General features: G+C 42.6%; 4 protein-coding genes across 6 annotated transcripts in view; 1 reads left to right on the top strand and 3 right to left on the bottom strand.

Annotated features, from left to right (window-relative positions):
- Nucleotides 1-58,378: 58,378 nt before the first annotated feature.
- On the bottom strand, nucleotides 58,379-67,526 carry S1PR1 (sphingosine-1-phosphate receptor 1). The gene is made up of 2 exons (XM_075833356.1): nucleotides 67,252-67,526; nucleotides 58,379-61,977 (listed from the first exon to the last, which is right to left on the bottom strand). Exon 2 carries the CDS (start codon nucleotides 61,899-61,901, stop codon nucleotides 60,777-60,779), a length of 1,125 nt encoding a protein of 374 aa, XP_075689471.1. The 5' UTR covers nucleotides 61,902-61,977; nucleotides 67,252-67,526; the 3' UTR covers nucleotides 58,379-60,776.
- A 23,658-nt stretch (nucleotides 67,527-91,184) lies between these two features.
- On the bottom strand, nucleotides 91,185-232,883 carry LOC142657867 (glyoxal reductase-like). 3 transcript variants are annotated; one of them, XM_075833353.1, is made up of 9 exons: nucleotides 232,516-232,881; nucleotides 232,320-232,407; nucleotides 211,767-212,015; nucleotides 183,281-183,382; nucleotides 165,848-165,939; nucleotides 140,528-140,710; nucleotides 138,986-139,045; nucleotides 136,384-136,488; nucleotides 91,611-91,699 (listed from the first exon to the last, which is right to left on the bottom strand). In XM_075833353.1, exons 1-8 carry the CDS (start codon nucleotides 232,549-232,551, stop codon nucleotides 136,393-136,395), a joined length of 906 nt encoding a protein of 301 aa, XP_075689468.1. In that variant the 5' UTR covers nucleotides 232,552-232,881; the 3' UTR covers nucleotides 91,611-91,699; nucleotides 136,384-136,392. The 3 variants fall into 3 exon arrangements, with proteins under 3 accessions (XP_075689467.1, XP_075689469.1, XP_075689468.1); XM_075833352.1 differs by lacking the exon at nucleotides 136,384-136,488 and having other exon boundaries at nucleotides 91,185-91,699; nucleotides 232,516-232,883; XM_075833354.1 differs by lacking the exons at nucleotides 136,384-136,488; nucleotides 232,320-232,407 and having other exon boundaries at nucleotides 91,185-91,699; nucleotides 232,516-232,883.
- DPH5 (diphthamide biosynthesis 5) lies at nucleotides 232,672-259,733 on the top strand. Its single transcript, XM_075833355.1, has 7 exons — nucleotides 232,672-232,996; nucleotides 237,765-237,889; nucleotides 245,413-245,521; nucleotides 252,717-252,837; nucleotides 253,855-253,894; nucleotides 254,536-254,639; nucleotides 259,039-259,733. The coding sequence occupies exons 1-7, from the start codon at nucleotides 232,862-232,864 to the stop codon at nucleotides 259,275-259,277; spliced, it is 873 nt and encodes a 290-aa protein (XP_075689470.1). The 5' UTR covers nucleotides 232,672-232,861; the 3' UTR covers nucleotides 259,278-259,733.
- A 23,651-nt stretch (nucleotides 259,734-283,384) lies between these two features.
- SLC30A7 (solute carrier family 30 member 7) overlaps nucleotides 283,385-288,358 on the bottom strand; it is a 47,231-nt gene continuing 42,257 nt past the window's right edge. Inside the window, exons 10-11 of the mRNA XM_075833351.1 lie at nucleotides 287,914-288,063; nucleotides 283,385-285,652 (exon numbers count right to left, since the gene is read on the bottom strand). Of these exons, the coding sequence (XP_075689466.1) occupies nucleotides 285,605-285,652; nucleotides 287,914-288,063 (198 nt within the window). The 3' untranslated portion in view covers nucleotides 283,385-285,604. The remainder of the gene's footprint in view (nucleotides 285,653-287,913; nucleotides 288,064-288,358) is intronic.

Below are 288,358 nucleotides of genomic sequence, written 5' to 3'. Positions count from 1 at the left end.
GCGGACACCTTTCCGTATCGCTACAGATAGTTGTCCGTGCCGTAGAACTGTGCCAGAAATGATGGAGCATGTCCTACTTTTAGTTTTTTACAGGCCGTGCTCCCATACTTTGTATGGGAGCACGGCCCGAAAATGCGGCCCCCGGTGGCCCGGCCATGCTGGCAATCGCGGGCTCTGATTACGGGCACGGCCGTGTACATGAGGCCTAAGCCTTTATAAAGCATGCTTGATAAAGGTTTACACAATCCGAAACATTGCATTCTGGAATAAAGCACTGGTGATTTATCCTCACCCCTTGAGTGCTGCCTACCTTCTATCTTCTACTACACCAAGACAAGCCCTATCACTGAGTGCCTACACTGAAATTGCTAAGCTTTGTGCCACTAAATGATGGCCTGTATATTGTAAGAACAGTGCTCATATTGCAAACCATTAAGCGTGTTTCTCAAAGGAAGTAAAAGTTTTGTTTGGACATTTTACCCTGGTGTCACCTGCAATTTATTCTGTGTCATTCATTTGTGGTTAAAACTTCTTCTCTTTTTGCCCGCATTACTACAGCGCAAGTTCGTTACCATGTGGCTACATAGTGTTTTGACAATGGAGGCAGCACTTCTTGTATGGAATGTCTGTTGTTCCCGCCGGTGTTGTTGAGTGTTTGGATGGAGGAGCCTGGCTAAAGAGTGAGCTGCTGAGAGTGAGCCATAGAGTCCTGAGTCTGGGGGTCCTGGAACTATTTGCGGGTGATGGGCAGGAACCTCCCTATGTGTGTGCGAGCATGTGACATGCAGGAAACTTTCCTTGTGTGCCAGTGTGCATAAAATCAGCAAACTAGCTCCTCCCTGCATCAAGGTAGAGCACACTTGGGTCTGTCCGAGATTGTGCAAGCCAGCAACCCACAACTTGCCTGCGCTATGTTGCATAAACAGACTGTGCTTCTCTGCAGGGCCGCCATCAGGAATTTCTGGTCCCCTTACAGTCAATGAGCCTGGGCCCCCCTCCATTACCGAGGGTTGGGCGCTCACGTTTGTACATTATGCGCGTTAACGGATTTTGGTACTGATGTCAAATACAGTGAACGAAACCATGGGTCAGGCACATGACCGGTTAATGCCCTGGTTTTAATAACCATGACCTGCCTAAGTAGAGTCGTGTGTTAATGAACCTTCCCTTACCCATCCTATCCCTCCACCCCCACCTTTAGAAAAGACACATGACACCGAGGTTGGATGTGAAATGGCCACAGCAGCCGTTTATTAATTTCACAGTTTTATAAAAACAATTTAAATCCGAAACATTCGGATAACTAGTTAGGAATCCACCAGAGAATTCCTCCTAATAATTCACATGACCCAACATGGGTCAGAACCGTAAATAACAATTTTAACGTTAACATTAACCCGAGCAGAGGAAGTCCTTGAAGCCCTTTCAGATATTCCTTTTTTAAGAACACACCGAGTTAGCCATCTGCAAACCACCAATTACCTCCAGCCGTCAACCAGCTCGGAAGCACCGTTCACCTCTGCAGATGGCTCCAACCACTAGAAGTCCACTTGAAAGGGATAACACCCGATGAAGCCCTCAAGTGATATACCGACCACTAGAAGTCCACTTCAAAGGGATAACACCCGATGAAGCCTTCAAGTGATATACCTTCCACCAGAAGACCACTTCAAAGGGATAACACCCGATGAAGTCTTCAACCATGTACCTTTTTTGGGGAACACATACCCCCGATGCGACCCCCCCACCATTTTGTACTGACTGGCCTCAAGGACTCCCCCCGCCAGCTGCCATGACAACAGAACCTACTCCGGAAAAAGAAAAAAAAAAAAACATGTTAAATAAGCACACAAATAAAAACACAACACTCATAGACGGACGTACATAAAGACCCCCAGGGTAACGAACCAAAGGCGGGAGGGTGGGAGCTTGTCTCTCCCTATGTCACTCCTCCCGCTGCTTCCGGCTCAATGCCGATAACAGCGGGAAGCTCCGCAACGGCCCCCTGACTCCTCCTTGTCCCTCCCCTACAACTCTCCCTCACCTATTAACCTTTTCCCTACCAGGGAGGTCATGGAGGCTTCCCCCTAAGCCCTGCAGGCTGCGTCCAGCCTCGTCTTGACCTGCCTAAGTAGAGTCGTGTGTTAATGAACCTTCCCTTACCCATCCTATCCCTCCACCCCCACCTTTAGAAAAGACACATGACACCGAGGTTGGATGTGAAATGGCCACAGCAGCCGTTTATTAATTTCACAGTTTTATAAAAACAATTTAAATCCGAAACATTCGGATAACTAGTTAGGAATCCACCAGAGAATTCCTCCTAATAATTCACATGACCCAACATGGGTCAGAACCGTAAATAACAATTTTAACGTTAACATTAACCCGAGCAGAGGAAGTCCTTGAAGCCCTTTCAGATATTCCTTTTTTAAGAACACACCGAGTTAGCCATCTGCAAACCACCAATTACCTCCAGCCGTCAACCAGCTCGGAAGCACCGTTCACCTCTGCAGATGGCTCCAACCACTAGAAGTCCACTTCAAAGGGATAACACCCGATGAAGCCCTCAAGTGATATACCGACCACTAGAAGTCCACTTCAAAGGGATAACACCCGATGAAGCCTTCAAGTGATATACCTTCCACCAGAAGACCACTTCAAAGGGATAACACCCGATGAAGTCTTCAACCATGTACCTTTTTTGGGGGACGCATACCCCCGATGCGACCCCCCCACCATTTTGTACTGACTGGCCTCAAGGACTCCCCCCGCCACAGCGAAACAGGCCTTGACCACCTTAAGCCTGTGAGTTCCGCCACACCACCACCGCCCTTTCTATTCCTTCTGCTATCGCCAAGCTCCAAAGATCAATGCCAACCTCGGTCAGATGAACCCCATCACTCCTCCAGAAGTTCCCCACTCCTGACTCCAAATCCCTGTGCCGCACGCAAATGTCCCCGTTTTTTGCTACAAAACGGGACATCGCCCGTTTAACTTTAATGCGAGCCTTATTGACTCTCTCCACTGACCTAGCCAACCGCCAATGTTTCCTCGGGACTATGTCCGACCACACTATCACCAACTTGGGATAAGAAACCCACAAACACAACATATCGTGTTTGATGTCCCGCACCAACTCACGAAAGGGGCGGACTCCTAAGTCATTCCCACCCACGTGCAACACTAAGACCTCCGGAACCCTATCAAGCCGGGCATATGTCTGGAATTCCGCCAACACCCTGCTCCATGACATACCTCTAAATCCCAGCCAATGCACAACCGCATCCTGTCGCGGAATGCGCAACTGGCGACCGTCCGGGCGGACGTCCGCCCTCAAAGCCCCCCAGTGCACGTAAGAATGACCCAGCAACCACACCAAACACGGAGGCGAATCTGAAACAGAAAAACAATTAGACACCACCATATAAAACATTTCTTAAGCGTTAACAACAAACCTCATAACAAATGGGGGCGGACATAGGACTTAAATCTGTTGGACTCCCAACGACCAATGCGCCGAACCCCTTCATCATCCAACCCCCAGCGCCCCGCTTCAGTTGCTGCGCCAATCCTGAAGGAATGAGATGAATACGAGCCCGCCGCGACACCAACCGCCGTCAGACATTTTTTAAATACAGCTCCAAACTGAAACCTGGACAAAAACGACCCGTCCACATGACGTAACAAAGGCAAATCTGGAGACCCCGCTCGCGGCTTAAAACCCTGCATGCACTCTACTGGGCACATAACCGACCCCGGGAGGGCGAACAAAACTATCAGCTTACCCTTCCCTAATTGGTCAGTTTTTGACCGACGCAACCATACCTCCAGCCGATCTGCGAATAAGCTCACTTCCCCAGATCTCAGCCCCCCTGACTGTTTGGTACTTGGCGACACCAACTCACCTATTCTAAATGCCCCAAAGAACGCTAACGAAAAAGCTAACCGAAACAAATCCCTTTCGTCTGAAGAACGACAGACCGATGCTAATGAACCGCCCAACGAGCTAAGCAAAGCAAACGACACAGGCCTTCTACTATCCGCCTCCACTCTACCTCTGCGCAACCCCTTCAAAGCCTGTAGCACCAGAAATTCCTTAGATACATCCTGAAAGCCTCGCAACTTAAAACCAAACGCCACAGCAGATATGAACCGGTTCACCTTTGCCACTGAAAACCCCGCCTCCCAGGCGTCCCCTAACCAGTACAAAAGTGCCACCAACCTGTCTCTATCCGTATTGACGTCACCCAACTCTCTTACCCACTCCTCCCACTGCCTCCAACAAGCAGAATAAGCACTCCACGTCGTGCGCGCCAAAGACCTTTGTACCAGTTGTTCTACGGGACCGAGACCAGATCCCAAAGATGTTCCGGACAAGCCAAACCGAGACGTTCCGCTCCCGGTGCCAATTGCCGAAACCGTTCCCACTGCGAGCGAGAAAGAGCATCAGCGATACAATTCCGTACTCCCGGCACATGCACCGCCACCACCCACGCGTTCAACGACAAACACACCAACACTAAATGTCGCAACAATTGAACTACCGGAGGAGAGGACGCCGTGATGTTATTAATGGCCAGCACCACCCCCATGTTGTCGCAGTAAAAACGAACCTTCTTATCCCTGAGCCTGTCCCCCCAAATGGTCGCCGCCACCACGATGGGGAACAGCTCGAGCAGGGCCAGATTCCGCGTGAGTCCACTGGACACCCAACTAGCCGGCCATTGACCTGCGCACCACGGACCTCCCCCGTAAGCTCCAAAACCGCCCGCCCCAGCCGCATCCGTAAAAATATTCAAATCACTCGTATCCTTCGCTGGGGCCATCCACAGCGAGCGACCATTGTACTGGCCCAAGAAGTCATCCCAAACCTGAAGATCAGCTCGGTGCTCCTCCTTGAGCCACACAAAATGATGCGGCGCACGCACTCCCGCCGTTGCCGCCGCCAACCGTCTACCAAACACCCTCCCCATCGGCATAATCCGGCAGGCGAAATTCAACTTCCCCAGCAGCGACTGAAGCTCCCGCAGCGTCATTTTCTTCAGTCTACAAGCCCGCCGGACCTCCAGCCTCAAAGCACCCAGCTTATCCGCAGGGAGACGACACTCCATTGCCACCGAATCTATTTCAATTCCCAAAAAACAAATCGTCGCTACAGGGCCCTCCGTTTTTTCTGGCGCCAAAGGGATCCCAAAATCCCTCGCCACCTTCTGTAGTGCATAAAGCAAATTACCGCAAACCGGCGAACCCCCCGGGCCAACGCACAAGAAATCATCTAAGTAATGGATCAACGAGTCGACCCCGGATACTCCCCTCGTTACCCACTCCACGAAGCTACTAAACGCCTCAAAGTATGCACAAGAAAGGGAACACCCCATCGGAAGGCACCGATCCATGTAAAAAGCCCCATTCCAAAAACAGCCCAACAGCCGTTGGCTTTCTGGATGAACTGGCAACAACCTGAACGCCGCCTCGATGTCGGTTTTTGCTAGCAGCGCGCCCGGACCCGCAGCCCGCACTAAACCCACCGCCTTATCGAATGAGGTATAGACTACGGAGCACAACTCGTGATCTATCCCGTCATTTACCGACGAACCCTTGGGATACGATAAGTGTTGAATTAAACGAAATTTTCCGGGCTCGCGCTTAGGAACAATACCCAACGGGGACACAACTAAATCTTTTACTGGCGAATCAACAAAAGGCCCCGACATGCGACCCAACGAAACTTCTTTTAACAATTTGTCAGACACGACCTTGGCATGCAAGTAAGCCGATTTTAAATTCCTCCGCGTAACCGGAACCTCATAAGGAGGCGGAGGAATAACGAAACCAACACAAAACCCCTCGTAAAGCAACTTAGCCGCCGCCCTATCCGGATACTCATTTAGATAAGGGGCCATCTTTTCCACCCTCACCGGTGACACCCCCTTGACCAGCCGCGGAGGACTGGTTCCCTGACCTCTTTTTTCGCATACATTTTGCCGCCCCGTGTGATGCACCATTACACTCGGAACACACGTGCTTGAACTTGCACGTGGCCCCGAACTTACACTGGCCTTCATTAAATTGCCAGCAAAACCCCGCCTTTCCCCCGCCGCCTTGTCCAACCTGACTAGACTGGCCTCCTTGGCCGGCGCTCCCGGGAAAGGACTGCCTAACCGGAGCCGTAACCCGTAACCAGAGAGCAATATCCTTCTGGTCCCACCGAATCGCCGGCCGAACCGCTTTCCGCTGACGGAATTGCTCATCGTATCGCAGCCACGCCTGACCCCCATACGCCCTATGAGCCTCCCCAATGGCATCAAAATAACAAAACAACGCCGAACAATTTTCCGGCGCCTTTTCCCCTATCACACTGGCTAATATGGCGAACGCCTGCGACCAATTAACGAACGTCTGCGGGATAAGCCTATACCGCCGCCGTTCCTCCTCGTCCTTTTTACTCTCGTCCCGCTTGCTCTTATCCAAATTAAATTTAGCGAGCGGCAAGAGAGAAAAAATCTCAACATATTCGTCCTTCCAGATCCGCTCACGCACCTCCTGCTTTAAATGCGCCCCCAACGGACCTTCGAAACAAACATACACCTCCCCACGAGCACGATCATCAATACGCACCCGATCGCCATCTTTTTGCGCCTCGGTCTGTACCGACACCGCGACCGCCTCTCTAACCGCCGTCACGGGCCGCGCTTGTAACAATCCCACGTCCCTGGGACCCTCCCAAACTACCGCCGGGGACAATTCCGTGACTACCGGCGCCACCGCCCTATCTAGGCGCCCGACCAGCTCTCTCAAGCAACCCACTAAATCTGCCAGACCCGCGCCATCACGCCCGCCGGCGCCACTACCGGCCACCGATGCGACGCTAGCAACCCCCCCGCCGACACCCGACATAAAAATCGCTGGATATGACAATGATGGAGTTATACACTCACCGGGCTGCACAGGCGCTGTGTTCCCGTCAGCCGGACCATCCTGACCTCGACGATACGCGTCCAGTTCACCTTCCTCCAGCTCTTCTCTCGCAGACGACTGGCCATCCCACCGACATCTTCGGAACGGAGATGATGAAGTGCTGACCGATGGGCCGGCAACCTGCCGCCCGACCGCTGGAACCCAGACTTCCGACCGGACCTGTTGCCTCGATGTCGCTGTAGATCTAGGCGTCCTTCTTGATGATCCTGAAGAGGCCTGCCCCCTGGCCGGAACATCACCAGGCGGGGCGGCCGTACCTTGTCCTCCGAATCTTCCATCCGATGGGGGAGGGGTGACAGGGAGCCCGGCCTGCGACTCCCTGCTTACCGCCGGACCCCGTCGCGGCTTGGGATTCCTGCCAGGACGCAGGGCCTGGGAAGGGGCGGTCCTCCCAGCTGCCTGGCCTGCAGCGTCCGAGATCGGGCTCCCTCTGCGACGCCGTGTCCGCGGGACTGCCTCAGGACTGAGGCGCTCTGGAGGTCGGGCCCGCCGGGAGGGACGGGTCGACCCGGCCTGAGTCGCCGTCACCCCCGGCAACGCTCTCAGCCTGCTCCGAGCAGGAGCGGTTGTTGCCGACTCCCCCCCCCGCCGCCATAGTAATGCTAGTAAGGGGGCCGGGGGAGGGGAGCCTGTCCCCTGCAACAGACCCCGAACGCCGGGCCTGACGTGGCGAAACGGCGTCCGGGATCCTAGTTAATGCAGCCACGGTCTCCTCTAGCCATCCGGGACCGTGGTGCACAGCAGCGGCACGCAGCCGCTCTAATAACACAGCCTCCGACATTGTGATTAGCGCGGGCAACGGGGAGCTTGTCTCTCCCTATGTCACTCCTCCCGCTGCTTCCGGCTCAATGCCGATAACAGCTGGAAGCTCCGCAACGGCCCCCTGACTCCTCCTTGTCCCTCCCCTACAACTCTCCCTCACCTATTAACCTTTTCCCTACCAGGGAGGTCATGGAGGCTTCCCCCTAAGCCCTGCAGGCTGCGTCCAGCCTCGTCTTTAAAGGGGTGTTCCCATCTCAGCAATCAATGGTAACATAGTGGATAATGTAAATATAATTATTTTTTCAAATATATCCATGTTTCAAAAGTGTGCCTACTTCAACAATACCAAATATGTGGGCATTTCATACACGCTGGGCGCACAATGAATGGTGCGCAAACTGGCTTTTGGAGAGCAAATTTTCCAAAGCTGATTCCATAGCAATCTCTGTGCATGTGACCAGTGTCGCAGCCAAAGTCGCCGTGTAGCCCCAGCCGAAAACTGTACCATACATCTATATATATAATATGAAAGATATAGATAAAGATATACTGTAGAATTTAAATAATAATAATCTTTATTTGTATAACACAAAAAAAGCAATTTAGATTAGATAGATAAAGATATTATAATCATCTATCTATCTATCTATCTATCATCTATCTATCTATATCTCATATCTATCTATCCCATATATATTGCCATATTGTGTAGCCCCAGCCTAAAACTCTACTATATAACAATATATATGAGATAGATAGATAGATAGATAGATAGATAGATAGATAGATAGATAGATAGATAGATAGATAGATAGATAGATAGATAGATAGATAGATAGATATGAGATAGATAGATAGCACACAAGAAAATGGTGACTGCACACTGCAAACACTAAAGCTATGTTCACACGGGGAAAAGAAACGACATGCCCTATCTTCGGGCGCTTACGCCTCTGACCTCCCATTGACTTCAATGGGAGGCAGAGAAAGCGTATTTCGCGCTGTTTTATGCCCGTGGCGCTCAATGGCCGCGGGCGAAAAACTCAGCGAAAATCGGCGTGCAGGGAGAGGAATATCTGCCTCAAACTTCCAAACGGAATTTTGAGGCAGATATTCCTCCTGCAAAATACCCCGTGTGAACATAGCCTAATACCACTTAAGCCACTAAATATAATAAATATGCATTACTGCTAAATGTACTTACAATAGGGAGGTTCTTAGTGCACATTTTGATCAAATTGTGTGAGCCCACCTGCCATGACAAGGCGACCTATATGAGGTGGGAACCTATGCCGCACATACACCCAGAACTGGGACTAAGCCTACATATATCTAGGGATGGAAGGAACCAGCATTAAACTAATTAAAATCACCCAGGGCAGAATGGGAGGAGTGCAAAATAAAAAAATTGAGGCAGTCACTAACTCCACATATATGAATCACATAAACAACACAAAAGTTTGAACAGCACATTCTGACAAAATGAAACAAAACGTGTATACAGGTGCAAGAACACCTGTGACTGCAAATTTATACAGCACACAAGAAAATGGCGACAGCACACTGTGAGCACTAATGCCACCTAAGCCACTAAATATAAATAAATATGCATTACTGCTAAATCTACTTAAGATAGATAGATAGATAGATAGATAGATAGATAGATAGATAGATAGATAGATAGATAGATAGATAGATAGATAGATAGATAGATAGATAGATAGATAGATAGATAGATAGATAGATAGATAGATGATAGAAATTATATTTATCTTTATTTATATGACACACAAAAAATATCTGCATTTAGATGGGGAGGAGAACCACATAAACAAGACAAAAGTTTGAACAGCACATTCCAACAAAATGAAACAAAACGTGTATACAGGTGCAAGAACGCCTGGAATAAAATGTGATCAAAAAGTCTCATTTACCCCAAAATGTACCCCTACAGGCATTTATCAAGGGATATAGTAAGTCTTTAGACCCCCACAGGTGTTTTTCAGAAATTAATAAGCAGCGGATGATGAAAAGTGAAAATTGCAATTTTTCCATTGATATTCTGTTTTAGTGCAGAATATGTTGTGCCCAGCTAGTGCTACTGGAGAATCTTACCCTGTAAATTGTTAAGCAAGTTCTTCCGGGTATGGCAATGTCATACATGTGGACGAAAACTGTTGTTTGGGCACACTGTAGGGCTTAGAAGGGAAAGAGCGCCATTTGGATTTTGGAGCGCAGATTTTGCTTTGCAGTATATTCTGTTTGGGGTTTTACTGGTATTTCAGTTTAAATTGTGGGGGTATAGGTAAGCTGGGTGGAGTATATCAGGGCATAATAAGGTGGTATAATAATTGGGTAATAAAATAATAAAATTATTCATAGATTTGTGGTACGCTGTGATGCAATCCGTTGTATACAGGACAGTGTCGCACTGATAAATGGTGTCCTTTCTTATTCCCCTTTTGGAACACAATCTTCACATTTTTGGGACCTTTCCTCCTTAGTCATTTGGGAAACTTTGCTGGAAAAGTGTTGTCCTGGTATAATACGGGCACCCTCGCTTCCAGCAGATGTACTTTGTCCCTCCCATTCCTGGTTCCCAAATACTAGGGCCTTGATAACCACTTCTTGAAACTAAAGGAATATTCCCCTCTGGCCTGCACATCAGGATATTTTGCCATCCCCGCCTTACTAGAGCCATAACTTTTTTTTAATTATTTTTCCATCCACATAGCTGTATGAGGGCTTTTCTTTTGTTGTGGGGCGAGCTGCAGTTTTAATTTGCCAGCATTTTCAAGGGCATGCAACTTTTTGATCACTTTTTATTATTATTTTTTCTATATATATTACTGCAGAAAGTAATGTTTCTCTCTGGCCTGCACATCAAGCTTGTTTTTTGCAGGACACGCTATAGAATTTATTGGTACCGTTTTGGGACACATGTGACTTTTTAAACATTTTTTATTTCATGTTTTGGAAAGGATATCACCAAAAAACAGCAATCCTGGAGTTGTTTGTTATTGTTTTTCTTTGGCATTCATTGTGTTCCATAAATTACATGTTAACTTTATTATGGTGATGTCAAATTGATATTGTTTTTTTTACGTCTTGCAGTTTTTGCACAATAAAATCTCTTTTTTTCAAAAATCATTTGTTTTCTGTGTCGCCATATTCTAAGAGCCATACCTTTTTTAATTTTATGTTGACGGAGATGAGTATGGGCTTGTTTTTTTGCGGGACTGGCTCTAGTTTTTATTGGTACTATTTTGGGGTAAGTGTCACTTTTTCATCACTTTGTGATAGTTTTATAGTTTGGGTTGTTGCGAATTCGGCGATACCAATTTTATATAGTGTTTTTTCCATTTTTCCAATATTAATAGACTAACTTTTTTTTTTTCTACATTTTTATTAACATTTGAAACTTTTTTTGTCCCGTTAGAGGACTTGAAGGCCTGTATCACTGATCGCAATTCTAATACATTGCACTACCTACATAGAGCAATGTATTAGTGCTGTCAGTTATACTCTGATAGCAAGCCTATTAGGACCTGCTTCCAGCAGAACCTCATAAGGAGGCGGAGGAATAACGAAACCAACACAAAACCCCTCGTAAAGCAACTTAGCCGCCGCCCTATCCGGATACTCATTTAGATAAGGGGCCATCTTTTCCACCCTCACCGGTGACACCCCCTTGACCAGCCGCGGAGGACTGGTTCCCTGACCTCTTTTTTCGCATACATTTTGCCGCCCCGTGTGATGCACCATTACACTCGGAACACACGTGCTTGAACTTGCACGTGGCCCCGAACTTACACTGGCCTTCATTAAATTGCCAGCAAAACCCCGCCTTTCCCCCGCCGCCTTGTCCAACCTGACTAGACTGGCCTCCTTGGCCGGCGCTCCCGGGAAAGGACTGCCTAACCGGAGCCGTAACCCGTAACCAGAGAGCAATATCCTTCTGGTCCCACCGAATCGCCGGCCGAACCGCTTTCCGCTGACGGAATTGCTCATCGTATCGCAGCCACGCCTGACCCCCATACGCCCTATGAGCCTCCCCAATGGCATCAAAATAACAAAACAACGCCGAACAATTTTCCGGCGCCTTTTCCCCTATCACACTGGCTAATATGGCGAACGCCTGCGACCAATTAACGAACGTCTGCGGGATAAGCCTATACCGCCGCCGTTCCTCCTCGTCCTTTTTACTCTCGTCCCGCTTGCTCTTATCCAAATTAAATTTAGCGAGCGGCAAGAGAGAAAAAATCTCAACATATTCGTCCTTCCAGATCCGCTCACGCACCTCCTGCTTTAAATGCGCCCCCAACGGACCTTCGAAACAAACATACACCTCCCCACGAGCACGATCATCAATACGCACCCGATCGCCATCTTTTTGCGCCTCGGTCTGTACCGACACCGCGACCGCCTCTCTAACCGCCGTCACGGGCCGCGCTTGTAACAATCCCACGTCCCTGGGACCCTCCCAAACTACCGCCGGGGACAATTCCGTGACTACCGGCGCCACCGCCCTATCTAGGCGCCCGACCAGCTCTCTCAAGCAACCCACTAAATCTGCCAGACCCGCGCCATCACGCCCGCCGGCGCCACTACCGGCCACCGATGCGACGCTAGCAACCCCCCCGCCGACACCCGACATAAAAATCGCTGGATATGACAATGATGGAGTTATACACTCACCGGGCTGCACAGGCGCTGTGTTCCCGTCAGCCGGACCATCCTGACCTCGACGATACGCGTCCAGTTCACCTTCCTCCAGCTCTTCTCTCGCAGACGACTGGCCATCCCACCGACATCTTCGGAACGGAGATGATGAAGTGCTGACCGATGGGCCGGCAACCTGCCGCCCGACCGCTGGAACCCAGACTTCCGACCGGACCTGTTGCCTCGATGTCGCTGTAGATCTAGGCGTCCTTCTTGATGATCCTGAAGAGGCCTGCCCCCTGGCCGGAACATCACCAGGCGGGGCGGCCGTACCTTGTCCTCCGAATCTTCCATCCGATGGGGGAGGGGTGACAGGGAGCCCGGCCTGCGACTCCCTGCTTACCGCCGGACCCCGTCGCGGCTTGGGATTCCTGCCAGGACGCAGGGCCTGGGAAGGGGCGGTCCTCCCAGCTGCCTGGCCTGCAGCGTCCGAGATCGGGCTCCCTCTGCGACGCCGTGTCCGCGGGACTGCCTCAGGACTGAGGCGCTCTGGAGGTCGGGCCCGCCGGGAGGGACGGGTCGACCCGGCCTGAGTCGCCGTCACCCCCGGCAACGCTCTCAGCCTGCTCCGAGCAGGAGCGGTTGTTGCCGACTCCCCCCCCCGCCGCCATAGTAATGCTAGTAAGGGGGCCGGGGGAGGGGAGCCTGTCCCCTGCAACAGACCCCGAACGCCGGGCCTGACGTGGCGAAACGGCGTCCGGGATCCTAGTTAATGCAGCCACGGTCTCCTCTAGCCATCCGGGACCGTGGTGCACAGCAGCGGCACGCAGCCGCTCTAATAACACAGCCTCCGACATTGTGATTAGCGCGGGCAACGGGGAGCTTGTCTCTCCCTATGTCACTCCTCCCGCTGCTTCCGGCTCAATGCCGATAACAGCTGGAAGCTCCGCAACGGCCCCCTGACTCCTCCTTGTCCCTCCCCTACAACTCTCCCTCACCTATTAACCTTTTCCCTACCAGGGAGGTCATGGAGGCTTCCCCCTAAGCCCTGCAGGCTGCGTCCAGCCTCGTCTTTAAAGGGGTGTTCCCATCTCAGCAATCAATGGTAACATAGTGGATAATGTAAATATAATTATTTTTTCAAATATATCCATGTTTCAAAAGTGTGCCTACTTCAACAATACCAAATATGTGGGCATTTCATACACGCTGGGCGCACAATGAATGGTGCGCAAACTGGCTTTTGGAGAGCAAATTTTCCAAAGCTGATTCCATAGCAATCTCTGTGCATGTGACCAGTGTCGCAGCCAAAGTCGCCGTGTAGCCCCAGCCGAAAACTGTACCATACATCTATATATATAATATGAAAGATATAGATAAAGATATACTGTAGAATTTAAATAATAATAATCTTTATTTGTATAACACAAAAAAAGCAATTTAGATTAGATAGATAAAGATATTATAATCATCTATCTATCTATCTATCTATCATCTATCTATCTATATCTCATATCTATCTATCCCATATATATTGCCATATTGTGTAGCCCCAGCCTAAAACTCTACTATATAACAATATATATGAGATAGATAGATAGATAGATAGATAGATAGATAGATAGATAGATAGATAGATAGATAGATAGATAGATAGATAGATAGATAGATAGATAGATAGATATGAGATAGATAGATAGCACACAAGAAAATGGTGACTGCACACTGCAAACACTAAAGCTATGTTCACACGGGGAAAAGAAACGACATGCCCTATCTTCGGGCGCTTACGCCTCTGACCTCCCATTGACTTCAATGGGAGGCAGAGAAAGCGTATTTCGCGCTGTTTTATGCCCGTGGCGCTCAATGGCCGCGGGCGAAAAACTCAGCGAAAATCGGCGTGCAGGGAGAGGAATATCTGCCTCAAACTTCCAAACGGAATTTTGAGGCAGATATTCCTCCTGCAAAATACCCCGTGTGAACATAGCCTAATACCACTTAAGCCACTAAATATAATAAATATGCATTACTGCTAAATGTACTTACAATAGGGAGGTTCTTAGTGCACATTTTGATCAAATTGTGTGAGCCCACCTGCCATGACAAGGCGACCTATATGAGGTGGGAACCTATGCCGCACATACACCCAGAACTGGGACTAAGCCTACATATATCTAGGGATGGAAGGAACCAGCATTAAACTAATTAAAATCACCCAGGGCAGAATGGGAGGAGTGCAAAATAAAAAAATTGAGGCAGTCACTAACTCCACATATATGAATCACATAAACAACACAAAAGTTTGAACAGCACATTCTGACAAAATGAAACAAAACGTGTATACAGGTGCAAGAACACCTGTGACTGCAAATTTATACAGCACACAAGAAAATGGCGACAGCACACTGTGAGCACTAATGCCACCTAAGCCACTAAATATAAATAAATATGCATTACTGCTAAATCTACTTAAGATAGATAGATAGATAGATAGATAGATAGATAGATAGATAGATAGATAGATAGATAGATAGATAGATAGATAGATAGATAGATAGATAGATAGATAGATAGATAGATGATAGAAATTATATTTATCTTTATTTATATGACACACAAAAAATATCTGCATTTAGATGGGGAGGAGAACCACATAAACAAGACAAAAGTTTGAACAGCACATTCCAACAAAATGAAACAAAACGTGTATACAGGTGCAAGAACGCCTGGAATAAAATGTGATCAAAAAGTCTCATTTACCCCAAAATGTACCCCTACAGGCATTTATCAAGGGATATAGTAAGTCTTTAGACCCCCACAGGTGTTTTTCAGAAATTAATAAGCAGCGGATGATGAAAAGTGAAAATTGCAATTTTTCCATTGATATTCTGTTTTAGTGCAGAATATGTTGTGCCCAGCTAGTGCTACTGGAGAATCTTACCCTGTAAATTGTTAAGCAAGTTCTTCCGGGTATGGCAATGTCATACATGTGGACGAAAACTGTTGTTTGGGCACACTGTAGGGCTTAGAAGGGAAAGAGCGCCATTTGGATTTTGGAGCGCAGATTTTGCTTTGCAGTATATTCTGTTTGGGGTTTTACTGGTATTTCAGTTTAAATTGTGGGGGTATAGGTAAGCTGGGTGGAGTATATCAGGGCATAATAAGGTGGTATAATAATTGGGTAATAAAATAATAAAATTATTCATAGATTTGTGGTACGCTGTGATGCAATCCGTTGTATACAGGACAGTGTCGCACTGATAAATGGTGTCCTTTCTTATTCCCCTTTTGGAACACAATCTTCACATTTTTGGGACCTTTCCTCCTTAGTCATTTGGGAAACTTTGCTGGAAAAGTGTTGTCCTGGTATAATACGGGCACCCTCGCTTCCAGCAGATGTACTTTGTCCCTCCCATTCCTGGTTCCCAAATACTAGGGCCTTGATAACCACTTCTTGAAACTAAAGGAATATTCCCCTCTGGCCTGCACATCAGGATATTTTGCCATCCCCGCCTTACTAGAGCCATAACTTTTTTTTAATTATTTTTCCATCCACATAGCTGTATGAGGGCTTTTCTTTTGTTGTGGGGCGAGCTGCAGTTTTAATTTGCCAGCATTTTCAAGGGCATGCAACTTTTTGATCACTTTTTATTATTATTTTTTCTATATATATTACTGCAGAAAGTAATGTTTCTCTCTGGCCTGCACATCAAGCTTGTTTTTTGCAGGACACGCTATAGAATTTATTGGTACCGTTTTGGGACACATGTGACTTTTTAAACATTTTTTATTTCATGTTTTGGAAAGGATATCACCAAAAAACAGCAATCCTGGAGTTGTTTGTTATTGTTTTTCTTTGGCATTCATTGTGTTCCATAAATTACATGTTAACTTTATTATGGTGATGTCAAATTGATATTGTTTTTTTTACGTCTTGCAGTTTTTGCACAATAAAATCTCTTTTTTTCAAAAATCATTTGTTTTCTGTGTCGCCATATTCTAAGAGCCATACCTTTTTTAATTTTATGTTGACGGAGATGAGTATGGGCTTGTTTTTTTGCGGGACTGGCTCTAGTTTTTATTGGTACTATTTTGGGGTAAGTGTCACTTTTTCATCACTTTGTGATAGTTTTATAGTTTGGGTTGTTGCGAATTCGGCGATACCAATTTTATATAGTGTTTTTTCCATTTTTCCAATATTAATAGACTAACTTTTTTTTTTTCTACATTTTTATTAACATTTGAAACTTTTTTTGTCCCGTTAGAGGACTTGAAGGCCTGTATCACTGATCGCAATTCTAATACATTGCACTACCTACATAGAGCAATGTATTAGTGCTGTCAGTTATACTCTGATAGCAAGCCTATTAGGACCTGCTTCCAGCAGGTACTCCAATAGGCTTCCGTACTTGGCCGACCAGGAGGCCATTGTTTGACTACAAACACCTTAGATGCCACACTCGCTATTGACCGCGGCATCTAAGGGGTTAATCGGCCGGATCGGAGGCTAGCTCTGGTCCTGGCCATTAAAACAACGCAAACCACTTCCTGACAATGCAGGAATGGGGTTAAAGAAAAATTAAACTAAAATTACCCAAATTCCATATCATAACTTTTTTCTCAGGTCTCTTAAATCTATATTTAATCATCCTACGATACCTAGAGAAAGAACCAACCGGAAGGCACAATTTCACCTATAGCACCCCTCTTTCCCACGAATTTGGGAGCTCTCCTGGTGTACAGGCTAACCGCAGGACAAAATCATAATGTGAACAAGGTTTAACATGGTTCTAAAATCTGACATATAACTGATCAGATTTATAGAGAATATCAAGATGTCATCCAAATATACCACCATAATTTAGCCTATAATACCCCAAAAAATAGGGGCAGACATTACATAATTCAAAAGGTATTACCAGATATCCTTCAGAGTATTAAAAACGGTCTTCCATGATCACTCAGAAGGTAGGCGTACTGTGTTCCTTTCATGGGTTGTGATGCTTACCCTTCTGTTTGGGCTGTGCCCTATTTGTCATGGGTTTTTATTTTATTATGAGACCACATTTTCTCTGAATGTTTCTGTAAATGTATGTATTAAAACCAATAAAAAAACAAAAAAAACGGTCTTCCATTCATCCCCCTCAAGGATATGAATAACAATGTACACAGCTATGAGTTCTAGTTTGGTAGAATACCGGGCATCCTGTATCTGACTAAACATATCTGGAACAATCACTAATGGGTATTGATTCCTGTTCGTGATCTTTTTAGTTCCCAGTAATCAATACATTGATGTAAACCACCACAAAGAAAAAAACTGCCTTAATGGAACAGGATCCTTTTTTTTAGACCAGGCAATTCAGGCCCAGATTTAATAAGACTGTAAACGCATATGCCAGTCTTAGCTCGCTTTTTTTTTAAATTATTGTTTGTGGACAGAGAAAAGGTGTTTAATTGCGTACGCCGGTATATCTTGAAAGCCACCTTAGATAAGGCTGGATTGGGACCGATTATTCTGAGACATATATTGGCCCTCTATGTGCGATCTATGGTACAGCTAAGGGTTAATGGGTCGATGTCGTCACCCTTTTAAATAAAAAACGGGACAAGGCAGGGATCTCTACTATTTCCGCTTCTGTAGATCCTGGTCATAGAATTTCTGGCAATTTCTGAATGCTTCGATCCAGGGTATGAGCCTAGGCACTTAGCGATACAAAGTATCATTATTTGCTGATTTTCTTTTTTATATAAATAAACCTAGAATAGGCCTACCAGTTACCTTGCTTGAATTAGAGCAATTTGGAGCTGTAAAGTTAATGTGCAGAAGTCGGAGATACTGAATGTCACCTTGCCCAGGGAAGAGGTCAGTCACCTTAAAGGGAATGTGTCGCTAGAATTTTTTTATTTCTTTTTTCAGTTAAACAGATAGTATATAAGTGATTAAACATTGTTTTAATTTTTTTAATTTTTTCACAAGTCAGGAAATATTATAAATTAGATTCTAATTTATAACATTTCCATGTGCTGGTCACTAGAGGGACCAATTCCCAAAATTGCAGCATTGCAATGTGGTAAAGCAACCTCATTGCTTTATGCTGCAAATTTGGTGTAGGCACACACGCTCTAGTGAGCTCACACAATCCCCCTCCCTTATCCTGGCTAGTGCCAGGAGAAGGAGGTGGTTGAATCTTCTAATCCTCCTACACTGTGCATTCGCTCAGAAAATGGCGGCACACAGTGTAGGAGGATTAGATACAGTGGTAATCAAACAGTATAACACAAACATAATACACACATCACATACACAAACATAACTTACCTGCTACTGCCGCCGCTGCTGCCTCCAATCCTACACCTCGCGTCTTCGCTGCCTGGAACATATGTCCGGAAGCCGCGACCGGAAGTAGTCATCTTACTGTCCGGCCATGGCTTCCGGTCCACATGAAAATGGCGCCGGATGTCGCTCTGCCGAAGACCTTCCTTTTGGACTGTGTGGGAGCGGCGCATGCGCCGTTCCCACACAGACGGCGGACACTATAGTGAATGGAACGGCTCCCGTTCGCATTCTCTATGGGGATGTATGTTCCGTATTCCATCTCTGTATGTGTCGTTAATCGACACATACAGAGATGAAAAAAAAATGGCAGCCCCCATAGTGAAGTAAAAGTAAGAAAAAAGTAAAACACAAAAAAACAAATAAATAAAATTTATTTTAATAACATACTAAAAGCAAATTTATATAAAAAAAAATAATTTTGCGACACCTTCCCTTTAAAGCTAGCTTTCCTTTCAAATGGGAGACAGAATATGGCGAACCCCTCAGATGTATTCAGTCTTAATTTTGAACCTTTACTTCAGTCTCTTAATTTTTATCTAAATGGGGCTGGTCCCCTATGCCATCGTTATTTGGAAGGATAAATGTTTAAAAATGGACACGTTAATGAAGATTTTGTACCTATTTCAGACCCCCCCCCCCCTTTTCCTGCCTAGAGCATTCTTGCAATGCCTTAAAGTCTAGAAAATTTGTATGGCGAGGCGATGGCTCTAGATTAAGCTATAGAGTATAGAAAAGTAGTTAGGTTAGAGAGGGATCAAACTATATTGGTGGGGGGGGGAGAAATAGACTGGGGGGAGAGGACTAGGGAGCAGGATAAGGAGATCCTCTTCTTACAAAACAACATTGAATATAAAAATTCCCAAATAATGTCAAATAATTACATTTCTGATACTGAATGTGAAAAATTGAAAGGCAAGTAAAAGTTCACTAATGCCAGAAGTCTAGCGAGCAAAATGGGGAAGGTTAAGGCCTTGGTACTGGAGGAACATCTGGATATAGTTAGTGTAACATGGCTAGACTCTTCACACTATTTCGGAAAAATAGGGCAAATAGGAAAGGCGGTGGTGTATGTCTGTATGTGAGAAGTGATATGAAGGTGAGTGGGAAAGAGGCAATAGTAGGTGAAGATTGTGAGGAGACTGAAACTTTGTGGGTCGAATTACAAAGGGAGGTAAACACTGAAAAAATTATTTTTTATGTAATCTATAGACCCCCCCCCAATATAACGGAGCAGATGGAAGGTCAGCTATATAAACAGATGTAGCGGGCTGCCCAGGCTGGTACTGTAGTGATAATGGGAGATTTTAATTACCCAGATATTAATTGGTGTCATGGTTCGGCTACAACTGCAAAGGGGAGAAATTTCCTCAACTTGTTGCAGGAGAATTTTATGGCCCAGTTTGTGGAAGACCCGACTAGAGGTGTCGCTCTGTTGGATCTGGTCATTTCTAATAATGCAGAGCTTGTTGGGAAAGTCACATGTTCGTGAAAACCTTGGTAACAGTGATCATAATATAGTTACATTTTACCTATACTGTAAAAAACAAACACATGTTGGAAGGGCAAAAACACTTAACTTTAAGAAGGCCAATTTCCCCAGGATGAGGGCTGCAATTCAGGACATAGACTGGGAAGAACTAATGTCAAATAATGGTACAAATGATAAATGGTACATCTTAAAATACGCTTAATTATAGTGCAAAATTTATTCCTATAGGTACCAAGTATAAACAACTAAAATTAAACCCCACATGGCTTACAACTTCTGTAAAAAGGGCAATATATAACAAAAAAAGGGCATTTGAGAAATACAAATCTGAGGGTACATCTGTAGCCTTTGTAAATTATAAAGAGCTTAAAGAGGCTCTGTCATCACATTATAAGTGGCCTATATTGTACATGATGAGATCGGCGCTGTAATGTAGATTACAGCAGTGTTTTTTATTTAGAAAAATGATCATTTTTGATGGAGTTATGACCTATATTAGCTTTATGCTAATGAGTTTCTTAATGGACAACTGGGCGTATTTTACTTTTTGGCCAAGTGGGCGTTGTACAGAGGAGTGTATGACGCTGACCAATCAGCGACCAATCAGCGTCATACACTTCTCTCCATTCATTTACACTGTGCAGCCACATAAACACACTATAACGTTACTGCAGTGTCCTGACAATGAATATACATTACCTCCAGCCAGGACGTGATGTGTATTCAGAATCCTGTCACTTCTGTAGCGTCTCTGTGATATTTACAGCAAGGCAAACGTAATCTCGTTTGAAATGACAGTTTACATCGTAATCTCGCAAGATTACGCTTGCCTTGCTGTAAATCTAACAGAGATGATACAGAAGTGTCAGGAGTCCAAATACACATCACGTCCTGGCTGGAGGTAAGGTATATTCATTATCAGGACACTGCAGTAACATTATAGTGTGTTTATGTGGCTGCACATAGCGATATAGCTATATCGCTATGTGCTGTGTAAATGAATGGGGAGAAGTGTATGACGCTGATTGGTCAGCGTCATACACTCCTGTGTACAACCCCCACTTGGCCAAAAAGTAAAACACGCCCAGTTGTTCATTAAGAAACTCATTAGCATAAATCTAAAATAGGTGTAAAGGATCTGCCAGGCACAACTTCTGTGTATACGCCCATGGGTAATCAGTCTGCACCTGCTTCTATGTCTCTGAGACTGACTCCATCTTCCACCACTCAGGATGGCAGGCTTAGGAGTGGGAGAGCCTATCGCAGCCTGGCCAGACGGAGCTAGCTCCCGCCCTCTGTCTATTTATACCTGCCTTTCCTGTTCCTCCTTTGCTTGTGATTCTTCTTGTGTGGTTTCCTGGCCTTGCAGCAGCTCCTAGCTATTTGACCTTGCTTCATACTGACCCCGGCTTACTGACTACTCTCCTGCTCTGCGTTTGGTACCTCGTACATTCCTGGTTTGACTCGGCTCGTTCACCTCTCTTGTTGCTCACGGTGTTGCCGTGGCCAACTGCCCCATTTCCCTTTGCTTGTGTCCCCTTGTCTGTTTGTCTTTCGTGCACCTACTGAGCGTAGGGACCGTCGCCCAGTTGTACCCCGTCGCCTAGGGCGGGTCGTTGCAAGTAGGCAGGGATTGAGTGGTGGGTAGATTAGGGCTCACTGTCTGTTTCCCTACCACCCTGTCATTACAATAGGTCATAACTCTGTCAAAAATGATAGTTTTTCTAAATAAAAAACACTGCTGTAATCTACATTAGAGCGCTGATCATATTATGTACAATATAGGGCATTTATAATGTGGTGACAGAGCCTCTTTAATAAAATCTGAAAAAAAGTAATAAAAGCAGCAAAAATACAAAATGAAAGGCTAGTGGCCAAGGATAGCAAAACAAATCCCCAAAAATTCTTCAAGTATATAAATGCAAAATAAACAATGTCTGAACATTTATGATCCCTAAATAGTGGTAATGGGGAGTTGGTCACAGGGGATCAAGAGAAGGCAGAGTTACTAAATCGGTTCTATAGCTCTGTATATACAACAGAAGAAAGAGCAGCTGATGTTGCCAGTGTCAGTGCTGTTAATATATCAGTTGATATACTGAATTGGCTGAATGTAGATATGGTCCAAGCTAAATTACATAAAATAAATGTACTCAAGGCCCGGGACCAGATGGGTTACACCCTAGAGTTCTTAAAGAAATTTTTTCAGTTATTTCTGTCCCCCCCTCTTCATAATATTTAGAGATTCTCTAGTGACTGGTATAGTGCCAAGGGACTGGCGCAGGGCAAATTTGGTGCCTATTTTCAAAAAGGGCTCTAGGTCTTCCCTGGGTAAATATAGATCAGTAAGCTTAACATCCATTGTGGGAAAAATGTTTGAGGGGCGTTTGAGGGACTATATACAGGAATATGTGACAAAAAATTGTATTATAAGTGACAGTCAGCACGGTTTTACTAAGGACAGAATTTGTCAAACCCACCTGATTTGTTTTTATGAAGAGGTCAGTAGAATCCTAGACAGAGGGGCCGCTGTGGATATAGTGTTTTTTGGCATTGCCTCATAGATATCTAATGGGTAAATAAAGGTCTATAGGTTTAGAAAGTATAGTTTGTAATTGGAATGGAAATTGGCTCATGGACTGTATACATTGAGTTGTGGTCAATGATTCCTACTCTGAATGGTCCCCGGTTATAAGTGGTGTACCCCAGGGTTCAGTGTTGGGACCACTATTATTCAACTTATTTATTAATGATATAGAGGATGGGATTAATAGCACTATTTCTATTTTTGTAGATGACACCTAACTAAATAGTTAAGTTCAGGCTATAGATGTTGATAAATTACAAGCTGATTTGGACACACTAAGTGTTTGGGCGTCCACTTGGCAAATGAGGTTTAATGGAGATAAATGTAAAGTTATGCATCTGGGTACCAACAACCTGCATGCATCATATGTCCTAGGGGGAGCTACACTGGGGGAGTCACTTGTTGAGAAGGATCTGGGTGTACTTGTAGATCATGGACTAAATAACAGCATGCAATGTCAATCAGCTGCTTCTAAGGCCAGCAAGATATTGTCGTATATTAAAAGAGGCATGGACTCGCGGGACAGGGATATAATATTACTACTTTACAAAGCATTATTGAGGCCTAGAATATGCAGTTCAGTTCTGGGCTCCAGTTCATAGAAACGATGGAATTTTAAAAAAATACAAAGAAGAGCAACTAAACAAATAAGGGGCATGGAGAATATAAGTTATAAGGAAAGGTTAAAATAATTCAACTTATTTAACCTTGAAAAGAGACGAATACGGGGGGATATGATTAACTTATATAAATTTATGAATGGCTCATGCATGAAATATAGTGAAAACCTGTTCCATGTAAAACACCCTCCAAAGACACGGGGGCACTCCCTCCGTCTGGAGAAAAAAAGGTTCAATCTGCAGAGGCGACAAGCCTTCTCTACTGTGAGAACTGTGAATCTATGGAATAGCCTACCGCAGGAGCTGGTCACAGCAGGGACAGTAGATGGCTTTAAAAATGCTTAGATAATTTCCCTAGAAATAAAAAAAATCAGCTCCTATGTCAATGTGTAGAAATTTGGTTTCATTCCTTCCCTTTTATCCCATCCCTTGGTTGAGCTTGATGGACATGTGTCTTTTTTCAACCGTACTAACCACGTAACTATGTAACTATCTGAACCAAATTATGGGTGGAGTTGGTGTTCTACCAAATCAGCATTCTGGCTAGGTCCGTCAGATAGGGGAGGCATTACTGCATTTCCATCCTTGATGTCCCAACTTCTCAGATTCTAGGATAAAAATCACTGTACTCAGAAACTAGTTGGTCCTCTTGACTTGTGCATACTTGAGATTCTAGTGCTCAACAGGACGGATTGGGCAGTACTCTCGAAGATGCTCACGGCAGATTCTCATAAATCACTGACAGATCTTTGTGTTTGGGGTCCTCCTCATGGTGCATGGTATGTTTATGGTCAGTTGCAAAGTTTGGTTCGATTTGCCCATTTCCAGTGCCCATAGTGGAACTTCTTAATATCATGAGGATAGAAGATATGATTGCCTCTGAGACTGTTAAATATTCATAATTATTTTCTCTGTTGTACCCATAGACTAGCTTTTGTGCTTCCCTGCCATATAAGTTATGGTTAGAAGGGGGACCCCCATCTTGAGCTAGGAGGAGTGTCCCCCAACGGTAGCACTTACCTCCTTTGTCAACACACAACAGAATATATCAGTCAAACCGAATTTCCATGTTACGACTCTATCCCTCCCATTGTTTTTGCGTTGTAGTCTTTGTTTTGTCTTCTAAATTAGTCTGTTGTACTCTTGATTTACAGATTTCCTTTCCTCTGATCTCAACATATTGCATCCGACAATCCCTTGTTCTGCTCCTCTGACGAAGCAGAACAACAGAATGCCCCTAATGCAGATGTGAACACGGCCTTAAGTTCTGTTCACATCTCATCTAGGAATTAAATTCTTCTGTTCCGTCATAGGAACAGAAAAACATAATTTAATGCTATGGTGTATTCATCACATGATGGACCATTTACTTTAATGGGTTCCGTTGAGTTATCGTCATGGTGTCTGTCAATCTACCGGAAGAAATAGCACAGCGTGCTGCACAATTTTTTCTGGAATCTGCAACGGAGGCTCCTAAACACAGCCTGAGGAAAAAAGTGTAAAGGTCAGTAAAGGCGGTGGTCCAAGAGTGACAGAAGACAGACCACAAAAGTGGAATTTTAATGTGACATATGCTTTGCTATGAAAGTTTACCCATGTGAACAAGTGTACATGAAAACTGCTCTTCTTTTGAGATTTAGCCCTTAGTGATCATCTTTCCTTGGCCATTGAGAAGATAACTATTACATTAGACATTTGATTGAAGATTTCACTATTATTGTAAATTTAACTGCTTGGTATATTTTATTTGAATGCAAAATTTTGAGCGAACCATTTGGAAAGGTTGACGTGAAAAATTATGACAAATATTAAGTTTTGTAATTCTTTCCCGATTTTGCGTTACAACACCCTTTCACAATACCTGCTTTAAATAAACTTTTTTATTAACCAATAATGATGTTGTAAAAATATTGTGGGAAATAAAGAAGAGAAAAAAAGGAAGAACTTTTACTATTATGAGAACTATCTTAAAGCCATTCAGAACATTGTATCATCTGAATGGAACTTGCAGAAATCCATGCACCTGTTGCAGAAACAACCACATCTATATGAATGAAACTGATTTTCAGTTACATAAAATTTCTGCAATAAAATCTGCCGCATGTGACTGCACCCTAAAACCTAGTTCCCACAGGCAGGATACGCTGCAGATTTTGTATGCATTTTATAAGCCAAAACCAGAATTGGATCCAGGAGAGCAGACCTATAAGGCCTTCCATGATATATGTCTTCTGTTTAGGTTCTGTTCCTGGTTTTGGTTTAAAAAAAAAATACATACAAAACCTGCAGCAAATCTGCACTGTGTGAACAAAGCTTGATTCACACAAACCATTTTGCAGTGTTTTCGTGTGTTTTTAAAGCCATTCTTAATGGCGTTTTTAATGTTTTTTTCAATGCAGCCAGATGTTACATTGAAGTCTATAGTAAAAGAGAAAATGCACAACTCACAACTTTGCTTTGGTTTGTGGCGTTTTTTAGGCAATTTTGTGGTCAGTGGCATTTTTTCCAAACACAGCATGATCTAATCATGACTTTTTTTTTCAGGCATTCTTCCCATAGGCTTCTCTATAGGACTTCAAATATTGCAGAAAAGCATGTACAAAATGACACTAAATAAAAAACACCACCAAAAATGCCAAAAAAACGCTGTTACATTTTACTAAATGCTGGTGTTTTAACATACATTTTTTCATGTAGTGGGAGGGAGGCCTAAGGCCACTTTCACATGGCAGTATTTTTGGACCAAGGAAAAAGAGGTGCAAATATTTCTATTACACTTTTTTTCTCTTTGAAGGTCCCACTCCTGGGCAAAATACTGCCGTGTGAAAGTGGCCTAACAATGTATTCATACGTGCAGGTTTTGTTCAAGTTTGTTAAGCAGTTTCTGAAGCGAAAACAATGAGTGAATTCAAATAAAAGCAGAAGTAGAATCTGTCCTTTAAATTTTCTCTCCCTTTTTAATCTACACCAGGTTTTAACTTCTAAAATTGCATGAAAAAGCCTGAACAAAACATATGCGTGGAACCAGAAAGTGCACTGCATTCTGAGCAGTAAACCCTCCTCGCTGCTTTTTATCGACACCTCTCCTGCACCGCTACCTATGTCATAACCCCTGTCTGAATAAACAGGGGAGGTTTTACTGCTCAGAATGCTGGTCACTTCGTAGTTTGCTGGACACTGCAGAGCTCATTTGCATATGGCGCTTGGAGAAATAAAAGTACATTTTAGAAGTTATAAACGGAGTCACATTGCCAACACAGGTATGTTTGTAAGTCTTTTAAACTTAATCCAGCTGTATTAGCGGTTTGGGGATGTCAAACTTGCAGACGGAGTCCCTTTAAAGTGGTCTTGTAGTGATCTGGACTAAAAATAGCATTTCTTTAGTTGAAGTAACTTAATTATGTCATCACTCAACTATATCCCCAAGCATGACTAGCTGCCATTATATTCACGGGGGAACTGTCAATAATTGCCTATATATGCAATGTGTTTTTGATGGTCACGTACAGTACTGTGCAAAAGTTTTAGGCATTTGTGATAAAATGCTGCAAAGTAAGAATGCTTTAAAAAATAGAAGTGTTAATAGTTTTTTTTATCAATTAGCAAAATACAAAGTGAATGAACAGAAGGGAAATCTAAATCAAATCTATATTTGGTGCGGCCACCCTTGCCTTCAAAACTGCATCAATTATTCTAGGTACACTTGCGCAAAGTCGTGGATTTCAAAGGATTATACTCAGGTGTATGATTAATGAATTATACCAAATAGGTAATAATGATCATAATTTTCATATGTAGGTTAAAACACAGTCATTAACTATAACAAAAACAGCTGTGTAGGAGGCTTAAAACTGGATGAGGAACAGTCAAACTCTGCTACAAGGGTGGGGATGTGGAAGTCAGTTTCGTGTCACAGGCAAGACTGAGCACAGCAACAAGACACAAGGTAGATATACTGCATCAGCAAGGTCTCTCCCAGGCAAAGATTTCAAAGCAGACTGGGGTTTTCAAGATGTGCTGTTCAAGCACTATTGAAGAATCACAAAGAAACCGGCAACGCTGAGGACTGTAGACGCAGTGGTCGGCAAAGGAAACTTAGTGCAGCAAATCAAAGACACATCATGCATACTTCCCTTCTAAATCGGAAGAGGTCCAGGAGTGCCGTCAGCTCAAAACTGGCAGAAACTAGTGGGACCCAGGTACACCAATGTACTGTTCTGAGAAGTATGGCCAGAAGTGGTCTTAATGGAAGAATTGCCACCAAAATGCCATACCTTCGACGTGGAAACAAGGCCAAGCCACTCAACTATGTATGAAAATATAGGAACTGGGGAATAGAGAAAATGGCAGAAGGTGCTCTGTACTGATGAGTCAAAATGTGAAATATTTTGGCTGTAACAGAGGGCAATTTATTCGCCAAAGGGCTGGAGAGCGGTACAATAATGATTGACTGCAGGCAACAGTGAAGCATGGTGAAGGTTCCTTACAACTTTTGGGCTGCATTACCGCCAATGGAGCTGGGGATTTGGTCAGGATTAATTGTGTCCTCAATGCTGAGAAATACAGGCAGATACTTATCCATCATGCAATACCATTAGGGAGGCGATTAATTGGCTCTAAATTTAGTCTACAATGACCCCAAACAGCTAATGTCATTGAGAACTATCTTCAGCGTAAAGAAGGACAAGGAGCCCTGGAAGGGATGATATGGCCCACACAAAGCCCTGATCTCAACATCATGGAGTTTGTCTGGGATTAATGAAGTGACAGAAAGAATTGAAGAAGCCCACATCCACAGAAGATCTGTGATTAGTCCTCCAAGATGTTTGGAACAACCTCTCTTCTGAGTTCCATCAAAAACTGTGTGCAAGTATACCTGCAAGAACTAATGCTGTTTTGAAGGCGAAGGGTGGTCTCACCAAATATTGATTTGAATTAGATTTCCCTTCTGTTCATTCACTTTGCATTTTGTTAATTGATAAAAAAAACAAACTATTAACACTTCTATTTTTGAAAGAATTCTTACGTTGCAGCATTTTTCCACAACTGTATAAAACTTTTGCACAGTACTGTACATGTAAGGTGCAGGAGGTCGGGTGACAAATGGTTGCAGTTTCTGTGATCTTGGACTGCAGCAAACAAACGGGAACAGTGCAACAACAATAGCATGCATGTGATTAAATACAAAATGGGTGTTAAGCAGTCTTTATATCATTGACAGAACCAGGTTATAGCCCGACTTAATGGAACAGCCCAACTGCATGGCGACGGTTTGGGACAGATTTTGTTAATAGCTGATGTCTGTATTTCCCTCTTTGTTAGTTGCTCAGTACACCAAGTGTCCGTTCTCTTTGGCCTGAATACCGCAGACTAGCTCGGGGTCCTGCCTTAATTTTCCCAGATGCTCACACTGACTGATCTTCACTGAGGCCTCCCGGATCAGGTAGGCTCTGTCTCTGTGTTGCAGCTTCTGTGGCAGACTGGTTCTCTCTTTACAAAGTAGCTCTTGTAGCAGCGTTTCTCCCTCTGTGTGGTGAAGCTTTGGTCTGGTGCCCTCTGTTGTACAATTCGGGTACATAAGAGTTAGACGCTGTAGCAGCGTCTCTGTGTGTTACACCTTCTTCCCCCGAATTTCTGGTTGGTGTTCCGGTAACCTGGGCATACGTCACACATGACTGGAGGGATTCTAGACTACTCAACCTTCCATTAACCGCCTTTAAATCCTCCCCGCTTATAATTATTTAAGATTTCCTATATACTTGAATAAAATCTCACCGCCCTTTTAATAAAACCACTGACAACTATTTTGGTTTTCAAAAGGCCACAGCAGCCAATTTTATTATCAATCAACATTTAAAACTTTTAAATACAAATAAATCAATAAATAACCCATTCAGTATCCTTGGAGGCATTAGCTAAGGCTTCATTCACATCTGCGTCAGGGCTCCGTTCCAACGTTCTTTCGGAACGGAGCCCTGACTGACACAAACGGAAACCATAGGTTTCCGTTTCCATCATTATTGATTTCAATGCCAATGTTTTCCGTTTGTCTCAGTTGTGCAAGGTTTCCGTTGAAATCAATGGTGATGGAAACGGAAACCTATGGTTTCCGTTTGTGTCCGTCAGGGCTCCGTTCTGATGGAAAGCTCAGACGGAACATCGGAACGGAGCCCTGACGCCGATGTGAACGAAGCCTAAGATAGACCAGACCACTTGAGAATATTTTGTTCCCAATAACAGTGCACTCAAGACCTCTTTTTACCCTTGGCCACAAGCAACGACTCAAGAGCACCCAGTTTAAAGCCTTATACACCAAATATCCTTTCTTCCACTCCTGGGGCACTGAACCACCGCCAGGAGCCCAAATCCAGCTGTACCATCTACAGCTTATATTGTAAAATGCTCCTCACCTCCACTTGTATTAATCCAACGACTTAGCCTCCAAAGATTGGCCCCTTGGTCCGAGTGTAACTGAGTGGGACACCCATAAGGCAAGATTAAATTCTTTCACAGGGTTTATGCTGCCGACTCTGCGTTCTGGGTTCATGTGGGGACTGCCACAGCAAACTTTGTGAACTTATTATCACAAGGTCAAATGAGGAAGGTATGAACCCTCTCTGTTGCTAACAGATTTGGTTTAGGGCTAATCCAAGGAGTAGAGTCTAAGGGATTCAACGGTTTTAAGTCTTAAACAGGGATCTAAACTTTGCTGCTTAGAATCACCAGTCTCCCATAACAATGGCTGATGTGTACCGGACAGAATAATCAGATCTTAAGTACTAAGGCAGCAGGCAAAGTAGTGGTTCTGGCAGGCAGAGCTCAGGGCAGACAGAGTTTGAGCAGCACAGTTTGACTGGCAGAAGATCAGGGCAGGTGGAATTTGTTGACTACGGAGAGACGGTAAGTGCAGGCAGCAGACAAAAGACGTGGTTAGGAAACAAACTGGGTCAATATCAGGAAATCCAAAACAGACGTAGTACTATGCACAATCCAGGAACCAGGGGGAACAGTATGTTTTGTTGTCCACTTAGTAATGATGTTACAAGGTTTCTTAGTATAATTATTTATTGAAGTATTGTACATACACTCAATATGGCCTCTCTCTACTGACTCAACTGTTGAGGTAGTGCCACACAGCCCCTTGTAGGTAGTGCCACACAGCCCCCTTGTAGATAGCACCCCCCTTCCTGTAGATAGCGCCAGTGTAGCTCCCTGAAGGAGCGGAATTCCACTGTGGCTGGGGATTTCGCTCCTGCAGCGCTCCACTTGATGTCCCTGTCCATATATGCACAGTGACTTCAGGGGTAACTCCTGAAGTGGAATCCCCGTCTACAGCATTGCCGATGCTGTGACTGGAGATTCCACTCCAGGAGAAGCTCCTGTCGTCTGTGTCCATTTATGGACAGTGACGTCACAAGCTTCTCCTGGAGTGGAATCCCTGATCACAGCGTCGGCAACGCTGTGGATGGGGATTCCACTTTAGAACTCCTGATGTCCATATATGTACGGAGACATCAAGCGGAGCGCTCCACGAGCGTTATCCCCGGCCACAGGGGGATTCCACTCCTTCAGGGAGCTACAGTGGCGCTAGTAGATAGCAGAGCAGGGAGATACCTCCCTGCTCTGCTATAGTGGTGTCGCTACTGCTGTAGCAGCCGCAGCGGCTGCTAGCGGTGCCACCAGCCATGGGGGTCCCGTTCTGAAAGGCGGCACGGGCGTCCTCATGCCCGGTGTTGCCGGTAACAGCCGCCATGGCTGCTACAGCAGTTGCGACGCCACTGAGTGAAGAAGCGCCCGGGCGGAAAGGAGGCAGCTGAGTCGCCGGGCCCGTGCGCTTCTGAAACAAGCAGGGGAAGGTAGCCAGTGCAGCGCCCCTTTCCACCTGCTGGAGTGATGTGCCCTGTGCAAAGGCACAGGTCGTACACCCCTAAGGCCGGCCCTGTTCACATGTGATAATTAAAACATAACACAACACATACACAGAAGTAACAATATGTTTTCGAAAAGCAGAAACATTTACATTGAAACAAGGCAGTAAACGAAATTCATAATACAAGTAACTTATGTTAACATGGTATTCCAATCATTACGATCATTTAACCCCATAGGGCCCAGTGCATCAAACCGTGCAATGCAATCTCAACAACTTGTCATGTCTATTATGACCTTGTTTGACTCGCATTAATCCTGCAAACCTCATACAAGTAGCATCACCTCCGTGACATTCTCTCATATGCTGGATCAAACGTGGGGAACCGTGCACTGTAGTTTACGATCTACAGTGTTCCCTAAATCTAATAAACATGGTCTTGCCTATATAAAAAATAGTGACAAGGACATTTAATGCAGTATACTACATAATCTGCACGACACGTAATGAAAGCTCTAACTTCGAAGATAGTCCAACACACTCTAATGCACCTATCTCTTATAATGAAGCTACAGAAAGAACAGCTACCACATCTATGGTTACCAAGTGATGGAGATCGGTCCAACCAGGTAACCCGACTGGACATGAATCTACTCCTGACTTATTCATCCCTCAGGTTATTGGACCTTTTAAATGAAACAATCGGTTGAATTTTTCTATGTCATATAAATCACTATCACTCTCAAATATATGCCAAAAGCGATGTATAGTGCATGTGATCGTGTTTGACATCGGACTGTGTCTACATGACAGAGCACATTTACTAGGCTGCCTCAGTTTAGTTTTACCGTAGATTAGGTCCTTTCTATCTATAGATCTAGCTTTACATAATGCTTTATTAATACCACCTAAAGGGTAACTCCTATGTAATAGTCTGTCCTTCAGGTCTACTGCCTGTTTACAAAAATCTGCCTCATTAGAATTTATTCTCCGTAGTCAAAAAAACTGTCCATACGGAACTGCTGTCTCGACATGGGACTGATGGTAACTCTTAAAATAGAGTAGTGAATTAGTAGAAGTGGGTTTACTATATCACTTCGTACATAATTCACCTTCATGCACATATAAATGTACGTCCAGGAAGCCAATACTTTGACTCCCATATTGGGATGTAAATCGCATATTAACGTTATTATTATTATTTAAATAGGATATGAATTCAGAGAATTCCTTCTCAGTGCTAACAACACATGGTCTATGTATCTAGTCCATAGACCTATGTTTTGTAAGAAAAGATTCGAAGTGCAATATACATATGATGCCTCAAAATTAGCCAAAAAAATATTAGCATATGTGGGGGTGACTAGAGTACCCATTGCTGATCCCATACATTGTTGATACCATTTGCCATCACATACAAAGGCATTATGAGATAAAACAAACAATTGAATCACAAATGAAGTTAGTACAATATAAATCCTTATTTGCTTGTACCATTAGTTTACGTACTGCAGTGATACCATCACTATGTATAATACAAGTATACAGGCTCTCTATATCAATAGAGGCGTAATGAAATGTACTATCCCAAATAAATCCTTCAATTAATCTAAGGAGAGTCTTAGTATCTGATAATTAGGGGGGTACACTTTCGAGGAGTGGACGCAAATACCAATCTAAATATTCTGATAGAGGGGCGGTAAGAGACCCACATCCTGCCACGATGGGGCGTCCTGGAGGATCAATTAACGACTTGTGGATTTTAGGAACAAAATACCATTTAGGGGGGCGGGATTACATGGATATAACCTCTCTCCCGTTCTCCTGGAAATAATACCCATCTCTAATCCATTTCTAATAAGGGAAATTAGTTTGTTACTATGTACAGATAAAGGGTTATTTTGTAATGGGATATAAACGCTGGTATAACTCAACTGGTGTATCGATTCACGTAAATAATATTCCTCAGACATAATAACTATATTGCCCCCGTGGTTGGCAGGCTTGATAATTAAGTCCTGCCGACCTTTTAGCTGTTGTAACGCATGTTCCTCACAATCTGTGAGGTTATATACAGTAGATGTAAAGGATCTGCCAGGCACAACTTCTGTGTATACTCCCATAGGTAATCAGTCTGCACCTGAGTCTATGTCTCTGAGACTGACTCCATCTTCCACCACTCAGGATGGCAGACTTAGGAGTGGGACAGCCTATCGCAGCCTGGCCAGACGGAGCTAGCTCCCGCACTCTGTCTATTTATACCTGCCTTTCCTGTTCCTCCTTTGCTTGTGATTCTTCTCGTGTGGTTTCCTGGCCCAGCTACAGCTTCTAACTATTTGATCCTGCTCCATACTGACCCTGGCTTACTGACTACTCTCCTGCTCTGCGTTTGGTACCTCGTGCACTCCTGGTTTGACTCGGCTCGTTCACCACTCTTGATGCTCACGGTGTTGCCGTGGGCAACTGCCCCTTTCCCTTTGCTTTTTAGTTCCCTTGTCTGTTTGTCTCGTGCACTTACTGAGCGTAGGGACCGCCGCCCAGTTGTACCCCGTCGCCTAGTGCGGGTCGTTGCAAGTAGGCAGGGACAGAGTGGCGGGTAGATTAGGGCTCACTTGTCCGTTTCCCTACCCCCGTCATTACATAATCACAAGCCCATATACCTAGTCTAACCTGCTCCCTGACACTACTTTGGACCCCCTTGAGACCCTGGCCCAGCAAATGCAGGGTCTCTCCCTACAAGTCCAGGCCCTGGCTCAGAGGGTCAACCAGCCTGACGCTACCATGGTAGTGCCCCTCACCTCACCTCTTGAACCCCACCTCAAGTTGCCTGACCGGTTCTCAGGGGACCGGAGGACTTTTCTCTCCTTTCGGGAGAGTTGTAGGCTCTACTTTCGTTTAAAGCCTTCTCCTTGGCTCCTGACGCCCCTGAACTTTCCTCCGTTGATCGTTTCTTTTCTGCTCTCGGACTCATTTATGACGAGGCTGACAGGACTGCCTTTGCCGAGAGTCAGCTGGTGACCTTACGTCAGGGTAAGAGACCTGTTGAGGAGTATTGTTCTGACTTTAGGAAGTGGTGCGTAGCTTCTCGGTGGAATGACCCTGCCTTAAGGTGCCAGTTTAGGTTGGGTCTGTCGAACGCCCTGAAAGACCTGCTAGTTAGCTATCCCTCTTCTGACTCCCTAGACCAGGTTATGGCTTTAGCGGTACGACTTGACCGACGTCTCAGGGAACGACAGCTTGAAAGTTTTTGTGTTTTCCCCTCTGACTCCCCCATGATGCCTCCCGAGATCCCGTTGCTTCGCTCTTCCACGGAAGACTCGGAGGTACCTATGCAACTCGGGGCCTCCGTGTCCCCCCGACAACATAGAGAGTTCCGCAGGAAGAATGGTCTCTGCTTCTATTGTGGGGATGACAAGCATCAAGTGAACACCTGTCCTAGGCGTAAGAATAAGCAGCCGGAAAACTTCCGCGCCTAAGTGATCATCGGGGAGGTCACTTGGGCGCACAGGTATTTCCCATAAATATGAAACGTAATAAAATCTTGCTTCCCTTTCAGGTCTCTTTTGGTGGTAGGTCTGCTACCGGCAGTGCCTTCGTGGATTCAGGGTCTTCTGCTAATATCATGTCTGTGGAATTTGCTATGTCTCTAGCTATGCCTTTGATTGATTTGCCTAAACCTGTCCCGGTAGTGGGTATCTACTCCACTCCTCTTGCTAATGGTTACTTTACACAGCATACCCCTGTTTTCGAACTCCTTGTTGGCTCCATGCATTTGGAGCAGTGCTCTGTACTGTTGATGCAGGGATTATCGTCCGATTTGGTTTTAGGCCTTCCCTGGTTGCAGCTGCATAATCCCACGTTTGACTGGAATACGGGGGAGCTTACCAAATGGGGTAATGAATGCTTGACGTCATGTTTTTCTGTTAATTCTATTTCTCCCCCTGAGGAGGTGAACACGCTACCTGAGTTTGTTCAGGACTTCGCTGATGTTTTCTCTAAGGAGGCCTCCGAAGTGTTACCTCCTCATAGAGAATACGATTGCGCTATCGAATTGGTACCAGGAGCTAAGCTTCCTAAGGGTAGGATATTTAATCTTTCTTGTCCCGAACGTGAAGCCATGAGAGAGTATATCCAGGAATGCCTGGCCAAGGGTTACATTCGCCCCTCTACTTCTCCGGTAGGTGCTGGCTTCTTCTTCGTAGGGAAGAAGGATGGTGGTCTTAGGCCATGCATTGACTACCGTAACTTGAATAAGGTCACTGTAAGGAACCAGTATCCCCTTCCTTTGATTCCTGATCTCTTTAATCAGGTTCAGGGGGCCCAATGGTTCTCTAAGTTTGATCTACGGGGGGCGTATAACCTTATCCGCATCAAAGAGGGGGATGAGTGGAAGACTGCGTTTAACACGCATACCTCGTCATGCCCTTTGGGTTGTGTAATGCTCCTGCGGTCTTCCAGAATTTCATAAATGAGATTTTGAGAGATTACCTGGGGGTATTTCTTGTAGTGTACCTTGATGACATACTGGTGTTTTCCAAGGACTGGTCCTCCCACATTGAGCATGTCAGGAAGGTGCTCCAGGTCCTTCGGGAAAACAAACTGTTTGCGAAAACCGAAAAATGTGTGTTTGGGGTACAGGAGATACCATTTTTGGGTCAAATCCTCACTCCTCATGAATTCCGCATGGACCCCGCCAAGGTCCAGGCTGTGGCGGAATGGGTCCAACCTGCCTGCCTGAAGGCGTTACAGTGTTTTTTGGGGTTCGCTAATTATTACAGGAGATTTATTGCTAACTTCTCGGTCATCGCTAAGCCTCTTACGGACCTCACTCGCAAAGGTACTGATCTCCTCCACTGGCCTCCTTAGGCTGTCCACGCTTTTGAGGTACTTAAGAAGTGCTTTATCTCGGCCCGGTGCTGGTTCAGCTCAACCAAATGGAGCCATTTATCGTGGAAGTTGACGCATCTGAGGTGGGAGTGGGTGCTGTCTTGTCCCAGGGTACCAGGTCCCTCACCCATCTCCGCCCCTGTGCCTACTTCTCCAGGAAGTTTTCGCCCACTGAGAGTAACTATGATATTGGCAACCGCGAACTCTTAGCCATTAAATGGGCATTTGAAGAGTGGCGCCACTTCTTGGAGGGGGCTAGGCACCAGGTAACAGTCCTTACCGACCACAAGAATCTGGTTTTCCTAGAATCTGCCTGGAGGCTAAACCCGAGACAAGCTCGATGGGCGCTATTTTTTACCAGATTAAACTTTTTGGTTACCTATAGGGCTGGGTCTAAAAATATTAAGGCCGATGCACTGTCGCGTAGCTTCATGGCCAGCCCTCCTTCGGAGGAAGATCCTGCTTGTAATTTGCCTCCTTGTATAATCATTTCCTCTATTGATTCTGATTTAGTCTCTGAAATTGCGGCTGATCAAGGTTCAGCTCCCGGGAACCTTCCTGAGGACAAGCTGTTTGCTCCCCTGCAATACCGGCTAAGGGTACTTAGGGAAAATCATGACTCCGCACTATCTGGTCATCCAGGCATCCTGGGTACCAAACACCTCATTGCCAGAAACTATTGGTGGCCTGGGTTGCCTAAAGACGTTAAGGCTTACGTCGCCGCTTGTGAGGTTTGTGCTAGGTCCAAGACTCCCAGGTCCCGACCAGCGGGCTTACTACGTTCTTTGCCCATTCCCCAGTGACCTTGGACCCATATCTCCATGGATTTTATCACCGATTTGCCTCCATCTCAAAGCAAGTCGGTGGTGTGGGTGGTAGTAGACCGCTTCAGTAAGATGTGCCACTTTGTGCCCCTCAAGAAACTACCCAACGCCAAGACGTTAGCTACCTTGTTTGTCAAACACATCCTGCGTCTCCATGGGGTCCCTGTCAATATTGTTTCGGACAGAGGGGTACAATTTGTTTCATTGTTTTGGAGAGCCTTCTGTAAAAAGTTGGAGATTCATCTGTCCTTCTCCTCTGCCTTCCATCCTGAAACTAATGGCCAAACTGAGAGGACTAATCAATCTCTAGAACAATATTTAAGGTGTTTTATCTCTGACTGTCAATATGATTGGGTCTCATTCATTCCCCTCGCCGAATTTTCCCTTAATAACCGGGTCAGTAACTCGTCAGGGGTCTGCCCCTTTTTCTGTAATTTTGGGTTTAATCCACGTTTCTCCTCCGTTTCACCTGGTAGTTCCAACAATCCCGAGGTAGAGGTCGTTCATCGGGAACTGTGCACAGTCTGGGCCCAGGTTCAGAAGAACCTAGGGGCGTCCCAGAGCGTACAAAAAACTCAGGCTGATAGAAGACGTTCTGCTAACCCCTTGTTTATGGTCGGGAATCTGGTGTGGTTATCGTCTAGGAACTTGCACCTTAAGGTCCCGTCCAAGAAGTTTGCTCCCCGGTTTATTGGGCCGTATAAGGTCATTGAAGTCCTCAATCCTGTCTCCTTCCGACTGGAGTTGCCCCCATATTTTCAAATACACGATGTGTTTCATGCCTCCCTCCTTAAACGCTGCTCCCCGTCCTTGGCTCCCTCGAGGAAACCTCCTGCTCCCGTTCGCACCCCTGAGGGGGTGGAATTCAAGGTGGCCAAGATTGTGGACAGCAAGATGGTCCAAGGCTCCCTCCAGTACCTGGTCCATTGGAGAGGATACGGGCCTGAGGAGAGGACTTGGGTACCCGCCCGGGATGTTCACGCTGGGGTATTGGTCAGGAAGTTCCACCTTCGTTTCCCCAATAAACCAGGTCCACTTAGAAAGGGTCCGGTGGCCCCTCATAAAAGGGGGGGTACTGTAAAGGATCTGCCAGGCACAACTTCTGTGTATACTCCCATAGGTAATCAGTCTGGACCTGAGTCTATGTCTCTGAGACTGACTCCATCTTCCACCACTCAGGATGGCAGGCTTAGGAGTGGGAGAGCCTATCGCAGCCTGGCCAGACGGAGCTAGCTCCCGCCCTCTGTCTATTTATACCTGCCTTTCCTGTTCCTCCTTTGCTTGTGATTCTTCTCGTGTGGTTTCCTGGCCCAGCTACAGCTTCTAACTATTTGATCCTGCTCCATACTAACCCTGGCTTACTGAATACTCTCCTGCTCTGCGTTTGGTACCTCGTGCACTCCTGGTTTGACTCGGCTCGTTCACCACTCTTGTTGCTCACGGTGTTGCCGTGGGCAACTGCCCCTTTCCCTTTGCTTTGTGTTCCCTTGTCTGTTTGTCTCGTGCACTTACTGAGAGTAGGAACCGCCGCCCAGTTGTACCCCGTCGCCTAGGGCGGGTCGTTGCAAGTAGGCAGGGACAGAGTGGCGGGTAGATTAGGGCTCACTTGTCCGTTTCCCTACCCCCGTCATTACAGTAGATTTTGGTTATATATGAGAGCCCTTATATCATTTTTAGCTAATTATTAAAATATGTCAATAGTGCTACCCGGTACCACCGGTACAGGGTTAGAAGATTCAATACCACCCTTAAAGCACTGTAGTTCTACTGTTTTATCAGATGTATCCACATCCATTAATTCTACCAAGAGTTGCAGTGTTTCCGATTCACTGGTGGTAAAATTCTCATGTAGATTAAAACTTAGGGGACCCAAATATGGAGGTAATTCACCTTCAGGAATATACACATTTTCGTCTTTTTTATAGATAAATTTTGAGTATAATATTTATGTAGCTGTATTTTACGTAACACCACATATAATTCAGACTCAAACATAGCATAATCAAACTTATACGTTATACAATAGTTCAAACCTTTTGATAACAAATTGACACAATCAATGGATAGGGGGATATTAGAGAGTTTAACAACAGCAGTGTCATCTATACTGTGACAATTGAATTCTTCAATTTCAGGTAATTCTAAAGGTGAGGTGCAATCATCCAATCGCATATTACATGAATGTTCCGTATCGTCTACAGCTAATGACACCAAGACACGTTTTTCTTGATACCACCGCTCCTGATTTCCCTGTAACCCCTTCTTTCTCCCCTGCCCCTCAGCGTATGCCCCCGTATTCTAAAGGGGCTTCAGGTCTGTCTCTTGTATTCTATCCTCCTGTGCAGGATTGTCCTCTCCAGGACTGGATTCTGAGCCAGATTGGTCTATTGTGGTTTTAAATGTTCTGCGTAATCACACCACCTTATGCTATGATTAAGAACATCCTGTTTCACTGATATCGAACATAGGGAGTTTCAAATGTGGCAGTAAAAGATGCCTTTGTTGCAATATCCATAAACATAAGATCACAAATTTCTCTTCCATCCACTCAGGGAAAACCTGCGAGATTCAATATAGACTGACTTGTAAATCTAAATCAGTTATATATTTGCTACAATGCTCTTGCCCGTTTCAATACATCGGGAGAACTACACAGCCCCTACACTGCAGGATGAATAAACATCGATCAAACTGCATAAAAGGTTTTATGCAACACAGTGTATCAAGACACTGTGCATTGCAATATAACAAAGAGTTTGACTGTTATACCATCACACCGATAGATCACGTAGATCCAACAACAAATAACAGTCTTGATAACCTGAACAAACGTGAAGTGTTTTGGATGTACAAATGAAATACTTTCAGTCCCATAGGCCCTAACATCATCACAGAAACGATTATATAGTTTCAACATTTGTATCAGCCATTAGAATCACCCTTGGCTGGTTTATCCCCTCTCCTTGCTATGTGATAGACAAGTGGTAATAAATAAATAGAAACTGCTATATGATTGACAAGTGTTAATAAATAAATAGAAACCGCTATGTGTATATAAATATAAATATGCCGACAATTGAAATTAAGGCCTCATGCCCACTTCAGTCTTTTTCTTCAGGGTGCTAGCCGTTTTTCTGACGGCTAGCACCCTGACCCATTCATTTTAATGGGACCATGCACACTTCAGTTTTTTTGACGGTTCCGTTGCTCCGTTTGATCCAAAGTAGAGCATGCCCTACTTTGGTCCAAGATTCCATGACCGTGAGGCCCATGCAAGTCAATGGGGCTGTCAAAAAAACTGAAGGCACACAGAAGGCATCCGTGTGCTGTCCGTGTGTGACGGAACCGTTGTCTAGCAACGGCCGGGCGGGCAGAAGTGCATTGCAGAAATATTACACTAATTGGCAGCCACATGTCTCTATCAATCACTGATAGAGAAAAGAGGCTGCTGATTAAAAAGTAAAAAGCAGTTCATACGTACCCGGTCGTTGTCTTGGTGACGAGTCCCTCTTCTTCCTCCAGTCCGACCTTCCTATATGACGCGGCAACCTGTGATTGGCTGCAGAGGCGGTCACGTGGGAAGAAGCGTCATCCCTGGAGGCCGGCCTTCTGACGTCATCCTGACGTGCGTGACCACAACTACAGCCTGTGATTGGCTGCAGCGTAGACATGGGATGAAACATCATCCCTGGAGGCCGGACAGGAGGAAAGTAAGTATGAACTTATTTTTTTATTTTTTATTAAATTAAATTGTATTTTCCGAGCACCGAGCATGGTACTGTCCAGGGTGCTGAAAGAGTTACCACCGATCAGTGCAGCCCATTAACTCTTTCAGCACCCTGTACAGTGACTAGCGCAGAACAACCATGCTCTTTCAGCACCCTGGACAGTACCATGCTCGGCGGTCGGAAACGGAAACACGGAGTGAACACGGGAGTGAACACGGGAGTGCACACGGCCGCTAAAACGGGCACACGGATCCATCAAAAACGGCCGTGAAAACGGTGTTGAAAGTGTGCACGAGGCCTAACAATGAATAACAACAACTGACACCATTTCTCCTGCTCCCCTTGCTGTCATATTAATACATCATAGCTAAAAAAAATCACAAGGAATAGTGTAATTACCACTTACCTGACTTCCACCACGGTGTAATAATTCTACTTTCGAATATGGTTCTTCCAGTGCCAAAGGGTAGCTTTCTGTCCTTTAGGTTCCTCCGCCCCTTCTAAAGTAGTCCCCTGAGATATCTCGGGGATAACTGTACTTTACACGTACTTTAGATAGACATATCCATCTGGGACAGCTACATGATTACTATAGCATGTCGATTTTTTTCCTCTAATGCCTAACTAGGATAACAATATTGCCTTTCGTAATAAGTACATGGAACACAATTGCAATACCACTGAAAGACACCGGATAAATAGCCTCCAAAATAATCTCTCAGTGTGTATATACTTCTGAAATGAAGTTCCTTCCGAAATACCTAGCTATCCGATCCAATGCATAAGAGACAATACTTCTCTAACATCCATCATATACACATCTCTTTATCTGGTTATAATTCACTGTCAATGTGGATCAGTTTGTGACCACTGCATTACAATAACTGCAGTTCACATTGAACGTTTTTTCACACTCTCTTGCCTTCCGTTCAGCCACCTCTTATTTGAAAAGGGGTTCACATGGATTCATATGTTTTACGGCAGTTTTAATTCCTGGCTCTTTGATCGTCTATACCAAAACAGCTGACAATTGGCATCATCACTAAGGACAATGTTCCAACTAATATATATGTATATATATATATATATATATATATATATATATATATATATATATATATATATATAAAAATGTCTTTTTTTATGTGTTTTTACATAACATGTTTGTTTTATGCTCAACCTTGAATGCATGAACTCTGATCTAGAGCCTCTTTATGGATCCACAATGGTCAATATAGCTGCTGCCAAGGCAGTTTACCGTCATTGTGTTTTTTTTCTCCAGCCTGATGGAGAGACCGGTCCGGTCTTGAAACGCGTAGCATTCAAATGTATTTTACTTTATAAAAAACGCAATAAAAGTACCAAGGACTATTTCTATAGCAGTCTTGGATTTCATTGAAACCTGACTAGCAGCTCCAGATAAAAGGAGCTTGTCGTATCTCCTCTATCTATCCTCTGGGAGGATCAGCGCCGTTCATTGGGAATCTCTTTTTCGCTTCGTATACCTACAATGATTAAGAACATGGAAGTTCGAAACATGCAAGCGTAAAGTGGACCTCTCACATGTTTTTTTGCAACAGTTTTTATAGAATTGTTTTAATAAAAATTGGAATTTAATTTTAAATGTGCTGGATCATTACTATTTTCTAATAATAAATCTGCAACTTCAAAGTAGATAATATATAGATAAAATATATATCTATCAAATACAATAAAGTTTTTCTTATAATATGATAGATAGATAGATAGATAGATAGATAGATAGATAGATAGATAGATAGATAGATAGATAGATAGATAGATAGATAGATAGAAGATAGATAGATAGATAGATAGATAGATAGATAGATAGATAGATAGATAGATAGATAGATAGATAGATAGATAGATGATAGATAGATAGATAGATAGATAGATAGATAGATAGATAGATAGATAGATAGATAGATAGATAGATTGATAGATTGATAGATAGATAGATAGATTGATAGATTAGATGAGATAACAGAATTAACCAGAAGAGTGAATGGGCAATAATACTCATGGGGGTATTTCAGCAAGCATTTATAAAGTGTATTTTAAGGCGCACCGTCGAAGCATTTTTTGAAGCATCAATGAGAAGAATCAACTTGTAAAACATTTCAAGAAGTGACATGACACTTCTTTTTTACAAAGAGTATTTTTACGTGGTGTTTCTTAATTTAGCAGCGTAAAAATACGCCTTGTATAAACTATATATTGAAAACAATCGGAAGTTGTTTGCAGGCGTATTTCAAGTGTATTTTGGAGCATAATGCAACTGTTTTACACTCCGAAATACACCTGAAAATATGCAGTGTAAACATGGCCTAACTCCCTAGTCCCTGTAATCAGAAATCACAGTGCCTATACTGTACAGTGCTACTCATTTTAAATAGACAAAATATTGTTTTCATCATCTGTACTAATATGTGACAAGTTCACTCCTCTCTATTGAGGAGGAAGCAAAATAAATGCAATGCAACATTTGGACACAGCTTGCTACAATGTTCCTAGAATGTAACTTATGTACACAATTTCCTTTCTCAAAAGGCTCATATGTGTTCAGAGTGTTCACAGGCTAAAAACATTAATTTTAGAAATACTGACCCTACTACAAACAGACTTTTATGTTTCTCGTTGTTGTTCCATGTATAGTGCTTTAGAGGGGCAACTACATGCTCCATATACATACATAGAGCATGCCTCTCAACTGTCCCGCATCCAGCATGACAGTCCCGGACTCCGGGTGATGTACTGTTGACCCGGGAGGCCTCCGGCATGTCCTGGTTTCATCTGTATCTACGGACACTATTAGGAGCAGTTCGCACGCGGCAGATTTGTTGCACAAATTTCTGCAACTAAAAATTTGTTCCATACATCTGTATTGGGTTGTTTCTGCAGCAGGTGCATTAATTTCTGCAAGCCCTATTTAGATAATTGAAATTGATTGTCAGTTACTAAAATTTCTGCAAAGAGGACACTATGAAAGTGTGTGGGGCACAAAGGAGCACTAATATTCATTATAACTGATAAAATCAAAGTTGTGTCAGAGGCACATAGGAACCATTGTCACACCAGCTAACTGACTTATTCAGTATTCTGCAGCTTCTATGTACAGAGGATTCATAGAAGCTGCAGAGCTGAAACAGAGTAAAATGTTTACAAAAGTGAATGGTATCCCAAAATGCATACATTTCATTTAAATACAAAAGTCACCATTGGTTTCCATAGCCTTTAAGGATCCTGTGGGCATGTGTTTAACAAGGACCTGAAAGGTGGATGTTAGAAGGGTTAGGGCATGGCCAGATGTGGCGTATTTCTTCCGCCACTGTCCGCATCAATGCCGCGCATAATCTTCGTTGCAGATTCTGTTGCGGCTTTGCCTAAAATGTGCAGTAAATTGATGCGGATTAGCCGTTGCGTATTCAGGTGAATACTTCCCTTCTCTCTATCAGTGCACAATAGAGAGAAGGGACAGCCCTTTCCCTAGTAAAAGTAAAAGAAATTCATACTTACCCGGCCGTTGTCTTGGTGACGCGTCCCTCTTTCGACATCCAGCCCGACCTCCCTGGATGACGCTGCAGTCCATGTGACTGCTGCAGCCTGTGATTGGCCTGTGAGTGGCTGCAGCCGTCACATGGACTGAAACGTCATCCCGGGAGGCCGGACTGGAGGAAGAAGCAGGGAGTTCTTGATAAGTAGGAACTTCTATTTTTTTAACACGTTGATCTATATTGTGATCGGAAGTCACTGTCCAGGGTGCTGAAACAGTTACTGCCGATTGTTAACTCTTTCAGCACCCTGGACAGTGACTATCTCCTTACGTCGCCTAGCAACGCTCCCGTAATTATGGGTGCACACACATAGTCACCCGTAATTACGTTAGCCCCATTGACTTCTATGGGCCTGCCTGTGGCGTAATAACGGCCCGTGATTACGGGCGTTTTTACGTTAGTGTGCATGGGGCCTCAGTCTGGCTATAGACCTAGAAATACATAGGTCCAGCCAGAATTAAGAAATATCATGTTCGTAAAACCAATACGCAACGCAACACACAAAAACATCTGCGGATTTCATTGCAGAATTTTGAAACTCCATTGAAGTCAATGGAGAAATTCTGCAATGAGTCCGCAACAAGTCCGCTACACGTCCGCAACAGCCAGTGTATCCTGCGGACACCAAATTCTGCACCGCAGCCTATGGTCCGCAGCGGAGTTTTCCGCAACGTGTGCACGAACCTAACTAAAAAGCTGTGGAAAGCAATGGAGAAAATGTCCGCTGCGGATTTCCGCAGCGGACTGGCCGCAGCGGAATTCCAGAGCAATTCCGCCACGTCTGGCCATGCCCTAATAGATGTTTTATTTTCTCACTGTTTCATTTTTTATTTTCTGCTGCTGATTCGTCCTGTTGGTCAGTGCAATATTTTCTTGCATTGCAGGAGTTACACAGCTACTTAAAGAGCCATTAACTGCCACCTTGCTTAATGTGATATGAAACATCAGGCAGTGGTATGGTTATTTGTAAGAGGGGTAAACACTGTAATGGGAGGTCACATGTAACATGTTTTGGGAGGTCCCAGGCACTGTAGTGCAGAGTCCCCCCGAAACGTGGAAGCATAGGCACATATTTGTGTGTCTAAGAGACGGTATAAAGGAGTGAAAATCTTGGTGTTAAGGGTTGGGCATTTACTGTTTATCAGAGAGAGACTCGTTCCCCCTCTGGAAATCGTAAGAGGGTTTGTTGTTCCTGAGATACGGATGGAATTACCTCAATAGTCGACCACCCGAATTTACAGAGTTTAAGGTGTGCAGTGTTGAGTTGCCAGGTCGGACGGGAGCTGCTGAAAGCCAAGTTGCCAAGCGGGGTGGGAGCCGCTGAACAGGCCTACTGTGTATGCAGGAGTTGGGATCAGAGAATGTTATTACCGGCAACCAGGGTAAAAAGTTTCTGTTAACAAAGTGTGTTAAATGCATGTGTAACAATGTAAGAACTCTGCCCCTCCAAAGAGAAGTCAATTTCCAGTAAAGATTCAATTTGTTACATCATCCGTGTCTGCAACAGTTATACACTGGTAAAAGGGGCCGGAAGATTTCTCTTGAAGTAGACTACTGTAGCCGCTAAGACTCTCCACCAACCTCTCTGTGTAGCCAGGGCCCCCGTTACATGCTGAATACCTCAGAAATACAGAACAGGCTGCAGTGGAGCCTGCAAAGATCTGACTGGTCATGTTCCACGGCCAAACATTAGATCTTGTTTTACTTTTTATCTCCCATTGGTTCATAGAGCAGGATATAGGCTTGAATGGGTTGTCTTTCCAGCTTTATCACTGGCTCATACCTTCTTTTAGAACCATGGATCGCATCTGATGCAAATACTAGGAATAGTAAATTGTGATTTGGGACTCATTGTGGCTGATAGATTCATTTTGATAAGGATTAGACCATCACTATACCATGCCCATTATCCCCAATACAGTACATGTTAGTGAGCATTTAAAAAAGCATGTGCACTATCCTGAGTGTTCTGACGTGTTGAAGATTGTGGGGAGGGGGAAGGTACCCTTTGCCATATGTTTTGGGATGTGTCCTTCTTTCTGTATACCCTGGTTCCCTATCCACCCTTTAAAAGGGTCTCTTTCACTTTTTCATCCAAGAAGCTCGCCAGATTGTACCTAGACACTAGAAATCTAGCTGCCCTCCTACTATTCCTGAATGTGATTGTGAGGGGTACGTAGAATGGGGAGACTAAATGCTAGTGACACATGTTGAGTGACAAATATTTTAATATCCAGTGCCCGTGGCTTTCATATAAGGAATCCACCAAATTCCCACCATGGCTATCTTAGGTAATCACAAGAGGAGCTCAATAACTTCTTAGAGAAGATGTATGTGCATGTTTTTGGTGCCTTCAAACCTGTGGTGATCTAAGTCCAATTCACTAGAACCATTGAAGGTCCGGGTATTGTGGCCAGAATTCGGACACTATATATTGCACCAGTAACACAGGCAAAGCAGAATTTTCAGCTTTTGGCGTAATATTCAATTTTTTTCATCCTTACTTGAACAGGAATTGGATAGCTATAACCTTCTCTATGTATTTAGTGGTATAAAAATAATGTGATTATTTTACTCTAAAACAGGGTTTTATTCAATCCTTAAGATGAGTTATGTGCAGGAGCAGTGAGCTGGGTTCTAAGCTTTTTGGCAGCTTGCTTGTCCCCAGTTTATTCTAGCTCTGTTCATTTTGGTCATATAACCATCAGGCTATCAGAATATTCATGATCCACACCAGGAGACTAGTAACCTGTCCACCTGTGGGAGTACAAGCAAGTTCAGCGTCATATCGTGAGAGAGGGAAGGATGTTACAGATTAAGACATAGCAAAGCGGTGTCCCCAACATAAGTAGTAAGTCGTATTGTGCCACCTCTGTCACATGCCGGAAACGTGATATGCACATTTCTATGTGAAATAGGATAGCTGTATGCACGCAAGAATAACTTGTTTCTTATTTAAAATAATTTCTTATGTAAAAAAGTCTAAAGATTACCCTAGATGATCGATTACTATTGATGATCCTAAGGGTATGTTCACACGATGAGAGGCATTTACGTGTGAAAAGACAGACTGTTAACAGCTGCCTCGTTTCACACGTAAATGCTCCTCCTCATAATTTACGAGGCGTCTGAGACGCTCTGAGACGCTCGCAAATCTTGAGCTGTGCTTCATTGAGTTCAATGAAGAACAGCTCAAATTACGTGGCAAAGAAGTGCCCTGCACTTCTTTGCCGAGGCAGTCAATTTACGCCTCGTCGTTTGACAGCTGTCAAACGACGACGCGTAAATTACAGGTCGTCTGCACAGTACGTCGGCAAACCCATTCAAATGAATGGGCAGATGTTTGCCGACGTATTGTAGCCCTATTTTCAGACGTAAAACGAGGCATAATACGCCTCGTTTACGTCTGAAAATAGGTTGTGTGAACCCAGCCTAACGATTTAACATCTGCTGTTTCTATCGGTTTCTACCTGTTTATATGGATAGAAGTCTATGTGTTCTATCAGAAAAGCTATAGTCACTAGAATTAACAAAATGCCCTTGAAAAGCCGATGGCATTCAGGGGACTTTGTTGAGGGAAATCTGAAACCTGCCATGAAGTGGAAGTAGGCATGAGGCAATAACTAAATGATAGAGAAGGTATTACACCCTACAATGGCATGTCTGGGTGGGATGAAGTCATTTCTTCCTGAGGATTTAAGCTGCTATTTAACATCCTTTTCATTTCCAGACCTTTGTCTAACAGGAATATTTGGAATTTCCTATAGGAAGTAACAGGTTGTGACCTCTTTCCATTTTGCTGATACTATTTTTCCCATAGCACAAAAAACTTCCCAAAAACTCAGTTGTAAACATTTGTTGATATATTGTGCATCATAACTCCATAGCATAACGATTTAATTTAATTTACATATTTTGTTTTATTTTTTTAATGATTGTTTTATTAATTTGAATATTTATAATAGATACAATGAGGATTGTCCGTTTTTGTATAAATATCTTTTATTAAAATTAGCACTTCAAGTGTTCCAATGTATAATATATCTTATTCAAACCCTTTTGCCTGATACAATCTTGACTCCAGGATACTATTGAGCAGCCGCCTGTTGAACTTGGCCATCAACTCCTCCAATTCATTCCCAAAGTCTTTATTGTCCTCTGCAGTGAAGTTTCTTTTGCTTGCGCCATTTTCTGTGCACTGCAGCTGGACCGTGCCATACTTTTCCTCTATTAAAAATCATACAGACCAGCTTCCTTTTTATTGGCAGAGCAGCGCTGTCCTCTAAATCCTTATCATTGGCCCATTGCTCATTCACTGGTGCTAAAGGGAAAGCTGTGGACCTTGTAGCTAAAAAGTTTCTATGTCTACACTTTGGGGGAGATTTATTAAGCAATTAGCGCCAGCAAAAAAAGTCACGAATCTTGGCACACATCTGTTTTGTGCAAAAAAATTATTTATATTACACTCTCTTGCCACATGTCTAAAAAGTGGGAGGAACTTAGCTACAGTAGGAGGGGCCACTCACGCCTAACTGATTTACTATAATTTATGCCAGAAAATTATAGCAAAAGTCTACTTCAGACAACCGCAAAATTCCAACACATGACCACACTCGTGGTCTTTTAATCTCAACTAACCGTGAGCTGCGCAAATCATATATTCTTATTAGCTGCCTATTTTTAAGTATAGACCTGCTTCTGTTTTGATTTCGCAGCGCTCAGGTTATTATTCGCAAAACTTTTCACTATACAATCTTAATTTTTTTTTTCCATTAATCCTGTGCAGTGCACCCCAGAAAGACGTGACACATGGCATTTGCCCTACATGCATTGCTTGACAAAGTCTTCAGCAAATACTAACAAACTATAGAAACCGTTTCACTGCTATTTTTGTTTTTATTGTTGATTTGCTTTCTAAATACAAAATTAGGCTGGGTTCACACACATTGCTGTCAAAATTCATTTTTGCCACAATTCGCACCAAAACCATGCCATATTGCTGCGATTTTGCTGCGATGGTTCAGTTTGCCGAGATCGCGGTAAAAAATTGCATTTTGACCATTACATATGAACCCATCCTAAGGCTGGATTCACACGAAAAATCACTTGCCAGCTCCGTGTGTCATCCGTGTATAATGCGCGGCTGCGTGATTTTCGCGCAGCCGCCATCATAGAGATGACGTCAGTCACTGTCCAAGGTGCTGAAAGAGTTAACTGATCGGCAGTAACTCTTTCAGCACCCTCGACAGTGAATTCCGTTCACCATATCTAGCAACCTGTTAAAAAAAAAAAGAGGTTCGTACTTACCGAGAACTTCCCGGCCGTTGCCTTGGTGACGCGTCCTTGGTGACGCGCCTCTTTTGACATCTGGCCCCACCGCCCTGGATGACGCGGCAGTCCATGTGAACGCTGCAGCCTGGGCTTGGCCTGTGATTGGCTGCAGCTGTCACTTGGACTGAATTGTCATCCCGGGAGGTCAGACTAGAGGAAGAAGCCGGGAGTTATCGGTAAGTTAGAACTTTTTTTTTTTAACACGTTCATGTATATTGTGATCGGAAGTCACTGTCCAGGGTGCTGAAACAGTTTAACTCTTTCAGCACCGTGGACAGTGACTGTCTCCTGACGTCGCGTACTGGATATTTTTTTGCCGGGTTCGGGTCGGTTGTCCGGATTCGCTCTTCTCAAAGACACTCCGTTTGGATGTTTGTAAACAGAAAAGCACGTGGTGCTTTTCTGTTTACATTCATCCTTTTGACAGCTCTTGCGCGAATCACGCAGTTCGCACGGAAGTGCTTCCGTGCGGCATGCGTGGTTTTCACGCACCCATTGACTTCAATGGGTGCGTGATGCGTGGAAAACGCTGAATCAACGGACATGTCGTGAGTTTTTTGCAACGGACCAACGCAGCGCAAAACTCACGCACGTCTGCACGGCCCCATAGACTAATATAAGTCCGTGCAACGCGCGTGAAAATCACGCGCGTTGCACGCGCGTATTTCCCGTTCGTCTGAATAAAGCCTTAAGCAACTTTCTAAATAGCCTGTTATGAGCACCAGGTCTGTTTCTGCATGCTCATCATCTCCTAGCTATTAATCATCAGCTGGAGCAGTTGCTAAGGCAACTGCTGCACAGCGGAGTCATTAATTAGATATGGTGGCTCGTTTGGAGAGAGCGAACTGATTGGTCTGCCTCTTCTTAAGGGTATGTTCAGACGTAATTCGGGCGATTTACGCCTCGAATTACGCCTGAAAAAACTGCTCCATTATGCCTACAAACATCTGCCCATTGCTTTCAATGGGTTTTAAGATGTTCTGTTCCCACGAGGTGTAATTTTACGCGTCGCTGTCAAAAGACGGCGCGTAAAAAGACGCCCGCGAAAAAGAAGTACATGTCACTTCTTGGGATGTTTTTGGAGCCGTTTTTCATTGACTCCATTGAAAAACAGCTCCAATAATGTCCGTAAAATACGCAGCGAAAAACGCGAGTAGTTACAAAAACTTCTGAAAATCAGGAGCTGTTTTCGCCTGAAAACTGCTCCGTAATTTCAGACGTATTTTGCTAAGCTGTGTGAACATACCCTTAGAGTCCCTGGCCTCAGCATTAGGCTGGATTCACACGAACGTGTATTGCGTCCGTGCGGGCCGCGTGGTTTTCACGCGCCACGCACAGACCAATACAAGTCTATGGGGCAGTACAGACAGTCCGTGCTTTTTGCGCGTTTGTCCGCTGCGCAAAAAGCGCGACATGGTCAATATCTCGGCGTATTTTGCGCATCACGCACCCATTGAAGTCAATGGGTGCGTGAAAACCACGCAGGTCGCACGGAAGCACTTCCGTGCGAACTGCCTGTTTCGCGCAACAGCTGTCAAAAGGATGAATGTAAGGCTGGGTTCACACGACCACATTAACGTCCGTAATGGACGGACGTATTTCGGCCGGAAGACCCGGACCGCACACACTGCAGGGAGCCGGGCTCCTAGCATCATAGTTATGTACGATGCTAGGAGTCCCTGCCTCTCCGTGGAACTACTGTCCCGTACTGTAATCATGTTTTCAGTACGGGACAGTTGTCTCGCAGCGAGGCAGGGACTCCTAGCATCGTACATAACTATGATGCTAGGAGCCCAGCTCCCTGCACTGAATTCAGTCCGGGACTTCCGGCCGAAATACGTCCGTCCATTACGGACGTTAATGTAGTCGTGTGAACCCAGCCTAAACAGAAAAGCACCACGTGCTTTTCTGTTTACAAACATCCGAACGGCGTGTCATAATGATGGCGGCTGCGCGAAAAGCATGCAGCCGCGCATCATATGATGCTGCCTCACGGAGCAGGTAAGTGGCTTTTGCGCAGGCAAAACGCCGCGTGTTTTGCGTGCGCAAAAACGCCACGCACGTCTGAATCAGCCCTTAATGTGTTGGTGATAGCTTATGCTATGTGTGTTTGCGTGTGGTTCTCTGTACTCTGTAGTGCAAGATTGTGTGTTACCAGCCTAGTCTTGTGTCTTTCCAACTCTGCCCTTTATTTTCTCAGTCCTTGTTTGCTTCAGGTTTTGGTCTTGAATAGTTGTTCGGTTGCCTCAATTGTTCTCTGTTCTACTTGCCTTGTTTCACTGGGTTTAGGATCCGTTTTCATAGCCTCTGGTTCCTAGTGTTTTCCTGATGTTGTGTTAGGGACAGTGTCTGCAGATTAGGGACTTCATCAGGGACAGTGTTCAGAACAGTGAGGGTTAGTGGTGTCCGGCGTTAGGGTCAGTGCTTAGGGATAGATTCAGGGATAGATAAAGGGCGAACTATAGTTAAAGTGGTCTTACACAGCCCAACGTAGGCCGTGTAAATGAGCGCCGTTCAACGAGACAGCTCGATGATCGGCGCTCGTTTGCTCCTTTTACAAGGAGCTACTATGGGGACAAGCGCTCTTTACTACGATCGCTCGTCCCCATACATTTCTATCATGTTGGCTGTTTACACAAGGGGATGTGCTGCAGACGACGATAATATTTTCAGCATTTAAAACAATACAATCAGCCGATGAACGAGTGTTTGCTCCTTTATCGGCTGATCATTTCCCTGTTTATCCAGGAGCATTTACGTCTGAAACGAGGCAGCTGTTTTCTTCTGAAAACAGTCTGTCATTTCAGACGTAAAAGCCTCTCATCGTGTGCACATACCCTTAGGCTAAATTGTGAGGCAAAGAGACTGTCGGAGGAAAGGGAAATATGAAGCATGTTTCACAATACTAGCAGAAATACAAGATATAGGAACTCACCGATTGTAGACAGGGATTTTAACAAGATGATGATGTCAGACAGATGATGGAAACAAATGATAGGTAATGATGATAGCTGAATAATGTTAACAAATGAATGATTGGTGATGGTAACAAGCTGACCCTAAGGGTATGTTCACACGCTAGCTTTCATTTACGGCTGAAATGACAGACTGTTTTCAGAAGAAAACAGCTGCGTCGTTTCAGCCGTAAATGCTCCTCCTCGTAATATACGAGGCGTCTGTGACGCTCGTATATCTTGAGCTGCTCTTCTTTGAGTTCAATGAAGAACAGCTCAAATTACGTTGCAAAGAAGTGCCCTGCACTTCTTTGCCGAAGCAGTCAATTTACGCGTCGTCGTTTGAGAGCTGTCAAACAACGACGCGTAAATTACAGTTCGTCTGCACAATACGTCGGCAAACCCATTCAAATGAATGGGCAGACGTTTGCCGACGTATTGTAGCCCTATTTTCAGACGTAAAACGAGGCATAATACGCCTCGTTTACGTCTGAAAATAGGTCGTGTGAACCCAGCCTAAGGGTATGTTCACACGGCCTATTTACGGACGTAATTCGGGCGTTTTTGCCCCGAATTACGTCTGAAAATAGCGCCTCAATAGCGTTGACAAACATCTGCCCATTGAAAGCAATGGGCAGACGTTTGTCTGTTCACACGAGGCGTAATTTACGCGCCGCTGTCAAAAGACTGCGCGTAAATAGACGCCCGCGTCAAAGAAGTGACCTGTCACTTCTTTGGCCGTATTTGGAGCCGTTATTCATTGACTCCAATGAATAGCAGCGCCAATTACGTCCGTATTTGACGCGGCGTTCAAGCGCCTGCACATGCCGGTACGGCTGAAATTACGGGGATGTTTTCAGGCTGAAACATCCCCGTAATTTCAGCCGTTACGGACGCCCTCGTGTGAACATACCCTAAGGGTATGTGCACACGATGAGAGGCTTTTACGTCTGAAATGACAGACTGTTTTCAGAAGAAAACAGCTGCCTAATTTCAGACGTAAATGCTCCTCCTCGCATTTTGCGAGGCTTCTCTGACAGCCGTAAATTTTGAGCTGCTCTTCATTGAGTTCAATGAAGTACGGCTCAAATTACGTCTGAAAGAAGTGTCCTGCACTTCTTTGACGAGGCTGTATTTTTACGCGTCGTCGTTTGACAGCTGTCAAACGACGATGCGTAAATGACAGCTTGTCTGCACAGTACGTCGGCAAACCCATTCAAATGAATGGGCAGATGTTTGCCGACGTATTGTAGCCCTATTTTCAGACGTAAAACGAGGCATAATACGTCTCGTTTACGTCTGAAAATAGGTCGTGTGAACCCAGCCTGAGGGTATGTGCACATGATAACTGCAATTACGTCTGAAAATACAGAGCTGATTTGAGAGAAAACAGCCTCTGATTTTCAGGCGTTTTTGAAGCTGAAAATGAAATTTGGAGCTTCTTTTGAGGCTTCTTTTCAGACGTTTTTTGAGGCGTTTTTGGAGCGGTTTTCAATAGAGTCAATGAAAAGCGGCTCCAATTACATCCCAAGAAGTGTCCTGCACTTCTTTTGACGAGGCTGTATTTTTACGTGCCGTCTTTTGATAGACGCGTAAAATGACAAGTCGTCGGCACAGTACATCGTTAGGGTATGTTCACACGGCGGGGGTCCGTAACGGCTGAAATTACGGGGATGTTTCAGCCTGAAAACATCACCGTAATTTCAGCCGTACCGGCATGTGCAGGCGCTTGAACGCCGCGTCAATTACGGCCGTAATTAGCGCTGCTATTCATTGGAGTCAATGAATAGCGGCTCCAATTACGGCCAAAGAAGTGACAGGTCACTTCTTCTACGCGGGCGTCTATTTACGCGCCGTCATTTGACAGCGGCGCGTAAATATACGCCTCGTGTGAACAGACAAACGTCTGCCCATTGCTTTCAATGGGCAGATGTTTGTCAGCGCTATTGAGGCGCTATTTTCGGGCGTAATTCGGGGCAAAAACGCCCGATTTACGTCCGTAAATAGGCTGTGTGAACATACCCTAAAGCCCATTGAAAGTAATGGGCAGATGTTTGCCGACGTATTGGAGCCGTTTTTTCAGACGTAATTCGAGGCGTAAAACGCCTCCATTACGTCTGAAAATAGGTCGTGTGAACCCAGCCTTAATGTAAGTCCTGGAAATACCGGAGTACCAAGAGACACTGTTAGGCTGGATTCACACGAGCATGTTCGGTCCGTAAATGAAGGACGGAACGTATTTCGGCCGAAAGTCCCGTACCGAACACACTGCAGGGAGCCGGGCTCCTAGCATCATAGTTATGTACGATGCTAGGAGTTCCTGCCTCTTCGTAGAACTACTGTCCTGTACTGAAAACATGATTACAGTACGGGACAGTAGTTCCACGGAGCGGCAGGGACTCCTAGCATCGTACATAACTATGATGCTAGGAGCCCGGCTCCCTGCAGTGTGTTCGGTCCGGGACTCCTTTCAAATTAATTACATTGTATCCTGTAGAGTAGCGGTTCCCAACCTTTTATACCTTGTGAGCCACATTTCATTTAGAGTAATCGCCGGGAGCCACATTTAAGTAAAACATTTTAACATATTAAATGTAGAGAAACACAAAATCATGAAATTTCAATTTGCAGGTAAATATTTCCGTAAAAAATGAACACTACGGTTTTCCACCACCCAAACTGGCACTTTTTTGAGGATAGGATATGTCTGTAATATTGGTAATGTGGATGTCATTTTGTGGCTAGAGCATATGGTTATATCTCAGGGTTCCCTTGGCGAGCCACACAGCAGGGGACTGCGAGCCACTGGTTGGGGACCACTGCTGTAGAGTAAGATCAGGGGAGGATCATTATACGGCGTTACGGAATAGCAATGGCAGAACATAGATGTAAACCACACTCCAATCGAGAGAGCACCTAGCGGAGGATGAATCCACTAGGTGTTCTCTGGCTTGCTTCCCTGACTAAGCTGACATTCTGTAGTGAGTACAGCAAGGAGGAAGATTCAGGTTCAGGCAGCAATGCGACGGCAGGAGGATGGACAATAATACAGAGGCACATGCATGGCATTATGGGGATTGTAGAAGAGTGCCTCACAACTTGTGTAACATGTACCACCCGAATCTAAACACAAAACACAAACGTATGTATGGCACGAAAATACCATGAAATAACTATGTATATCACAAATATAAGTTTTTATTAGAAGTAAATACACCACATGAAATAATTAAAAACATTTAAAATAGCATCAACATGCTACATAGAATCTCTGGGGGGTAGCTACCCTGATAAGTGGCAAACAATGGAGACCCCCACAATAGGGGTTATAATAACCCCTGAGGAAGCCACCCGATACGCGTGGAGGTTTCAGTCCCCTTCTCCCCTTTTGACATATCACGTAAATATGCTGGTTTGATGCAATATTTGTGTGCATAGATGCGTATACATTAGGATTGCATATCTAGGGGATTAGGTGGTATTGTGGGGGTCTCCATTGTTTGCCACTTATCAGGGTGGCTACCCCAGAGATTCTATGTAGCATGTTGATGTTGATATTTTAAATGTTTTTAATTATTTCATGCGGTGTATTTACTTCTAATAAAAACGTATATTTGTGATATACATAGTTATTTCATGGTATTTTCTTGCCATACATACATACCCGTTTGTGTTTTGTGTTTAGATTGTGCTTTATAGGGTATGTGGCAATATTTATGCAGTGCCCGCCGGTGATATAAATGTACCACCCGAAGATCGCTCCTACTCTGACTGCCATGCGCCACGTTTCCCCGGAGGAATGAAAGATAAAATAATAAGATGAAAAGGTATCTTGGGAGCCGATATACGGCTGAGAGGACATTAAATGACATTAGTAATGATTGTAGGAGAGTAAGGGTATGTTCACACGGCGGGGGTCCGTAACGGCTGAAATTACGGGGATGTTTCAGCCTGAAAACATCCCCGTAATTTCAGCCGTACCGGCATGTGCAGGCGCTTGAACGCCGCGTCAATTACGGCCGTAATTAGCGCTGCTATTCATTGGAGTCAATGAATAGCGGCTCCAATTACGGCCAAAGAAGTGACAGGTCACTTCTTTGACGCGGGCGTCTAGTTATGCGCCGTCATTTGACAGCGGCGCGTAAATATACGCCTCGTGTGAACAGACAAACGTCTGCCCATTGCTTTCAATGGGCAGATGTTTGTCAACGCTATTGAGGCGCTATTTTCAGACGTAATTCGGGGCCAAAACGCCCGAATTACGTCCGTAAATAGGCCGTGTGAACATACCCTAAAGGCAGTGTTGGGATAGTCTCTTTAACACAATTTATTTTACTTAGCAGCTATTTGAGGCCGGCTGAAGTGTGACTGCAGTCTTGTTCAATGGGATTACTGACCGGAAGTCCAGGAAAATGCCTGCCCTCATCACCTCTGCTTTGAATTCTATATCCCCAGTGCGAAGAAACTCCAGAAACGTTTATAAAGAGATTTCTGAATACGGTTTCCAGCCTTATTTATATACATTTATAGTCTTTTCAGTTTAGACTTAGCAGCCCTTAAGCAATGCTAAGTGCAAATTGCCCCGCTGACACCAGAGTTATATTATGTAGAACTATAAAGGTATGTTCACACGGCCTATTTTCGGCCGTTTTTCGGGCCGTTAACGCCAAAAAAACGGCTGAAAAATCGGAAGCAGAACGCCTCTAAACATCTGCCCATTGACGACGGAGCGGCCGCGAAAAACAAGTGCAGATCACTTCTTGGGACGTTTTTGGAGCCGTTTTTCATTGACTCTATCGAAAAAAAACTCCAAAAACGGCCGTAAAAAACGCAAAAAACTTCTGAAAATAAGGAGCTGTTTTCCCTTGAAAACAGCTCTGTAATTTGAGACGTTTTTGAGTTTGTGTGTGAACATACCCTGAGGTTATGTTCACACGGCAGCGTCCGTAACGGCTGAAATTACGGGGCTGTTTTCAGGAGAAAACAGCTCCGTAATTTCAGCCGTAATGGCATGTTGAGGCGCTTTTTGCTGCGTCCATTACGGACGTTAAATGGAGCTGGTTTTCCATGGAGTCCATGGAAAACGGCTCCATTTACGTCTGAAGAAGTGACAGGCACTTCTTTGACGCAGGCGTCTTTTTTACGCCCCGCCTTTTGACAGCGGGGCGTAAAAAAAATGACCGTGTTGACAGAACATCGTAAGACCCATTCTAATAAATGGGCAGAGGTTTGCCAACGCTATAGAGGCGCATTTTCGGACGTAAATCAAGGCGTAAAACGCCCGAATTACGTCCGTAAATAAGCCGTGTGAACATACCCTAACACGACACCTCCATTTCTTCATTGTGGATGCAAAGCCTGGTAAGGAAGTCACAATGGAAAATGTCTTAAGAAGCCAATGTTTTTCAATGATATTCTTTCCAGGCATTCATTGGTATGAGCTATAAATCACATGTGCACTGCACTTCAACCATTGCCTGAGAACCATGTGAATAAACTCTCTTGGGATTTCCTGTCTGGCCATTCTTTCGCAGATGGTATTTCCTGGATCCTCACAATGTTCCGGAACTTTTATTCCAGCCATATTTGGAAATGGCTGGAGTGACTTTGTCCGTTATATCATTTACAAAACGAAGCTGATCACGCAGAGGTAATTACAAAATGATCAGTTTTATTACAGGTTTATAATACAGCATTTCTATGTGCAAATCCAACAAAAAGAGTCAGGTCTTTTAAATACTATGTAAAAACAAAAAACACAACCAAAAAACAAACAAAAATGTCTGTTTAATTGCACTGATAAAAAAGACTAAATAGAAACAAAATAAAAAGTTACAAATGGCGAATTAAGACCATCTGTCAATAGTTTGCGTTTAGAACAACACAGCTTTGTATAATCTGAGAAAAAGGCTTCCCAAATAGGAAAATGTAACACTACTTTACCTTAACTATTACATTCAAAAACAGTTTCATGTTGCAGTATCACAGTTTACGAGAGAAGTGCCACCCAGTCTGGGTACAAGCTCCACGGGTTTTATAGGTTAGGCTGACCCATGTGTCACTCATTCATTTTCACCCCTCCCCCTACCTGGTAACACTACTGGTAAATAAATAAGTGCTTGCTTTTGTTATTTTCTTTATGTATAGATCAACTTTAGATCAACATTTTGCACTAGATATAAGGGAATTTCTTTTACAGTGGGAATTTAAATAGGCAGCAGCTTGGAGATCAGGGATTTCATGTAGCGCCTTTTCTGAAACCAAACGACTCCCTAATATCTGATGCAAGGAGTAGCTCAAAAGTGTTGTTATGACATTAAAAAAAAAGGATATGCTATTTTTGAGAAACAGCTCAACTCTCCGCCTTGGATTAAGTCTAGTATTCTAGCTCAGCACCATTCAGTTGGATGTGCTGAACTGCAATACCAAACAAAGCCTGTAAACAAGAGCGGCACTGTTTTCTGGAATAAAGCAGCCATGTTTTTCTAATCCCTTTAAGCTTTCACCTAATTTGAATTTTGCAAGATTTATAAAAAGCATTGTGGATTGTTGGTTGTGTTTTTATGATAAACATTTTCTGAATACAGTTTAAATAATTTAAAGTTTTATAAACAGGAATGGTATCAATTTCAGTTACCGTTATAGACAACCCCTTCATTAAGTGTACCTGTTGTCCATACAATATTAAGAAATATATTTCTGGACAGATGCAATATTCATTAGGCGCTATGAAAACCTCCAGGACATATGTGCCCCTATACAGTGTATGATGTGTATCAAAAGGTCTCAAAGAAACAATGGCTTTATTTCCCATAGCAGCCTATCAGAGTTGAGCTTAATTTAATCTAGACTTCGTAGAAAAAATAAAATGCAGATTTCGTTTGTTATAGCCAATAAGGCCACATATTCTCTGAAACAGTTTTGATACGTTAGGTACATAGAGTATTACATTCTTAATGTTTCAGTGGTATTTTCACAAGGTGGGCTTTTCGATCCAAGTTAGGTCCATGTATTTCTTGCCAAAAATGGGAAAGAATCCCGTAAATGGAGCAAATACCGTCCAAAAATACAGCTATGTGAATGTTATAGTTAAATTCAGCCAAAACAGTGCCCCTACTGGTTGAACATGATGAGTACACTTTAGTTTTCATTGGAAATTAATAGTTGGGGGTATTCAAAAAATATAAGTTTTTATGAATCAGAGTTAAATAGACTAAAATGAAATGTGACATGAGCTCTGCTTGCTCCAGGAGAGGATTAATACTGACAAATTCTACCCATACTATTGCTCATTAATTTACTGTATAGAAATCTTTGTCATTTCCTGCACTAATACATTATCTGCTATGGGCAAGTAAACCAGTAATTTAGGACACAGTTGTAGAATATATTTCCCCTTGAAACTGGAGATTGCAGCATTTTTAACATTATAAAAACCACAAAATAGGTAAGAGCTTAGCCCCATCTAACCCAAATCACACTGGTGATTTTTATTTGAATATACAGATGTAGTAGAGTTGAATCTGTCATTTAACTTTTTGTGGAGTTGCATTGCTTGTGCATTGGTTAACTCTAAATTATGTCTCAAAATATTCCAGTATTTTTACCTGAAGCCTTATGTAAAACCACAGATAACACATCGTGATGTGGTGTGCCAAGTGACAGGCTCAGCTCTGCTACATCTGTATACCATCATCAACATCAAGTGACTTTCAGAGTTTGGGAGAAACATGTAGTGATGCTGCCTTTCCATAGTTCACCCATCATTTAGACTATTCAGACAGACTTTGTTACAAAGAAAAATAATTGGACTCCACCATATAGAACAGTTACAGGAGAGCCATGTTCTATATTAAGAGTCCTATACGCTTAGGGTAAGTGATGTTAGATCCCGTATTCAAACTGTTCATGGAGCAAACGATCCATATTGTACATTAGGTTTAAATCTCATCCTTCCATATTGACTAGTGTTCCACAAGTCCCCGTCTTGTCTATGCAGCTTTTGTGCTCCTAATTCTTCCAGTCAAGCGCTCCACTCATCTCCACCCAGTTCTATGCTATCATGCTGGACTCAAGGCAGCCTTGGCACTATCCAGATGAATTTCCTCTTGTGATATTACAAAACTTGTAAAAAAACATATTCAATTCCAGTCTGTGACCCGTGTCCTAGGAAGAGGAGGTGACATTGCCTGAAGACATAAGGGTCACTGGGTATTCCGCCTCATCTTTCTGAGGGTGAGAAGAATTGTCCGACCTGCTCCTGCTAAACTCCATTCCTGTAATGATGGGTCTTTTTACTTTGGTTCCTGGATTCAGGATAGGGCAGTGGCAACAACAAGCCATCTTTAGGAAGGCGCGCCTCATCTCCCTGTTGGTCAAGGTGTAGATGATGGGATTAGTGGCCGAGTTGAGTACAGCAAGAGCCAAAAAGTACTCGGCTTTGAAGAGAACCTGGCAGGCCCCAACCATACATCCAACATCTAGCAAGAGAAAAATGAAGAGGGGCGACCAACATACAATGAAAGCACTCAAGACAATGATGACTGTTTTAAGCAAGGCCATAGACTTCTCGGAGCTCCTACTTGCCCTTGCACAGTTTCTTCTGAAGGTCAAACTTCTGCTTCTCGTTCTTACCAAGAAATAAATCCTGGCATAAAGAATAACAATGGCCATCAATAAAATGCTGAAAATACTGGTACAAAAAAGGATGTAATATTTATGGTACAAAGGGAGCACGGTGGAGCAAAGTTCCAAGTTTGTCATGCAGTTCCATCCCATGAGGGGGAGTCCTCCAAGACATAATGACAACAACCAGCACCCGCTTATCAGAAGGAAAGACCTGGAGCTTTTGCTACCATTGTGCAACTTCATTTTAAGCATGGTAATGTAGCGCTCAATGGCAATAGCCAGGAGGCTAAAGACTGAGGCAGAGAGGGCAACAAACATACTCCCTTCCCGTATGAACCATTGTACGGGTGTTAACTTGTAAGTATTGGATCCAGAAAGGAGAATGTTGGCTGTGTATGCAGCTCCAGCTAGTAAATCAGAAAGTGCTAGGTTACCAATGAAATAATACATGGGTCGATGAAACTTCTTGGTTCTCCAGATAGTAAGAAGCACAAGGACATTCTCCAGCACAATGAAGCAACAGATAATGATGAAGATGATGGAGGTGGGCTTCAGTTCACTGCTAGAGTTATTCTTGTACTTCCCTGTGTAATTGTAATGGGCTACAATTGTTTCATGGTTATAGTAAAGACTCTTCTTATGAGGAAGTACAGTCGGAGTCATAGCTGCTGTAGTTTTCCAATAAAACACTAGGTGGCGGAAGTGCTTCTTAAATTTAGCTCCAGGCGGGGAACTTTTCCTGAAAAACATTATAAAACCATGTTAGATTTATTGGTCCTTGCTTATTTGATATACAGTACTGCTCTTATTAGTAAAAAATAAAATGTGCCTTAAATTATTAGTAAGGTTTCTGAATAGTTTTCATCTGAAAAACAGTTACTGACAACATTTTCTCTGTTAAAACGATATATGTACGGATTTGAATGGATTTAAAAAAATTTCCTTTAAAAATGGATGTCATTTTATTCAACAGATTTCACTAGGAATGTCCTGTCTGTTCTGCATAGTCTCTGGATCTAGAAAACAGACTGTACAACTCACAACTTCACCTGCAGAACATTGGATAGGTGGTAACGTAATGGTTAAAAAATGGACTTATCATTAATATGTATTCTCAGTTACAAACACACAAACTCTAAATTTTATATCGGTATAGCAGAGCTGGATTTGCCATTCTCTTTTTTTAAAGCTGCATAATTTGTGCAAAGTGGTAAGTCACTGAGTTAAGATAATGCAGTCCTAAAGACCATAGATAATACATTGTGATCAGTTGAACCAAGTGACAAACTCAGCTCTACTCTGCTATTTCTCTTGTGCATCATAGTAACTCAGTACGTTTTCTGCCATTCTATGGAACATAACGCAGATAACATCACAGTCAAGTGTGACACGTTATAAACTATTATCATTTTTGATGGACACAGAATAAGGTGCAGTTTAGAAATAGTAGAATAGGCAATTCTCAACTATCTATCTGTATGATGTCACTCTTCTCTAAAGGAAGCTTTTTGTCTTCTGGGTTAAGGTCTTCTTTTTTTTTGCGGAAGTGATGGTAAAACTTGGCTAACAATGGACTGGAAGAAAGGAAATTAAGGGGATTGAAGCAAAGTACAATTTGTTCTGCATCCAGAGGAAGCCGTGAACTCTGTCAAGGTGTCTGAGAATAGTGTAAGGGTATGTGCACACAATAACGACCATTACGTCTGAAATTACGGAGCTCTTTTCAGGAGAAAACAGCTCCTGGATTTCAGACGTAATTGCTCGTACTCGCGTTTTGCGAGGCGTCAATTACGGGCATAATTTGGAGCTGTTCTTCATTGGATTCAATGAAAAACGGCTCAAATTACGCCCCAAGAAGTGTCCTGCACTTCTTTGCCGAGGCAGTCATTTTACGCGTCGTCGTTTGACAGCGACGCGTAAAATGACAGGTCGTCTGCACAGTACGTCGGCAAACCCATTCAAATGAATGGGCAGATGTTTGCCGACGTATTGTAGCCGTGTTTTCAGATGTAAATCGAGGCTTAAAACACCTCGTTTACGTCTGAAAATAGGTCGTGTGAACCCAGCCTTAGACTGAAGCTTCCCTGTCTGCAGTGATGAATTCATTTTGTGTGTGTTTGGAGGACATTTGCTGGTAATCTATGAACTACTGTCCTACATATAACCATGTGGCAATGTAGTATGGGCCATGGAAAAAGCCCGGTGGCCGATGAGTAGCCTGACGCCGCTTTCATGTCTGGTATAAACCTGCACAAAGCTTGCCCTCTCCTATTCCAGGGTCACGCCACCTTCTCTCCAAAAAAAACACTTGGACCTCTTGTTCAGAGATAAATATGTTGGCATAGGGGTCCAGAAGGGCATTTTGATTTTGCATATACGTGTTGTAGTTGTTGCCTTTGTTATATAACAATTACCTCGAATTATGAGACTTATCCAGGTCCTTCCCCTACATCACAGGTATTTTTGAATGTACAGATTTATAAGGCTAAATTCACACCACGTTCAATGGTCCCACTATGTGAAACTGCCATAGAATGGCCCAAAAAAATATTTTGTATACAGTCATCTATGCTTTTGAACAGTTGGGCTGCCTGACATATCCCAGCCAAACATATGCCAAAAGGTCACTCCTTTAGCCTTTCTTTGCCCACCCTAGTCTATGAGTACGTTGGTGTATACATCAGGAGATTTTCTGTATACGCCAACAGTACACAATGACAATGGTGTGACGTTAGCCTAAGGGCATGTTCACACAGCTTATTTTCCGGTGTATTTCGGAGTGAAAAATGGTCACATTACTCTCAGAAATACACCTCCAAGTTACATAACAGATGAAGTTCATGCTATATAGAAGGTATAGAGCCCTCAATATGTTAATCTTAGACATTTCTTTCAATAATGAAAACATTTTCGGCTCTTAACATGGGTAAAAGACTTCAAGTGTTCCTATAACTACCTCTACACTAGGCACAAGATTGACCAATCACATTGATTTTTAAGATGTTAATCGATTACTTGACTACACCTAATGCAAGTGACCAACAAAGACCCCAGGATTTAACCGAGGTAGAAGCAGGGGCTCCTGAGTCTCAGTGGAACGCTTCATTATTAAATTGTGATACCATTGATGTTCACTCTGGTTCTCGGTTATGATTCATTCTTACTCATTTGTGAAAAATCTCTACAATTGACATACATTTGTCACTCATGTGGTCCTCTTGAGGGAAATCCCAATAACATGTTCTTATAGATCATTCATATGGCCACGCGCACACACACACACACACACACACACACACACACACATATATATATATATATGCACACACACACACATATATATATATATGCACACACACACATATATATATGCACACACACACACATATATATATGCACACACACACGCACACACACACACATATATATATGCACACGCACACACACACGCACACACACACATATATATATGCACACGCACACACACACACACACACACAAACACACCTTCCTATTTGTTAATTCCAGGACAGTATTAGGCTTCATTCACACGAGCGTGTCCGATATGCGTGCACAAGAAACATTTCCTACATTTCATGTCCATGTGCCATCAGTGTGCTTTCCGTTTCGTATCAGTGTTCTTTCCGTTTCGTATCAGTGTGCTTTGCGTTTCGTATCAGTGTGCTTTGCGTTTCGTATCAGTGTTCTTTCCGTTTCGTATCAGTGTGCTTTGCGTTTCGTATCAGTGTGCTTTGCGTGTGGCATCCGCTTTTCACGTCTGTGATTCTCCTCTTCAAGCACAGTCTTTTTAAAAAAAATAATTCTCTGCATTTCTTTAGCAACTGATGCGTGAAACACGGACAGCACACGGATGTTGTCCGTGTGCTGTGCATGGTTTTCAGGCACAAATAAACTTCAGAGGGCGTCAAGGTCTGCAAAAACGCAGCAATATAGGACATGCAGTGAGTTTCACACAACGGACACACGATGCGTGAAAAATCATGCATGTCTGAATAGCCCTATTGATTTGCATGGGTCCGTGTGCTGCCAGTTATTTCAATGGACAGCACTCGGACACGGAACACGCTCGTCTGAATGAGCGCTTAGCAATAGAAGGAGCAGAGTAAGATGTCTAAAGGTTTTCAGTTGGTGACTTAAGTTACAGCTACTTTCTGGGAGTTCTCATTCACTGTGCAAAGCTCCATTGGGAATAATTAGTTTTGGTGTTAATCAAAGGAGACATTAGCCTAAGTACAAATAAATGCAGCTATACGTGTTTACATAGGTGCACAGGATAGCAGGTGTGTATCCAAAGGGCCAGATAATCCAGCAAGAAAGCAGGGAATCCAAATACACTGCAGCCCCTGCATTGGTGCTGTGCCCCTGCTTAAATGAGATCAGCAAACAGATTAGTGTAAAACTCCCGAGCAAGTGTCTATTGTTTCATATCACTGCTGGTCGGGATGTAAATCCGTTATACTCGGGGGTGGACGGAGGAAAAGATCTAAGGCTGCCCTTGGATATAATCAGTCCATGAAATGATGTAGCTTCAAATTGACCAACAGTCCTAGACATGAAAACAGTAGTGATGGGAAGTATATGAACATATAGATGATACGGATTATCACTAGACATCTAATCTAAACAGTCAATAGGTGAATGTAGAATATGACCGATCACATTTATACCCCACTGATTCTGGTACCACCATAATAATGATTGTTAATGGTCATTCCCTGTAGTTAAAATTAAATGTTCCTGAATCAGGAGTCATTGAGGCGTCTACAATTGTTCATGAATTTCATGCAAAGAAAAATGTTCCCATGGGAAAACTGTACCAGTGAAATAACAATATACAGGCATGTAAGTCCTTTCAGAGTGACCATTATCCCAATTATATGTCCAATATGATCAGATTTATAATGGTTACACCTATGGGCAGCATGAGGTGGCACGTGCCAGTTACATTACTATATTCTACATCATACAACATCTGATTGCTGCTACATTACTATACATCATATACTGTATGTAATAACTAAAGATTATACAATGTGTGACCACTACTACATTACTATAAATTGTACAATGTGTATTCCCCGCCATATTACTATACATCACACCACATTGTCAGTATGTTACTATACACAGTACAACAGTATACGGGATCACCAGTATATTACTATCATCATACGATGGGATCGCTACTACATCACTAAACATTGTACACTATGTCATCACTTCTACATTAATATACATTGTGTGATACTGTATATGTAATCACTTCTTAATTACTATATATTGTATGATACCGTATATGTGATCACTTCTATATTACTATATATTGTACGATGTGATCACGAAACTGCTAAACATTATATGACACTGTATGTGATCCCTTCTACACTACTATACATTGTATAACACTGTATGTGATCCCTTCTACACTACTATACATTGTATAACACTGTATGTGATCACTTCTACATTACTATACATTGTACGATACTGTATTTGATCACTTCTGTATTACAATGTATTGTACGATATGGGATCACGAAACTGCTAAACATTGTATGACACTGTATGTGATCACTTCTACACTACTATACATTGTATGACACTGTATGTGATCACTTCTACATTACTATACATTGTATGACACTGTATGTGATCACTTCTACACTACTATACATTGTATGACACTGTATGTGATCACTTCTACATTACTATACATTGTATGATACCGTATATGTGATCACTTCTACATTACTATACATTGTACGATACTGTATTTTGTCACTTCTGTATTACAATGTATTGTACGATATGGGATCACGAAACTGCTAAACATTGTATGATATGTATGTGATCCCTTCGACATTGCTATACATTGTACAATACGTTATCACTACTACATTACATTGCACAATATGCAATCTCCAACAAACTTCTATACATTTACTATGAATCGTACCATCTGTGATAACTGCTACATTGCTGTACATTATACCTTTGTGTGAGAGTGAAGTTCTTGTGGTCAGGCAGTCTGGGAACATTAACCGCAGTCTTCCCCAAAAAAAGTTTTGAAATCTCTTCCCATGTGGTTAAGTTACTCCAGAAGTGAGAGATCCTTCATTTCATAAGTAAACCTCATAGCTGCTGGCATTCCTGCCCAGTGGTGTTTCCATGCGAGTGCCCACAGAGCGCTGTGAAGCTGCAGCTCAGATGCTTTGTCTGTGAGTTGTGTCACTCTCCACACTGTAGAAACTCTTCTCCACCCAGACGCTCCTCCCAATGTGTACAGGATGCTCTCTGAATTACTACAGATGTAGCAGAGCGGAGTTTATTAGATACAGCTGACCAGCGTTTGTTATTTTTCACAATTGTAGTATCACATTGTGTTATCTGTGAATCTACATATCACTGCAGAAAAATGGAGTCCTATCATACTGCACAAACCATATACACCCAAAGACGTCGTAACCGATAAATCAATCCCTGCTACATCCATATATCAAACCACCACCAATACAGTTATCATTATACAGACATTATAGGATCGGTTTGTGGTTTATGTCTATGGAGGTTTTATTTACCCCCTCCTCTTAGAATGAGTCAGTTCCAGCGGCTGTCAACTTACTGCTAAGCAAAATGTGTGCAATGACAGAGGTAGAATCTCACCTTGTACTTACATCAAAGTCTTTCATGGAAATGACAGTTAGTATTTTATATGTCTTTACTATTTTACAAGAGTCTTAGAGCATCTGCTCTGAGTGTGAAGTTACCTTTAGTGAACCGCCACCTATATATTATGGTTCTTCTTAACCATTGTCTTATTAGTAGGGGTCCGACCGTTGGAACCTCCACCCATACCTCAAACAAACGGGCAACGTCGCTTTCAGCTTTTTTGTATCACACAGCGCCATTCTGGGAAGGCTGGGTAGCAACCTAAGCCCCTGAATAGCAAATCTACCTAGTTATGCCGTGATCCATTTGCTGCTCCTGTATAATTCCATGACTAGACAGATTTTGTCATTTAGGGGTCTGAGAAAACTGAGTGGGCTGTAATAGTGGCCATTTTGCTTGTCACCCACCTTTACTAGAAATAGATATAACCAAGAAATAGCTGAATAGAATATTTAAAAGCTTGACAGACAAGAATAACTTGGGGATTATATATTTAAAAAAATATATATATTTTAAAAAATGGATATTTTTTAGGAAAGCGCTCCTCAATGAGAAGAAAAGGCAGGTAAGTGCTGGTAAGCTGATTTATTTGAGCAACATAGGATGGGCAACGCGTTTCAACGCAGGACATGCGTCTTCGTCAGGCCGAGAAATAGCTATTTTAGTATATTTTTCTCGCTTCAGATATCAAGAATAACTTGGGGGTGACTTGGGGAAAAGGTCCGTTTGCATATGCATTGAAAGCTCTAAACCATTAGGCCTTATTCACACGAACGTGTTATACGTCCGTGCTACGCGCGTGATTTTCACGCGCATCGCACGGACCTATGTTGGTGAATGGGGCCATCAGACTGTCAGTGAATTTCACGCAGTGTATGTGCGCTGCGTAAAACTCACGACATGTCCTATATTTGGCCGTGTTTCGCGCAGCACGCACCCATTGTAGTCAATGGGTGCGTGCAAATCGCGCTCGGCACACGGAAGCACTTCTGGGTGCCGCGCGTGATGCGCGCTACAGTAGTAAAATAAATTAATGAAAACAGAAAAGCACCTCCTGCTTTTCTGTTTGTAAACATAAAAACAGAGTTTTTGATGGTGGCTGCACGAAAATCACGCAGCCACACACCATATGCTAATGACACACGCGCAAAACGGACACGTCCGTGTGAATAAGGCTTTAAACACATAAAACACTGCCAAGATGGCATTTATTAAATTTGTTACATTAGAGAGTTGATCTCATCAGAGACAACCACTTTCAGAATATGGCCCCCTGAGGTGATCAGCTGATCGCCGCGGGTCTCGCTCCCAGCATCCAGCTGGTTTTGCAATGTACATGGCGGCCTTTCAGATGAATATCGCAGCTGTCCTTGTAACATAAGATGGCTTCAGTACGCCAGTTTAAAGCAACTCTCCGTTCTGGCTCATAGGGAGCCCCCCCGATATATGTCAATATACCCTAATAGGGAATATGAACAGGGGTTGGCCTTCTGAGACAACCCATTTAAGGGTTTATAAGCATTGATGTAAAGTGTGTGTGTTTTTCAAGAATGTCAGACAGCAGGTAAAAGATTATACGCCAGAGCTGACTCATTTTGAGAGGTGGGGCCCATACAACTTTCAGACATAAACCACAATTATACCGAATATTTCTATAGCTTCTGTTAAAAGGGACACTAAATATTATATACATGAAGCTTAAAGAAAGAGCTGCTACTATCATATGTATATACATTTTTCTGGAGATTTTTAGGAGAGATATGTGAGATAAAGCAGTTTTCTGCTATCCTAGGCATGTAACCTTGCAACTACTGCAAAGTTTCCAACACAAGGTCACTAGCGACTTTTTTTTTTACCATAGAGAATTCTTAAAGGTGTATTGCGACTGCGATTTTCCGCTGTAAACATACCATACACACCAGATAGCTGTTGGCTGAAATGCTTGTTGGGCCGCCAGCTATCTCCTCCAACCTCCCCATAAACCTCAATGCTCATTTTGGCCAAGTGTGCATATTTCTATCAATGGGGAGATTGGCCCCTGACGGAAGTTTGTCTCTATCCCCATCACAATAAAAGATCGGGGCATGTTGAAATTCAACATGCTTAACCCTGGTTTCCCCCACGTTTGCTCTAGTCGGACAGTTGCGAGACCCTCATGCGCATAAGAATGTTAACGGACATTAATCTAATATGTATCGATAGCTTTCTATTCAAGCAATTCTTTAATATGTAATGTAAATACCTTAATAGCCTCCTTGGCATCAAGTTTTCAATTCATCACCTATTTGACCACAATGATAGAAAAAAAAAGATCATGACGGTTCCTGGAAAAAAAATGGCACCGATGAAGACTGATAAAAGATTAACTGTGGCATCAGTTTGACTCCCACGGAAATCAATAGGATCTGTCAGCAGCCATCATGATTTTTCAGCTGTTTCCATAACTCTCACAGATTATAATGGAGAGGCCTCACAAATGTACAGTCCGCTCTCCCCTTCTTCCTCTTCTCTGGGTCGTTGCTTGGCTTTTAAAAAAAAAAAAAATTGGGATCATGAGAGTCCAGGTCTCCTGATAGGTGGCAGATGTGTTAGAGAGCATTCACACAGATGTATTAACCACTCATGTTAAGTCTGTATATTTTCTTTGAAAAAAAGAAAAATGGGAGCAGAGTCCATTAGAAAAAAGCTAGAAAGCCTTTCCTATCCCGGTTTGCAAAAAGAGGGTGTTTACCCATTTTACACTCACAATTGTCAATCTATGGCCAGCATAAGGGAGTTATAATCCGTTAGGTAGCTGGTAAAAACTGGACTCATTAGCCAAGTGCTGGAAATAAACTATATGGTTGAAAGTATTGGGACACCCCTCTTAATCATTGAATTCAGGTATCTCATTCAGTCCCATTTCCACAGGTGTATAAAATCCAGCACCTAGCCCTGCAGTCGCCTGTACAAACAATTGTGAAAGAATGGGTCATTCTAAAGAGATCACTGAATTCCAGCATGGTATTGTAATAGGATGTCACCATTGCAAGTCAGTTTGTGAAATATCTTCCCTCCTCGATATTCCACGATCAAATGTGAGTGGTATTATTGCAAAGTGGAAGCGTTTAGGAACCACAGCAACTCAGCGACAGACCACGTAAGCTTACAGAGCGGAGTCACCGAGTGCTGAGGCGCATGGTGAATAAAAGTCGCCAATGCTGTGCTTACTCAATAGCTGAAAAGGTCCAAACCTCCTTTGGCATTAACATCCGCACAAAAACTGTGCCCCGGGAGCGTCATGGCATGGGGGCCAAGCAGCTGTGTGCAAGCCTTACATCACCAAGCACAATGCCAAGCGTCAGATGGAGATGTGTAAAGAACGCCGGCACTGGATTCTGGAGCAGTGAAATGTGTTGTGTGGTGACAAATCACCCTTCTATATCTGACAGTCAGATGGAAAAGTCTGGGTTTGGCGAATGCCAGGAGAACGTTACCTGCCTGACTGCATTGTGCCAACTGTAAAGTTTGGTGGTGGAGGAGGGATAACACTCTGGGTTTGTTTTTCAGGGGTTGGCTTAAGCCCCTTAGTTCCAGTGAAGGGAAATCTTAGGCTGGGTTCACACTGAGTTTTTTGCAGGAGGAAAATCTGTTTCAAAATTCAGTTTGGAATTTTGAGGCAGATTTTCCTCTGCCTGCCCGTCAATTTTCGTGGCGTTTTTCGCCCGCAGCCATTGAGCGCCGCGGGCATAAAACACAGTGAAATACGCTTTGTCTGCCTCTCATTGATGTCAATGAGAAGTCAGAGGCGTAAACGCCCAAAGATAGGGCATGTCCCTTCTTTTTCCTGCGAACCGTTTTTTCCGCTCGCGGGAAAAAAACACCTCCACCTCCCATCGAAATCATTTTCGGCCATTTTTTCACACATTTTCTGTCGCGATTTTCGGGTCAAAAAACTCGTCAAAAAACTGTGTGAACCCAGCCTCATGCTTCAGCATACCAAGACATTTTGGATAATTGTATGCTTTCAACTTTCTGGTCCATAAAGGCATGGTTTGTTAAGTTTGGTGTAGAAGAACTTGACTGGCCCGGACAAAATTCTGACCTCAACCTCGTCGAACACCTTTAGAATGAACTAGAATGGAGATTGTGGGCCAGGCCCTCTCGTCCAACATCACTGTCTGACTTCACAAATGTTCTTCTTGATGAATAGGCAAAAATTCCACAGACACACTCCCAAAGTCTTGAAGAAAGCCTTCCCAGAAGTGTGGAAGCTGTTTTAGCTGCAAAGGGGAGGGGGGGGGACCAACTCCATATTATATGTCTATTAATTTAGAATGGGATGTCATAAAAGCTCCTATAGGTGTAATCTGTAGGTGTCCCAATACTTTTGTCCATAAAGCGTAGCTAGGCAGGAGGTCGATGGATACAGGTAAGTAAAAAGTTGAACATTGAATCAAAGAGAATTTAATAAGGCTTTTGTTGATACTAATCAACAGAAAAAGAACCCAACGTCAAAGAGAAAACAAATCTCTACCAAGTGATTTACATTCATTACAATTACAAGACATAAAGTAGTGAAATAAATAACTATTCCTCTACTGTGAGTAGCACAAGCCCCGTTAGCAGCAAATACAGCCATGAGTCGGTGTATATAGGTCTCTGGTTGTGTGTTATTTCCTACCGGAACAATTAAACATGACCAATCACTCTTTCCCCCAACGACAGGCATCAGAGGACAGTCAGGAGGCGTTATATTGTCAGCTGAAAATCCAAAAGCCAAAATGGGCAGTCTAAGCCAACTTTTATATTGTGTATGGTCAGCTTGAAGTTATAGACATTAGGTTATTGGAAGCAGAACTCTCGTCTTTGAGCTCTGCCAACCACCAAATTTCTATCTCCACTGTCAGACATTCACAGTCATTTGAAAAAAATCTATAGAACAGGTTGGATTTTCCCTGCTTGATTATATTATTTTCAGACAAGGTAAGTGGAGCCGGAGCTATTTGCCAGTCCCTTACCTCAAGTGTGTGAAGGGTAGAGGTGATAAATGCTAGCCAAACAGCCTAAATCTATGGCCAGCTTAACTGCGGAGTATGAAACAAAAAAAGGTCTGTATTCTGTACCTAACGCATGGGAACTACAGTACGCTGCAATGTATCCCATCACATAACATAACTTATTTTGCAGCAGCCAGGTATTTTAGGGCCAGCTCTGAAGGTTAGTATGTGTTGCCCCCACCAATGTTACATGGTTTCTAGACAATGACTTGCCTACGATTTTGTGCATGTAAGCATATGAATAAACGTTTGTATTTTCCATATGGGCGATCACTAACCGCTAACAATATTGACATATCAGTCATATGTAAAGTGCTAGTGAAGTGCCCAGTGGTCCGATTCTCTGGAGCAAGGCATATTCTCCTGATATAGAATCAAAAGTCCCCAAAATTCCCACATATCATTGATCGGAATCTTTAGGTATGCAAGAAGATTATCATACAGACCTCGATGGTGAACGGGAATCATATTTAAGTTTGCATTTAAGTTACTGCAAATGTTTATATTTAGTATTGTAAACTGCACAAAATGTGAAACCATCAAAACCAATAACATTCGACTATAATTTCTATGTATCCTAACTTTCACTGGACAGTTCAGCCCTGTGGGAATAGGAAGCATAAAATTACGTCTATCAGATATATACTTGGCACACACAGGGAAACCTAATTTCATGATATGTAATCACATCTGTCTGCCACATGGAAGACAATAAAACTCCTGGATTCCTTCTTCACCCTACACACAAGTGATCTGCTTCACCGAGCAATGTAACTGTAACAAGAATATATAAACACCGGAATAAGAACTTCCACCACAACCACCCAGACTACAGCGCACTCTCTTTTACCTTCCAGTAAAAAGGTAAATTCTGGCCCCTACTATATGAGGCATGAAGCCGGTCCAATCCCACTCATGCAGCCCACTAGTATAACTTCCAGTCATTCACAACAAAGTTCATTCATTTACTACAGATCTTATTATCACAAGGAACTAAAAAGAAAACATAAACTTGATATAAAACAGAACATGATCATTCAATCAAATGTGGGTATAACAATCATTTACCTAGAGCACTAAAAGTCCCCACACTAGACATTTGCGAACAACAATTTGGATGGTGAAAGAGGGACTTCTTCTTAGTATGACCTCTATACACTGTGTACAGACTTCGTTTTGCGCCATGTGTATGATATGTAGATATTCTAGAGAATACCTTTGCATGTACAAAGTCAAATAAAGCATTTCATAGTTCTCCAACAGAAAAAAACCTCCTTATGATATTGGCGGCATTAAGAGGTGCAGTAGACGCCTCCTGTACCACTATGGCAGCGCTATTACGGCTTATGACAAAACGGAGATGTAACGTGACCAAAAAATAATGGAGGAAGAAATGCATTACTCTTCTTCCTTCCCTGAGATTTGCTTCCAATTTTCCTTAAACCAGTGTGAAACATTGTACGAATGCCCAAATTTATCAGCAGTATTTAATTCACCCGTTACCATAAAATTCAGCTGCATATATAAACATATAAGTATAAAGTAAGAATAAATAATCGGAGACTATCCAGGGTAACAGCTAAAATGCAGGGAAGCTGGCAGCAGTTTTGAGGCCTCAAAACTGCTGACAGGGTGATATAGGGGAGGGGAAGGGCCTTTTATTCTTGGTCATGCAAGTTGCATAACCAGGAAACAGATATTTGATTCCCCCAGCACGACGATCGAAATTGCCACCCTCTGCTCTGAATGACGGCTCTAGCAGCCAATCAGAAGACCGAAAGAGCAGTCACTCAGAGCAGAGTGGCGGGGCTTACAGAATGCAGTACAGGAGCACTTGCACATCAAGTCCCGCCTCAGTGGCACTTGTAATTGGCGCACCGGGGAATTAAACATAATTTTCTCAGCCATGCAACTTGGATGACTGAGAAAAAAGGTAAGTTTACAATCCCCTCCCCTATATGGTTCTGTCAGCAGTTTTGAGACCTGAAAAGCTGCTGACAGGTACCCTTTAAGAACCAGACTAATATTGTAATGACGGGGGGTAGGGAAACGGACAAGTGAGCCCTAGTCTACCCGCCACTCTGTCCCTGCCTACTTGCAACGACCCGCCCTAGGTGACGGGGTACAACTGGGCGGCGGTCCCTGCGCTCAGTAAGTGCACGACAAACACGACAAACATACAAGGGAATACAAGCAAGGGAAAGGGGCAGTTGCCCACGGCAACACCGTGAGCAACCAGAGAGGTGAACGAGTCGAGTCAAGCCAGGAGTGTGCGAGGTACCAAACGAAGAGCAGAAGAGTAGTGAGTAAGCCAGGGTCTGTATGGAGCAGGATCAAAATAGAAGGAGCTGTAGCTGGGCCAGGAAACCACACGAAAAGAATCACAAGCACCGAGGGACAGGAAGGGCAGGCTTAAATAGACCGAGGGCGGGAGCTAGCTGAGTCTGGCCAGGTTGCGATAGGCTCTCCCACTCCTAAGCCTGCCAGCCTGAGTGGTGGAAGCTGGAGTCAGTCTCAGGGATGTAGATTCAGGTGCTGACTGATTAATTATGGGAGTTAACCCCGAAGCTGTGCCTGGCAGATCCTTTACAGTACCCCCCCTTTTATGAGGGGCCACCGGACCCTTTCTAAGTGGACCTGGCTTACTGGGGAAACGCAGGTGGAACCTCCTGACCAATACCCCAGCGTGAACATCCCGGGCGGGTACCCAAGTCCTCTCCTCGGGCCCGTATCCTCTCCAATGGACCAGGTACTGGAGGGAGCCTTGGACCATCTTGCTGTCCACAATCTTGGCCACCTCGAATTCCACCCCCTCAGGGATGAGGACGGGAACAGGTCGTCTCCTCGAGGGAGCCAAGGACGGGGAGCAGCGTTTAAGGAGGGAGGCATGAAACACGTCGTGTATACGAAAAGACGGGGGTAACTCCAGCCGGAAGGAGACAGGATTGAGGACCTCAATGACCTTATACGGCCCAATAAACCGGGGGGCAAACTTCTTGGACGGAACCTTGAGACGCAAGTTCCTAGACGACAACCACACCAGATCCCCGACCATAAACAGGGGGTTAGCAGAACGTTTTCTATCAGCTTGAGTTTTTTGTATGCTCTGGGACGCCTCTAGGTTCTTCTGAACAGTTCCCGATGAATGACCTCTACCTCGGGATTGTTGGAACTACCAGGTGAAACGGAGGAGAACCGTGGATTAAACCCAAAATTACAGAAAAAGGGGGAGACCCCTGACGAGTTACTGACCCGGTTATTAAGGGAAAATTCGGCGAGGGGAATGAATGAGACCCAATCATATTGACAGTCAGAGACAAAACACCTTAAATATTGTTCTAGAGATTGATTAGTCCTCTCAGTTTGGCCATTGGTTTCAGGATGGAAGGCAGAGGAGAAGGACAGATCAATCTCCAACTTCATACAGAAGGCTCTCCAAAACAATGAAACAAATTTTACCCCTCTGTCCGAAACAATATTGACAGGGACCCCATGGAGACGCAGGATGTCTTTGACAAACAAGGTAGCCAACGTCTTGGCGTTGGGTAGTTTCTTGAGGGGCACAAAGTGGCACATCTTACTGAAGCGGTCTACTACCACCCACACCACCGACTTGCCTTGGGATGGAGGCAAATCGGTGATAAAATCCATGGAGATATGTGTCCAAGGTCTCTGGGGAATGGGCAACGAACGCAGTAAGCCCGCTGGTCGGGACCTGGGAGTCTTGGACCTAGCACAAACCTCACAAGCGGCGACGTAGGCCTTAACGTCTTTAGGCAACCCAGGCCACCAATAGTTTCTAGTAATGAGGTGTTTGGTACCCAGGATGCCTGGATGACCAGATAGTGCGGAGTCATGATTTTCCCTAAGTACCCTTAGCCGGAATTGCAGGGGAACAAACAGCTTGTTCTCAGGAAGGTTCCCGGGAGCTGAACCTTGATCAGCAGCAATTTCAGAGACTAAATCAGAATCGATCGAGGAAATGATTATACCTGGAGGCAAAATACAAGCAGGATCTTGATCCGAAGGAGGGCTGGCCATGAAGCTACGCGACAGTGCATCAGCCTTAATATTTTTAGACCCAGCCCTATAGGTAACCAAAAAATTGAATCTGGTAAAAAATAAAGCCCATCGAGCTTGTCTCGGGTTTAGCCTCCGGGCAGATTCTAGGAAAACCAGATTCTTGTGGTCGGTAAGGACCGTTACCTGGTGCCTAGCCCCCTCCAGGAAGTGGCGCCACTCTTCAAATGCCCATTTAATGGCTAAGAGTTCGCGGTTGACAATATCATAGTTACTCTCAGTGGGCGAAAACTTCCTGGAGAAGTAGGCACAGGGGCGGAGATGGGTGAGGGACCTGGTACCCTGGGACAAGACAGCCCCCACTCCCACCTCAGATCCGTCAACTTCCACGATAAATGGCTCCATTTGGTTGGGCTGAACCAGCACCGGGGCTGAGATAAAGAACCTCTTAAGGACCTCAAAAGCCTGGACAGCCTCAGGAGACCAGTGGAGGAGATCAGCTCCTTTGCGAGTGAGGTCCGTAAGAGGCTTAGCGATGACCGAGAAGTTAGCAATAAATCTCCTGTAATAATTAGCGAACCCCAAAAAACACTGTAACGCCTTCAGGGAGGCAGGTTGGACCCATTCCGCCAAAGCCTGAACCTTGGCGGGGTCCATGCGGAATTCATGAGGAGTGAGGATTTGACCCAAAAATTGTATTTCCTGTACCCCAAACACACATTTTTCGGTTTTGGCAAACAGTTTGTTTTCCCGAAGGACCTGGAGCACCTTTCTGACATGCTCAATGTGGGAGGACCAGTCCTTGGAAAACACCAGTATGTCATCAAGGTACACTACAAGAAATATCCCCAGGTAATTTCTCAAAATCTCATTTATGAAATTCTGGAAGACCGCAGGGGCTTTACACAACCCAAAGGGCATGACGAGGTATTCGAAATGGCCTTCGGGCGTGTTAAACGCAGTCTTCCACTCATCCCCCTCTTTGATGCGGATAAGGTTATACGCCCCCCGTAGATCCAACTTAGAGAACCATTGGGCCCCCTGAACCTGATTGAAGAGATCAGGAATCAAAGGAAGGGGATACTGGTTCCTTACCGTGACCTTATTCAGGCTATGGTAGTCAATGCATGGCCTAAGACCACCATCCTTCTTCCCTACGAAGAAGAAGCCAGCACCTACCGGAGAAGTAGAGGGACGAATGTAACCCTTGGCCAGGCATTCCTGGATATACTCTCTCATGGCTTCACGTTCGGGACAAGAAAGATTAAATATCCTACCCTTAGGAAGCTTAGCTCCTGGTACCAATTCGATAGCGCAATCGTATTCTCTATGAGGAGGTAACACTTCGGAGGCCTCCTTAGAGAAAACATCAGCTAAGTCCTGAACAAACTCGGGTAGCGTGTTCGCCTCCTCAGGGGGAGAAATAGAATTAACAGAAAAACATGACGTAAAACATTCATTACCCCATTTGGTTAGCTCCCCAGTATTCCAGTCAAACGTGGGATTATGCAACTGCAACCAGGGAAGGCCTAGAACCAAATCGTACGATAATCCCTGCATCAACAGTACAGAGCACTGCTCCAAATGCATGGAGCCAACAAGGAGTTCAAAAACAGGGGTATGCTGTGTAAAATAACCATTAGCAAGAGGAGTGTAGTCGATACCCACTACCGGGACAGGTTTAGGCAAATCAATCAGAGGCATAGCAAGAGACATAGCAAATTCCACAGACATGATATTAGTAGAGGACCCTGAATCCATGAAGGCACTGCCGGTAGCAGACCTACCACCAAAAGAGACCTGAAAGGGAAGCAAGATCTTAGTACGTTTCCTATTTACGGGAAATACCTGTGCGCCCAAGTGACCTCCCCGATGATCACTTAGGCGCGGAAGTTCTCTGGCTGCATTCTTACGCTTAGGACAGTTGTTCACTTGATGCTTGTCATCCCCACAGTAGAAGCAGAGACCATTCTTCCTGCGGAATTCTCTACGTTGTTGGGGGGACACCGAGGCCCCGAGTTGCATAGGTATCTCTGAGTCTTTTGGGGAGGAACGAAGCAACGCAACTTCTGGAGGCATCATGGGGGAGTCGGAGGAGAAAACACATAAACGTTCACGTTGTCGTTCCCTGAGACGTCGGTCAAGTCGTACCGCTAAAGCCATAACCTGGTCTAGGGAGTCAGAAGAGGGATAGCTAACTAGCAGGTCTTTCAGGGCATTCGACAGACCCAACCTAAACTGGCACCTTAAGGCAGGGTCATTCCACCGAGAAGCTACGAGAACAATACTCCTCAACAGGTCTCTTACCCTGACGTAAGGTCACCAGCTGACTCTCGGCAAAGGCAGTCCTGTCAGTCTCGTCATAAATAAGTCTGAGAGCAGAAAAGAAACAATCAACGGAGGAAAGTTCAGGGGCGTCAGGAGCCAAGGAGAAGGCCCACTCTTGGGGCCCTTCCTGGAGCCGGGACATAATTATACCCACCCGCTGGCTCTCAGAACCTGAGGAATGAGGCTTTAAACGAAAGTAAAGCCTACAACTCTCCCGAAAGGAGAGAAAAGCCCTCCGGTCCCCTGAGAACCGGTCGGGCAACTTGAGGTGGGGTTCAAGAGGTGAGGTGAGGGGAACTACCAAGGTAGCATCAGGCTGGTTGACCTTCTGAGCCAGGGCCTGGACCTGTAGGGAGAGACCCTGCATTTGCTGAGCCAGGGTCTCACGGGGGTCCATAGTGGTGTCAGGGACCAGGGTAGACTAGGTATGGGCTTGTGATTATGTAATGACGGGGGGTAGGGAAACGGACAAGTGAGCCCTAGTCTACCCGCCACTCTGTCCCTGCCTACTTGCAACGACCCGCCCTAGGCGACGGGGTACAACTGGGCGGCGGTCCCTGCGCTCAGTAAGTGCACGACAAACATACAAGGGTATACAAGCAAGGGAAAGGGGCAGTTGCCCACGGCAACACCGTGAGCAACCAGAGTGGTGAACGAGCCGAGTCAAGCCAGGAGTGTGCGAGGTACCAAACGAAGAGCAGAAGAGTAGTCAGTAAGCCAGGGTCTGTATGGAGCAGGATCAAAATAGAAGGAGCTGTAGCTGGGCCAGGAAACCACACGAAAAGAATCACAAGCACCGAGGTACAGGAAGGGCAGGCTTAAATAGACCGAGGGCGGGAGCTAGCTGAGTCTGGCCAGGTTGCGATAGGCTCTCCCACTCCTAAGCCTGCCAGCCTGAGTGGTGGAAGCTGGAGTCAGTCTCAGGGATGTAGATTCAGGTGCTGACTGATTAATTATGGGAGTTAACCCCGAAGCTGTGCCTGGCAGATCCTTTACAAATATAGTAGATTTAATACTGGAGCTTTCTAGACCAGTTCCAAAAAGAGAACATTCCATAAGCCAAGAGAGAAAGAGGGAATTTGGTTAAAAGTTATGGTTTTTTTTTCATTAGAGGAACACTTGAGAGGTACTGTATGCGACATTAGTCTAATTTTATGTAAATATCCAGTAACAGATATTAATTTGTGGTTATTCTACAACAAAACATAAAAAGGTCATGTGCAAAATAGTTTGTGAACCCTATCAATTGCTAGCTTGTAATTTTTTATTTTAAATTTAAGCTCAAGTTTTATTTGACATTGGTTATATACAGTAATAGGCAATTGTAAGATGTAACGTACTTTTATTACAATTGCATATGTCTTTTATTGACTCCCATGGAATAAAAAAATTAATACCACAAGGTATACATTTTTATTTTTAATTTGCATAAGATATACTGTCCAAATATATTCTGAAAGGCCACTCTTTTAGCATATTTCTCCATATATGCTTAATGTAGTGTGCAAGTGTAGCGTGAATCTAGCATAAAAGTTATGTACACCTTTGACATCGTTTTTTTTAAAAATAAAATTGTCCATCAGTGTGATTGGTGCAACTTCCTAAATAAATTTTATTAAAAATATTTTTAGAGAAATAGCTGCTTTGTATTCTGTATAAGTTCATAACTTAGCTGTGATCGATTACAGGTGGATCGACCCACTGTCACTGAACCTGTCAGTCCCCCTGACCTGATGGATTCAGGATTTAGTGAATGATACAGCTGCTCTATATACAGAATACAAAGCAGCTGTATCTCAAAAAGTAAAAATATTTTTTTTCATAAAATGTATTTAGGAAGTTGCACCAATCACACTGATGCACAATTTTATTAAAATAAACCTTTAAACAATATGGCCAAGCGGCCAGTATTTTTTATCTTTTATTACTTTTGAATAATAACACTTTTTAAAAAAAAAAATTTGCTCTTGTGCCACCACATTCCAAGAGCCATAAATGTTTCCATCGACAAAACTTTGCAGGACTTTTTTGTTTTTACGGAACGAGTTGTAGTTTACTTTCGCACAATTATTGGGGTACCTAGATCTTATTGATTAAATTTTATTCATTTCTTGGGGGATTGAACAAAAAAAAGCAACGCCGCAATTGTTTTAAAAAAAAAAAAAAATCGTACATCGTGTGGTATAAATAATATGTTAACGTTATTATACGGGTGGTTGCGGCAGTACCAAATATGTATTTTTCCAGAATAAAACATTAGTAAGGAAAAAATTATTTCTTTGTTGTTGTTTTGTTTCCTTTGGATTTTTTTTTCAATACACTTTATTGAACTTTTTATCTATTTGTTTTTCAGTCTCAGTAGGGGACTTGAACTTGCGATTCTTTGATCGCATTTATAATACATTGCAATATTCTTTGCAATACTTTATAATACATTGCAATACTCCATTCATTTTAATGCTTGTCAGTATAACACTGACAGGCAGCCTATTAGGTTACCTGTCAGTGGCCTAATACGGTCATTTACTATAAGTCGTGGTGCGCATTAGTTAGGCAACTCATTGGCACACATTTTCGCGTCACGGGGGAGTCGATGGGCTTACAGAAGGAGCCCACTCCCTCTGTTAAACCATTTAAGCTGTATGTGGGAAAAAAATACAGCAACTTAGGAGACGGATATCAAAACATCTTAGCTCCATTAATTGGAAAGTGGATACTCCATTATCTAGACATATTAGATTTGTTCATAATGGTGAAACCAGGGAACTTCAATTCTGGGGCATCACTCAAGTTAGATTGGGCCCAAGGAGAGGTAATTTAGATTGCAAACTATTACAAGAAGAAGCACGGTGGACACACCGTCTAGGTAGCCTAAATTCCGGTGGTCTCAACGAAGGCTTTACTTTTACGCATTTTCTCTGATATATCCTGCATTTTCTGATATATATACAGAACGCTCTAACCTCTCTAGACATCGCTGTTACATTGTACTTTAACTTTCCCCTTATTTGGATCCAGATCAATTTATTAATACAGATCTATTATAGGTTCAATATGGTCAATTACCATCTTTCTTTCAAAAGCAGTGGGTGTGTATTATACCCCCGCTGTTCTTTATGTATGACATCTATTCGCTAATGTATCAGTACCATTTCTAATTAGTTCCTTTTCCTTTGGTGATCAAAGACACTAATAGTTCATGCAAGTGCTGTCACGGGGCGGGTCAGTGGACCCACTAGGCCGTACCGCCGTAGCGGGGAGGCAGCTGGCCAAACAGGAAACCCCAGCAATACAATGTCCCGCACAAGGGTACCTGGGTAGTCCAGACAGTGGCCGCAGCTCTGGTACAGATGGAGAAGGGCGCAGCATGTTGCGCCAGACGTGGCGAGTTCCTCCGGACGTGGCAGATGACAGGACGTGGCGGATTCCTCCGGACGTGGCAGATGACACAGGACGTGGCGGATTCCTCCGGACGTGGCAAATGACACAGGACGTGGCACGACTCCGACACTAATTGGCACAGGAACAAGAACAGCACGGGCTACAGGAACAGGAAACGAGGCACGGGTAACAACTGGAACGGGAAACACTAAGCGACCATTTGCAAGACAGACTGGGAAAACTAACAACGCTCAGACAAGGATCATAAGGCCTGGAGCCTTCTTATAGACCAGGAAATCATGGCAGTTGATGATGATTTCCTTTAAGGCCGGGCACGAGTGTGAGCGCGCACCCTACGGGAGACACAGCAGAAAGGAGCGGAAGTGAGCGCTGGCGTCTCCTAGGAAGGAGATGGGGACCAGCGCTCACGGATCCATGACTGCGGGTGTCGGGAGGTGAGTAAACCCGACGGCCTGCGGCCATGGACACTACAAGCGCAATATTCCTTTAAGAACTTCATTGGATTAAGTCCCTTGATATGCCAAAAATATACTAACAGTTGTCGCAGGCAAACCGTCAGTCTACACTTGCGCAATAGTCACTTTAGGAACTTTATTTACTAAGTTCCTTGACATGCGCAATAGATCGAAACCGCCACTTATGATCTAAGACTTACTCTTCATTTGCACTGCGCAGACTCCTCATTGGCTACTCTTCTACTCTGCAACGATTGGCAGTCACTTCTGTCTATCTTCTCTAGAATGGACTTAGCTGTAGTGTGTAGATGGGATTGGTTCTAGCGTTCGTGACACTGTATGATGTCATCCCAGAGGTCTTAAAAGGGGAACGTTCAGTGTTCGGTGACAGTAGCCCCTATACCCCTGAAGACGCCACGTCGTTGTGGTCAAACATGTCGGGGGGCCGTTATAATTTTAATGAATTTTGGTTCTCTAATCGACAGTATCCGAATGAGGACTGCAGCCGCTCATAGTGCATAACACATGTCTTGAGCTTATTAATGGTACATCGCTGGGAGGTTGTCCTCCAGCCTGCCTTAATACTGCAACAGTATTTTTGTACATGTTTGTACATTTGTAGCATCTACTTCTGCTATTAGACAGCAATATAACTTTTAACAATAATAGTTAGTTTGTTCTGTTTCTTTTTAGTTACATATAATAAAAGTTATGCTTTTGTTACCACATCCATTAGCTTTAGGTATCTGGGAAACAATAGGCGTTTTCTTTCCTTTAGCAAGTCAGTGTTTTGATTATTATTTATAAGTGCCCACCAGCTACTTGGGTCTATTTGTTTTTATGTAGCGCTAAGTATCACTTCCCGCTGCCCTATCCATTAAAAAGAAACGCCCCACTGACAGTACAGGGCCTCATTTACATATCGGGTGCCAAATATAACGGCACCGTTCTCTCAAAAATGGATGAGGCTAGACAAGTAGTTTAAAGTGCCCCAGGGTCTGTGCAGCAGCGCCTATAACATGGTGCACTCAGATGCACATTTATGGGCTAGTGAAAGGTTCTCTTTAATTATCTTGGTTGCCCTCCTTTGTACCTGCTCTAGTTCATCTGTGTCCTTCTTATACGCAGGTGCCCAAAATTGTACACAATGTTCCATAGTCTGAATAGTGATAGAGACAAAACTATGTTCTTGTCATGAGCAGCGATGCTTCTTTTGATACATCCCTTTAGTTTATTTGCCTCGGCAGCAGCTGCCTGGCACTGGTTGATGAAGTTAAGTTTACTGCCCACCGATATCCCCAAGTCATTTTCAGCAGCAGTTTTACCCAGTGTTTTACTATTTAATACATGAAGTGCGTAATATTTATTCACATTGAAATGCCTTTTTGCAATGTTATATTATCCTCCTCTATGTTGATTACTTTACAGAGCTTAGCATAAAAAATGAAATTATACTCTGTAAGTTCTCTACAAGATCATTAATAAACATAATAAAAAGAGGATGTACCAATACTGACCTGAGGGACCCCACTGGTGAGGGCTCGTTTACACGAGCGTGATATACGTCCGAGGAACGCGCGTGATTTTCATGCGTGTCGTATAGACCTATGTTAGTCTATGTGGCCGTGCAGACAGTCCGTGATTTTTGTGCAACGTGAGTCCGTTGCAAAAAACTCACAACATGTCCTATAGTTGTGCGTTCTTCGCGCATCACGCACCCATTGAAGTCAATGGGTGCGTGAAAATCACGCATGCCTAACGGAAGCACTTCCGTGGGACGAGCGTGATTCGCCCAACAGCTGTCAAACTATGAATGAAAACAGAAAAGCACCACGTGATTTTCTGTTTACAAACATCCAAACGGAGTGTCATAATGATGGCGGCTGCGCGAAAATCACGCAGCCGCGCATCATATGGGGATGACACACGGAGCTGTTAAGTGCCTTTTGCGAACGCAAAACGCTGCGTTTTTTGCGTGTGCAAAATGCACACGCTCGTGTAAACCTGGCCATATAGTTATAGGCTTACAGCTGAAACACTTTGTAAAAGACATGCAGGTAGATAAAAAATGCATGTTTTTGCTGCAGCGTTTGAAAAAACACAACCAAAATGCACAATGTGAACTGAGCCTTAGGGAAGTTTGGATTTAGGCTGGGTTCACATTGTGCATTTTTGTTGCGTTTTTAACATTATTTTTTTTTACTTTGGTAGGTAAACTCCCATGTTTCACATTGGGAGTTCATCAACCAAAAAAACAACATGTTAAAAACACAACAAAAACACACGGTGTTAACTCAGCTTTAGTGCTTATTTACACGAGCGTGTTAAACGTCTGTGGGACCGCCGTTGAAACAGCAGCCGTCCCACGGCCCCAGCTTTTTTTTATGCTAAACTCTTTGAAGGAAGATAAGTAACAGATAGAAAATATTCATGTTTGTTGATGGTCTGAGGGTAACGGCTCAACCCAGATTTCCTTGTAACTGCTCTGCCCTGTTCTGAAGCAATTTTGCTAATGTTAACAAATTAGAAAAATTACTATGCAGTTTTCTAACATTTTAACCTAGGTTCCCCAAAATCAGACACATGCTTCAACCACATCAAATATGTTGCAAAATATTTTAATTCCTAGTTCATAAAGTCAATATTTAGCACATTAGGCCATTTAGGACCAGTCATAACTAAAAGAATATCTTCTAAAAAAAAAATGAAACCGCTAGGAAAGAATAAAGGAAAGCAACAAACCTATATAAACAATTACAAGTAGATAACGCCCAAAACAGGGCTCTCTTCTGGGATCAGAAATATTATTCAGATATGGGGAAACCGGGTAGGTTTCTGGCTAACATGTTAAAAGGCAAACAGTACTGCAGAGGGATAGCAGCAATTATGGATGGTAATAAGAAAATGTGTAACCAACAAGGGAATATTAAACAGGTATTTTTCTTCTTTTTCTCAGAAATTCTATATTTTAGAGGGTCAGAAACGACTATACATAAATACATAGAAGATATCACTCTCCCAGTTCCGACCCATGATCAAAATGTAATCCTTGATGTTGAAATTACACTAGAGGAATTGACCAAAGTCATTAGAGAAGATCCCAAAAAGAAATCTCCAGGACTGGATAGTCTGACCTATGGGTACTTCCAAACATATGGAGACATATTGGCCCCAAAGTTAGTGTATCTTTATAATGATACACTAAAAATTTATGAACTTCAAGATTCTTTTTACGAAGCCCATACTTATACTAAAAAAAAAGATAGGGAGGAGATTGATCCAGGATCTTATTGTCCAATTTCCCTTCTCAATTCGGAGGCTGAGATACTGGCAAAAATTGTGGTAATGAGAATATCCATGGTTATTTCTTACCTGATCTGTGGTGATCAATGTGGATTCACGAGCACTAATATCAGCTGTCTTTATGGGAACCTGCAGATGACATCCTGTCACACTAAAGGTCATAATTTTCTAAAAGCTCCGAGTCCTGAACCCGTTCCTTCTCACTGGTCAACCGCAGTGAGGAGGACATTCAATGGATTGGATCAGGAAAAGGAGAAGGGGAAAAGCATGTGGTCTGTGAAAAAATTAATATATAACTTTTATTGTTTTTACATTAAAAGGAACAATGTGATTAAAAGGTCCAGTGGTGCAATTTGGTATGTGTGAGTGACCCCTCAGTTCACACACCCTTGGCCATGAATCATATGATAAGGTGGTATATAATATTGCTGTCAGTATGCTCCGTTAATAGTACTTGGTGAATAGACTGTAACTGCCACAAATTGCATTACAAATGATTGAAGCTGTTGGGCTGAAAGCTATGCCGATCACTCTGTCTTTAATAAAGACTTGCTGTGTTACTAAGGTTGGGATTATAACTGTTACACTATGCAACAAACAACGCAGCTGGGCCAATTGATATGCCCTGCTGCGTGTTGAGAAGGAAAATTGCTGTGCTGAGCGAGGTGAAGCCCCGCAAACTTAACTCCCCTGCGTTAGTGTTGGTGTAACAATGTGAACAGTTACTTAACCGTACCCTCACGCTGGTGTCCCTGCAAATCAGAGCAGCAGCGTGGGGAACGACCGTGTATGAAAGTGACAATCCTCTCAGCTGTCAGCCAAGAGACAATAGAAAGGAGTCATTCACTGGAATGACTCTGCTATTAGGGCGGTCGTGAACAATAGTGGCCGTGCTCAGCTGTCAGCCGAGAGGCAGTGTCACGATAACCGCCCGCAGTTTGCCTATGTTCTACAGCAAGATGTGCCTCAGTATGAACCTAGGCAAAAGCGGAGCAGTAAGGGCTAGGGTCCGAGACCGAACCTCACCCCGAGGACGACTGTTAATGTGCGGCGGGGCTGCTGTGAATACCCGCAGGTGAATGTAGGTCACCAACGGGAGTCGGCACAGGGGCCAGACAGAATTCAAACACCCAGCTGATAAGACAGCGGCAATGGGGCGCACTGCAGCCACGAGCACATTAATGTGCGGCGGGGCTGCTGTGAGAACCCGCAGGTGAATGTGGGTCACCAACGGGAGTCAGCACAGGGGCCAGACAAAATTAAACACCCAGCTGATTAGACAGCAGCAATGGGGTGTACTGCAGCCACGTACACAGGCAACCAGCAGGCAGCTAGCAGCCGTGAGCGCACAAATGAGGATCGTAGAGTTAGTAAATAGACTGTACTGGAGCATAGACGGCTAGGGCCAAGTAGTGCACCAGTGGATAGTTAAAATTGTTGCTAAGCTTTTCCCCTTCTCCTTTTCCTGATCATATTCAGTTTAGTTTGGTGGTGTACACCAATGTGGTCTCCTTGACACGATATAATGTTGTGTAATAGGTGATCTTCACTAATCTTTGGACATTCAATGGAGCGGCAGTCGAGCATGCGTCCTGCAGCTCCATTCAAAGTTTATGGGAATGACGGAAGCAGTCCAGTACAGCTCTTGGCTGTTTCCGTCATTCTCATAGACATTGAATAGAGCGGAGGATGAATACTCCACCACTGCTCCATTCACGCTTCTCCTCACTGTGACAGGTGAAGTGAAGAGGATCTGGGGGTTCGGGATCCACGTTCTCACAATCAGTGGGGTACCCAACAGTGGGGTCCCCAGCGATCAGAAAATGAAAAGTCTAGCCATATGCTCCTTCATCCTCAGCTAAAATAAGGACAGGAGCCGCAGGCATAAGAAATATACAGCTGTAATAACAAGCGAGCGTGGCTTATGACCCCAGGAAAAAGGTGCCAAACTGCATGTAAACTCAAATAAGGAGTTTACTAAAATACTGTTTGGAATGCACTCCAGATAGTTTTATAAGTAATCAACCCCTTTAAGTAGGTTCTATAATAATAAAAATTAGGAGTGTCCTAAATGTGGTGGACCAGACGCAAGATTTACCAAGATGTACTGGAAACGTACCATAGTTTCCCAAGTCCGAAGAGGTACTAGATCAAGTGGATTAAGGCGTAAAAGAAAATTCCCTTTAGATCCCTCAATCTGGCTTCGGGGAAGTTGTGGGAGTCAGACTTCTATTTAAAATCTAATACTTATACTATTTTCCTTAGCAAGAATGGCTAATGAAAAAGGCTCCTAATCAGAAATATAGAGATAGAGCATGTGTAATATAGGAATAAAAATAAGATGACCAGATTCTGGCGACTATGAAAGTCCATGTCGATTCAAGAGAAATTTATAGTATAACAAAATTAGATGAGAAAAGAAGGAAGAGGATAAATTGATGTCTTTTTTTTTTTTTTTCTCTGCATAAGAGGAAGTTAAGGGTTAAGAAAAGAAAGAAAACAGAAAGAAAGCAACAACAATAGAAGAAAAACAACTTAAACTCATATTGTTCTTTACAATTATTACACAAAGAATTCCAGTGAAAAATTTGTTTCTTGTTTTCCCTTTTTTTTTTACTGTTTTATTTAAAAAAACATTTTTTAAAGGGCTATATTAATGTGTTAGTATATTGGCTTGTAATATGTTATTTTAAGATGTACTGTAATTCAAATTAATAAAGAAATATGCAAAAATAATTATACACACAGATTACACACACACGTTTTGTTATTATTTGTATTGCAAGGCATTGGATTTGTATTTACTAATTGGATTGGTGCATATATATCTATCTATCTATAATCCAAAGGAGTAGCAGACTTATTTGCACCGCGTTGAGTAGGTTATGAAGTTGTCCCATTTTAATTTGTAGTCTGATATAGTAAAGAGATTATAGGGAGGTGGGAATGTCAACAATTGTAAGCATAGGTAGGATGCTATGACTAAGGCTGTGTTCACATCACTGTTTGTTTCCGCTGAAGGGTTCCATCAGAGGTTTCCGTCGGGTTAACCCCTCAACTGAAAGGCAGAGGGAAACAGCTTCCGTTTCCCTCACCATTGAACTCAATGGTGACGGAAACCTAGCTAATGGTTTCCGTTTGTCACCATTGTGACAGGGTTCCGTTGTTCTTGACAGAACCAATAGCCCAGTCGACGGAACCCCTCAGCGGAAACAAACGGTGATGTGAACAGGCCCTTTGAGGCGTTTGGTGCATTGAAACAACTTTTCTTTGTTTTAGTTCCGGGTATAATAAAGATGCGATTCTTGCCCAAAAAATAATTTATCTCTTACATGTTTGAATGTGTTTTCTAACTGTACTTTGTAAAAGTTTTGATCTGCTTTATTGATACAGTATGGTTTCTACATTACAGCAGCCTACAGCCCTTTTCTCTGCGACACATTTTTCTCACACCAGAAAATGTGTCAGCCATATGTTAATGACTGTTTTTAACAGGCAGCTGTACACAGTCATGTGACAACTAAAGCTGGCCATACACTAGAGATTTTGGAAAGCCACAAAGTCACTTTTCATGAGACGAATGAGCGTGACAGACACCGACGAAGGACAGATATCTGTAGAAAAGTTTGTGCCAAACGACAGATCTGCAACCCATCAATAGACGACCTGGCCACAGATCCAGGCAGGGATCGATTGGTAGTTTTAACCCCTTCCCCCTGCTGGCATTCTGGGCCCTAATGTCCAAGCCATTTTTTAGATTTTTCCATTGTCACATTCGAAGAGCTGTAACTTTTTTATTTTTGCGTCGGCATAGCTGTATAAGGTCTTGTTTTTTGCGGGACGACTTGCAGTTTTTATTGGTACCATTTGAGAGTAGATGCGACTTTTTGATCACTTTCTATCACATTTTTTTTAAGTCAGGATTAACAGAAAACAGCAATTTTTCCATTGTTTTTTATTTTATTTTTTACGGCGTTCACAGTGCGGGTTAAATAATGTAACAGCTTTATAGTCGGGGTCGTTACGGACGCGGCGATACCAAATATGTGTAACTTTTTTGCTTTATTGTAGTTTTTTTTAATAGTAAAGCAGTTTGTAAGGGGAAAAGCTGGGTTTTTCATTTTTTTTTTTTTCACTTTTTTTTTTTATTAACTTTATTAAACTTTTTTTACTTTTTTACTAGTTTCACTAGGGGACTTCACTATCCTCCGATCGCTATTATAATACACTGCAATACTTTTGTATTGCAGTGTATTACTGCCTGTCCGTTTAAAACGGACAGGCATCTGCTAGGTCATGCCTGCGGCATGATCTAGCAGGCATTCGCTGCAGGCAGACCTGGGGGTCTTTATTAGACCCCCGGCTGCCATAGAAGACACAGACACTCGGCGATTTTATCGCCGGGTGTCAGTGAGATGAGAGGGAGCTCCCTCCCTCTCTCCAAAACCATTCAGATGCGGCGCTCGCTATTGTGCACCGCATCTGAAGGGTTAAACAGGTGAGATCGATACTAATATCGATCTCACCCGGCAGAGCAGGGACGCCCCCAGCCCTCAGCTGCTTCTGGCAGCTGAGAGCAGGGAGATTTCACGGCTCCCTGCTCTGTTTACTTTATTCTACAGCAGCGACGTAGTTTGTCGGCGCTCTAGAATAAAGCCCACTAATGACCGCCGTAAAAAGACGTATCGGCGGTCATTAAGGGGTTAAAAGTGTTATCCGGGGATGTAAAATGTGTGGCCGTTTCACAGGTTAAGCCACCAATATCTAATCGATGGGGGTCTGACTTTCGGAACCCCTGCCGATCAACTGTTTAAAGGGGTTGCGGTGCTCTGGTGGGAGATGCTTCCCCTTCATTGCATACCCAGCTCAGTACTGAGCAACAACGTCACATTCGTAGCGGCTGTACACAGTATTACAGTTTTCTCCCATTCAAGTAAATGGATAAAGTATTTGAAGGCAAAGAGTCAATTTTGAAAGTACCTTATTACATTACGTAAGATTAACAGCTTGTTGTTCTGTAAACATTATATGTGAGTGATCAAATGGACCATTTAATAGTGGTTATGGTGTCCTTTCCATAATGGATCCTCAGTGCACTGGACGTGGTGTGTGGATCCTTGATTTACCATTTCCACAGTGGGTAAGTCAGATGGATTAGCTTCTTGTCACTATGTAGTGAAGATATCTGTTTCATGTCAGCCGGTTGCAGATGGAAGTCAAACACCTGTGCACACAAAGTACCAGAGGTTAGAAATGCCCACCATGTCCCAAGATTGAACACCAAATCACAATTCTAGGAAAGAGTAGATGGAAAGTTGGAAAATCTATAAAATAACATTATTGATTATACTTAAAGAGGCTCTGTCACCAGATTTTGCAACCCTTATCTGCCATTGCAGCAGATAGGCGCTGCAATGTAGATTACAGTAACGTTTTTATTTTTAAAAAACGAGCATTTTTGGCCAAGTTATGACCATTTTTGTAGTTATGCAAATGAGGCTTGCAAAAGTCCAAGTGGGTGTGTTTAAAAGTAAAAGTCCAAGTGGGCGTGTATTATGTGCGTACATCGGGGCGTTTTTAATACTTTTACTAGCTGGGCGCTCTGACGAGAAGTATCATCCACTTCTCTTCAGAACGCCCAGCTTCTGACAGTGCAGATCTGTGACGTCACTCACAGGTCCTGCATCGTGTCAGACGAGCGAGGACACATCGGCACCAGAGGCTTCAGTTGATTCTGCAGCAGAATCAGCGTTTGCAGGTAAGTAGCTACATCGACTTACCTGCTAACGCCGATGCTGCTGCAGAATCAACTGAAGCCTCTGGTGCCGATGTGTCCTCGCTCGTCTGACACGATGCAGGACCTGTGAGTGACGTCACAGATCTGCACTGCCAGAAGCTGGGCGTTCTGAAGAGAAGTGGATGATACTTTTCATCAGAACGCCCAGCTAGTAAAAGTATTAAAAACGCCCCGATGTACGCACATAATACACGCCCACTTGGACTTTTACTTTTAAACACACCCACTTGGACTTTTGCAAGCCTCATTTGCATAACTACAAAAATGGTCATAACTTGGCCAAAAATGCTCGTTTTTAAAAAATAAAAACGTTACTGTAATCTACATTGCAGCGCCTATCTGCTGCAATAGCAGATAGGGGTTGCAAAATCTGGTGACAGAGCCTCTTTAAACTAGAAGTTTCTGACCTCTGGTGCAAAATGGACATTCAAAAGACCCTTCCATAGGAGCCCAAGTATCTTCCTGCTTCTCTATTCAGACCTGCAGCATTGTGAGGAGTATGCAGTGCTGTATAATAGGGGGGACTGTCACTATACACAAGATCAACTTTGATGCAGATGGAAGGGGTCCACTTTTATTTTGTAATGGATCCCTCCCTCCTTCCGGGACATCCTACAAATACTGTCTGTAACACTCATACATTGTGCACAAATGTTGCACCCATCCACATTTTCTATCAAAATAAATATGTCCCTTTTGTCCGCTGTCCCACAGTCTAATTGGAGAGGAAGGTGTTATTTAGCAAGAGCATTTACTGAATACCATCAGCGTTGTTGGCTACTCTTTCTATAATCTGCTACTCTATTCTTTAAAGTGGATCTGTCCGCTAAATATGCTGGCCAAAGTAAGGGCAGTACATTACAGGGACTGGTCTGCTCTCCTATTAGCCAAAACGTCACAAAAATTATTGTGCCATTTGGCTAATATGAATGATCAACGAATACGCCAGACATAGTTATGAGTCCGGTGTATTCATGAGAGGAGCGCTCTCCCTGCCCAACTCAGTGGTGATTGATGGCTGGTTGCTGTATATATGTATACGCAGCAGGCCATCAATCACAAGGAGAAGATGGGGAGCACTTTCCTCATCAATACACCTATGATTCCGGTGTACACTTTGAACGCTCCTATTAACCAAGCGAGACAGTATTTCTTTGTCCCATTTTGGCTAATAGGAGAACGGACCTTTCCCTGTAATTTACCGCCCTTACCTACGGCAGCATGATCAGCTGATAGATCCGTCTTAATGTGTGTTTTAACACCACCCTGACATCCGCCATACAGATATCGACCCTGCAAACCACTGCATATGTATGGCGCAGTGATGGTGCAGGCTTGGCAGTTGAGCCTGCGCCGTCAGCAGCAAATGTCAGCCGTAACATGCGGCTAACACTCTGCTGCAAAGGCCGGGATCTGGGCTAGCTGAGATGCAGCGATTAATAGCCACCGCTCCGTCTAAGCGTTTAGCCAGAGAATGGGGGCTCTTGGGTTCCGATGGTTTGCTATCAGGTCTGCTATCAGGGTACACCTTAGTACACGGTGCTTAATTATGTAAAAAAATACAATAAACAAAACTTACACACACACTAAATGGTATTGCCGCATTCATAATGACCCAAACAATGAAATTATCATGTTAGTATCCAGATTTTATTACGCTATGGTAGAAATATATTGGTACATGTGGACTTTACAGATACAGATGCTTATTATGTTAAAAGGAATTGAGCAAGAAATATGTAAAGCTGTAGGTTCATTTGAGCATTTTACAGCTAGATAAGGGCTGATATAATGATGGGTACCTTTGAAAATTCTTTAGGGACCCTCGTACACTTTGATAATGCATTTGATTAGTTGACACCTAAATCGCACTATTTGTTACTGGTCCTGTAAAAATCATATGATGTGTGTTTACATGTCACATGGTACATAGGCGGGGATTTAAAGTTTAGATGAGTGTTTTAATTGTCAGGCCTTTGAGAAATTGCATTTACACACAGCGATTTATGGATCTTACTTTCAAAATTTTTAGTATACCCGATGATCTGCCATTGCGACCACGATTGCATGGTTCTCTTTGAGTATTTACACGTTGAGACGATTGTAAGCGACAAATCGTAATGAGTTGAATCGTACGCATTACTGTCTTACAGTCAATGGTTTCCTAATGTTATGGATCAATGCTTAGCTGGCCATTATGAATATGGACAGTTTAGCTGAAGATCTATATTGCAATCCACTCTGCTACTACCACAGTGTATAGACACTGAACTAGGAGGCTAGGACATGTAAGAGTCTGTTCACATCTGCATTGGAGAGTCCATTAGGAGCCTCCATCGCAGATTACACAAAAAATGCTGGAAAAAATGACTGACACAATGACAGAAACCAGACGGAACCCGTTAATGTCAATGGGGGCTGTAGGGCACTGTTGGTGTCTGTCATGTGAAGGATGTGTCACAGCATAGCATACCGTTTTTATGCTCCTATGACGCAACAGAAATAAAAAGTTTTTAGTGCAGCTGTGCAGAGACTATTTCTCTAACGGACTTGATCCATCCACGTTTTACATAATTATGTATTAAATGGCCACCATGTATTACTACATTTACTTTGCAGCGGCCCTGGCAAGGAAAATGAGCAGCCGGCCAACACTTTCCCGGCAAAAACACCTGTTTGCTGGGGGTCTTGCGAGCCGAACACAAGACCATCAGCTGATCGATGCAACAGCTCTAAAGACTAAAGGGGTAGTCTGTGGCTTAAGTTTTCTATTCTGGGTATAGTGGTGTACATTATGTGCATTTTTTGTTGGTCACTATTGCATCAAATAAAAAATTTGTAAAAAGCCCTCATAATTAAATAGTTGTAACATATTTTATACATGAATCATACGGAGCATTTTCAATCCAAGCATTCTTTAGTTGTACATTATATGATATATGCTTGTTCTATAACATATTTTACAAATGTTCTTGCAATGCTGTGGATTTTCCCCTCTAAATCTATGAACCTGTAGTGTTTTCCACAGAATATAATTAAATCAAATAAAAAACTATTTATTTTCCAGTAGAGCTACAAAAAAACGATTGAAAGGCTGCGAGAGCTCTGAAGGGAGCAGAACAAGATCTTACAGAGATGTAACATGTTCTACAACAAGGTTACTTACACAACGCTTGTCTTCTACTGCAGGGAGGACGACGACAATAAGCAGGCTTCAAGCCATAAACTCCAGTCAAATTACATTTCCAATAGTGATTCTTACCAACTGGGGTTTCATTGTGACTAGAACTGAGTAAAATCCCAAAATTGATGGCTTATGATTCAATATTATTAATAGGCATACTGAACAGCAGTGAAGGGTTTGGCCTACACTGCAAAAATCTACAAAGGATCTTTCTACATTTCAGATAGGATAAAATATTGATTACCTTATGTATAAATTCACTCCAAGTCAGACTTAAAGGGTAACTTAACGTTTGACAAACTTCTGACATTTCATAGTGACATGTCAGAAGTTTTGATTGGTGCGGGTCTGAGCACTGAGCTACAGAAGCCTATGAACCCGTACTCCGATACATCGGCTTTCCGATACATCGGATACATCGGTGAAAGCCGAACCTGCATGAAGAGGCTGAGCAATCACACAAGCGATTCCGCCGCATTGTTTGAGGGATTGCTGGGGGCTCAATGCTCGGACCACCACCAATCAATACTTCTGACATGTCACTATAACATGTCAGAAGTTTGTCAAACGTTGAGTTACACTTTAAAGTGAACCTAACTTTTTAGATGACTTTTCAGAATAAGCGATTTCTAGCCATTATATGACTTGTATATTGGATTGTCTTGCAGTTTTCCCGCTCTGCAGGCTCTATCGCTAACTCTCGGTTTTCTCTGAGCTAATGGGTGGGGCTCAACTGCTATCATGTCAGCCATACAAAGCACAAATAGAGAGGAAAACATCCTGCACCCAAATCTCTTTGTAGCACACCCTCAGAAACAGCAGAAACATGGAGGACATCATACAGCAGTAATGAGTAGTGTGGCTGGGAATTCAGCACTAAGGTGAGATATAACACTAACTAGAAGCTGCAGCAGCATCTGTGTGTCTCTCTGTTTCTCACTCTGCTCCTGCTCTCCCCTCTCCCTTCCTTCTCCATAGGCTTCTATGGGCAGCATGTAACTTGATCTTTCGGTCAGCTGATAGTCCATCTTGTTATGAGGAGTCAGATTTAGCAGTAAATTAACAGTGAGTGAACAGTTAGGAGGGAAGGTAAAAGAAAAGTGCCTGATGAGTGGAGAAATAATTATTAATAAGATATTTCTTATGTTCTCTTGTACTGTTCTATTAATTTATGCAAAATTTGTTGAAAGGACAGTGCCTATTTAAAAGGAAACTCCAATAATAAATAATTTATTGGCTATGCTGTTCGTTCCAATGTAGGGCCGGTGCTTAGAAATAGACAACACAACAGATACACTATATGGTCAAATTATTGGGACCTCTAAATCATTGAATTCAGGTGTTTTATTAAGTCCCATTGTCACAGGTGTATAAAATCAAGCACCTAGCCCTGCAGTCTGCCTGTACAAACATCTGTGAAAGAATGGGTCGTTCTAAAGAGTTCACTGGATTCAAATGTGGTACTTTTATAGGATGCCAATGGTGCAAAAAGTCAGTGAAATTTCTTCCCTCTTAGATATTCCTCGATCAACTGTGAGTGGTATTATTACAAAGTGGAAGCATTTAGGAACCACAGTAACTCAGCCCTGAAGTGCAGGACCACGTAAAGTTACAGAGCTGGGTCGCTAAGTGCTGAGGCGCATAGTGCATAAAAGTCGCCAAGACTCTGGTGACTTAATAACTGCAGAGCTCCAAACCTCCTCTGGCATTCCCATCTGCATGAAAACTGTGCATGGCATGGGTTTTCATCAGTCTTACATCATTAGGCACAATGCCAAGCGTCAGATGGAGCGATGGAAATGTGTTCTGTGGATTGATGAATCACTCTATCTGTGCAGTTTGATGGACGAGTCTGGGTTTGGCGAATGCCAAGAGAACGTTATCTGCCTGACTGCATTGTGCCAACTGTAAAGTTTGGTGGAGGTGGGATAATACTATGGAGTTGTTTTCCAGGGGGTGGCCTAGGCCCCATAGTTTCAGTGAAGGAAAATCTTATGATTAAGCATACCAAGACATTTTGGACAATTATATGATTTCAACTTTGTGGGAACAGTTTGGGGAAGGCCCCTTTCTGTTACAGCATAACTTTGCCCCAGTGCACTAAGAACGGTTCATAAAGACATTGTCAGGTGAGTTTGGTGTGGAAGAAGTTGACTGGCCCACAGAGAGCACTGACCTCAAGCCCATCGAACACTTTGGGATGAACTAAAATGGAGATTGTGAGCCAGGCCTTCTTGTCCAACATCAGCGTCTGACCGCACAAATTCTCTTCTGGATGAATGGGCAAAAATTCCCACAAACACTCCAAAATCTTGTAAAAAAAAAAAAAAAGCCTTCCCAAAAGAGCTGAAGCTGTTTTAGGTGCAAAGAGGGGACCAACTCCATATTAATGCCCATGGATTTAGAATGGGATGTCATAAAAGCTCCTGTAGGTGTAATGTGTCGGTGTCCTAATACTTTTGTCCATATAGTTTATATACACATATCAATTATATGGTTGGGGAAGTCAGTGCTACTCATCAGTATATAAATATAATTATACAGTACAATCACTGCAAAAGTTGTTACCGGTCTTTCCCAGATTCCTGAATGGCACATCTTACTTGTTATGCAGTGATGCATCTCCCTCTCCCATATGACTTCTTAGGCTTAATTCACATATGCGCCAGTTTCCATTCCGACGTTCCGTCACAGCTTTCCTTCGGAACAGGACCATGACTACGCTATTGATTCCGGCAAAACTACGGAACCCCTGCACAAGTGAAACAAACGGAAAACATTGGGACCGGATCCGTCACCATTGAAATCAATGATAATGGAAACGGAAACCTTTGGTTTCTGTTTGTGTCAGTCAGGGTCCCGTTCCGACAGAAAGCTCAGACGGAACATCGGAACAGGACCCTGGCGCATATGTGAACGAAGCCTTACCTGGGCAGATATTACATTTAGTAGCGATGCTGGGTGACAACTATTACAGGAGCTATAATTGCATCCATTAGTGGTTGTCACCTTTGGAAGACAGAGAGGGAAAGAGTAGACATTGCAAAGAAACTGCCAAATAGATTTTTTAACAACTTGACAAAAAAGAAGAACGCAAGGATTCAACTATAGAAATGTTCTCTTCCAAACCAGAGTTGTGATTCAACGTGAACACAATCAGTCCATTCGGAAATGTGCTAGGAGATCGTGTTCCTGGCTCATTCCATGGAAAGTAATCGTGTACAATGTCAATGATTTCACACATTATGGTACAAAGTGTCTTAAGTGATACAATTTACAGTACTATAAGGAAATCATTCATCTCATTTACTCTGATGCTGCCTCATATTAAACAGCTTATCGTACACAGTAATTACTTCATCTGAGGGCTTTGACACGTATATATTTTTTGGTTGAATAATGTGACTATGTTATTTTTACGTCTAGTATTGAACTGATTTTATCTTCATCATGCTTCAAAACAATAAACTGATTTACCAATAATTCTAACTGTGACATAAACAGATCATAAAACAAAATGGAAATCAATCTATCGTGTATTACTTTTAGCCACCAATACATAGAGAAAAAAAATGCTAAAGTGTCAGTAAGAACTTACTCATTGGAGTCTGCCATATAGTTAATTTCTACTTCCATGAAATAAAGTCTTTATTCACATCAGCCTCCACCCTGCATGATCTGTGAAATCCTTATATGAGATATACTTCATATGAGAACCTTGCAGCAGGCAACCAATTAAAATGTTGATGTTGCCGCTGGTCGGATTCGAATCAGGGACTTGAGTGCAGAAAGGTTAACCATTGAGCCACGGTGCAGCCGATATAAGATCACAGGTTTATTGTGAATTTTTGTTTTGGATTCGGCAACAAAAAACTGCAACAAGTACAGTACAATGCTGGTGGATGGGTTTTTACAAAACCTTATTCACACATGGCAGGAAAAATCTGTGTGGATTTTAGGGCAAGCTGCAAATTTTCAAACGCGATACAAAAAGTGTAATCCGCCGCAAAATCTGCATTTATCGCAAGCAGATTTCACCAAAAATTTGCTATGTCACAGATTCACTGCAAAATCTGTGCAGGAAAGTTTTCGCCACATCTGAAATTAGCCCCTAACTATCAATGACACATTTGCAATATGTAAGACAGCTGCCCCCCACTGAGTGTCTTCTGGCCAATAGCTGTTTGCCTATGCTCCGAAAACTGGAGGGAGCATCTGTCTGTCTATGTGAATTATTATTTTTATTATTATGTGGTGTATGTGGTTGAATTTAGAATCCTTGCTTGCATAGGGCAGTGTAGTTCTCTACAGCTGGCCACTTTCCAGTGGCATACAGATTAATCAGTGTATTGTATGGCTACCAGACAGGAAGCCGCGCTCTCGTCACTCTCCAAGTACCCTCCCTTCCACTCTTTGTTTATTTTCTAAGCTTTCCTGAAACATTGTTTTTAGCGATGAGTTTGTTTGAGATAACGTTCTTCTTAAATGGTCATTTTTTCCATCATAACTTTACTTCTAGGGGGCACACATATTTCATATCTACACAAGCAGCAGATCAGTAGAATAGATTACAGGACATTATTAAAGTGTACAAGCATGTGCTGGCATGAACAGAGAACACATAGTTGGTTACGGATACCCTTACCCTTTATAGTCATAAGCTGGTCATAGATATTTCATGACATCTGCGGGATGGTTTTTAGGCTGGCAGTTATCACTCCGGTATTGATGGAAAACTCCAGCGAGAACAATTAAACAGAGTAGCCAGATATATTAAACATATCCAATCCTTTTTTTGTGTTGATTAGGGTTTGCCAGTGCCCATACACATTATCCGCTCAGCCAGTCTAAAATTACAATATCTGCTGACTAAATATATCATGTGTATATGCACATACATTAAAATGTTACATTGACCCAACATAGGCAAACCTTCAGGATGTGTTTCACCTACCTTGTGGTCAGCTAGCCTTTACTTCCACTCTCAACCTGGTCTATAGGAACTATATTGGCACTATAGAATTGTTTGTATGTTTACTGCCTCCCCTGACCAGCGCTGCAGAATACGTTAGAGCTCGATAAATAAGGGTTTATATTAACAACTACACTGCATAACCACAAGATAACATAGATGGATCTCTGTAGGACACTTCCGAGGAAGAACAAGTTCTCCAGGCATTGATCTCAGGAACCTTAGTTGAAAAGGTTGGTATTTTTTATCTATATAAGGTCATCCACGTGGACAGGATGTATACATAGACCCCTATTCACGTATCCCATAGATATGGACAAGTATATAGTAAACAAACATTATACGTGTTATGTGCAACAGTTGATACCTACAGCTTGTTGACTGTTGTGTCACAGACATTTATCATAAGCCGTACGACATTTTGAAGAATGTGTTCTATCAAATTAAATGGGTGGACTTAGATTGGAAATTCAAGTGAATAGGACTGAGCTGCAATACCAGAAAAAGCACATAGACATGAGTGGTGAGGTTCCTAAAAAAAAAAAGTCAATCATTTTTTCTAACCTTAAACAAAGCCTTTTAAAATGTCAAGTTTTTGCAGAAAACACAAAGATTCTGCAATTTTCCACAACAAAATCTGCCGTGTGTGAATCCACCCTTAGAGGGGTGGGTAGACTTTTATGCTACTTTTTGGAGTCAGATTTGGGTGCGAGCTAGGTGATCTGTCAACCAAACGATAGTGCCTATGCTGGTCCACACCGCATGGTTGTGGCTCATTTGCTACACTCCATTTTTGTTTCCACCACCATAACTTCATTATGAAAATAGAAATACAAATGAAGTCTTTACATTTCTTCCGACTTTTTAATTAGTTGCTGGTTTTGACTTAAAAAAGAACAAGACTAGCAGCAAATATTACCGCCTTTACCAATACCATGTGCCAACCACGGATGCTCTTAAATAACAAGGTTTGCGGAAGAGGCCCATATAACACGGTCTGCCACAGATACCGCTCATTACAGTGTATGCCACAAAGCGTCTGCCAGAGATGCTTCTCATAGCAATGTCTGTTGGAGATGCCACTAATAACATGGTCTGCTAAAACGCACCCAAAAACAGTGTGCCAGCCACAGATGCCCATAACAGTTTTTTTTCCATAGATGCAGCTCATAACAGTGTCAGACACAGATGCCCATCATAACAGTGTCAGACATAGATGCCCATCATAACAGTGTCAGGCACAGATGCCCATCATAACAGTGTCAGACATAGATGCCCATCATAAGTCTCAGGCACAGATGCCCATCATAACAGTGTCAGACATAGATGCCCATCATAACAGTGTCAGGCACAGATGCCCATCATAACAGTGTCAGACATAGATGCCCATCATAACAGTGTCAGACACAGATACTCATCATAACAGTGTCAGACACAGATACCCATCATAACAGTGTCAGACACAGATACCCATCATAACAGTGTCAGACATAGATGCCCATCATAACAGTGTCAGACATAGATGCCCATCATAACAGTGTCAGACACAGATACCCATCATAACAGTGTCAGACACAGATACCCATCATAACAGTGTCAGACATAGATGCCCACCATAACAGTGTCAGACACAGATACCCATCATAACAGTATCAGACATAGATGCCCATCATAACAGTGTCAGACATAGATGCCCCTAAGACAATAGTCTAACCACAGATTCCCCTGAGAATAGCTCACTGATTAGTCAGTCTGGTCCAATTCCACAGAAGAGCTACCGTACTGTAATGCACATTTCTGAAAAGGTTAATGCTGGATATGATAGAAAGGTGTCAGAACAGACAGTGCATCGCAGCGTGCTGCCTATGGGGCTGTGTAGCCAGAGACTGTCGAGTGCTGTACATCCTAATGCCATCTATTTCCCAGGTGTGTGTGGGTGTCGCTTACCTAAGGAAGTGATGGCACCAGGATGTACTATGCGATGAAGGCAAGCTGCAGGAGGCAGTGTGATGCTCTGGGCAATGTGCTGCTGGGAAACTTGGGTCCTGGCATTCATTTAGATGTCATTTTGACACGTACCACCTACCTAAACATTGTTAGAGACCAAGTACACCCCTTCATAGCAACGCCATTTCCTAATGTCAATAGCCTCTTACGGCAGGATAATGCGTTCTGCTACACTGCAAAAATCGATCAGGAATGGTTTGGGGAACATGACTTAGGCTATGTTCACACTGAGTATTTTGGGGGAGGAATATCTGCCTCAAAATTCCGTTTGGAACTTTGAGGCAGATATTCCTCTCCCTGCACGCCGATTTTCGCGGCAATTATCGCGCCGTTTTTCGCCCGCGGCCATTGAGCGCCGCGGGCATAAAACAGCGAGAAATACGCTTTCTCCTGCCTCCCATTGAAGTCAATGGGAGGTCAGAGGCGGAAGCGCCCAAAGATAGGGCATGTCGCTTCTTTTTCCCGCGAGGCAGTTTTACTGCTCGCGGGAAAAAGACGCCGACGCCTCCCATTGAAATCAATGGGAGGCGTTCTCGGGCCGTTTTTGCCGAGTTTTGCGACGCGGTTTCCGCGTCAAAAAACTCGGCAAAATACCCCGTGTGAACATAGCCTAAGAGTTCCTGGTGTTGACTTGGACTGCAAATTCCCCAGATCTCAATCCAATCGAGCATCTGTGTGATGTCCTGGAAAAACAAGTCCAATACATAGATGTCCTCACAACTTACAGGACTAACGGAATGTATCACCTATATTTTTTTTTACGAATTAAAATCTGAGACCCGGACCCCGCACCTTTAGGCCTCATTTACACGAACGTAATATACGCGCGTGCGACGCGCGTGCTTTGCACGCATGTCGTACGCACCTATATTAGTCAATGGGGCAGTTTAGACGATGCGTGAATTGCGCTCAGCGCGTGTGCGCAGAAAAAAACTCACGACATGTTCTATAATCGTGCGTTTTTCGCGCACTCACGCACCCATTGAAGTCAATGGGTGCGTGAAAACCACGCATGCCGCACGGAAGCACTTCCGTGCGAACTGCGTGATTCGCGCAAGAGCTGTCAAACTCCTGAATGTAAACAGAAAAGCACCACGTGCTTTTCTGTTTACAAACATCCAAACGGAGTGTCAAATTCGAGATGAGCGCACCGAACTTCCCCGGGTTCGGCCAAACTCGTTTTGACCGAAACCGGTAAAAAATGTTCGGGTACGCGACGTCAGGAGACAGTCACTGTCCACGGTGCTGAAAGCGTTAAACTGGTTCAGCACCATGGACAGTGACTTCCGCTCCGAAAATCCATGAACCTGTAAAAAAAAAAAGACGTTCTGACTTACCGATAACTCCGGTCCGACCTCCCGGGATGGCAGTTCAGTCCAAGTGACAGCTGCAGCCAATCACAGGCCAAGCACAGGCTGCAGCCAATCACAGGCTGCAGCGGTCTCATGGACTGCGGCGTCATCCTGGGAGGTGGGGCCGGATGACAAGAGAGGGACGCGTCACCAAGGCAACGGCCGGGAGCCCGGACTGGGGGAAGCAGGAAGTTCTTGGTAAGTATGAAAGTCTTTTTTTATTCACAGGTTGGTGTATATTGTGTTCGGCATTCACTGTCGAGGGTGCTGAAAGAGTTACTGCCGATCAGTTAGCTCTTTCAGCACCTTGGACAGTGACGGGCGTCGACTAGCCTCATCTCTATGATGGCTACTGCGCTAAAATCACGCAGCCGCGCATCATACACGGATGACACACGGAGCTGCCAAGTGCCTTTTGCGCGCGCAAAACGCAGCGTTTTTTTCGCGCGCAAAACGCACACGCTCGTGTAAATGAGGCCTTAAGCCGATGCCGCTGCCTCCGAGCACCGGACGTACATACGGAGTGGCCAAATAGTGGCCGAGCTGCAGTACTGCAGTTCGGCCGCTATGCCATGTACCAAGCCAACTGCTTCTGGCTCTGTACATCGCATAATGGGTCATAACATCTGGTGCCCGGAGGCAGCCGGAGTCGCTTAATGGTGCGGGGTGCGGATGTTGGACCCGCACTGATGATATACTGATGACCTATCCACCGGATAGGTCATCAGTTGTTCAGTAGTGGACAACCCCTTTAAGCTATGCACTGACTATTGTGTTTTAGTTTTTTTTTCAGAGGTTAGAGTCTTTTAAAAAAAATATAGTCATAAAAACTTGATTTAAACAATACAATATTTTCTGATGACACATTACCTTTAAGTATCTAATGCTAATGTCTTGGTGACAAATTCCATAGGACACCTTCAGAGGTCTTGTGGAGTCCATACCCAGGGCCATATTTAGAGTTTATAGTGCCCTAGTTACTTTCAGTGGTGATGCCCTATTGTACCGAATTACACATGGCATCAAGACCCTCGTAGAAAAAAAGTGAAGCCTCTGCCAGGCAATGCAGCACATTAGAAGCAAGAAGCAGGTGCTGCGTGTCATCAGTTCTGTTCCTCTTCTGACACACCCCAAGCATGATTTCAAATTAGGAGAAGGACCTGTGACGAATGACAGATTTAAAAAAAAAAAAAAAAAAAAAAAAGGCGCATGGCTAAACAAATCACTAAATCATTGAGACAAATTACATTTCTATTAGCATCCACGTTTTTAATACAAATTATTGTCATACACTATGATAGACTTTATGATTGGCAGAGGTCCAACGGCTGGAACCCCCACCGATCTTTAGAATAAAGAGGACGGAGCACTTAGTGCTCCTTCATTTTATTTTCCTACACAATAAAAGCATTTAATTGCACAACAAGAGGCCTGGAGCGCTGCTGTGCAGGAGAAAAGCCGATCGGCAAGAGTGCTAAAGTTTCGACCCTCACAAATCAGAATGTTCTGGTATTACCTTAGCGACAAATATAATACTATCACACAATGTTCCCCTAAAAATAAAAGTGCCACACACTGCGCGCCTGAATATAATACTGTCATACATTGTGACCCTGTATATACTAATACCACAATATAATTCTGCCACATAATGTGCCCCCTGAAAATTATACTGCCATACGCTTTGCCCATGAACATAGTGGCTGTACACACTCTGCCTCCTAAACAGAATAGTGCAATACCCTGTGGCCCCTGAATATAATAGCGCTTCTTGAAAATAATAACATTACAAACTGTGTAAATATAATGCCCCTTGCCATACCTCATGGAAATAGCACCATGCACAATGCCCTCTGAAGTGAATAACACCATACACAGTGCCGCCGGAGAATAGAGCCACACAATGTGCACCCTGAAAATAGTGCCACATGCTCTGCCCCTTGAAAATAAAAATGACGCCTGCCCAAGTAATAGTTACTCCCCTGTCCCAGTTCCCAAACTGTCATCGAGCAATGCAGCTCTACCTATTCAAGCTAAGACTTGGCTCCTGCTGAATGTAGCAGGCAGTGCGCTAATGTAATAACGCCGCATGCATCACAGAGAACATGCCGAATAGCTCCCTTGCACCCGCCAGCGCCTGACTATTCAATTATATCTGCATCCAATGGACAAAAATACAAATGAATCCAGGGAGAACAGAGTCTGCTTCTCCCCCTTTCCTCAAATTGACTGTTATTTTAGGCAGAGACTCATACACTCACATATATAGATATACAAATGCAATATAGATGTACATACAATGAGTAAATTCAAATTTTTTTGATACCCTAATTTGCCTAAAATTATGTTGTATCACTTTATCACTAGGGCTAGGCGATATGTACTGACCACTACTGATAACATAAAAACCAGCGTAGATAGGGCAGGTATTAGTGCAGTACAGATGGTACTCCCGTCAAGGGCCCGGGCTAAACAGCGGCACCCTGCGACCGCCTAGCTATAGGAGCCGCAGCGGTCGCAATTGTGACCGTGCCTCGTAGCCAGGGGGCAATGTCAGCGAGCTGGGCCCTATATCTAAGCCTATCATATGTGATAAAGTCTGCTGAGCCACTGTATCTAATCCTATCCATACATACAAAAATAAAATCCAGCAGCACAGGCTTAAATTAAAGGGGGTGCAAGACTTAGGGAACTGACCACTGTCCCTCTAGACAAAAAGCAGTAAATAGGCAGCACTCACAAAGGCTTATGGTGAAAAAAGTGGGTGCTTTATTGACCCCAAAAGTGCGATGTTTCGGCTCACACAACCTGAGCCTTTTTCAAGCCTTGAGAAAGACTCATGTTGTGTGAGCCGAAACGTCACACTTTTGGGGTCTATAAAGCACCCACTTTTTTCACCATAAGCCCTTGTGAGTGCTGCCTATTTACTGCTTTTAATCCTATCCATAGCTATAGGGTCTTATGATATGCTGTTTCCCCTGATGTTTTAAGACCTTAGCGTTGCCCCTGGCTGCTAGTGCTGCATCGTTGGGTCACTTAAGAGACCCAGTGATGAAGCTGAAAGCTGCGGGCTGTCGGCCATGGCAAGAAGTTGGGGGGACCCAAGAAGAGCTCTAAGTAGCGCTGTGTCTGGGGAGTCCTCGGCAAGCGGAGGAGCTTCCTCTGCTCCTCCGCTCTGAACTAATGCTGAAGAAGGGAGCTTACTGTTCCTTGCTTCAGCATTAAGTTAAACTGTACCTGTGCCCGGCCCGGCGCCCCCTCTACCATTTCTCCCAGTTGCGGCCGGGGCACATGCCCCGCCTGCCCCCTCTAGCTACGCTCCTGCATAAAGTAGTGCCGGAAACCATGATTTCATTGAGGTGCCACTTGTCAGTATGGTGGAGTTTTCATAAAATCAGTTTATCGGATTTAGCACGAGCTGAGCCAGCAGTCCTCCTAATGATGTGCACGCGCTAATTCTGGAGTCCTCCATATTTATTATATGCAGGCAAACCCCACCCACCACCGCTGATTGACATTTATCTTCTCTATGCATAGTAATAGGGAGAAAGCTGTCAATCAGTGGCAGGGAAAGTACGCTGCGCTCATCTTGTGCTGCAACTGGTAATGATAATTTTATGAAACCTACACCATAATGACAAGTGACAGATTCCTGAAATCAGGTTGTCTGTCAATACTTTATGCTGCCCTCTGTCTACACGGGGCACTATCTACAGTGTGGAGCTATATGTGGGGCACAATCTACAGGGGGGGCTTTATGTGGGGCACCATCTACAGAGGGCTATATGTGGGGCACTATATATAGCGGGGGCTATATGTGGGGCACTATCTACAGGGGGGCTATATGTGGGGCACTATCTACAGGGGGCGCTAGATGTGGGCACTATCTACAGGGGGCTGCATGTGGGGCGCTATCTACAGGGGCTACTGTCTACAGGGGGATCTATGGGGCCGCTGTCTACAGGGGGCTCTATGGGGGACACTATCTACAGGGAGCACTGTGTGTGTGTGGGACACAGTGTATGGTGCTATTATAATTAGAAGTGCAGTGTATTGAGCCATTGTATTTAGGGGCGTAGTGTGTGGCACCATGAGAACTTTGTCTTCGTTTATAGGTGCAGAAATGTTTGAAATCTGAGAAGCTGAAGACATCGGAGCGGCAAACTGCCGAAATGGGCTGTGGCCGGGAGAAGTCATCATAGAGGTCTGGACCGGATGGAGAAGAAAACAGAAAAAGAACAATTGGAATCTGAGTAGACGTCACCTGTAAGTCACTTACTATAAATGTTTGTTCTGCCTCTAATCAGTACTGTAGTCACTGTATTATCTGCAGCGAGATGATGGGCAGTAAGATTCTTTATTTTTTGTGAAACAGCAACTCCCAGCATATCCTTACCATTGTTCGGGAGCTGTAGCTTTACTCCGTACAAACCTATACGGCAGGGGTTGCACTAAATTAAACTGTATTTGCACTGGTGTTGTACTGAGCTTTGTTCTGGTAGTGTTTATATGTAATGAGTTTTGTTCTGGTGCTGTATTTATGTGCTGAGCTTTGTTGTGGTGCTGTATTTATGTACTGAGCTTGGTTCTGGTGCTGTATTCATGTACTGAGCTTGGTTCTGCTGCTGTATTTATGTACTGAGCTTTGTTCTGGTGCTGTATTTATGTACTGAGCTTGGATCTGGTACTGTATATATATATAGGAGCTTGGATCTGGTACTGTATATACATAGGAGCTTGATTCTGGTACTGTATATATGTATGAGCTTGGTACTGTACAGTGAAGGAAATAAGTATTTGATCCCTTGCTGATTTTGTAAGTTTGCCCACTGTCAAAGAAATGAACAGTCTAGAATTTTTAGGCTAGGTTAATTTTACCAGTGAGAGATAGATTATATTAAAAAAAAACACAGAAAATCACATTGTCAAAATTATATATATGTATTTGCATTGTGCACAGAGAAATAAGTATTTGATCCCTTTGGCAAACAAGACTTAATACTTGGTGGCAAAACCCTTGTTGGCAAGCACAGCAGTCAGACGTTTTTTGTAGTTGATGATGATGTTTGCACACATGTTAGATGGAATTTTGGCCCAGATCATCTGTAAATCATCTGTAAATCATTAAGATTTCGAGGCTGTCGCTTCGCAACTCGGATCTTCAGCTCCCTCCATAAGTTTTCGATGGGATTAAGGTCTGGAGACTGGCTAGGCCACTCCATGACCTTAATGTGCTTCTTTTTGAGCCACTCCTTTGTTGCCTTGGCTGTATGATTCGGGTCATTGTCGTGCTGGAAGACCAAGCCACAAGCTATTTTTAATGTCCTGGTGGAGGGAAGGAGGTTGTCCACTCAGGATTTGACGGTACATGGCTCCATCCATTCTCCCATTGATGCGGTGAAGTAGTCCTGTGCCCTTAGCAGAGAAACACTCCCAAAGCATAATGTTTCCACCTCCATGCTTGACAGTGGGGACGGTGTTCTTTGGGTCATAGGCAGCATTTCTCTTCCTCCAAACACGACGAGTTGAGTTAATGCCAAAGAGCTCAATTTTAGTCTCATCTGACCACAGCACCTTCTCCCAATCACTCTCAGAATCATCCAGATGTTCATTTGCAAACTTCAGACGGGCCTGTACATGTGCCTTCTTGAGCAGGGGGACCTTGTGGGCACTGCAGGATTTTAATCCATTACGGCGTAATGTGTTACCAATGGTTTTCTTGGTGACTGTGGTCAAAGCTGCCTTGAGATCATTAACAAGTTCCCCCCGTGTAGTTTTCGGCTGAGCTCTCACCTTCCTCAGGATCAAGGATACCCCACGAGGTGAGATTTTGCATGGAGCCCCAGATCGATGTCGATTGACAGTCATTTTGTATGTCTTCCATTTTCTTACTATTGCACCAACAGTTGTCTCCTTCTCACCCAGCGTCTTACTTATGGTTTTGTAGCCCATTCCAGCCTTGTGCAGGTCTATGATCTTGTCCTGACATCCTTAGAAAGCTCTTTGGTCTTGCCCATGTTGTAGAGGTTAGAGTCAGACTGATTAATTGAGTCTGTGGACAGGAGTCTTTAATACAGGTGACCATTTAAGACAACTATCTTTAATGCAGGCACCAACTTGATTTGGAGCGTGTAACCGGTCTGGAGGAGGCTGAACTCTTAATGGTTGGTAGGGGATCAAATACTTATTTCTCTGTGCACAATGCAAATAAATATATATAATTTTGACTATGTGATATTCTTTTTTTTTTTTATATATAATCTATCTCTCACTGGTAAAATTAACCTAGCCTAAAAATTCTAGACTGTTCATGTCTTTGACAGTGGGCAAACTTACAAAATCAGCAAGGGATCAAATACTTATTTCCTTCACTGTATATATGTACTGAGCTTGATTCTGGTGCTGCATTTATGTACTGAGGTTTGCACTGGTGCTGTATTTATGTACTGAGCTTTGTTCTGGTGCTGTATTTATGTACTGAGCTTGGTTCTGGCAATATATGCTAATTACCTATTAAATGTGAAGATTCACATAGTCCTGCCTCCAAAACCACCTTTCCACGCTTGATTGAAGGGAGCGGATAGTTTCCAGCTCTGAATATTCAATTGTATCTTATGCAATTGAATAAGGCAGTTGCCGGGAAACGTATGGGAAAGTAATTTGCCGGGACACGTACGGAAAAGTAATTTTCCGGGACTGCCTCTATAAATTCGGGACTGTTGGCAACTATGCTAGCCTTATTTTAAATATTGCCCTGTCCATACCGCAAAGTGTCAGAGCTGTTTGGTAGCACAAACTGTGGACCTACACAATATTAGGCAGGTGGTTTTAATTCTATGGCTGATCGGTGTGTATATTGTGAGTCTACAGCTAACACTGCTGGAGGGAGTGTATGTCTCGCCCAGATTCTTAAACTGGGTAAAGTAGTAAGTACAGGAAAAGTTGGGCTATCTCAGTAAACTTAATTCATTGAGACTTAAGAGTTTTTTCTGGGCTTGGATTTTTTACGGAATGGAGGGAAGCTTGGAGTGGGCCTGCTATTCTAACTTACACCAAAACAGGTTTTCCCAATGGTCCTCAGGCAGCTCAAGTGTTGGTGCTGGGCTCACATTGAGCCATAAGTGTGAAAACACATGGAGCGGCAGCCGCCCAGGGCTAAAACCATGCTCACATACAGTGGTGAATGCCTTCACAATTTAGTCGGTAAAACTTTGGTATTACTGGCAAAATCGTGCATTTAATTGCCACCGCATGTAGGCATGATTTCGCTGCATGCGGGTGCCGCTCCATGTCTTCTGATAATAAAAAAAACTGCAGTAAGTACACGGTAATCTGGTGTGGAATGTCTGGCCAGTTGAATACTATAGTAACTGAGTTTATAAGTAGGTGAGGAAACCTGCTTTTGTGTTTAGTTAGATCCCAGGCGGGAAGGTGCTAATTTTCTTTGTGTTCTATGGTGGAAAGTGTCTATATACCACTGCTACAAATGTTTGTTCTGGATCAAATAATCCAAGTTTAGACCTGTGGTGTCCCGAACTGATTGCCAACCGCACAACAAAATGCAGGATCCTAACAATTGTCACTGATACAGGAAGTTATTGCCAACAGAGCATGCAGAGGTGAGAACTTTAGTGGAAAACACACAGCAGCATGTTGCAAGGTATTTTCCTGTTATTATATTTCAGAAAAGTGGTTTTGCAAGTGGAGTAAAGCTTTAAAGCGAATGACCAGTAATTTCTCTAAAACATCATGTAGAGATGTCCCTCGAGAAGCAGTATTAAAAATTTATGGTTTCGTTAAAGGGTTATTCTAATTTCAAACATAAATAACACATAGATGCAGATTCCAAATTTGGGACCTGCAGATATATTGAGAACAGATGTTAACCGATTCCAGGCGGAGACTAAGTTTAGAGGTGGTCACACATGCCCGCGGACTCCTGTCCATTCATTTTCTGCCTGGATGCAGAGGCTGCCTTTCAAGATGGAACAGGAGTCGCTGGACCCCCGTTCTCCCTATAGCTGCAAGTCCCAGAACTGAAACACATACCTATCACACATTTATGAAATATCCTGTGGATATACTACAGATGTGAGAGATGGGAATACCCCTTTAAGAAAAGATGTAAAAATATTACACATATGTAGACACAGGGGCATACACAAGATTATTTTTGAAGGGGGGTCACAGTCATTGAAATGAAAGTGTGAATGCACACAAAGACACATGGATGCACAGGCACTTTGATTGCTTGCTGGCTTGTTTGGCAAGATTGGCATACGGTGCATATCGAGTATCCAGTTTAATGCCTTAATTATATCCCTCATAGATATCTGTTTATGGGAAGGCTAGGAGACAAGCATCACATCTAGCGTTAAAACTCTTACAGTGGTTGTCACCAACTTTTTTGAGTTCTGAATAGAATATTCAGAATAGTCTATTATGCAGTTAGAAATCACAGTTGAACTAGGCAGATTCCAGAAAACCTGTGTGAAAGCCCTGTGGCAGCCATAACGCGGATCTGTCACCATGGCAGTATACTATGGGGACAAGCCCACTCTGCTATTAGCCCAAATGGCACAAAAAAATAAATAAATACTGTGCCGTTTGGCTAATAGATACTACTAAAGAATATAGTGGACTCGTAGTTAGTCTGCTGTATTAATGAGGGGAGCTGTCCCCGGCTCCTCTCAACAGTGACTGACGGCCGCCGTGTATACATGCAGCTACACTGCAGCAGTCACTGGTGAGAGGTGTGGGGGGTGCGCTCTCTTTATGAGCACAGCGAACTCTTAACTTTGAGTCCACCCTATTATTTGTTAGGCTGTTTTAGCTAAATGGCACATTATATTGGGGCTAATGTCCCCATGCTGCCCTGTTTGAAGGAAGGTTTTCAGAAAATGTTCAGAAACCCCCTCAATCGTAAATTGTGGTCGTGGTTTTTAATACAATAGTAACAGTCTTTTTAAGACCTTCACCAATTTTGCATGAAAACTGCAACAAAAATAGAATTTAGGTACATGTAATTTTTGCTGCAGTGATCTGCTGCACCATTAACACTGTGTGTGAATATATTCTAAGGCCCTGTTCACACTGAGTTTTTTGGTGCTGATTTTGACATGGAAACCGTGTCGCAATCAGCACCAATAAACGGCTGAAATCGCCCCCTATTGATTTCAATGGGAGGCAGAGGCGAGTTTTTTTTCAGGGCAGAGGACTGCCGCAGTTCCGTCTCTGACCTCCCACTGAAATCAATAGGAGGCAGAAAAAATTTGCGGTGCTCGTTTCTGAGCGTTTTTTTGCCCGCGGTACTTGCACTAGCTGCAAAAAACGCAGTGAAAAACCATAGCAAAAAAGGGCAGGCAGATTCTTGAAAACATTTAGAAGCAGATTTTTTCTGCCTGCAAAAAACTCTGTGTGAACAGGGCCTAACTGAGGACAAAGAAAGAGGGGGAGTCATGCCATATTTCTCTGCCTAAGGCTTTATTCACACGAACATGCAATACGTCCGTGTGACGGGCATTAAAACAACGGCCGTCACACGGTCCTATGAAATTCAATGGGGCCGTTCAACGGATCGTGCGAAGGGTCCGTTAAAAAATGTAACATGTCCTATTTTTTTGCGCTTCACGCATCCCTCTATAGACTCGAACGGCAGTTTTTCACGTCTGAGGTTTGAAACGCTCGTGTGAATCTAGCCTAAGGGCTTATTTAGACGAACGTATAATAGGTCCGTGCAACGCACGTGATTTTCACGCGCCTCGCACGGACCTATGTTAGTCTATGGGGCCGTGCAGACAGTCCGTGATTTTCACGCAGCGTGTGTCCGACGCGTGAAACGCACGACATGTCCTATATTTGTGCGTTTCTCGCGCATCACTCACCCATTGAAGTCAATGGATGCGTGAAAATCACGTGCAGCACACGGAAGCACTTCCGTGTGACGCGCGTGATTCGTGCAACAGCAGTAAAAAGTATGAATGAAAACAGAAAAGCACCACGTGCTACAAACAGAGTGTCATAATGATGGCGGCTGCGCGAAAATCACGCAACAACGCATCATATGGTGATGACACACGGAGCTGTTAAGTGGCTTTTGCGCACGCAAAACGCCACATTTTTTGCGCACGCAAAACGCACACGCTCGTGTAAATCCGGCCTAAATCTGAGTGTTAGATTCATGCTGTGAGGGGGAAGAGGGAGCAACAAGGATAGTCATCTGATTGGTCGGAATACACAGCTCTCCAGCTTCCACGAAGAGCCTACTTTTCTGGATGCATTACTTCTAGAAGTGATTATGATTTATTTTGAGGACAGCTGAAGAACTTACAATTACAAGTGATTTTACAGAGAAGCAAATACCATTCTATATAATTCTATATAACATTTCTAAGAGTAAATCTAAACATTTTTTTAAGCTCTGACTTATGTGTTGATAATGAATTTAAAATATGAGCATATAAAGATAAAAGACGTTGCATACATTTTACATTACATTGATATCTAATCTTTCAACATAAATTTACGAAGTGACATAACAGCTGGTGTTGTTCTGCAATGTTGACATATAATTATTTCCTGTTGCTTATATGACACGCACATGATCCGCAGCTCTGTACAGATATTGTCATCAGTCCCTTTCGTATTCTTATAAATCCCCGATCTCCGACATACACATACACAATGAACTTCCTAACCTCAGAACGTAGGAAAAAAGTTTTAGGGAAAGTTTGATGGGAAAATTAGAGAGTTTGGAGTTGAAAAGGGAAGGTGATTGGCAGAAAGGATAGAGGTGAAGCTAGCCATTCACATACGATTTCTGACAGACAGATTAATCTGTTAGGCTGGGTTCACACGACCTATTTTCAGACGTAAACGAGGCGTATTATGCCTTGTTTTACGTCTGAAAATAGGGCTACAATACGTCGGCAAACATCTGCCCATTCATTTGAATGGGTTTACCGACGTACTGTGCATACAACCTGTCATTTACGCGTCGTCGTTTGACAGCTGTCAAAAGACGACGCGTAAAATTACAGCCTCGTCAAAAGAAGTGCAGGACACTTCTTGGGATGTTTTTGGAGCCGTTTTCTCATAGACTCTATTGAAAACAGCTCAAAAAACGGCCGAAAAAACGGCACGAAAACGCCGCGAAAATCGTGAGTTGCTCAAAAAACTTCTGAAAATCAGGTGCTGTTTTCCCTTGAAAACAGCTCCGTATTTTCAGACGTTTTTGGCTCAGCGTGTGAACATACCCTTACATCTCACGGTGCCCTAAGTGGTATTATTGGGTATAGAGAGGTACAGAACTCCAGAAAGCTCCTTTAAAATGCCAATTTTGCAACCTTCCATTGTCCTTTCATAATTGAAGAGTTTGGAGACATGGTTTGATGTGAATAGACATGTATATCAGTATGCTCACAGCTAGGGGCTTCAGTCTCCTTCAGAATTGAAAGGGGCAGATGAACACAAGGCTCTATTACAATATTTATAGTTTTAAAATTTCACTATAAATCTACAAGATATTTAGATATTTGGTAACATAGAGGGCTTGTTTTGTAATATAAAATATTTCGATATGTACCACATCAAACCACTACCCAAATATTTAATGAGAAGTTTCACAGAAATACTCTAAACTGTTGGATTGGTTTCAGCCATAATTCTCGCATGTGGTTTCTTTATACACATTAAACCGTCACAACGTGTGTTAGAGTGAAGAGTACTTTTGCTAAGAATAGCCCAAACAGGTATATGACTAAGGAAAGCGCAATGGAATCTATAGCCTCCAGGTGACATATCCATGGATCCATGGAAGGATCCACTGCTTTGTCTTCATCATGCATACACAGCACTATGGTTTGTGCAAAAGTTCATATAGAATAAGAATACAACACACACAAAAGCTATTGTAGACAAAAACAGTGACAGGTCAAGGAAACAATAGATCTGGCTAACAGAATTGCATATGTGGCACACGGCAGCGACAACAGTGCTCATACAGTGAGGCCGGCCTCACTTACATGCAGCACATGCCTTTCTATGGCTGCATCACTCTCTGGTTTTGGAACATACCTGACTCCTTTTGTGCTTATTTTATTGTGCTATTAAGTTTAGGTGACAGATTTTAAGATAAACGGAGGTCATTTATAAAATTTCGGCATGGACTATGATCAATGGTGAGGCCCAGACACCACTATATTCTGGCTGGTGAGGCTTAAATAAAAAAAGATTGAGACGCTCTGGGCTGGGCTCAATGGCTAGTTTTATCCTTCTCTATGGTGTCCATTTTTCTCATGAGAAAAAAGGCATTCATGACAGAAGAGAGGAAATATGTAGAGGGGAATTAGGTACAAAAACACGAATATATCATGTCCCTGAGCACAAAAACGGTCTACACCTAAACATTAGGTTCCATCTGCCTGTCTGTCAAGACATTTCCAAGATTACGGTCATGGCCGTGGTCGCAGACTACCGCCGTTCCTTACCTGGCGACGCCCGCGACCACAGTCCGTTGTCTTCTTGCCGGCTCTCACGGCCGGCTGGTCCTGCTCTCACTTTTAAGGTTAAAGGACCAGCGTGCGCACATGGTTAAAGTTCCCTAATCAACCCCTGCCCATCCTGGACTACAAGAAGGGCTCTGCCCTTCAACTCCCTGCCTGAGCTTTGTTGTCGTTTACCCAGGTCTGTATTGCAAACGGTCCCTTAGTGTTTTCCTGCTCCCAGTGTTCCCTTATCCTGCCTCCTATATCCTGTATCCCGTGCTGTGCCTTGTTCTGAGCCTGTATAGTACCTGAACCGTACCTTGCCTCGTCTGCTGGAATACTCCACGTCGGCTGTCGCCTGTCATTCTGGATACCACCTGCCACGTCTGGAGCAACCCACCACCTCCAGCCCCATCTGTGCCAGAGCCCTTGCCGCCATCCGGACTATCCCAGGTACCCGTGTGCTACACTCCTACCATAGACTTTGTGCGTAGACTGTGAGTTGGTTAGCTGCCTCTCCGCTACAGCGGAGTGGCCTAGTGGGTCCACATACCCCTAGATTGTGACAATTACAAGCACTATTGAAGATCAAGGCCCAAGTTTTTTGTTACACCTCTGGAAGAATCAATGAAAATGCAGATCACTGGCAGGTTTCTTATATGTTTTCACACCTCTAATGCTTTACATGGCAGAAGATGGGGCTGGCACATGTAGCCTTTCTGTTTATATGTGTATAAAGAGACTGGCATATGCAGTAGTACATAGTATATTAGAGTGTGAAATATTGTGCACTAACATAGGATGTTATAGTGAATGATTTTTCAGGGGTCGGCCTAGGCCCCTTAGTTCCAGTGAAGGGAAATCTCAATGCTTCAGCATACCAAGACATTTTGGACAATTGTAGATTCCAACTTTGTGGGAACAGTTTGGGGAAGGCCTTTTTCTGTTCCAGTATGACTGTGCCCCAGTGCAACAAAGGTCCATAAAGGCATGGTTGTGTGAGTTTGGTGTAGAAATACTTGACTGGCCCACACAGGGCTCTGACCTCAACCCCATCAAACACCGTTAGGATGAACTATAAAAGGAGATTGTGACCCAGGTGTCTGACATCACAAATTCTATTTTGAATGAATGGGCAAAAATTGCTACACTGCAGACTCTCAAATTCCTAGAAGTTGTAAGCAGTTTTAGATGCAAAGAGGGGACCAAGTCCATATTATAGGTCTATGGATTTAGAATGGGATGTCATAAAAGCTCATTTAGGTCTAATGTGTAGGAATCAGAATACTTTTTGTCCATATAGTGTATACTGTAAGAAACTCAAAGACTTCTATTGTGCTCAGTGCACCCTCATTCATACAGGCTACCTTATATGAAAGGGATATGTGGGATAAATATCCATCCAGGCAGAACAGCCTGTTTGAACAAGGGTACAGGGCATGCATATAACATACAATGGCTCCACTACTGCATTGGTCCCAGGATCCAAATTTTAACAGAGCAGCAAGTCAGAGCACTGTTCTTTTACCCCATTTATTGTCTTTTGGAAGATACTGATTCTCCTTTCGAAGATTCAGCTGGTATGGAGTTTTTAGTGCAATGTTCCCTGGTAAAAAGTATTCAAAATAGCTCTTCTCTAGAAGGAAGAAAACGGTCACTTTTCTTCCTTCCGGATATGAGCTATCATGCATTCCCTTTATTAATACTCTGGAGGACTGAAGTTATCATTAAATACTATCATGATAAAAAACATTTTTAAATAAATAGTTTTTCGTATCGTTTCCTTATGAGCTTTAATTTTACGTCTTAAATATTTTTCTTTCATAAATCTAGAAGCTCTCCATTTTCACTGCAAATATTACAGTTGTTGCATATTTATTACTGGTCTGGAAAATCGAAGTCCATGATCACATTATTTTCGAGTGTTTCAGTTATTAGGGAATGCATTGTATTGTAAAATTATCTTGATCAATCACCTGATTTGATTCAATTAGTGGTTTACTTTTCAGTTTCCATCCCCTCATTTTCTCAGAAAGAGTTAAATCCTAATAACAGTTCTCATCAAGTGGTAGCTTGGCATGGCTACCAGGGGTATTCCCACACACGAGAGTGTGACTGGAAGCAGAATAATAAGGGGACTACATAAAATTCCCGTAATCACATTACCAAAAGACCAACTCCCCCTTTTAGAGCATAACAGATGTATTACTGTTGGACAAAATATTAAATTCATACATTTCGGGGACAAAACAAATGTTTTCATGAATGCATTTTACTTCCAGGAAAAAAAAACAAAAAATGTCTGATTTATTGGTCTTTTGTTCTCTCCTCTTTTCACCATAAATTCTTCCCTTTCTCGGACTGCCCCATAGTGCTCAGTCTGACCCAGTATTTCTAGGATTAGCTCTAGGGCATGCATAAAGTGCCTATGCCATGTCTCATGCCCCTTGCTCTTCTCCATGTATAAACAAATATTCCTCTGCACCCACATCTGTATATGTCTTCTATATAGCATGGAGCAATTTACTGATTCCTTTACTTCATTTCTTTAATCTGCCACAACATAAAGAATCCATAGAAAAGATCTCTTAATCCCTGAAAAAGGGCCATCAATGACTTATTGCTCCCCTCTGCATGCTCCGTGCACGCCTGGAAAACTGGCCAAGTGCAATAAATGAAAACTGACAGCTTCCATTGATTTTTTTTCTGTATCGGGCGGTTGGGGTGAGAACAGTGCCTCAGTTTGTAGCTCATAACTGACCGGGTCAGTAATTTGCATAGACTAGTTTGATTTATTTTTGTAGAATTTTCCCTTTTCCAATGTAGCAGCCTAAGACCCAGTTCCCACAGCATTTTTTTTGACACTTATTATGACGTGGAAACCGCACTGGAATCAGCACCAAAAGATGCTCCAAATCTCCCTCCATTGATTCCAATGGGAGGTAGTGGCGGTTTTTTTCCAAGGCGACCGCTCATGGAAAAAAAAAAGCATCATGCTCTATCTTTTGCTTTCCGTCGCTAAACCGCCATTGAAATTAAGGCTTGATAGCAAAAAAAAAAAACCTGTACCGCTTGTTTGGAGCGTTTTATTATGCCGTTTCTGACCAAAAACCGCATGCGGTTTTGCATTCGCTTAATAAATAGAAGCATAAAAAAAATCTCAAAATCTTGTAAAAGAAAAAAACATAAAAAGAAACCTCTTGTATTTCAAAATGTGCCAAATCCTGTAGGAATTTTGAGCCAGATTTTTCTTGCTTAGCAAAAAACTCCACGTGAGTATACCCCAAGAAACCTAACATTTAGTGTTGAATGTGGACATAGCAAGCATCTTTAATAGCAATCACAGTTACATACGCCCAAACGTAATTTTTTTATTCTAGAATACTATCGGACTACCTACACTAGGTCAGATCAGTTCCATATTTGTAGAAGGATTTTGTATAGTGCGGTATGTGTGTCAAATTCTCATACATCTGTTCATTTTATGAATTTGAAGCATGTTTTTGCGGAAAATTGTTAGTAATAGTAATAGTAATACAAATACAAATCCTATAGATGAATTAACATACCCTGTATGCTGCGATATAGTCCTCCATGCGGCACCATATGTGTTTTCCAGGTTCATACGATACAGAAAAAACCTCCCTATAAAATAAGAAGCCCCACAAGTCTATGGGTTCTCTATTACAGCTCTATACACCTTGGAGTTTGTATGGAGCCCATGGTTGCCAACTTGCCTTTTTATTTTATTTTTTAAGCTAATATATCCAAAATTCATGAACAACCTATATTTTTTACGAACAAGTTGGAAAACCATAATGAATCACAAAGCTTATAGATAATACATGTATATAGCGTAGAATAGTGATATGAACACATTAGCAGCGTGTTCTGTGACCTCTAAAATAATAAAACTGACAATCTCTACAAGCTCCTCCAACTTCAAAAAATTCGTAGTTCTCTATTTTTACGGACTGTCCAGAAATCCGTAATACGTTTGTTTACTTGAGCCTTTAACATGCAGTGTGCTTTATTTCTTTTGGGCTTGTTTGTGAGAATAAAAAAAAAGTGTGAATTTTTTACTATAGCACATATTACAAAAGGTGCAAACTTACAAAGGTTCTGACATGCTGATTTACTAAAACCACTTCTTCTATGTGGTTTACATTTTTATGTAAGTGGTCGGTGTTACAAATGATGTTGTTACAAACATCTGTCCTCTGCTGTTGTAAAAGGAGCCAAATATCACGCATTCAGTAAACTACGAAATCCACCATTTAGTTGTGAATGTGGACATAGCACACACCTATAATAGAAATCCCATAAGTTATTTTTTTTATGCCAGAAAACTATTGGACTGCCTACAGTAGGTCAGATCAGTTTCATATTTGTAAGAAGGTTTTGTAAAGTGGAGTATGTGTGTCAAATTCACATTTATCCGTACAACATTTTATCAATTTAAACCATACCATAAACCTCTGTTTTTACGGATGCAAAATTGTTAGTAAAATAAAAATTTTCATAAATGTGCTCCATTTATAAACCGTAGCCTATGACAAAGGTGAACTCGCACAGGATAGGATGTGTCACCAATGAAATCGTCATACAAGAATAAAATACCGATAAATTAACACACAGTTAAAGGGGTATTCTAATACGGACAGTTATGGAATGTCCACAGCATAGGCCATAAATGTGTGGTAGGTGCAGGTCGAACCTCTGGGAATCACTAATTTACAGAGGCAGCGCTCCCCATAGACTGAATTGGAGAGGAGTCCATGGGAGTTAGAGAAAGTGCCAAACACTGTTTACTCGAGGTGCACTCTGCACCTGTCACACATTTACGGCATATGCTGTGGATGTGCCATCATTTATAAGATGGGTATAACCCTTTAAAGAGCTTTTATACAGTATGCAAAGTCATGATCATCGAGCTTGTATAGCCACACATGGAGTCCCTATGGCTTCATGTTACATAACAGTAGTCATTAGGTGACTATCTGATGATATATAGAGGGAAAGAAAAGTTACATTGTAGGGACTCGCAAGACGATGAGGACCCTTGAAGTGGGTTGCGAGCTTGCGTATTTTGGCCAAAATATCTACTAATACCTCATGTTTATCATGTATACTTTTTTAGGGAGGCAGCCAGGAGTCGTAATGCTAGGGGACGATAGTATGCCATTGTCTGGTGTGGTGTGCAGCGCAGCCCGCCTGATCTAATAGTATGGGCGTGACTAATAGGCTGTGATCTGGCAGGATACGCTATGCTCTGCGACCAACAAATTGTTTGCAGCTTTGGTTGTGTCCATAACACTGAGCAGCCCCTCCCCGCAAGACTAGCGGGAGCGGATATCACTAGCATATTGTACATGAGCACTCTCCCCCCTATGTAGCATTTGTGATTTGCCTGCCTCCTGTTGGGAACTGATGTCAACCTGCCCATTTAGTAAGTATGGCCTGTTTTTGTGTTTTTTGTATATTAGTATGTCCCATATTTTGATGAATTGATATATTGATGTGGGACAGACTTGTACGGTGTTCCCTCAAGTTACAAAGGCCTCAGGTTACAATATTTTCAACATACAATGGTCTTTCCTAAGCCACTGTAACTTGAAACCACATTCAGCATACAATGCCACAAAATGTCTGAATCTCAGCCAATTAGCATGCATATTTTACTGGTTAAACGCCTGTTGTAATGCAGTGCATGCCCTTATATGCTGTCTAGTAGCGCCTCTCTACAGTACAGCATGTCCTGTGTACTTCACCTGCGCCATGATGAGTTGCTCCATTGGACACCAGGTGAGGACGGCTCCATGTTATATTTCTGGTACACTGTGTACTGTACAGGCTCCTGAAGAAGCTCCTGTCTTCATCTTAGAAAGCGATTTACACCTTCCAGCAGCTACAGTATTTCTGATTTTTATATGTGAGAACTTGCTTTATCTGTATTAGTTATCTGCTTAATCACTATTTTTTCTTATCTGTGGTTGACATTTTGGGGGCTTCGGCACCAATTGCTAGTTTTCCATAGAGTTATGGTCTCAAATTACACAATTTTTAACTTACAATCATTGCCCCGGAAACGCTTAATAATGTAACTTGAGGGACCACTGTATATTATATTGCTTTTTTACTTCTCTTTTCTTGTTTTATGTTGATTAAAGGCAATGGACACCTTTGAACATTTTTTTTTATTGAATACAACTGATTTGGGCGTAAAAATCATTTCCCCAATAGGTCTTTATTCAAAATTTCAACGTTTATGAGCGCTTAAGAGATCAGACAGACAGGCTGAAGAGCGAGCCATCTGTATACTACTCTAATGGTTTTCACTAGGAACAGGACAGAGAAGAAAACAACGTATGTGAATACATGCAGGCTGCACAAGCAAAACGTAACACCATTTTTAATAAAGACATATTGGGGAAATGATTTTCACCACAAAATTAGTTGAATGCAATATTAAAAAATACAATTAAAGGTGACCATAGCCTTTAAAGGGTAACTAAACTTTCAAAAAACTTCTGACATTTCACTAGGTTTTGATCCGCGGAGGTCCTTGCTCTGAGACTCCCGCCAATCGCTATAATTATATAATCGCTATAATATAGCTCTCTGTGGCTGTTGCCCATTGCATAGGGTCATTTCATTAAGCTTCAATAGAGGAGCTTTGCCATAAGTATAATAAAAACAAAGTATAGAATAGACATCACAGAAGTTACAAGGGAAATGCAGACAAAAAAAATAATAGAGCAATCAATAATGGATTGAAATGAAAGTCACGAGAATAAAGGGCAGTGGAGGATAATAAAAAAATGGGTGTGAGTCATAAAAATATATAAATCCTGTTACAAGAATAAAGCTCTTCTCTGACTGTGTGTAAGAAAGTGTTACATTTTCAGTTGCATACATAGTTTTTCCATCACATATATTCTCAAACGTGTTGGCCCACGATATAAGTTTAATGTGAATAGGTGATAAATGTATTAGGGCTGGGGGTCCCACCCCACCCACCCACGTTCTCGTGATTAGTTGGGGTCCAAGTGGTGGGATCTCCAGTGATTATAGGTGATAAATGTATTTCATGGGCCTACCCCTATAAATGGAATTGCTTGTAACATTTAAAAGCTTGAGAAGTCTTAAGAGGCCACAGCCTGTAAAATACTGATGTAGCCAAGTTTATTTTGACTGATAAGTTGCTGCAGCATGATATCACACAACAAAAGCCATTAGAAAGCCATTGAAAAAGTCAAGTTAAAGTTTCTTGAAACTGAGTATTTAATGTGTTAAAAGTCAAGATATAGATGGCTACATCTGTAAGTAATGTAAGTAATTTAGCAAGAGATGCTTATGGATGCACTGTGAATAGTAATACACATCCAAATCCTGTAGTCGAATTAACCTACCCTGTATGCTATCATATAGTCCTCCATGCGGCGCCATGTACAGTGCCCACCAAAAGTTCCTGAAAACCCTCATAACTTTTGAACGGCTCGAGGTAGAGGGTTGAAATTTGGTGGGATTTAATGGGGTCATAAAATCTACCAGTTAATGCAAAAATAAAAACACCCCCACCCCCTTGGGGGCAGCAAAATCTTAAATGGCACGGGGGGGGGGGTCGAGTGGGGCTCATTTGAAAGCTCTTTTCAATACAAAAACGATGCTGCAAACAATTTTGAGATAGGATTTTGTTTCTCTGAGATATTTAACGTTAAAGTTATAATCTTCAGTATCGGCTACCGCCGGTGTTAGCATTACCCAAAATGTACCGCGCAGAGGTCGCACGGTCGGATTTACATCTCATCAGGGTGCTAGATTAATGTGAGTCCCCTTGCCTCTCACTTTTATGTGTGTGTGTGTGTGTGTGTGTGTGCACGTGTGTGTGCACGTGTGTGTGTGTGTGTGTGTACACAGCCCAAGATTTAATGACTCCAAACCCTCTCTGCGCTGTGTGTGTGTTGTCCGGCCAACCAAAGCAAGACCGAGGACATGTATTATATGTATTAGTACAAACATAACAATTACTGTATTAAATCAAATGTTCGAACTGTGTGTGATTGAATTCTAAATGTTCACTATTGTTTCCCGCAGCTTGTCTAAGTTTGCGAGCCTAGTCTCATAGACTTTACTTTTTAAATACCCCCAGTATAAAAAGTCTAATGGGGTCAGATCTTGTGATCTTGCTGGCCATTCTATTGGGCCTCTTCTACCAATCCATTGATCAGGAAAATTATCATTCAGAAGATTTCGAGCTCGCAGCGAAAAATGTGTCGGAGCTCCACCCTGCTGATACCAAACATTGCGGAAAGCTTTTCCAGCAATATTTTGAATAGCCGGTATCACTTGGTTTCTTAGCAAATTGCAGTAATTTTCTGCATTTATGTTTCCTGCAATAAAAACGGTCCTACAATATGATTGAGCAATATTCCGGCCCAAACGTTAACCTTCTGAGGATACTGGGTATGACTGTCTCTCATCCAATGTGGATTTTCGTCTGCCCAATACCTCATGTTCTGTCGATTTACAGAACCGTTTAGTTCAAACTTAGCTTCATCCGAAAAACAGGTCCAGTTTAAAATCTGATGATTATCATCAAATCGTGTCATCATTGTATTGCAAAATTCCACTCTTCTGTCATAATCATCTTCGGATGGCTCCTGAACTAGACATATTTTATAAGGATGATAATGATGCCTCTTCAAAATTCGAATGACTGATGGTGCGTCTTTAATTGAACCGGTTATTTTGAAACGATGAACAGTTCTTTTAACAGTTGACAATGAAATTGGATCACGGATAGGATAAGTGGCATTGAATAAAGCCGCTACTTCTCGATAGGATCTTATTTTTTCTTCGCCATACCCTCTCATCATCAATAAAGTGATCCTTTCCGTTTTAGTCAAATGCATTTTGTGATATGACAATAGAAATGTACTAAAATGAAAATTACTCTCCGAATTAGCGCTCCCTGAAATTCAAAAGCGACTACCGAAATGTGTACACATGAAATCATGTTAATATCGTAGGCAAGGTCCATTTTGTATCGCCGAGGCCGATTGTAATAATACGTAATTTAAAGTCACCTTGATGTGACATTCCCAAGCTCACACACACACACGCACGCCCACACACATTTAGGATTTTACCCACGCGGTACATTTTGGGTAATGCAAACACCGGTGGTAGCCGATAATGAAGATGATAAATTTAACGTTAAATATCTCAGCGAAAAAAAATCAATTGCGGCATTGTTTTCAGATTGAAAAGAGCTTTCAATGAGCCCCCACTCGACCCCCCGTGCCATTTAAGATTTTGCTGCCCCCGCCCACCCCACCGCTCTGGTGGTGTTATTTTTTGGCATTAACTGGTAGATTTTATGACCCCATTAAATCCCACCAAATTTCAACCCTCTACCTCGAGCCATTCAAAAGTTATGTGGGTGTTCTGGAACTTTTGGTGAGCACTGTATTTTTTTCAGGTTCAAACGAAAACCAAACTTTAGGTGGGTATTGACTGCTATCTATAACAATCCTCAATACCGTACAGGATTAGAAAAAACACCCCCTTCCATTTACCGGCTTGCGTGTCGTCCTGGTCCGTACCGCCTCGGTTGGAGAGTGCATCATGGCCTGATGCTCGCTTGAAACCCATCTGCTGTGGGCTGTTGCACTGAGGCGGTGCAGGAGCAAGCCGTGGTGCGCATGCACGCAGTTGATGGGCCGGTGTGACTGGGTGACGCACAGACTGAGTAGGAGGGACTATGCACCGCCGACACAGGACTAGAGTGCCCATATATGGGCAAATCTGCGTCACTGTGATCGGCAACGTATCCGATTCTCTCACAACACACAGCTCCTGATACGTCACGGGAGGTGTGTGCTGAATGGCAGGGAGTATCCAGTTAAATAGGATGGGTTAAGCGTACTTGAGCCTTTAACATGCAGCGTGCTTTATTTCTTTTGGGCTTGTTTGTGAGAGTAAAAAATAGTGTGAATTTTTTTACTATAGCACATATTACAAAAGGTGCAAACTTACAAAGGTTTATGCAGCCTTATGCACATTTAATAAAGTCACTTCTCACTATATCTCACACCTTTCACAATGTGGTTTACATTATTATGTAAGTGGTCAGTGTTACAAATGATGCTTTGAAAAACATCTGTCCTCTGGCGTTGTAAATGGAGCCAGATATCACTTAGCATTTTCCTCTCCAGTGTAGTAACCTAAGAAATCCACCATTTAGTTGTGAATGTGGACATAGCAAATACCTATAATAGCAATCCCAGTTACATATGACCAAAAGCAATTTTTTTTATACCAGAAAATTATTGGACTGCCTTGACTAGGTCAGATCAGTTCCATATTTGTAGAAGGGTTTTGTAAAGTGCAGTATGTGTCAAATTCACATTCATCCGTACAACATTATGAATTTGAAGCATGTCATAAACTTTTGATTATGCTGAAAATTATATCTATCTCTCATAAACGTGACCCATTGTGTTCATCGCAGACTTCAAAGGGTAACGGCAGAGAGAAGAGGTTACTCTGATGTCCGCCATTAGAGTGGGGCTGAAGTTCTGCATTACAGCTGTTGCCTGATCACACATGCCCATGTGATCAGCAGGATGACTAAGCTCATCCTGATACGGCATCATCCTGCCACTCATGACGAGCATAGTCGGCATTAGGGTATGTGCACACGATAACGACAATTACGGCTGAAATTACGGAGCTGTTTTCAGGAGAAAACAGCTCCTGCATTTCAGACTTACACTACCGTTCAAAAGTTTAGGGTCACTTAGAAATTTCCTTATTTTTGAAAGAAAAGCAAATTTTTTTTTCAATGAAGATAACATTAAATTAATCAGAAATACACTCTATACATTGTTAATGTGCTAAATGACTATTCTAGCTGCAAACGTCTGGTTTTTAATGCAATATCTACATAAGTGTATAGAGGCCCATTTCCAGCAACCATCACTCCAGTGTTCTAATGGTACATTGTGTTTGTTAACTGTGTTAGAAGGCTAATGGATGATTAGAAAATACTTGAAAACCCTTGTGCAATTATGTTAGCACCGCTGTAAACAGTTTTGCTGTTTAGAGGAGCTATAAAACTGACCTTCCTTTGAGCTAGTTGAGAATCTGGAGCATTACATTTGTGCGTTCGATTAAACTCTCAAAATGGCTAGAAAAAGAGAGCTTTCATGTGAAACTCGACAGTCTATTCTTGTTCTTAGAAATGAAGGCTATTCCATGCGAGAAATTGCCAAGAAACTGAAGATTTCCTACAACCGTGTGTACTACTCCCTTCAGAGGACAGCACACACAGGCTCTAACCAGAGTAGAAAGAGAAGTGGGAGGCCCCACTGCACAACTGAGCAACAAGACAAGTACATTAGAGTCTCTAGTTTGAGAAATAGATGCCTCACAGGTCCTCAACTGGCAGCTTCATTAAATAGTACCCGCAAAACGCCAGTGTCAACGTCTACAGTGAACAGGCGACTCCGGGATGCTGGCCTTCAGGGCAGAGTGGCAAAGAAAAAGCCATATCTTAGACTGGCTAATAAAAGGAAAAGATTAATATGGGCAAAAGCACACAGACATTGGACAGAGGAAGATTGGAAAATAGTGTTATGGACAGACGAATCGAAGTTTGAGGTGTTTGGATCACACAGAAGAACATTTGTGAGACACAGAACAACTGAAAAGATGCTGGAGGAGTGCTTAACGCCATCTGTCAAGCATGGTGGAGGTAATGTGATGGTCTGGGGTTGCTTTGGTGCTGGTAAAGTGGGGGATTTGTACAAGGTAAAAGGTATTTTGAATAAGGAAGGCTATCACTCCATTTTGCAACGCCATGCCATACCCTGTGGACAGCGCTTGATTGGAGCCAATTTCATCCTACAACAGGACAATGACCCAAAGCACACCTCCAAACTATTCAAGAACTATTTAGGGAAGAAGCAGGCAGCTGGTATTCTATCTGTAATGGAGTGGCCAGCGCAGACACCAGATCTCAACCCCATAGAGCTGTTGTGGGAGCAGCTTGACCGTATGGTACGCAAGAAGTGCCAATCAAGCCAATCCAACTTGTGGGAGGGCCTTCTGGAAACATGGGGTGAAATTTCTCCCGATTACCTCAGCAAATTAACAGCTAGAATGCCAAAGGTCTGCAATGCTGTAATTGCTGCAAATGGAGCATTCCAAGACCAAAGCAAAGTTTGAAGGAGAAAATTATTATTTCAAATAAAAATCATTATTTCTAACCTTGTCAATGTCTTGACTATATTTTCTAGTCATTTTGCAACTCATTTGATAAATATAAGTGTGAGTTTTCATGGAAAACACAAAATTGTCTGGGTGACCCCAAACTTTTGAACGGTAGTGTAATTGCTCGTACTCGCGTTTTGCGAGGCATCAATTACGGCCGTAATTTGGAGCTGTTCTTCATTGAAGTCAATTAAAAACGGCTCAAATTATGTCCCAAGAAGTGTCCTTTACACGTCCCCCTGAGGAAGCACTTGTGGAGGAGCGGATACTGCTAACTGTTTCCCTTGCTGTCTATGGGTAAGACTGTGATCATACAGATTACTTTCCTAAGCACTGGCACTTTATTACACCTTCTCCTGTCTATAACTGCTTATTAGACCCATATATTACACTCACTGTGTTTGAGACAATCTCCCCTTGTGAGGGAAGGTGTATATATATTTCTTGAAATAGGTAACTGTCTATTGTGTACTTGTTTACGTGTTAACCCATATACTTTAGTCAGCAATAATAACCAGTATTAGCTCCGTATTTCTTACTAGAGTCGTATCTTTCTGTATTTTATATTGTTTGTGATATATGTATAATAATAAAAATTTAAATTTTATATACAAATTGGCTTCTAATGCTCTGATTGTTTTTCTGTTGTATATGGACTTCTTTGACGATGCTGTTATTTTACGCGCCGTCTTTTGACAGCGACGCGAAAAATTACAGGTCGTCGGCACAGTACGTCGGCAAACCCATTGAAATGAATGGGCAGATGTTTGCCGACGTATTTGAGCCGTGTTTTCAGGCGTAATTCGAGGCGTAAAACGCCTCGTTTACGCCTGAAAATAGGTTGTGTGAACCCAGCCTTAGTCGGCAACCAGTTAAAGCGCTTTTAAACAATATGCAAAGCTGTGTTCATTGAGCTTGTACAGCAGGGGTGGGGAACCTTTTTTCTGCCAAGGGCCATTTGGATATTTATAACATCATTCGCGGGCCATACAAAATAATCAACTTAAAAATGATTTGGTTAAACATGTAAATAACTCACCCCTAATGTGATGGCTGGAACTGCTTCTCTTTGGTGAGGCGTGTGATTGATAATGTTGCTACTGAGGCTGGTATTGATAATGTTGCTACTACGTTTGCCAGTCTGGCACGCAGTCGACTCTTTGCAATGGGAAGTTTTGATAGTAACTGCTCGCAGCAGTAAGTTGTTCCGACATACTTATTTAAAGGGGTTAAAGGGACATTTATGACATATCCACTGGATACGTCATAAATGTCAAACAGATGCGGGTCCCACCTCTGTGACCCGAACCGATCTATAGAATGGGGCCCCCTAAACCCCGTTCCACTTCTGTGTTCTGGCTGATTACCAACCATGAAGAAGAAAACCGAGTAGCTCGGTTGGCAGTGAATGGTGGTAGTGAATGGCACTTATGGGAGCAGTGTTGCAAGTGAGTTACGTTGTTTCCGTTAACTACCATTCAGTTCTATGGGACTTACGTAAACAGCGTAACTCATCAAACTATGCTGTTTTCTTATTCATGGTTGGAAATCACAAGCTTCAGCCACAACACAAAGAGGTACAACGAGGTTTAGGGGGCCTCGTTCTAGAGATAGATCTGGGACACGCATCTATCTGCGTGTCTGTGGATATATCATAAATGTCCTTGATGGGAAAACCCCTTTAAGTCACCTGGTCCTATATCTACAATACAGCTAAATTCCTACATTTAGGCCTCAGCTAAGTTTCTAATGCAGGAGCAGAGCAGTTCAGTCACCTGACTTGAGTCACCTGACCTCACGTCACATTGCCCTCCTCCTGCTCCTAAATGTGAGTGAGTAGGGAGGACAGAGCCCAGCAGTGAATGACACGGTGGCAGCGGCAGTCAGATTGAGGTGGGTGCGTGCTGTGACGGGAGTGGACCAGTCCAGTCACCTGACCTCATGTCACTGACGTAAGGTCAAGTGACTCCGGTCAGGTGACCAGACTGGTCCACTCTTGGGCCGGCACCCACCGACCTCACTCAGACCGCTGCCGCCATACTTGGCTCCGTCCGCCCTCCTCATGCTCCTAAATGTGAGTGAGTAGGGCGGACGGAACCAAGTAGCGAATGACGCGGTGGCAGCGCGGTCTGAGTGAGGTCAGGCCAGACCACATGTACAGCCATACATGGAGTCCCTACGGTTTCATGTTACATAACAGTAGATGCTTTGTGCGCTGCCATCAGATGGCTCTGTACTGCATTATAGTCTCCCCTAAAAGCAATGCTTCTAGGGGAGAATATTTCCATAATACGGTGCTAGATGGAACATGCCAGTTTCTTTTTTCGTTGGTTCCATATGAATCCATGATGAAAAGCCCCCTGTATGCCTTTATATGAATTCGGCATATAAATTCGGCGTATAATATGGGCCCATAGATATCTATAGGACATGTTAGGTAGTTCTCCTTTAAGTATCAAATTGTAATCTTCATAACATATCAGTTTAAAATCACAATATAGTTGTGTATAATAAACCTATATGACACAGTTAACATTGGCACATTCTTATCATAGAAAAGCCTGACATTCACATGACATTATTTTCAGGGACCTCATTCTACACTGTTTGCGTCTACTGATATTCCTGGGATTAGGTCAGTAAATCTCTTCTCTATTCACAAACTATTAACAATGGAATTTTTGTTAGTAGTCTGGGAGAATCCTGCTTGTACAGCACAGTTACAATATACCAGGAGAATAACATCCCTGACTCATTCTAGGATATCTTTAAACATAACTGCGCAGATTGGCAGGCAGAGGAAGTCATGACATAGTCTGAACGATACAGTGAGTCCCGGAATACATTTCCATGATGAGATCATTTAACATGCTTTGTTATAGATTCCTGATACGGTAAAAAAAAAAAAGCATGATTTCACATCTAAAACAATGTCAGAATTTTTCTGGTATGAGTACCACTAAATTTTCAAATAAAAAATAAATAAATCAGTATGGTAATGATGATACATGGTTGGGGGGAGGGTTAATGTAAATCAAAGGGTTTTTCTAAAAAATTAAATTAAAAAAATCCCATTCTTCCATTTGATATATAGAAATACTAAACAAAATACAAAAAAAAACAAATTGTATTGGACATGTACAATAGCATACAAAAATTAACCTTCTATCAATAGAAATTTTATGATTGCTATATGACCTGAACAACATCTCCATGACGTTTGAATATTGTCTCCATGTTCACATGGGTTTTCTGAGAATTTCAGTTTTTAGTCAAAAATTATATCTATAGTCATTTCGGTTTCAATAAAAACTGTCCATAGTTTGTGTGGGTGTAAAAACTTACTTGCGGTTTATAAAGGATCGGTCCCCTCAAACTAACCTGATTAGCTTCTATGAGGAGGTAAGTTCTAGACTGGACCTGGGTAAGGCTGTGGATGTGATGTATCTAGACTTTTCAACGGCGTTTGATACTGTGCCACATCCTCACGGTACATCCTCAGATTGGGTAACAGTTACCAGTGGAGTTCCACAGGGGTCAGCATTGGGCCCTATTCTGTTTAATATGTTTTTTATGACCCTGTAGCGGATTTACAGAGTATAATTTCAGTATTTGCAGATGATACTAAGCTCTGTAAAGTAATCAACACAGAGGAGAATGATGTAATGCTACAGAGGGATTTGGGGAAGCTGGAGGTGTGGGCAGAGAAATATAGTAAAACACTGGGTAAAACTGCTGCTGAAAAAGTCTTGGTGGATATTGGTGAACAATAAACTTAACTTTAACAAACAGTGCCAGGCAGCTGCTGCAAAAGCAAATAAAACCATGTGATGCATCAAAAGAGGCATAGATGTTTATGATAAAAATATAGTTTCGCCTCTATACAAATCACTAGTCAGGCGACACATGGAATAATGTGCACAATTTTGGGCACCTGTGCAAAGGATTGCAGTTCCAAGAAAGCTTTTTATTCAGTTTAGAAAAAAGACGGCTCAGGGGTAATGTAATTGTAATGGGTTTAAAAACGTACTTATATTGTTTACACCACTAGGTTTAAAATTTGATAAGCTGGCTGGTAAAGTGAAACACACATAACTAGGGTTTAATTACGATAAATATGAATAACCGGTAATACATTACATAAGTGCGAGACTACAAGAGAGCAAGGGTAAAAAGTGTCGTTTTACCCATTTTAAATTGAAGTTATCAAGAATAATTGTTATCAAGAACGAGTGTGTCAGTGCCAATCTTTCGGGCATAACAGTCTACATATAATGTGAAGGAGTGGCTGTCACCTGACAGTTGCTCAATTCCATAGTATGTAATCTCACAGTCACTTAGTTGCATAGTTACATAGTTAGTATGGTTAAAAAAAAAAAAACATGTCCATCAAGTTCAACCACAGGATGGGAGAAAGGGAAGGAATATGGGTAAACTATAGAACTTTGTTTTATATTCCTTACTGATCCCAAGTAGTGTTCATACTGGATCAACATTCAAACTAGAATTCTATACATTGACATACGTGCAGATATTTTTTCACTTTAGGAAATTATCTAAGCCTTTTTTAAAGCCATCTACTGTTCCTGCTGTAACCAGATCCTTTGGTCAGCTATTCCACAGATTCACAGTTCTCACGGTAAACAAGGCTTGTCGTCTATGGAGATTACTTTTTCCTCCAGACAGAGGAAGTGCCCCCTTGTTTTTTGAGGGGATTTTACATGGAACAGGTTTCACCATACCCTTCTCAATATCAAAATGAAAAGCTGTCATCTGCCACTTTCTTCTCTATTTGAGACTGGAAGGTCCGCTTTGTGAGCTCTTCTAAAGCCTATCCAGTTTACACTTTTTCTGCCTAATGCTCATCCCAGCCCTGACCAATACTCCTTATTGTTAGTGGTACAGGCGGATATCAGTGGTATAAAGGTGAGAGCAAACCACCAAACAATAACCACACTACCAAGCATCTGAACAAGGATCAAGACCAGGACACTGATGCTGACCAGGTTCCTGACTACATGTTCCAGCACTATGTGGATACTCTTACTAAAACATTAAACCGCATCACAAACCTATTCTATCAAAATATAGTTTATAGGTGACCGATCAGAAGTTCGGTGGCTTAGATTTTAATCGCATATTTGAAATCAGAAGTAATTGGGTGAAATAAGTTATTAGAGTAGTAATATGTTCTACCCAATCTAAAGAACATTTTGAAAAATAATTTTGGTGGCAAAGTAAGGAACGACGCACCCTGTTTATTGACACTACAGTGAACAGACTTTGCATCTTTCCTCGGACATGGTTTTGCATACGATGTTTGGGAATAATGAATTCATGATTTCTAGAGAAGTTGAGCTGTTTATCTTGTGTAATGTGGCCATCCAACCAGTTTCATTTTCACCCCACATTGTTTATCCTATTATTTTAAGAGTAATTAAAAACCAACAACAGTAAAGGTTTCTGCTGTAATATAGCTTGTTGCGATACCATTTCAGCCTTCTTTTCTCATCTGAACCCTTCAAGTCAAAACGCTTTATTCAAATAAAATAAATTAGAATCTGAAATATTTTTGTCTCCTCCACACGTTTTGCTTTAAGGGCATGTGATACCCCTTAACTCTAGTGAAAGTCGTTAACTGTAGAAGCCTACATCATTCAGACATAGCAGAAAGATATCATGTGGATAATGACATTTATGCAATTGTATACTGCACAACTGGGTGTTGTAGACCATCATCTATAAGGCTACTGTGGGGTCATAATATTGTTTCTATAATTCACATGTCAAGGGCAAGGGTATGTTTTAATGAGAATTTTGGATGCCAGGTTATAATGTGTTATCATGGAGATTATGTTTAAAGAGATTTTATGAGGTCATAAAAGAAGGGTCTCCTTTTTTTCAGAAACAGTGCTATTTTTGTCCATGGGCTCGATCGAGTATTGCAGCTCACCCACATTTCAGTGAATGGGGCTAAGCTGCCATACCAGACACAGCCCATAAACATAAGTGGCACTGTTTCTGGGGAAAAAAATCTCATACAACCCCTTTAAAGCGTTATTCCCAACTCAAACATTTTATAGCATATCCACAGGATATACCAGAATTGTGTGATAGATGGTGCTTGCTCGGCTGTTTCCATAACTCCCACAGAACATACAGTAATGGAAACAGCCACCTCTCCACTTTCTCGATATAGGTGCGGGACCTAAAAAATTCCAACCTTTCAAAGGTGATTAATATTTTCATGTAAATTACTGTAATGTAAGTAGCTACAAAGAACAGCTGTGGTCTTTTTACTTAGTATAATAAAAGAGAAGGTTTGTAATATATCATTCATAGTTTCCCATACACAGGGCCGTAAAAATCGACATGCTTTACAGATGTGTACACAATCACTGATTTTCACTAGATTCCAAAGTAAAAAAAAATAAACCTAACCCCCCCCCCCTCCCCGAGTACATAGAAATGCCCTTTATGCTTAGAAAACCTTAAAATATTTTAACCACAATACATTATGGGTAAAATATTTGAGGGTTTTCTAAGAGATGCTATCCTTGAAAATCACAATGAAAATAAACTTGGGGTTTATGAGGGATCGGTCCCGTAAAACTATTCTGATTAGCTTCTATGAGGTAAGTTCTAGACTGGACCTGGGTAGGGCTGTGGATGTGGTGTATCTAGACTTTTCTAAAGACGTTTGATACTGTGCCACATAAAAGGCAGACTCATAAAATAAAAATGCCAGAACTGGGAGAAAATGTGTAGAATTGAGTTAAGAACAGGCTCAGTAATAGAAAAAAAAGAGGGTGATTATTAACAGTACATCCTCAGATTGTGCAACAGTTACCAGTGGAGTTCCACAGGGGTTGGTATTGGGCCCTATTCTGTTTAATATGTTTTTAAGGACCTTGTAGAGGACTTACAGAGTACCATTTCAGTATTTGCAGATAATACTAAACTCTGTAAAGTAATCAACACAGAGGAGGATAATTTAATACTACAGAGGGATTTGGGGAAGCTGGAGGCGTGGGCAGAGAAATATAGTAAAACACTGGGTAAAACTGCTGCTGAAAAAGACTTTTGGTGGATATTGGTAAACGGTAAACTTAACTTTAACAAACAGTGCCAGGCAGCTGCTGCAAAAGCAAATAAAATAATGATAAGTCATAGATGTTCATGATAAGAATATAGTTTTGCCTCTATACAAATCACTGGTCAGATGACACATGGAATACGGTGTACAATTTTGGCCACCTGTGCAAAGGATTGCAGTACCAATTTTAGAAAAAAAGACAGTTTAGGGGTAATCTAATTACATGTACAAATATATGAATACAGTACAGAAATCTTTCTAATGATCTTTTTACACCTAGGCCTACAACTAAGACAAGGGGTCATCCTCTACGTCTAGTGGAAAGAAAGTTTCACCATCATCCTAGATGGTGTTTCTGTACTGTAAGTGCATTGAGACTGCCACTCTCTGCTACAAGATGTTGTGATTGGTAAATCGTTAAACAAGTTCAAGAAGGGCCTGGATGCCTTTCTTGAAAAATATAATATTACAAGTAATGAGAAGTAGATTCTGGATATTGGATGTTGATCCAGGGATTTAGTATGATTGCCATATTTGTAACTATCAACTACGTAACCATGGACAAGGCTTTTGGTGCATGAATGTATCTTCAAGTATAAATTTGCTTTGATACAGAACACAAAATATGTACAGTATGTCCAAAAAGTATGATATCTGTTAGACTGTACTATATTACTGTACTGAAAGAGCAGAAGGGAAGAGGAAAAGTCCAAGAAGTGCTTATGGATATTCAAACCTTTGACAGCTACAATACATTGGAAGGATCCCAGGACAGATGTCGCCCATCATGCAAGGTATTTAAGGTGAAAACGTCCTTATCTGCTAGTATGAAACCAAACACCTGAGGAGATGCAGGCTGGTTAGTATATAAGTAGAATGGACACATGGGTTATTATACACTGTTAGAGGACACACCATATGCAAAGTGCGTGCTCATATTCTGGACATACAATAACTTTAGGAATCGATGCAAGATTAGTTCAATAACAATTTAGTAACAAGGTGAGCTGTATGAAAGTCATGTAATGAATGCTGATATCATATTGACAAAAGCTATTCATAGACGTCTTTAAGATATATAATTTAAAATGGTATTCTGAAAAAGTAACGAGGTCTCAACCAAACAAGTCACATTAATGGGTTCCCGGAGTTTGAAGCCCCACTAAATTACGGGACAAAAAAATCCAAGTGTTGACTTGAATGTAAAGATGTCCGCACATGTACAGCCACATTTACTGTACATAGTAATCTAAATTTGATAGCACTTTTCGTTGTCTGTAAGTACAATTTATTTCAACAAGAAGAGACAGTGGCGGTGTGGTCTCTCCATTAAAATTAATGTTTGGACTTTGTCCAGGCCATTGGTGGGAGACATAGCTACTTACAATTGTAGCCCCGTAATGTCCAATTTACTTGTCATAAATTATATAATAGAAATACCCCTTCAAATCGCCTTGCAATATCTCTCTATATCTTGGGCAATGCAGAACACTTGTATAAAATACTTCATTTGCTTCATAGAGGGTGAAAACACCCCGACAATTGTGATTGACATTTTGTGATATAGCATTTCTCCTTTATTGTTGTTTTAAGATAAAGACAGGAGAACCAAAATAAATGACAAAATCTGTGTATTTTCCTGTTGTGATTAGGGGAGCTGTGAATGGAGCGGTTTATCTTATATTATCAGTCACACTGAAGAAATTTATATGGCTCTGTTCACATTACTTTTGAACACACGCTCAATTTATGTTTCAGGAAAGCTCCCTGCACATGTGCCGCATGTATCCGTAGGGTTTCATTGACCAGACATAAGCCAAAATAGTGCCCTTTTGGCATAAATCAGGGTAGTATGTGTCGGCATTACTTTTTTTTTTCCTTACTGCATGGAATAGCTTAGTAGACTACACTTCTCTATACAGTAAAGCCCCTATTACACCGGCTGATTTTGCTCGCCTGCTTCTGTCACAAGGAGATATGTATGGGGACGAGCGGTCGTTACGCCGATCGCTCGTCGCAATACATTATTATGATGTCGGTAGTGCTTCTCCCAGTTTACACAGGGAGATGTGCTGCTGACAACGATAATATTTTACTTTTTTTAAACGGTACGATCAGCCGATGAACGAGCATTTACTCGTTCATCTGCTGATCGCTGCCCAGTTTACACAGGGCAATTATCGGCAACGAGCGATCTGTGAACAATCGTTTGCCCGGTAATCGCCCAGTGTAAAACCCCCTTAAGGGTCTTCTGTCGCAGGTATAGTTTGGGAAAGACCCCCAACGTATACATCAGAAAACTCTGACATGATGTTAAGAGGTTAAAATCGCTAAGAAAAATGCATCCGAAAACCACATGCATTTTAACCACGATTTCATGCATTTTTCTCTGCCACCGCAACAAAAAACACATTAAATTGTGATAAGAACACATGCGGCTTTCAGATGCATTTTTTTGCTGCATATTTAACCACACCTCAACGCCTGAGCACACCCTGAGGCCTCATGCACATGGCCGTGCCCGTAATAACGGCCCACGATTGCTGGGACAGGAATTTTGAGGAAGATTTTGACCTGCCTGCACTCTGTTTTCCGCGTTTTTTCAGGTATCTTTCGCTGCGGCAATTGAGCGTCGCGGGCAACAAAAGCTGGGAAAACCGCTTTCTCTGCTTCCCATTGATGTCAATGGGAGGTCAGAGATGGAAACGCCTAAAAAAGGGCATGACGCTTCTTTTTCCCACAAGGTTTTATTTCCGCTCACGGGAAAAAAAACGCCTATGCCTCCCATTGAAATCAATGGGAGACGGTTTCCGCGTCAAAAACCACGCCAAAAAAACGCTGTGTGAACTAGGCCAAAATGCTGCGGAATTTCCGCACAGAATTCCGTTGCGGAAATTCCACAGCGTTTACGTTATGTGGGAACCCGGCCTAAGAGTAGCATACAGTATTGACATATGCTTAGTTAAAGGTGGATACCTTTAAAAACAGATTGACATGGATGCCCCAATTGTACAAAAGAAAGGAACAACTATGATCAGGGGGTTTTTTTTGTACAGAGTGAAACAGAAGCTCATCTGTTTGTAGCAGTTTTTGAATGTATTTTTTTTTTGGGGGATTAAATTTGAATAACGTTAAAAATAGAACAAAATGTGCTGTGAACATGGCCTAAGATAAATGGCTCAAACCTTCTTATAGTTTTGTAAATTTATTTCCACATTTGTTCTTTTTAATATCGCATTATTAAACATACACTAAATGTTACTTGCGGGTATAGAATCAGTGAACTCCAGGCTACATTTTGTAGGATAATGTCAGTGATCAGAAGTTTCTATCCTCACCTGGCAATTGTCCTGGATTCTGCTCTCTTTGGTTGACTTTGGGATGGTGACAACGCCATTCTAAGAAGAATAATAAACAATACAACAAAAATCCATTATTAGGTGTGTCATTTCGCTGTCATCAGTCTCCAAACATCTTACTGTAGTTGCCATTTATGTAGGTGAATGGGCTTTCTGCTTCTATGTCCACCACCCACTTATATGCAAGCAACATTGATAACATGCCCTGCTCTATGTAGTGTAATCGCATGTTTAGTGTAGGCAGATTTGCCAATATATTTACACCAGTTTTTTGGTGTTATTTATTACAAGTCAATATTGATAAAATGTTTTGAAAACTGGGCTTTGGAGTTTGGCCGAACCTGACATTTATATTAGCTTTCCAACAATTTTCTAAATAACATTGTTTTAAGCCAACAGCAGATTTATCAACAAGGTATTAAAGTGTAGGTAAACGTTTGACAAACTTCTGACATGTCATAGTGACATGTCAGAAGTTTGGATTGGTGGGGGTCCGAGCACTGAGACCCCCACCAATCTCTAGAACGAAGCAGCTGAAGGGCTCGTGTGAGCGCTCAGCCGCTTCGTGTCTGTTCGGCTTTTTCCGGAAATCAATGTATGGGGGTACGGGCTCAATAGAAAGTCTATGCGCCCGTACTCCGATACATCGGCTTTCTGGAAAAAGCCGAACAGACACGAAGCGGCTGAGCACTCACACGAGCCCTTCAGCTGCTTCGTTCTAGAGATTGGTGGGGGTCTCAGTGCTCGGACCCCCACCAATCCAAACTTCTGACATGTTACTACGACATGTCAGAAGTTTGTCAAACGTTTAGCTATACTTTAAGTATTAATAAATCTCCTCTTAGGTGTTCTGGCCTCCACGAAACAAATGAGATTTAATAAGGGAGATTTATTTACGCCTTACCGACATTTGACGTAACTGTACGTTATAGTCAGTAAGGGGGAGCATGGAGCAGACATTTCACGGTTAGAGCCGGGATTGGAGATAACCCCGATCCTGGCTGTTTAACCACTTATATGCTGTGGTTAATAGCGAGATAACACTGAACCCGGATGTTTAACTTAGATGTCGCAGGCAATAACGACCTCGGCATCTAAGCCATTAAAAAGAAAGGGGAGCTCCCTCAGTCACTTCATCGGCGATGCCGAAGGGTGTCATGGCAGTCTGGAGGCCTAAGGGCGGGTTCCAAGGTTGGATACGCTGCGTGATTTTTACGCAGCGTATCCGACCCGGAACCTGCAGTACATTCCGTCCGAAAAAGCGCACCTTGTCATATCACACATTGTGGTGCGTTTTTTTCGAACAGAATTTCTGCTGCGGAATAAAGCACTCACCCTTACCCTCTTCCCTGCGCATAGTCTGGCCACCTACGATGACTTTGCAGGCAATATGATGCTGCAGCCTGTGATTGGCTGCAGTGGTCACATGGGATGAAACCCTATCCCAGGAGGCCGGACTGCAGGAAGGAAGAGCGTTCCCATCGTATTATAAAACCAGATATTTCAAGTCAACGTCCTCACCTGGATGCTCCAACGTATGCAAATTTGAGCTGGCGTCTTCCCATACTGCTTTGCAAGCCTCTGAATAACTGGATGTGTCAGAGCCTGTCCCTTAGCCAGAGGACAGTATCCTCCAAATACAATATTATTCCTCTGACAATAATCCACCAGCTCCTGTGGTCTCTGAAAGGGGTGGTATTCAACCTGTACAAATATGAGCCAAAGAAAATTCTTTAGTACATTCTGTAGGAGAAATAATCATGACATTTTTGAAGCAAGTGACAGAAACCAGATAAAATAATAATCAGTAAAGCTGAATAATGTTTCTGTTTGTATATTGCCTTACAAAATGTTTATTATTTACAAAGAAAGCTTTATTAATATCTTAACGACCGCCCGGTTTTTTGACGGCAGGCGGTGCAGGTGCTTACTTTACAACGACGTCTTTTGGCTGCAGTGAACACTCACGCTCCAAGAACGAGATGTTACGAACAGCTACTGTTCTTAGAGCACCCTCCTGATACGCCCATTTAACCCTTTGATCGCCACGGTCCATGACTGGTTACGATTTTATGGTACAGACAACTTCTTGATCACGTTTTATTAAACTTTTTATGAATTTTACACATTTTTTTTAAAATTAGTTTTTATTGGTACCATTTTGGGGTACATGCGACTTTTTGATCACTTTTTATTCTATATCTTGGGAGGGGTGGTGACCAAAAAATAGCGATGCTGGCATCGTTTCTTTTGCGGTGTTCAGCATGCGGGAAAAATAACATTATCGTTTTATAGTTTGGGTCGTTACGAATGCAGTGTTACCAAATATGTGCACATTTTTAACGTTTTCATTTTTTTCCTATAATAAAAGACTTATTATAGGGGGGAAAAAAATATTTTTACACTTTTATAGTGTAATGTGTTCCAACTGTCAGTGTGACGTCACCAGTCACTCTGACAGTAAGCCTATGAGGACCAGCCAAAAGATTCCCTTACACGTTGCTGCAGAATTTCGGTGCAACAAATACGTCATGTGTGAACATAGCCTAAGGAGAGAATTCAAATTTCAGGGAAATGCTACCATTATTATTTTTTTACTGCGAACCAGCCTTCCAATTTACATTTCATATGCCATGTTGCATATCTGGTTGGTATTTTATATTTTTAGCGGCGTGAGAGAAAATGCCTCCATCACTTCATCTCTAATTTCTAAACTCTTCTCCATGCTTATTATTTCCAGATTCAAAGTGTGAAATGTGATTTCAAGCAAGAGAAAATAATAATGTAGTGAATGAACAGTCCAATGCCTTCACAGGACACACACAGGCCATTAGCAATTCCCTGCACAACACTTGCAGAGAAGAGGTTGGGGACAACCAGGTCACCCCGCTCTCCATTCACTGGCTCTCCTCACATGCTTTGTCCATTGTAGAGAGGCCACTTCGTTCTGAGACTGAAAAGTTTCGTCCATCCACCCTGGAGCCACTAAACAAAAACGCAAGAACAGTTTGTCCTTATAGCTAGCCAAAAAAAGAGAGCACAACAACTAGAGAGGCTTGGACGGGCCGAGAGGGAGACAACTGGATGACAAGTTAGGAAAGAGAAAGACATCCAAGTAGATTAGGGGGAGGAAAGCAGAAAATGAGGGGCGAAAGAAAAAGGAGTGGGAAAAAAGTGAGAGTTCCCACAGAGAGGAAGCACACAAAGCTGGGGAGGAAAAATACATTCACTCAAGTACAATGTGTTCCCCTTGTGAAGGCAACAATAGAAAACTATTGTTCCATATAGAGTATACATCTGATGTTTACATGATCTCGTGACACTATTCACCAGGTTTAGGTCATATTCTTCCATACAACAGATCATTACAATAACTTTCCCCCTGCTGCCATGAACAGGATGAAAAGATTTATCCGTTATGACCAAGGTCAAAAGAAACTGTGCAGAAAACCTTAGAAAGAGCTCACTCTATTCACAGAAGACAGACTGCTGTACACAGCATATTCTGCTGCTGGACTGCTCTATTTCCTGACTCTCTCCCACTCAGAGTAGGGCTGGGTTCACATTGTGCGTTTTTATTGCGTCTTTAAACGCTGGCAAAAAAAAACCCGCATCTGCAAAAATGTTTTTTAAATGTTTCAGCTGTGATGTGGTTTTGTATTTGATGGTCATAGGCTTACAGTTGAAACATTTAATAAAAATGCGTGGGTATTTAGAAAATGCATGTGTTTTTTTCAAATGCAGTTTTTGTGGCAACGTTTCAAAACGCAATCAAAATGTGCAATGTGAATCCAGCCTTAGAGATTAGGATTATAGATATACCGCAATCCAGATATAAGTGGCTTTCTAGGACATAAATATTAATGGCTTATCCTTAGGATAGGTCATCTATATTTGATTGGTGGGGGTCCAAGCCCGGCGATCAGAAAACTGAATGGCCATGGTGCTCCGGTGAGCACCGCACCCGTTAACCCCTTAACGACCAGGCCTATTTTGGCCTTAATGACCAAGCATTCTTTTTTAATATTCTCATCTTTACATTCCAAGAGTTATAACTTTTTTATTTTTCTGTCGACATAGGCTTATGAGGGCTTATTTTTTGCGGGACGAGTTGTGTTTTTCAATGGCACAATGTTTTGGTGCATATATTATATTGATTAACCTTTATGAGGGGAGGGAAAAAGAAAATGCTATTCCTGCATTGTTTTTCACATTTTTAAATTGACGCTGTTCACAATGCGGCATAAATAACATGTTACCTTTATTCTACGGGTCGGTACGATTACGACGATACCACATATGTATAGGTTATTTATCTTTTACTATGTTTGCACAGTAAGAAACCTATTAAACAAAAATAATATATTTTTGCATAACCGCATTCCAAGAGCCATAACGTTATTATTTGTCCGTAGATATTGCCATATGCGGGCTTGTTTTTTGCGGGACAAGGTGTAGTTTTCATCGCTACTATTTTGGAGTGCATGGGACTTATTGATTAACTTTTATTATATTTTTTTGGTGGGGGAATGGAGAAAAAAAGCGATTTGCCATTGGTTTCTTTTGTATGTCGTTAACTATACAGTTGAATTAACCCCTTCCCGACATTTGCCGTACATGTACGTCATGGAAAGTACTGACTTCCCGCATCTTGCCGTACATGTACGCCAAATGTTTGGGACCGGCTCAGAAGCTGAGCCGGTCCCATCATCACCGGATCTCAGCTGTATCTTACAGCTGACATCCGGCTGTAACGGCGGGGACCGAAATTAGCTTCGATCCCCGCCATTAACCCCTTAAGTGCAGCGCTCAAACGCGATCGCTGCACTTAAGGTGTTTGCAGCTCATCGGAACCCCAGTAATGAAATTGCCGGGGTTCCGGTGGCTGCAATGGCAACCGGAGGCCTAATACTGGCCTCCCGGTCTGCCTAGCTCCGAAGCCGGTCAAGATCCGCCCGGCGGCGGAGCCTGATCGGCTTCCGTAGCTGCCGGCAAGATGGCGCCGGGTCAGGAGCTGATCCGGCGTCATCAGCGGTGGAAGTCAGCTGTACTGTACAGCTGACATCCACCTGTAACGGCAGGAACCGGAGCTAGCTCCGATCCCTGCCATTAACCCCTTCGATGCAGCAATCGAAAGCGATTGCTGCATCGTAGCGGTTACTAGCAGATCGCCAGCCCTGACAGGCAATCGGGACTGGCGACTGCTGTTATGGCAACAGGAGACACAATGTTCTCCTGCTCTGCCATTACGGAAGCCGATTTAGGCCCCGCCGGGAGGCGAAGCCTAATCGGCTTGCTGTCAGTGAATGACTGACAGATCTAATACATTGCACTACATAGGTAGTGCAATGTATTAGAAAAAAAAAAATCTGACCGTTGGAACTTCAAGTCCCCTAGTGGGACTTGAGAAAAAGTGTAAAAAAAGTATAAAAAAGTGTAAAAAAAAGTGCACAAAATAAAAGTTTGAAAACAGTAAAAGTTTCAAGTAATCAAATAAAACACAATCCCCCTTTTACTCTTATCAAGTCCTTTATTATTGAAAAATAATAATAAACCATATGTATTTGGTATCGCCACGACCGTAACGACCGGAGGTATCAAAATATTATATTATTTATTGCACGCGGTGAACAGCGTAAAAAAAACCGTAAAAAACGTTACCAGAGTTTCTGTTTTTTGGTCACTTTGCCCTACAAATATTAGAATAAAAAGTGATCAAAAAGTCGCACGTATCCAAAAATGGTACCTATAAAAACTATAGCTCGTCCCGCAATAAACAAGCCCTCATACAACTCCGTCGACAAAAAAATTAAAAAGTTATGGTTCTCACAACTTGGCGACAGAAAAAATACATTCTTTTTACAAAAGTAATTTTATTGTGCAAAAAGTTGTAAAACATGAAAAAGTTCTATAAATTCGGTATCGCCGGAATCGTACTGACCCGCAGAATAAAGTTAACATGTAGTTTATAACGCATGGTGAACGCTGTATAAAAAAAAAACGAAAAAAGCTGTGCCAGAATTGCGTTTTTTTGTTTACCTGGCATCCCAAAAAATAGGATAAAAGGTGATCAAAAAGTCGCATGTACCCCAAAATGGTACCAATAATAACTACAGCTCGTCCCGCAACAAACCAGCCCTCATACCGCTACGTCTATGAAAAATAAAATTAGTTATGGCTCCAATAAGTCAGGAAATAAAAAAATATGCAGTTGTGCCCGAGGGGAACATTTCTTCTGTTTGAAGAGGCGATTTTTCAAGGACCTAAAATTAGGGAACCAGGAAAGGGAGGGCCCAAACATATCCGCTGGAAGCGACGGTGCCCGTATTATACCAGGACAACACTTTCCCAGCAAAATTCCCCAAACTACAAAGGCGCGGAGTGTGGACCAAAAGGGGGATAAGAAATGACACCATTTATCAGTGCGACACCGGCCTGTGCGGAAAGGATTGCCTCACAGCGTAACACACATCTATGGATTATTTTATTGTTTTTTTTTACCCCGTTATTATACCACCTGACTATGCCCCTTATATACTCCGCCCGGCTTACATATGCCCTACATTATAAACGGAAACACCAGTAAGACTCCAAACAAAACTACTACCAAGCAAAATCCACGCTCCAAAAGCCAAATGGCATTTCCTCCCATCTGAACCCTACAGCGTGCCCAAACAGCAGTTTCCTTCCACATATATGGCATCGTCATACCCGGGAGAACCCTTTTAGCAATTTTTGGGGTGTGTGTCTCCAGTGGCATAAGCTGGGCACGACATATTTGCCACTGAATGGCATATCTAGGGAAAAATATAAATTTTTAATTTGCACCATCCACAGCGCATTCATTTATGGAAAAGATCTGTGGGGTGAAAATGCTCACTACACCCCTTAATAAATGCCTTGAGGGGTGCAGTTTCCATAGTGGGGTCACTTCCCAGGGGTTTATTTTTATTATTTCACATCTGAGCCTCTGCAGTTGTGAACCAATACTTTGTAAATCGCCAAATTAGGCCTCAATTTTACATGGTACCCTTTCACTCCTGAGCCTGGTCGACTGTCCAGGCAAGAGATTAGGGCCACATGTAGGGTGTTTCTAAAACCAGGAAACCCAGCATAATAATTAGAGAGCTGTCTCGTTATGGTGGCACAAGCTGGGCACCACATATTGTCCACATATCTGTGGAAAAAATCCCATTTTCACTCTGCAACATCGAGTTCACACTAATTTCTACAAAACACCTGCAGGGTTAACATGCTCACTACACCCGTAGGTAAAAGCATTGAGGGGTGTAGTTTCCAAAATGGGGTCACTTCTGGGGGGTTTCCACTGTTTTGGGCCCACAGGCGCCCAGAAACCAATCCAGAAACATCTGCACTCCAAATGGCGGTCCTTCCCTTCTGAGCCCTGCCGTGTGCCCAAACAGCAGTTTATGACCACATATGGGGTATTGCCGTACTCGGTAGAAATTGCTTTACAAATGTTGGGTTCTTTTTTTCCTTTATTTGTTGCGAAAATGAAAAAATTTGCGCTAAAGCTACGTCTTATTGAAGAAAAAGGATTGTTTTTATTTTCACTGCCCAATTCTAATAAATTCTATGAAACATCTGTGGGGTCAAAATGCTCACTACGCCCCTAGATGAATTCCTCAAGAGGTGTAGTTTCCTAAATGGTGTCACTTTTTGGGCATTTTCATTGTTTTTTCCCCTCAGGGGCTTTGCAAATGTGACATGGCCGCCGCAAACCATTCCTGCTCAATGTGATCTCCAAAAGCCAAATAGCGCTCTTTCCCTTCTAAGCCAAGCCGTGTCTCCAAACAGCCGTTTATTACCACATGTGGGGCATTGTTTTACTCGGGAGAAATTGCTTTACAAATTTTGTGGTGCTTTTTCTCCTTCAGTCCTTGTGGAAATGAGTAAAAATAAGCTAAACCTACATTTTCTTTGAAAAAATGTTGATTTTTATTTTCAGGGCCTACTTCCAATAATTTCTGCAAAAAACCTGTGGGGTCAAAGAGCTCACTATACCCCTAGATAATTTCCTCAATGGGTGTAGTCTCCAAAATGGGGTCACTTGTGGGGGGTTTCCACTGTTTCATCCCCTCAGGGACTTCGTAAATGTGACCTGGCCTCCGCAAACCATTCCTGCTAAACTTGAGCTCCAAAAGCCAAATAGCGCTCTTTCCCTTCTCAGCCCTGCCGTGTCTCCAAACAACCGTTTATTACCACATGTGGGGCATTGTTTTACTCGGGAGAGATTGGTTTACAAATTTTACGGTGCTTTTTCTCCTTCAGTCCTTGTGGAAATGAGAAAAAATTAGCTAAACCTACATTTTCTTTGAAAAAATTTAGATTGTCATTTTCAGGGCCTATTTACAATAATTTATGCAAAAAACCTGTTGGGTCAAAACGCTCACTATACCCCTAGATAATTTCCTCAATGGGCGTAGTTTCCGAAATGGGGTCACTTGTGGGGGGTTTCCACTGTTTTGTCCCCTCAGGGGCTTTGTAAATGTGACATGGCCTCCACAAACCATTCCTGCTAAACTTGAGCTCCAAAAGCCAAATAGCGCTCTTTCCCTTCTCAGCCTCGCCGTGTCTCCAAACAACCGGTTATTACCACATGTGGGGTATTGTTTTACTCGGGAGAAATTGCTTTACAAATTTTACGGTGCTTTTTCTCCTTCAGTCCTTGTGGAAATGAGAAAAAATTAGCTAAACCTACATTTTCTTTGAAAAAATTTAGATTGTCATTTTCAGGGCCTATTTCCAATAATTTATGCAAAAAACCTGTTGGGTCAAAACGCTCACTATACCCCTAGATAATTTCCTCAATGGGCGTAGTTTCCGAAATGGGGTCACTTGTGGGGGGTTTCCACTGTTTTGTCCCCTCAGGGGCTTTGTAAATGTGACATGGCCTCCACAAACCATCCCTGCTAAACTTGAGCTCCAAAAGCCAAATAGCGCTCTTTCCCTTCTCAGCCTCGCCGTGTCTCCAAACAACCGGTTATTACCACATGTGGGGTATTGTTTTACTCGGGAGAAATTGCTTTACAAATTTTACGGTGCTTTTTCTCCTTTAGTCTTTGTGAAAATGAGAAAAAAAATCGCTAAACCTACATTTTCTTTGAAGAAATGTTGATTTTAATTTTCACGGCCTACTTCTAATAATTTCTGTAAAAAAGCTGTGCGGTCAAAATGCTCACTACACCCCTAGATAATTTCCTTGAGGTGTGTAGTTTCCCAGATGGGGTCACTTTTGGGGGATTTTGACTGTTTTGGCACCGCAAGAGCCCTTCAAACCTGACATGGTGCCTAAAATTTATTCTAACAAAAATAAGGCCCCAAAATCCACTAGGTGCTCCTTTGCTTCTGAGGCCGGTGCTTCATTCCAGTAGCACGCTACGGCCACATGTGGGATATTTCCTAAAACTGCAGAAACTGGGCAACAAATATTGAGTTGCATTTCTCTGGTAAAACCTTCTGTGTTATAAAAAAAATTGTACTAAAAATTTATTTCTGCAAAAAAATATGAAATTTGTAAAATTCACCTCTACATTGCTTTAATTCCTGTGACATGTGTAAAGGGTTAAGACATTTTCTAAATGCTGTTTTGAATACTTTGAGGGGTGAAGTTTTTAAAATGGGGTGACTTTTTGGGGGTTTCTAATATATAAGGCCCTCAAAGCCACTTCACAACTGAACTGGCCCCTGAAAAAATGGCCTTTTGAAATTTTCTTGAAAATGTGAGAAATTGCTGCTAAAGTTCTAAGCCTTGTGAGGTCATAGAAAAATAAAAGGATGTTCAAAAAACGATGCCAATCTAAAGTAGACATATGGGTGATGTTAATTAGAAACAATTTTGGGTGGTATAACTGCCTGTCTTACAAGCAGATACATTTAAATTGAGAAAAATGCTAATTTTTGCAATTTTTCGCTAAATTTTGGTGTTTTTCACAATTAAATACTGAACATATCGAGCAAATTTTGCCAGTAACATAAAGTCCAATGTGTCACGAGAAAACAATCTCAGAATCGCTTGGATAGGTGAAAGCATTCCGGAGTTATTACCACATAAAGTGACACATGTCAGATTTGAAAAATGAGGCTCGGTCAGGAAGGTCAAAAGTGGCTAAAGAGGGAAGGGGTTAATGTGTTAACTTTATTCTTTGTATTGTTACGATCGCAACAATAAAATATATGTGTACTTTTCATGTTTTTTTACGCTTTTCTTAAATAAAACCACTTTTTATGGAAAAAACTCTTCACGTTTTTTTTATTTTTTCAAAAAATATATTTAACTGGTTTTAATAATTTTTTTAAGTCCCACTAGGGCACTTCACCATGCGATCTTCTGATCGCTTATATAATGCTTTTGTATACTTATACAGTATACCAAAGCATTATTGCCTGTCAGTGTAAAACTGACAAGCAATCTATTAGGCCATGCCTCTGGCACGGCCTAATAGGCATACAGCCAGGGCAGTCCTGGAGGCCTTTGTTAGACCCCCGGCTGCCATGGCAACCCGTTGGCGGCCGGTGATCTCCCTCTGTCAAAAATGTAAATGCTGCGGTCGCTATTGACCGCAGCATTTAATGGGTTAAACGGCTGATTGAAGGTTTCTTCAATCTTAGCCTTTGCAGTGGGAGCCCGGCTGTCAGTCACAGTCGTGCTCCCGCGGTCATCGTGCGGGCACAACTTCTGTGCCCACGCGCTCGCCATCACATACATGCACTATTAGTGGCCACCATGAAAATGTGTATTGGCTGTAATCACTTATATCGAATGCAGAGCTCCTGAGTATAACATGGTCACTACATGGTGGTAATATTGGTCTTTGTATAGTGGTTTTTATTCAGTTACAGTATGGGGGTATTATTCAGTCACTATGTGGTTATGGTGTGGAAGTATTATTCAGTAACAGTATGCTGGTATTATTCAGTCACTATGTAGTTATGCTGGGGAGGTATTATTCAGTAACAGTATGGCGGTATTATTCAGTCACTATGTAGTTATGCTGGGGAGGTATTATTCAGTAACAGTATGCAGGTATTATTCAGTCACTGTGGTTATGGAGTGGTGGTATTATTCAGCAACAGTATGGGGGTATTATTCAGTCACTATGTGGTTATGGCGTGGAGGTCTTATTCAGTAACAGTATGGGGGTATTATTCAGACACTATGTAGTTATGCTGAGGAGGTATTATTCAGTAACAGTATGCAGGTATTATTCAGTCACTCTGGTCATGGTGTGGAAGTATTATTCAGTAACAGTATGGAGGCTATTATTCAGTCACTATGTAGTTATGGTGTGGAGGTCTTAGTAAGTAACAGTATGGGGTATTATTCAGTCACTTTGTGGTTATGGTGTGGTGGTATTATTCAGTAACAGTATGGGGCTATTATTCAGTCACTCTATGGTTATGGTGTGGAGGTCTTATTCAGTATCAGTATGGGGGTATTATTCAGTCCTTATCTAGTTATGGTGTGGTGGTATTATTCAGTAACAGTATGGGGGTATTATTCAGTCACTATGTGGTTATGGTGTGGAGGTATTATTCAGTATCAGTATGGGGGTATTATTCAGTCCTTATCTGGTTATGGTGTGGTGGTATTATTCAGTAACATTATGGTGGTATTATTCAGTCACTATGTGGTTATGGCATGGAGGTATTATCCAGTAACAGTATGGGGGTATTATTCAGTCACTATGCGGTTATGGTGTGGAGGTATTATTCAGTAACAGTATGGGGGTATTATTTAGTCACTATGTGGTTATGGTGTGGCGGTATTATTCAGTAGTACGGGGGTATTAATCAGTCACTATGTGGTTATGGTGTGGTGGTATTATTCAGTAACATTATGGTGGTATTATTCAGTCACTATGTGATTATGGTGTGGTGGTAATATTCAGTAACAGTATGGTGGTATTATTCAGTCACTATGTGGTTATGGTGTTGTGGTATTATTCAGTAACAGTATGGGGGTATTATTCAGTCACTATGTGGTTATGGTGTGGTGGTATTACTCAGTAACAGTATGGGGGTATTATTCAGTCACTATGTGGTTATGGTGTGGCGGTATTATTCAGTAACATTATGGTGGTATTATTCAGTCACTATGTGGTTATGGTGTGGTGGTATTATTCAGTAACATTATGGTGGTATTATTCAGTCACTATGTAGTTATGGTGTGGTGGTATTATTCAGTAACAGTATGGTGGTATTATTCAGTCACTATGTGGTTATGGTGTTGTGGTATTATTCAGTAACAGTATGGGGGTATTATTTAGTCACTATGTGGTTATGGTGTGGCGATATTATTCAGTAACAGTATGGGGGTATTATTCAGTCACTATGCGGTTATGGTGTGGAGGTATTATTCAGTAACAGTATGGGGGTATTATTTAGTTACTATGTGGTTATGGTGTGGCGGTATTATTCAGTAACAGTATGGGGGTATTATTCAGTCACTATGCGGTTATGGTGTGGAGGTATTATTCAGTAACAGTATGGGGGTATTATTTAGTTACTATGTGGTTATGGTGTGGCGGTATTATTCAGTAGTACGGGGGTATTAATCAGTCACTATGCGGTTATGGTGTGGTGGTATTATTCAGTAACAGTATGGGGGTATTATTCAGTCACTATGCGGTTATGGTGTGGAGGTATTATTCAGTAACAGTATGGGGTATTATTCAGTCACTATGCGGTTATGGAGTGGCGGTATTATTCAGTAGTACTGGGGTATTATTCAGTCACTATGTGGTTATGGTGTGGAGGTATTATTCAGTTACAGTATGGGGGTATTATTCAGTCACTATGTGGTTATGGTGTGGCGGTATTATTCAGTAGTACTGGGGTATTATTCAGTCACTATGTGGTTATAGTGTGGCAGTATTATTTGGACCTTATATTGCGTTGTTATTATTGGTAATATTGGTCTTATAATAGTGAGTTGTCGTCCGTAACATTATGCAGTTAATATTTAATCTGGTATAGTGGTATGATATAATAACTGTATATGTATATAGATAATATTTTGTGTGAGAGGGGGGGGGCACATGCTTTGGGGTTTGCAACACTTCTGAAAGCGCTAGAAATCTGCGATGCAGCTCTCTGCACACCACCTTCTGAATTGACTGTATTCTTACAATAATTCAGTATTTGGGTCACAACTTTTAACTTCCCACTATGTCTGTAACCAGCCCTGCCTAGGACTTGTCATCAGCATGCAGCGCAGGGCCCATTCGAAGGCTTATAGCGAGGGAATGCAAGTAAGTAGAAAGGTAACACGTACAGATTCGGAATCAGCGACTTTTAAGCTATTAACTGATTATTGTAGTTTAGGGGGTTTCTGAGGTGAAAGAGTCCCTCTAAATCTATTAAATTCATATATTGCGGCAGATTTACTATTGATATTGCGCAATTAACACTACGTCTCTGCATAAAATTCCTAATGTCTCAGCGCTAAACTGGAATTTTACCTATTTTGGCTTTTTAGGCTCTTTTTGTGTTATCTCTTTTGTTGTATGTTGTATCTCTCCCCTACTCGCACCGTCTCGTGATGGATCAGCCTGGCTACCTTTCCTCTGCTGATGGGTATCACTACTTCTCCTCTTTAACTTGTGTTACCTATGTAAAGATTAGTATCATAAGGGATTGAATTCTAACTTAATTGTTGACTGGCACTGTGTGCCAGTCAACACACACAGCTGACTCAAAGCTGATATAGCTTTCTTATAATAGACACATTTTAATTCAGAGGGCAACTTTAGCTTTGCTAAAAGATAGCTTCCACTTTCATACAGTGTCAGTCTGACTAAAAAGCTTTCATATTAATAGCTAGCTCTTGTCCCTTACAGGTGCCCCATGTTGACCCAGACCCACTGGGGACTTATGTGTTACTTCAAGGCTCACGGTTTGGTCGTTTAATTAATTGATGTAAAATTTACGCATTTAATGAAAATACATTTTTACGTAGAATTAGACTCCCTATAACACACTACAGTCCTACTTGGCGGAGACTTTAGCTCAGCATTTTTTTGCTACTCTATTGGTAATCTACTTGCTCTTCACGCTCTGCATGATTCATACATTGACTCTATATAGTGGTCGGATCATGCTCCTTTAATAGTGGAACTACATACCCTTCCGGTACTAAAATTTATCATTGGCGTTTAAACAATAGGCTACTAAGACATTCACAGGGAAAAATGCAATAATGTTTTTCCGGCCCTCCGTTCCCACTTTACGCAAATTGGTTGATGAACGGTCTAAATTGAAAGAACTCTTCCTGGTAGACATGGAAATACTGTTTTAGTTCTCTAAGCTGAGGCGATATGTATATACCTTGAAATATGAGGAGTGAATGTTTAAGACTAAGACTTTAACCCCTTCCCACAAAACGACGTGTCTAGTATGTCGTAGTGCGGGGGGAATGTATGTAGAGTGCTCACGCGATGAGCGTGCTCCATACGCTGCGTGTGTCGGCTGTTTTTTACATTCGACACCCTTGACCAACTGCCAGGAAAAGCGACCGCTGTTCCTGGCTGTTTAAGCCCTCGACCACAGCATCTGAGGTGTTGAAAAGAGGGGGGCGGCCCCCTCTGACAGTTCATCGTCGTCCCCCCGCAGTGAGATCGGGGGGTGACGACGGTTGTCATGGCAGCCGAGGGACTGCCTTCACTTTGCCTCTGCTAAGCCCTGCCTAGAATTAACATATGCCTGTAAAAATGATTAGTCCCACTAGGTTCAAGTCCCCTCGAGGGACTAATGAAATGTGTAAAAAAAAAAAAAGTGAAATAAAGTTTTTAGTAGTGAAAAAAAATAAACAAAAATGAAAAGATCAAAATACCCCCATTTTCCTCTAAAGTAATGTAAAAAAATAAAAAAGTTAACAAAATTGGTATTGCTGTGTCCGTGAAAGTCTGAACTTTTAACCCCTTAAGGACGCAGCCTAGTTTGGGCCTTAAGGCTCAGAGCCCATTTTTCAAATCTGACATATTTCACTTTATGTGGTAATAACGTCGGAATGCTTAAACCTATCCAAGCGATTCTGAGATTGTTTTCTCGTGACACTTTGGGCTTCATGTTCGTGGTAAAATTTGGTCGATATATTCAGTCTTTATTTGTGAAAAATTGCAAAATTTAGAGAAAATTTACAAAAAATAGCATTTTTCAGAATTTAAATGCATCTGCTTGAAAAACAGACGGTTATACCACCCAAAATAGTTACTAGTTCACATTTCCCATATGTCTACTTTAGATTGGCATCGTTTTTTGAACATTATTTTATTTTTCTTGGACGTTACAAGGTTTAGAACATAAACAGCAATTTCTCATATTCTTAAGAAAATTTCAAAAGCCTTTTTTTGAAGGTGCCAGTTCAGTTCTGAAGTGGATTTGAGGGGCCTATGTATTAGAAACCCCCATAAAACACCCCATTTTAAAAACTAGACCCCTCAAAGTATTCAAAACAGCATATAGAAAGTTTTTTAACCCTTCAGGCATTTCACAGGAATTAAAGCAAATTGGAAATGAAATTTGCAAATTTCATTTTTTCTGCTGAATTTCAATTTTATTCAATTTTTTTTTAGTAACAGAGAAGGTTTTACCAGAGAAACACTACTAAATATGTATTGTCCAGATTCTGCAGTTTTTAGAAATGTCCCACATGTGGCCCTACTGCGCTCGTGGACTAAAACACAAGCCCTAGAAGCAAAGAAGCACCTAGTGCATTTTGAGGCCTCTTTTTTATTAGAATATATTTTAGGCAGCATGCCAGGTTTGAAGAGGCGTTGAGGTATCAAAACAATGGAAACCCACCAGAAGTGACCCCATTTTGGAAATTACACCCCTCAAGGAATTCATTTATGGTTTTTGTTATCATTTTGACCGCACAGTTTTTTCACAGCACCTATTTGAATTGGGCTGTGAAATGAAAAAAATGATATTTTTTCCAATAAAATGTCATTTTTGATCAAATTTTCTTATTTTCACAGGGAACAACATACCCCATTTTGTTGCCCAATTTGTCCTTAGTGCGGCAATACCCCATTTGTGGTGATAAACTGCCGTTTGGGCCCATGGGAGGGCTCAGAAGGAAAGGAGCGCTATGTGTTTGTTGGAGTCCAGATTTTGCAGGATTGGTTTTCGGGTGCCATGTCGCATTTGCAGAGCCCCAGAGGTATCAAAGCAATGGAAACCCACCAGAAGTGACCCCATTTTGGAAACTACACCCCTCAAGGAATTCATTTATGGTTTTTGTTATCATTTTGACCGCACAGGTTTTTCACAGCACCTATTTGAATTGGGCTGTGAAATGAAAAAAATTATATTTTTTCCAATAAGATGTCATTTTTGATCAAAATTTCTTATTTTCACAGGGAACAACATACCCCATTTTGTTGCCCAATTTGTCCTTAGTGCGGCAATACCCTATTTGTGGTGATAAACTGCCGTTTGGGCCCATGGGAGGGCTCAGACGGAAAGGAGCGCTATGTGTTTGTTGGAGTCCAGATTTTGCAGGATTGGTTTTCGGGTGCCATGTTGCATTTGCAGAGCCCCAGAGGTATCAAAGCAATGGAAACCCACCAGAAGTGACCCCATTTTGGAAACTACACCCCTCAAGGAATTCATTTATGGTTTTTGTTATCATTTTGACCGCACAGTTTTTTCACAGCACCTATTTGAATTGGGCTGTGAAATGAAAAAAATTATATTTTTTCCAATAAGATGTCATTTTTGATCAAAATTTCTTATTTTCACAGGGAACAACATACCCCATTTTGTTGCCCAATTTGTCCTTAGTGCGGCAATACCCCATTTGTGGTGATAAACTGCCGTTTGGGCCCATGGGAGGGCTCAGACGGAAAGGAGCGCTGTGTTTGTTGGAGTCCAGATTTTGCAGGATTGGTTTTCGGGTGCCATGTTGCATTTGCAGAGCCCCAGAGGTATCAAAGCAATGGAAACCCACCAGAAGTGACCCCATTTTGGAAACTACACCCCTCAAGGAATTCATTTATGGTTTTTGTTATCATTTTGACCGCACAGTTTTTTCACAGCACCTATTTGAATTGGGCTGTGAAATGAAAAAAATGATATTTTTTCCAATAAGATGTCATTTTTGATCCAAATTTCTTATTTTCACAAGGAACAACATACCCCATTTTGTTGCCCAATTTGTCCTTAGTGCGGCAATACCCCATTTGTGGTGATAAACTGCCCTTTGGGCCCATGGGAGGGCTCAGAAGGAAAGGACCACCATTTGGCCTACTGGAGCTTTTCTGGTGCTAAGTCATGTGTGCAGAAGCCCCTGAGGTACCAGTACAGTTGAAACCCCCGAGAAGTGACCCCATTTTAAAAACTACACCCCTTAAGACATTCATCTAGAGGTGTAGTGAGCATTTTGACCCCACAGGTACTGTGTAAAAGATAATGCGCAGCAGATGGTGCAGTGTGAGATTTGCAATTTTATATATATATATATATATATATATGTATATGCCATTTCAGTGTCCAATATAGTGTGCCCAGCATGCGCCACCGGAGATATACACCCCTTAAATTGTAATGTGGGTTCTCCTGGGTACGACAATACCCTACATGTGGCTGTTATCAGCTGCCTGGGCATACGGCAGGGCTCAGAAGGGAAAGATGAGGGGGGTAAGCTGTGCGGAGTGCATCAGGGTAAATTAAAAATCAAGGGATGTATGATACATTTTAAAACAATCTTTTATACAGAGCCCTGGTTTTTCGGGACACGTGTCACATTGGTATATTGTGTTCTTCCTTATCCCCCTCTTATAGCAGACTCTGCACCTCTTTTGACTCTTTCCCTTTCCACCGGTTTGGGGACCTTCTCCTGGAAAGTGTTGCCCTGGTACGATGCGTGTGGCCTCGCTTCCAGAAGTACTGGGTGCCCCCCCTTCCTGGTCCCTAAAGATTAGATCTTGAAATTCCAGGAAAGTTCCCCTCTGGCCTGCACATCGACGTAGCACATACGCATTGTACAAAGCCATCTGTATGATGTGCCCGGCCAGCTTCTTATACCACACCGCATGGCGCTGTAGGGCTTCAGGACTTGGTTTGACAAGTCCATCCCTCCCATGTACCTATTGTAGTCCAGGATGCAGTCTGGTTTGGGGGTGGCCTTTCCTTCATATATCCTAAACCTGTAGGTATACCCTGATGCACTCTCGCACAGCTTATACATCTTCACGCCATACCTTGCCCTCTTACCTGGCAGGTACTGGCGGAATTGAACCCTCCCTTTAAAATGTACCAGGGACTCATCAATAGAAAAACACTTCTCGGGGGTGTATGCTTGGGAAAACCGGGCACTGGAACGGTCTAATAGGGGTCTCCGTTTATACAAACGGTCAAAACTGGGGTCATCTCGGAGTGGGCACGGCTCATTATCAGTATAATGTAAGAAGCGAAGTATTGCCTCATTTATTTATTTTTTTAGGTTCCAGTTCATTTCTGAAGTTGCTTTGAGGGGCCCATATATTAGAAACCCCTATCAAACACCCCATTTTAGAAACTAGACCCCTCAAAGTATTCACAACAGCATTTAGAAAGTTTATGAACCCTTTAGGTGTTTCACAGGAATTTAGAGCAAAGTAGAGGTGAAATTTACTCTTTTTATACCATTTTTTTTATAACACAAAAGGATTTATCAGAGAAACACAAATTAATACGTATTGCCCAGATTCTGCAGTTTAGAGAAATATCCCACATGTGGCCCTCGGGCGGTAATGACTGAAGCACCGGCCTCCGAAGCAAAGGAGCACCTAGTGGATTTTGAGCCCTCCTTTTTATTAGGCACCATGTCCGGTTTGAAGAGGTCTTGTGGTGCCAAAACATTGGAAACCCCCCAAAAGTGACCCCAATTTGGAAACTAGACCCCTTGAGGAATCCATTGTAGTTTTCATGGGGTGCATGCGGCTTTTTGATCAGTTTTTATTCTATTTTTAGGTGGCGTGGTGACTAATAAACAGCAATTCTACTATTGTTTTTGTATACTTTTTTTTTTACAGCGTTCACCGTGCGCTATAAATGACATATTCACTTTATTCTGCGGGGCGATACGATTACGGCGATACCAGATGTTTATAGTTTTTTTTTATGTCTTATGGCGTTTGCACAATAAAATACGTTTTGTAAACAATCATTCACTTTTTGTGTTACCTTATTCTAAGAGCCATAACGTTTTTATTTTTCAATCAATAAAGCCGTGCGAGGACTTATTTTTTGCGTAACGAACTGTATTTTCCATCAGTAGCATTTTTAGGTACATGCGACTTTTTGATCTCTTTTTATTCCATTTTTTGGGAGGTGAAGTGACCAAACAATTGTGATTGTGGTACGGTTTATTAATATTTTTTTTTACGGCGTTCACCGTGCGGGATAAATAACAAAATAATTTTGTAGTTCAGGCCGTTACGGACGCGGCGATACCAATTATGTATAGTTTATTTGTTTGTTTATATATTTTTATTAATAATAAAGGACTGATAAGGGAAAAAGTGGGACTTTTACTTTTATTACTTTTAAAACTTTTATTTTCTTATTTTTACACATCTTTTTTTAACTTTTTTTTAACTTTATTACTTTGTCCCACTAGGGGACTTGAGGGCAGGAGGCCCTGATCGCTATTCTAATACACTGCACTACATGCGTAGTGCAGTGTATTAGAACTGTCAGCTACTCACTGACAGCAAGCATAGTGGGTCCTGACGTTGTCAGGACCCACTAGGCTTCCGTCTATGGCATAGCCGGACGCCATTGTTTGGTGTCCGGTTGCCATAGTCACCATCGCCGGCCGCTATCGCGTAGCAGGCCGGCGATGGCAGCTTAACCCCTAAAAAGCCGCGATCTCTATAGAACGCGGCTTTTAAGGGGTTAATCAGCGGGGACACAGCGATCGGTCCCCGCTGTAGGAGCTGTGACAGCTGCTGAACAAGACAGCAGCGTCACAGCTCCTGTATGTGTCGGGAGGACGGCCGAAACGGCCGTTACTCCCGAGACGTACTATTACGGCATGGAGCGCGAACGATACAGCTGCCATGACGTAATAGTACGTCAAGGAGCGGGAAGGGGTTAAAATATAACATTATTTAACACGCACGGTGAACGTTGTAAGAAATAAAACATTTAAAACACCAAAATCATTGCTTTTGGTCAACTTAGCTTCCAAAAAAACGTAATAAAAAGTGATCAACAAATTATATGTACCAAAAAATAATATTGAATATTAACTACAGCTCGTCCCGCAAAAAATGAGCCATCACACTGCTCATTCGATGAAAAAATAAAAAAGTTATTGCTCTCAGAATGTGGCGACACAAATCAAATTTCTTTTTAACAAAAAGTTTTATTTCCTTAAAAGTAGTAAAATATAAAAAAAAAACTATATAAATTTGGTATCACCATAATCGTATTGAGCCACAGAATAAAGTTAACTTGTCATTTTTACCACACTGTGAAAGCCATAAAAACGATACGCAAGAAACTATTCAGGAATCACATTTTTTTCCAGTTTCAGCCCGCAAAGATTTTTTTTTTTAATTTCCCAGTACATTGTATGGTACTTTAAATGCTGCAAATAGAAACTACAACTCCTCCCACAAAAAAATAAACCCTCACACCACTCCGTTGAAATAAAAAAGTTACGGCTTTTGGAAGGCGGGGAGGAAAAAATAAGAATGAAAATCCGAAAAATGGCTGCAACGGGAAAGGGTTAAGATAGCATTATATGCGGACCATTTCCTTCTCACCATCACCTAAACCTTGATCTTGCTCGCTAACCTTAACGAACGGATTTGCGATTACATCAAAAACAGACATTTTACCCATTAACCTACCTACCTATGTCCTAGATACACTTCAACAACATGACCATTATACCTGGCAACTCACACAAGTTTAGTACCTGGGGTTCTCTCTCACCAACTCTTACTCCACACTATAATTATACAATTTTACTTCTCTACATCAGGAACTCAAACACTTATTAATCAAATGAAAGCCTCTCAATCTCTAATTTCTAGGGTAAATAAATGCACTGAAGATGACAATTCTCCCCAATTTTTTTGGTCTCTTTAATACCCATTCTGTCCCAGTCTCTGAACTGATACTTTCTCAAATGCATCCTTACAGGTCCTTCTCAATAAATTAGAATATCATCAAAAAGTTAATTTATTTTAGTAAATCAATTCAAAAAGTCAAACTCACATATTATATAGATTCATTACACACATAGTGATTTACTTCCAGCATTTTTTTATTTTAATGTTGATGATTATGGCTAACAGTTAATGAAAACCCAACATTTTGTCTCTCAGAAAATTAGAATATTATATAAGCCTAATTTCAAAAATAATTTTTAAAACCGAAACGTTGGCTTACTGAAAGTATGTACAGTATATGCACTCAATACTTGGTCTGGGCTCCTTTTGCATGAATTACTGCATCAATGTGGCATGGCATGTAGGCGATCAGCCTGTGGCACTGCTGAGACATTATGGAAGCCCAGGTTGCTTTGATAGCGGCCTTCAGCTCGTCTGCATTGCTGGGTCACCTGCAAAGGTTTCCTAAGCCTTTAAATGGTCCAACAGTCTAGTTCAGTAGGCTACACAATCATGGGGAAGACTGCTGACTTGACAGTTGTCCAGAAGACAGTCATTGACACCCTCCACAAGGAGGGTAAGCCACAAAAGGACATTGCTAAAGAAGCTGGCTGTTCAGAGTGCTGTATCCAAGCATATTAATGGAAAGTTGAGAGGAAGGAAAAAGTGTGGTAAAAAAAGGTGCACAAGCAACAGGGATAACCGTAGACTTGAAAGGATTGTCAAGAAAAGGCCATTCAAGAATCTGGGTGAGATTCACAAGGAGTGGACTGCGGCTGGAGTCAGTGCTTCAAGAGCCACCACACACAGACGTATCCAGGACATGAGCTACAACTGTCGCATTCCTTGAGACAATGTCATAAGCGTCTTGCATAGGCTAAGGAGAAAAAGGACTGGTCTATTGCTCCGTGGTCCAAAGTCCTGTTTTCAGATTAAAGTAAAGTTTGCATTTCATTTGGAAATCAAGATCCCAGAGTCTGGAGGAAGAGTGGAGAGGCACTTAATCCAAGTTGCTTGCGGTCCAGTGTGAAGTTTCCACAGTCAATGGTTTGGGGAGCCATGTCATCTGCTGGTGTTGGTCCACTGTCTTATATCAAGTCCAGAGTCAACGTAGCCGTCTACCAGGAAATTTTAGAGTACTTCATGGCTCCCTCTGCTGACAAGCTTTATAGAGATGCTGATTTAATTTTCCAGCAGGACTTGGCACCTACCCACACTGCCAAATGTACCAATACCTGGTTTAATAACCACAGTATCACTGCGCTTGATTCGCCAGCAAACTCGCCTGACCTATACCCCATAGAGAATCTATGGGGCATTGTCAAGAGGAAGAAGAGAGACACCAGACCCAACAATGGAGATGAGCTGAAGGCCGCTATCAAAGCAACCTGGGCTTCCATAACACCTCAGCAGTGCCACAGGCTGATCGCCTACATGCCACGCCACATTGATGCAATAATTCATGCAAAAGGAGCCACAACCAATTATTGAGGGCATATACTGAACATACTTTCATTAGGCCAACGTTTCGGTTTTAAAAATCATTTTTTAAATTGGGCTTAGATAATATTATAATTTTCTGAGAGACTAAATTTTGGGTTTTCATTACCTGTTACCATAATCAGCAACATTAAAAGAAAACAATGCTGGAAATACATCACTCTGTGTGTAATGAATCTATATAATATATGAGTTTCACTTTTTGAATTGAATTACTGAAATAAATTAACTTTTTGATGATATTCCAATTTATTCAGAAGGAACTGTACTTCCACAACTTTGTTTGGAAGGGCGGCAGATACTGTACATACAATAATATGATGACTGCTGGTGTTTCGCAGGGAGGTTTATCCCTTCCTGAAATTATTAAATATTATTATCTCGCTCATCTTAGATGAACTTGCTGGACTACACTGTGGGCCTACAACAAATGGACAGGAATTAAGAAACTTTAGTTGGCACCCAATCATCCCAATTCTCTTGTGCTACCCCTCTGGTCCCTATGAAGTTCACTGATTCCATGTGGCATCAATGTATTCATTGATTTAATCTCTCTCATTCAACTTTTGCCCTTTCCACTTTCTACTTTAACCCTGAGTTACCGGATAGTTGAACCCCCTTAATGTCCAAATGTCTTATAGCCTTGCATTGGACAGACAGACCTCCCCACCTGCAAGGCTTGACTTAAAGGAGTTTTTTCCACGAGAGACATTTATGACACATCTGCAGTTTCCGTAAGTCTCATAGAACTTAATGGTAGTTACAGAAACAGCGCAGCTCGCATGCTACGCTGCTTCTCTAACTGCCATTCACTACTATTGGAGTTACGGAAACAGCGCAGCTCAGCGAGTTACGCTTTTTACGTAACTCACGACCATATAGCGTTTTTCATGGTCGGAAAACACCTCATTCAGCCGCAACACACAGCGGCTGAACTGGGTTTAGGGAGCCCTGATCTGGATATAGGTGAGGGTCCCAGATGTGTCATAAATATCTCTCATGGGAAAACTGCTTTAAATCTTAGGGTCAAAGATGTCCGACACATGGAAGATCCACCAGCTAGCATAAATAACTCACTTGACTGCTGTTATTCCACCCGGGCTCCATGGAAGTTTCTGGGCCACACAGGTCTGATCCAGAGAAATAACATAACTATTTTAAGACATTATAGATGAAGACTACTGCAATTTCTATATAGGTATGCCTCATCTACTTCTGTTTTCACCTCTTTCCCACCTTTTGTTTCCTTCTATATGATTTACGTGACTATGTACTACACTTATCACTTCTACGTGGTATATTGTTACAATTGACGATCTCTGTCGTACCTCCTGTAAAATAATAACTCGCATTCTATGCAATCAATGGTTTCTTAAACATGACTTTATCACCTTCTACTACTGTATGATGAGTCATGTATTGTCAGGACTTGACTACATTTGAATTTTTTGTACCAGATTACAAAGTTGTAAACTTTTATGTCTTTGTTTGTTAAAATGTAATAAAAATAAAAAAGGTAACACTTTTTACAAAAGATCTCTGAGCTCAGACAACAATCAACATTGATATTAGTCTGACAAATATCTACCTATAACCTAAATCCTAAACGGATACATTTTTACAGGGTGCACATAAGCAAACTTTGCAGTTGTCAAATGATCTCACTGTTGAGTAATTACAAAGGAATTTACAGAAATAATAACATGCGGAAAACAGTCAGGAGCAGCCAACATTAAACATTTCTTTCCCAGTAATACGGAAAGCTGGTCATTTCCTGCTTCATATCTTTAGTACAAGTTGTCTCTTCTAACGACAATGGTGTGAAAACAATAAGTTGGCTGGGGCTCAAGGAGAATCGGGTTGTTTGGAGGAGTTTGTTAAGAGTTTGTGGACAATTGCCTTCAAGAGAAGCCAGGAAAAACTGGAGAACCTGGAAGGGAAGCCTTGTACTCTAGAAAATCCCCGTAAAACAGGAAAGCCATCATATTCCAGGACACGGAGCCACAAAAAGTCCTAAAACATATCTCTGAAGTACTCTTTACTTATAAGAGAACGTCATTACAGCCATCGTTCCTAATGGGAAATTTGGCCTTCTCATCATGAACCTGAACTCTTTAGATCTATTCTTTTCAGTCCTATAACTTTCAGCTAACTGATAAACGACGCTTTTTTTTTTAACATGAACAGTAAAACCAAATACATTTCTATTAAAAAACGTTAGAGAAGACAAATTCATAATAAATGTGCCAAAGATTCCTAGGAAAAGGTCTAAGGCTATGTTCACACGGAGTATTTTGGGGGAGGAATATCTGCCTCAAAATTCCGTTTGGAACTTTGAGGCAGATATTCCTCTCCCTGCACGCCGATTTTCGCGGCAATTATCGCGCCGTTTTTCGCCCGCGGCCATTGAGCGCCGCGGGCATAAAACAGCGAGATATACGCTTTCTCCTGCCTCCCATTGAACTCAATGGGAGGTCAGAGGCGGAAGCGCCCGAAGATAGGGCATGTCGCTTCTTTTTCCCGCGAGGCAGTTTTACTGCTCGCGGGAAAAAGACGCCGACGCCTCCCATTGAAATCAATGGGAGGCGTTCTCGGGCCGTTTCTGCCGAGTTTTGCGACGCCGTTTCCGCGTCAAAAAACTCGGCAAAATACCCCGTGTGAACATAGCCTAAGGCTATGTTCACACTGAGTTTTTTGCAGGCGGAATTTCTGCCTCAAATTTCCGTTTGGAAGTTTGAGGCAGATTTTCCTCTCCCTGCACGCCGATTTTCACCGCGGCCATTGAGCGCCGTGGGCATAAAAAGCCGCAAAATACGCTTTCTCTGCCTCTCATTGATGTCAATGGGAGGTCAGAGGCTTAAACGCCCGAAAATAGGGCACATCCCTTCTTTCTCCCGCAAGGCGGTTTTACCGCTCGCGGGAGAAAACCGCCCCCGCCTCCCATTGAAATCAATGGGAGGCATTTTAGGGCCGTTTTTGACAAGTTTTGCGGTGCGGTTTCCGCGTCAAAAAACTCAGTGTGAACATAGCCTAAAATAACTTTGAACATTGTCAAAACGCCTCTAGTTTTCAAAAACACATAATACAACCCCACAAATTGTGTTAAAAGCTTGAGGTCTGTCTTTTCAAACTGATGTTTTTGGGGCTGGCGATCCATCTCCAGAACTCTGATATTAAAGTTAAATCTAACAGGTTGGATATTATCTGGCCAACTCTATTGTTGCCGTAAGATTAGTAGTGCCAATGTTTATCAAATTATTTATATATTCCTGGGAAGAATAATAGCAGAATGGCACAGATGTGTCCACACTTACCTCAGCTTGAATTTGTTTAGGACTCCAATTTCTCATTAAACAAATTCATTACAATATCACTACATGCTAGATAAACCCTTGACAGGCTGCAATTCACATCACAAACACTCGGCGGCCACATATAGAATAGACATCTCGTGACAGAGTATCGCAAAATCATGTTTTTTTCCAAGGCAACACATTTCTGGATATGTCAACATATGAAAAAAGGTAAAAGTAGGACTACTCTGTACAATGCAGAGTTCTAAGAAAAGGTTCTCTATAATTGTTATTTTATAAATCCCAGACAATCCATTTAACATTTTAGCATTAATTCTTTTCTTTCACTTTCATATCATAAAAAAAGGCCCAATTGACATTTAATAGAAGCGATGCAACATAAAGAAGATGCTGCTAAAAATACATTTTACATTTCAATGAGGGCGAACAAAACAAACACAAACTTAAAGGGGTTTTCCACCATCTGACAACTGATGACCTATCCACCAGATAGAAGTCATCAGTATATCATCGGTGCAGGTCCGACACCCGGACCCAGCAATGTTAAGCCGATTCGTTGGCCTGCGGGCACCGGATGTTATGGCACATAATGCCCGGAAGCAGTTGGCTCCGTACATAGCACAGCGGCCGTGCTGCATAACTGCAGGTCGGCCGCTTTTCCGTGGCCGGAGCCAACTGCTTCCGGCATGTACGTCCGATGCACGGAGGCACCGGACCAATTGATCTGTGTGGGGTCCAGGTGTCGGACCCCCACAGATCAAGTACTGATGACCTATCAGTGGATAGGTCATCAGTCGTCAGAAGGTGGAAAACCCCTTTAAGTATAGTGTATGCTACATATTGAAAAAAACAAAAGCAAGCTGTTATATAATACATATATTAAAAAAATATTTTACCTGGTTAAGGTGAGGAACCACATCACAGTCTTCCTTCAGCTGCTCCAAGTGGTGAACTAGAAAATTGCTGACTCCAATGGAACGACAGATGCCTAGTAAATAAAGTATTTATCAAATATTGAATTTTTTTATGCAACAATTTCAATTAGAGAGGTGAAGACTTGCAGATGTCATATGTAGAGCACTAAGCGTTCAGTTGAAAAGCCTCCAAGTGGTTGATCTGGATTAAGGGAAACATAAATTTACATATGCTAATGTTATGCTAATAAGAATACGAGGTGGGGGCGTGGCCTGGACTCCGACGGGAGGGGACGCATTGCAGGGGTGCTTCGCTGAAGAGGCCTGTTATCCTCCTCCATCCTCGCACTGATTTCAGACAGCGCCGGCTGCTCTACGGTGTTCCTGGGGGAACGTTTTGACCCCTTCCTGGCCCGAATCCTTTGGACCGGAGATTCGGGCCTAGCTCAGCAGGTGGATCCCTGGCCTAGATTTGCGGCTGACATCGGCTACTTCCGGCCAGACAGGAACCGGAGAAGTGTCATACACTGCAGCGGAGGCCTCTGAAAACGGCCCACAAGTCTCTGTCCTAGTGCCCTGCTGCAAAAGGAGGCCAGGGCTAGGTGAGCCCTCTGAGGCGGCCACCATTTTGGGCAGAAGTTTCCTGGAGGCCCCATCTCGCCTCTACATCTGCTCGTGGCAGCTACAAGGAGTGGTGAGTGACTTTAGCAGCTGGCTGCTGGCGCTATTGTGGATACACTATAACTCCCCTGGGGTCCCAGCTTCTACGGCGCAGATGTAATCCGGACATAATATGACGCATGGAGGATCTCCCCTTTCCTTATGCCAATACTTCTCGGACGTATGTTTGGCTGTGCACTAGTTGTCTCTCTGCTCTTACGTAATCCTGCAAATTTGGGTGATTCCATAATGGCCCCTCTGAACAACCTAAAATTACGGACAAAACTGATAAATCCACTGGTCCTACATCTGGGTCTCGTGCATCGCCGCCTCCTGAGGCCTCCACCTCTCCTTCCACACCTGTTGCATCCTCTCCCGAGCCGTCCATGTTGGACACGTTAAAGGTGTTTACGGAGTCCCCTAATGTTCTCACTGAGAAAATTGATGCCCTTCAAAACGTACTTTGGTCTTCTAAGGGCTGACGTGCCCATGCTACTGAAAGGGCCACTGAGTCTGAAAGGCGTATTTCTGACTTGGAGGATGAGGTGACTCCCTTGAGATCAAAAGTAGACATTTTAGAAACGCAACAGTCCGCATGGCGGGCTAAACTTGACGACATGGAGAACCGTTTGCGCAGATGTAACGTCCGCTTGGTCGGCCTGCCTGAAGGAGGGGAAAAGCCAGAACCTACTGCTTTCTTTGAAACTTGGTTCATGTCAACATTTGGAGAAACTGCTTTTTCCCCAATGTCCTGTGTGGAGCGTGTACATCGGATCGCGACTAAAGCTCCTCCACCTGGGGCACCGTCACGCACTTTTTTTGACAAATCTCTAAATTTCAAAGACCGAGACAAATTGCTGGAACTTGCAAGAAACCAGGGGCCTCTAAAACACACCAACCAGAATGTGAGAGTCTTTCCTGACTATTCGTTGGAGATACAAATTTACGGAGGCCAAGAAAAGTTTAAGGGAGAAGAATATCATCTATTCTATGGTATACCCCGCCAAACTCAGATTGGTGCACAATGGATCTGCAGTATACATCGATAAACCGGAGAAAGTCTTTGCCTGGTTGGAACGTCATGGACTCTGATTTATTTGCTCCTGTGCTATCATATCTTCCTATGCTGTGAGGGACTATGACAGTGGGAAATTGCTCTACACCATGGAACTAACTTTGCTCTTCCATGAAGATTTTGATTTTCCTCGCTGATGTCTTCAGTCGTAATGAGTATCGGGAGATATACCAGGACTTGGATATATTACTGTAATACTCCTTTCTTCCATGTCGCAGCTCTATTGAACCTATTGGCTTTGTTTATGTATCCTTACTGCATTCTAGGGGAAGGGGGTTGCCCCCTTTTGCTAACCATTTAACCATACTGTAACGACGGGGGGTAGGGAAACGGACAAGTGAGCCCTAATCTACCCGCCACTCTGTCCCTGCCTACTTGCAACGACCCGCCCTAGGTGACGGGGTACAACTGGGCGGCGGTCCCTACGCTCAGTAAGTGCACGAGACAAACATACAAGGGAATACAAAGCAAAGGGAAAGGAGCAGTTGCCCACGGCAACACCGTGAGCAACCAGAGTGGTGAACGAGCCAAGTCAAACCAGGAGTGCACGAGGTACCAAACGCAGAGCAGGAGAGTAGTCAGTAAGCCAGGGTCAGTATGGAGCAGGATCAAATAGTTAGGAGCTGTAGCTGGGCCAGGAAACCACACGAGAAGAATCAAAAGCAAAGGAGGAACAGGAAAGGCAGGTATAAATAGACAGAGGGCAGGAGCTAGCTCCGTCTGGCCAGGCTGCGATAGGCTCTCCCACTCCTAAGCCTGCCATCCTGAGTGGTGGAAGTTGGAGTCAGTCTCAGAGACGTAGATTCAGGTGCAGACTGATTACCTATGGGAGTTAACCCCGTAGCTGTGCCTGGCAGATCCTTTACACATACCTTGTAGTTTTGTTTCTGTTTTTTGCTACATGCTGCATTTGGGTTTCTTTGTTACTGCATTTTATACTTGTCTGTTTATTTGTATGTAAATTATTTGACCATGTGGGCCGGTGAACTGATCTTTGGGAGCGCTGTAGTTGGAAATTCACGAAGGAGACATAGCCTCTATGTTCCACTCCTGTGTATTGTTCCCATCCGGGTCTGTTTTGACCTAACTTCCATTCATGGAGACGTTAAACCATTTTAAGATTATCTCCTGGAATGTGCGGGGACTTAATGACAAATTTAAAAGGTCATTAGTCTTTAATTTTCCCTCCACATACAACCCGCAGATTATACTTTTGCAAGAGACCCATTTACTCGGACCCAAATTGCGAGCTCTAGAACGACCATAGGTCGGACATGGTTTTCATGCTTCTTATTCTAATTACTCCTGCGGGGTCTCTTTGCTGGTCCACAAATCATTGCAATGCAATGTTACATCTGTTAAAATTGATCCTAGGGGAAGTTCATTGTGTTGTCGTGTGAGATCCATTTTACATCTTTCATTATAGTTAATGTCTATAATCCTCCTCTGGCCACCGTCCAACTACTCTCTGATATATTGCTGCTGGTAGCGGTGTTTGGTCCTGCTCCCCTTCTGCTTCTCGGGGATTTCAATCTTTTGATGTGCTCTAACTTAGATAAACTGGGGGGGGGAGTCCCGGGCTGTGATACCCCCTTGGCTAACTGGGCCGCAACATATAACTTAAAGAAAATTTGGAGGGCTTGCTACCCTCATTCAATAGCTTATTCATGCCACTCACCCGCATATAGGTCCTTTTCCAGAATTGATTTGGCGTTTGCTAATGACACTTCTCTGGTGTTTGTGATAGACGCACAGTACCTTCCTCTGGGAATTTCGGACCACTCTCCCCTCATGGTCACTTTGGGATTACTTGAAGTTGCAAGGCGTAGGATCTGGAGATTGAGTCCCCTATGGCTCTCTTGTGCTGAGGTTGTACCCTCCTTGGAAAGAGAAATTACTGATTTTTGGAATATTAATTCAGGTTCAACTGATAACAATCTAGTATGGGACGCCTTTAAGGCATATACCAGAAAGGTGATTGTTCGGGCAATATCCTCACATAGGAGCCTCGCTGAGCAATGTATGGCCTTAGAGGCTGAGCTGGTTGTGGCAGAGGGGGAATATCTCAGGACTAGGGACTCCTCGGCCTTTACTGCTTTTTCAGCAAAGCAACGTGAATATACCAGAGCTCACCAGAAAGAAAATACTGTACTCCCAGCAAAGATTTTTGAAAACGGGGATAAGAATATTTTTTTGTTGGCTTACTTGGCTAGAGAGGACACTACCCCGAACCCCATTTTGGAAATCACCTCCTGTACTGGGATGCCTGTTAGTGACCCTCTGACCATTAACAACACCTTTGCTAAGTTTTGCTCTGATTTATAATCCTCTAAGGTCTTAAATACTCCATCTGAACTGGAGACATACTTAGACACTATTGTATTCCCCACACTGGATGGGGAGGATGTTGATTTGCTGAAAGTTGACCTGACTATAGAGGAAATTACTGAGGCAATTAGATCTTTTCCAATCAGGAGAATCCCAGGTCTAGATGGTTTACCCGTAGAGTGGTATAAATTGTATGTTGAACTAATTGCACCTCATTTGCTCAATCTTTTTCAATCCTTCAATGGGAATAATACCCTCCCCCCCTTCCATGAGAGAAGCCCTTATAGTGTTGATCCCCAAACCCCATAAAGATCCTACGGACTGTGGCTCATACCGACCTATTTCACTCCTCAATTGTGATATTAAAATATTGGCCAAAATATTGGCAATGCGTCTGCAAAACATAATTTCTCATCTTATTCATCCAGACCAATCTGGTTTCATGCCAGGGAAGGCCACGGATGTTAACCTTCGATGGCTCTTCACTAATATATCATCTAATGTTGGGTCAAGTGCCTCCAGAGTCGTGGCCTCGGTAGAGTGATCTTATCTGTGGTCCTTGCTAGGTAAATTTGGATTTGGACCCAGGTTTATCCGATGGGTGCAGTTACTATACTTCCAACCTATAACGAGTGTTAAAACTAATTGTCACATCTCCCCCGCATTCACACTTGCCCAATGGACTAGACAAGGTTGCCCACTATCCCCTTCCCTCTTTGCATTGGCCAATGAGCCATTAGCATTAGCTATAAGAGCCTCTCCTGATATAAAGAGTTTTGAGATGGATGAAAGGGAGGAACGTGTCTATCTCTACGCGGATGATACGCTACTGTTCCTGAATGATCGAGGTCCATCTTTGCAGGCGGTGTTATCTGTATTTGATTTAATTACATTCTTCTCTGGCCTCCATGTGAATTGGTCAAAATCTTTCATAATGGCAATAGACATTGCGGCTAGAGCGACTACACTTCCCTCTCCATTACAATGGGCAGATAAAATTGTTTACCTGTGTATAGTGATTAGCTCAGATATTGGTACAATTATAACTGATATTACTCCTTTGGTACGTCTTCAAACAGACTTTGATAGATGGAAACTCCCCCCCCCCCTCACAGTTACAGGCAGAATCAAATTGTTTAAGATGAAGTCAATACAGAGATTCTTGTATCTCTTTCACAACTCTCCAGTGTGGCTTCTGTTATCCCTGTACTCTAACATTGAGAGAGATCTTAGATCTTTTATTTGGGCAGGGGGTACTCCTGGAATCACTTTAGGCACACTACAGTTGCCCACTGAGCAGGGTGGACTGGCCCTCCCGAATTTATCCCTCTACTTTCTTGCATGCCAACTGGTGTATGTTTGGTGGTGGTTCACCAATAGACACTTTAATCCCTGTACGGAGCTGGAAGCTTCACTTCTCGGTTCCTATAAAGCCCTGGTGAACTCTATATATAGACAGCCCCCACAATTCCAATGAAAACTCTGAAGGTCTGGCAAAGATCTTCGTTGCTCTTTGACTCCGAAGAGGTGTCCTGGTCACCTAGAACGCCACTCTGGTATAAGCTGCTTCTGTCACAGTTGAGGGGTCTCCCTAACCCTAGTGAGTGGGCTACCCTGGGTATATTAACTTTAGTGGATGTAGTAGAGGATGATAAAATAGCTACTTTTGCGCAACTTCGGTCCAAACACCAAATCCCGACTCATCTCAGGGTCCGCTGTTTCCAGCTTAGACATGCCTTCTGGTCGCAGTTTGCAGGATATAATGTCAGACTATATACATCCCCGGTGGAGGATTGGATGACACAGGAGACATTGGCAAAACCATTGTCCACACTTTATAGGCAGTTGTTAACTGTATCTTCCAATAAACTTGATAGAGCCTTGGATCGTTGGTCTCAGACTCCTCCCTCTGTAGACGATCATAAGAAAATGCTATCTGCTTTAACAGGCCCCTTAATATCTACAAGGGACCAGCTCATACAATTGAAATTTTTCTACCAAATTTACTACACCCATGTCAAATTATTTAGAATGGGATGTATACCTACTCCTGTCTGTTCACGGTGCCACGGAGCTGATGGCTCCTTCCTACACATGTTCTGGGAGTGTCTCCAATTACTTATACTTTCTGGGCTGAGGTATTAGAATTTCTTGAGCTTAAAGTAGGACTCCCTTGTATACTTGATCCCAGAATGTCTTTTATTATTGGTAGAGGACCTTATACCTACTGTTTCTGTTAGATCTGTCATGACACTCTTATTGTTCTATGCTAAAAGGACTATACTCCTGAATTGGAAACATCCAAAGGTTCCTACATTGTCAGCATGGATTACGCTGGTTAACTCTACCTTGCTACTCTTTAAACTCACTTATGAACCACGTCGGTGCCCTGATAAATTTCTGAAAGTGTTGAGCTCTTGGATAGCCAACCCTCATACTAGCTCATAGTTTGCTATTGCTCAGATTGCTTGGGTCTGGAATTGGCTGATGTCTCTCTGCGGTCCCCCACCCCTGTTAACTGCTGCTATTGACTGGTCCTCACCAAAAAAAAAATCTACATTTTCTTCTGATATGGAAATGTTGTTTTTGATTATACACTTACTGATATGTGAAGGAATATATCTGTACGTTTTTGTTTAAAATTGCCCTTGTACACTCGGTACTGCTGTACTATTTGCTGTATGTAATATTGTTTTGTACTTCCCCATTTTGTACTGTGGTTTGATATGTGGTCTTAATGAAGTACCTTTAAAAAAAAATAAGAATACGAGGTAATTTCAGGCAGTGTCCCTCATTTCCAGCAGATTTCTTGACTACTGAATACTATAGGGCTATTAAGTAAGATACTGTTCACATTTGCGGTCAGAAGTTCAATCAGGGTTTAGGTCCTCTTTTCTGTTATAGCTGATGGCAAGATTAGTCTGCAGTGATACGCTTCCCGTCAAAAGTACCAGAACCCTGACAGAACCCAGACTGACCCCATAGAAGTCAATGGGGTCTGTCGGGAATTTACGGTATCCATTTGAGAACCGATCCCGCATAGCTGTCATGGCACAGTTATAAATGGAAGCCATGAAGCTGGTGTGAATAGAGCCTAACACTTCCCACCTACCTGAAACGAAAGACACCAGAGCCCTATCTGTTTTAAGCATTTGAAGAGGCAGCTAATCGATGGAAGTGGACATCCTTAGAGTACCTAGAGGATTTTAAACTTTTCTATTCAAATGAATTGAAAAAAAATGCCCTAGAGCTCATGATCATTCCTCTTGTGGATTCTGCTGGCACTTTCGCAGCAGATATTAGTGTCAGCCTCGGATTTCTGCTGCAGATTCTTTTAAAAATGCATGTTAGATTTGCATATGGCAAATCCTAAATGTGTGAACATATCCTTACAGTGTGACACGTTGTGTTACATCTGGTAACATCACGGTCTTTATTTCATGCTGGCTTTCACTGATCACTCCAGTGGCAACGGGGTACAGTAATGCTCTTTTCAAACTACATTTAATGGTCCCTGTTTGATGTATACGCTAGTAAAAGTTCACAACGTATACATCAAATGGAGGCTGTGACGGCTGCCTAACAGTGGCATCTGACACCCACAGACTATAATGGCATCCGTTTAGCGTATACCATATACGTATATCATGTACTCTCATGTCCCTTTTCAAGACATATCCGTTAAATGTATCCCATCCTAGCCTGAGGGTAATCAATGCCAGTGTTAGATATCCGTTTAACGCATCCGTCACCCACAGACTATAATGACATCCATTTAATGGATATGTTATCAAAAGCTTTTGAAAAGTCCAAGACCTATATGTTAAACAGATGCCTGTGACGAATGACATATAGTGGCCTTCATCACCCATAGGCTACTACGGTATGTTAAAAAAACTTTAATGTTTAATGCATACGTTTATTTACTGGATGGCTCTGGTTTGAATATCATAGTCTACAACGCTATTCCATCCAGCAAATAAACAGTATGCCTGATGTATGTGCGCACCATGTACGTGGCATGTGCGCTACTCCAATATCGCATACGTGGTAGGTGCCAGCTGTTTCATACAGCTGAGACTCACCTGCAATGGCCGGGATTAGATATAACCTTAATCCCGGCCATTTAAACCCTCCAGTGTCGTGGTCAATAGCAACCACAGCATCTGAGCGGTTAGACAGAGGGAGTGGGCCTCTCTGTCCCCCAATTTACACCTCACTTTCCTGATCAATTGCCGTTGCAGTCGGATTTCTAATGAAGGCATCCATGCCTTCTGTCATTAACAAGCAATTCTTAGGACTTATTCACACTGCCGTGTTCGGTATGTGGGATACGGACAGCATGTCGGCCGCAATTATCCTGGATCAAACACGGTCCAGGGAGCCGTACTCCTAGTATTAGTCATCAATGGTGCTGTGAGTCTATGCCTCCCCGCGGTACTACAGTCCCGTATTGAAAGCAGGATTACAACATGGGACCGTATTCCCGCTGGGAGGCAGGGACACCTAGCATCATATATAACTATGATGCTAGGAGTACGACTACCTGAACTGTGTTCGGTCCAAGAAATTCGGCCGACATACTGTCCGTATCTCACATACCGAACATGGCCTTTTGAATAAGGCCATAATTTTAGAGAACAGATAAAGGCAAAACACTGTAATTCATAAATACTGCAGCGTATTGCATAAGCGATCCAGAATACAATTTACAAAAAATAAAAATAAAAACTTTTCCCATAAAAAATAATGTAAGCAATAAAAAATGTAGACATAATATCTATCGCCGCATCTGTAAAAGTCTGGAATATTAATTTAACATATCACGCTACTTATCCTGCCAAGTAAATGCAGAAGGAGAAATAAAATTCTGAATGCCAGATTTGCTGTCTTTTAGACCAGGATCAAACACACACACAGTTTTGATGCAGTTTTCGGCTTGGTTTTTGAGCCAAAGTCAGAAGTGAATCTACAAGGAAGGAAAAGTATAAAAAAAACATACAGATGCATCTCCTTTCTTTTATGTCCACTTCTGTGTTCGGATAAAAAAAAATATGAGCCAAAAACTGCATTGAAAATCGCTTTTAAAAAAAAAAAAAAAATTTTTATAAAAAAAAAGTCAGCAATAAGTCGTATGTACCCCCAAAATGGTACCAATAAAAACAGCTCATCCCCACAAAAAGCAATCCCTCCCACCGCTCCATCGAAAAAATAAACATACATTTTGTATTGTTGTAATTATATTGACCCGCAAAACAAAGTTAACATTTTTAAGGAAAAATAAAAATGTATAGCTCCTGGAATGCGACAATGAAAAAACAAAAATGAAAAAATAAAAATTAGCTGTCTCTAAGGGGTTAAGGAGTTAAACAGTAATGATGCCTGCAATTTGTATACAAATCTTATATAGGTTCCTCTTATCTTAAACCACATAGAAAGTATTTTAAAACTCTTATGTTGACCAGGAGTTTCTTTATTGCTACTAAATTTCACGCCCCACATCGGTGTCTAGTCTGCTTCTGACCTACATACATTTCTATTTCATAGATTTTGATCTTTATTTTCTCTTCTCCACATATAGTCTGAAATATGTCATCATCTCTAACCCTCACATTTCTCGGTTTAGTGGAGGGTTTCTTATTGTACACAATCTAAAAAGAATACATTTTTTACTGCAGTATGACTAGGGGAATACAGCAAATTTCCGAAATATTCTATCGAAATTGTGTGTCCATGAGTTTAGACCCACACCACCAATCCAGGCCATGATTCTCTTTTAAAGTGATATTACAGTTTCAGCAAATATAGCTTATTCTTTGTATGATAAAAAGTTAGAACATTTTTCAATATACTTACTATATCAATTCCTCGTGGTTTTCAAGATCTCGGCAGTCACTAAATGAAAACCTTCATTGATGATAACACAGGTGCACAGCTGGTTAGAAGACAGAGCTCGGATAACTGAACTGTAAGGGCTCATCCACACTCACGGGAAGTGCTGCGTATTTTCCGGCATTGCGGACGGAAAATACAAGGGGAATACAGTAGCAGCAAAGTGGGTGAGATTTAACAAATCCCATCCACATGCTGTGTAAAATTTCCATCCTGAAATTCACCTGCGGTGCGGTTTTTTCCGTTCCGCAGGTGTCAATTCCTGCTGCGGAAAGTGGACTGAATTCCTGCGTTTTGCAGAGATGTCACCATCCCACAGACTTGAAAAAAACGCAGCAGAATACGCACCATTTTTTGCAGTACAAAATGCAGGAAATGGTGCAGTTATTCTGCACCGGATTGTGTGCAAGTTTTAGCGGAAACGCTGCAGAAATTTTCTGAAGCAATTTCGTTACGTGTGGACAAGCCCGAACTATCACAAGCCCTGCGCCTGTGCAATTGCCTGGACAAAGGGACAAAAGCCCCTTTGGCTTTTCTCTGCACAGCAACGATCTCATCCACCAGCTGTGCATGGAATCGCAAGTGACTAAAGCCGTGTTGCAGTTCCCTGCACGGTGGGTGAAAAGGAGCGCCACTGTACAGGGAAAATCTGTGCAGCAGTGCTTTACTAGCGTTACGGCTATTTCATTCAAGGATTGGTGGAGGTCCTGGCAGTTGGACCCCGCTGATCAGGAAGTGATGGCATATCCTAGCAATACGTTATGATATGTTATGATAGGAATTCCCCTTCAATGGTAAAGTTGAAGATTCCTGGTTTAAATTTCAATGTTTTCAATGGAATGTGTCAGCAAATTACCTTTGTTTATATTACGTTTTTAAGAATTTTTGGTGATTGTTTTATTTTTAGTTTCAATGTCAATATGTATATTTAAAAAATCTTGTAATCTTGCAGTTTTCATTCTGGCCACTGAGCCTCATAATACACACCTGCATCATACAGCTGGAGGCAGATAACACAGTATCATACCATAGGTTATGGTGCAAGCTCCCCTGCTCCCTCATTCCTGCACAGTGACAGAGCATGCCTAGAATCTCCCATAAAAGTAATCTCCAATCTACAGGTTCCCTTTGATCAAGGTTTGTGCTTTAGGCCTTGTTCACACAGTGCAGATTTGCTGCGGATTTTGGATGCATTTTTTTTAAACCAAAACCAGAATTGGATTCAGGAGAGCAGACCTATAAGGCTTCGTGCACACGACCGTAATAGTTTTCACTGTCCACAAATACAGATTCGACGGCTACAGATACACATTTGTAGCCATCCGCAATTGCGGAAGTGCTCATAGACTTCTATAGGCGAATCCGTGACGCAAATGCAGACAAGAATAGGACACGTTCTATATTTTGCAGATAATTTCTACGACCTGGACACACATCGGTAAATATATGGAAAGGTGTCTGTGGCCATAAGAAATTAATGGGTCCGCACTTTTATACGTAATTACAGATTACGCAATTACGAATGAAAATCACGGTCGTGTGCATGGGGCCTTAGACCTTCCTTCAAATATTTCTTCTATTCATGTTCCGTTCCTGGTTTGGCTTAAAAAATAGTGGCAAAATCTGCAGCAAATCTGCGCTGTGTGAACAAGGCCTTAAAGCATATTTCTGAACGTCGTTAAGAGAGCAGAGCAGCTACTCAGGGAAGATGGCTGCCCCCATAATTATGTAGGGAAAATAGAATTAAACATTTTTATTATAACAAAATAAAATGTTTCACTATCTGATGCATTCTCTTTAAAGCTGAACGGTCAAATTAATATGCTACCCCAAAAATGTTGCAGCATTTAACTAAGGCCTCATTTACACGAGCGTAATATACGCGAGTGCGACGCACGTGCTTTTCACGCGTGTCGTACGCACCTATATTACTCTATGGGGCAGTGCAGACAATGCGTGATTTTTGCGCAGCGTGAGTGCTTTGCGTAAAACTCACGACATGTTCTATAATCGTGCGTTTTTCGCGCATCACGCACCCATTGAAGTCAATGGGTGCGTGAAAACCACGCATGCCGCACGGAAGCACTTCCGTGCAAACTGCGTGATTCGCGCAAGAGCTGTCAAAAGGATGAATGTAAACAGAAAAGCACCAAGTGCTTTTCTGTTTACAAACATCCAAACTGAGTGTCAAATTAGAGATGAGCGCACCGAACTTCACCGGGTTCGGCCGAACTAGTTTTGACCGAACCCGGCAAAAAATTTTCCGGTACGCGACGTCAGGAGACAGTCACTGTCCACGGTGCTGAAAGAGTTAAACTGGTTCAGCACCCTGAACAGTGACTTCCGATCACAATATACATGTACGTGTAAAAAAAAAAACAGAAGTTCTGACTTACCGCTAACTCCCGGCTTCTTCCTCCAGTCTGACCTCCCGGGATGACAATCCAGTCCAAGTGACAGCTGCAGCCAATCACAGGCCAAGCACAGGCTGCAGCCAATCACAGGCTGCAGCGGTCACATGGACTGCCGCGTCATCCTGGGAGGTGGGGCCGGATGACAAGAGAGGGACGCGTCACCAAGGTAACGGCCGGGAGACCGGACTGGAGGAAGCAGGAAGTTCATGGTAAGTATGAACGTCTTTTTTTTATTCACAGGTTGGTGTATATTGTGATCGGAATTCACTGTCGAGGGTGCTGAAAGATTTACTGCCGATCAGTTAGCTCTTTCAGCACCCTGGACAGTGACGGACGTCGACTAGTCTCATCTCTATGATGGCGGCTGCGCGAAAATCACGCAGCCGCGCATCATACACGGATGACACACGGAGCTGTCAAGTGCCTTTTGCGCACGCACACGCTCGTGTAAATGAGGCCTAAGGGTGAGGCCACTCGGAGCAGCCCTGATCCGGTCACGACACGGCCAACAACCGCGCCGGCACCATGTTTGGTGCGGCTGTCAAACACCCTGTTAAGCGCTGCGCGTTATTGTGGGTAAAATGTCCCTTTATCTGTAAAATCTGGCGGCCATTAATTAATACAGCCTTTATGGGCGCATGGTTTTGAAGGTAAAGGGCCGTTTTACCCGCAATAATGAGCGGCCATTAATAGGGTATTTGAGAGCCGCGCTGAACATGGTGCCAGCATGGTTGTTGGCTGCATCGTGACCGTATCAGCGCCGCACAATGTGGCCTTACCCTGATCGTAGCGCTGAAAGAATACAACAGAAGTTTGCACACATACACAGCAGCATATCAGTAACCGCAGAGAGGAGCGGAGGGAGGCAGGGGGAGCGCTCCTCCCATGAGTACACCGGACTTATAACTAGGAGTCCGGTGTATACTTTCAGCGCTCCTGACGTAAACGCCCGAAAAATGGCCGAAAAATCGGAAGCAGAACGCCTCTAAACATCTGCCCATTGATTTCTTTTTTTTTTTCATAATTTGGATTTTTATTGTAAAATTTACAAACACACAAGAACAAGAACAGAATGCGTGAATGCTTTCGTAATCGATCATAACATATCATATGAAAACATATCATATCATATAGATAGAAGCGAACGCTTATGTACATCAATATCCTTGTTACTCCGGGGCGGTTGTCACCTGCATTTAGAAAAATATACAGTCGGGCCCATGGCATATGAGGTAGAGAATGCCCCTCTATATTTGCAAGGCACATAATTCCTGACTGGAAACACATTGTGAAAAGTGACCAACCCCTCCCTGAACAGGTAAGAAGAGGAAAGATTGAGACAAACCAAAAGAAGACAAAAAGAAAGGAAGGACAAGACGGACAAAAGAAGAGCAAGGGAAGGAAGATGAGGAATATTAATGAATGCTAGGAGCAGAGACATTACCACAAGAGGAATATTGAACCGCCGCTATTTCCGATGAAGCCCAAACAGGACCTGGCTATCCAGACCACCGTGTGGAATTCTCTAGCTCAGCCAGTCTGCGAAATGAGGACCAGATTTGAAGGATGACCATGTGTTCCACAGGGAAAGAACCGCGTCATAGCAGCCTCTGTCTTCTGCAAGAAGAGACTCCATTCTACACAGTAGGTCCATTTCCGCAACCCATTCACCAATCGTAGGCACAGCAGAGGTCCTCCAGTGTCTAGGAATAACTGTCCGTGCTGCTGTCAGAAAATGCCTGAGTAGGCCCTTTTTTATGCCTGACAGAGGACCCGGAATCAAGGATAGCAGAGCCATCTGAGGAGTGGGTATGATAGGAGCACACTCCATCAATGCATAGATATCAAACACCGCTTTCCAAAAAGTCTGCAACACTGGGCATGACCACCAAATGTGCAACATCGTGCCAGTCTCGTTGCCACACCGCCAACAGACATCTGACACTTCTGGGTACATTTTATGCAAAATCTGTGGGCAACGGTACCATCTGGTCAATATTTTAAAAATTTTCTCCTGAGCGTGGCAAGCCATTGGCATTTTATGGGTCAGGAGGAAAACCCTGTCCCAATCAAGCAAAGATATGGAGAAACCTAGGTCCTCTTCCCATGCGCTAACATATGCAGGGGGCTGATTGACAGAAGTCTCCAATAGGATGGCATACATCTTGGAGATCACACGAGTAGGTGGCTCTTGTAAAAGCAACAACGATTCAAAGGACGTGGTCGTGGAGATGCACATACCATCCGGCAAGGCCGAGTGTAGAAAGGTAGACAATTGTGCATATTCCAACCATGAAAGAGTCCTCTCCGGGCAGGTCTCTCTCAACATATGTAACGGAGGGAGGCGACCCCCATCCGACATCACCTGACACAGCCTAGTATCCTCCGAAGCGGTCCAGCTCAAAAAGGTAGCTTTGTGAACAGCCGGTGGAAACTCGGAGTTATCAAACAGAGGGCTAAGAAGTCCTGGTCTATGGGAAAGCCCCTTCCGAACCATCGATCTGTCCCAGAGAGTGAGAAAGTGATGGGTAAGCATAGGAGAGGTCGAGAGGGCTGGTCGATGATCCGGCAGGATCCACGGCAGCGATCTCAGAGAGAGCGCCACCAAGGACCTCTCAATCCCCACCCATTGTTTATTGGTGCCATTATGAAACCAATCTATCACTCTAGAAAGAACAACAGCTTGGTGGTACAGCCCCAAATCTGGGAGTCCCACTACCCCTTTCAGTTTAGGGCGAGACAGTGAGCTCATACTGATGCGAGGCCTCAGAGTGCCCCAGACGAACTTACGAAATGCTGCCTCCAACGTCTTAAGATATGCCCTAGGAACCATAACAGGGATTGCCTGAAATAGATACAAGGGAGGATATCCATTTTGATGGCATTGATACGTCCAAACCATGACAATTGTGCTCTGTCATAGGATTGTAGATCTTTCAGCGTACGTTGCATTAAGGGAGGATAATTAAGGGAGTACAGATCCGCCAGAGTGCCAGGAATCTGAACCTCCAAGTATTTGATAGATGTCGCTTGCCATTTGAAAGAGAAGGATGATCTTAGAAGATCAACCGACTCCAGTGGAAGAGATACATTTAGCGCTTCCGTCTTTGTGTAATTGACCTTAAAAATTACTAACCCTTCGGAACTCCTCAAATTCCCGAATAAGCACCGGGAAGGAAATAACAGGATTAGTGATGAATGATAAGAGGTCGTCTGCATATAACGCCAGCTTATGATAAACATCTGCTCATTGATTTCAATGGGAAAAACGTTGTTCTGTTCCGATTGGGCGTTTTTCTACACGGCCGTTTTTCAAAACGGCCATGTAAGAAAGTGGGCGCAAAAAAAAAGTGCAGGTCACTTCTTGGGATGTTTTTGGAGCCGTTTTTCATAGACTCTGTTGAAAACAGCTCCAAAAACGTCCGTAAAAAATGCAACGAAAAACGTCTGAAAATCAGGAGCTGTTTTCCCTTGAAAACAGCTCCGTATTTTCAGACGTTTTTAACTCAGCGTGTGAACATACCCTTAGCCTGATGGCACACAATTTTTCCTACGGACTTGTAGTTGTAATATGCTGCACTTACACAGGCTAGCATTTTAAGATGACAGATCCGCTTTAAAGCGGATATTCAGGATTTAAAACTATTTTCTTCCCATAGTGACACTCCTGTCCTTGGGCTGTGTCTGGTAAAAGAAGCTCATCCCTATTCAAGTGAATGGGTCTGAGCTGCAATACGAGACATAGCCCATGGACAAGGGTGGCACTGTTTCTAATCCTGGACAACCTCTTTTAATAACATATACGGACAATAAACACCATATTTTCATGTAATCTATTTTACACACTTTGGTTTCTCACTTCTTTATTCTTAGTTACACAGTTCCTCAAGTTTAACCAGGTGTCAAAATTTCCTCCTTTAGTTGACATCTTCATGGCACAAGAATGCTAATATTTAGCCATACACCATCACTGTTTTTTTCCATGGCAAACCGCAAACATGAAAAATAGACACATAATAATTTCTGCATGTCCAGTGGTGAAGGATGCCTATCGCCCACATTTCTCAGCGTCCCTGAAGCCAATGATAAATTGACCACAATTGCAGGAGGTTGCCCTGGTCAAACGGTATTATTTGTAGAAGACTTCTTATCTCTATAGAACAGCCTTTTGTTCGTTATATCTGAATTATTTTGTTTTAACATGCAATAACTGGAAGAGATAACAAATTATTTCTACTTGCTACAAAACTGAAGCTCTTCTTTTTTCTTCCATTCCCTGCATATCCTTTCTACAAGAGGAGTAATAATGTTACTTAACAGATATGAATGATGATTTATGATCCCAACAACTATTTCTTATTAATTCGCTGAAAAAAATGACAAAATTTAAAGGGGTTGTCCGAAAGTTAAAAATAAAACTAGGAGCAGCAGATGTTATAAAACTCACCTGCTAAATCCTCCGCCGCTCCAGCACTAATGGATCAATGGTCCCTTGCCGGTTTTGTTTACAGAAGCGATGACATACCGTACCAGCACGTGACCGCTGTAGCCAATCACGGGCCTCAGCTGGCACATGCTGTATATACTGGCATCACCCATACTTATAGATTCATGAAACTACCCAATGCATTGAGCTGATGGCTTCATGTAATTTACTCGGATTTCTCGCAGCCACGCATCATATGGTGATGACACACGGAGCTGTTAAGTACATTTTGAGCGCGCAAAACGCTGCGTTTTTTGCACACGCAAAACGCACACGCTCATGTGAACCCGTCCTCACTATTGTGAATCACTGGGAAACTTAACCAGAGCTCTGAACAAAGGGGTTCAAGTCCTACATACAATGCTGCATGTCTTTGGCTTGGAAAGGTTCCAACTCAATGCGTCTTCTCACTGCATTGTAATCTTCTGAGATGACTTTATGACATGTCAGAAGATTTTGACACTGCAGAACCCCTTTAAAGTTCCAGATGACTAGAACAGAAACTCTGACAGCATTAGCCAAGTCAATTGCAATGTGATAAGAGCAGAAATATATGTTACCTCTGTAATATAAATCCTCAAGAGCCTTCCATGTCTCTGCTCTTGCCTCCCGGGAATTCTTGCCAGGAATATGAGCATCAGGCCAATGCATCAAGTACAAATCTGAAAAGAAAAATATATTCTTGTCACTAAAATCTGTACATTCTGCTACTTTTCTTTAGGGATTTATGTATGTGAATGTATCTAGGGCTAGGCTTACATCGCATGCAGCAAGACCATTTTAAACGTTACCCCAAACGCATGACCCAGACGTATGCAATAGTATACAGATACAGTTGCATACTCCTGGCATTGGAAAAAAAAAAGTATACCACGAAAGACCAGTAGAACATGTCAGTGCTATAACAAAGAGAATAATGAAATAACGATGGCCCCAAACACAACTTTACAGGTATGAAATGAGCCTGAAGAAGTAGTTTGATTACAGCCCTCACCCTTTCAAGAGACAACCGGGCAGATTTACTAATGCTGTCTAAGATTTAGAAATCGTAAATTCTGTGAACGCTCGTTTGCTCGATAATTGGCCAGTGTAAAAGGGCCTTTAGACCAGGCATCTTGCAAGATATGTTAGGCACTTTTTTCTGCCTAGTACAACCTTTGGTTGGCTTAATTTATGGCAGTTTTTTGCTGCGTTTCGGCACATTTCAGACCATGCCTCTTTCTGCTAGTTTACGCCCCTTTTCCACTAAGCCATGCCTCCTTGCCGAGCGCAGTGCAAAAGGTGACTGAAACAGTTAATAAAGCTGGTGCAATCAGTGAGGATTTGAACATTTGTAAATATTTTGTACTACTATCTTGCGAGTAAGGAGCCTCACACACGAGCGTGTTTGGTCCGTGATATACGGTCCGTACATCGATCCCGCATTTCCCGGCACCGAACACACTGCAGGGAGCCGGGCTCCTAGCATCATAGTTATCTATGACACTAGGTGTCACTGCGTCTCTGCGGAACTACTGTCCTGTACTGAAAACATGATTACAGTACGGGGCAGTTGTCCCGCAGCAAGGCAGTGACACCTAGTGTCATAAATAACTATGATGCTAGGAGCCCGGCTCCCTGCAGTGTGTTCGGTCCGGGAAATATGGCCGACATACGGACCATATCAATTCTGTTAAAAGTTGCAGACTTTACGCTGCGTCAAAGACGCACTATTTCCTGCGGTTTTTACGGCACAAAATGCTTCGTACTTTGCTGCGTTTTTCACAATGCTGGGAAATGGTGATATCTCCTCAGAAAAACGCAGCAATTCTGGCCACTTTCCGCAGCAGGAATTGACATGCTGCGGTCTGAAAATCACGCACCGCAGGTCAATTTCGGGTCGGAATTTTTATGCAGCGTGTGGATGAGATTTGTTAAGTCTCACCCACTAGGCTTCTACTGTATTCTGCTGCGTTTTTTCCGTCCGCAATTCCGGTCGGGAAAAAAATGCAGCATTTCCGCTGCGTGTGGACGAGCCCTTAGGCTTTGTTCACATCTGCGTTCAGGTTTTCCGTAGTTCTGCTCCATGATACGACCGGTACAACGAAAACCGGAAATCCCAGATCAGTCGCATGACAGACACCGATGGCACCCAATGGAAGCCATTGATTTTAATTGGTTCCGTCGGGTTTCCGTCATAGTGCTCTTTGCTTTACTGAACAAAATATGGCAGCATGCTGCGCTATTTTGTCCAGCATTTCTCACCGGATCTCCCCTACGGAGCCTCTGAAACAGATGTGAATAGATCCTAAAGCATTTATTATTGCAATTTCTGATGAACTTATGGAAGTGGCGTAGACTTGAAACTTTTTTGTTTAAGTAGTTAGTCAATACTCATCATATGCAGGTATATTAAAAATAAAAAAAAAGAGAACCATAAAAAAATATACAATGGATTCAGAAATTATTCAGACACCTCGCTTTTTCCACATTCTTTTTTTCTTTATCTAGTTACATAGTTGATAAGGTTAAAAAAAGACTCAAGTCTATTAAGTCCAACCTATAATCCTATCGTGTTGATCTAGGGGAAGGCAAAACCCCCCATGAGGTTGATGCCAATTTACTCATTAGGGGAAAAATTCCTCCCCAACTCCAAATATGTCAATCTGAATAAATCCCTGGATCTCCAGAATCTAGTACTAATAACCTGTAATATTATATTTTTCAAGAAAGGCATCCAGGCCCTTCTTGAACTTGTTCAAAGAATCAACCATCACAACATCCTGGGGCAGAGAGTTCCATAGTCTCACTACTCTAACAGTAAAAAATCCCGTCTGTGATGTAGGGATGTCACGATACCAGAATTTGGACTTCGATACCGATACTTCGTGTAGTATTGTGATTTTGATACCAGAAACGATACTTTGCTAACAGTAATAAAAAGAAAGTTCTTCCATTTTGTGATGTGAGGTGCGAGGTGTGATGATGAATTGTGCCTCGCATTAATAGTAATTAACCCCATTATGTTTCTCAGGCATAATGGGTTAATGTGTAAGGTACATGATGGGGTTAATTACTATTAATGTGAGGCACATGGAGGTTTAATTCATCACACCTCGTGTCTTACATTAATAAGTGAAAGGAGTTTTTTTTTGTTTTTTTTACAGCATACTGTAATGATGGGGGTAGGGAAACGGACAAGTGAGCCGCCATTACCCGCCATCTACCCGCCACTCTGTCCCTGCCTACTTGCAACGACCCGCCCGAGGCGACGGGGTACAACTTGGCGGCGGTCCCTACGCTCAGTAAGTGCACGAGACAAACAGACAAGGGAACACAAAGCAAAGGGAAAGGGCAGTTGCCCACTGCAACACCGTGAGCAACAAGAATGGTGAACGAGCCGAGTCAAAACCAGGAGTGCACGAGGTACCAAACGCAGAGCAGGAGAGTAGTCAGCAAGCCAGGGTCAGTATGGAGCAGGATCAAATAGTCAGAAGCTGTAGCTGGGCCAGGAAACCACACGAGAAGAATCACAAGCAAAGGAGGAACAGGAAAGGCAGGTATAAATAGACAGAGGGCGGGAGCTAGCTCCGTCTGGCCAGGCTGCGATAGGCTCTCCCACTCCTAAGCCTGCCATCCTGAGTGGTGTAAGATGGAGTCAGTCTCAGAGACACAGACTCAGGTGCAGACTGATTACCTATGGGAGTATCCACAGAAGTTGTGCCTGGCAGATCCTTTACAGTACCCCCCCCTTTTATGAGGGGCCACCGGACCCTTTCTAAGTGGACCTGGTTTATTGGGGAAACGAAGGTGGAACTTCCTGACTAAAACCCCAGCGTGAACATCCCGGGCGGGTACCCAAGTCCTCTCTTCAGGCCCGTATCCTCTCCAATGGACCAGGTACTGGAGGGAGCCTTGGACCATCCTGCTGTCCACAATCTTGGCCACCTCGAATTCCACCCCCTCAGGGGTGAGAACGGGAACAGGAGGTTTCCTCGAGGGAGCCAAGGACGGGGAGCAGCGTTTAAGGAGGGAGGCATGAAACACGTCGTGTACTCGAAAAGATGGGGACAACTCCAGTCGGAAGGAGACAGGATTGAGGACTTCAATGACCTTATACGGCCCAATAAACCGGGGAGCAAACTTCTTGGACGGGACCTTAAGGCGCAAGTTCCTAGACGATAACCACACCAGATCCCCGACCATAAACAAGGGGTTAGCAGAACGTCTTCTATCAGCCTGAGTTTTTGTACGCTCTGGGACGCCTCTAGGTTCTTCTGAACCTGGGCCCAGATTGTGCACAGTTCCCGATGAACGATCTCTACCTCGGGATTGTTGGAACTACCAGGTGAAACGGAGGAGAACCGTGGATTAAACCCAAAATTACAGGGGGGGCGTGGCCAACTGCCGACAGGACCGGCCGCATGATTTAGGAGCTCCGCTTTCGGCCCCGATTTCCCTACATTTATCCTGCTGACATACCGCTACAATTCCTCACAGAGCCAGAAGACGACCTCGCCGACATAGAGAGGGTAACATGAACCGTACACGGCATTCCATGGCTGCAGAGAAGTTGAAGGAGTTTGCCCGCGCTGCTCCTCAAGATGGCGCCGACGCCTCTTCCTCCTTGCCGCCTCCCCCACCAGAGAGCGCACAACCAGAGGCTCAGCCTGCCCCATAGCCAGAACTAACGCTGGCACAGGTATCAACCAGGCTCCTGGACGCTATACAGCTCTCCACCTCTTCCCTGACAGGAAAGATCGCTGAAGTAAAGTCGGATATGGGTCTCCTCAGACAGGACCTGCAGAACTTAAGGGACCGGGTGAGGGAGACGGAGGACCGCATTTCTGGGCTAGAAGATAAAGTGGCGCCACAGACAGGAAAGCTGGCACAGCTAGACAGAGTGGCTACTCAATGGCTACAGCGAGCAGACGACTTGGAAAATCGCCTGAGACGCAATACTATACGGATCCTTGGGCTCCCAGAGCGCTGTGAAGGCAGAGACCCCAGTTCCTTTATTGAAACCTGGTTTAAAGAAATTCTACCGAATGCTGTATTATCGCCGTCTTATACCATTGAAAGGGCACACCGTGTACCTGGCAGACCACCGCCGCCTGGCGCCCCACCGAGACCCCTGCTAGCACGCTTTCTCAGCAGTCGGGACCGAGACGCTATCCTGCAAGCTGCCCGTACGCATGGAGAAATCCGATTCCAGAATACCACTATCCTGCTCTTTCCGGATTTTTCTGCGGCATTACAGAAAACGAGGGCTTCATTTATACAAGTCAAGAAACGGTTGCGAGATCATCAAATTCTTTATTCAATGGCGTTTCCAGCGCGATTGCGAGTTATACACCAAGACAAGACGGTTTTCTTCAACACACCGTTGGAAGCGGATGAATGGCTGTCTTCCCTGGGACGCTCTCCTCAAAGATAGAACTGGAGACTGCAACAACATATGGAACTGTTCACAGTGAACACTTTGTTACACCTGCCTTCCTGCACGGGATCTCGTTTTGGATGTCCAGATGAGTATTAGTCTATCTTATCCTGAAATGGTGTTCTCATGCAAGTTCTGCCTTATATCATTCTTGTAATTTCTTATATGCAAAGTTCTGAGAGAAGAATTGCGGAACATGTAGTAATACCGTTGTTTATTATTATATTGATGTAATGGGCGATGTAAGGCAGATGACTATAAAGGGTATTACTCTCTGTACACATGGCCTCTCAAGTTAAGCTGATAATTTGCATAATGGGCGGGTGGAAGCTGGCTTATCTTTTCTAGAGAAACAGTATGCAATGTTTGTAGTTAGCGGACAATTACCCGCGAAATTGGGAATCACAACGCCGTTTCCTTTTACCTCAATTGTGCTTCCTTCTTTTTCCTTTGTTCTTGCTAACCTGTATTAGTCATCTGATATATAGGTGATCCCACGTTTTGCCTCAATTATCACTTTTGTGATAATAAAAAAGCGTAGCAATCAGTGCATAGCATTGGTTGTTCTATATTTGTTATTGCTGATAACCTGACTGTTTTACTGCATATCTCAACTGAAAGCATTTATCATTGTTCTCTTACTGGTATATTCTTAGCAATTGAAGTATTATGACATTATCTATTCTTTCTGTGAATGTGAGGGGTCTGGGAGACTCCCATAAGAGGAACCTGACTTTTTCATTTATCCGGCAGCAAGGTCCGCAGATAATATGCCTTCAAGAAACACATCTTATACAATCTACCGCCAGCTGCTTAAATAGAACATGGATTCAGTGGTCGGCCCATTCTACGCACAGTACATATTCTAGAGGGGTTTCCATTTTGATACATAGATCGCTCAGATGGGAACCGGGTGTGGTGCAGACGGACAAGGAGTGCAGGTCAATTTTCGTGCATGCATGGATTGAAGGTCAGCAGTTCGTACTGATTGGGCTTTATCTTCCTCCTCCGGCCTCCATGAATGTGTTATATGAGGCGGCTAAATTTGCATCCCAATTTCCGGCAGCTGGGGTGATATGTATGGGAGACTTTAACCTTCTTCTAGATCCTTCCACAGACAAGTTTTATCCTGGACCGGTCACTGGGCATCTACCCGGGTCTACTCCGCTGGCTGGATTCTTGGGGGAGATGGGTTGGATAGATATGTGGAGACAGCGCCATCCCAATGGCCGCGAATACACATGCTTCACACCTGGGAGAAACTCGCTATCCAGGATTGATTATGTGTGTAGTAACGCCAAAACTTACGGCATGCTAGAACTTATCTCTCATTTACCCAGAGCAATGTCAGATCACTCGCCTATAATAGTAAAGCTCAATCTACGACCCCATCACCTATATAGAGGGCCCCAGGAAGGTGCATCCATTCTGGCTTAAAGTATTTGGGGATCAGGACCGCATCAACTGACAGTGTTCTTTGCAGAAAATCTTCCCTTTGACAACCACTCAGCCTTATGGGACGCACTGAAAGCATACCTGCGTGGATGTTTGCAGTCCTCGATCTCCTACCACAAAAGGCAGGCCTCTGGGGTGGAACAGCGGCTGGCAGCTGAATGTACAACTTTGGAAGCCGCATTCATAGAGGACCCCACTCCGTTAAACCAACAGACGTGGCTACAGAGAGGCAGGGAATATGTTCATCTCCTTCAGGAAAAAACGAAGCGTCGCATATTCTTCTCCAACCAGAAATACTTTGAACTGGGTAATCAATCCAGCAGTCTGCTGGCACACATGATTCATAGTAATTCGACCTCACCAGCAATATTGCGATTTCTTTTCGCGACAGGGGAAGTGGTACACGACAATGAGCGGATTATGTCTCGTTTCGCTGAATTCTACAAAGAACTCTACGAATCTAAAATACAGGTGTCTCCACAGAACATCAGGGATTACCTGTTGGACATGGATATTCCACAACTAACGGAGTCACAGAGAGAGTTTATGGAAGCCCCTATTACGCTACCTGAACTATTGGAAGCTTTGACCACCATGGCAAAGGGCAAGGCCTCGGGCCCTGATGGACTCCCCCTGGAGGTATACACCAAATATCAGGAGCAACTCCTACCACAATTACTAGAAATACTGAATGCCTCCTTTGGAAAAGGGACTCTGCCAGCCTCAATGTATGATGCGACTATAATTGTACTTCTGAAGCCGGATAAAACACCAATGGATTGCGGATCTTACAGGCCCATCTCTCTGCTCAACACAGATTACAAACTGCTGACTAAAGTACTGGCACTTAGACTAAACTCCGTCATCTCTGATATTATTCACCTGGATCAATTAGGGTTCATCCCTGGGAGGAGTACGTCTGATAACCTGAGGAGAGTCCAGACGGTGGCGCAGATAGGCGAGCGTAACAAAAATGACTGGGCCCTGGCCTCCTTGGATGCGGCTAAGGCTTTCGACTCTGTGGAATGGACCTACTTAGCTAGTGTTCTGTCTAGTTTTGGATTTGGCCCTGCATTTGTGTCATGGATACAGATAATTTACAAGCATCCCAGGGCTAATATAGCGTTGAATGGCCTCACATCTACCTCCTTTGACCTAGGTAGGGGAACTAGGCAGGGCTGCCCCCTGTCACCCCTGCTCTTTGCACTGGCAATGGAACCATTGGCAATACTCATCAGATCAGACCCGGAAGTAAAAGGGGTCCCAAACAAGACGGGTGAGGACCGTATTGCACTGTACGCAGATGATATTATGTTATTTGTTTCACAGATACAGTCTTCCCTCCCGAGAATGATGCATCTTATCAACACCTTTGGAGATTACTCTGGACTTCGCATTAACTGGTCCAAATCGACCATCTTGTTTTTACAGCCAGGGGAAACACAGTCGGCGGGCTCCACGAGAGAAGGACTTGCTGTAGTTGACCAATTTAAATACCTGGGTATACTCATTACCAGAAAGGCGGCACTCTCCCTACAACTCAATGTGTATCCGCTATTATCCATTGCCAGAGAAAAGTTTAAGATATGGGCGGCCCTCCCATTGTCGGTCATGGGACGAATTAATCTGATTAAAATGGTGATACTTCCTAAGAGTCTTTATATTCTACAACATATATTCACTCCTATACCAAAGTCCTTCTTCCGGCAACTGGAGTCCCTCATCGTTTCCTTTATATGGGGAAGGTCTAGGTCAAAACTGGCCTTACAGAAGCTACAAAGACCGAAGGAGATGGCTGGTATTGCTCTCCCAGACATTTATCTATACTATCTGGCCGGCCAACTCAAACACCTAGGCACCTGGACGCAAGCCAAACGCCCCCCGGGCCTTGAGGGTATGTTACTGGACTATTCTGCACATAAGTCATTGTGGCCGGTGTTGTTCCATCAGGACGTGCCAGATCCTCTTTACTGCCTGTCTGTCGAGTGGCAAGGGAAGTCTGGAAAGTGGCTATGACTATCTCGAGTTCTTCAGACATCCCCGCGGAAACTCCTCTGTGGCATAACACGGTGTTGGAATCCTTGGTAAAGTTCCCAGATGCCGCATACTGGATTGATGCAGGTGTCACAGTGCTCGGAGACGTGTATGAAAATAATATCCTTCTGTCTTTCGAACAAATGCAAGAAAAATTTCGGCTTCCTCGACAACATTTCTTCAGATATCTGCAGATGCGTCACCTCCTTGCTGAGCAGTTCCCGAGACAGCGTCAACCCATCTCCTCCTACCCACTCATCGGGGTGGTCCGGTCACAGGCCCCCAGAGGTCTGATCTCTACTATTTACGCTCACTTGATTGAACAGAAGGCTAATGCGACTCCACTGCCGATTATTTCCAGGTGGTCTCAACTAATCCCTTCTTTGACGGAGGACTCCATTGAAGACCTACTACAATCACACTTACATGTGTCACCTGCTGCTAATAATAAGCTCATCCAGCTGTACTATATCCATCAGGCGTTTCTGACGCCTCAGCGCCTATTTCAAATGAAATACATACCAGAACCGGCTTGCCCAAAATGTTCACATGCCCCAGCTGACTTCTGGCATATGGTATGGATGTGCCCACACCTCCGCTCTTACTGGTCAGAGATTATTGGTTTCCTCAACTTAATGCTACCTTTTCCTGTTGAAGGGACTCCAGAATTGTGTCTATTTGGAATACTGGAGGAGGACATATGGTCCCGTCATACCAAAATATTTCTGCAGGAGACCCTTTTCTTGGCCCGCAAAGGCATTTCTATGAGATGGATGGATCGCCGACCTCCTAAGGTTGCAGCATGGAAGCAGATGGTTAATTCCACTATATCATATGAACATATCATTTTTAAACATAGAGATCGGCCGGACAACTTCCATAAAATATGGGACATATGGTGCAACAGCACTGAGACAACGTACACCCCGAGGGAACTAGAGATGGCAGTGGATGCGAGGAGGGGAGGGAAGAGACGATAGACAGGTAGGGATGAGACGGATAAAGTAGTGGATCTCCCGGACCTCTCACATATAAACATATTGTACGAACATTATACAGTTGTGAAAATGTAAGTGAATGGATGTACTATCTGTGAATTTTTTTTATTATGCCTCTTTTGGGTAGTGAAGTAAACAGGATGGCAATATTGTTGAGATTTGTACAGCACCTGCGAGTGCTTAGTTGTATTGATTGGGACGCTGTTGTCCTATACATTTATTTTATTTTTTTGTATACTTCATAATGTGATAAAACAAACTCACTTTTCAATAAAAACAGGTTTAAAAAAAAACAAACCAAAATTACAGAAAAAGGGGGAGACCCCTGACGAGTTACTGACCCGGTTATTAAGGGAAAATTCGGCGAGGGGAATGAATGAGACCCAATCATATTGACAGTCAGAGATGAAACACCTTAAATATTGTTCTAGAGATTGATTAGTCCTCTCCGTTTGGCCATTAGTTTCAGGATGGAAGGCAGAGGAGAAGGACAGATCAATCTCCAACTTTTTACAGAAGGCTCTCCAAAACAATGAAACAAATTGTACCCCTCTGTCCGAAACAATATTGACAGGAACCCCATGGAGACGCAGGATGTGTTTGACAAACAAGGTAGCTAACGTCTTGGCGTTGGGTAGTTTCTTGAGGGGCACATCTTACTGAAGCGGTCTACTACCACCCACACCACCGACTTGCCTTGAGATGGAGGCAAATCGGTGATAAAATCCATGGAGATATGGGTCCAAGGTCTCTGGGGAATGGGCAAAGAACGTAGTAAGCCCGCTGGTCGGGACCTGGGAGTCTTGGACCTAGCACAAACCTCACAAGCGGCGACGTAGGCCTTAACGTCTTTAGGCAACCCAGGCCACTAATAGTTTCTGGCAATGAGGTGGTTGGACCCATTCCGCCACAGCCTGGACCTTGGCGGGGTCCATGCGGAATTCATGAGGATTGAGGATTTGACCCAGAAATTGTATCTCTTGCACCCCAAACACACATTTTTCGGTCTTAGCAAACAGTTTGTTTTCCCGAAGGACCTGGAGCACCTTCCTGACATGCTCAATGTGGGAGGACCAGTCCTTGGAAAACACCAGTATGTCATCAAGGTACACTACAAGAAATACCCCCAGGTAATCTCTCAAAATCTCATTTATGAAATTCTGGAAGACCGCAGGAACATTACACAACCCAAAGGGCATGACGAGGTATTCGAAATGACCTTCGGGCGTGTTAAACGCAGTCTTCCACTCATCCCCCTCTTTGATGCGGATAAGGTTATACGCCCCCCGTAGATCAAACTTAGAGAACCATTGGGCCCCCTGAACCTGATTAAAGAGGTCAGGAATCAAAGGAAGGGGATACTGGTTCCTTACAGTGACCTTATTCAAGTTACGGTAGTCAATGCATGGCCTAAGACCACCATCCTTCTTCCCTACGAAGAAGAAGCCCTTGGCCAGGCATTCCTGGATATACTCTCTCATGGCTTCACGTTCGGGACAAGAAAGATTAAATATCCTACCCTTAGGGAGCTTAGCTCCTCGTACCAATTCAATAGCGCAATCGTATTCTCTATGAGGAGGTAACACTTCGGAGGCCTCCTTAGAGAAAACATCAGCGAAGTCCTGAACAAACTCAGGTAGCGTGTTCACCTCCTCAGGGGGAGAAATAGAATTAACAGAAAAACATGACGTCAAGCATTCATTACCCCATTTGGTAAGCTCCCCAGTATTCCAGTCAAACGTGGGATTATGCAACTGCAACCAGGGAAGGCCTAAAACCAAATCGGAAGATAATCCCTGCATCAACAGTACAGAGCACTGCTCCAAATGCATGGAGCCAACAAGGAGATCGAAAACAGGGGTATGTTGAGTAAAATAACCATTAGCAAGAGGAGTGGAGTCGATACCCACTACCGAGACAGGTTTAGGCAAATCAATCAAAGGCATAGCTAGAGACATAGCAAATTCCACAGACATGATATTAGCAGAAGACCCTGAATCCACGAAGGCACTGCCGGTAGCAGAACTACCACCAAAAGAGACCTGAAAAGGGAAGCAAAATTTTATTACGTTTCATATTTACGGGAAATACCTGTGCGCACAAGTGACCTCCCCGATGATCACTTAGGCGCGGAAGTTTTCCGGCTGCTTATTCTTACGCCTAGGACAGGTGTTCACTTGATGCTTGTCATCCCCACAATAGAAGCAGAGACCATTCTTCCTGCGGAACTCTCTACGTTGTCGGGGGGACACGGAGGCCCCGAGTTGCATAGGTACCTCCGAGTCTTCCGTGAAAGAGCGAAGCAACGGGACCTCGGGAGGCATCATGGGGGAGTCAGAGGGGAAAACACAAAAACGTTCAAGCTGTCGTTCCCTGAGACGTCGGTCAAGTCGTACCGCTAAAGCCATAACCTGGTCTAGGGAGTCAGAAGAGGGATAGCTAACTAGCAGGTCTTTCAGGGCGTTCGACAGACCCAACCTAAACTGGCACCTTAAGGCAGGGTCATTCCACCGAGAAGCTACGCACCACTTCCTAAAGTCAGAGCAATACTCCTCAACAGGTCTCTTACCCTGACGTAAGGTCACCAGCTGACTCTCGGCAAAGGCAGTCCTGTCAGTCTCGTCATAAATGAGTCCGAGAGCAGAAAAGAAACGATCAACGGAGGAAAGTTCAGGGGCGTCAGGAGCCAAGGAGAAGGCCCACTCTTGGTGCCCTTCCTGGAGCCGGGACATAATTATACCCACCCGCTGGCTCTCAGAACCTGAGGAATGAGGCTTTAAGCGGAAGTAGAGCCTACAACTCTCCCGAAAGGAGAGAAAAGTCCTCCGGTCCCCTGAGAACCGGTCAGGCAACTTGAGGTGGGGTTCAAGAGGTGTGGTGAGGGGCACTACCATGGTAGCGTCAGGCTGGTTGACCCTCTGAGCCAGGGCCTGTAGGGAGAGACCCTGCATTTGCTGGGTCAGGGTCTCAAGGGGGTCCATAGTAGTGTCAGGGAGCAGGGTAGACTAGGTATATGGGCTTGTGATTATGTAATGATGGGGGTAGGGAAACGGACAAGTGAGCCCTAATCTACCCGCCACTCTGTCCCTGCCTACTTGCAACGACCCGCCCTAGGCGACGGGGTACAACTTGGCGGCGGTCCCTACGCTCAGTAAGTGCACGAGACAAACAGACAAGGGAACACAAAGCAAAGGGAAAGGGGCAGTTGCCCACGGCAACACCGTGAGCAACAAGAATGGCGAACGAGCCGAGTCAAAACCAGGAGTGCACGAGGTACCAAACGCAGAGCAGGAGAGTAGTCAGCAAGCCAGGGTCAGTATGGAGCAGGATCAAATAGTCAGAAGCTGTAGCTGGGCCAGGAAACCACACGAGAAGAATCACAAGCAAAGGAGGAACAGGAAAGGCAGGTATAAATAGACAGAGGGCGGGAGCTAGCTCCGTCTGGCCAGGCTGCGATAGGCTCTCCGGCTCTCCCACTCCTAAGCCTGCCATCCTGAGTGGTGGAAGATGGAGTCAGTCTCAGAGACACAGACTCAGGTGCAGACTGATTACCTATGGGAGTATCCACAGAAGTTGTGCCTGGCAGATCCTTTACACATACACATCATAAATGACGCAAAAAAATTGTTGTGCATGTTATTACAGCCACGCCAATACCGAATATGTGTATGTTTTATGAATTGAGACTTATTTTTAATGTTTACTGTAAAAAAAAAAGGTGTATGTGTATTTTTTTAAAATGTAATATTACTTTGTTTTTACTTTATTTTTAAACTTTAATGTACTGGCATATATCTATATGCCAGTACATTAGCCTGTGTACGGATAGTACACAGGCAGTTGCTAGGACATACCTAAGTATTCCCTAACAGGAAATATGGTAAGACAGCCCTGGGGTCCTTCAATAGACCCTGGGCTGTCTGGCCATATATGGTATGGCCCTCGATCGCGTCACAGGAATTCCCTGTGACGCAATCCAGAGGGCACCCCCCCTTCTCATTTTCTCCTGAATGCTGCAGTCAGCATTGATTGCAGCATTCAGGGGAATAGCGGCGGAGATGAGAGGTTTCTCTGATCTCCGCCGTTATAGAGCGGGGCTCAGGCTGTGTAATACAGCCATTGCCCCGCTCCTGACAGTAAGTGCGCGTTTGGTCTGCATGATGTGATGCGGCCGGCGCTGCACTAATGAGCGCAGGCACTGAAGACAGAACATGGGGGTGTTTTGTAGCGCGCCCGCCATGTTCTATCTTCAGTGCCGCCGCTCATTAGTGCAGCGCTGGCCGCATCGCATCATCCTGACGGCGCGAAATTGTGAGGACTCAGGAGCGGAGAAATGACTGTATCACACGTATCACACAGCCGCAGGCCCGCTCTCATACATTCATGTGTTACTAAACTAATCTGTGTGGCCGCACAGCTTAGTATCGAAATACATGAAACAACGGTATCGAACCGTTTGGGGATGCACAGTATCGAAGTTTTGATGTATCATGCATCCCTACTGTGATGTTGGTGAAACTTTTTCTCCTCTAGACATAGAGTATGCCCCCTTGTCCTTGTTACAGGCCTAGGAGTAAAAAGACCATTAGAAAGATCTCTGTACTGTCAAATTATATATTTGTATATTGTAATTAGATGGTCTCTAAGCCGTCTTTTTTGTAAACTGAATAGCCCCAAGTTTGATAATCTTTCTTGGTACTGAAATTCACCCACTCCCTTAATTACCTTGGTCACCCCTTAGGGTATGTTCACACGTCTTAACAAATTACATCTGAAATTACGGAGCTGTTTTCATCAAGGATCTCTCTGTATTTTGCACTATTCATCTTTTCCTTTATTTTGACTAGTCTTCCAGTGCCTGCAGATATAAAAAAAATCCCACAGCATGATGCTGCCACCACTATACTTCACTAAAAAAATTATCAATGGAAACATTGGGTGTCATAGCAAAAGGTCTGAATACTTATGCAAATGTCATACGATAGAATTAGACTGTAAAGCTTGCCGTACACACATGATAAATGTCATCTGAAATGGTCGATTTTGAAAATTTCAGCTGACCATTGTTTTGAAATGATAAGTGAACGATCATTCACGATGGCCGACGGCAGACTACTGCCTGCTAAAAATGTATCTGCCATGTGGCATTTTTTTCGTCCGTCTTTGGCTGAATCTAGACATGCATGGAATGATTGGCAACATATGTTGATAATAGAATCATTCGACGTCTGATTAATTGGCCACATTCTGGCCGATCCTAATCTTATGTGTATGGCCAGCTTGAATTAAAGAGAACATGTCACTAGCTTTTAGGCACTACACCACTAGCATGTCGATATACCGCTGGGATTTAGAGTATTAAACATGCCTCCACTCAAAACTGTCCATTTTAGCATTTCATCTAAATAGGAGATAAAATACAACATGTGCTGAATGTAAATGACCAGAGATGAATCCTGAGATGAGTCCATGTGTACTGGCCTCGGCTTCATCTGGGGACTGGGAGTCTCCAGAATCTTGTGCTCATCTGCAGACTATTATCTGGTAATGTGCATACAGCGCACGCTATATTATATCTTCTTTTAAGACAGTTTTGAGATGCTAAACCCCAGTAGTATAATGAACTGGTAGTGGTTTAGTAACCTAAAATATAATGACAGGTTCCCGATTAGCAAAATATGGAAGAAGTGAAGAGATCTAAATATTTTCTGATTGCGCTGTGTATATATATATATATATATATATATATATATATATGTTTAATTCTTGTATCTTTTTACAGTTTACTGTACTGAAGTTGGGTTAAAGCAGAATCCCATCCCCCTTTAGCCTCTTTTATGAAGGTCATTTAAATTCCACAAAGTCCAAATTCCTGGCAAGCTCTAGGAGAAGCTTGGGAAGTGAATGAACAGTTGGAGGGGTCAGTCTGGAGTGGCTTCATTGTGTCTGCTGACGTCCTTTCCAAGTCACACGCATATCACTATATATTAACAACAGGGCCATATTCACTGCTACTTTATGAAGAATATAGATATTAAAATAAAATCCTGCATTTAAAAATTCCCGAGACATTAATATATGTACAGGTGAAGTAAACTACCTTTTTACATAAGACCCTTGACAGAGGTGTTAAAACCACAGGATTAACTGATTTTGCAACCTGAGTAAACACAAAATAGCCTAAAATTTGTGGAAAAGAATAGGTAGTAATATTAAAACATAATATAAGCATGGGTATGGAGGCATCATTAGAAATAGCTGTCGGCTAAACTATCTAAAAAGTGCATGGCCAGCCTTGAGAGGTTTGTTCTAAAACATATCCACAGAGGCCTTGCATAGATAAAAAAGTTTTTTACCCATCTTAGACATTTATGGCATATCAACATGGTATGTCAAAGATGTCTGATAGATTCGTGTCCCAGCTCTCCTGACCACTGTTTCAGCTGGTGCGGTGAGAACTGGCCGCAGAGTCCAGGAAGGGACTAGTGGAGAGAGGGTCCCTTTAAATCACTGTATTGAATACAATCCATACATGATGTCTATTGTACTGTACATTGCATTAGGATGAGTTGTAGGTGTGACAGTCTCATAAACTCACACCCTGCAGTCTTCTCTAATCTTTCCCTAACCATGCCACTTTAAAGTGTCAAGTGCTGCCCGGCAGGGGTTTTAGCGACCTGTGCACATAGGATAATAATCTACAACATAATGCTAATTACACGTTGTACAGTCATGGATCATTCTGGGATGCGGAGTTCTGTAGGATAATGAGACAGCACTTTGTAGATGGAGCTTGATATAGTTAAGACTTTAAATCCTCTTTCTCTTTTGAAACAACACAAGGATAAGCTCCAAAAAGGCATAAAAGGTTTGCAGGGGTTCAGACACTTGGCATTTCTGTCATATTATAGACGTTCATATACCTGAAACCAAAGCTTAATACGAGTCGGAAAGTCATTATGAGAACGTCAGCCTGTGAAATTCAGGACGTTAAATTATGTTATACTTCTTCATTAGGGAATGAGGAGATCCCCAATATATGTCTATTACCCAAATCACTCCCATTTAAGAAGAATCAGTTACATGGGGCTGCAGGGTGTTCAATGTCCCACAATGGTGCTTTAATTTCATGGCTATAAATTAAAAAATCATTCAATTAACGTGTCTCCACTCCACAACAAAGTATTATCAAGATCCTATCATTTATTTGCATTAGAAAACATGTTTTGGTTACAATCTGAAGCTAGAGGTGTACTGTAAAAATTCAATTCCACAATATGGAATTTGGGGACCACTACTGCAGGGGTCGCAGCCTAGGTCAGGTTCCGATCACGTTAGATCAGAACTTCAGGGGGGACTGTTTGAAAAGATCCCACAAATGCTGGGCTACGTCTGACATTGAAAAAAATATATATATGAATTCAGCGTGGAGTACATATTTTTTATACCGTAGTATTGAAAAGTGCTGTCGACTGCCTTTTTCTATACTGTTGGGGCTGCAGGATCGTTAAATATACCGTCCAAATGTATATGCCAAAAAGATAACTTTTTGGGATACATTTGGCCATTAAAGTCTACCGGCACAACGGCAAATACGAGATGTTCTTGGTATCCATGTATTCCTATAAGACTCAGATCGAGGCTGTGATGGGAATGAATGGAGAAACTGACTTCCGGTCCACACATGAGACGCTGTGTCAGCTGGAGAGTCCTATTACTGGTCATGTGACACAGCTGAGGACCAGAAGGGAGCGGATAACTCACAAATACAGCCACCGGTAAGAAGATTACCTTCACCACAATTTACATAGTGTGCCTCTGTTAGCAGAGACCGACCATTACATCAATATGAGTGATAATGTTTCTGGGCTCATGGGTTGTTTTTAGAATATAGGCTACGTGCCTTTAACCCCTTAAGGACACAGACAGTTTTTGATTTTTCATTTTCGTTTTTCACTTCCCGCCTTTCAAGAGCCATAACATTTTTATTTTTCCATCAATATATTGGTGTGAGGGCTTATATTTTGCAGAAGGAGTTGTTTCTATTTGTAGTTTCTATTTGTAGCATATAATGTACTGGGAAGCTGAATTTTTTTCTATTTGCGGCTGAAATTGGAAAAAAACTGTGATTCCTCCATTATTTTTTGGGTTCCGTTTTTACGTCTTTTACCGTGTGGTAAAAACAACAACTTAACTTTATTCCGTGGCTCAATACGATTACGGTGATATCAAATTTATATATTTTTTAATATTTTACTACTTTAAAAAACAAAAACTTTTTGTAAAAAAAAAATAGTTTTGTTTCACCACATTCTGAGAGCCATAACTTTTGTATTTTTCCGTGCATTGAGAAGTGAGCGGGCTTATTTGTTGCCGGACGAGCTGTAGTTTTTATTGGTACCATTTGTTGGTACATATGACTTTTTGATCACTTTTTATTACATTTTTATTTTTTACAGCGTTCACCGTGCACGTTAAATACCGCTATATTGTAATAGTTCAGACTTTTACGGACGCAGCAATACTAATTTTGTTTGCTTTTTTACATTACTTTAGAGGAAAAATGGGAAAAGGTTTTTTTTTAACTTTTAATCTTTTATTTTTTATTTCACTGACAAAAACTTTATTTTACTTCTTTTTACACATTTTATTAGACCCCCTAGGGGACTTGAAACTGTGATTGTTAGATCACTGGTACAATATACTGCAATACTAATGTATTGCAGTATATCGTCATTTTTACAGGCATCTGTTAAGCCCTGCCACAGGCAGGGCTTAACAGAGGCAGTGTGAAGGCAGTCCTGGGGGCCTTCATTAGGCCCCTGGGCTGCCATAACAACCATCATCGGAGGGCCCCCCTTTTTTCAGCGCCTTAGATGCTGCGGTCGCGATTGACCACAGCATTTGAGGGGTTAAACAGCCAGGAACAGCGTGATCGCTTGGGTGTCAAATGTAAAACATAGTCGACACCCACAGCATATGGAGCGCGCTCAGCGTGTGAGCGCGCTCTATACTTCTCCCCCTGAACCAGGACGTACCGGTACGTCCTGGTGCGTTAAGGGGTTAAAAAAAAGTTATTTTCATTATTAGGAATTATGTGAATAGAATAATTGTATAATTTCTGTTAGTCGTGTGGAAAATAGGGTTAGTTGCCTACTAGGCAAATTGTGTTTTGCCCTATCATTGCCCCGTGTAAAAGGGCCTTTTTAGCCCTATACGATCAAATAGTATGTAAACAAACAATGCCTCCTCTGAAAGCGTGCCTTGTTTTTTTATCCAAATTTTAAATGAACATATATATTGTAGTATTATATTTTTAGGTTGTGTTCATACAGTGTATTTTTTGCATGAATTTCTTACTCTAAAATTAGGATTAGATCCAATAAATAGGAGTATAAAGTTTCCCCATTACTTCACCTCCCATTAGGATCCATCTGTATAGATGGAATGAAGTAAAAAGGCCAGGTCTTCTGCTAGCCATCCGCACATTGACATAATGTGCCCCTTTGTGGGCTGGCTGCATTATACTTATTATCAGAGCATAAAATGCTCTATTCATTATGTTTTTGTGCCACTTATATTTGTGTTTTTTACCTCTATTAACATGGAAAAATGTGGCACTGAAAACAGCAGGTAAAAAAGTTGCATCTTTACAAAAAATACATTGGCATTAATTGTGGCAAAACTGTTTTGCCACCTTTTGTAAGATGAGTTTTTTTTTTACACAGATGCACATATGACTTAAAAATGAGTGACCTTAAAAAAAATAATCTATAATATTCCATAAATAAAAATCTTGCCACAAAATAGTTCAGCAAGTTAAACTGCTTTCCGAATAACACAGAATTTCAGCTACGTCAGTTTTGGCAAAACAGGGAACGCTCAAATTGTATCACTATCAAGTATGTCTGCCTGCTTTTCTGGCCATTTAAGGATAATAGGGCAATACTTTAATTTATGTGTTTGTCAGTAGAAGTTAAACTCCAAGTGGTTGGAGTTTACTAAGAACAAGCTTAGATTTATAGGTCGCAAAAATAACCTTTAACCTTTACAGTGTTTTGGCTGTAAATGGGCTAAAAATTTCAGAAAAACAGATACTTCTTTCCTACCATGAGAGCTCCTCATACTGCTCCGAACATTCAGACAGGCATAATGTACCCGTGTTTAACTGTCCGTATTCCTGATACAACTCCAGGATCCCCCGCATTCTGCTGAACGATCATAACATTGAAATTATGGTTTTAAAACCCTTTAGTTGTAGCATTTGGTCTCTAAAGTTGGATAAGATATTTTCTGACAGAATTGCAGAATCAGGGACAGAATGGGCCTTACACTGCAACCACATAAAATGAAGAGAATTTATGCTTGGCACGAGATCCTCCGCCCTTATCCTGCAAGCTACTGCGGTGGGACATTCCACAGATTGGTTGTCATTCATTCTAGCCTATGGTAAATGAACATGTAATCCTGCTATCCTAAACACTATAGGACTCATGCCCTCCACCGGATCAATCCCTCCATCTCTGACCCAAGGGCTTCTTGGTAAGGCATCCAAGGAGGTTTCTTGCTCAGTCAAGAGTACCACTTTTTTGAAAAGCAATAGCCTATACAAATCACATCAAGTACAATGTACACACTTTAAACTGGTTTTGTGTCTTTTCTTCTGAAGTTTCTAAAATAATAATTTCGACATTTGGTAGATTAGCAAGTTCTTTAAAAAAAAACAATTAAATCAATAAGCATCTACTTTTTCAACTGATTTCAGTGAACGCCTTGCAGCCCTCCAGTGCTATAAGTTGCCCTTGAGGCATCTCTTGGCTTCAGTATATGTACTATACGTGGCCCACCCTCCTCTATATACAGTGAACATCCTCTACTACATGCTCTTAGTTTAGTTACCCAAATATTTTAGTAGAAAGAGGCATACAAAAAAAGGGAGATTAATTACATTTTGAATTATCATCATTTATGGGGAGGTCATTGGTGTGAGGGGGAATAAACTTATGAGTTAAAGGGGTTTTCCCATAATCAGTATTTATCACCTATCCACAGGATAAATTATACATATCTGATCGGTAGGGGTCTGACCACTGGGAACCCCACTGATCATGAGAACAGGCTTACCTTGCCGTTCCTGCAAGCCCCGTAGGAATGGAGCGGTAGTGTGCATGCTTGACCACTGCTCCATTCATTTCTATGGGGATGCCGCTATGCTATCTTCGGCAGCCACAAAGAAAATAATGGAGTGGTGACCAAGCAGGTGCACTACCGCTCCATTCCTGGAGGGCTCCCAGGAACAACAAGGTGAGCCTGTCTTCATGATCAGTGGGGGTCCATGCAGTCAGACCTCCACCGATCAGATATTTATCACCTATCGTATGGATAGCTGAAAAATAATGATTATGGGAAATCCCCTTGAAGGTTAAAGCAAGGTCTATTATTAACAGATACTTAAAGGGGAGAATTCTAGAGGTGTTTGGAGATCCTATGCAATAATCCCAAGGTTGCCAAGTTTTCAAGAAAAGATCCATAGTGTCTGATTGCATTTAATTTGTCACACATCATCCTAGAGATGATCCTCTACCATTAGGCAATAGTTTTCCATTATGCAGCTATGCGAATTCTGGATGCCATACAAATATACTGCGCTAGTTTATTTGTCAGGATTTAAAGTCTCAGAGGTTTATCCACTAGTAGGCGCACAGAGGCTCTTTTGGGAAATTGGATAGTATTGGTAATTATTTTGGCAATGGAAGCTGGAAACCAAGGGGCATGTCCACAAAAAATGTAGGTGAGCGTCAATGGACTAACATCCCCTGAAACACTTAGATGATGATGAAGGAAAGACTGTATGCAGTCATGCTGGCACAAGACATGTTGTGTATAGTATTTTGATGGATGTTTCCATCAAATTGACCACTAGACTACCCTTGCATACCTTAGTGCAACAGTGGTACCATTTTTTGAGTGATGGAGAGATATTAAGAACTTGCTCCCATTTTTTGCATAAAGGGTAGTTTTGTTTCTGGAGGGGGGGCTATATAGAGCACAACTTCCCTCTTTGTAGATAGTCATAGCGGGATTGATGTTCAAAGGATGTGGATCTGGGAAGTTTATCCTTGAGGCCAGTCAGCGAATTAAGAAAGAAAAAGACTTGGAATTGATTCTGACTGAGAAGGTTGCAATTTTTCAACAAATTGTTGGTGTTGTAATATCTCTTCTGAGGTAAAATGGTGTAGTCTAGTAAGGTTATTCTCTAATCACTATCCAAATGTGTTTCTATCAGTGGCAGGTGTAAAGGCAGGGCTCCCCAGAATGTGGAGGAGGGTCATGAATGAAGGTCTAATTTAAATCTGGTAGATCTCCAGAAGATGAGGGACTGGTGAAGAGTAGGGACCAGGGTTCAAATAGAGGGGAGTATTTATCCTTCGTACCACATCAATGCAGATGGAGAGTAGGGGGTTACAAAGAAGTTTTTGAAGTGTGACTCAGGCAGGGCTTCACTACCTGCATTCACTACCGCAAAGGCCACTCATTAAAATTATAAAATAGCATGGTCAATGTGATCTAACCGTAGGTCCATACTATCTTTCTCAAGCCGTCAAAATCCTTACTCTTATGTACTTTGATGGGTGATACTCTCTAAAAGTTTATCGGAAATTCCGTCTCCCACTACAAAGCTTATCATTAAGAATATCTGGACACATCCTTTCTATGACTAGTTCAATGGAGTTCAAGTGAAAACAATCTGATGTTAAAGAAAAATAAAACACAACGGTAACCCATCAAATACCACAGAATCTGACAAACTACTGCAAACAAGTTCATTGAGATGTATTTACAACTATTACAATTTCCTCTCTTTGTCTTTGCCCTCAATTACTCTGAAACCTGAGCATTATATGATATGATTATGCAATACTTTTTTTTTCTAAACATTCACCCGTGTTTAATAATTGAAACGCTGTCATATCAGGAAATATCTTCATCATGACATCATGGTCATGCCGGTAACATTACATACTATACATACAACACTAAATAAGTCATGTTTTCCATAGTAGAATAAAGTGCTGAAGAAGCCTTCTAAAGAAGATGGAATTTCCACATAATCTAGGGATTTATTTATTTTAAAAAAACACTTTAATTCCCAATAATAACATTCTAAGCAAAGCCTCATTGATTTGTGTTTTATAAGAGATTTTCAGTAACTAAAATCGGTGAGAAGTGCCAAAGGGGCTTCGACATTCTATAATTTACTAAGTTTGCACCGGTACAAAAAGCTCTCAAACTCTCCCAATATGATCTTCCGATATGACCTTATAGCATGTTGCAATCTAATTTGATAGGACTTCCCCTTTAAAACATATGTTCACATTTAAACACTGTTTCAAAGTTTTCATATAATAATTATCTTTATTTATATATCGTCAACATAGTCTACAGCGCTTAATAATTTGTGCAGCAACAGACAAGTAATGAAAACCAACACTACAGAGAAAGTAGGAGAGAGGAGCTTACACTCTATATGGAGGAGGAGTGCTACAAAACAGCAGTTACATAGTTATCATTGTATTCAGGGGACCAGCTCCTTGTGTTGGCATTGGAAATAAAAATAAAGCCACATGATCCGGTCACCCAGTCAGTATCTGAGCCAACACAAATATAGAGTTCAGAATGACAAGACAAGGGTAGCCAGTTGAGGACATAGAGGAGTGAAATGAAAGTAGATCTATGACCAAGCCATGTGGTGTGGGCCGTGGTAGTAGCTCAAATAAATGTATTTCAAACAGGTCTATTTAAATAAATGAGTCTTCAAGAAAACGTAAAACTGGTAATATTAGGAACAAGTTTGCCCATCCGGGGGAATTAGTTCCACAGAATGGGTGCAGCTCAGGAGAAGTCCTGCAGATGAGAGTGAGAGAATGTCCTAAAGGATGATAAGAGTCATCATTTATTGACTAAGCGAACACCTTGAGTGAGCTGGTAAATGGCGATGAGAGCGGAGATTTATCACGGTACAGTATTGCGGAGGGCTTTGTAGACTAGTAGAAGAGTTTTGTAATTCTACAAGAAACCGGTAGTATAACTGCTAGACGGAACGATCAACTTAACTGCTGCGATCATGATGGATTGAAGCAGAGCCCGTTTGTTTAGTGGAATGCCAGTTACATCTCTCGCTGTGATACCCGTCTGGTATAGCAGTAAAATAAATATTTTTTAAGACAAGTATTTGGATGAGTGCCACTTCTTTTCTCCTCACACTCATCGTTTTTGACATTGTATTTTTGAGTAGAGCACCACCCATGTCATTACACCTGTGAGCATCTTACCCTATTGCTTAGTTTTGGCGCGTCAGCTGTGAGTAAAGTAGTGCCGGCTACGGTCCCCGCCCTGGAATGCCAGTTAGTAATGAATTACAGTAGTCGAGACGCAAAATTATTAGGGCCAGGATTGCTGTTCTAGAAGTGTCAGTGGTGAGTTAGGGACATATACGTGAGAGTTTTTTTTAGGTGAACGTGACAGGATTTGGCAATGGACTGAATGTGAGGATAAAAGGGATCAAGTATTACTTGGGGCCTGATGTATAGGAAGGATGGTGGTGTTACAGACAGAAATAGAAACAGCAGGTGTTATCTTCTACTGATGCTGAGTTACACTTTTTTTTATAGTCTAGAGTACCATTCACAATTCTGCAGGCTTCAGAGCAGAAATCTCTAAGCATTCCGTGCTGACTGAAAGCCTGCACATGGCTTACTCTGATTATTTGAATTATGTGAACTTCATTCTGTAAATTTACATTCAGAGCCTGAAAACCTATCCTGTCCAAGTTCTGGTTACCCATTTATCAACATAGGTAAGAACAATCCATCTAAAGTCTGAGACAGAAGAGATATTTGTGCTGTTGCTGTTTCCAGCTAGAAAATCATTGACTTGGCACATGCAACACAAAAAATCCTTAGGGGTGTAAGTATGACAGGTTTTCAGTTCTTTATGTAAACAAGAATGTCTCGAATCACTGACAGAAAGCAGATATCTTAAAAACGGTGAAGAACTTAAAGTGTCTATTCAAAAATTGCATTCTTTTCATAATACACAGATTAATTTTTTACATTAGACAATCCAGTTGTCGACCTTACATAGAATCCCGGATGGTTTATTGATTATTAGGTGTTTCATAGTACTGTGGGTGAATCGTTACGATGAGCATCTCCTGTTGTTGATTATCCTGCAAATATATTGATTTCAAGGGGCACTGTGTAATGCTAAATTTCCACTGTAAGGCCCCATGCACACAACCGTAAAAAACCTCAGTTTTTGCGGACCGCAATTGCGGTCCGCAAAAACGGAGCCATTCACTTTCATTGAACACTGACACCTTTCCGTAGCACTACGGAAGGGTGTCCGTGCCGTGGAAATGTTCCGGGAATTATGGAACATGTCCGTTCTTTCGCATTTTGCGGGCCGTGCTCCCATACTTTGTATGGGAGCACGGCCCGAAAATGCGGTTGTCAGTCAGCGGCCGGCCGTGCCCGACATCGCGGGCCGTGATTGCGGGCACGGTCGTGTGCATGGGGCCTAAGGGTCAGTTCACAAGTTTGCGTAAATACTACGGTTTTTCCACAACTAGATTCGTTGCGGAAAATCCATAGCAAATACAATAGCAGCAAAGTGGATGAGATAAAACAAATCTCATGCACACGCTCCGTAAATACTGAGCGGAAAAACCGCTCAGAAATTGACCAGCAGCGCAGAATTTTATTCCGCAGCATGTCAATTGTATTTGCTTTTTTGTTGCAGGTTTTCCCCATTGAATTCAATAGGAGGTAAAACCCGCAACATCATTCCAGGAGGCCGTCCTGGATAATGTCAGAGGGCCGGCCTCCTGGGATGGCGCTTCATCCCATGTGACCGCCACTGCAGCCAATCACAGGCTGCAGCGATCTCCTGGGATGAAATGTCATCCCAGGAGGGCGGCCTACTAGCAGGCCGGCTAAGTGCTGCAGTTTTCCGCAGCAGACATTCTGGGTGAAAAACTGCACCACAGTTTGGTTCAGCTTTTTGCCCGGAATTCCCTGCGCCGCACAGGGTGGCTACGCTGCGTACTTTTACGCAGCGCATCCACCCAGTGTGAACTCAGCCTAAAGCTTAATTTCCCCAGAGAAATCTGCAGAGCTGTTGGGAATTTCATTTTTACTTTCTTCCCTGTAGGAGCCATCAGAAGTGAATACTGGTACCAACTGCAGTGATGTAAGTTTATGGATCATGATGGAGTAACTGTTATCCCTGCAAACTTGAAGCCATATTCTCAGAATAACCGCTTCTAAAGAGATTAAACTCAATAATAATCCCAACATTATTCCCAAGGGAATTTACGCAATTAGTGATATAATCCTTAAAGGGGTTTTCCCACAAGGGACGTTTATGACCTATCTACAGGATATTTCATAAATGTCAGAAAGATGCGGGTCCCTAAGGTTTCTGTTTTATTTAGCAGAAACAATAGCGTCGTCGACTATGAAAGCATTACCATTTAAATCAATGGTAATGCAAATGGTAGCTATGGTTTCTGTTTGCTTTTCCGTTCATGGGTTCCTCTGACGGAAAGCTGCAATGGAACCCATGAACAGAAACCAACACTGATGTAAACAGACCCTTTTTAAGATACAGCTGCTCTGTATTCTCTATACAGAGCAGTTGTATCTAGCGCTAAACCTTGCTCCGTCAGGCCCGCGGGACTGACGGGTTCAGTGACACCTGTAATCCACCTGTAATCTTAGTTATGTACCCGCTGACACTGAGCCAGTCGGGTCCGCTGGACTGACGGATCCATGTCATAGCGAACGATACAGCTGCTCTGCATAGAGAATACAGAGCAGCTGTATCTAAAAAAGTAAAAAAAATTAATAAAAACTATTTATAAAGTTACACCAAACACCCTTACTAAACTGTTTATTTCGAAAAAAAATAAAGCCCTGCAAAGGTTTACATAGTCTTTAAAGAACATCTAGTTTAATTTAGAAAAAAGGTTGCAGTCAAGTGCTCCGCAGATTACACTCCTTTGGACAGTTGAATTTAAGCTGGTAGATAGAATATGCCAACTTCCTCCCCAGAGAGTGACATGAAAAGTCTACATATAATTACATAATGTCCTAGCTATTTTAGGATTTGCAGGCATACATTGTAATTATTTAGGCTTTTTTTTTTTATTTTTTTAAAAAGACTTGCTGTTAGTAAGTGGACTTTTTTAGGCCTTTTTTCTGGAAAATCCTAAAACAGTTCAGGGTGCCAGGTGCACAGGATTTATTTTAGACAGAACACAGCCTACTTTTCTCTTAACAAGGATCTTATGGATACACATCCACCTTTGGACACCATTTTACATATAAGTAATCTACATAAAATAAAGTCATTTTGTAAATACATTGTACTAGTTATCTTAAACTGATATTGAGTTAGCACGGATTACGGGAGCGATATACAGAACTCCCACCGTTCGACTTGCCTGAACTGAGATCACCATAGAACCCTAGTTCTGTTTAAACTTTTTATGACTGACCTTGTGGATGGAATAAAAAGTATTTGCCAGTAACACAAACGTAAACAGAAGACCTAACACTCAGCTTGTTGGTGGAATATTACAGAAAGACCTGGGAAGATAAATGGCAGATGAAATTTGATGTCTCGATAAGTGTAAAGTGGGTTTGGTAAAATATGTATTTGAAGTTACCTTATTAACAAATATAATTATATACAGGGTCAATTTAAAGAACGATCATATGAATTATTCATTCAGGGGACATCATTTGCATGTAGAGGAAAGGCAGTTCATTCATTGGTATATGAAAGGGTTCTTTACAGTAAGAGTAGTCAAACAACGGATTGCCCTAACCCAAGAGGTTGTAAGAGTGAAAGCAATGACAGAATTTAAAAAAAAGGGCCTAGACATTTATCTCATGACTTATGATATTCAGAAATATAATTAATAAAGGCCAGAGAATTGTGTTAAACTGGTTTAGGAAAATATCTGACTGCTTATGTGGGGTCTGGAAGGAATATTTTTTACCTTGTGAGAAAAAACTGGGAAAATAACGCAGAGGGTTTCAATTTTTTTCCAGCTGAATCAAGCAGCAAGGTCTAATAATGTTTAAACTTGATGCGTGTGCGAGTGTAAGGCCATGTTCACACAGGGTAGAAACGCTGCATTAAAGTACACAGCTTATTCGTCCTGGAATACGCAGGGAATTCCGCCCAAAAAACTGCACCAAATTGTGGTGCAGTTTCAGGGCGGAATGTCCGCTGCGGAAAACAGCAGTTGGGGAAAAAAAAGTATAAACTTTTTTTTGTTTGGCGACGCATCCTTCTGTTGTCCGTGCAGTCCGGCGTCCTGGGATGACGCTGCAGCCTATGTGACCACTGCAGCCTGTGATTGTGTCGATATGACAGGTGGTAAATATTAACCTATTAATTTTAAACCAATTTAAAAAAATTGTTTTTTCTGAGTTGCGATTTTTCCGGCGCAAAAATCGCAACATTTGCTATTTGTTCTGGGTTTTACCTCCCTATTAAATTCAATGGGGAATACCCACAATAGAAAAACATCGATTCCAAACTATAAATTGACATGCTGCGGATTAAAAAAGCAACACCGCAGGTCAATTTATGAACGTTTTTTCAGCTGACTTTTTTATGCAGCGTGTGGATGAGATTTTTTAAATCTCATCCACTTTGCTGCTACTGTAATAAGCTACGGATTTTCCGCAATGAAATCCGTTATGGAAAATCCACAGTGTTTATGCTACGTGTGAACATACCAATGTCTCTGTGGGAGAGGAAGCATGGGTGCTAGGCTTTACTTCTTTCAGTTACATCTACTTTACTTATATATAGTCATTATTATAGTTTCCATATAAAACCTCTTTTAGTTTCAGATTTATAAAAAATAAAAATTCATGCACTTGTCTTTTTTGAACGTAAACAAGAGTGCAACTCTGTAAACTTTCTAAATAACTGGTAATTTATGCTAGTATTGATTCTGTATGGCTTATGCAAATCAAGCGTTATAATGTGTTATAAAGCACAGACTGTATTACTGACTTACTATATGGAATCTAAAGCAATGTAATATATTATTCATACCTAGATACTCCACTCCAAGTCGTTGGCAGGAATCTAGACAAGCTTGTGTGGCTTTTTCATACCCGTAGTCTCCTGGCCACAGCTTAGTGGTGATCCACAGATCTTCTCTCTTCACACCACTTTCAGATATAGCTTTTCCAACCAATTCTTCATTGCCATATCGTTTAGCTGTATCGATGTGCCGAATACCACAAGATCTCAAAGCATAAAGAAGTGCATTGTGGGAATATCCTCCATGATGAGACATCCCTATAAGTTAGATGCAGAGTTAGAGCAGGATAGATATTTATTAATGACCGCAAAAATAATTACAGTTAACTCCAGTATGCCAATGTTCCCTACCATGTTACCATCACTGGGGTCCAGGAAAATGAGATATGGTGATATGTTTGTCAGGGTCCTCTAACAGTAGAGCGGATGATCACCTGCAATTTTCTTTCCTTAAAGTCTACACCCAGCTGTGATATCGGGCTTTAAGTGACGCTATTGTACAGTTTCCATGGCAACCATATGACGCCCAGTGTCACGCACGGGCGCTATTAATTAGAATAGGACACATACACGATACTCACCGGGCATCTTTTGGTTGCCAGGGAAACTGTACCACCCATAGTGCAGTGGATTCGGGCCACACCCGACGTCAGATCAGGTGGAAGATTACAACTGCAGGTGCACTTTAAAGTGAAACTCCGGGCACATTTTCATAATTAGTAAAATGGACCTACAAAGGTAACTTCAAAGGGTTGTCCCACCATTCAATATCATATTTATTGTATTGATCGGGGCTTGTCAACCTTTTTCTACTGGGGCCTCACCAGCCAGAACACGGTGATGTGTGAGCCTAACCATTGGTCAAAAATTACCTGAATTTATCTTAAAATTTGTCTCGTCAACCCAGTATAACAGAATATAAAGCACAAAACCAGTCAGTTATTTTGCTAAACCAGAGATTAGTGCTACCATGAAAAGACCTTTGGAGCATATTATTACTTCTGTTATAACGGCTTCCCCAACTGCGACTCACCAACAACTAAAGGGGCAACTCCCCAGGCCTGCCTCAGAGTTTGAGAAGCACTGGTATAGATCATAAAAAATGAACAATGTCTGTCATTTACATGATATAAAACAAAATTATACAGTGGAGTTGATAGTGGAGTTTATATAGTATAGCGCCGCCTGGTGTTCAAAGTGTATAGCACTGTGGACATCCCCCTAGTGAGCTGAGTGCTGGTGGACACTCATGCTCAGTCAATTTCCCCACAGCTGGGTCTCTCGATAGTGATCCTCGGTTCCCTGCAGAGCAGGCAATAGAAACAGCTTTCTGCCCTGCTTGTCAGGGAAGGAGCAGAGTCTCTGCAGTAGCATGGCAGCATAGCTGAGAAGACTCTTTCTGTAGGGAAGGGACTATATCATCAGCTGCCAGAAGGGGGAGGAGACTAATTTTGCTTAGAGTCTCTCCCCTAGCAGCACAGATAAGAAGAAGCGCCAAGTACACATTAAAGCGAAAAATGGCAAAAAAGGTATTTATTTTTTTAATGCTGGAAATACGAAAAATGACTTCAAATAGCTATAAGCAGCATTTCTGGATTTTTTTTTTCTTTAATGATTCATGGGATAACCCGTTTAACATAGCAGGGCCCTTATTTATTTCAACCTGGTCATTAAAATGCAGGAAATAACAAAACAGCTGCATGTCCCTGGGCTGTACGACAGATGTTGCCAAACCATGCCCCCTTCTGTGACATCACTTCCTGAACTGCAGCTATTGGCTGAAGTTGTACCTCAAAGATTTCATGCTCTTCCCACTCCCTGCATTAGGCCGCATGCACACGGCCGTGCCCGCAATCACTGGCACGGCCGGCCACCGACTGCCACCCACATTTTCGAGCCGTGCTCCCATACAAAAGTATGGGAGCACAGCCCGCAAAATGCAAAAGAACGGACATGTTCCATAATTTTCGGAACATTTCTACTGCACGGACACCCATCCGTAGCGATACGGAAAGGTGTCTCCTGAACGCGCGCACGTCTCTGCTTCATAATCGGCGAATGCGCAGTACACCCTTGACGCTTCACCGGTTTAGTCAGCTGTGCTGCACATGTGCCGATGACGTAACTCCAAAATGCTCATTTGCATATATTGATTAAAGTGAATTTCTCTGCAAAGGAGACACTCATGTGAAAATGGAAAATAACGTTACATTTAGGCGAGCCTGCACTATATTACTCTGCTGCTAGTTTGATAGGTACATTTCTGGTGACAGACTCCCTTTAAGTAAATTCAATACGTATAGTACTGTAAATGTAAAACTTGTATGTGCATCAAAGAAATTGTGAACATATGGAACACACAAAGCGAGTGTGGGATTTCCTCTGTCAGTAAAAGGTTCGACATGACAAAAGGGAATTATGTAATTGAACCACTTCTATTCTTAGAGACAGGTTCTCAGCAGCAAGAGTTGGGCTCAGCTTGGTAGGATACAAGAGCTGCTGCTTCCCATGGACTTGCTGTATAATACCCAGAGAGGGATGAATGAAAAGTATTCAGAGACTCTGCCAATGGGCACAAACCCATCTTGTGCGCTAATGACTCTGGCAGAACACTCAGGGCAGAAGACCTCAATTTCAACATCGACTTGTCAAGCAATGTGCAATGCTGCCCCTGATACAGCAGCACGGTCACAGGGCTCCTGTATAGGACACCATGTATGCAGTGTACAAAATTGAAATCTTCTTCTACTAAATAAATAGAAACATGTGAACCCTAGTCCTGGGAGACATAATGGTACAAAAAGTAGTACAGACAAAAGTAGTGCACTTGTCTAGGCCAACCAATCAGAATCCAGCTGTCATTTTCCCAACGCAGGTTAGAAAACGAAAGAATATATCTGGTTGGTTGCTACAGGCATCCGCTCAACTTTTTTCTCTGCTCTAATTTTATACATGAGGCTCATCTTTAGTTACCAATTTATCAATAAACTTTTTTTTAGTCACAACCATATAGGGGTTTTCGGGTCATGGGGCAGTTTTTTATACTGATGGTTTCCCTTTCCGGAAGCAATAGCGCAGTCGACTGCGCTATTGATTCCGTCAAAAAAACTGAACCCTTACGGAACAGTGACAAACGTAAACCATTAGCAAAGTATCCATCACCATTGAGAACAATGGTGACGCAAAAGGAAGCTATGGTTTCCATTTGCCTTTTCATTGAGGGATTCCCCCGATGGAAAGCTCAGACGAAACCCCTCAAAGGAAAACACAACGCTGATGTGAGGGAAGGGAGATTGGCTTACCAGGAAGGGAGAGTGTTCTATCACATATGGGTTGTTGATTACAATGCTATACCATGCACTAAAAATGCACCCAAATTTTGTAACAAAAAACTGGGATAAACTAAGCCAACCAATAGGTGGTATGAGGTAGAGAGTCAAATTTATCATACAGCATGATAGTATGCCCTTTATTCACCTGGATATTGAAAAAAAAATATGCCAGAACCAAAGGATAAGATGACAACTCCTGTACACACAGTTGCAACCGCAGGCTGCCGAAATCACATTCATATTAAGTGGTGAATGGCCACAAATTTTTGCCAGTAAAACTGTGGCTTTAGTAGCAAAATTATCATCACCAACGCATGTGGGCGTAGTTTCGGCCGTGTGTAGCTGCCGCTCCGTCTGTTCTTACCCTAAGGAAACAACTTAAAGGGGTTGTGTGGTGAGATAAAATTGATGGCCTATTCTCAGGATAAGCCATCAATATCTGATCGGTGAGGGTCAGGCACCCCCGCCGATCACCTGCTTGAAGGGGCCAAGCGCTGCTTTCTCTTTATCGCTTATGCTGCCCCAAACTGTAAAACACCATCACATCGCCATCCACTTGCATGGGGGAACAGCTATAACACTGTGAACTGCCGCTACGAGTGTGATGGCGCTTGACAGTATTAAGTAGTGTTCGCGATAAAGGGGAAGCAGCGCTTGCCGGAGCATAGTGGCCCCTTTAAACAGCTATTCGGCTGTAAAATATAAAATTGTAATGCTACAAAAACTACTTTTATTCCCACCACAGGAATAATGTGATGACTGAAATGTACTTCACATTGATTAAAGAAGACATTTTCTACAAACAAATTAAGTGCAGAGAATTTTGATATTTCACAGCAGAACTTTTAGAAAACGTAGCACACGGCAATCTCCAAGCATCAAGCCATAAACCCTTCCTAAATGCTTTCCAGAGAGAATGTAGGAGATTGCTTTTCTTCCTTCCATTCCCACCAATTTTCAGACTAGTCTTCACCTCAGCCAAATTGTTCTCAGATGCACGACTCCCAGAGGTCTCCTAGGAAACGGGTGAAAAGAAACGGCTTTCTTCCATTGAAATCCAGGGCAACCAAGGGGCTGGGGAGGCTACTGACACAAATCAATTGCGATTTCTAGGGTCACTGAACTCATTTTAAGGAGTATAATATGCCAGCCTGAGTGTGAAAGGGTTATATGTACTCACAAAGAGAGTGCCTCACCGACTTCAAAGGCCCTTTCCTTTCTACCCAGCCCCCTTGTTCCTTATATCCTATCCGTACTATAGTTATAGATAACCCAGAATGGAGCATTCCTTACATAACATCCATCAGTGCAGGCACTCAAGTTACACAGTAAACACCATAAGTATCAGTATTCGAGGGTGGTGAATGTTTTGTTTTTCCCATTGGGCATACTGCATATAAATACATCTTGATGCAAAACAAAACACAAAAATTCTAAAGTAGAAATGCAATAAATATACCAACATTTTCATTATTTGGTATATATTACAGTTTTCTGTAATAAATGACTATATTTCTAGGTAAGAGATAACAATAACAGGGTAAGGCCCTACAGCACGACTTTGACGCGGCCGTCATGAAGCAGAAAACCATGCCGAGGTGCTGTATGGCATAGTTATCAAATTGATTTGTTATGGTCTGCAAGGTTCTGCAGGTAAAACGGAGGTGAACCTGCAAAATCGTGCAGCCATAAGGGTCTATTCATTAACAGACACACGATTTTGCAGGTTAACAGCGGTTTTACCCACAACACCGCATGGCCATTTAAAATCAATTTAAAAACCATGTCAAATAGCATGTCAATGCAGCTCCGTGCGGTCGTACCCTTAGTTTAAATTCAGTCTTCTCACAGGCGACAATGTTAAGCAACAACGCAGTTGCAACGACCACTGTCGCTGTTTTTGTCTTCCTTTGTAGTCAGTTGTCACTGCTACATTCAGATGTTTTAGTGCTTCTGATTCCTGTATCAAGAATAGTGAAGCACAATAATCTACGCCACATTCTTTTTATTAGTTTGCTTAGGCTTCGTTCACATCTGCGTCAGGGTTCCGTTCAGGCGTTCCATCTGAGCTTTCCGGCAGAACGGAACCCTGACTGAAACAAACGGAAGCCATAGGTTTCCATTTGTATCACCATTGATTTCAATGGTGACATATCTGGCGCAAAGGGTTTCCGTTTGTCTCTGATGTGCAAGGGTTCCGTCGTTTTGACGGAATGAATAGCGTAGTCGACTACGGTATTGCTTCCTCAAATTTGCACAGGATCCGTCACCATTGCAATCAATCGTGATGCAAACGGAAACCTATGGTTTCCATTTGTTTCAGTCGGGGGTTCCGTTCTGATCAAAAGATCCGATGGAACGCCTGAACGGAGCCCTGACGCAGCTGTGAAGCCTTACATGTATATATAAATGCATGTGTGTGGCTGACTTACACCGTTCAGCTATAACATTACAACACACTAATATGGTGTAGTCCCCCCTCATGCCGCCAAAACATCTCTGACCCGTCGATGCATTGACTCCACAAGACCTCTGAAGGTGTCCTGTGGCATCTGGTACCAAAACGTTAGCAGCAAACTCATTAAGTCCTGTAAGTTGAGAGGTAGGGTCTCCAAGGATTAGAATTGTTTTTACAGCACATCCCACAGATGATTGATCGAATTGCGATCAGAGGAATTTGGAGGCCAAGTCAGCTTAGTATTCCCTCCCATTCTGTACACACCTCCCGTGACGTATCAGGAGGCGTGTATCCAAGGGGGAAACGGATACGCCGCCAGTATGACGACGGTGCCCAGTTCCTCCTAAGTGGAGTATATTACACTACAAGATACCTTTGGTGAAATGTGTCTAAATTCACCATTTATATTAAACTTAAATATACAAAGTTTAACCGTTTCAGTGCCAGAACAATTTTCACACTTTAGACGTAAAACAAACAATACCTAAAAAAAAATCATATTATACCAACATACCCCTTGAAAGTAGACATCTAGCGCATTGTGAAAACACCACACAGCACTTTACAATCATGGGTGCCATCATGCAATTCTGCATGAAAATATTGTAAAAAAAAAAAAATAGAATAAAAATTACATTTCTAAAGCAAATAGGCAAAACCTGTAGCGACAAATCCACACCAAATCGTGAAGGAATTTTGGTGCAGATTTCCAAGTCGGAAAATAGGTGAGTATCAAAAAAAAAAACTACACTATACACGCCTCCCCTGGCGCTGCTATGAGCAACGCTACCCTGGTCCCCCGCTGGTCTCTGTACACCCGGCCTCCAGCAATGACGTGTCCGGCTGCAGCGGTCACATGTTACTATGGTAATGCATAGTGTAGTATACTATGCTTTTCAATACAACTGAATGAAACAAAAAAAACAACATATATTGCATGGTATACTTGTTTTTTTACAATGAGAGTCAATGGTAGACATATACAAGTGCATAGGAATTCAGGGGCTCTGCTCAAGAGTTTGCCCTAGAGCCCGAACTGGAATAGAGCCTAAGATAGGCAATTAGTAGATTAGGGTGCTCATTACTAAAAATAGGACTGCAAACTTTAATGGAAATGATCATCTTCCAGACACAGTTTATCTTGAAGCATTAGGGGAAAAAAAGTCTAATTGTTTAAAAGCTAGGTACACCTGTGAAGATAAAAATAAAAATCAATGTTTTATCTACAGGATTCAGCTAACAACAATCACATCTAAGCTCATGAACCCGTGATCGTTATTAGTTGGATCGTGTGTGTCAGAGACCAGCTTTCAGCCAAACCGTCAGCTCTGCTGTACTGACGGCCACGGTTTTGACAGAACGATACAGCTTCTATGTATACAGGATACATAGAAGCTGTATCTGAAAAAGCAAAAAAAATTTTTTTAAATAAAAGTACATTTTTTAATTATTTAATGTCAGATAAAACACTGATTTATTTTTTTTAAAAAATCTCTTTAACCCCTTCCCGCTAGTGGGCGTGACTGTATGTCCATTTTAAGTACAGTCACGTCCTGAAGATGAAAATGGTACCAATCCTTCACAGTAACGAAAAAAAAACAAGCCCTCCCATAGTGTTATCAATTGAAAATTAAAAAGGTTATGGCAACACTAAAACATATTTTTTTTTTAGTAAAGAGTATTTTTATTGTAGGAAAGTACTAGAACGTAAAAAAAAATGTAAATTTGGTATCGCTGTAATCGTATCGACCCACAGAATAAAGTTAACATGTTGTTTACACTGCACGTTAAACGGTGTAAAAAGAAAACTAAAAAACAGTGGTAGAATTGCTGTTTATTGGTTTCCTCATCTCCCCAAAAATGGAATAGTGAGTTAAAAAAAAATAAAAAAAAATATCCCAAATGGAACCAATAAAAATTACAGCTCGTTACACAAAAACCAAGCCCTCACACAGCTCCGTCAACAGAAAAATAAAACTTTATGACTCTCAGAACGCAATGATGCAAAATGATGCTAAAAGATGGCCCAGACAAATTTTTTAGGTACAGTCGTTTTTCACCAAAAACCCCCATTGCTAGGCCCCACAGGTAGACCCTGTAAATGCAGCAGAGATTTGGACGTAACCTTTAGCTCAAAATGCACACTATACCCCTAAATTAATTCCTCAAAGTGTGTAGTTTACCAAATGGAGTCAACTTTCAGGGGTTTTCACTGTACTGGTACCTCTGGGGTCTGTTAATGCAACACGGCACCCAGGAATCAATCCAGCAAAATCTGCGCTCCAGAGGCCAAATGGCGGTACTTCCATTCTGAGCCCTGCCGTGTGCCCAAATGGCAGTTTATGAGCGCATATGGGGTATTTCCCTACTCTGGAGATGTTGCTTTACAAATGTTGGTGTGTTTTTTGTCCTTTATTTGTTAAGAAAAATGTTAAACTAAAGATTATTGGAATAAAATTTAACTTTTCCTTTTCACTGCCGAATTCTAATAAAATCTATGGAACACCTGTGGGGTCAAATTGCTCACTACACCCCTATATATATTCCTTGTGGGGTGTACCTTCCAAAATTGAGTCTTTTTTTAGGTGTTTCCTTTGGCACCACAAGACCTCTTCTATCTGCCTATAATATATTCTAACAACATTGAATTTTTATTGGTTTTAAACACAGAAAACATTGTTGTACATAAGCATATAAATTATACCATCAAGAAGATGATCACAAAACAGAGTAATACCATCCTGTACAACTGAGGTAGGCAACCTGAAAACATTATCTCGTAAGGGAAGGTGGGGAGGAAAGGGAGGGATAGGGAAACAGGGAAGGTTTTCTCAGAACATTCTTATATCCTTTATTGTGTTCCACCATTATTATTAACCCCTTCTCCTCTTATTGCATTGTAGTCCACGTGTAAGTCCCCCGTTACCTTCGTCTGCCCTAACCTGGGAACATGTCAGTCCACCTTTGCCACTGAGCTTCAAATCTATTCATTCTGTTCTGGCGGAGTGCAAATAATCTTTCATATACACAATGGGATGAGACTTCTTCTATAATTTCCCTCAATGACGGGACCGAGACTGACTTCCAGTTTCTGGCCACCAATAGTTTAACCGACAGACAAATATGGCAAACCAAGGCTCTATCTTCCGGCGAAATTATTCCCATATTTAGGGACAGAAGGGCTAGATCTGCACTTGGTGTCACTTGAACCTCCAACAATCTGGAGGCCAGATTGAACACTGAAACCCACACTGAAGCGATAATGGGACACTCCCAAAATATGTGATGTAGGGTCCCCAGCCCTCCACACCCCCTCCAGCAATCCGCGTTAGCCCCTGGATATATCTTGGAGATTTGAAGGGGAGTATAATACCATCGCAACACCAGTTTGTGATAGACTTCCAGGAGGTTTGAGTTCATGGTGGACCCTAACGTCCACTTAATGGCCCTGGACCAATCCTCTATGGTATAAGTGGATCCCAAGTCCCTCTCCCATTGTAGCATGTGTGTATTTTTGGCCATCATCGTATCTCCCAATAGCACTTCGTAGAAGGACTTTGTTAAGCTAGATTCTATTACTGAGGCCTCGAATAGCAGATGATGTATCCTGGAGGGGATGCAAACCTGTGCGTGTGCCCTTGTTGGGAGGAGATGTCGAATCTGCAAGTATTTAAAGAACTCAGAATGAGCCAAGGCAAATTCTTCTCTTAATTCTGAGAAGGGTTTAATACTGTCCTCTCCATAAAGATCTGCCAGCGACGCCACTCCTAACCTAACCCAATTACGCAGATTCAGATCAGGTATTAACAGTTCAAGAGCATCCACTGGTAAGAAGAGTTTGTACCCCGAATTAGAGGAGGGTGTCACTGTCAGGATATGTCTCCATGCTTGTAGCGACACTCTTACTGTAGGAAATTTAGGAAGTACCTTCCTAGGAAATTTTGCATGGATTAATAGTAGCGAGGTCAGAGGAATATCCCCTATCAGGTGTTGTTCAATCGTTGGCCAACTAGAGCCAGAGGATGCTGTGCACGAGTATCGAAATTGTCGTATCACTATGGCCTTATGGTAGGCCTCTAGGTCCGGTACCCCCATTCCTCCTCTCTGTCTATGTATGTAGAGACGATGTCTGGCTACCCGAGGTTTCTTATTTTTCCATATAAACCGCATCAGCTGATCTTGTAACTTACGGAGAATAAAGGCCGGTAGAGGCGCCACCACTGTCCTAAACACATAGAGTATCTTGGGGAGGATAAGCATTTTATACAGGATTATTCTGCCCATCCAGGATGGTTCTGTATCTGACAAACGATTTAATTCGTCTTGCAATTTATCATGAAGAGGGAGAACATTAATATGGGCTAATTTAGATGTTGGCGAGAACAATTTTATGCCTAAATAAGGGATCGACATCTCCTCCCAACCAAACGGAAACTCCCTCTGTATATCTTGTCGCAGTGTCAAAGGTATGGCCACTCCCAATATCTGAGACTTGGAGGCATTAACTTTATAATAGGACACGTTGCCAAATTGTGCTAAAATCTCTGCTACTCTGCGGAGAGAGGACAACGGTTCTGTAAGGGTCAGTATGACATCGTCCGCAAACAATCCAATTTTATGCTGTCTATGTCCTACAGAAATCCCTCGCACCCCCATATCCATTCGTATCAGTTCCGCCATCGGCTCCATTACCATAGTAAAGAGCAAGGGAGACAATGGGCAACCTTGTCTTGTTCCATTGGTGATACTAAATGGCTCAGACAGCATCCCATTAGCCAACACCCGGGCTGAAGGTGCAGAGTACAAGGCCCCGATTGCCCCTAGTATGGCTCCCGAAAATCCAAATCTCCTCATAGTTTCAAAGGCAAATCCCCAATGTATCCTATCGAACGCCTTTTCTGCATCCAGAGTAAGGAGAACCGAGGGCGTTCGACCTGCCTCCACCCTGGAAATTAGATTTATAATGCGCCTTGTGCCATCTGGCGCCTGTCTCCCCTTAGTAAATCCTACTTGATCGTTATGAATTACTGTGGGGAGTATTGTCAAAAGACGTTGGGCCAATATTTTTGCATAAAGCTTTGTGTCGCAATTTAACAATGAGATGGGTCGGAAATTGGCTGGGAGAGTCGGGGGTTTCCCCTGTTTAGGTATTGTTACAATAGTAGCCTGCAACATCTCGGCCGGGAGGCTTCCCCTAGCTATGGCTACATTAAAAATACGAGCTAAGTAAGGGGTCAAAATAGATTCGTTAAATTTGTAATATTCGGATGAGAACCCATCCGGCCCCGGGGCCTTACCTGGTTTAACTAATTTTATAACTTTGGACACTTCGTCCGGTAAAATAGGAGCGTTTAGCTGCTCTAGTTGAAGAGAAGTTATTTTCGGCAACTGAATCTGATCTAGAAATATATCTATTGCCTCTGCTGTAGGTGGCACTATACTGGGGTCGCCTTGTAAGTTGTATAATTTGGAGTAGAACTGGCTAAACCTATCCGCTATCCCTTGGGGATTCGAGATTTTTGGCTCACTTCCTTCCGCTATCAAAAACGGTATCCTCGACTTCTGCCGTCTTTGTTTCACCCTATTTGCCATATATTTACTCGCCTTATTGTGTGAGGTGTAGTATGTCATGCGGAGGGAGGTCAAACTTTTATCAAAGTCTGCTATCAGTATTTCTCTCAATTCCCGTCTTAGTTTAGCCAGAGCATCGTGGACCGTAAAAGACGGGGAGGATTGCTGTTGCCTCTCTAGGGATTTGATCTGTGCTAGTATGCGATCTGTGTTCAGCTGTTTTTGTTTTTTATAATGGGAGCTTTGTTGGATCAAAAGACCGCGCATCACCGCCTTATGGGCGTTCCACAGCACAAATGGATCTATGTCCGGTGAATCGTTTAGGTCAAAATAGTCCTTTATCTGGGAGGAAATACGCCCTCTATATTGGGTCAAGGCCATCAGAAAAGTATTGTTCCTCCATGACCTATGCGGCCGATTCCAGGGTGACAGCGCAACCTGCATGGAGACCGGGGCATGGTCCGACCACGTAATGTCTCCCACCTCAGCTTTTATCACTGAATTCAGCAACCACTTATCTACCAAAAACAGGTCTATCCTAGAGAAAGTGTGGTGACAAGGCGAGTAAAAGGAGAATTCTCTTGTCGAAGCATTGTGACATCTAAACACATCATACATGTCCTGTTGCTGAACCCACTTTGACAAAGTGGGGAGAGACCTCTTGCTCCTACTGGTAGAGTCTAAAATTCTGTCTGGAATGATATTGAAATCTCCACAGAAAATAAGCTGCCCCTGCTGGATTTTGCGAACTTTCCTTATGGTTTTGTTTAGAAATCTAATCTGAGAAACATTAGGAGCATATATATTGACTAGTGTGATTAGGGTATCGTTAATGGAGCATATCAGAGCAAGAAATCTCCCCCCCACATCCACCCGGGAGTCCACCAATTTAAAATCTATCGTGTCCCTGATAGCTATCAAAACTCCCGCCTTTTTTTTTCCTGCATTAGACATAAAAACATGAGGAAATCTAGCATTTGTAAAGGCCGGACATTTCAATTGCTGAAAATGCGTTTCTTGCAGACACATAATATCCGCCCCAGATTTCAGAGCCTCCTTCCAGGCTGACGACCTTTTGAAAGGACTATTTAGACCTTTAACATTAAGAGACATTATTTTAACCGCCATAATCCCTATTACAGAGCTTCAATATAACATATGTAAGGCACTGTATCATTTTTACATTACATCCTTGGACTGTACTGAAAAGGATATTCTTGAAAAAGCTGTTTGGATAAAACAACCGGGAAGACAACCGGGAAAAACAGAAACATAAAAAACTGCATTCGTTTTTGAAGAACAACATTCTCCGGAACCAGGAACAGTTCCAGTAGGATCCCATCAACCTTGGCGATCCCGTAAAAGTTTCGGGGGTGAAAGTTCGGCTAGATGAGACTCGACCTCTCGTTTAGCCAATAAAGCCAGTCTTTCATCTAGTATCTGTGCTCCTTGACCACTCTGGGGAGATCCTCGCCAGTCCCCTAGGAGATACTTTCCGCTGTGATCCAGAGAGTAGGAAACCCCAGTCTGACATCAATTTTTCTCCATCAGCAGGTTTAAACAAGACATGGGTGCGTTCATCTTTCCTTATCAACAGCTTCGTAGGGAAGCCCCACTTATAAGGTATTTTATGATTCCGAAGTACCAGGGTTACCGGAGAGAAGGCCCTCCTTGCTTGAAGCGTAGCTTGCGAGAGATCCGCATATAAATGGACACCTCCAAATGGATCTGGTAGGGGCTGCCTTTTCCGCGCAGCGAACATCAAGGCCTCCTTGACATGATAAAAATGAATGCGGGAGATCACGTCGCGTGGTATGTCAGCCGGCAGAGCTTTGGGTTTAGGCAGACGGTGGGCACGATCAATAATCCAATCCGGAGGATGGGTGTCGGGTAATAAGGTTTTAATCAGCTTCTGGAGATACCCCTGAAGATCTGCTTGTGCCACCGATTCCGGAATGCCTCGAAACTTAACATTGTTCCGCCTGTTTCGGTCCTCCATATCCGCCATTTTATTTTTCATAGCTTCCACCTCCTCTTCTAACACATAGTGCGCATCCACCAGATCATTATGGGCCTGTGTGAAATCTCCCATCTTGTTTTCCACGTGATCCACTCTAGTACCCAGATCTTCTATGGAAGTATTTAGCTTGGCAGTGATTTTGGCCATATCCTGTTGCAAAGATCCTCTGAGCGCCATTACAATGCCTTTAATAAACTTTTCTGACGCCACCTGATCTGTGGTGGGCAGATTAGATATGGGGTCTCCTTCCCTTGCAGCTTCTTCCTCCAAGACCCCTGAACTCTGTCTGTCAGGGTTTACTATAGGCCCATCTTCCTCCCTTTCCAGCCTCTGATCCTCTGCCCTGTCAGCATGCGGTATTTGCAAAGGGCTGACTGCATGCACCCCATCTCCTTCTCTCTCCTTAGATCTCTGTCTGGGGCACACCGGAGTGTGTGATGACTCACCCAGAGAGGCTGTAGGAGAAGCTGGTCCGGAGCTTCTGCCACAAGCGCCGGAATCTCCTGTAGAAGTCCCGCCGGCGCCATCTTGGATGTCGTCCCGCCTCATGCTGCGGGTGGAGAAGAAGTCCGTCAGGCGCTTCGGGCCGGTTTTATTGCCCCTTTTCCTGGTCATCATCTCGCCTGCACTCCGGGACTCCGGTATAGGTCAGGTAAGTCGGCTTTCTGTCGCTTATTTAGCGTCGCTTAGAGGTCTGAGGACGGAGCTCCGAATCAAGCGTCCGCCACGGTCAGCATCCAGGCCACGCCCCCAATATATTCTAATAAAAATCCACTAGGTGCTCCTTTGCTTCGGAGGCCGGTGTTTCAGTCCATTACCACACTAGGGCCAAATGTGGGCTATTTCTAAAGCCTGCAGAACCTGGGTAATAAATATTGATTTGTGTATCTCTGGTAAAACCTTCTGTGTTACATTTAAAAAAAGTGTATTAAAATTGAATTTCTGCAACAACAAAAAAATGAAATTTGTAAATATCACCTCCACTTTGCTTCAATTCCAGTGAAACGCCTAAAGGATTAAGAGACTTTCTAAATGCTGTTTTGAATACTTGGGGGGGGGGGGGCTTTAAAATGGGGTGATTAATGGAGTTTCCCCCAAGATATAGGCCCCTCAAAGCTATTTCAGAACTGAACTGGACCCTATAAAATAGCTATTGAAATTTTCTTGAAAATGTGAGTAATTGCTGCTAAACTAATAAGCTTTGGAACGTGCTAGAAAAAAAAAAGGGCGTTCAAAAACCAATGCCAATATAAAGTAGACGTATGGGAAATGTTAATTAGTAACTATTTTGTGTGGTATAACTATCTGTTTTACAAGCAGATACATTTAAATTTAGAAAAATGCAAATTTTTGCTAATTTTCTTTACATTTTGGTGTTTTTCACAAACAAGCAATGAATTTATCAACCAAATTTTACCCCTGACATAAAGTACAATGTGTCATGAGAAAACAATCTCAGAATCGCTTGGATATGTGAAAGTATTCGAAAGTAACAAACACATAAAGTTACACGTCTGATTTGAAAAATGGGGCTCTGTCAAGAAGTCCAAAACTGGCTGCAGCGGGAAGGGGTTAAAGGTGTACCATGCCTTTAAATTTAAATGACCAGTAATATCACAATAAACGACTCATTGCCCCTCAGGTCTAAAGTTGGCCCTGATGTATGGTAGTTTGTCAAATGCTGATAATTGTGCCAGTGACAGCATGCAAGGGAAGGGTTGGGAGCCTGCCATCACTAATGTTTCGTTCTAAACATTGTTTGATGTTGGTAGAAATGTGACAAGTTTCAGGAAGAGCGGATTCTCCCCCCCCCCCCCCCCCACACCCATACGGATAAAGAGCTTCCTCTACTGTGATTAAATAAGACCTCTCCCTTAAGAATTCTAAGATACACCATAACATTACAAACATAACACACTGAATGCTAATAACAAGTATAAAATCACAATTATCCTATTTATTAAAGAGAAACTCCACCCAAATCTCAAAATTCAGGTTTAGTCTGAGTTACTGTCGTCTTAAAACAACATATTCTCAACAGAAAGAAGAAAAAACCCCATATCATCCACATTGTAACTACCGTTATTCCGGTCGTAGATGGTGATTTAAATTTACCCGCTGTCCATACGACAATGCTGAACTTCCAGAACACAGGAATAGAAGTGTTGTCATGGGGACACGTGTTAGGTGGGTCCAGGATAACCTTACCCAATGTGCAGCTACTGGATAAATAAAATATATCATTGAAATCAATGAGCGGATGTGCTGGGTACAACAGCTGATAGAGAGGAGCGCAAGCAAGGGGTTCAACTTTCTATACCATCCATATAAAAGAGGCAAATGTAGAGGGGTTGTCTAAAACAGACAACTATGTTCAAATAAATGTGTACCTTTGTGTAAAAAGAAATAATTCTATCTCCAAGTAACACTGACCCCAATGTATCAACATTGGCTTAGGTCTCATGCATACGACCGTAATTTTTATCCTCGATTACGGATAAAAATACGGATCCATTAATTTCTATGGGCTACAGACACCTTCCCGTTTATTTACTGGTGTGTGTCCGGGCCGTAGAATTAACCCGCAAAAATTAGGACATGTCCACAGCCTGTCCGAGAGGTATTTACTGACCGTAAATACTGCACAGACGTGCGCATGAGGCCTTATTTTGTGTCAATCTCATTTTATTTTGTAGAGTTTATTTTGTGAGATATTTATCAAATGTCACATGCCATTTGTTGATTTTGTTGCATTTTACATTGGCGCATATGTGGTGATTTTAGTTTAGTTTTGTGACTTACAGCCTGCTGGTAAAGTACAGATGCTAATTTTTGCAACTTTTTAAAAAGTCGTATTTCACAAATATGGCTAAAAATTAATCACGCCCATAACCACTCCTACAAATGATTTATTAAAGTCTGCCATCGTTATTCAGTAGCTGCAACAGATACCAGCAGATGGTAAATATGGGGCATGCAACACTAGAATTACAAACCCCAGGCTTGCAGTAGGGTGTACTGACCAAAGCTCCATTCACACACATTTGGGGCATACGGGTGAGGTACATTTGCTTTCGTTTGCTTCTTAAAACAATATATACTTAACATAACATTGACTTTTATTGTAAAAAAATAAATAAAAAAATACCATATTGTACATGCATTTTTGCCATATTGAATAGTGTAGTAGATTACGCGTTTCAACACTGTTAAAAAACAGAATTCAGCTTTTAAACAGCAAGAGAAATACAGCTTCATACCCAGAGGGAGTTAGGTCTCGTGACAACCCCTTTATATAACCTATCAATCAGACAGGTTATACAAATAAATTAGGTGGGAGTCCGACCTCTGGGATTCCCATCATTGTATGAGACGCCCCAAATCCATGTTCTTGGCCGGAGGGCAGGACAAGTAGATGCTGTCTCACTCCATAGAGGTGAAGTAGTGTACATAGCATCCGAAATAGTGTACATTCGCCTGTTCCCAACGCCCCCATTCCCAGGTATCCAGAGAAAGGTATTCTTTTGGGGGTGCTGCCAGTGACGAACGAGGTGGACTATGAACTTAAAGCAATCTGTGAAGACTTTATAAAAGAGAACGCATTTTGGAGTCAAACTGACCCCGTTTTCAGGAAGTGTCTGTACTCATACATTTGGATTTATCTGCCTTAGTTTTTTATTGTGAAAAAAGTAAAGTATTATTTTTCGTGGCCGCAAACAGCATAATTGCTTTGCTTTTCTGGATGTGGGAATATACAGCATACGTCTGATGAACAGCAAAAATATGGTTTGGACAGAGCCTTAACTGAAATTTGCCTGATCCGATTCGGTTGCTTCAAAGTCCCATTCCAGAAAGGTCAATGGAAATAGATGCTGATTGATATTTATGAGGGGGAAGAAAATTGTGTGACTCAACTGCTGCATCACATTAAATCCCAGGTGGATTCTTCACGGTTCTCCAAAAACAGTTGTTAAAATGACATCTGGCTTGCGGAACCTGGGGGGATCTCAACCTGGTCCCCCTTGCACTCGATTGTACAGCTTAACGAATGCTGGCGGGTACAATTAACTAATCAGTTCCCTACCCCGCAATTTTGCATTTGTTTTTGCTCCTGTGATGTCGGCAACGTCGTTCTGCAGGAGCTGGCCATAAGAGGCCAGGAATGGATCTCTGGATCCCAGTGAGGGAATGGCAACAGGTGTGTATGTTTACTTCTATTCTTGTTTTAGGGGCACTGTGAAGTGCCTCTACAGGATGTACAGCGTATGGCACCCTCTACAGAGGACACGGCATGTGGCACCATCTACAGGGGGCAGAGCGTGTGGCACCATCTACAGGGGAAGAGAATGTGGCACCATCAACAGGGGCACAGCGTGTACCATTGTCTGCAGGTTTGCAGTGTGTGGCAATATTTTTATGGGGCACTGTGAGTGTGGTGCTTTATTTGCAAGGGGTACAGTGTGATACGATTGTATTCAGGCAGGACAATGTGTGACACAATATGTGTGGCACCACGAGGAGTCTGTGTTAGTAAAGGGGTCGCGGATGTGTTGAAATAGCGAAGAGCTGAAGACGGTAAAGTCATCTTGGTGGTCTAGACCAGATGGAGAAGAAAAGAAAATGGAAGAGAACGTGTACAATGAAAGAAGATGTCACCTGTGAGTAACTAATGTCTATTCTCCCTCTGACTAATTAGTGCGGGATTCACTGTATGATCTGAAGCGAGATGACGGGTGTATCATTATTTTTTGTGGATTAGCAACTCCCAGCATATGCTTACCATTGTTTAGGCCATACTGGGAGCTGTAGTTTCACATCCTACAAATTTATATGGCAGGGGCGGACCTGACTTTGCAAATGCTTTGTTCTGGTGCCGTATATATGTACTGAGCTTTGTTCTGGTGCTGAATTTATGTTATGAGATTGGTTTTAGCAACGTGACTATGCATTAACCCCTTAATGACCAGCCTATTTTAGACCTTAATGACCAAGCTATTTTTTAAGTTTTTCCATCGTCGCATTCCAAGAGCTATAACCTTTTTATTTTTGCGTCGACATAGCTGTATAAGGTCTTGTTTTTTGCGGGGGAAAGTTGTCTTTTTTAATAGCACCATTTTGAGGTACATATTATTTATTGACTAACTTTTATTAACTTTTTTTGGGGGGGGAATAGAAAAACATCTGAAATTTCACCACTCTTTTTTGCGTCCTAAATCTACGCCGTTTACCGTGTGGTATAAATAACACAATAAATTTATTCAGCGGGTTGTTACGATTGCAACGATATTAAATTTGTATAGTTTTTGTATGTTTTACTACTTTTACACAGTAAAAACGCTTTTTTTTTTCTAAATTATTTGTTTTTGTGTCTCCATATTTGAAGAGCCGTCACGTTTTTATTTTTTCGCCGATGCGGTTGTATGAGGGCTTTTTTTTTGCGGGACGACTTGTAGTTTTTATTGGTACCATTTTGGAGTAGATGCGACTTTTTGATCACTTTTGAATCAATTTTTTTTAAGTCAGGATTCACAGAAAAGAGCAATTTTTCTGTCGTTTTTTATTTAATTTTTTTACGGCGTTCACCATGCGGGTTAAGTAATGTAATAGATTTATAGTCGGGGTCGTTACGGATGCGGCGATATCAAATATGTGTAACTTTTTATTTTATTTTGGTTTTTTAATAGTAAAGCATTTTGTAAGGGGAAAAAGTGGGTTTTTCATTTTTTTTTCACATTTTTTTTAAAATTAACTTTATTCAACTTTTTTACTAGTCCCACTAGGGGACTATAATATGCGATTCTGCGATCGCTATTATAATACACTGCAATACTTCTGTATTGCAGTGTATTACTGCCTGTCCGTTTAAAACGGACAGGCATCTGCTAGGTCATGCCTGCGGCATGATCTAGCAGGCATTCACTCCAGGCAGACCTGGGGGCCTTTATTAGACCCCTGGCTGCCATTAGAGACACAGACACTCGGCGATCGTATCGCCGGGTGTCGGTGGGAGAGAGAGGGAGCTCCCTCCCTCTCTCCAAAACCACTCAGATGCGGTGCTCGCTATTGAGCACCGCATCTGAGGGGTTAAACGGGTGAGATCGATACTACGGTAATATCGATCTCACCCGGTAGAGCAGGGACGCTCCTAGCCCTCAGCTGACTCTAGCAGCTGAGAGCAGGGAGATTTGACAGCTCCCTGCTCTGTTTACTTATTCCGTTGCCGCGACGTAAAAAGTCTATGGCATCGGAATAAGGCCCGTTAGTGACCGACGTAGAAACACGATGGGCCGGTCACTAACGGGTTAAAGAAGTAATCCCATCTTAAAAATTTATAGCATATCCATAGGATATGGCATAAATCTCTGATGCCGGTCCATGACTGGGACCCGCACCTATCTTGAGAACAGGGGTGCCCTGACCGCGTCCCCGCTTGGTGAGTCGTCCACTGGCTGCTGCATCCAGGCAGGGAGTCAGTGGCAACGTGGCTGGGACTACGGAAACAGCTGAGTTCGCTGAGCTACGCAGTTTCCATAACTCCCAAACAAGTGAATGGAAGTTACGGGAACAGCGTAGCACAGTGAGCTCGGCTGTTTCTGTAATCCTGGCTACGGAATTCCCGCCTGAATGTGGCGGCCAGCGGCCCTGTTCTCGGGGTGGGTGCACGTCCCAGAACTCGGACCCGCATTGCATTTCCTGTGGGTATGCCATACATGTTTAAAAGAATACAACACGTCACCCTTCTCTCAATGCACAGCCTAACTAAATGGACTGCGAACACGTATGGTTCTGAATGTGCACATATAGGTCTATACGTAATGGGTTTGTTAAATAACGTAAGTGTGGGTAGGTAGGTATGTATGCTTATGTAATTATATACATAGTATGGCAATTAAGTAAAACATTCGGGACGGGTAGCCACACAAGTTTGGAAAGTTTATATATTACTAACACGTACAAAAATATTTGTAATATTCTGCAGATTTTACGTCCGCATATCCGACGGAAAAACGCAGCAATTACGCTACGTGTGCAGAGGGATATTTTTCTGCGACGCGCTACACCGAGTGCACGTATAACTTAGTCAACCAAGAAACGAATCCGGTTGTAGTACACCAAAAACTAAAAGCGCAGACTCCACAACAAAACACATAGAACATAAAAGTCTCCCATACATGACTCACCCAGACCGAGGATAGGGATGGCATGGCCGCTAGACAGAGGCACAGTGGGGAAATTACTGGGAATATTCATGTCCTTCCTTCCAGATAACTGTGCATGATGCAAAACGTGTTAGAAAAGTTCGGTGTTTTTTTTTTGTTTTGTTTTTTTTCAAAAAGCTTCATTTTAATTAATGACAAAAAAAAATGCATATTTTACCTCAGCGGACATTAGTCTTTCGTCTCTACCGGTCATACGGTAAAAGAAGCGAAGTGCATAAACCTCTGCCCTCACTAAACATGGCCGCTGCGTTCTCTCCCATACAGTCTTAGCTTCCGATAGTTAGAGATGGCGGCGACCTCAAAGCTAAGAATGCCGCTGCCACTACTTATCATGGACGACTTGACAACACCGGAGGTCAAAGGATGCTGCTTACGACAGCCGTATTCCGCGGCGGTGCTATAGCTGTCAGCGTGCCTGGATGGAAACTGTCATATAACATATAAGTAGATCCATCAGATCTGACATCCAGGAGACTGCTGACTGCCCTGTGTGAGGTCGGACCATGTTGTACTTGATTGGCTTGGGTCTGGGGGATGCTAAGGATGTGACAGTGAGGGGCCTGGAGGTTATCAAGAGCTGTTCCCGGGTCTATCTGGAAGCATACACATCTATACTGACCGTGGGGAAAGAGGCTTTGGTATGGGCTTAGCGCTAACCTATGACTGTAAATCTGATTCGTTTTTTTTTACATTAATTTGAATACTTCATCAGATCATTGAATGCGACCATTACAGTAACTGGCAGTGTATAAGCAGGTTGTGTGTGTGTGTGTGTGTTTATATATTACTGTATGTCAATGATTAGATCTGCACACAGGGGGGAATGTGTAGCAATGTGGATGCTGAGAACTGTCATTGTTGCTAGGTTACATGCTGCAAAATGTATCATCATGCCTCTGCCATCTTGGTGGATATTAGGTCATGTGGGGAGGTGGGGTTGGCATGGTTCAGGTGGCACACATGCAGAGTGGTCCTAGGTGTGTACCGTCTTTCTGATAGAACAGTCTTTGCTCTTGCAACTTATTTATAACAAGGTGTGTTCCAATTTCTAAGGCCTTATTCACACGAGCGAGTCCAATTCGCATCTGCAAAAAAAACGACTTTTTCATTCATATGACTAATTAGTAAGTGGCCGGGAGGCAGCGTGAGCACAAAAAGCCAGAACGGGGTTTATGGGGCCCCGTTCTAGGGATAGGTGTGGGACCCGCATCTATCTGACATTTATGATATATCCTGTCATAAATGTCCCTCATGGAAAAACCCCTATAAGTGTGTCATCCATTTTTCTCGTACGTGTTTCTCCTCAGCAAACACTTCCAGTTTTCACTTTTCCTTTTTTCTTAATTTCTTTAGCAACTGATGTGTGAAAAACGGATGTCGTTAGTGTGGTGTCCGTTTCTTTTCAATCACCCATAGATTTTTAAGGGCGAGTCTGGGCTGTAAAAACGGACCGGACTAGGAGATGCTGTGAGTTTCTCGCAACAGACACACGCTCCGTAAAGAAAAAACGGATGTTTGTATAGCCCCATTAAATTGCATGGTCCAGTGTGCTGTATGTTGTTAAAACTAACAGCACCTGGACGAGAAATACGTCAGTGTTTATAAGGTATAAGGCTATGTTCACACACTTTCAAGGGAAAACAGCCTCTGATTTTCAGCCGTTTTTTGCAGCGTTTTTTACGGCTGTTTTTGGAGCTGTTTTTTTACGCGGCCCTTTTTAAAAATGGTCTCGTAAAACATGCCCCGTGTGAAATCAATGGGCAGATATTTGGAGGCGTTCAGCCCCCGGCATTTTTAGCTGTTTTTCAGGGCGTTTACGTCCCGAAAAACGGCTGAAAATAGCCCGTGTTAACATACCCTAACCGTTCCGTGCGACTGCCATTTTATCCTCACAGACGTCTTGTGGTGTTGCATGTGCCCATTGTTCAGTCTTGCCTGTGCCCAGTATTTTTTAGAGTTTGTACACCTGTCTGAATAGGCTTTATTCACATGGGGTGTTTTACAGGTGTGGGCTGTATATTTATCTGCAAAAACAGATTGCATCCCACCATGACAAAGCAGCATAACATTTCCCCCAAAAAAAGGGGGTGTCTTCCCGCATCCCATTTTTTGCACATCTTCCCAGCCACATCACATTTCTGACGCTATAATCCATGGCTCCTACACAGACATAATACAGCCATGTGAATAAAGCCCTAAGGCATAATACGCCTCGTTTACGTCTGAAAATAGGGCTCCAATACGTCGGCAAACATCTGCCCATTCATTAGAATGGGTTTGCCGACGTACTGTGCAGACGACCTGTAATTTACGCGTCGTCGTTTGACAGCTGTCAAACGACAACGCGTAAATGGACTGCCTCTGCAAAGAAGTGCAGGGCACTTATATACATTATATGCAGGACACTTCTTTGCCACATAATTTGAGCTGTTCTTCATTGAACTCAATGAAGCACAGCTCAAGATTTACGAGCGTCACAGACGGCTCGCAAAATGCGAGGAGGAGCATTTACGTGTGAAACGAGGCAGCTGTTAACAGTCTGTCTTTTCACACGTAAATGCCTCTCATCGTGTGAACATACCCTAAAGGTTTTCCAGTTTTCTATTAATAATTCTTTTTCGAGATTTTAAGAGACTCCTCCCCCACCCCAAATTAAAAAAAAAAAAAAAGCTATATAAACCAATTTCCCCAACTGTAGGCAACTTAATGACCATATAACCTGTTACTTACCGTGACTCCCGTTCCCGTCGCGCGTCGTTTATCGACATGCTTTGGGGATGTTTTTAACTTCCGCTCCCTTTTACACTCTGAGCAGCGTGCATTAGGCTCCTCCCTGTAGTTCCGGTGTATCTCCTAGTTCCCGCTTGTCACCGCCCGACATCCTGCTCCATAGGGAGTGCAGCGGGGACCGCGCATGTACATCCCGCTGCTGTGAAAGTCCACGCCTCCTTACTAGTGACGTGAGGTATACTGGGCTAAGACTATCGGGTCCTAGCTCATGTGATCCGTGTACATCATCTCACTAGAGACTGAAAGAAACGTGACGTCAGAGGTCACGTGACACTTGGTGAGAGCTGAGAAACAGGGCACATCTTAATTTGCAAGGTAAAGAGTGAGGCCCCATGCACACGACCGTATCCGCAAATACTGACCGTAAATACGGTTCCGTATTGCTTTATAGTCATCAGCAAATCATCAGCAACGTACCTGTTTCTGCTGAAGCCATCCGCAATTTTGGCTTCCACCATAGACTTCTATGGAAGAGTCCGTGGCACAGTTGCGGACCAAGAATGGACATGCTCCATAATTCCCGGCACAGTTCTGCGGAACGGACACTTATCCGTAGCGATATGGAAAGGTGTCCGCGATCAATGGAAGTGAATGGGTCAGTTTTTTACAGTCATGTGCATGGGGCCTTAGGCCTCATGCACCCGAACGTGTTTTTGCGGCCGCAATTCCCCCGAAAATCCACGGGAGAATTGCGGCCCCAATCATTTCTATGGGGCCATGCACACGACCGTAGTTTTTACGGTCCATGCATGGCCGGGAGCCCGCACCGCAGAAAGAACGGACATGTCTTATTACGGCCGTCTTCTGCGGTCCGGGCTTATTGAAAATAATGGCTGCGGCCATGTGCATGGCCCGCGATTTCCGGGTGGCTTGTGGCTGACAGTCCGCTGCCGGCCGACCCGAAAATCACGGCCGAGCACATAGCTACGGTCGTGTGCATGAGGCCTTAGTGTGGAGGAGAGCCTAGATAGTGACCACATAATATGCATGCTCGGAAATCCCCTTAAATCCTTGTATAATGAAAGGTTCTGCAACTTTTTAATATACAGTTTGTTTTAATTCTTCTGCATTTTCAAGATCTGTTTGCTGTCAGTGAATGAAAATATTTACATCAAAAGGCTGAACATTGTGTAGACCTAAAATACCTACTACAGCTGAGATTTCCTCTGTGAATCCTCTGGGAGCTAAACAGTCCGGACTCCACGTTACTGTTCACTTTACTTTAAAACCCTACGTCGGAGGTATACGTCAGGAGAATTTCATGACGTATACCTCTGACGTGTCCTACTGTATAGGCATATATTAGATACAATGCCCATAGGAACTCACTGTAAAAAATAATAATAATGCTGCACAGTATAAGTTTTTATACTGTATACCTTTGTATGGAATAATGTAGTCTATATATAATTATACTCTTAAGGTTGGGTTCACATGGTGCGTTTTTTTGCGTTTTTTTTTAGTATATGTTTTTGTTTCGATGGATAAGCTCCCATGCCTCTCAATGGAAGTTCATCAACCAAAACCAAAAAATACATGCTAAAAACACACCATGTGAATCCAGCCTAAGGCCCCATGCACACGACCGTGCCCGTAATCACGGCCGCGGACAGCCGTCCACATTTGCGGGCCGTGCTCCCATTACAAAGTATGGGAGCACGGTCCATAAAATGAATAAAATAAGACATGTTCTATTTTTTACGGCAGGTTTCTACGGCACGGGCACCTTCCCGTTAATATACGGGAAGGTGTCCGTCGACCATAGAAATTAATAGGTCCGTAATTACGGACGATTTTACGGTCGTGTGCATGGGGTCTAAATGTGGAAAAGTAAGATTAAGCTGGTATTGCAATTATCGGAACAATTTTACAAGCATTACCAATCATTTTTACGTCTATGGTATTAAAAAAAAAAAAATATTAAAAACTCTCATCGTTCCCGCTCCCAAATTTTTCTTAAAAAACTTTGTTTGAAAATGATTTCTATCATTGTGTTTGTAGTGTGTAAACAGCACCTCCAAAAGGACCTGAAAGCTTTTATTTTCCTGAGAGATTAGAAATGCTGGGAAACGATTTCCGATCAGTGAATGGACGAAGCTGTAATGCTGTGCGCAGCCGATAGGTGTGTCATGGCGTTGTGCAGTACGGAGCTGTGTAAGGGTATGTTCACACGCAGAGTCAAAAACTTCTCAAAATACGGAGCTGTTTTCAAGAGAAAACGGCTCCTAATTTTCAGACGTTTTTTATGCCACTCGCGATTTTCGCTGCATTTTTTATGGTCGTTTTTGGAGCTTTTTTCAATAGAGTCAATGGAAAACGGCTCCAAAAACGTCCCAAGAAGAGTCCTGCACTTCTTTTTCGCGGCCGTCTTTTTACCAGCCAATGTTATTCTGTTTTATGTTTTACGATTAGCATCATGCGCTCACCCCCCTTTTCCTCCATAAGGATTAATGTAGTCGGCTGCCCTAAATGTGCTTGTTAATCGGGGATTAATCGATTATATTCGCCAACTTTATCTAACGTATGGCCAAGTTTTGTTTATTCCAGGAGAGGGTTGAGTAGAATGACAACACGCAATAATAATACTAACAAAATGGATCTGCTTTACTGGTGCAGGAGGAATTCTATGGCCGGGAGCTGATCCTTGCTGACCGGGAGACCGTGGAACAAGAAGCTGATGAAATTCTACGAGATGCTTCTATTAGTGACGTGGCTTTTTTGGTGGTTGGTGATCCATTTGGGTAAGAGTAAACTCTTCAGATGAAGCAATAATTTAAAACTCCTCTAGTAAAATCTGTTCATCATTCAGGCAGAACCTGGTTTTGTGAATATTTCTACCATGAACAAAGAGGACAGTCGAAAGCCAGAGCCACGCAGCAAATTCACATATGCAATCCTATGGGGTGTTTTATAGGCCAGTCTTAATATAAACCTCTCTGAGGTAAGTTACGCCTAATTTATGAAGGGCGCATCTTACGATCAGACGGGGACATTTTCTGCTGCGGATTTTGCAACAAATTTGCGGCAAATCCGCAATGGATCTGTGGCAAAATCTGCGTTTGAAATGGTTAAAATCCGCTGCTTCTTCACAACCGGCTGAGCATGATGTGGACTTGGAAATCTGAAGCATGCTCTGCTGCGGTTTAAAAACCCTGTCCACCTGTATTGTACTGTAAATTGCTGCAGATTTGCAATGTGTAGTCCACACCTCAAATCCGCCACGTCTGAACATACCCTTATATAGGGCCTATTAGAGACTGATGGCAGCCCCTTTTATTAGGCCCCCGGCCATTCTTGGCAATCCATCAGTTGTCTCCTCCCTTTGTTTGCACCCTAAGGCCTCATGCCTACTTCAGTTTTTTCTTCGGGGTGCTATCTGTTTTTTTACTGATGGCACCCTCACACATTCATTTCAATGGGGCCATGCACGCTTCAGGTTTTTTAACGAAACCGTGTGGCCGTTCCGTCAAAAATAGGACAGGTTCTACTCCTATCTGTGTTTGACGGAACAGTCTCGGGCCTTTTCATTGATTTTGTCTGAAACAACGGACTGCGCACGGATGCCATCCGTGTGCGGTCCGTGTTTTACTGATCTGTCATTAACGGCCATAACATGGCCAACGGAAGTGTGCATGAGGCCTTAGGGGTTATTGCCCTAACTTCTGCTTTTACTATATCTTTTTACTTTTCCTTTTTTGGTAGAATTTCGTATTTTATTTTAGAAACAAGTGCAGCTAAAACTAGTGCAAGGACCTTACACCTAGCCCTGCTTCTTAGCTTCATTGGGAGGGATAATTATTTTTTTTTAAGCTGGATAGTTCATCACATCAGTAATAATTGACAGATGTTGCTGACCTCCATTAATGTAGCTTGCAATTGAGCTTGCTTACATCATTAGCAGCGAATTCTGTCCAATAATTCAGCACCATGCCCCAAAAATGTCATTATTTATAACCAGATGGAGCCAGAGGGTGTTAATCTTCGAAATCTGCTGTGTCCAGATATATAATAGTATCTGAAGCTGCGTCTCCTCTAGAGATACATGGGGGGATTTTACCACCTTGCTAGCTGTAGTTTTAGAAGGATTGTTATCTGTCTCTGGAGGGTTCCTGATGTTTTTAGGGGATATTCTCTTCACATCGGCACAACCCTTACATTTGATAAAAATGTGTCACGATATCCTCTGCATTGTGACTTTCATTCAAATATTGAGTAGCCTGTAACAGCATGTATGGAGTGCGCACATGAATATAAAAAAAATAGAAGTTAGAAGTGTTAGTAGGTTTTTTTTTTTTTTGTTAACAAAATACAAAGTGCATGAACGGAAGAAATATCTATATCAAATCAATATTTGGTATGACCACCCTTTGCTTTAAAAGAAGTATCAATTCTTCTACGTATACTTGCACAAAATCATGGATTTTGTAGGATTATAGTCAGGTGTATGATTAACCAATTATACCAAACAGGTGATAGTGGTCATCATTTTCATATGTAGGTTGAAACACATTCATTAACTGTAACAGGAACTGCTGTGTAGGAGGCTTAACCACAGATTGGATGAGGAACAGCCAAACTCTGCTACAAAGGTGAGGTTGTGAAAGACCGTTTCATGTCACAGGTCCACCATGGCAAGACTGAACACAGCAAAAAGTCACAATGTAGTTCTACTGCATCAGCAAGGTCTCTCCCAGGCAAAGATCTGAGGTTTCAAGATGTGCTGTTCAAGCTCTTTTGAAGAAGCACAAAGAAAAGGGCAACGATGAGGACCATAAACACAGTGGTCAGCTAAGGAAACTTAGTGCAGCAGATAAGACACACCATGCTTACTTCCCTTCGAAATCGGAAGATGTCCAGCAGTGCCATCAGCTCAGAACTGTGAGAAACCAGTGGGACCCAGGTACACCCATCTACTGTTCGGCGAAGTCTGGGCATAAGTGGTCTTCATGGAAGAATTGTGGCCAAAAAGCCATACCTTCAACGTGGAAACCAGGCCAAGCGACTCAACTATGCATGAAAACATAGGAACTGGGGTGCAGAAGAATGGCAGCAGGTCGAAAGTCAAAATGTGAAATATTTGGCTGTAACAGAGGGCAGATTGTTCACTGAAGGGCTGGAGAGCGGTACAATAATGAGTGTCTGCAGGTAACTGAAGCATGGTGGAGGTTCCTTGTAAGTTTGGGGATTTTTCTTGTGTTCATTCACTTTTTGTATTTTGTTAAGTGATAAAAAAAAACAACTTAAAGAGGCTCTGTCACCAGATTTTGCAACCCCTATCTGCTATTGCAGCAGATCGGCGCTGCAATGTAGATTACAGTAACGTTTTTATTTTTTAAAAACGAGCATTTTTGGCCAAGTTATGACCATTTTTGTATTTATGCAAATGAGGCTTGCAAAAGTCCAAGTGGGCGTGTTTAAAGTAAAAGTCCAAGTGGGCGTGTATTATGTGCGTACATCGGGGCGTTTTTACTAGCTGGGCGTTCTGACGAGAAGTATCATCCACTTCTCTTCAGAACGCCCAGCTTCTGGCAGTGCAGACACACAGCGTGTTCTCGAGAGATCACGCTGTGACGTCACTCACAGGTCCTGCATCGTGTCGGACGAGCGAGGACACATCGGCACCAGAGGCTACAGTTGATTCTGCAGCAGCATCAGCGTTTGCAGGTAAGTCGATGTAGCTACTTACCTGCAAACGCTGATGCTGCTGCAGAATCAACTATAGCCTCTGGTGCCGATGTGGCCGACACGATGCAGGACCTGGGGCAGGAAGTGAGTGACGTCACAGCGTGATCTCTCGAGAACACGCTGTGTGTCTGTGCACTGCCAGAAGCTGGGCGTTCTGAAGAAAAGTGGATGATACTTCTCGTCAGAACGCCCAGCTAGTAAAAGTAGTAAAAACGCCCTGATGTACGCACATAATACACGCCCACTTGGACTTTTACTTTTAAACACACCCACTTGGACTTTTGCAAGCCTCATTTGCATAAATACAAAAATGGTCATAACTTGGCCAAAAATGCTCGTTTTTTAAAAATAAAAACGTTACTGTAATCTACATTGCAGCGTCTATCTTCTGCAATAGCAGATAGTGGTTGCAAAATCTGGTGACAGAGCCTCTTTAAGGGGTTGTCCACACACAATGGAATTACTGCAGAAAATCAAAGGCTTTCCGCTGCGGCAAAAACGCACCATTTCCTGTGTTTTTTGTGGCAGAAAATGTGTGTAAATTGCTGCGTTTTTCCCAATGTTAGGAGATGATGACATCTCCTATGAAAAACGCCGCAATTCTGCACACTTTCCGTGGCAGGAATTGACATGCTGCAGTCCGTAAACTACGCACAGCAGGTCAATTTTGGCTCTGAAATTTTACGCAGCATGTGGATGAGATTTGTTAAATCTTATCCACTATGCTGCTACTGTATTCCGCTGCGTTTTTTCCTGCCGGAAAAAAAACGCGCCAATTCCGGAGTGTGTGGACGAGCCCTTACACTTCTGTTTTTGAAAAATTTCTTACTTTGCAGCATTTGTCCACAACTGCCTGAAACTTTTGCACAGTTGTGTGTGTGTGTGGTCCTTCTCAATGAATTAGAATATCACCAAAGTGTTAATTTCAGTAGTTCAATTAAAAAACATTACACAGAGTGATCTATTTCCAGCATTTTTGTCTTTTAATGTTGATGATTATGGTAAACGTTAATGAAAACCCAAAATTTAGTGTCTCAGAAAATGAGAATATTATATAAGCCCAATTTAAAAAATTATTTTTAATACTGAAATGTAGGCCTACTGAAAAGTATGTACAGTATATGCACTCAATACTTGGTCGGGGCTCCGACTCTGCATGAATTACTGCATCTATGCGGCGTGGCATGGAGGCGATCAGCCTGTGGCACTGCTGAGGTGTTTTCAATGCGGCGTGGCATGGAGGCGATCAGCCTGTGGCACTGCTGAGGTGTTATCAATGCGGCGTGGCATGGAGGCGATCAGCCTGTGGCACTGCTGAGGTGTTATCAATGTGGCATGGCATGGAGGCAATCAGCCTGTGGCACTGCTGAGGTGTTTTCAATGCGGCGTGGCATGGAGGCGATCAGCCTGTGGCACTGCTGAGGTGTTATCAATGCGACGTGGCATGGAGGCGATCAGCCTGTGGCACTGCTGAGGTGTTATGGAAGCCCAGGTTGTATGATAGCGGCCTTCAGCTCGTCTGCATTGTTGGGTCTGGTGTCTCATCTCCCTCTTGACAGTACCCTATAGATTCTCTATAGGGTTTAGGTCAGGCGAGTCTGCTGGCCAATCAAGCGCAGTGACACTGTGATTATTACACCAGGTATTGGTACTTTTGGCAGTGTGGGCAGGTGCCAGATCCTGCTGGAAAGTGAAATCAGCATCTCCATAAAGCTTGTCAGCAGAGGGAAGCATGAGGTGCTCTAGAATTTCTTGCTAGACGCTGCACTGACTCTGGACTTGATATAACACAGTGGACCAACACTGCTGCTCAGTGGCCCAAAGTCCTGTTTTCAGATGAAAGTAAATTTTGCATTTCATTTGGAAATCTCGGTCCCAGAGTCTGGAGGAAGAGTGGAGAGACATCAATCCAAGTTGCTTGCGGTCCGGTGTGAAGTTTCCACAGTCAGTGATGATTTGGGGGCCATGTCATCTGCTGGTGTTGATCCACTGTGTTATACAGGACCTGTTGGTGCTGGATACAGCCGAGGGCTGAATACACACTTGTGCATGGAGCCCAAGGGTATCCGGAACTCGGTGCTTATAGTGTTCTTCCTGAATATAGCACACGTGTAAGCACAGAGCGGGAGATTTATTAAGACTGGCATTCCAAACCCCTGTCTTAATATAAAGATCGCAAGAGTAAGTTGCACCTTATTTATTGCGAGTCGCACGCCTCCTGTTATGAGGTGCATCTCTGACCATCTGTGTGCCTGAAAGGGAAACCTACACCAGCTACAAGGTACCGTAGATTTCCTCTATAATTCACGCCAGTTAATAGCATCACATCTATAAAATTTGTCGGGCGCTACAGGCCATGCCCCTTTTGCTAAGCCCCACTGACTTTTCAGAAAAGTGGCATAGGCAGTGTAAAATAAATACCCACTTTTCTACTCCAGAAATCTGGCGTAGAGTGCGTAATAAAATTTCCGCCAAGTTCCCTTTAAATTACAGATTCACTACTGCTCATGACTCCATGATTACAATCTATGAGCCTGCAATATATTTCAGCAATTTATATTTGGACGTTGAATGATCAGTCACCTAATGAATTGTGATGGCAAGTTCTCCCAATGGGCAATGCTATTTAGAATTCTTGTTATCTGACGGTACAGAATAAGGAGATGGCCTCCATAGATAAAACGAGCATTTCTGCCAGTCCCAGCTGTGTCCGCAGTGATTAATGATTCACATGGTAGTCCCTTCGTAGTCCGCAGATGGTCTCACCTTGGCCATACTTGGATTCCTTTTTGATGAGTTGTAATAATAATCTATCTTAATAGAAAACCTCTTTTAGGATCTGTCATTTCTGCAATGGTTAAAATACGCTCATCCGCATTCTCTTCGTTTTAGACTTGTTTATGGTTTTATTTCTATGTTTTCCATTTTAAAATCCTTATTTGCCTATTAGAATATTTTTTTAATGAGTGATTCATTTGTCACTGGAGAACAGGCGGCCGGCTGATCTTTAGAGGTATCTGGAGAGGTCAAAGGGCATTTCACTTGGGAGAAACGATGCAAAATCAAAAAGATCAGCTGAAAGGGATTTTAATCTATTGCAGAACAGGATAAGGAAATCCTGCGGCAGGTCCTCACACAGGGGACGTTCAGCAGGGTTATAAATGCACCAAAGATATCAGCCAGTTTATTGGAAATATATTTTCATTTTATTTATCGTTTGTTTTGCTGTGTTATTTTATAAAAATGTTTCCTACTGAAAAAAACACAAGCGGTGCGGCATATAAGAGGATAGGCGTTCTGCTGCTGGAAAAAATAGGGAGGTTCCTCAGTATGGAGTTTATTGTATAAATAAAGAATACATCTCATAAAGTTAAAATAGAAATTCAGGTATAAAATTTGGTGACCACTACAGATTTGCATAATCTTTTAGCCATCTGTGTCCCGCTCTTTCGTTGGCCAACATAGAAGTCACGGATATTTAAGTCCGTAGCCTCAGTGAACTATGGGAATGAGAACTGATGCAGATGACCTTATTGCCAATCCTAAGGGTATGGATTCCTAACATGTCGCCCATAGAGTTTATGGCCCCATATTGTACTTCCGTGAGCTCAACTTCTAAATAAAAGTCTCACAGAGGTTTTTATTTTTTTTCTTCATAGATTTAGTGGGAATCCACAAAAGTTGCGGAATGCACCATCACATGCCACCCTGGAAGTCCAGGACACTGACCCGCAGGGACTCGGTGTACCTAGCATTGACCGCTTCTTTAGTATGAACTCCACTTTGACTTTTGAGGGGTTGTACGAGATTAAAGGTATTGCAGCCCACTTGAATAAGGCCGAGCTCTAATACCAGTCACGTCCTTTCTTCAAAACTGGTGCTGTTTCTGAGGAGGGAAAAAAATAGAAGACTTTTTTGCATACCTAATCCCATAAAACCCCTTTTAAGGATTGTGGGGTTGTCCAGGATTTAAAAAACATGTCTTCTTTCAGAAACCGTGCCACTCCTGTCCACAGGCTGTGTGTGGTATTACAGCTCAGCCTCATACAATGAATCTGAGCTGCAATACCTGACACAATAGATAGACAGGTGTGGCGCTGTTTTTGGAAGAGAGCAACCATGTTTAATTAAATCCTGGACAACCCTTGCAAGCATCTTTTAAGAGCGTTATCTCAAAAAGACAACCGTTTTCTAAATGGTTCCCAGTGATCATCTGATCTGGCTCATGAAACCTCCGGTCATCCGCAGATATCACCAGGGGAATTTGCTGCCGGATATACAAATGGTATTATGTTGTGCCTATTCTAATGAATGGGCAAACGTAATACAAGGCCAAGCCCAAGTGCACCAACGTGATAGCCACTCAATCTTATTGGCTCTCCGCTCAGGCTAAGTGAAAGACCTCCCTCTATGATGTCCGTGTTCTCTAATGGGGCGTATGGACAGGGATAGACTTCTTGGAACATCATTTCAACTTTGTACACCTTTCTGGAATTGTAGCTGTACGTATATAATTATATAAACTATTTTGGTATTTTTATCATGTGCTGTTCTATATTTTTCATGTATTTCTGTGCAGGGCTACAACACACAGCGACCTGGTACTGAGAGCTGCCAAGGCAGGAATCCAGCACCGTGTCATTCACAATGCATCTATACTGAGTTCTGTTGGCTGCTGCGGTCTTCAGGTGAGCATGCACGTTTCAATTCTTTTACCTTGTATTACGGCTGGGCGATTTTTGCCAAAAAAATAAAATCTAGATTTTTGTTTTTCAACCCTTTGGGCGATTTTTTATTTTTTAATCTTCCTCTTTTTTTTGTTTTTTGTTTTTTCTTTTTTTTATTATTGCTGTTCAATAAACTGAAAAAAAATAAATACCATGGGGTCATTTTAATTAATTTCTTTATATAAATAACTTTTTTAACATATATTGCTATAGTAATTGTACGTAACTTCACAACTTTTAACCTATGCAAATACTTTTTTTTTTTAATCAGAAATACAATTGGAAAAATGTATATCTAATTGATTCTAACTTCTGTGGTTCCCCAAGAGGAAACCGGTCTCAGCCAATCTCCGACATTGCAGACAAGAGCAGTGTAAATTGCAGCAGGGCCAGGCAGATAGCGTCGAGCGAGCACTTTGGGGAAAGATACCATTATAGAGTCTGAAGTGGGAGCAGGACCCTGTGCAGAACCGGCCCAACGATGATGTTTTAAATAAATTACATTCAGGCCGGTTTCAGACGACCGTAAAAAACGGTCTGTTTGTCAGCCAAATTTCCCAGCCCGACCACGGTACATGTGAACGGGACTCCTGGCATCAGGCTACATTCACTCAACAATGGAAAAAAATGCCCATTGAAAACTGATCAACTGTCAATTTTTCATGGCCGTTTTGCATCAGTGTGTCTCCAAATTTTCATCCATTTCCAGTCCGTCTGTCCGTTTTTAATGGCCTTTTGTCATTCATTTGTCAGGTTTTTTTTGTCCCAACCCACTGAAAACATTACGAACGTAGATACGGCCGCAATGTCCCTGAATATAGTGCCACGGTGCCCACTGTAGATAGTTCCCACAAAGTGCCACAGTGCCCACTGTAGATAGTGCCACACCCCATGTAGATAGCGCCACTGAAGCTCCCTCTAGGAGTGCTATCCCCGTCCAAAGCGTTGGCACACGTCTAGCCAGGGATTCCGCTCCAGGAAGAGCCCCTGACGTCCCTGTCCATATATGGACTGACGTCAACGGCTTTCCCATGACAGGAGTCCTCGGCCAGAGATATTTCGATGCTCTGCTTCTAGAAGGAGCCCCTAAAGTCGGTGTCCATATATGGACCGTGACGACAGGGGCTCCTCCTGGAGTGGAATCCTCGGCCAGAGGTTGTGACGCTTTGGCAGGGGATTCCACTCAAAGAGGGAGCCCCTGACGTCACTGTCCATATATAGGACACCCTCTAGGAGCGGAATCCCCGGCCAGGGTGTCGGAAACACTCTGGCCAGGGATTCCGCTCCTAGGGGGAGCCACAGTGGTGCTATCTACAGGGGGTTGGTGGTGCTATCTACAGGGGGTTGGTGGTGCTATCTACAGGGTGGTGTGGCACTATACTAGGAGTCCCTGCTTCCCCATGGAACTGCTGCTCCTTACTGCATCATTTTGTTCAGTACAGAACAGCAGTTTCGTGGGGAAGCAGGGACATAACAGGGCGCAGCCTCTCAGACAGGGTGGACTAGGCAGAGGGCGAGCTTCCTCCTGCAGCACGGCGCCACTAGAGAATCGATTCAACGATTCTGTTAAAAAACAGAATCATCCGAGGCCTCAGGCCTCCCTCACATGGCTGTAGCAGTGTGTACAGCTTGTAATTATGGCACGGACGGGCCGCGGATTATCATCCACAGGCCGTCCGCAAGCACGGACCGTGCACACACAATATGTGCGTTAATTTCAATGAGCCCGGACCGCAAATGCGGACCACATAATGACATTTGCTTTTTTTTTGTTTTTGCGGTCCGGGCTCAGGGGCAATGCACGGACCGTGGAAACCATAGTCGTGTGCATTTGACTATAAGAAAGCATGCATTCCATACTGTCCACAATTGCTGATAGTATACAGCCACAAAACTGCAGTCGTGTGCATGACGCCTAAAGTGCGAATTAATTTGATTTATCTCCCAGCCCTACTTGGAATTGGATTTACAGGTACTAAGTTACACTGTGGTAGACTTAAGTCTGTGCAAGGTTCTTTCTTCTAGAAATCTGGACATAAAAGATGTTCGCACCCGATTTTGGTAGGCTTGGGCAATGATCTTATGTGTATGGGGACCTCTCGAAAAAAAAATATTTGGCATGTTGGATTTCAACATGCCCCCAGCATTGTTTCTGCAAGGTGTTAAAGGGGTTTTCCAGTGAAAATAAATTGATGGCTTATCTTTAGGATAGGCAATCATAATCCGACTCTTCACACCCCTGCCGATCAGCTGTTGTGAAGGGGCCACGGCGCTCCCCTTTATTGCACCGTACTTTGAAACACTTGTAACAGCGGTTCACAGTGAATGGGAGAAGGCTGTAATACTGTGAACCGCCTCTACAAGTGTGTCAGCGTTTCACAATACAGAACGTCGACAGGAAAAAGCGGCCCTTGCATGTTCACCACGACCCCTTCAAAACAGCTGATTGGTGGTTGTGCCAAGAGACTGATCCCCCACCAATCGCATATTGATGGCCTATCCTGAAAATAGGCCATCCATTTCTTCCCACTGGAAAACCCCTGCAAGCTGCTGCCAGGAGGTTATGCATCGGCTTATTCTGCACACTCTATTGAAGTAAACATGCACGCTCCGCCAAGTGTGCACATTTATGGTGCCGGGTGAAATAACCGCCTGCGGACAGCTATTTCATGTGTATGGCTGGCTTAAGGTTTTCATATTGTAATGTAATGTAATAGAAATTTCTGCAACTTTCTAATATATTTTGAGGGGAATTTACAAAAACTGGCGTTTTATCCGCCATTCTTAAACTAAACTACATCTGCAGTGAAATGTGGCAAATTTATTAAAAGGCGAACCCCTTTTGCTGTCCATGTGCCAAAAAATGTTAATCTACGAGCAGGCATATATTTGAGCTATAATTTATGCCAATATCTGTCATAAATTATAGTAAATGTATCGGACCAACTGGCCAGGCCCACAAAAAATTGTGACTTTTCACTCCTCTCGCCACTTTGGAAAAGTTGCACATTTTTGCACAAACATGGTGACGTTTCTTCTCTACTAAAGTGGTGTAAATCGTTTAGTAACTTCGCCCTTTGTGTTTCTTTAATACCTTACTATTTTCAAGGACTACTCACAACTGAGGTTTTACTGCCTATATAGGCAATCCATGTGGACCTAATAGCCTGGACTCCAGTCTGATATTCTTTACCCACAGTGATACATTATAGCGACCTATAAGGGCAAGCAAGTGATTTATACTGTTACCTTGGGTTACCTAGACTGAATGCCATTGAAACAAACTCCCAGCTATAAAAAGTGTTCGGTCTTCACTATTTTTCAGCCTCCGGCTGTAAAATGAGATTGTTTCCAGATCAGATGACTGCTGTACATGCTCTGTAAAATGGAAATATGTTGTGGCGGTAGTAAATAATTCTTATGTAGTTTTACACTTTAAACAGATTTGGTGCCATTCTCAACGGGTAGGAGGACAAAAAGAAGCACCAAAAAAATGACCATAAATTAGGCTTCAAGTATAAGCAGTGAGGGGAAGAAGCTGTGCTAAGCCCGCAGCTCAGGACTAAGAAAAGAGCAGCGGGATAGCGGCGAGCATCTGGTAAACAGTCCTTTTATAGCTTCGTGAGCGCTGCAGGCTACATGTTATTAGCTTACATGCAAGTGTCCCCTGGAATTGAAATGTGTTTCCTGTTGATAGAGAGACAGTATACCGTAGATTCTCCGAGGCGCTGGCCAAGACAGACATAAAACATGAGTGAAATAGATCATAGTTCTTTTACTATACAAGCCAGTCACAGTTTATGTATGCAGGTGATATTTACTTCCAGTTTTAAGAGGACGTTCACCTCATTTTACCCACATTTTTTATGCAGTTTATGACCGGTTTCGCAAGCGGTGATGTGTGACAAATGTGCGGTGAAATTAGCATTTTTCCTAACAACTTGCCGAATTTGGAATGTGTCAAGAAAGTGTGCGTGGTCTCCAAGGCAACGTAGTTTAGGCTGCATTTATCAAGAAAATTGTTGAAAATGGCGCAAATTACGATATTATTTTCCGACTGTCGGACAAAAATGCGCCAAATTCCTTAACACGTGTGCGCCTTTTAACAAATTTGAACTAAACCACTCCAACTATATCCTTTACTTAGGCTGGTGTAAGATACGACCGTTTTAGTAAATGTGGGCCAATGTCTCCCCCTTATCCTCTCTAAATACACGGAAAGCTTACAATCATTCTTTATTCTCCACTTTTCCCTCAAATTTTTATTTATTTTTTTTTATATTTTTAACTTGAAGCTCCATTATTTCTTGTCTACTCATATTTTCTGATGCCTAAATTGGAGGAGTCTAAAACTGTCTGAACAGCATGGAGAGGTAGTGGATCCGGTGTATTGTACCCATACCCTAGGGGGTACAGAGCGCAGGGCTAAGGGCTATACAGTTTCTTTCAAGCCATGCCTCCTCCCTCTTCTATTGTTGCAGACTGACTCTGTTAGGGGCAATATGTGTAAAACTATAATGGGGCGATGTGATTGACACTGTTATGAGGACATGGTGGCTGACTTTTATGGTAGCGTTTTGAGCAACTCTGTTGTGGAGACACTGTAGCACCTCAAAATTAAGCAGGGCACCACATATTTAAGTTCCTCCTTCTCATCTTCTTGCATCACCGTTTCAAGTTTTATTATGGCAGCCTGGATTCTGACTAAAGCAGCAGACATCCAGTACTTTGCTTTTTTGCCATTTATATTGTAAGTTTATTGCTTTTAATAAGTATATATTATAAACTTAGGTGTGATCGTCATTCGCGGGGTCCTGTGTGTCGGAGACGTGCAGGACCAGCCTTCAGCCGAGCCGTCATTTCAGCTGAACTGACGGACACGGCTCAGACAGAACAATACAGCTTCTAAGTATACAGGATACATAGAAGCAGTATCTTGAAAAGTAGAAGTCAATTTAAAAGTTGCATGAAAACATTAAATACTTTAATTTAAAAAATAAAAAAAATGCTTGCAAATGTGTACATAGTCTTTAATGCTCTTGTTGCAGCAGTGGTACCTGAGAATACCACCTGGGTATAATGTTCATGCCACAGAAATGTGCTATTATTTATTAGCCCTTTAAAAAATTTCTGAAAATATAGAACTACTTTTATAAGTTACATATGACAGATCTATGATAAACGCTCTACGATCCCAGGCCCTCTCTTCTGCTCACATTTAGACTGCAGCCTATCCATTTTCCTCCAGATTTTCTGCTCGTACTTCTGTAATTCATGCGGTTTCTCTCTACCCTGTCACCTATTTCTCGGACATGTTCCTCTCTTGTGCCATGGGCAGGAAGCAGCTGTTCTGCATGTAGCTGTCTGTCTCTGCGCTGTGATTGTTGTCGCTTACTATCCAATAGTGTGTTCTTGTCTTTAACAATCCTTTAAAATATGTTACTTTCTGGTTTTTAATGGTGTTTTATAGTCCTAAAAATACACTTGTTGGGAGGGACGTGCTCCAGATTTGCGGTCACTCTAAGGTTAAAATGGCCATATGTCCACACAGAGGTCAGCACACTGATGCCTGGAGCTTCTGTTGGTTCTTGAGGAAGGCGGCTACGTCAAAGACTTCTGTGTTCATACAAATACAGGAGCAGACGTCTTTACATTTACCGAATATCTTGTCAGAAGAAACTTGGCATATCGACTACAAAACTCAGAACTACTTTCATTTACTTATCACAGGCACTCGTTTCAAAAGAACATCGTAATGGTCTTCTAGCAATGGCATTAAAGGGCAGCTGTCACTAGACAGATGCACTTCAAAAAATGGACATCTGAAGGTTGTCGTTAAAGCAGACGGTGCTAATAGCACCAGCTAAATATCTTCCCCCTCAAATGGCGGGAAGAATAGAATATGTATATTTGCGATGGCATCATCCAGAGGTACAGCCAGACAACATTTCAGTCGCCCATCTGTCACCCAGCTCAAATAACATGTCTAGGAGAATCTTTAAATGGCAGTTATAACATTTTGGATGTAGTCCGTTGAGGTCGGTGTCAATCACTTATAATAAAATTACATGGTAACACAAGCGCCACCCAACCTTCCAAACACACATACTAAAATTGTATTTAATAAATAAAGACCAAGAGACAATGCAGATGGAATAAAATGGCCGCGGTATTTATTAAGGGGTTACATAATAAATAGAATAAATAAATATTAAACTTGTAATAAATAACAAATATTTTAATAAATATTAAAAACCAATAAATATTATACCAATAATTCATGACCTTGTCCACCCATAAACTGGGCGACTAACCCCCCACTAACAAGATACCGCGACAATAAAAGGGAGGGGAGCGGGCCGATGATGTTCCTCTTCTTCATCCAACTCGGACGGGCAGCAGACCACTCCAAAGCCTTGGAATATATATATTCAAAATTCCCGCCTTTTTACCAAAGGGAACCAATGAAAACACCAGATTTTCCCGCCACATAGGAATTTTCCAGAACCTGTGCGTGCCAAGACCAAGTGGGTGGGGCACCACTGACCTGAACTTGACCTCATACAGGTAAGTACCAAATAAAAATAGGGGAAAAAGAGGGTTAAACCAAATGATCTTTAATTAATGACCATAAAAGGAACTGAAGGAAAACAGGAGGAAAAAAGGGGGGGTCGCCGTGTTACCATGAGGGGCTACGCTGTAAACCGGCTAATAGCCCCTATTCATTATTAGCAGTTGCTATTGTATAGCTATTCCCCAAATATCTCCCTTTATGAGCAATGAGTCTGGTAATCGAGGAAAGCAATTCCCTGCAGGTACCTCTACCATTGTGAGTTAGTTGCTTTTTATAATTCTATCCTACTTATGTTGCCTATAGAGAGAACCTTTATGGACGAGAGTCATGTAACTGACCAATCCCAACCTCTCTGAACTTCGCCGTGCATGTTACGAACGATGAGCACTACCCAAGCTCTGGTATTTTAGCCCTATGTATGAAATTATAGAACCCCTTTAACCTTTTCATATGCATGGAAATGGATTTCACCCATAGCAAAAGACGATATTATTCTTGATCACAACCACTATTACAGTTAAGAGGTCGAGCGTAAATATGAAGCAGTAAGTCTCTCACTTTCTGATCGATTCTTTATTGCAGCTTTACAATTTTGCGGAGACCGTCTCCATTGTCTTCTGGACTGACTCGTGGAAGCCGGAGAGCTTTTATGACAAAATCAGGAGGAACCGCCTGAGTGGAATGCACACCCTCTGCTTACTAGGTAATATATATAGTACAAAATCATTTTGAGGTTGATCTCTCCCTATAATTTTCTAGAGGCTGGGTTTGCTCTTGGATTATGGCAATGTGGATGAGATCTGCAAGTTATAGCTTAAATAGTCCTTCAGTTTTTGGTTTAATAGTGGTGTGCTCCTAGAACGGTTTACTTGTGAAAACCATAAGTACCACGTTAAAAACCGCACATGAGTTTGCGGTTGCTTCTTTTCCCCATTGACGGTAATTGGCAAAAAGTTCCAGGGATAGGGCATATTGCAAAAAAAATGCTACTACAGTTGTGTGTAGTAATGGCAGTCCGTAAATTCTCACGTAGAACATCAGGCCTTTTTTTTAATGTAATTACATGGGTAAAACATCACATTGGCACCCTGTGTGAACTAGACCTTTAAGCCAGTTTGACAGGGCATCTAAGGGAATACACAAAATTATCTTCTAGTTTCTGCTGTCTAAAAATGATAACTTCTCCAGTCGGTACAACAGTCAAGTAAGTAGTGAGAGTTTTATCTATTACACATGCCGGCACTTTGTCTGCATTCATGTTTTAAATTAAGCTTTCTTTAACCAAATAAAAAATTTTTGTCTACTTTTGACAATCCCTACTTATTAGAAGGGTGCCTTGACAATAAGCTTATCGTCAAGTGTCCCACCACTGGGCTTCACAACGATCAGCTGTGATCTGTGGGGGAACCTGACGGTAAGTGTTTAGTTTCCCTGCAGTGCCACCATAGGAGCAACAAAGCATTACACGCTTTGTAGAGTCTCTACTCTGGCCAAAAGAATCCCCCTTTTATGAACTCAAAATTTCGTAATGGGGTATTTTGAAAAATGTAATTTCTAAATTAGACTCCCCCTTTAGGTCTCTATTCGAGATGCCTGCCCCTGCAACGTTTTTAAGAAGTCTATGCAGTTCCTAATATTGTACAGTATTATCTTTTTATTTTGTTTGTTGTATGCTTCCTTTACAAGGTGTTTGGTAACAGATTTCTATGTTTTTCTGCAGATATAAAGGTGAAGGAACAATCCATAGAGAACCTTATGAAGTGAGTGTATATATTTATACAGCGGTGCCTGACGGTAGCCCACCAAATCAGTGCGGTAGCTTTAAATCCTACCTAGGTCTGTACTGACCTCTACTGGACAATCTGAGAATAGCAGAATGTATCTATCCTTCATGTCCGTAAATGGCAGATTGTTCAGTGCAACACCATTGTAAAAGCTATTATAAGTTGAGTATAGTTGCCGTCCTCATCTGGTTATGTTCATGACTGTAGACAATGTGGTTCATATGTGAATAGAGTTCTATTCGTTGTGATCCCAGCAGCAATGAAACGCCGTTGCATAGGACGTTTATAAGAACGAAGATAGAAACAAATGCGGCTCTCCAGCTTCTAAAGTTGGCCATACACTTATCACATATTGTAGAACCTGGTCCTCTGTAGTCACAAGGCATACAGATATCACAATGATTGTGGGTTCGATAATGATCAGAATATCTCCTCTACGGTTGTACTTTATCATTTACAATTGAATTATTATACTATATCATTATGATCACTACTCTATACTACACTATATATACAAAATATGCATTTATTAGAAGGCATGTAGTTTGTGCGTAATTTCATATAAGAACTATGCAAAAAGGCTTAGGGATTATTTGTTTGTTTTTTTTCTCTTACAGAGGAAAAAAGGTTTTCGAGCCTCCGCGTTACATGACTGTGAATCAAGCTGTAGAGCAACTTTTGCAAATTGTACAAAACAGAAGGGAGCTGGGAGAGGAGCTAGGTGAGTATGACGAGTATTGCTGCAATATTATGATCTGTAAAATATATAGATATATCTGCTGAGTAGTGCTGTCATTTATTTAAGAATGTTTTGCAGGGTTTTTTGAGAAGGGGTTGCCTGGTTAATGCTCTGTTCATACTGGCATCCGTTATTACAGGATCCATAATGGATCTGTTATGATCTTCTTATAATCAGTCGTTATCCTAATGTTCTGTTCACACTTCAAACCAAAGCAGAGAGAAATAGAAGATGCGGCACTCACCCAAGTGGTAAAATGTTTCTTTTTTTATTGCGGCATAACAAAATCAAGGAACGCTTTCCAGGGAGGCCATGGCAGACAGCACAGAGATTCACACTTCCATCCATTCTGTTCACACTTCCATCCATTCTGTTCACACTTCCATCCATTCTGTTCACCCTTCCATCCATTCTGTTCACACTTCCATCCATTCTGTTCACCCTTCCATCCATTCTGTTCACACTTCCATCCATTCTGTTCACCCTTCCATCCATTCTGTTCACCCTTCCATCCATTTTTTTTTTTCCCCCACCAGGTTTCCGTGGCTTTTTGAAGGCCGTAATAATGCGCTCCTACAGAAATGGAAGCCATGATGGAAACTAGTGCGAAGAGTGCCTTAAACAAGCCTCTTTTATATTTGCTTTTGTGGTGCGTGTTAGGCTATATTCACATGTGACAGATTTGTTGGCGAAGTTTCTGCAACAGTCGCATTCATCTGAATAGGGGCTGTAGAAACGCGTGTGTCTGCTGCAGAAACCTCACAATCGATTGCATTGAACAGATTTTCAGTCACAGAAATTTTTGCACCAAATCTGCCACATGTGAATTGTCCCTAAAAGGGAATCTGCCACCAGACAGACTATAAGATGCTCCTTTATAATTTGACGCGTCTGTGATATACTAATGACATCGCCAGGCACCATGTGGATGTGCTGTGATCACATGATTCCTCTAAGACAATCCGCTCGGGTGGTATTGTGAATTGGCATATGTTGCGTGCTTAACAGTGCCACCCCTAACTCCTTGATCTGTCCTTGAATTTAGATGTCCAGCCGCCTACCATGCCAGGACTGTTCACTAAAAAAAAATTGTGTTGTGCATTAGAGATAATCTGTTACCTGCCATGAATAGGAATTTACACCATAATAATTGTGTGATACCACGTCATGGAATTTGCAGAGTCTGGTGATAAATTCAGTCAGGTAGAGACGGCCATAGGCGTAACCATTATTGATAACGTCAAAACTGATTTTACAACGGTTTATGGCCCTTCCAACGGATGGACATCTGCATTGGGCAAAAGCTTTTCGTTCACTCTTTGGTAAATTCTATAATCTTTTACTATGACCCAAAATGGCCAATATTTCACCAGATACAAAGGATTTTCCATGGGAAATATCCTTTCATGTGTGCCCTTTTCCCGATGAGTGTTCTGAAAAACATGGACTGTTTGGCGATAGTGCCCAAATCTTTACATCCGTGTCCTGCTTAGGAACCAGAAAGACTGACCAATAATGTTAGAGCTTCAGTTTGGCAAATGTGAAGTACAGGGTGGGCCATTTATATGGATACACCTAAATAAAATGGGAATGGTTCGTGATATTAACTTCCTGTTTGTGGCACATTAGTATATGGGAGGGGGGAAACTTTTCAAGCTGGGTGTTGACCATGGCGGCCATTTTGAAGTCGGCCATTTTGTATCCAACTTTAGTTTTTTCAATGGGAAGAGGGTCATGTGACACATCAGACTTATCGAGAATTTCACAAGAAAAACAATGGTGTGCTTGGTTTTAACGTTACTTTATTCTTTCATGAGTTATTTACAAGTTTCTGACCACTTATAAAATGTGTTCAAAGTGCTGCCCATTGTGTTGGATTGTCAATGCAACCCTCTTCTCCCACTCTTCACACGCTGATAGCAACACCGCAGAAGAAATGCTAGCACAGGCTTCCATTATCCCTAACTTCAGTTGCTGCACATCTCGTATCTTCACAGCATAGACAATTGCCTTCAGATGACCCCAAAGATAAAAGTCACCTCAAGGCCACGGGATATCTGAAATTGCTACATGATGATGTGTTTCCCTCTTTATGCACTGAAGCTGGCACGTTCCCTGAGTTTTTCCAGCAAGATGGTGCACCACCACATAATGGGTGTCAGGTCCGAGCATTCCTAGATGAACAGTTTCCTGGAAAGTGGATTGGTCGTCGTTGGCCAGTTGAATGGCCCCCTAGGTCTCCCGATCTGACCCCCTTAGACTTTTATCTTTGGGGTCATCTGAAGGCAATTGTCTATGCTGTGAAGATACGAGATGTGCAGCAACTGAAGTTAGGGATAATGGAAGCCTGTGCTAGCATTTCTTCTGCGGTGTTGCTATCAGTGTGTCAAGAGTGGGAGAAGAGGGTTGCATTGACAATCCAACACAATGGGCAGCACTTTGAACACATTTTATAAGTGGTCAGAAACTTGTAAATAACTCATGAAAGAATAAAGTAACGTTAAAACCAACCATTGTTTTTCTTGTGAAATTCTCGATAAGTTTGATGTGTCACATGACCCTCTTACCATTGAAAAAACTAAAGTTGGATACAAAATTGCCGACTTCAAAATGGCCACCATGGTCAACACCCAGCTTGAAAAGTTTCCACCCTCCCATATACTAATGTGCCACAAACAGGAAGTTAATATCACCAACCATTCCCATTTTGTTTAGGTGTATCCATATAAATGGCCCACCCTGTAGATTCATTATGTGAGTGACATAATTGAAATAAACATTCGAAAATTGTGTTTGAGTACTTAAAAATATAGAAGTTATAAAACCTATAATCTACATTGTTCTATGCAAGACTATTCATTGGGCATACGTAGTCTATTTCAATATTACTTCTAGGGCAGAGACAAGATTTAATTTTTTATTTTTAATCCTGGATCCAGCCGGCTCAGAGGGGGTTACAGATTATTTAATGTTAGATTCACATCCTTTTGGCGTGGAAATGCCACATCCTGTATAAAGTCTGTGACACACCCAGGTCCTTAAGACTGACAGACACTCCAGGATGGGCTTCCTCCAACCTGAGACGATACTGCAGAAATTACCATTCATAAACCTCTTCATCACCCAGAGGAACTTGCGTGTCTGCCCTGATCGTCTCCATTTGGAAGGATGTCCTTCAATATTCTGTAAAAAGTGTCAAGCACCGGCTTTTCTACTGCATTCCGACTACATTATTCACATGACGGTCTATAATAAATGTTATTTTGTCTAATTTTGCCCTCACACATTTCTTTTTTGGGTTCCATGGCAAAATTTTGTCTACCGCACCCTCCGTGTTTCCCTGCTGGGGGACAATGTCACATGTGACGACAATAATTCCTACCATATCGGAATACTCACAATGGTAGTGGTATCCCCCAATTTTCATGCAATTGTTGAGTAACCAAAAGTCACTTGTTAAGCCCTAGCCTTAAAGAGGACCTGTCATGGTTTTTTTTTAACCACATACCTCCCCATATTTCTGCCGTCGTCTTCATTCCAGCGCTGTAACTTGGTTGGTTTGTCTTCGTCGCTAACCTGATATGGGGGAAAAACATTGGATGATTTTAGCTTTATGGCAGGTGCCGGACTCTACTACTAATGTACATTCTACATGTATGCAAGGTTTTTGTTTTTTTATGGTGTGTGTGGTTTTTTTTTTTTGTTTTTGTTTTTTTTTGGTCCCAACTTCCTATTGGAAAGCATAAGCAGTATTACAAGAATGTATGTTTTGTTTTTTAAAATTTATTTTTCCCATTGAATAAAATAGGGAAACAAGCACCAGGTATAGAGAATGCTTCATTTAAAACAATCTTAGGAATTTAGTCTAAACGTCTCCAGAGCTGTAAACTCAAGGTCTTGTTCACACGGTGTGTATTTGACGCGTTTTACGCTTCAAAAACACATGCATTAAGCTTTCCATTGACATCAATGGGAAAACGCATTGTAGTCCATACGACGCGTTTTTTGTATACGCGTGTGTGTTTAAAAAAGCGTAGTGTAAAAAAAAAAGCGTCCGGTCAACTCTTGGCGCATAAAACGCGCCTAATTCCCATAATGAATGGGAGTCTTAATTACGCGTCAAAACGCCTGCATTTTAAAAAGCACTTTACAAAAACGCTAGCGTTTTTGACACGTTTATACGTCGGGTTTATTTTTAACGCCGTGTGAACAAGGCCTTACAGTAAATTTCTTTTTTAAAGTGAACTTCCTGTTAAATATTCTTATTTAGTGACCTGTTGCTAGATTGAAGAATGTGTCATGATATACTTCTTACGAATGTAAATGTTTTATTTGGTACCAAATGCTCTGCATGCTGACCTTAATTCTGCCATATCCCCAGCTCTAACCGAGAACACAATCTGCGTGGGACTGGCACGAGTGGGGGCTACTGACCAACATATAGCAGCGGGCACTCTGCAACAACTCAGCACTGTTGAATTCGGAAGTCCTCTTCATTCACTGGTGATAAGCGGCTGCATGCATCCCCTAGAACTGGATATGCTTAGACTGTTTGCTGTGGAACCCTCTAGTTTTGATCAGATAAATGTGGAGGACAGCTCAACATATCTGTCATCATAAACCATCCGTGAACAATCTGCACCACTTACTGCAGTAGCAACTACCCGGTCTATGTGGCAACAAACTGCGCTTTCTGTCTGTCCCATTGTTACTGTGCCACTCTCACTAGTGATATAGCGGTATACCAGGGATGCACCGACTCCTTTTAATATATAACCTAAAACCTAATGTAAAAATTAAAGAGGACAATACGGGCAACATACACTGATCACACTCCTGAGAACCACCAGCCTGTATGTTTATTCCTCCTGTGGACCAAGCTCTCCGGGCAGTTGGCTTTATTCAATTACAGATTGTTGGTGCATCCATAATATGTGCTCTGGCACTTTAATATAAACCTCGTCCACCATGTTCATGCTTCACTGTCCTACTGGTATTTATTTGGAAACACAGGAGTTTTCCAGGAAAGCTTGTTCTTATGCCGAAAATTAATAAAGAAATCACATTTTCAAATAACATCCGTTTGGTGTTTCTCATTTCCGTCTCTAATGTATCGGTGCAGTTAATTCAGACCTGTCCTTTGGCCTTTAACCTTCCTTTTTTTTTTGTGTGTGTTTTGAAACCAGTCTTGGATATAATTCTAATTCGGACTAGAAGAATAAAGTAAGGCTATGTTCATACTTAGTCAAAAAGAGACACTTTTGGGTCATATACCCAGAAAATGCACAAATACCATTTCTGGCCTTGTATGCATTAGCATGCCATTTTATTCTATATTGCAGAAAAAGCACTAGGGATCCCACAAAAAACCCATATAACTGGTTGTATGAATGTTTTGTTGTATGCGTCAATGGACGACTTATGCGACTGTATGGCATACAGTTGCATACGTTCGAGCTATATGTTCGGCATATTGGTCTGGAGCATTTCCTGCTATATTCACATAACCGAAACAAAAAACAGGTCTGGACAAGTCATCATAAAAGTGGTTTTCTTAAACCTCCCTCAATGTATTGACTCCTAGTGACTTGTTTTACCAGAACGTATAGATGTAAATATTTCCCTTCTCCCCAATATTTTTATGATCGAGACGCACATCCGAAATCATTCCCACTATTAAAATCACTGTGTATTTGGATGAGCGCACATATAAGTATTCAGTGGTCAATTTGGGGGGGGGGGGGACACATAGTATCACAGGCTCATTCGGTTTTTACATGATTAATTGGCTTCTTCCAGGCCCCCTTGTCTTCTCCTATTTCTTTTATTTCAGTACTTTCCGGTTTAGTGGGGTCCTCCTCGGGTCAGCTGTGTGTTTGCAGGAGCAGATTCTAGAATGGTCCATGCCCGATTTGTAGAGGAAGAGCAGAATTCTGATTGGTGCATTAATGTCAAAGACAGGAACATTCATAAACAGAAGCCAGTTTAGGTGCGGTTAGCCCATCTGAAGAGGAGATGGGAGCACTCCGTATCATTATGAAGGTAAAACAGTTACTTATGCTGCCCGTGAGCATCCCATTTTAGTGAGAAATCAACCACCTTTTTGAGGTTCGGGTTTCCTAATGTGAGACCATATCGTTCACATTGGCATCCAGCGTTTACTCATCTGATTTCAGATCTTTCTACAGACTTTCCCATCTCCTGCCAAGTAGGTAGTGCTGTAACTTAATGTGCTCGTTCCAATCACACACAGGGTTTGCACATGAAGTAAAGTTTCCCGAATTACTTAGTACTTTCACTTTCATTGTATCAGCTGTATGACCAATCCGGGTCCATGGCGTCAGTTGTCAGAAACAGGTGTTAGGCCTTATTCACACGACTGAAAAAAAAATGTCCATGAAAAACTGATCAACTGTCAGTTTTTCATGGCCATTTTGCATCAGTGTGTCTTTAAATTTTCATCCATTTCCAGTACATTTGTCTGTTTTTAATGGCCGTTTGACATCCGTTTTGCATCAGTTTTTCATGGGCGTTAAAAAAACTGATGAATTTCATTGGTCAGGCTTTTTTTGTCCCAACTCCCTGAAAACACCCAACGGAAGGTCACATGTTCACCTAGACACTATTTACAGCCTCCCTGTATATGATGCCACACACAGCCCTCCTGTCTATGATGCCACACACCTCCCTGTATATGATGCCACACAGCCCTCCTGTAGATGATGCCACACAGCCCTCCTGTAGATGATGCCACACAGCCCTCCTGTAGATGATGCCACACAGCCCCGATGTAGATGATGCCACACAGCCCCGATGTAGATGATGCCACACAACCCGACGTGAATGCCCTACATACTCACCGATGCAGTGCTGTCTTCATCAGGTAAGGTCCCTCGTCCTATTTTTTTAACGGCCATTATTCACGGGCTATTAAAAAACGGCCGTGTGAATACACCCATAGAACATAATTGTTCTGAAAACGGCCATTAAAAGAACGTATGTCATGGCCGTTTTTCACTGTCGTGTGAATAAGGCCTTAATATCATGTGACCTGATCTATTTGCTCTTTGATTTCCTGCATGTTAACCCAGTTATGACAGTTGAGAAATGCTCAGAACAGGCCGAAACGCGTCTTGTATACTGCCATATGAAATGTATAACTGATTGAAAGCAACTTTGTGAGTGCCGGGATTTCTGCTTACTACCTGAGGAAGAAGTGGCGCAGACCTTTCTGTCTACTGATGATCGCTCCATCAATCATACCCCGTATCCTCTTTACCATTAGACTATGGTGCCAAGTTCTGGTGAGGGTAAGATGACTATTATAGCTTCTTGTTCACTACACCACTGCCAAAATAGACTTCTATGGGCCTGCCCGTACCGTTATTACGGCCTGAAATAGGACATGTTCCATATTTTTCAACGGCCCGTGCACCTTCCCGTAAGTATACGGGAAGGTACCCGTGGCCAATAGAAGTCTATGGGCCCTTAATTGGCCTTGTTCACACAGAGTTATTTGCAGGAGGAAAATTCTGCCTCAAAATTCCGTTTGGGATTTTGAGGCAGATTTTGACCTTCCTGCACGGCGTTTCTGTGTTTTTCGCTTGCGCCAATTGAGTACTACGGGCAACAAACTGCGAAATACGCTTTCTTTGCCTCCCTTTGATGTCAATGGAAGGTCAGAGGCGTAACCGCATGAAGATAGGGCATGTCCCTTCTTTCTCCCGCGAGCCGGTTTTACTGCTCGCGGGAGAAAACCGCCCCCGCCTCCCATTGAAATCAACGGGAGGCATTTTCGGCCGGTTTTTGACTAGTTTTGTGGAGCCGTTTCCGCGCCAAAAAGCTTGTCAAAATACTTCATGTGAACAGGGTATATTCACACATGGCGGATACGCTGCGTAATAGCACACAGCGTATTCGCCCTGAACGCCACAGGTAATCCTGGCTGAATAACCGCACCAAATTGTGCTGCAGTTCGGCCAGAATGTCCGCTGCTGAAAACTGAACGTATAAAAACAAACAATACTTAGGGTATGTTCACACACTAGAGTAAAAACGTCTGAAAATACGGAGCTGTTTTCAAGTGAAAACAGCTCCTGATTTTCAGACGTTTTTTGAAGCCACTCATGATTTTCGCTGCGTTTTTCGTGGCGTTTTTTAGGCCGTTTTTGGAGCTTTTTTTTTCAATAGTCTATGAAAAACTGCTCCAAAAACGTCACAAGAAGTGTCCTGCACTTCTTTTTCGCGGCCGTTTTTTTACACGGCCGTTTTTCAAAACGGCTGCGTAAAAAAAAACGCCCATCGGAACAGAATGTCGTTTTTCCCATAGATTTCAATGGGCAGATGTTTGTAGGCGTCCTGCTTCTGATTTTTCGGCCTTAAAACACTGTGTGAACATATACTTACACTCTGACGTGCTGAAAAACAGCCTCCTAGGATGACGTTTAATCCTATGTCACATGGGATGAAATGTTATCCCAGGAGGCCGGCCTGGATGAAGAAACACAGAATTCTGGGTACGTATACGATTTACTTTTTTTCTGAGTTGCGTTTTTCGCAGCGGAATCATGGCTTTTCTGCCGCAAAAAACCGCAACGTCTGCTATTTGTTGCGGGTTTTACCTCCCCCCTTGAATTCAAAACCTGCAACTAAAAAACAGCAATTATACAAACAATTCACATGCTGCGGATTAATATACTGCACCGCAGGACAATTTCGAAGCGTTTTTTCTGCTTATTATTTTCGCGAATGTGGATGAGATTTGTACAAATCTCATCCATTTTGCTGCTACTCTATTATGTTGCGGATTTTCCGCAACTAAATCTGAGAGAAATAATTAGGAGTTGTGTGAAGATTTTGCGTGTGTAGATTGTGAGCATGTTTGTAAATTGTGAGTGTGTTTTTCAGGGGCGTAACTAGGAAAGACTGGGCTCTATAGCAAACTTTTGACTGCCCCCCCTCCCCTGGGTGCCACACACAGCCCCCTTGCAGATAGTGCCATACAGCCCCCCATGTAGACTGTGCCCCCCACCTTCCCCTTGTAGATAGTGAAATACAGCCCCCACCTCCCCCTTGTAGACAGTGCTCCCGAAACAAATAAAACAAAAAAATCGTAACCACCTGTCCCCGTTCCCGCAATGAACGCCGACGGGATCCTTGTGTAGGCAGGCATGATCCAGTGAAGTCATCACGCCTGTAGCATAGTAAGTGGCAGAGCAGGGAGATACCACCCTACACTGCCATAGTGTTCAATATTATCCGAATCCTAAAGGCTCAGATACTATTGAATGTGGTGTCGCTACCGCTGTAGCAGCCATAGCAACTGCTAACGGTGCCACCGGCACGGGTCCCCTAATGCTGCGGGTCCCCATAGCAGCCGCTATGGCTGTTACGATGATAGTTACGCCACTGGTGTGCGTAAATTGGGAGCGTGTATGTAAATTGTGAGCATGTGTGTAGATTGTAAATGTGTGTTTAGATTGTGAGCAGAATGTGAGCCACATTGGGGACAAGGATGGATGTGATTCACGACAATCTCTGTACAATGCTACAGAATAAGTTGGTGCTATATAAGCAATGGGAAATAATTGTGTGACATTTGCATTTTTGTCCCTTTAAAGCCACTTATTATTTTACAACAGTTCATCTGCTTATACAGATGTTAAATTGCACAGTCATTGTGCGTGAGGGTTTCAAAATACATTGTGGTTTGTTTTGATGGCAAAAGCATCTTTATTTTATATTCTGCAAATATGTAAATTTCACAACACTTCTCTTTTATTTTGTTCGTATTTAGCATGACCTGTTTTATAAAGTTGTATTCCTGTTTACAATAGGTTGTCAGAGCTTCTTGTTTTTTTATTCTTGTCCACAAATACTCGTTTAACCCCTTAGTGACCAGCCCATTTTAGGCCTTAATGACCAAGCTATTTTATTCGTTTTTCTATAGTCGCATTCAAAGAGCTATAACGTTTTTATTTTTTCGTCTACATAGCTGTATGAGGACTTGTTTTTTGCGGGATTAGTTGTGCTTTTTAATGGCACCATTTTTGGGTACATATAAATTTTATATTAACTTTTATTAACCTTTTTGGGGGGGGGGATTATAAAAAAAACCCTGAAATTCCACCATTGTTCTATGCGTTTTTAAATTGACGCCGTTCACTGTGCGACGTAATTAACATGTGACCTTTATTCTATGGGTCGGTACGATTACGGCGATACCACATATGTGGAGGTTTTTTTATGTTTTACGACTTTTGCACAATAAAAACACTTTTGAACTAAAATTATTTGTTTTTGCCTCGTCGCTTTCCAAGAGCCGTAATTTTTTTATTTTTCCATCAATGTAGTGATTTTTTGGGCTTGTTTTCTGCGGGACAAGACGTAGTTTTGAATGGTACTGTTTTGGGGTGCATGGGACTTATTGATTCATTTTTATTATTACTTTTTTGGGGGGCAATGGAAAAAAATTGCAATTTCGCTATAGTTTTTTGCGATTTTTTTTTTTTTTACGGTGTTCACTTTGCGGTTTAAATTACATATTAACTTTATTAATGGAGTCATTACGGTCGCGGCGATACCACATATGTGTACTTTTTTTTTTTTACACTTACTAAATAAAACCACTTTTTATGGAAAAAAATGGTTTTATTTATTTTTTTACTGTACTTTTTATTAATAATCTATTTCACTTTGATGACTGATTTTATTAGTCCCACTAGGGGACTTTACTGTGCGATATTCCGATCGCTGCTATAATGCTCTGGTATACTTCGTATACCAGAGCATTATTGCCTGTCAGTGTAAATCTGACAGGCAATCTGTTAGGACGTGCCTCCGGCGCGTCCTAACAGGCATATGTCCAGGGCAGATCTGGGGGCTTTTATCAGTCCCCCGGCTGCCATGACACCCCATCCGAGACCCGCGATTTCATTCGCGGGCCGCCGATGGGTGACAGAGGGAGCGCACTCCCTCTGTAAACAAAGTTAAATGCCGCGGTCGCTATTGACGGCGGCATTTAACGGGTTAAACGGCCGCGATCGAAGTAAACTTCGATCGCGGGCGTTGGAGCAGGAGCTCAGCTGTCATCAGACAGCAGAGCCCCGGCTCCTGCCTGCACGGGAGACCCGTGCAGGACTTAGACTAGGCTGACGTGAAAAGGCGTCAGCCTAGCCTAAAGCCCAGTAGTGAATCACGTGAAAAGGCGTATTAGTGGTCACTAAGGGGTTAAAGAGAACAACTCTTGGAGCATTAGAACATTTAGGTCCGGACTTCCATTGACTTGAATGGGACCAGAACTGCAGTCCCAAGAACAGCCGCTATAGATGTATATGGCGCAGTGGCTGGTAAAAAAAGGTTGCGGCATTTGTCACTGTGACCAATGGGGGTGCCAGAATTCGGATCCTAAAGATAGACCATCAATGTTAAAGTCCAGAAAAATACCTTTAGGGTATGTGCACACGCTATCTGCAATTACATCTAAAATTACAGAGCTGTTTTCAGGAGAAAACAGCTCCTGAATTTCAGACGTAATTGCATGTACTCGCGTTTTTCGGGGTGTCTTTTACGGACGTAATTTGGAGCTGTTCTTCATTGGAGTCAATGAAAAACTGCTCCAATTACATCCCAAGAAGTGTCCTGCACTTCTTTTGACGAGGCTGTAATTTTAAGCGCCGTCTTTTGACAGCGACGCGTAAAATGGCAGGTCGTCGGCACGGTACATCGTAAAGCCCATTGAAAGTAATGGGCAGAGGTTTGCCGACGTATTGGAGCCGTTTTTTCAGACTTAATTCGAGGTATAAAACGCCTCCATTACGTTTGAAAATAGGTTGTGTGAACCCAGCCTTCGGTTTTAATTAATGATGTTAATTCTGAAAATATGTATTTAAAGTCTTTAATTTTGGGGCACAAAATGTTCAAAACAGCTATTTCCAGTATTTCATGATAACCCTCTAATTACTGTTAAGACCTCATTCACATTGCGGTTTAGCCCTTTGTTTAGTGTATATACTTCGCAAAACATGTCCATATGCATCCAATAGCCCGACGGGGGCCAAAGAAGGATCCTTTTGGCCTCCATTGGTCTGTGTACGTCGGTATACCCTTTTTTGTATGATGGAATAATGTAGTAGACTACGCAATTCCATCCTGAGGGATCCCGCAAAAAACAAACGTAAACTGTGCGCCTATGCGTGACGGATGCCATTGTATGGCATATGTCAGAGGTATACCTTAAATTTATATTTCGGAAAGATTCCCCAGGGTCAGAAACCCCAGGCAGAGCACCAGGTACCACTCGGCCCAAGGATTTTGGTCCTGGGGAAGCCCTTGACATCACTGTCATATATGGACAATGATGACAGGGGCTTTCAAATAAGGACTCCACATCGGAAGTGATCTGGCTGGGAATTCCGGCATCTCATAGCTCCTAAAATTATTGTCCATACATTAAAAAGTGATGTCAGGAGCTGAAACCCTGGGATCTTAAAGCTCCTAACCTCACTGCCCATATATGGACAGTGAGGTCAAGGGCTTTTCCAAGACAGGAGTCCCCGGTCAGAGCGCTTGCGATGCTCTGGGCGAGGACTCTGTAGTTGAGAGCCCCTGACATCACTATCCATATATGGCACCAGTAAAAAAAATAACAGCTCGCCCTGCATATAATAGGCCATCACACAGCTCCATCAAAGGTAAAGCCGAAAATGAAAAATGACTGTGGCAGCAAGGGTTTAAATGATTTTCATTAGGCTACCAATGAAAAGAGGTAACAAACATTAAGATATAATACACAGATTGGCATTGCAAACCAGTATACCATAATAAAACAATTAGTGTGTCATAAGGGATAAGAGATCCGAGGTGCACAGAAACAGCAGCATAGGCACGCATGTGTGCAAATGTGCAAGTCAACAATGGAGCGGTTTCTCACAATCTAACTACCCCGGTGAGGCAACAGAAGAAGGAACAACAAGTCCCCAGGGGAGGGACACATATAGAGCAATCATAAATGTGTGACAAAGAAAGTAAAGAGAAGAAAGAAAAAAATTCAAAAAGACAACTGGAATTTGCCACCTTAAAAAGTGTAACTCCAGTTAATAATATCATACAAGAGACAAACAGTAGTTCTACACAATTCATACACTACTTGCAAGCAAGCACACATACGCACCTCTCTCTTAGGGCTTGTTTAGACGAACGTGTAATACGTCCGTGCAACGCGCGTGATTTTCGCGCGTGTCGTACGGACCTATGTTAGTCTATGGGGCAGTGCAGGCAGTCCGTGATTTTTGTGCAACGTGAGTCCGTTGCAAAAAACTCACGACATGTCCTATATTTGTGCGTTATTCGCGCATCACGCACCCATTGAAGTCAATCGGTGCGTGAAAACCACGCATGCCACACAGAAGCACTTCCGTGGGATGAGCGTGATTCGCGCAACAGCAGTAAAACTATGAATGTAAACAGAAAAGCACCACGTGCTTTTCTGTTTACAAACATCCAAACGGAGTGTCATAATGATGGCGGCTGTGCAAAAATCACGCAGCCGCGCATCATACGGGGATGACACACGGAGCTGTTAAGTGCCTTTTGCTCACGCACACGCTCATGTAAACCCGGCCTTACTTGAATAAAACTATTTACAGATCAAGTCTGCGTGCGGGCGTTTTTTATATTTTGTCATATTGACCATGAACCTAAAACAAAACTACACACAGAAAGAATTATGCATTCGTACTTATTATTTTTACTACTTCAGCCAGAATGTGCTCAGATAAGTGGTCTATTTGTCCGACCCGAAGCTGCTGGTATCCTTTGCCACCAAACCTATAGCAGAGCTCATTGCACGACTGCACCAAAATACAGAATACGGTTTTTAAAGTAGCGTTCTCCTAGTGGAATTTTTTTTTAAATAATGCTGTAAATATTACCTATAGCAGTGCTTCTCAAACTGGGAGATTCACTGGTGAGATTTTCCCATGTTGTGGATGACTGATTAATAGTTTTCGTTTTTGCATGGACTTCAACCACTAGTGAGGACCAGATGTCACCATGTTCTAGCTGTTGAGGTCCAAGCACATAAAGCTTACAGGGGTTTTCCCATTAGGGACATTTATAACATATCCACAGGGTATGTAATAAATGTCAGATAGATGCAAGGCCCGCACCTATCTCTAGAACGAGGCCCCCTAATCCTCATTCTACCACTCTGTGTTGTGACTGAAGCGAGTGATATCCGACCATGATGAAGAAAACAGCGTAGCTCGCTGAGCTATGCTGTTTCCGTAACTCCCATAGTAGTGAATAGCAGTTACAGAAGCAGCGTAGCATGCGAGCTAATCTATTTCCATATCTACCATTCAGTTCTATGGGACTTAAGGAAACAGCGTATCTCAGCTGTTTTCTACTTCATGGTCGGAAGTCACACGCTTCAGCCGCAACACAGAGAGGTAGAACAGGGTTTAGGGATGAACCCCGTTCTAGAGATAGGCGCGGGTCCCAGAGGTGGGACCCACATCCATCTATCTGACATTTATGACATATCCTTTGGATATGTTATAAATGTCCCTAATGGGAAAACCGCTTTAAGATGCCATGATCTAGAGCACTGGCAAACCATCCTGTGGCAAGCATTAATATATGTGCAATGAGAAAGTTGCCTATTCAAAAAAAGTTGCTGTAGATATCACTGACCACCTTTAGAAGTAGATGATGAAATTGTGGCATTTATAATCATGTATGATCATGGTTGACCACTGCAAACAAAAATCAAGACCCTATATGCCATGTAGTCCATATTGAGGTTACTCAGCAAATATAAATGAATAAAGAAAAATTTAAATTTACAGAACTTTCTGCTTTGTACTTTATAGTTGGTTTCTTTGACAAACTATCCCACCTTTTCTCTGCCCTAATATTAGTCATAAGGTTTTCACATTTAAAGTATACAGAATATTATTTCCCTCACTTCCATATCTGTATTTTTATTATTGCAGATTTGCCATGTGAAAACCTAGCTTTGATAAACATATTGCACATCATATCTGCCTCTCCATATTAATACATACTATGCATTATTATTATATTATTATTATTATACAGTACATTTTAATACATATAGTCAATCAATAAGAACTACAGCACAGTAATTCCATTTATGATATTAGACTCTGTTCACACCACGTTAGAGCCTTATCTCAGCGTAAGCGCCAGAAAAGCTCCCAGTGCATACACTCTACATGTCCATAGGCCGCCATTCACCTGGTATATGCCAAAAGTATGTCCTTTTGGCATACCTTGTTTTTTTGCAGTATGGAATAGCATAGTAGACTACGCTATTCTATACAAAGGTATTCAGTAAAAAAAAAGTATACTGCACAATATACTTGGTTTTTTTTACAATGGGGTTCTATGGGCGACGTATTCCACTGTATGCTTATACAGTGGAATATTTTGCAGTCATCGGAGATATGTCTTTACTCCGATCGATCGTCCCCATACATTATTTTTACGTAGGTAGCGTATCCCCGTTTACACAAGGAGATGTGCTGCCGCCAACGATAATACTTTCAGTATTTAAAACGATACGACCAGCAGATGAACTGCATTTGTTCATTCATCAGCTGATAGTTGCCCTGTTTACGCAGGGCAATTATCAGGAATGCACGCTCTTTGAACGCTCGTTTGCCCGATAATTGGCCAATGTAAAAGGGCCTTTAGTGAGAGAGATCCCTTTGTTCTGTGATCGTCAAACTTGGCATAGCAATCATCGGTGCTAAAGGTTAAATACTGACAGCCCTTGGCCTAGCAAATACCCTCAGGGCTGTGCAGTATTTGTTCCGGTTAACAAATGCCTGTAGATTATAAATGCACAAGCAATAATGTACTGATACAGACATCATAGTACATTATGGTTTAAAAGTAAAATGTGAAAAATTAAAAACAATGTAAAAAAATAAAATAAACGATTCTAAAAAAAAGAATAGCACTGCAAAAATAACTGAATACAGTAAGCACTATTTTTCTTTATTATTAGTAAATAAACAGTTAAAACGTATACAAATTAGGTATCGCCATGCTCATAATCAGGGCCGTTATCAGAGGGGGGGGGCAATGGGAATCGGCGGGAGGAGGACTGAATGGAGACTCAAGCAGGCAGTGGCTCTGTGGGGGGTTGCAGTCGGTGGGTAGGGGCTCTGTCAGGGTTCAAAAGGGGAGAGTCTAGGTGGCAGGAGTTCTGAGGGCAGGGGTAGATGGCTAAAAGAGCAGAAAGGGGCAAGAGCGGGATTATGTCCTGGGGGGTCTGGGGATATGCATCCTGACAGGGGCTCTGTAGAACGGAAGGGGGGAGACAGGTTGGTGGCAACATCAATAAAAGCATATTCACTCCAAGCTGAAGTGCTGGTTGCCGCTTTTCGCTCCTGTAGACTCTACGATCCTCCACCGCCGCGGCATGCCTGGACGAAGTCTTCACCTCTAAGGCCCCATGCACACGAACGTGTTTTTGCGTCCACAATTCCCCCGAAAATCCACAGGAGAATTGCGGACCTATTCATTTCTATGGGCCCATACACACTATCCATGTTTTCACGGGTCCCCGCATGTCCGCAAATCCGTGCCGTACAAACTCAGGACATGTCTTATTACGGCCCGCCAATTAGATGCGGACATGCCCATAGAAGTCAATGGGCCCGTGGAAAATGCGGGTACACCTCCGTGTGTCAACCGCAGTTTGCGGAAGTGTTGCTAGGCAACGACCGGGAATGAGTTCTGTCGTTATCCTGTTTTACCTAGGCTTTTTTTTTTTATCCGCATTTTGCGGATTACATACGGATGAACTGTGGAGGACATTTCACGGAACACGGTCCTGGAATTTGCGGACCAGAAAAACACTACGGTCGTGTGCATGAGGCCTTACTCACATGTCACCTGCATAGACACCAGATATAAAATGAATTCATATCCCTGACCAGACCCTTAAATTAATTCAGAAACCCAGCCAGATTCCTAAACTGATTCAGACCCCTAAATTAATTTACACTCCCAATCAGGTCCCCATATTAATTCAGTTTCCTGACTAGACCTTTAAATTAATTCAGACCCCCAACCAGACCCCTGAATTAGTTTACACTCCCAATCAGACCCCTACATTTATTTAGACCCCAGATCAGACCCTAAATTATTTCAGAATCCCAACCTGACCCCTAAATTCAAACCCAGACCCAAATTTTTCAGATCCCCAAGCATCCGAATAATTGTAAAAGCAGCCATGGTTAGTTACTTATAGTGCTTGCTCCACAGCCGTGCCTAAAATAACTGCATTTACCAGAATTTGCTGACCCTACTTGGACCATTGCCAATTTCATATAAATCATTAGGTTATCAATTATTTTTTTGTGTGTTTTCTTTATATATATATATATATATATATATATATTTTTTTTTTTTTTCCAATGAATGGGGATGAGTTGCATTATCTGACAGAGCCCATCAACATGAGTCGTGCAGATGTGGCATAATTAGTGAGTCATAGAATTGCAGAAAGATATTTTCTTGTATCTCAATGCCTCTCTTTGCATACACCTCAGGATCTTATTTGTCGTTGCAGCAGCTGCCTGACATTGAGTAACAACTATCCTGGTAAGATAGATTCTAAATCTCCTTTTTTGTTTTTGCAGTCACATTGTCTGATATGTGTCCCTTATAGATAAAACAATTATCACTGAAGCACAAAACTATATAATAGAAAATCTCAAGCAAGACAAACACAGCGGTATTGTTGCAAAGAAAGAAAACTTCCCAATGTAAAATCCATATTTAAAACAGCCTGAAAATACATACATGTGAACAAAACCTTATCGTATTGTAACACCATCCACGTGAGAAAAATATCTTCAAGATACAAATGTGCCAAACCGAGGACAATGCCTTTGGGAGGAAATATGACGAAGCCTAAACCTGGTAATTTACATGTCCAAATTATTAAAAATACACGGTAGTCCCTTACTAGTGGAATGAGTCACCGAGATGGTTTTGCGTAGGTGTTGCTTCCTTGGGTCAGTGGGTGAGGGAGTTTTTAAAGAGAAGGGAGATTACTTTCTTTTATTATGAATTGTGTGATGGGACAGTCCCTCAGTTGGCAAAAGTTTAGGATTTTTTTTAAAGATAGGGTAATATACTCAGTATGAGAATGTTGCAGCGCCGAGTTGTAACACTCTCAATCTTTGTCAAATTAGATTGAGAACTATATGGCCGTTACCATGTTACAAAATCAAGGGCAATGGGTTTGGACTGGGCAGCATAGTTAGTAATTCACATATTCTAGTTGTTGGTGTCAACCAGGAGCCATAATGGCTGGACTAAGTGTAGACATGTAGGGGGGTGGAGCGGCCACTGTCCAGTGAAGATGAAAGTGTTGGAATAAGTATATAGAGTTGTGCATGTTTAAAGGGACTGTGTCATGTTTATTTTTTATTTTTTTATTAATTTATGTGTTTTTATTTAATAAAATATTATCTTGACTTTATTTTATTTTTTTCACCCAATTTTTTTTTAATTAACACTTTCTTACTGTACTGGGGGCTGCCATGTTTTATTTCATCTGTGTATGTCTTTTAACGACACGTACACAGATGAAATACGGCTCCCGTCCATTGCATCTGCCATCTGGCTCTGTACTGCGCAATCACAGTTCAGAGCGACCCAGCATAGAAGCTGGTTTGTAGAGGGATAGCAGGCGCCATTATGAAGACCAGCCATACTGCAGGTAAAGGGGGGGGGGGGGGGTATCTGATCCTTCATGGTCGCTTATCGGCTGTTTTGAAGAATCAGCGGCGAGCAACACACGCACACACAACCCCACCGTTCTTTCTTTACGCAACACGTTTTTTAAAAATGTTTGCATAAAAAAAAAAACTAACGGCTCGCTTTCCCATTGATGTAAATTGGAAGCTTAATCAAGCGTTTCATGCTTTTTCAATTTGACGCATAATTAGGAACTCCTATTGACTATGGGAACATTTGGCACGTTTTACGTACAAAGGATTTGACTCAACACTATTTACACAACGCGTTTTTTTAATATGTGTGTAAAAAAAAGCGTGTTGTATGTACGAACAGCGTAAATGAAAAGCGTAAACAAGGGTTTTTTTTATGCATTTTTTTGTCATGTCAAATACACGCCATGTGAATCGGTCAACTGAAAAGTCATTCACTTCACTTTCATCATTCTTAGGATATGTACACACACAAAATCAAAAACGTCTGAAAATACGGACCTGTTTTCAAGGGTAAACTGCTCCTGATTTTCAGACGTGTTTTTTTTTTTAGCAACTCCACGCCGGAACAGAACGCCGTATTTCTTATTAGGGTATGTGCACAGGCAGTGTTTTCAGCCGTTTTTCGGGCCGTAAATGTCCCGAAAAACGGCTGAAAAATCGGAAGCAGAATGCCTACAAACATCCGCCTATTGATTTCAAATGGGAAATAAGGCGTTCTGTTCCGGCGGAACATTTTTTTTACACCTCATTTTCAAAAACCGGCACGTTAAAAGACGCCCACGAAAAAGAAGTGCATGTCACTTCTTGGGACGTTTTTGGAGCCATTTTTCATTGACTCAATAGAAAAACAGCTACAAAAACGGCCGTAAAAAAACGCGTTCGATTAAAGAACGCCTGAAAATCAGGAGCTGTTTTCCCTTGAAAACAGCTCCGTATTTTCAGACTTTTTTTTGAAAGCGTGTGAACATACCCTTAGCCTTTTGGGGTGTCCTATAGCTTCTGCCAGCTGCCATTTCTACAATCACTCCCAAAATGGCAGCCGGACAATGCTTAGCAATTACCTTTTCCTGGCTTGTAGCCAAAAATAGGAGGGGGGTGAGATTCCCTCCCACATTTACGGCAGCTGAGAGTCAGGTTGCTTTGCCTTGTTCACCTTGCTGTAATTCTGGGAAGTGCTCCCTCTGGTGGCCAACATAGGAAAACATGTCAAATTATTATTTAATTTGTAATACTTTCCACCATGTGGAAGAAAAAAAAATAAATACAGCAAAAAAAACGTAAAACAGAAATAAGTAATTTACGTAAAAAAAAAGTTTCATTCGTGACACATTCACTTTAAAGGGAGTGTGTCATCAAAAAAATGACCTATTGTTTAAATCAAGTTATGTTTAACTTATTTTTTTAAATGTTTTCAATATTTTTTTCAACATAATTTTTTAATACAGATAATTTTCTTTCATTATCGTAAAATCTTGCAGTTTTCGCTCTGACCACTGAGCCCCACAATAGACTGACACTTCCTGTTCTGTAGAGATCACTTCTCAGAAGACATCTTATCACAGGCAGGATTACAATGGAAGGTAATATACCACTATATAGATAAACACACAATCCACCATTGACAATTTTGGTGATGGACACAGGCGCTCCCCTCCTATCCCTTCCTGCGGATTTCAATGAGTTTCCGCTGCGTTTCAGCTGTAAAAACAGCAACATAAACCTGTTGCAGATATTCTGCTCTCCATTGAAGTCTATGGGCCAAATAGGCAGCATCTCTGCGCAGAACATGCAGCATAAATGGACATGCTGCGGAATTTAAAAAACGCACCACTGAACACTTTCTGCTCGACTTTTGTGCGTTTTTATCTGCAGCGTGGATCTCAGAGGATGTTTAGATACCATTCTTTATTCATGGAAGTGTTCAAAGGCAAAATTGTGAGTGAGCCCACTCCCTTGGATGAAAAGTTACCCCACACATGAATGATCTCAGGATGCTTTACTGTTGGCATGACACAGGACTCATGGTAGCGCTCACCTTTTCTTCTCCGAATAATCACTCTTCTAGATGTCCCAAATTGTCTGAAGGGGGCTCCAGAGAAATTAAACTTTAGTCCAGTCCTCTGCAGTTCAATCCCTGTACTTCCTGCAGAATACCAGTCTGATGTTTTTCTTGGAGAGAAGCAGCTTCTTTGCTGCCCTTCTTGACACCAGGCCAGCCTCCAAAAGCCTTCGCCTCACTGTGCGCGCAGATGCACTGACACCTGCCATTCCTGAGCAAGCGCTGCACTGCTACTGAACCGATTCAGTAGCGGAATCCTCTTTAGAAGATGGTCCTGGCACTTGCTGGACTTCTTGGGCACATAGAACCACCTTCTCCACTGAAATTGAACCTTTCTCCTTGAAGTTCTTGATTATCTGATATATGGTTGATTTAGGGGCAATCTTACAGGCAGAAATGTCCTTGTCTGTAGAGCCCTTTTGATGCAGAGCAATAATGACTGTACATTAGGGATGCGGGATGCACGATACATCGAAACTTCGATACTGTTTCAATACTCTGCATCCCTAAACGGTTCGATACCGCTATTTCCTGTATTTCGATACTTTGCTGCGCAGCCGCACAGCTCAGTATAGTAATACATGAATGTATGAGAGCGGGGCTGCGGCTGTGTAATCCAGCCATTGCTCCGCTCCGGAGTCCTGATAACAAGTGCGCGGGGTCAGGATGATGCGATGCGGCCGGCACTGCACTAATGAGTGGCGGCACTGAAGACAGAACATGGCGGGCACACTACAAAACACCTCCATGTTCTGTCTTCAGTGCCTGAACCGCCGCTCATTAGTGCAGCGCCGGCCGCATCACCTCATGCTGACCGCGCGCGCATTTCTTGTCAGGAGCGGGGCAATGGCTGTTTTACACAGCCGCAGCCCCGCTCTATAACGGCAGAGATCAGAGAAACCTCTCCTCCGCCGTTATTCCCGTGAATGCTGCGATCACAGCGGACTGCAGCATTCAGGAGAAAATGAGAAGGGGGATGCCCCTGGATCGTGTCACAGAGAATTCCTGTGACGCGATCGAGGGACATGCCATATATGGGCAGACATCCCAGGGTTTATTGACAGACCCCAGGGCTGTCTTACCATATTTCTTGTTGTTAGGGCATACTGAGGTATGTCCTAACAACAGCCTGTGTACTATCTGTCCACAGGCTAATGTACTGGCACATATCTGATATGTCAGTACATTAAAGTTTAAAAATAAAAGTAAAAACAAAAGTATTGTTAAATTTAAAAAAAATACACACGCTTTTTTTTACAATAAACATTAAAATAAGTCTCAATACATAAAATATACACATTCAGTAATGGCGCGCACAACAATGTTTTTGCATCATTTATGATGTATACGCTGTAAAAAAATGAAACCCTGCTTTCTATCACTTATTAATGTGAGGTGCGATGAATTTAACCTCCATGTTCCTCACATTAATCGTAATTAACCCCATCATGTACCTCACACATTAACCCATTATGACTGAGAAACAGGATGGGATTACTATTAATGTGAGGCGCATTCAAAATTCATCACACGTCGCGCCTCACATCAGAAAACGGAAGAATTTTTTTTTTATTACTGTTGGCAAAGTATCTAAATTGGTATCGAAATCGCAATACTAAACGAAGTATCGGTATCGAAGTCCAAATTCTGGTATCGTGACATCCCTACTGTACATATGTCCTTGGAGGTAACCATGGTTAACAGAAGACGACAATGATTTCAAGCAACGGTGTACTCTTACAATTCAAGAAGCATTACAGAGTGATATCAGCCGCCTTGTCCTCATTAACATTTTCTCCTGAGCCAACGGGAAGATCACTGGAATGATGACAGAAGGTAATTTTGTGGCAGGGCTGAAATACATGGGTTTTTTATAATTAAGTTAATTTTCATGGCAAGGAATGACTTTGCAATCAATTGCAATTCATCTGCTCACTCTTCATAACAACCTAGAGTCAATGCAAATTGCCACTATAAAACCTGAAGCAGCAAACTTCGTGAAAACCAAAATTTGTGTCAGTTTCAAAACTTTTGGCCAAGACTGTACTTCCCCCCCTCTCCCACTGTATTATACACAACAGTCAGAGGGGGCAGAGCTTGGTACAACCAGCTTTAGCCTGCCCTGAACTCAGTGGTAAACCGATGGCCTTAATTCTTTAGATAGAAGTTGATGGGGACACTAAGGAAAATAGAGGTGGGGCAGTTTTGCCTAGGATATTTGTTTACCTCTAGCTATATCTTTATCTCTACCCTGAAAGGAAGCGAAGAGAGGTACCCCCCCCATTACTTGAAATCCAACATGCCCAATCCTTAATAGAAAAAAGGGAAAATGGGGAGGAATCCTCCAGCTCACCTGACACAAACGTTAGTGTCGCTGACAGCGCCCGGGTCCTCGTGTCGGCACACGATATGCATGGCAGGGGTAACAAAGAGGTTGGATCCAGCGCTGTGGTTAAAGTTAAATGGAAATTGTTTCCAAGTTTAATGGTCTTAGTTAAAAAGATCCAATGGTATGGAGTCCTGGTGTGCAAAAGAATAGGGGTCCCGAAGTTGAGCCTACGCGTTTCAGACGACTCTAGCGTCCTGGCTGTAGTGTAGTTTAAACTGTGTGTGCTGGCGAATTTATGCTAGTTCCGGTAAGACAGCTGTGTCTTGATTGCGTTCCAGGACTTAGACAGTCACCTGGAACGCAAACCGGAAATGGTGGTGGTATTTTCAAGGTAAACTCTTATGCTACTGTATCTAGTACGTATTGATCGGATAATAAGTGGGTCTCAGACGTTGTTTTTATTTTGGCTGATTATCTCTTAGTGGTCAGGATATTTCTTAACGGTTGGAGCGTGTGATATAATGTAACTATAATGATCACGTCCGGTTCGACATTTTGTTTGCGTTCAAGGCCTCATTATCGCCTGAACCGCAAGCTGACCAATGGAAAGATCGGGATCCGATGCGTCCTATTTCAGAAGTGTGTCCCTTGAGTTTTACGATAGGTACGTTTTTGAGTAACGTTCTGTATATTGCAAGATAGGTTTTAGATATATATGCAGTATTTGTTTATATTATATCTTTAGACCTGTCAAATCATTACGGCTGGTCACCACCGAAAGTAATATATGCCAGTTTACAGTAGTTTTGAATGTGTATCCAATAATTCAGTTACACTACCATGAATTAAAATCGGGGAAAGGGAACATACAAGAGTAAAGGGGACAAACGAAGGGGCTGGATAGGTAATTGTGTAGGGTTATGTGCTTGTCAAATAGAAAATGTTATGCAAGCACAAAGATAGGATGTTTTTAAAAGTTAATAGCTTGGAGAGGCTATGTTGTGGAACACCATGATGTGTATTGTACTTTTAATCACTTAGTGTAAATATTCTTGGTGTATGAGAAGGTATATTGGGTATCATTATGTGGCTGTTAGTTAATATTGGAACATCAGTTCCTTTCTCAGATTAAGGCCATCTGGGGACCTAGTTCTTAGTCTGTAGATCCAGTAAGCCTCCCTTAGACGAGTTTTGTGTGTTAAATCTCCTCCTCTTTTGGAGGGATGGATTTTTTCTATGGCATAACATCGTAGGGTTTTAGTCGTTCTGTTATGATGGTATATGAAGTGTTTTGACGCATTCGAAATATTAAGGATGTTCGGATTTCTCACATAACCGAGATGCTCTAGAATTCTGATTTTCAATTTCCGGTTGGTGCAGCCTACATATTTCAATTGACATTCTGTACACTCAATTATGTAAATGACGAATTCAGTGTTACAATTGATATAATTTTGGATAGTGAATGTGTCTGTGTAGAATTGCTAAAGGTTTTAGTTGGGTGAGCATAGGAGCAAACCTTGCAGGGGTGTTGGCCACACCTGTAGAAACCCTTGGTTTCTAACCATGTTGTATTTGTTTTTTCATTTGATGTGAAGGACGGGGAGAGAAGAATAGCTAAGGAAGGTGCCTTTCTGGCCACTATTCTGCATCCTCCTGCCAAGATGGAACGCAGGCTGTCGTCCTTTATGAGAATGGGTAAATATCTATTAACTATATTTTTGATTTCTGAGAATTGATTACTCTGTTGGAGGATCAATGTAGGTTGGTTGCCAACAGATTGATTGGTTTTCTTGTTGTTTATGTTTTCATTCTGATATTCGAGTAGCTGAGTTCTGGATTTTTTAGTCATGATATCGCTTGCTCTGTTAAGCGACCATTGTGGATAACCTCTTTTTGTGAGTCTTGTTTTGATATTATATTTCTGGATTTGGAACTAAATGGCAAAGAAGGTCAAATCATATCAACCCAAACACATCGCAAACCTACATCCTCAAATAGTATACTTCACGCCAAAAGCAACCACTCAAAACAAACTATTAAGGCCATACCAGTTGGAGAGCTGCACCGAGCAAAACGAAACTGCAGTTTTTCAAGCCAATTTGAAATAGAACAAGAACAAATCAAAACAAGACTCACAAAAAGAAGTTATCCACAATGGTCGCTTAACAGAGCAAGCGATATCATGACTAAAAAAATCCAGAACTCAGCTACTCGAATATCAGAATGAAAACATAAACAACAAGAAAACCAATCAATCTGTTGGCAACCAACCTACATTGATCCTCCGACAACCTAAAAAAACCTCACACCAGAAAGATGGCGTATATTGGGGTCCCTTATTGTAAGTAGACAACCTAAAATTGAACCATAAAGGGACATAGCCCTAAGAAAGATAGTATACTCAAATATTATACAAAAATGCAAACAAAATACTTTATTGGATATAATCGAAAATAACATATAATGAAAAGAGAATGGGATACATAATATACAGAAATACAAACAGCAGGGTCAGATGGAATAGACCAAGACAGCAGAGTCAATCATCCAAAATTTTGACCAGACCACGCTCCAATAGTGCATATAGTATAATAGTGCACCTATAAATATAGATAGCAAAGTCCACACAAGGTAAATAACTACCAACTGATGATAGCGATACAAAAAAGTAGACAATGGATAATATCCATGCCCACTATAACCTGCAAGATATGCAAAGGAATGAAGTGTCAAGAAAACTCAAATAGTTTTCAAAAGATCGCCAGAATATGAATAAAACACTGACTGAGACACAATCAAAACAAAAGCTAACAGCTAACACATACCCTGGGACATGATGCAGAGCGCAGAAGGTCAAAGAAGATGAATGGCTGAATGAACGCGCGTTTCGCCGTGACCGGCTTCGTCAGGAGGCTCGATGCCGGCTGACGAAGCCGGTCACAGGGCAAAACGCGCGTCGAAGCGTTCATTCAAATTCATCTTCTTTGACCTTCTGCGCTCTGCATCATGTCCCAGGGTATGTGTTAGCTGTTAGCTTTTGTTTTGATTGTGTCTCAGTCAGTGTTTTATTCATATTCTGGCGATCTTTTGAAAACTATTTGAGTTTTCTTGACACTTCATTCCTTTGCATATCTTGCAGGTTATAGTGGGCATGGATATTATCCATTGTCTACTTTTTTGTATCGCTATCATCAGTTGGTAGTTATTTACCTTGTGTGGACTTTGCTATCTATATTTATAGGTGCACTATTATACTATATGCACTATTGGAGCGTGGTCTGGTCAAAATTTTGGATGATTGACTCTGCTGTCTTGGTCTATTCCATCTGACCCTGCTGTTTGAATTTCTGTATATTATGTATCCCCTTCTCTTTTCATTATATGTTATTTTCGATTATATCCAATAAAGTATTTTGTTTGCATTTTTGTATAATATTTGAGTATACTATCTTTCTTAGGGCTATGTCCCTTTATGGTTCAATTTTAGGTTGTCTACATTGATCCTCCAACAGAGTAATCAATTCTCAGAAATCAAAAATATAGTTAATAGATATTTACCCATTCTCATGGAGGACGACAGCCTGCGTTCCATCTTGGCAGGAGGATGCAGAATAGTGGCCAGAAAGGCACCTTCCTTGGGTAGTCTTCTCTCCCCGTTCTTCACATCAAATGAAAAAACAAATACAACATGGTTAGAAACCAAGGGTTTCTACAGGTGTGGCCAACACCCCTGCAAGGTTTGCTCCTATGCTCACCCAACTAAAACCTTTAGCAATTCTACACAGACACATTCACTATCCAAAATTATATCAATTGTAACACTGAATTCGTCATTTACATAATTGAGTGTACAGAATGTCAATTGAAATATGTAGGCTGCACCAACCGGAAATTGAAAATCAGAATTCTAGAGCATCTCGGTTATGTGAGAAATCCGAACATCCTTAATATTTCGAATGCGTCAAAACACTTCATATACCATCATAACAGAACGACTAAAACCCTACGATGTTATGCCATAGAAAAAATCCATCCCTCCAAAAGAGGTGGAGATTTAACACACAAAACTCGTCTAAGGGAGGCTTACTGGATCTACAGACTAAGAACTAGGTCCCCAGATGGCCTTAATCTGAGAAAGGAACTGATGTTCCAATATTAACTAACAGCCACATAATGATACCCAATATACCTTCTCATACACCAAGAATATTTACACTAAGTGATTAAAAGTACAATACACATCATGGTGTTCCACAACATAGCCTCTCCAAGCTATTAACTTTTTAAACATCCTATCTTTGTGCTTGCATAACATTTGCTATTTGACAAGCACATAACCCTACACAATTACCTATCCAGCCCCTTCGTTTGTCCCCTTTACTCTTGTATGTTCCCTTTCCCCGATTTTAATTCATGGTAGTGTAACTGAATTTTTGGATACACATTCAAAACTACTGTAAACTGGCATATATTACTTTCGGTGGTGACCAGCCATAATGATTTGACAGGTCTAAAGATATAATATAAACAAATACTGCATATATATCTAAAACCTATCTTGCAATATACAGAACGTTACTCAAAAACGTACCTATCGTAAAACTCAAGGGACACACTTCTGAAATAGGACGCATCGGATCCCGATCTTTCCATTGGTCAGCTTGCGGTTCAGGCGATAACGAGGCCTGGAACGCAAACAAAATATCGAACCGGACGTGATCATTATAGTTACATTATATCACACGCTCCAACCGTTAAGAAATATCCTGACCACTAAGAGATAATCAGCCAAAATAAAAACAACGTCTGAGACCCACTTATTATCCGATCAATACGTACTAGATACAGTAGCATAAGAGTTTACCTTGAAAATACCACCACCATTTCCGGTTTGCGTTCCAGGTGACTGTCTAAGTCCTGGAACGCAATCAAGACACAGCTGTCTTACCGGAACTAGCATAAATTCGCCAGCACACACAGTTTAAACTGCACTACAGCCAGGACTAAGGACGCTAGAGTTGTCCGAAATGCGTAGGCTCAACTTCGGGACCCATATTCCCCTATTCTTTTGCACACCAAGACTCCATACCATTGGATCTTTTTAACTAAGACCATTAAACTTGGAAACAATTTCCATTTTACTCTAACCACAGCGCTGGATCCAACCTCTTTGTTACCCATGCCCAATCCTTCTTTCCCCTGACAGAGTCAGAGCACCTCCACACACATTAGATAGTTGGCCAGTCCCATCAAAATCCACAATTTAAGCTGGCCATTCTTCAAATTCCTCCATTGTTCCAAATCTCTTTTTGGATAGAACGACTCACATTACAAATAATTCAGTGGAGTCCCAGAGCTCCAGAAATGGCCCTTCATGTAAAATTTATTTTATTTGAAAAGATCAAAAACCATTAATTCACTCTGCCTAATATGCAAGAATAGCAGGAAGGGGATACGGCTTCACTGAAGTGCGAGTCATTTGTAAAGCAGGGGTAATAAAAAAAAAAATAAAGAAAATCAAATGTAGAAAATAAATAAAACCTTACATAATCAGATGTAAAACATAGTTCCAGCTCTTTATTTCATTATGAACTCAAAAGACAGTCTATCCTGTTCCATACATTTGATTGTTTTGTATAGGGCTCTGTATTGACCTGCTGTGTGAACAAACGGATTCATACAAAATCTTTCACATAAGTTAAAAACCAAAACACTTTCAGCAGGATCTGGCGATGACGTAATGTGTATGGGTAGCTACCAGACAACAATTCTTAGAGGGACATTAGGCTGCCATGTTGGATATTACAGGCTGATTACTATTGTCCCACCAAGATAAGCGTCAACAGGTGCCTGCCCCACTCCCAATTTCTTATCTCTTAACATCCATCTTTCTACATGTTCATGGTAATGTCCCGCTTTAGAGGTCACAAACGATCAATGCTGACTTTGCCTTCTCTGCAGCATTAATATTCAATGTTTTAGGGTAGTGTTTCTCAACTCCAGTCCTTTAGTACCCCCAAAAAGTCAGGATTTCAGAAGCATTGCACAGGTATGCGTCAGGCATTGTCCCAGGTATTAACTCTATGGGATATCCTCAAAACATGACCACTGGGAGAGGGAGGGGGGGGGTATGAAGAAGTGGGTAAGAAACGAGGGAGAAATTTCAAGGTGTTTTTCATCTCCATATTCCTTTCGGAATTCGTATTAAAAAAGAAAAAATGGGGCTGGAATCAAGTAGGAATGGTTTTACTCTCTCTTTTTAGGGAAAATAAATAAAAATTATGGGGACGCAAAAAGACATTGGTGTAAAACAAGCCCTTAGCATTGATGGATCATCACACTACTAGTGGCAAGTCCTAAAATGGGGATATATGGCACTGTTCAATAACACAATTATTCAACAAGGGGACCCGGTGCCTTTATACAGCGAGCTGAAGCAAGATTAAGGATTATGAAGTCAATTCACTAGAAACTGGTGACATCAATAGTTCACCGTAAACTCACAGAATGGCTGCTTCAACACTGTGTAAACAAAAGATTGACAAGTAAATGCATTTGATTTTGCTTAATGAGTAAAGGCATAAATCTCTAAAAAAACAAAAAAACAAAAACAAAAACAAAATGGTTAAAAAGAATAACCATGGTGGAGGATAAAAGAAGAAAGCATTTGCACCCATGTTTTCATGTTCCAGGACATATTCTCTAGCCCTTGTGTTGAACTTCATTCCTCCGCGGAGAACGCTGGACACATAAGAACGCAGCAATCTCATGTTCTGAACGTCATTGCCAGATGATTTAAAACAAGTCGTATAAAAAAGGCATGTAGAAGAGTCTGTGCAAGATAAACAGCTGGACATCACTTACTGAATGATAGCAGCCCGGGAGGGAGCAAATGTAGTCATTTTGCATCATGTATTTTTTAGAACCACATTCCAAGCTAGTCATGTAGACTAGTAAGTCACAAGCAAGATTTCGTTAAACACGCAGGTGGAGTGTTCTCATCCCATCCCCCTTGTGCTGTGGGAACTTCAAGTTTCCCAACTTTATTGTTGGAGAAGGCACTTGGGTAAGTTTTCGATCCAGTTTCCATTAGAGGTGCGGCGATAACTACATACTCCATGTTCACTTTCCTCACTGGCCGTGTTGCTAGTTCAACTATTTTTAACACTGGTCACAGATATCTACACGTAGCCTAAATTTAAAAAAAAATTTTTTACAAAAAAGTTCTCATCTCTTTGCAGAATACAAGTGAAGAGATTCCATAACAGAGGGCTGCGATTCATTACAAAGCATTCCAGGCCAAACAATAGACCGCAACCTCCTCTGTGTTAATATGAAGGACGGCCAGATTAAATCTGGTCATACCTGGACGTTCTATTTTAAATAGGTGTTTGTGCTGCCCTCTGTGTCCAGATGTGGAGGGAGCCCTTGCCGTGATGAATCCAATTTCACAGTAAAAGTAAATCCAGAGTCAACATGCCTAAGGTGCTTACACTAGATGGTACGACTGGGAGAATGATTGTATTTAGTATGGCATTAGAACGCGATATAAACCCGACAAGATGCTAAAAGGAGGCAACATCTGACATTCTGTATAAAAGGTAGACTTGTATTTGAAGGAAATCTGGCACAAGTGGGAGACACCTCTCCAAGAACGATCATGTGGAGATACGTGGTCCCAATGGGTGCATCCCTGCAGTGGCTTATTTAGAGCCTGAGCTCAGGTCCTAGTGTTAATGTTGGTGCTTTGGTCCGAGAGAGGTGGTAAGATGTAGGTTTACATGGCCGCAGTGTCTATCTGTACATACAGCTGTCTGACACCAGCCTAAGGAAAGAGTGGAGAGAAAAAAAGAAAAATGAGATGGTTTCTCTCTCAATGGGTAAATACAGATTTTCTGACAGATCACAGGAGGTCTGGAGTTAGAGAACCCACAATATTAGCTTAAAGGGGTATTCAGTTTTTAATTAATTTAGCGAAAACCATACCATTTTATAGAGTACATGCATTTAAAATCCTGCTCTTATGCTTTTTATACTAGTGCAGTTTGCGCATCTCTGCATAGTACAGACCATGGATCAGTCAGTGCTAACAGACCGCGTTTTATCATATTCAAAGTCGTGTGTGTATTTACTTCTAGAACACAGCTGCCTGCCTGTAATGTCACAAACACACTAGACAAAAAGAACAATGCTGGACATTGCACAGGGACTGTAGTTAGAAATACTTAGCATTTTCTGCTGCTCAATAAATAGTTGAAATGTTAGACACCCGGTTAGTGTAAACTGAATGCCAGGGTTCACTTCACATGCGGGTTTGGAATGGAGGGGGGGGGGGTGGTCACATGATGAACGCCATGTTTAGTCCTATTTAGTTAGGCCAAAAACGCACTGCATCCGTGGGCTATACCATAGTTTGTGCAGACAGAGGATACTGCACTGGTATTGGAGCAGAAATACATGTATATTAAAAAAAAAAAAAAAACTTTCTACAAATAAATACAAAATTAAAAACAGAAATACCCCCTTTATAAACAGATCGATGCATCTTTCAGATTAAAATAGGATACAACATATCCTCACACATTATGTTGGTCTTTCTCCAGGGTCTACATTTACTTAGCTTTTTCATCCATATGGTACTGATATCAATTCTAAGTAAGTTTGGTTGCAACACTTTACTTTTGAATATTACACTTTGGCCAAGAGAATTTTTTTTAATACAAATACCGCAGCTTTATACACTGCTTTGGAAGAACATTAGGTGCATCTGTAAAGTAGGGGTTGTCCAGCTGCGGACATCAGGGCACTGGGCTCAAAATGACTTTCAAGTCAGGGAAACTGAGTAGGCAAAATCATTGTGCAGCTCGTGGGCACTTCAAGGGCTCATTCAGACGAGCGTGTTTCCCATCCGTGCGCTGTGCGTTGCCATCACTTCCAGCACACGGACCCATGCATTTCAATGGGGCTATTCACACATGCGTTGTTTTTCATGCAGTGTGTGTCCGTTGCGTGAAACTCACTGCATGTCCTATAATGGTGCATTTTCACACACCTAGTCGCCCACTGAAGTCTATGGGTGCATAAAAACCACTGACAGCACGCGGACGATATCCGTGTGCTGTCCGTGTTTCTTGCATCAAACACATTGAAAAGCAGAGAAATAAATACATGTAAAAAAAAATAATAAAAGGATGTGAGAAACGTATGTCACACGCAAAGCACACTGATGCCAAGACGCAACGCACAAGAAATGTAGGAAAAACGCACGAAAAATCAGACACTAGTCTGAATGCAGCCTAAATGTATAGTTAAAGTACAAGGGAAAACTTGCTTGAAGGATGCTTCACCCTCAGCACAGGGATAGGTGGGAATTGCCTACGATTGCACTGCCAACTTTTATCATTTACTGAGGGAAGTAATGGTGTGAAAACCCCACATGTATTTAGTGGCCAATGAGCTCCTACCGCTATAGCTCTTTAAAGTGGCATGGTCAACTAAATCTTAATTTCACTACTGTGACGTGTCATCCATACAGACATTACCAAAGGCGGCCATGATGGGTTGGCCCACTCAAGTATTCTACTTCTAAACCCCACGCAGCTGCACAGGCCTGTAAATCTATGCGGCGGGGGGCCTGAACTGCCATGGTGGGGAGACAGTGAGAAGTCCTAAAAGGCGAGTACATTTTGAGTTCATGAAAACTTTTTTTGTGTACCTGGAGAAGCCGTACAATGGCAGCACAATGCTTGTATTTTGTGCTTGTGTGCCCAATGGAAACATTTTTATCTATTAAAGAGATTTTCACAAACCCGTTTAAATTCGAAGCAGAGTCCGGCTGTTGTATCTGGCCAGGGAAACGTAGCACTAAATGTCGGGATTTCAAATGAATAGCTTATGGACAGGGGGTTGTTATCTCATGACAACCATGAGCAATACAGAATACTCATGTATATTAATCCACTGTATTCATACGGTTAGCTGCTACCTCTGTCCAGGACAGTAACCTTTCAATTAGTGGGGGGTACTGACTAAATTGAATGCAATTAGCCAGACACTAACAAAAAAGCTGTGTCAAATATGCCGTACCTGTGTGAAAATGTTATGAGTTTGACTGAGAATCCAGCGAGCATCTGCCTCAGGGCCTACCACCAGTTTCAGGGTCCCAACATAAACATCAGTACAGAGAGTCCAGAAGTGTGGGTCATGTAGATGATAAACACCCTGTAACTGCTGCACCTGTAAAACAAAAAAATATATATATTTAGTTTTACTTTTATTTTTGTCATAACACAGGCTTATCTAAAAAGGTAGTGACCGATACATGCCGATCCATGATGATAAATTGATCATTTAGCCATTTAACGCAAGCACGACTCTCGCCAAGCCCTATAACCCATTTACCAGGATTTTATACATTCTAACTCCACTAATGCCCCGTGAATTGGTTAGATCCCATGCACTGTGCTACCTTCTTATAATCTAGGTTAAAGCATACCTCCAGATATGAAATCTGACTTGGGGTCCAAGCACT

This window comes from Rhinoderma darwinii, chromosome 7 (assembly GCF_050947455.1).
Source record: "Rhinoderma darwinii isolate aRhiDar2 chromosome 7, aRhiDar2.hap1, whole genome shotgun sequence".
NCBI lineage: Eukaryota > Metazoa > Chordata > Amphibia > Anura > Rhinodermatidae > Rhinoderma > Rhinoderma darwinii.
The sequence above is the reverse complement of the archived record's forward strand: the minus strand, read 5'-3'. Positions and strand labels throughout refer to the sequence as shown.

Bases quoted from the DNA above. Each gene is read 5' to 3' on its own strand.
- S1PR1 (XM_075833356.1), bottom strand. From the start codon at position 61,901: ATGACTCCGACTGTACTTCCTCATAAGAAGAGTCTTTACTATAACCAT.
- LOC142657867 (XM_075833352.1), bottom strand. From the start codon at position 232,551: ATGACCGGTAGAGACGAAAGACTAATGTCCGCTGAG. The intron at 165,940-183,280 runs GTAACATATATT...TTTATTTACTAG, and splicing joins TGAGGATTTATATTACAGAG to GCATCTGTCGTTCCATTGGA. The intron at 91,700-138,985 runs GTGAGGATAGAA...TTGTGTGCACAG, and splicing joins GAATCCAGGACAATTGCCAG to GTGTTTGACTTCCATCTGCA.
- DPH5 (XM_075833355.1), top strand. From the start codon at position 232,862: ATGTTGTACTTGATTGGCTTGGGTCTGGGGGATGCTAAGGATGTGACA. The intron at 232,997-237,764 runs GTATGGGCTTAG...TTACTGGTGCAG, and splicing joins CCGTGGGGAAAGAGGCTTTG to GAGGAATTCTATGGCCGGGA. The intron at 252,838-253,854 runs GTAATATATATA...GTTTTTCTGCAG, and splicing joins GCACACCCTCTGCTTACTAG to ATATAAAGGTGAAGGAACAA.